Source organism: Ammospiza caudacuta, chromosome 1, assembly GCF_027887145.1.
Source record: "Ammospiza caudacuta isolate bAmmCau1 chromosome 1, bAmmCau1.pri, whole genome shotgun sequence".
NCBI classification, from domain to species: Eukaryota; Metazoa; Chordata; class Aves; order Passeriformes; family Passerellidae; genus Ammospiza; species Ammospiza caudacuta.
This window is the reverse complement of record NC_080593.1, coordinates 112996255-113284612: the sequence shown is the minus strand read 5'-3', so window position 1 is coordinate 113284612 and position 288358 is coordinate 112996255. Positions and strand designations below refer to the sequence as shown.

Below are 288358 nucleotides of genomic sequence, written 5' to 3'. Positions count from 1 at the left end.
CTGACAATTCTGTCCTTTTAAGTAAACAGAGGAACAGAAAAGATACATAAACAAAAAGACCTCTTGCAGGGCTGACAGCTTGTCTGCTCCAGCAAAAGCAGGTTCCCAGGGAAAGTGATTGCCAAATAGTAATGGGGAGTGACAGGGATTTCCTAGATTTTCCATGAACATCTCAAAGCAGTTTGTTCCTGGGCACAGATATGCCCATTTCTGCTGATGAGTTAGACAGATGTGGCCTGCAGGTGAGAAACTGCTCAGGAGTAGCTAACCCAAAAGAACACAGGTTCCTCCTCTCCACAAGGCTTTAGCAGGATTCAAAATCACCAGAGCTTTTAGGGAACACAGTCCAAGATGTCCTTACCTGCTGCTGGGTTTCAGGCAGCCTTGACTGAGCTTAAAGCAAAATGAAACAGCATTCAATTCTGAAAGAGTAGAATTCTACTGAAATCATCTTTCTTGTGAGATTTTAGCAGTGTTTTAAGTAGCACTTAAGATGGGTCTAGACCAACTCTAAAACACTAGGAAATCAAACATGTATAGGTATGAATATGTAGCCTGATTCTAGTCACGAGCACTAGGTAAGTTTTCCACTTCAGCTGCGTTTTTACCCTTACTAAGAAATATTTCAGTTGCATCTGTTTGAAGCTTTAGATAATTCAGAAATTAAACTACTTTGAATTATGGTATGCATATAGCGTGTAAAAAGGAAATAACTGGGGGAGGTTGGGGAAGAATTTTAAGTAAAAAAGTAACACCTAGAGCACATTTACACAGAAATTATATAAGTCAGTTAAATTACTCCTGTGGGGGATTTTCTGGAAAACAGCTTCTCTGGCCTCTCTGATGCTGATGCAGTCTCTCTTATCAGGAGAAATGCATACTGGTCAGCATCTTTCTTCTACAGTTCTTCAGCAGTCATAAACAGGTCATAAAAAATGAAACAACTTTTTTTTAAAAAGCTACTTTCACAGAACAAAAGCTCTCTAATATATTCTTTCCTGTTGCACTTTATTCTTTCTTAGCTTTTGTTTTCTCAAAAAAAGGATTTAGTTTTTAGTGAGTAAGCTCCTCTGTCTACACATATGACATATGTGATACGGCTGCAGAAAGAATGGGGAAAGAGTAGAATCAAATTATCCCTAAATTATATGATGAGTTGTCTGAATGACTGATGTGATCATAACAGTAAGAAAATGATGTGAGGTTGGATGAATGTCTATCTTTCTAATCCTGATACTTTTAAGCATGTGAAGACAAAGTTACCTGTAGGGGGAAAAGCATTATGGAAGACTAAGTATAATCTGTATGTAGGAGGAATTGTATTAAGACTTTTCTTAGATATATATGTGATTCTTCTGAAAATATTTGCTTAAATTCTGGAGATTAACCTAAGTAGAACCTCCCACAAAACACCACAGAACTCAGTCACTAATGCTGAAACCTAGCATTGATAGTAGGTCTGAGTTTTATTATGTGAAAATATGTCTGATCATTCATGATTCTTTGAATTTGAGAACTTAATAAAAAATTAACCCCTACACTGAAATTATATGGCACAGAGATAAAGCCTAATAAATTTGTTTATTTTCCCTTTGTTTTTGGCATGAGTTGTGTCAGAACACTTTAGCCTTGAATGAACTTTATCCTGACAACTGAAATTGTAAAGCCAGGAAGTTAAGAGACTATTAAGAAAAATGAGACTGAGGGGGCAAAAAAACATACAAATAGGTTTGATGGCAAGGAACAAATTTCATTAAGAAGAAACCCACATGAGAAAAACCAGTTTTTACTTTGCTGTTTTAATGGACAAAGTCAGCAATATAAAACAACCAGGTCATCCATCTATTCCTGCAGGAAAACCACTGGAGCCTTCAATATCATAGTGTCAGCTGCTTTTCTATAGCCTGACCTCATGAGCTAAGAAGCATGAACTCTGCTAAAAAAGATTCCTTTGGGCTCAGGCTGCCTCCTGTTTTCCAGTTTGCTCTATGTCTGTGTGTGGGTATTGTGACACCTGCAGTCTGATAGGGCTGTTATTGCTCAAACTAGGCAAACTAATTTAGGCACCCGGGGTATTTTTTTGTTAGTCATGCTTAAGCAGCTGATTTTAGCCTTTGAAAACAGGAAACAAGTGCTGTAATTGTAAAGAAGTAATCTGGCAATCAACCCATTAAGGACAAGAAATCAAGGGTGGATTTTGAGGGTTGTTTGTTTTTTTGGGGTTGTTTTTGGGTTGGATTTTTTGGGTTTTTTGTTGGTTTGATTTTTTGTTGTTGTTGTTTTTGTTGGTTGGGGTTTTTTTGAGCCAGAAGCTTACAGCTGGACACAACCCAGACACTACTTTCCTTAACTAACCCCCAATTCTGCTTAGAGCAGTAAGGAAATGGAGGGGGAGGAAGACTTAAATGGACTGAACCAGAAAATAATAAAAGAAAAACAATACTATTCTCTGGAGAAATGAGTGTCATAATGAAAAATCAGTTTATTCTCAGTTAGAATAAATTTGGAAAGAAAGAAAACACAAGAAGATAATTTTCAAAGGAACTGCTCTCATAAAAAATTGATGTGTGTATCATGGGGCTAGCTTTAAAAAGGAAGCAATAATTTAAAGACCATTCTCTTTCCCAGAACCCTTGCTTCAAATTTTTAACAAAATAGTCAAGGGCAGAGCTATTTAGAAAAGCAGTTAGATTCACCTGAAAGCTATTTGGGCAGGTTTTGTTTCTCTTCCTTTTCGTAATATATTCTGATTAACAGCTAAAATGTAGGAGAGCTAAGCTGTTAAACCAAACTTAGAAAATCAGAGTGGCCAATAGAGAGAATGCTAAATTGAAGGAAGAATCATTTTGCTTTCCCACTGCCCAAAACATAACCAAAAGCTCTGCACCTACAGCTCATGAGTCACATCTTGACCTCAGTTACACCCATAAGTGAAAGACAGGTACTGCAAGTGCATAGCTAATTAACAGCTTTGTTTCTAGGTGTTAGAAGATCAAGGAAAGTTCCAGTAAATTTCACTCCTGAAAAACTAAACCCAACATTTTTGAGAAATGACAGGACAACAGATATAGGCAACCAGCTATGTAAATCCATGACTTGGCTTGTCAACTATGACATTGGGCAGGGTTCCTGGGCAATGTAGAGACACAACCATCTTCTGGTTTTTTGCTTCTAGACCTGTAATGAAAATTTTGAATTTGGGTCTGCCTTCCACGGTTATTTGCCGAAGGTGATGGCCAGCAGCTGCCTGTAACCTCCTGCCTATGTTCCAGCACTACTCACCTGAGCTGTGGTACTTTTGCACACAGTGTCTCCTCAGTTATTCGACAGGAATTTCCTCCCACACCACTGACAGCCGTGCAAACCACATGAAAATGGAATGAGTCCTAAGACACTGAATATTTCCCCTCCCCATCCTGGATGTTTACAAGCATTCTTTGCTGTCAAAACAATATTAGTACAAACCAGTGATTGTGCTGGGGTATTTCAGTCTAAGCATGTGGCTAGATATATAGAGAAACACTCAGAAAACAACTTTCTTAAACAAATAAACAGCTGAGCTCTTGAACTTTATGCTCACAGTAATCTCTGTCATCATTAATCACACTCAGTGTTTGACATAGTAGCTTAAATGAGGGGGCATGGAGAGCAGGGGAGTAGAGTAGAAAAAAAGTCGTAACCTTCTGTTTAAACTATCTGAGAACCATTTTCTTAAACCTGGAATATAGGATGGGTCAGATCCATCTGCTCAGGAGAGCTGATCTTGTGAGGAGACAGACCCAATACCTTTGGCATGAGTGATACTAGAAGTAGATGGATGGCATTCACTGTTAATTGCTAAAAGCCCAAAAGTCCCTTGCAAGAAGCCTCCATAGACCAGCACAGCTTCTGTACCATAGCTTTTCAGAGTCTGTTTCTGTTTAAAAGTTATAAAAACACAGTCCAACTTCTTAGAATGAGAGTTGCTGCATTAAGAAGATGCTTAGGGAAAAGGATCACTTCAGAAGTCTTGAAGAGGACTCAGATAAGGACCACAAACTACTGCTTCAATCAGTACCCTTGATTTTCCTATGACAAGTCACCTATAGTGACAAATCCAGGTGGAGAAGCTGAGGTGGTTCCTGTTGTCAACATGTCTTATTCTCCTATGACGCCAGAACATTATTGATTGATATACAAGTTACTGGAGTCATTCACATTATTTTTTTTGGGAAGGGGTATGAAAAGAAGATGGCTACTGGAGAGATTGAATGGGGAAAGAGATGTGGGCAAAGAAAAACAGATTATTTTTACTGCTAGCAAAACTTGCTTTTTCCCCCCTCATTGTCAAATAGTGCTGTTCAGCTGATGAAAACCAGATGGACCCTCAGACATTTGATGAAGCAATAAGGTCCACATGCTGAATGCTAACATGAAGCAAAGGTGCTAATTACTTGCTTGTAGGTTAAAGAAATGCTCCACCTGCACACTATGACTTCTGAACCTTCATTTGCTAGGAACAGGAAAACAATAATGTAAACAACCTGTCCCACTCATTGTTCCTTTAGGAGAGAAAATTTGAATTTTAAGGCAGATTATGACCCTGAGTGACAGAAAAACACTATGCAACCAGATTTGCCCACAGAACTGGTTGAAGAATCAAACCATTTCTAGTAGAGAGAGTAGTCTGGGACCAACTGTGTTCCTTAGTATTGTCTCAAATAGATCCTGAAAGCCTTTAGCCTCCTGTAAAAATAAAAAAATTAATGGAATCCTAGAGCTTTAGCAGACAGGCCTGATTCCCAACTGCAGCAAGTGAGCCATGGACCCTGCATGAGACCAGGGACTTCTGTCCCTGCTAACGTGCTGCTGCTGATGGAGCTTGCTTTGCTGCTGGTATGCAACAACTGATTGACTTACTGGCTTCCACAAACAACACAGGCTCACCAATGAAGCTCCAGAAGCTGGGAAGGTGACAGCTCTTCCCTCTCCATTCTTAGTGTTACGTCTCATGATGCACTACAGAATAATTAAACCTTGAACTGAATGATGTGGTGTTGGCTGCCTTCCTCACCCTGGCCTTTTCCCACATTGTCAAATTTCCTCTTTTCAACTACATTGCCTTGCCTCCCTTAATTTTATTTCAGGACAGAATTCCACCTTCCTTCATCATTTATTCTTTTTCTCCTCAGAAGTCCCTGCACTACAGGGACCTACTTGTGGCTGCAGCCAGGACATAGATGAAGGTATAGGATCAGGTGGGTGTAGATACATCTCTCCTTCCAGGGCAGAGTTTGGAAGACAGGCATCCTTGCCTCTGGCCAGTTAGCAGTCAGCAGCACTGCAGTGTTGTGCTCCTGCTTCTGACACACTTTCGTTCAGCAGCTTCATGTGGTGGGGAGCATGGCAGAGAAAACAAGTTCATAGTGTGACCCTGTCTAAAATCAGCAGAGCAATCCTCTCCTTGTCAACTTGTACCCAACTTCCTGTTTTGATGCACCATTCCCTGACTACCATTTAATCCCAATTTGGCTCTAAAAATATTACAAAATACATTTTTGGCAACAGCTTTCTGAGATTCCTAGCAAAAAAATTCATTTTTGGGAAGATGCCGAAATCTAATAAATCTCTTCAGGAGAAATGTTTTCTAACTATAGCTACTGTGACCACTTGTTGCATTTAAACACTGATGTTTGGAAATAACCTGTTGTGGGAGAAATTTCTACACACTCCTCTGTAAATGATTTATAAGTACTGTTGTCACCAAAAAGGCTACGTCCCTATGGAATTGCATAACCCTGGGACAAGGGACAAGATTAGACATAAGAGACAAGCTGAAACAGATATTGAATATAATTCAGAGAATGGTGACCTTTCACAAATGAAACTACAATAACAGGAGTCTTGGAAGTAACAAGTGCTACCAAATAATATCTGAGGAATAATATGGAGTAGATCTCTCTCTGTAGTCTGCAATACACAGATCTGCATCCTCTGAAATAAGAGTAAGGTCTAAGATCTTAAGGAAGGTAAAATTAAACAATTGCAGGAGTATTTATGACACAACCCTAATAATTTGGGGAATGAGAAAATACATGGTATTAGAACAATATTTCATGGTTTCTGGTTGCACTAGAAGTTTCATCTGCTTGGTATTATTTTCAGCTTGAAAGTGATGCTGGAGAGAGTCTTCCTTTTACTTGATAAATACTTGGGTTTTAAAGAGATGTCACTCTAAGTAGAATTTCCTCTGATATTCCTGAATGTATGGAAAAGATCATTCTGCTGAAATAAAGTAAGAAGTAGAAATGGACATGCCCTGGGTGCAGCATACAGCTCCCTTGGTGTATATATACAGAAAAATCCCAAAAGGCATAAGTGGACTCAAGATTATCAGTTTCTTCATTTCATAGGTTTGCACTGCATATTCTGATGCTTGCTGAAATCCAAGGAGTATTTTATAATCAATTAGCAATGTCTCAGAGGGTTTCTCAGAAGCATAGAAGTGATCAATGGACCCCAGATTAGGAGGTGTTCTCTTAGAAACTTTGGAAAACAAATGTTTCCTGGCCTAGTTTCCTCACGTTCCAAACCATGTACAGGTCATACAGTTCAAAAAATCTAAACACAGACAATACATATGATTCTTACTTTAGTTCTATTAGAAAATGCTAGAAGACCAATTTGCATTAATTTTAACTTCACACACAGACTGTTTCCTTGTAACACACTCTCTCTGCTAGGTCATATCTAATAGAAAAATGCTTACATGGCACTAGCTATTTTCTTATATATCCACAAATATTCTACTGAGATAGCCATAGCTTATTTTTTTTTCTTTTTTCACAAAAATCATACTACTGATTCCTACAACAAAATGAGGCATGAGCTTCAAATGAAACAAGAGGTTAACAATAATTTGGATATTTTCCATGTTAAAATGGTTGGAGCTAATACACTCAGATTATAGACCACATAAGATTGTAAAATGCATGAATTTTTTTTAAATACAGCACAAATTTACTAATTAAATCTTTGAACTATGGACAGATATTATAAGAAAGATGTCTCTGAGGGAATATAAAAGAAGACTGGGAAGGACAATGGTGTCCATCTTCAAAAAAGATGCAGAAGAGGAAAGGGGAAGTTTTTACACTACAACCCCAGGATACCAGAAAAATGCTTAAACAAATAATCAACAAACCATCTGTAAATACCTAGAAAATAAACAATGTGATAAGCATAAGCCAGTTTACATTTGCCAGAACAAACTGTGCAAAACCAAAGTAATTCCTACAACCACATAACAGAACTTGTGGATAAAGAAATCATAGTTGTAATACAGCTCATCCAAAAAATGTGCCAGACTATGACATGATATGCTCTGGAGAAAATTATGGAAGCATAGACTAGGTGAAATACAATTCTCTTTTTGGAAGAGAACAACCAATGGCTAAAGGCCTTTTCTTATATCCAGTACTTCTCAGTATTTTCATTTATGATCCATAAAGGATACAAAAAGTATTTATCAAGTATGAAAACCAACTTATTAATCAGATTTGAAGAGGACACAAATAAGACAATCTCTAAATGCACTAGAGGACATAAAAGACACCATAATCCTCCTACATTCATTTTATCAGTCAGAAGGGCACACTTTCCATGGGGCAGAGGACTATTTATTGCCTCTTTACAGGAATAAACTGTTGCATGAACAGCTAGAGAAGTATTTAGATAGAAAAGAACTAGGGGTTATATAGTGGATCACAGGGTGAATGATGCAATGTTTCAAATGACATGTTGGAAAAGGAAGACAGAGAAGATAAGCAGTCTATAGGAGACTAGATTCTACTTCCTCTTTCAGAGCTTGAGAGACCTCAGCTCTGACTGGAGAACTGCATATTAAAAGCCTACAAAATATGCCTTAGAGGAAAAACTGGAAGAATTGGGGTTACTTGATTACTATAAAGAGGATGGAGGGGCCATACTAATTGTCTTAAATATATAATAGAAAATTGCAAAAACAAAGTACATGTTTTCTACGCCCTTGGTGTTTAGGACTAAGTTAATAGAAAGACTTAGATTTGGTATTAACAAAGGTATCTAAAAGTATGAATGGTGAAGATCCTTAGTAAACACAGGAGGAGACTGTGAACTCTTCAAAATGAAACACTTTTAAGAAGTGACCAAACAGGTAAGACATAATACAATTTGTTGCTGGGCTTGCAAGTGTTCCTCAGGGGTGAAGAGATAGACGAGAATCTTGATCTCATGATCAGAAGGCTGGATTTATTAATTTATGATATATAATACATTATGACTATGCTAATAGGAATAGAGAGAAAAGTCTCAGAAGCTGCTAAGCTAAGAATAGAAAAGGAATGAATCAACAAAGGAGCGCTCCCTGATTCTGTCCCAGAGAGAGCTTGTCTTTGATTGGCCCTTAATTGTAAACATGGAACATGGGCCAATCACAGGTGCACCTGTTGCGTTCCACAGCAGCAGATAACCATTGTTTACATTCTCTTTCTGAGGCCTCAGCCTTCCAGAAGAGGGAAAAATCCTAAAGAAAAGATTTTTCACAAAAGATGTCTGTGACAATAATTATGGTTGGTTCTGTCTTCCCATGTTTATCACTTTGAAGTCTTTGTTCTTGTGCTCCTGTGAAATGACAGTCCACAGAGAGCTGATGGCCTCTGAGGTCTTCAGACTCCTATCAAAGTGCATCTCTCTAGTCCAGTTCTCAACTAAAAGTTGAATGGCAAGGGCAGACAGAGGTCCACAGAAGAATTTGAGGTTTGGCAGTGGCCAGTTAGCTGAAAAAGTTTGGACATACTGGCACAGGCCCTACCTCGAAATCTGAACTCATTTTACATCCTACCTTTATTCCACCAGGATCTCTCTGAAATATAAAAAAAGAAAAGGGCAGAGGGTGGAGGGGAGGGAGCACAACTTACCCACTTCCCTCCTCACTTTTTCTTTATTTAAACTCATGGAAACCGGGAAGTTCTCCCAGATTTGCCAGTGGTACAATTTTATTTTTATTTTTTTTTCACACAACTAAGGTGGATTAAATTTAAGCACACAAGATGTATAATTATAATTATTATAATGAAATGCACTGCCTGGACTGCATTATTGCTGTCATGAAATTGAATTTATACACAACAAGGAAATAACTAGACCTCAAATTGGCTGGACAGTATCAGCAGGGCTGTGACATCAAGGGCCAACACCTCCAAGAGAGCTCAGTGCTCCCAAACCATGTTATACTTCTGAGTGCTTACTACCAATTAAACAAATGTTATGGCTGTATATTTTTAGGTAGCCCAGATGATTTTTCAGCCAGTCTTCCATGTGCTGAACAGGTAGGTCTATGTGACTCAGTGAGGCTCACTTGGGGAGCTTGAAGACAACATGTTTTACTTCACAGCTTTGGTTCTGCACTTCAGGAGCTGCTCTACGGCAGTGCTGCTGGAGCAAAAGGTCACATGGAATAAACCCACTGCAAACAATCGCCTCTGCTGATGGAGAATGAATCCTAACACCGCTTTGGCAGTTGTGGGTATCAAACAGCAGCTGTACTCAAAGGAGAGGAAAGAACACCTGAGTGTTTGTGCTGCAGCCCCAACCACAGCAAGCCCCAGCAGGCAGGCAGTGGCCGTGGCTGTCTGTCACACCTACCCTGGTCCAACAGAGACACTCTGAGCAGCAGCTCAGCTGGGCTCCAGCTCACCCACAACAAGCAGACCTCACCATGCATTAGGATCTGGCTAAGTTTTAGGCCCATGACACATTTTGGCAGGTTGGCATCTGGTGGTTCAAATGCACCTGCTTACAATTAGCTGCAATAAATTCCACATAAAATATCTCATTGCTTGGATCAGGATACCTTGTTCACATACTTATTTTTTAACCCTTTCAGTATCCTAGTTTTATTAAAGGTTAGCCACAGAGGTTTCCTTTAACTTTTATTGACCTTTTCTTCACCAGAGCTTCCCTCTTAAAAATTCAGTTTAAGGACCCTATATTAAGGACAAAAGAAAGCCCATTAACAGCAGTGCAAGAGACTGAATTGTGCTGTATGAAGACAACTAAAGTAAAAAAAGCCACTGAACATTGTCTGTGATGCTGAGCAGAAATAGATTAACTCCTAATATGGAGTTAATACTCTCCCAAAACACACAATAGCATTTCCTTGTACTCCTAATTATGACAATAAAACAACTGTGTTTGGAGAGGAAATGAAGAAACACCAGAAATCACCTGGTTACCCAATACACGTGCATTATTGAACTATAAACTTCCATTTTTGGATACCACCACCACATTCTGCTGCTACAGTGATATTTTTTTTATGTCTCACAATATGAACTTTAAGAGGGACAGCCTGCCTGGTTTATGTACTATTGTGGGACATGGAGATTTTTACTGGAAAGAAATAATGAACTATCAAACAAGCATGCTCTAATTGTGCTAATAAATACTCACAAAATCCTGTTAACTCCAAAAGCCTGGGGCAAAATGTATTTACTCCAGGAAAATAAGAAGTAAATTAATTTAGGATAGGATGCACCTGGAGGAAGTTTAGACCTAACTGTTGGCCCAAACCAAATGTGAAGGATGTCTGGATCCAGTTCCATATTCACATTCCATCTTGCTTCTACCTCTACAACACGATGGAATGGAAAAAGCCAAACTCCAGATCCAAGGATATACAATATTTCAAGGATTAATATAAACCCTTTTCCTCCTTCAATGAGACATACAACATCCTTGTAGTCAATATTGTGCAAACTGGATCCATGCATAAGCATATGAAATTTAACTCCATCCATCCATGTTCTCTTTCTTTTGGTAACACTGACTGCACATCCTTAACTGCATTATTCTCCCAAATGAATGAAGAGTGTTGTTCACTAATACTACAGGCCCACAGCCTGATTGGTAAAGACAGGTACAGATTAAAGATTGACTACTGGCCTTTTAAAAAATTCTTCCACCGTGATTAAAAGTTGAAAGGAAGGTTTTTATCACAAAAAATATTATGTTGGTCTCCCATTCTTTTTATTTTTTATTTGGGACCTCAGTTAAACTGAAAATATAGCTGACATTTAGGCTGAATGGGCATTTGGAATTCAGTATATTGACAATGAAATCAACTCCTTCTTGTAAAAGCATGGGATTAAATGCAAACTACATTGCAACAATTTTTTTCTTTTTTTTTTTTTTCTTCTTTTTCTTTTCTTTGGGTTTTGTTTGGGGTTTTTGGGTTTTTTGATCACTGAGGTCAAGGCATTGTGGCATGTTTATCCTCCCCTACTCTAGCTGGCAACCCTTCTGCTTCCTTTCTCCAACTGGAGGGGAAGGTGAGAGGCTGCTTCTCATTGTCTGGCAGGGGACGTTCGTCCCATGGGAGAGAAGATACCTTCCTACCGACTACAAAAAAAAGTCTCTGTAGACAGGATATACAGCACACTCCTTGCAAACTTCATTTTGATGTAATTAAGTGATATTCACAAGGCAACATCACTTTATGTGTTACTAAGTTTGCTCTGGCATACTCCAGGGGCTGAGCCCATCTGGGGCCAGAGAGCAAGGAAAAGGCTCAAGACTGCAGACTTCCGAGTGCAAAACCACCTGGCCGTGTTTTAGATGCTTAATCCAAATTGTCACATATAAATGCACACACTGTTTCAGGCCATGCAGAGCTCACAAGCATCAGAGTTAGAAAAGCTATTTAATACACTTAAAGATGCACTGATTGCTCTATAAAGGAATAGAGGCACCCTAGAGGAGAGCCACAAAGCTGAAAATACAACTGGAGCACCTCCTCTATAGAGACAGGCTGAGAAATTTGGAACTGTTCAGTCTGGAGAAGAGAAGGCCACATGGAGACCTCACAGCAGCCTTCCAGTATCTGAAGGGGGCATTCTGGGAAGCTGGAGAGGAACTTTTCATCAGAAACTGTAGTGATAGGACAAGGAGCAGTGGGTACAAACTGAAAGGTGGGAAATTCATGTTTGATATTAGGAGAAAAGTCTTGACTGTGAGGGTGGCAAACCACTGGTTGCTCAGAGAGATTGTCGATGCCCAACCCTGGCAGTGCTCAAGGCCAGGTTGGATAAGGCTTAGAGCAACTTGGTCTAAGGGAATATTCTTACTAGTCTTATTAATATTCTCTGGTTATATAAATGAAAATGACACAGAGGTCTCTTGCAATCCTATACAGTTAGTAATAGGATTAATCCAGAAAACATCTCTGACACTTCAGAAAAATCTCAATCAAGCAAAAAACTCGAGTCATAGCTGTAAGGTACCAGAGGAAGGGAACAGGAAAGGTTTCTGTCCACAGCTTTAATCAATTCAAATGTCTGTATCAAAGAAACACAACAGAAGTAATTTTTCATATCTAGCCCACAGAAGCCAGATGCACTTAGAGTGTACATATATACATAAAATTCCCATCAAAATGGGTGGGAGTTGTGCAGCCTCACAAAAGGGGCACAGTCTTCTCACTTGTAGCACTTTAACCATGAAAATTCCAGAGAACTTATCTTGTCACTAGTCTCTCGGGACACATCTGTCTCACATTCAGTAGTTCAGGTAAAGCTGTAAAAAAAAAAAAAAAAAAAAAAAAAAAGGCAACAGAAAACCTTTGTGAGGTTTTATTACAGACTCTTAGGTAAAGCAGGGTTCAAGATATTTGCTACTCCACCAAAGATTTATGCCACCAAAAGCCAACTTGGGCCTTTAATATAAACCAAATCCCCCTATATTTAGTTGAGCATGGAGAATGCAGTATCACATTAAAGTGAATCCAATGGCTGAAAAGATGGAATCTGTAACTTATATTTCTCTCTCTATAATTCTTGTTGACTTGACATAGTACCACTCTCTCCAAGCATATTATTATTTCCCCAAAGCTTGAAATTCTCAGGAGAGCTGTAACATCTCAGTCCAACAACTTTGTGACTGCATCCTTTTCATAAAACAATTTCCCTGGGTTCTGTGCTTCCTTGACAGCTCTTTCTCATTACAGAGCTTTCCCTACCTCATTACTCAATAACCTATCCTGAATTGTCCTTGAACACAAAGAACTCCCTCCCTCTCAGGAGGAGACCATGACTCATTTTTATACTCCCTCCCCAGGAACCAGGAGTTCCCCAGGTGCATTTCATAAGGGAGAAAGCAAATGGTTGTTTAGGCAAAAATATGTTTCAGGTGAATGCACATTGAGGCAACAGACAAGCAACATGAAGGAACCAGATTTACCTTTCCCATTGTTTGCTTATTCCCAAATCTAATTCCCTTCATAGGCTATATCACCAATTCCTACAATTGCTCTTGTTTTACACTGTTGGCCTCTGCCTTCCTATATCCTCTTCCCTCTTAATTTTAACATGCTTAGGAAAAGCAAATCACCCCAAAGAAATTCCTAGGGGAAAGTCCTTATGCAGCTATGCAGTACATAAAGAGGAGCTTGTTTGCTCAGCTTATTGATGAGCAGAAACTTTGCCAAGCCATAAAGAGCAGGACTGTTACTACTTGATTATGGACAGCTGCTTCACACTGTTACAAAAGGCAGTTTTGCTGCATGTTTGAATTTTGGCTGTTTTTTTCATAACTATTCTGTAAGTGCTTGTGAAAACCTCCAAAGCAACAGCTTAACAAATACTATTCACCATCCTTCTTTTCCTAGGGGAGTCATTGTTATGTTATCCTTACAGGTGTTTTCCTTATAGCAGCCTCAGTATGCAAAGTGGGGATTGGTGGCTCCACTGCATCGTTTTCATTCTCCTTTTACTTGTACTGTGATGTCAAGATTGTTCTGCTTTTCCTGCCCGGTGCCTCCTCTGATCTAACTTTCACTGCTAATAAGAGTCTTTCCACTCAATTCCTAGTGTATCCTAGAGGGATTTATTTTCAAAGGTGCCGAATTTCCTGTTGCCTGTTACAGTGGATCTTCCTAGAAATCACTGTGATCAGATAGCACACTGTGACTTTGTTCCCCTATCAAATTTCCTTGTCATTAGAAAAGAGTGATGGAGTGCCAATGTAAGCAAAAGTACATGGGCAATTTCTTAGCTGGTGTCACCAAACGAGTTCATTCCCCCACACTAAATACTTACAGAAGTTGAAATTTTAAGACACAGGATTTCTGCTGCAAACTGAGCAAACTTTGATATCCATCATTTCTGGAAAGTGGCAGAAATATTAATTTTTCCAGGCCTCACATGTAAGAGACACAAGACTCAGTGGAAGTGTAAAAAAGGAGATCATGAAATCAAAAGGAAAAGGACAGGAGGAGAGGAGGCCCTTTGTAAGAACAGCTGAAGGAAGAAAAACCCTTCAAGTGCTGTGCTGGCTGCCTCCATTTCTCTCCTCAGAGCCCATGCAGGTGCTGGGTCTGCTGGTGGATTGTGACCTGCTGGCTGATGGCACGAGTGATGAATTACAGGCTGCACCTGGCCCTGGCCATTGACCTCCAGGTGGGAGCCCTGCCCAAGTCAGGGGTCCTTCAGTGGCCTCAGCATGCAGTGCAGATGCACGTGGCACGAGGAGATGGATGAAATATATCTCGCCAGAAGTGTGAGGTATGATGTGTTCCCACGCACAGACAGTGCCGCTCTGTTCAGCCCTAGGCTGGATACGGTGCTTTCCTTCAGCAGGTTTATAAAGCACATCAGGAAGGAGGTCAGTATTATTCCTTATTGTTTGCAGACTAAGACAATGGGGTACAGGTGAAATAAATTATTAAGAACACCCAGGAAATGTCTGGCAAGGCCCGGAATGGAAGATAGTTCTACTCTGGTGCCTACATGTGGATTTGCTACAAGATTATCCATTCTGGCCTGTCATATGTAAGAACAGACGTTCTACAAGCAACCTTTCCTAACATGATTTTTTTTCTATTATTATTCCTCTTAAAATAATCATAATCCTGCCATTAAAACACAAGTGAATTCACAGGCATAAAACTCCATTTAAATAACATTATATTGACAGAACCTGACACAAAGCCTGGAAATTCAGAGTTATGGTTGGCATTCCCTGCTGAATTTTAGTCACTATGTCTTTTATTTTCCACATGAGCATTAGTGTCAGCCTTAAGTGTGGATTTCCTGACTTTTTCAGCCTGTGTCATAACCTTCACTTTATTTAAACACAGAATTTTTCCTGCAAGTATCTACTGAATAGGTCACCAGAATTACAGTGTCATTTTACTGCTTCTAAAGTAGGACCTGGCAAGTAAACTAAGAAACAACATAAATCTTGATCCAAAGGCCTAACCAAACCCAGTCCTAATTTTTCTGACTTTACAAAGAAAAAAAGAAGATGGCTGTGGGTTTCTTTAAAAATAAAAAAAAAAAATAGCATATTTTGTTTTTTTCTGTCCAGGACTAGTAGGAGAAATTAAAACACTAACGACAAGTCTTCTCTCATTACTTTGCTCTGCTGTTGCAAAGGCAGGGAATGTAGGCAGTTCAGCCATTTGCTCAAAGGCTCTTTCCCAGAAGAACTGCCAGGACTCCCACCAGTGCCCTGAATTTTTGGCTATGATGAACCAGTCGGGTCACTGCAGTTCCTAGTGCATGCAGAAGGGAGATGTAGAGTCAATATGAGCAGTGGAGTAATTTGCATGGGGAAGGAATACGTGCATTCTACCGTCAGCATGCCATATCTCCCCGCTACTCACAGGCACACATCCAGACACATGGCATTTGGCACGTGCCTGGGTGATGTGCTGGGTACACCTATGCAGGCAGACCTGTCCCATGAGAACAGGGCTAAAGGTGCATGGGCACACTCCCTGTCATCTGTGTCTGATGGAGAAGGGATGAACAACAGTGAAGACAACAGCAGCAAAGAGTATCTGCCTCAGGAGTCCTCCAGCTCCATCTCTGATCGACCTGGGAAAGAAGGCCAGGCTGCAGGTTGGTTATTTGGTCCTGCAAAGCCAAATCTGAATTCATGACTAGAAATGATCTGCTCGCCAGCCCTTTGACAGACCACCAGTATTATCTGTACTGCTTTCTCTTTAAATCTCCTTGATGCAAAATCCCCTAATTTGGACATTTGGTATATATTATATCAATTAAAAGTACACATGTGCTGGGGCTGCTCAGCTGCACCTGTACAGAACTGAAGGCATCAACAGAGTTTTGCTACTTAGAACTCCACTGAGCCCTGGCCCAAATCTGCCTAATTCCATCTTCTAAAAACATGGTTCTAGTAAGTAACTGAGTGGAAGAAAACTGGGAAGATTGTAACTTTGTCTCAGACACAGCCTGGTATTTTAAAATAAAATACTAGATAAAGACTATTTCTTTCACTTATGCAATTTCTAAAGCCTGTCTGAGAAACTTCAGGAGAGGATCCAGTTCATTCTCTTTAAGATAGAAAATAAGACAAGTCCTTATCACATATTTTACATAGAAGCTCACTATATACTGTGGCTCATTTAAGACTTGATAGTGAAGTTGCAAAATTGAGATCAAAGTAGTTTTCAAAAACATAATCTCCTTCTTTTAAGTAGAATCTGTAGATTATGCAGTGTTTCCTGGGTACGCATAAACAACCGGCTTCATGAAACCTCATCATTTAGTAGTCTTGAGACAATGGTGCATTCTTACAAAACTTGTCTGTGACAACTCGTTATTATAGCAGAAAACTAAACTAACACGTCCTTAGGCCTGATCACTGAAAGGTCTGTTCTCAGTTTAGGATCACATTCTGCCTAACACATAGAGAAAAAAAAATCTGTAAGGCCAAAGAGAAAAACACATCCCAGACTAAGGACAATATAGACTTGGACTTCCGCATGTCTTCAACACATCCCATTAGGCCCATTTGCAGGTCTGTTAACGTGATCCAAAACTCAAAGAGGCCAAACACTTTGTGTCTCAGTTGTTTTGGCACTAGAGCTGTCCCTGTGGTTTGCAGCCACACTTGTCTCTCCAGTGCCAGAAATGTGCAGTGCAGAGCTGGCCCAGCACCGCTGACAACTGTGAGATGTTTGAGGGAATGAGCAGCCAAAGCCAGAACCATGCATGAAGCTCACTTTTGCAAGATCTCAAGACTTTCTTCTGGGCCAAGCCAGGGATCTCAGTGCCTAACTACCATTATTTAGGGACAAGGCAGGCATCTGATTTCCCTGTGGGCATAACCTCTTCTCCAGGACAGCTAACATAGGAACTTATCAACTTCACATGTATGTCAATACTTAAACACAACTTGGAAAAGTCTTTTCTTCTGCTGTGTCCTTTTCTTTTTAATTAGAATAAACAATTAAAAAGGGATAAGATTGTAATTTCCAGGACTGCTTTTGCACTATCAGTATATACCTATATACAGAATCAAGCAGAACACAACTTCTTACGCTGAGGTCTCAAAGATGGAACAAGGAAAGGAAAAAAAAGAAAGCTCATCTCATTTTCCCAGTGGAACAATGCAGAGAGCCGAGTGAGCACCTTCCTGCATTGCACAGCTGGGGCTTCCACTTGAACACAGCAGGAACAAGCAGGGGGATTGTGGCAAGGATCAGCCTGGCCTCCTCACCTTGAAACACTGCCTTGAAACGTCATATTTGGGTCAGTCAGGTGTACAGAATGGGGAGCCACCATCTGAGAAGCAGATAACACCTGCCAGTCATCAAACCACCTGCAGGATTGGATGGGAACAAAGTCCAGCAGTGCAGCCCCAGACCCAGTGCCAAGTGTCCCAAGCACCCACGCAGCTGGAGAGCTCTCCTTCCACATCAAGAGACCTATTGGTACCCAGTCATGGAGACTCCAAGCCATAGGCTCTCATCTGGGAAAAGAAAAAGTGTCAGAAAAATTCTAAATGTGAAGAATAGTCTTTTCCTCAATACGTAGTGTTGCAAAATCCAGTTTCATGCTTTTGTGATTAGTAACTCAATTGCAGTGCTTGTTCCTAAAATTACATCGGAAAGACTTCAGGACACTATGCATAAACATGTGTATTAGAACATAGAGGCTGTTCCCAAAAAGGTAGAAAAAAATATCCATTTTTTTCTCAAATCCAGAAACTTTGACATCACATGTATGCATAAGAGATTAAGTGAAATGCCAAAAGTAACAGTTTCAATTGCATTTCATTACTCTGTGATGAGGTTGTCCTCTGTTATTTTTGGTATAGCTCTTAATGAGCTGAGCAACTATGCCAGTCTAATAAAGATTTGCTTAAGGTCTTTCTTCAATTTATAAAATGCAGTTTTAAATAAATAACAATTTATTCTGACTAAGGAGTAACATAAAAGACTCGGTTACAGAGCAGAAGTTTCTTTTGTGTTCATGTACATAAGAGGGTTATGTTGGTGATCTCCTTAGCACTCCCTTTTCTCCCCCTTTTTTTTTTCCTCTGGATTTCCATCAAGCATGCACTCTTCTTTTAATGGTCTGGAACTAGAAGTTTCATGGGGTGGAGTTGAAAAAAATGGGAGAGAGGAAAAATAATTTCACACTTAATACCTGATAGGGTGGGTCATTTTTGCAGAATGGAATATAATTTATTTTAATTTCTTCACTGAATAAAATACATTTGTCCCATGTTCCTTACACCTCATTGAGACATGAATGTCTCCTTTATTCACATACTCTGAAGAAAGATGTCTTCACTTTGGAAAAGACTCTGGTTAGTCAAATAAGGAGGAGATTCTCCGAGTATGAATTGCTTAACAAAAATGGCATATTTCATAACAGAAATGAAAAATCAAAAAGACCTCTCCATTTCTCTGCATGAATTCTTTGTCTAAATGAGTGCCACATGTCATGGCTTTTCATTGAGAGAGGGGAGTTTTTCTTTCCGAATCTCACATATGGTACACAGTCTAAATTGGACAGAGATAGAAATGCAAGCAAACCATGCAGAGTTTTGTCATGTGGGCTCTTAGGATACAAATACTGCCTCTTTATCAGAAAAAGTAATTAAAAAAAAAAGGGCAAACAACAGAATGAACCCAGTTTAAGGCAACTAGGCCCACTCTTTCCAGTGGGATTATCAGTGGTAAAAACTAATCTCATTAAAGCATCATTTATTTTCCCCTTCAAATGCTTTTTCACATGCTGCAATGGATAGGCACTGTAAGACTAGAAAATCCATAAAGAGTTTGTTTTCAAAGCTCAGAAATCTCATATTTTTCAAGGTTCTGGTAGGCCTTTTGATGCAATGACTCTGCTCTGCAACTGAAGCCTCAGGTGCAAGATCTCAAGCATAAAAGACAGCAAGATTAGATCCCAAGTATCCCTGCTTACCTGAACCGATCCTTCATAGAATCCTCTGTGCTCAATGGGCCTAAATTCCTTGTTTAAAATAAAGAATGTTAATAAAGGGGAAAAATGTTGGGTTGTTTTTTCTTAATCAATGTCAGCAAGACTATATAACTAAGAGCATATTATCTTAATATACTTGTAAGTAATAATATTAACGTGTATGTTCTTAAAATAAAATTCACTTTGATAATCCTTCAGAGCTAACCATACAAAAACCTCCCTAACAACAACAAAACCCCCAGAATAATTAGTTCTACTTCAACTTCTTGTTTAATAAATTACTTTTTCTACTTACTCTGCCTTTCAGTCTTCCAGGAATAGCCTGGCATATACTCTGGTGTCTGTTAGAAATGGAGATTAATAAAGCTTATGTTTTAAAGGGGTTTAATAAAGTACAGAACAAATTAAGCCAGAAGTAGTACAACAAAAAGCCTATTAATAGTGCTACACCAGGGCCCTCTTAAAGGCCCATAACTTTGGTGCATTCCAAGTATCCTCTTGCACAGTACCTTGAAGAGGATGTGGGTTGAGAAGGTTTCACAATGTGTCTGGTTTTCAGTAAACCAGTTGTTACTTTTGGGTTAGTTTTCACTGAAATTGTCAAATGATCATTGCTCCAAATTTGATTTCTAAAGTACTTTATTACCTCATTAGATGCATATTTTGGGGCACAAGATACACACTGGGTTTTGTTTGATCTACCTTTACGGAGCCAGTTAGTAGGTTTAATTATTCTAATAATAGCCCTCACAGTTAGGAAATGTTTCTGCCCCAGTGCTACTTATACCCCCTTGGAGCACCCAAAATAACCCCTTTTACTAGGATAATGCAATATTACCTTCAAGATAATACTTCTTTTTATTTTGGGAGCCAGAGAATAGAGTGGCATGTAGGATCATTTCCATGTTCACTTTAATTATCTATTAATATTTAGAGCACTTCACAGAATTTGAGATGAGGAAAAATTACATGTATCAAGATACTGAGCTCCTTGGTTTGCATTTTCAAGAAGATGAATACATTTATTACAATTTAATTAAAGCTCAAAACAACAAAAGATAGAAAATAACTTTTTAATATGAGTAGTTATTCACAAATAGGAAGAATCATGTGAAGGAAGCAAGGGGAAATATGTCCATACTATATGTCTAATTTACCAACTCAGCAAAGAAGTACCTCATGTGTAGCCATAGCAGTGCTAAGTTAGCTGGCTATTTACAGTTAGGTATCTGGGGGCTAAATCCACAAGGGATGTAGGTATGGCAACTCTTCCTTTGGCTTTAGAAAACTAAGGCAAGCATTAAACCCACTGTACTGACAAGTCTCAGCTGCCTTACATCCCTCCCTCCACTCCTATCAGGAAAATAGGAGTATGGAGTGAGGTTCACAGGTCAGCAACAGGGACACACATGGACACAACACGAGTGAAGGAAGAAGGGACCATGTCTGCCATCGTGTCACTCTCCTCAGCCTAAAAGCACTGAATTAGACACCTTTGGGAAACTGGCCTTAGATATCTTGCACTAGGCACATATGATTTCTGTCCTTGTGTTCATCTCCTGGTTTCAGCTGGGATAGAGTCAGTTTTATTCTTAGTAGCTGGTACAGTGCTGCACTTTTTGGATTCAGGCTGAGAATAATGTTAATAACACACTGATGTTTTACTTGTTGCTAAGCAGTGCTTACTCTAAGTCAAAGACTTTCCAGTTTCCCATGCCCTGCCAGCAAGCAGGTGCACAAGGAGCCAGGAGGGAGCACAGCCAGGACAGCTGACCTGAGCTGTCCAAAGGGATATTCCATACCACAGAGCATCATGCTCACTGTATGAACTGGGGGGTGTTGGCTGGAGCAGGGGGGTTTGGGGACAGGTTGGTCATCAGTCAGCAGGTGGTGAGCAACTGGTTTGTATCTCAACACTTGAGACTTACTGATTTATTTTTTTTCAATTCTCCACCCTATCCACAGAGAAGGGGCAGGGAGTGAACAAGTGGCTATGTGGTACTTAGCTGCTAGCTGGGTTTAAACCACAACAGTGCACAACAGGCTTATGATTTGAGTCACAGCTGGAAGAAACATCAGCAAAACACATTTTATATACAAGAAGCAGGGTCTCTTCTTGTGTGTTAAGATACATCCTAACTTAAAGCATAATGTTCTTCACACCTCTTAAAGCTGGGACATTGAAAAGTCCAGCATATGAAATATATAATAACAGTTGGTGAGAAAGAATAAGCAAGTCAATGCATTACCTGTGGCTTAAGGGGAAGGGCAGTCTTGCTGGGAGAGGAAAGGTATGGATGATGCCCAGAGAAACTGGCATAATACAAATTTCTATCCTATTAGGCTTTCACGCACAGAAAAATACATACCTACTTTTCCTTAAACTTCATCTCTCCCCTTGGGGGCTCTTCTCAACTCTCTTTTGAACTTTGGGAGTTTTTCCACTCTCTGATATCTCATGGTTTTAGTACCCTTCCCTCAGCCTCTCTGGACTTCACTCCCTCTCCCTCTCATCATTGTTGCTGTTTAAATGAAACAGACAAGTCACTTCTCCTGGTTGTCCCCTTCTTTCTTCCTCTACCACAGTCCCCTTGCCTGAAGCGGGATATCCAGCTCAGTCACACTCTAACCCAGCTCTTAACAACACTGCAGCACACAGCTATGGATCAACTGCAAGCGCTTAGACAGTGTAGACTAAATTCTTTGGCTTTTTAGGGTCAAACTTTTATTGAAATAACACATTCAGCAAAAACACTAATACTTGAAATCATTTGTGCCGGGAAAAAAAGGACCATGTTCTGCCATGATCTCTTCTTTCAACTAATAAAATTACAGCATGATAGGAAATAGGTGGGAAGAGATATCAAAAAGTTATTTGAAGTCATTTCATAAAAACTCTTCTTGACACAAGCTAGAATCAATTTCAGCTCATTTAATCCTGATGTTTAAACATCTTCAGTATAGCAATACTGCACCCTCCCTCAACAATAATTTTAATACTTCAGTTATCTTTGCAACTGGGAAGTTATTCTGAACACATTATTTAAATCACTCTTAATTAACCAGTGATTTAATCACTTTAAATCACTTACATGTACAGCTTATCCTTTTCCCTTCTTTCTACCTTTTATGTGTTTGAATACTGTCATTTTGCTCCCAAGTCTCATATTCAGTTTTTCCAGTCTTTCCCATATCTCAGTCTTCCTAGGCTAGTCTGGATCCTTCTCAAGTTTTTTATATCTTTCTTGGTATCCAGTACCCAAAATAGTCACAACTCTCCAGCTGGGGCTTTGAGAGAAGAAAAATGGAGTGGCAGAATTACTTCAAATAGGCCCAACCAAAAGAAATGTGACTCATTGCACATTAAATGTGGGTCTTGATGAGTGAGGTGGCACAATCAAAGTAATATTTCCAAAAGCTCAACTCCACATTTTCCAACAATGGTAGAAGATTCAGCACTTTTTGAAAAGCAGAGCCTTCAAATGCATGTGAGCAGCACAATGTAGAATCAAACTGTCATTTGCTATGAAAATCCCTGAGTAAGGAATGGCCAAAGGCTGATGTCAGCTCTTATATCTGATACTACTAATCACTGAATGCACTCCTATAATTTTTAGTTGGAGGATGAATTGAAGTCTTGATTCTGCAAAAGACAGTATACACCACCTAAGCCATATTTCTGTGCAGGATTATGGGGTCTTCTGCAACTGGGTTATTTGCTGTTTGCACAAAACCAGATGACTTCATAAAGGTAGGAGGGAAGAAAGTAAAAATTTCGGGGTTCCCAGAAGCTATTAAGCCTTTTTACTTTGGATATCGTTTCAGCCAAAAATAGTTCTCAAAGGAAAAAAACATTTTCTTTTTGTCTAACACTTTCCAAAATGGAATAAAACCTTTAAATGAGCTAAAAGTTTTTATACCATGGTATTCTACAAGGTTTTAAATTATAGGTTCTTGATTCTTCCATCCCTAAACAGTAGCCAAATATAATAACGTAGGGAATATAATGCCAGTTTAGCAGGTTTGGAAATAATGTTGTTGTTTTTCTTAATACAGAGCACTTTCACATGCTCCCTGTGGTGTGACTTTCAAGAATGGTGATGTGGCAATGTATAGTTGGCAAGGTATACTCCATGACAACGGTTAATTAGTAAATAAATTATCCCAGGTCCATTTCCACTATGTAATAGCACAGTATGCAGGTTTAAGCTCCAAGCTGACTAATTCTAATAGTTATAAAAGAAATGCTGCTTTGCTTTGATATATGCTTTAATTTTCTCCATTGACAAGCAACAGATTCAGGAGCCAGATATAGTTCTGGTCTCCAGCACAGTGACTCTAAACCGTAGGAACAGCTAATGAATGTGTTGGGATGGTAAAACGGTGTACAAGTTTACAACCTATTTTAGAGGACAAAATAAGATATTTAATCACAGACATTCATAAGGAGCCCAGACTCTTCCCATTCTGTATTAAATCTACACAGGAAGGATCCTGTCCTAACATCAGGCACAAGAAAAGAGACAACAGTAGCTCATACAGAGACCACATTATATGGTCATTTCTAGAAATTTCTAGGAATTAAAGGTTTTCTCTTCAACTTTTTCTAAAGGCAGAGTAGGAGCACTCAAATGGCAAGTTACAAGGGGGAGGCAATTCAGGAAGTTGCTGCTTTTCAGAAACAGACAAGGAAGATCCCTTACCACAACAGAATGGGAGAATTCCTCAGGCACAATTCACTGGACATTGACACCATATGTTCATGCCTGCAATGACGGTGAATGTATGCTCTCATCTCACCAAGTGGACATAAGCCCATGAAGAAAGGCTCACCTGCCCTTCTGGGATCAGAACTTCCTGTTAGGGTCACTGATCCAGTAAGAGCTCCCTGCTTCACCTGGGCAGGCCATCAACATCCACCTTGCCCAGCAGGAACTCTCATTCCCTCTCTCCAACTCCCTCCATTCTCCTAGGGAGAGCTACCTTTGGTACCAAAACTATCTTGGGTACAATGCTGACAAGCCTTCTCTTTTATTAACTTGAAGAGCAAAATCTCTTGCAATTTATAAGTGAAGGAAGTAGCTATTGGCCTGTTTTAAAATTGTTAAGCACACTATCTAGGTCAATTGAGTTTCATCACAGAATCTAGGTCAAGATTTTCACATGCTGAGGGAATTCATAAGTCTCTTTCTGGTCTTGTTTCTCTGGTCTCTACTCAGGGGAAAATTTATGCTTCAGCTTTAGGATAATTCTGTTGAATTCAACAGCAGCAAGGTACAAATGCCTTCAAAAAGCAGACTTTTGTGTGTTCACTGAACCACTTGTTTGGTCAGGTCCATATGCTGAACATTGCTACCACTTTCTAAATAAACAGAACTTAGTAAGAGGGAGACCAGATTTTCTACTGCTCTACATCAGCAAACACCAAGAAACTCAATGAAGATTCACACTCACTGTGAATCTGACTGCAAACAGTGAATTTTCTACTTGTAGAAGTCTGGAGGTTGCCTGAAGAATAAGATCCCCCTACATTCATAGAAAGAAGTTCTATTGGTGTCAGTGGGAAGCCTGGGATAGTATAAATATTTTACACACATGCTGGTATATCCTGTGTCTGCAGAAGAAAATGTTTGTTTAATTTAATGTAAATGCCTGTAGTGGGTCACATCCTCAAGCTGACTACACTTCTCTGCCAGAACCACGTCACCTTCTGATGCTGAAAGATTGCACAAGTCTTTGGATGCACAGAGAAGCTCAAGGATATTATAAGTTTCATAGTATAAAAATCATTGCGATGAAATATTAGAAAATATATAAGAAAGACAATAATTTAGACATTCCATAGTCTGCTTGACATGAAATAGAACCTCATGATCATATAGTCACATTCCTATACCTCTCCAAAAAGGCTCTTTTTAGGATGGGGGAAATTTAATACTCAGTAAATGTTTTCCATAAAAGAAGATGTAAATATAGAGTAAATCTTACTGTTAGAAAATCACTTAGATCATCTTCTGGCTCTCACCAGCTAATACTATTCTGAAAAATGTGAAAAATCTACCTGTTCCTATATTTTCTACTATTTATTGCTGTTGAACTTTATAATAATATGTAGTGATAGCATGTTTCCCCCTCTTATACTAAGGTCAGCTGAGCAAATGTGGGGTTTTTTTAAAGTACATTTTGTGATTTTTAGTGGGCAATTTCATTGAAAAAGTTCGTCTCATAAGCCACAGTTTGTTAAAAAACACTTGAAAAAATAAAGCCTTACTTCTCTGAAGTTCATTGTACCAAAAATCAGACCAACCACTTCACAAGATCTGTTTGAAATCTCCAGTGGTCAAAATCTCTTTCCCTTCAGATTTCAAATTTTCACTCTGATTTAAAATATACAGTGAAATACCTAATGGGAAATATATTGTGGTACTTTGCTGCATCCCTGCTTCATCTGTGAGAAAAGCAGGTACAAAAGAAGTAAAATAGTAGAACTGGACACAGTATTGCTACAGCAGCACTCCACCACCACACACAGAGGTAACACAGCCTCTCATTTCCCAGTCATACAACACCATTCACATACTGTGTTTTAGCTCTTGTTGACAAACATCAACACGAGAACTCATGAACACTAGAAAAACACTTCTTTTACAATTTTATTTCTTCTCAAGACAGACCACTCAAGCCTTCACCTTTCTCCAAGAATGAAATATCTTTCTTAATGTATGACATTAAATACAGCTGAAATAAAATAATATGACCTATATTTATAATTCATCATTCCCATAATTTTTTTTGTCACCCACAGTTAATCTAAACAGCAAACTCACAGGGTTCCTTTCAAATTATTGATGGATTTTTTTAATGTTAATGAAATTCCATAAGATCTTATCATGCACTGATGATTGCCCATTTATGCCCATTAGACAAGTTACGTCTAATGTAGGTTGTCTATGTCTAATTTGGGCAATACAGAATCACACAATCCAGTCTGGAGAACCACACCAGCGAATTTATCCACCTTTATGTGTATTACAACATCATTGATCCCAACTGTGGAACAAGTTCTGCTGAAGTCAGGGAGGAAACCCACTCCCTGGCAGCTTCTGCATTGCGTCTTTGCAGCATAGCTTTTTTCCCACCAGATGTTGCTGCACCATTTCGGGATGATCCAGAGTTGATCCCACCATGGCCTAATTCTAAAATTACCCCAAGCAGAGTAAAAGTCTAATTTCCAAGGTCCTGATGTAATGGCTGAATTATGGCTAAAACACCAAACTCCTCCCCTGCAGGCACAAATTAATGGCCTCAGAGTGCCTTTCTAAAAGTTTAGAATCCATTAATTTCACACACACAGTTAAGAGCACTGAAACATGCAGGCTTCCCTCCACCTCTTGAAAAATGGTTACTGAGCATCTGAACCTTATTTTGAGTTTTAAGGCATGAAGAGAGGAAGAGAAATGTGGGTAAAACTAGGTGAGTTTAGTTTCACAGTCAGAAATTAGTTCTCTTTTTCAGTGTTCAGGGAGTCTTGACAGTACTCTGTAAGTCTCTACCTATTTAAGAGCAAAATATCATTCAGAATGGAATAATTAGGTCCATTAACAAGACTTCATTACATCTGCCTTTGAGATTTGTCCAAGCTCTCTGAAAATTGTCTCTGTCCAGTGACCATTTCCTCATGGTTGGTCCTGGCAGTGGCCAGTAAGGAGGGAGGATTCAGGAAGAGCCATCATTCCCAGTTTGTGGGGGTTTTGGGTAGTTTTTTTTAACTCCCCATTACAGTCACAGTTCCAGCACACTGGGACAGCAGAGACAGGGCTTCTGCAGAGAGACACAGGATGGACAGGGAGCCCCTGGAGATGTGCCTGGTACCAGTTAGGCAAGCCCAGCACATGCACCAGCTGCAGGCAGCCCAGGAAGTCCCTGTGGCACGGTGGCACCATGGCAAAGTTTCCTGGGGCAGCACAGAGGGTGATGGCACTGAGAAAGTGGCTGCCAGAGCAGAAAGGAGGTTTGGCTCCTTTTATTGCCAGACCCATGGGAATTGCCCTGGGCTCCTGCCTCCTTCCTCCCCCACCACCATCTTGGCAGCCCCCCCTGCACTGTCAGGCACAAGCAAAGTTTCCATTAGTCAGAAGAAAAGCATCCAGAAGTACTTGCTATGGATTTATTCAGTATAGCTTTAACCATATTTTGAAATGCGAGATCAATGGCACTGCATATACACCATTATTTTTTATACGGAACAAATTCATTTTCACACTTGGCATGCAATTAAACACCAGAGTCATGAAGAAGCACAGTTTCTAAAGGCCAGTTTCTAAAGCACATTTTATGCTGGGAAAGCACTGCACAGCTACCCCCTAATAAAGACCACAGCAAGGCATGTGATAGTTTGATAAAAGTGAACACTGTGGCAAATAAACAAAATGCTTTAAACTGTAAATATTACCTAAGCTAAGAACATGGGGGAAAAAAATAGAAACACAGAGAACGGATCTGACAAGTCCTTGAACAATGTTTCAGCTTCTCATGGCTTGAAATAATTTTCTCATGTTGAGACTGTTGTTTGCTCTGAAGTGATTCTTATGTGAGGGCAAATTCACTGTAACCTTTCCCACACGCCTGCTCCGCAGCATGTACGTGGCTTAAAGAGAAACTTCCACGCTCTGGAAAGCTCAACAGCTCACACCATTAACTGCAAATTTCCTCCACCTTCTTCCTGCTTCTTTTCATTTGTCTCCTCAGAGGTGCTAATTAAGTGCACTAGTCATTTCTAAAAGCAAGCTGCCTTCTCTCACAAGCCAATTTTCTCTCCACAGCTGAACTTTCACAGAGAACCACAGGAACAGGGGCTGCATTTCACCCAGAGGGATGCATTGACATAGTGAGACAGATCCTTGCTTCTCTGCTCTTATTCCACCCAGCTGGGCATCAGCCAGCTGCATCCCAAAAGTCCTATGGCTCTGTAAGCCCAGGACTGAGCCAGGAGAAGTCCAGACAAGTCTGACACGTGGCCACTGCCGTTCCTGACCAGCAGGTACCTCCGCTGCTGTGTCTGGAGGATAGCAAAGCAAGTCCACATCTTTTATGCCTAACATGGCCTAAGCATAAGGGATTTCTCAAGATCCTGACCTACATGGACACTGGCACTGCATGGTCTGTTGACCTGTTAGGGTCCATTCCCCTGTCCCCCACACTGAGGTTCATGGGGGACCAGCTGTGCCATATTCATTCACCCACCCCTATACAGTCTGGGACATCTTCCTACCACAAAGGTAGACAGAAGTTATATTACCCCACAAAGCTGTTTAATTTCACTTTTGCATAAAGTGTGCAAGGTTCTGTTCCGCCTCACCCTAAGGACTCCCACTTCGGGCTGAGACAGTCTGGCAGTGTGGTCTGGATGCTCTAGGGCTTAAGGAAATCTTCTAAAACAGCTTTCTTCTATCATGAATTTATTCTCCCCAAAATAATCGGATTTTTTAATCCCCATCCTCATTCTCCCTCTCCCTGCACCTAAAGCATCTCCTTCCCTCTGGCTTCCAAGAGCTCCCCTTTCCAAGCTATATTTTATCAGGGCAGTCTCCGTTTTGGCACATTTTCTTTTGGGCTCAGCTGGCTGATGTCTTCCCATCCCATGCATTCCTCAGGTCAAAGGTATACCCCAAAATGTACTCACTCCCTCTAACCCAAGGGAAGCAATGGAAATTGTCAGGTTTGAGGACAGCAGCTGGATCAGTGAAGACAGCCAAGTCTGTAGAGTCCACATGATTAATTTCAGGGAGGTACTTATTGAAATCATGTTAGTTTAAAAAAAAATAAAAAAGGCAGGAGGGGAGTTCAAAATTTGGACTGAGATTCATCACAGTTGCTATTTTTATTGAAGTGGTTTGCCCATCCCTGGTGGATTTGTGTTATCACAATCATTTCTATGCTGGCAACAGCCTGCAATGTCAGAAGCACAGAAGTATGATTTCACTGCAGCACTAAGCCAGGGGAGAATCTGAACAATGAAAAGTTCTGGTGGGAATACAAACTGTTTAAGAATCCACAAATACAGTTTTGGTGAACTAACTTCTTTTTCCTGAAATGTTCCTTTTCCCCACTTCCACTCCACTTCTAGTATCACATCCCAAGGCCACCTCTTTTGTGCATTTATCTTGGAAGGCGGGCTGGAGGTGAATTTGACAACAAAACAGGTAGCAGAAAGGGATTAAATTTTACTCTCAGTCTTCAGACAGCTGCACTGTAATCTGTTCCTTTTAATGAGTGAAATAATGTAATAAAATCCAACACACTATATAGCAAATATTCCTGCTGCAGAATCTCACCTATGTTGAAGTCTTCTACCCCTGAGAAATATACAGCAAACCTTCCATAAATTAATTTAGCTTCAGGAGCATGGATGAAAGCAGCACCAGGCAGCAGAAAATTTATGGAAAATGTGTGTCTCCTGCAATCAGTTTTCCTAGAAGGAGGATCTCCTGAGGCAGCAGAAGCAAAATTGAAAGTCTTGGATATTTCTGGAAATAGGGGGTTTATTTTAGCACTCAAGAAATTGGTTTTCACTAAAGGAAACATAACTCCTATGTAACCTGATGATGATGATGATGTATAAATTATCTGTGCCCCATAGACCATTTAAAAAGCAAAACCTGACTTCTTTTGGTTGATTTCACTTTTTCTGGGGGTGCAAACATAAGTGTCAACTTACATGAAGCGGAAAAGGTGTTTAGTGGTCAGGAAACATGTCCTTTTTAGTGCACAGGGAATGCAACTCTCCGACAGAAACAGCCCACCAAAAAGAAAAAAGAAACTTCATGATTTATTATTCTGATTTACAAGCATGACAACTGTTACCTTTTGTAAAAAAATATCACCATTACATCTTTGCAGAAACCCATAAACACCAAAGAACAAAAAGCAAGGTTTTGCTGTCTCACAACAGCAAAGTAAATTAATGAGGCAATTGAAATAAAAAGGCCCATAAAGCCATTTTTGCTTCTGAAAATCTGTAGCTAGGTGCTGTGCTCACATTACATCTGAGTGACTCTCTTGGCAGAGCCAGCCTCAGGACAGCTCCTCTCAAAGTGACACTGTTGTGTGTAGTGACACAAACCATCGGGCCCCTCTAGAGCACAGAAGAAGTTTTAAGCAGCGTGGTGCTTAAAGCAGCAATGGCAGACAGCAGCCCACAGCAGAAGAAGCCCTTGCACCAGGGCCTTCACAAGCAGAGCACAGCTTAACCTAAGAGGTGTCAGGGATGTCTCTAAACTAATGCAAACTGCAAAATATCAGGAGGAAGTCCTACAGTACAGTACCAAACAGCTCCAGGATTTCCACAGGCAGCTGTCAGGAATACTGAGCATAAAAAGCCAGAGGGCTGAAGCAGGTGAATTCCCTCCTAGCTCTATTTTTCTACTGTTTTTCTTCAATAGGATACAGGGAAATTTTTTACCACCGCTAAATGTGTGTCACAGAGTCAATGTGTGTACCGCAGAGTGGGGTATTTTTAATGTTAATATCTTTAGAATCATGAAATAGTGCTATAAAACACAAATATACACTTAAATGATGTATGTGCCATCAATACCTTGGGGTATTGAAGAAATTTATCTTGAAATAATGAAAAAGAAATATAAATGACAACAAAAAATCCAGTGTAGATTTCTTGACAGTTGCCATTCACTATGTATTTGTAATACAATCATGAACAAAGCAGTAAAACGGATACCACAAGTTTTCATCCACAACATTCACTGATTTCTTATAAAATAACAGCAAATGTAAATTGACAGAGTCATATGCCTCTAATACTGTGCAAAAAGCAAAGCATTTTTGCAGATGAAATAGAAATAGAGTGGTCTTGCCAATAATTTGGTCTGCACAGTGTAAAACTTCATGGCCAGAATGGACTTTCACTTCACTTCATTGAGATCTATTCCACTTCAGGACATCTGTTAAGTGCTATTAAAGCCGTTGCTGAGTACAAAAGTAAGCTGATGTACCAGATAGACTTTAGTGTCCAAAAGAGATGGAAGAAACTTTTTTTTAATATAGCTCACATTTGCATTACATCAACAGTAGTCACTCATCAAATCCCAGATAATATTATTTGGGAACATGTCAGAGCTACTATAATAATACAAACATTTAGGCTGCATTGGGAATACACCAAACACACAGTAAACCATTCTGAGTACAAAAACAATGTGGGCAGTTTTCTGGCTTTATCAAAACTAACATGAAAATATGGAACTGAACAGCAACAACAATAACTAAAAAGCAGCAACAAATTCTGGTTTAACAACTGCACGGCAAATATGTTAATCATCTAAAATCATTGAGTAAATTAACCCATCCAGTCCTCTCTTAATGTTTCCTGTTACATAATGGTGAATTCTCACAAAACTACAAGAGTCATCTACAGAACATGGTTACAAAGCCATTCCCAATGAAGTGCACAAGTTCAGCCGGACTTGCAAACAACAAGGCAAGTTAATAACAGGGTAATGGAGAAAGTGCAAAAATGCACACTCTTATGATCTGCTGTGTCTTTTTATTCAAATTTTATTTCATATATATGTGGCAGGAAGAATGTAGGTGGCTTTGTTGACCCAGGTGTTTCTGACAAGAGCAGAATCCTTTTGTCCTCATAACATTTCATATCTCTTGCTTCAATATCTGGTTTCTCACTAAACATTTGCCTTGCAATCTATCCCAAGGGTGCAGAGCAGTGGGATCCCTCACGACAGCAGCTGTAAATGTGCAGAGGGTTAGCTCTACTAGCCCAGGGTGCAACTTCCCCAAACTCTGCTGTCCTCCATCCTCTTAAAGAAAAATCAAAGACTGGTGGCTTCTTGAGGGGAATCAGTCTTCCTTGATACATTCAGCCATAGGGAGATAAAAACAAGTTTCTTACTGTCATGATAACAGGAATCAGAACAGTGGGGCTCTCTTTGAGGAGACAGTTTGTTTTTTAACACAAAATTAGCTCAAGGACTTCAAAAGGCTAAGAGGGAATATTGAACTGTTTCTCCAGATGAAGTTACTAATAGTGGCACTATGAGAAGAGAAAGGGGAGAAGAAAAAGTCTGTTTGTATTTTTAATGAAGAAAATGTGATAAAAAGCACACTCACAAGAGGCACAAAAACAAAAAGCCTGCAAAATCCTTGTTTCTTTCAGTGAACATATAGTCAAAGATAAACATGGTTCTTTCACTGACTCTTCACTGCACATTGCATTTGTTATCTCTTCCTGCTCTTGCAAAGGTTTTTCTCTTCCCTTTCTCAGCAGCTTTTGCCACAGGCAAAATCAGCATCTTCTTCATCATTTGCAGGAAATTACAGTGCTAGACATCACTCCATTCACAAATTGTGGCTCCACAATGACTACAACAATGTGAAGCCTGAGCGGCCCAACAGGTTTTAATTTACATCAGGTAACTGGATTTGCACTTGTGCCAATGGGAACAGTACCTGGCCCAGAGAGCCAAGCCATAAACAGGTGGGAAGAAGTTTGGAGAGAGTTCATCACCAGGGATATGAGAAAAGTGTGCGTGAAAAGAGTTTAGTCAGCAGTCAGCTCTAATTTTTTTTTTTTTTTTTTTTTTTTTTTTTTTTTTTTTTTTTTTACCACAGTAGGTTTTTCCAAGAGCCCTGTAGACTTTAATCTGGGTACATTACACAACCCTGTCTAGTGCAGCATTAAAAGGCAGGTGTATTCAGAGACACACACACAGAGATCATTCGCAATCTCTGAATCACAAAGATATTTCTGCTGGCTCTTTGCTCTGCCACCTGTACACTCATCGTTAAGTCAGCGACCAGACCCGCCAGTCGATTGTACAAGTTCAGAAAATCAAAGCCAGGCAGACGATGGCGTGGGAGGCTGAGCATGAATTGTTGCAGGGCTCTGACTAACGCTTCGGCAGGGAAGCGCGCAGGAAGCTGTGCAGAGCCAGGAAGGACACTGCCCCGGTGCTTCCTTTCTGCCACTTCAAAAATATCCACTAACAGACATTTTCTGAAAAAAAAAGTGCTTTGGACACAACCTGACGTTAGCTCTTGGCCTTTGCCTCATATTATCTTACTGAAAAATAGAAGGAAAGTACTGCAAGTAGTTAATAGCTTCTCTTAAACAGGATGCTGAGGATAATGATTACAAGGCACTCTGTAGAAAAGACTTTGAAACATTCAAGCTCTGGACATGGATATAGTTTGTACAAGTCCTTGTTACTGCTTTGTGAACACAGAACAAAGTGTTTTCTTTCACTTACTCCCTTCCTGGACACTCTTCATGTACTCTCTCCCCACAGAGTGTTTTAAAAGAGAATGTCAAACAACAATGACAACAACAACACAGTCATACTGGTTACACCATAAACAGTTATTTATATTGCCTTTAGTTTTGGAGTTTGCAGGGGTTGTGTTATCACAAACTCAGAGTCAAGCAAAAATCTAGGCTTAAGACAGAGCTACCAAAATGATCTCTGACCCTGAGTGAGGCACTTGATCTCCCAGTGCTTCGATTAGTCGTGCCATAAAACTGGGTAGAAAACAGTACCCCAATGAAATACAGATGGTTCCTCAGAGATTAAGCTATCTTCCATAAATAACAAATGTAAAGGCATACACAAAAAGGGATCTCAGATTTTCTTCCCTCATTTTGGTAAGTGCTTTTCTAAAATCCTGCACAGCTTTACATTTATCCTAGTTCTATCAGAATACTGAGCTTACACACAAAGATGTATCTGACTCACAGCTAAAAAGTCGCCCTGATAAAATTCAGCCTTATGCAAAGTGCCTTCATAAGCTTTACTGACCACTCAGCATAAGCCACTGCAAGCAGGACTTATAGCAGCAGGAAGCTTGAACTTAAGAAATGGCCACTCTGTAATTGCTCTGTGTTTTAAAATTTATAGGTTTGTCCTTCTACATTTATCTTCTGTGGTCATTAATCAGTCCTGAGGTGAAAGCCAAAGTTGCAGTGTTATGTCGTTTCACTATTCATTTTTAGCTAAAATTTTAATCTTGTACGTTGTTTAATATTCCACATTGAGAGTGGGGTGAAATGGTCCCCAGGAGCTCAACAATCCATGCATAGCAAACAAAGTGCCAGGCATTCATTGTTAAATTATCAAAAGTGCACACCAAATTATATCATCTTTTAAGGCTGTAAAGGGATTTCACTCCTACCTACCAACTAACTCCAGTAAAAGCCTTAGGATTTTTAAACACTATTCCAGCCACTGTATTCCCTGCAAAATTTCAGACTGAAAACCTCAAAATCCTTCTTCATAAATTCTTGAATCACGGACTCTTTGATCAACACCAACTATACCATTCAAGGATTTTTGTAAATCCTGAGTGCCTTGGGAAATGCAATATACATGTAGCAAAAGGGTTACCTAATGGCCATATGGAATGCAGTTTATTCTTGCCCACTTGCAAGTAACATAGAAATGCCTGTATGAAATGTCTCTGGGGGCCTTGGTGCAAGAGAGATGAAAATTCAGGGAATGGGTAGAGCAGAGAACAGAGGAGCCGCTTTGAATGTTGAGCTGCCATTCACATCAGTGAGTGTTTGATTCAAAAATGAGGACAGAAATGGATTACCACCTTTTATAAAGACCAAAGCCTCTGACATGATTTAAAAGTTGCATCATAGGTACAATCAGACCTCAGCTGATCCACACTGCACTATCTGCAGGGCTGCACACAGAACAATCTAAGCAAAATTTTTAAACCTAAATAATACACAAAGTCTCAGTGCACGACCTTCATATGTATTTTTCAATCAAAAGCTTTATAAAAGAATGAGCGTTAAAAAAAATTTTATGTTGATTAACCGGGTCTGACTGTAATTAAGTATATGAATAGAGAGAAAAATGCAAACTTTTATTAACTGTGGAAGGAATGCTAGATCCTTAACTGCCCAGCAAGTTCATGAAGACAAAGGAGATCAGTTTACAAGGGTTAAGTAAACATAATATTTTATATTACAGTTCAAATGAATCCAATTTCAACAAGACTGTGTAAGGGTCTAAAAATCGGTTTACCAGATTGAACATTTTTATGAACATTAAAACCCATTACATTGCTCTGAAGTACAGCTACCAAACCGCCAGAGCCACGTAAAGAAACCATTTGTTTCTTATCCCTATGGCTGAATTGCTTCTAGCCTCCTTGCTATTCATGTCTGGTGGGTTCCCTGTATTTATTTCTACATGCCTGCATGTTGTGCATTTTGTACTCCTTCGAGTTTCCAAGGCCATGTCAAAACAAAATGCATTCCTTAGTGGGTCAGCATAGGAATAGCCACACCAGACATTAACGTAATAACTCAATGCTTACTGCAAATCTGAGAAAAGTAACCAGTGGTTGTGAAACATGAATTTCTGGTAAGCGAAGGAGGCAGTACATGAACACAGTGCTCTGAAAAGTGCTGCATTAGCGGGAATTTACTTTGAGGTCTTTTATTTATCTGTAGTATAGACATGCACTCACAACCTCCTCCTTCTGTTGAGTTAATCACTGACTCTGATGAGGCTGCAAACAAAGCTTCCAATTAGCACTAATTATGATAGCAACATTTCATTCAGAAAAATGAGTCCGAGCCATTGAGCTCCCTTGGAGAGGAAAAGTCCTTTTAAGCACTTTTCAAAAGACTTCCAGCACTCCATAGAATTAGACCACAGATACTATGTATGTATTCAAACGTGACAGCTCACCGTTTGAGGGAAGATCAGCGTTAGATAATGGAGAAACTGTTATACAGCATGACACAGGCAGAGTGGACCCTTTGTGCTTCCTGTAGCACTCAGAATGGCTCCCCCATCAAACCAAGCCACCACTGCAAAACATACCGCTCCTGAGGAGCTGTGAAATCCAAACAAATCTCAACTTGCAGCTGATCATTTCTGTCCGGCTGGTATTACAAACATTAAGACATTATCAGTTGTCTCAGTCTTACTTGGGCCATGCTTGTATTGTGGCCAGTACAAAATAGCTGAGGCGAGCCACTGGCTCTGGGGAGACGGTAGGGCCAAAGGCTGCCCTGAGGGGATGTGCCAGAGGCGAGTCCATTGAAGGCCGCATCATGGAAAAAATTATCCCCACCATTTTGAGTTCTAAGTTTTTTATGGCTGAATTGCAGGGCAGATGAACCTTTAATGCACCTCACAAGCCAGGCACAATAAGGGTGATGCCTGAAGAAAATCTAGGAAATTGAAAGATGTGGGCTATACTGCATGGTCAGCCACGCTGCCTCAGGTCCAGCTGGCCCAGCAGCAGCTCTGGCCATGGCTGCCAGGGCCACAACTGGTCCAGTCCATGGATCTGTTGGGACGCACTCAGAGAAAATCAATGTCACCACTAGAAATTCCTCACACCAGGAAGGAGCCATGTTTTATTGCACCTGAAACACAATGCTTGACTTCTTGGGATGTGGAAGTAGCAGATGCGTCAGGTGAGCCAAAAGGGATCCTCCCTTAGGCAGGCCAGCAGGAATGAATGTCAGGTTTGTCTCAACCAGGCAGGACTCACTCTGGCAGCTGTTACACTGAAAGAACATATTATGAGAGGTGAATTAACACACTGGCATCTGTACTAGCTACATTAAAACCACCGAGAGCATGGACAGGATTGCCCCACACCGTGTGTGCAGAAAGTGAAATGCATGGGTTTGTTTTGTGGCTCTTCCTTGATCTCCTCAAGCCTCCACTGGCAGAGGTTGTGGATGGGCAGGCTGTGTACCTGCACAGCAGGAGCAGGGCTGGGAAAGGGTCCAAATCCAGGAGGGAGCTAGGGAGTAACCCAGTGACTGAAGGTCTGGTTTGACCAGGAAAAGCTCAGCCTTCCCAGTAAAGACAATGATGCATTGCAATAGGAGTGGGTGGGTAGGGTGGGGCGAGGGAAGGCTTGAGAGAATTGAGCCCAAATGACTCCCACACTCCAGAGAGCTGGAGACTGGCAGCCATCCTTTCTGGAGAGAGGCATGCTGCTGGGGTGTGTGAGTAGCAGAGAAAGACATTACTGCTAATAAAAATGGGTAGGAGCTGCAATATTTGGACTCCAGTTTTCAATACTACCAAGTACAGAACTTTTATGGGTCTGAGCGTGTGGACCTAACGGACCCATCTAAATTTCCTAAGATTTGTAAAGGCAAACTTTTAGCAGTGTAAAACCTACAATATAATTTGGAAAACCTGTGTTGCTGGGGGAGTTAAAGAGGCATGCCTTAGCCTTCATGGAAAAAAAAGCTGTTTTGGCAAAGGCAATAATTAATGAGCTAGCGGTCACTTAAGGTGGGCATAAATATTTGCATCACAGAAACATTTGCCACCTTCTCCGTGCTCCCCTTCACTCTGTCTGTTTTTCCCCTTCTCTGCAGCCTCCTCTCTCACGCGCTCTTTCCCTCCCCTTCTCTCCCTGCCTGCCTGCCTATCATCTTGCTCTAATTGTTTCCAGATTTGTGTGGGAGGTCAGGGCCCGGGAGTGCTGCTTCATGCCAAGTTTATAAACAGAGCAGTGTTTCCAGATGGCCACTGGCTCCAGCCTGGCTAGCAGGTTGATTGGGACCAGAATAACAACAGGTGGAGAACAGACAATGAATTCCTTGACACTTATTTTACTCCCTCTGCTTTTTCCCCCCTTCCCTCCTCCCTGCAGCCACCACAGCTACCACCAGCAGACCTTCAAGCTCTTGAATTCGGGCAGGGAGTCAGGACACGGGGGAGGGAGGGAGGATGAGGAGGAGGAACGATGAAAGAAAGTGCAAGTGACTTCCTTGACCAAATAAAAGGCAGGGCAGGAAAGGGGACACATGCTGCTACTTCCCTGCCAGCCATTACTGCTGCTGCCAATTAAGGTGTCCTTCAAGACCCTCCAAGGTGAAATAACAGAGAATAAACAAGGTATCTCATACAGATAGGGAAAATTATGAGATTGATATTAACATTGCTCCTTAGACAACTGCATGCATTCAGCTTTTGTCAAGACAGCCTGGGCCACTAAGGCTGCTGGCAGTGACAACACATCTGCAGTCACTGTCAGCTCTGTATTCTATTTTTCCAGACGGAGCTAGTTTCCCCAAGGCTCCGGTTTGCTAACCCCACTTCCAAGCTCCTGCCCTTCCCAGTTTCTCTCACCTCTCTAAACTGATGTGTTCTTCCCACTCTCCACACCAAATTCCCACTTTCCTCATCAGAAGCTGTTTATAGAAATGATGGGGACAGGGAAAAGAAGTTCTGCAATGTAGTTGCAGAGGTTCAGAATTTTTTCTTTCTATTACTTTGCTTTTCCCAGCACATTTGGGAGAGTTATTTGGCACAAATGCATTGCTCCAATGATTTGGGCTTAGAGCAGATCAAAATGAGGCCACTGATGACACAAAACTGCAGCAGGTTCTGCTTCAGAAGAGGCATAAATTAAAGCAGACAATTTAGATTTTGGGCCTGAGGTAAAATGCATACACAGGGTACAGACAACCCTACCACCATATTCCTCCCGGAAATACCCAAAACAAAGGCAGAACAAATGGGTCAGGGTCACAGGAGTTATGCTTAACTTTAAATGCCCAGGCTGTTTCAAGCTGTAGTAAAACTTTTTGGAAGCATGAACAAAAACACACCAGGAGAAATTTGCAGCAGCACATTCTGGTTCTGATGCCTGTGGTTGCTATGTCCTCTGCCCCCAAACAGACCAGCACAATGCAGGAGCTGGATGCAGACTGAGCTCTACACTGGGTATGCCAGGGCTGCTTCTCCTCCTGCCAGGAATCCAGACAACTGGGAGCTGCACTGCAGAAAGAGAAGATGAGGAAAAGGAAGTGAAAGGGATACTAATGAGGGGACATAAGGAGTACCAGTCAGTCTTCCAGATTAATTCATTTTATATTGCTGAACTGCAAATGTTCTTATTTCCCTGCCTGGCCCACTTCTGCACTCCTTAGGGTAAGATAGCAAAACCATTAAGCAAAACTGTACATGATAAAAAGGTACTATCATCTCCAGTGAATTAATGAATAATTAGACTAAATTATTAAAATTGCTGTATATCACCCACTGATATGCCCAACAAACTTGGTATACACAAGAGAAACAAAAAAAAGGTAAAATTTTCTCTCCCTTTCCCAGTTGTGCTTACACTGCAGATGGTCTAATTTAAACTAGGATGAATATCACAGAAATAAACCCATAGAGAAGTATTAGGATTATAAAATTAAAAGCTGCAGTCTTTAAAAAAATTATTCTTTAAAAATTAAATGGTTGCCATAAACAAAATTTTATCCAAAGCTGGCAATTAACCCAAGGCTCCAATGCACATTTTTTATTTTCTATTTGCTGCACTCCTCACACATAATTAGAGAAATTCAAAAAGCAATGAAAAGGCATACACAATCTCCTCTGTTCAAATGCAGTGTTTAGTAAACTGACTGAACTGCTCACATGTGTAAAACAGACAGAACTTTCCCCATTCATTATTAATAGCATATTTTCTTATTTGTAACCTTTTATTCATATCCTTAATGGTTGACATGTACTCTTGGATTGTCTATAAAATATCCAAAAAACCATTTTTTACTCAAGTACCAGTGTGAAGGTGAACTGAAATTTAATAGGACTACAATTTGCTGCTACTCAGAAAGCTCTTATATAAATGGTGTGTGAAAAGCAAGCATGATTTAAAAAGCATTTGCTAATATTTGCAATGCAAAAGATCTCAGATTCTTGCATATGAATACCTGGAAGCAGATTTGGAAGCATTTAGGGGTTTTCATGAATGTCAGCAAATTGTTAACAGGTTTTTTTATTTTCCTGGAGACATTTCATGACTAGTCTTAGCTGTCAAATTTTATACTGCGTAAGTTCTACATCTACAAATAAACACAAAAACATATTAAGCCAGTTAAAAAATCTTTGCACTTCCAAAGCTTCTTATATCTCAGGATCTCAAAAAAGTTTAAACAAACACTGTGCCTAATCCTAAGGTTTGGTTTAAATGAGGTCACTCAGCACCTTTTAAATAGATGCTTAGGATATTTTGCCAGAGTGAAAGATAGATCATTTTATGTCAGAAGGGTAAGCTCCAACCATTTGGAGGTTCTCCCAGTTTCAGACTGCAAATTCTTTAGGGCAGAGAATGACTTTGACTGTATGCTTAGGTAGCAGTATCTCAATTTTACTGGGAATTCTGGGCATAACTGAGACGCAGGTAGGCTGAAAAAGTAAGAGAATAGAAAGTGCCAAAGACACAATGCTCACCAAGGCTGGATTTGGTCTGATAACAACTGGTAATTCTTATGTTCATATGACTTCCAAAATTCTACTCATGCACAAACTTTTCATTCGTAGAGCATACTAGGACTGTAGATTCAATCCATTTTCATGTACCTTCAACGCTACTCCTTTTGGCACAGGATCATGTTTTGTACAACTCAGAAACACTTGGCTAGGCCTTTCTTATTGCTGCTCCTGTGTTCTACAGAAATCTGTGTACCATGTTTTTCACAAAGGAACTCAGTTCATTCCTTGGTTCATAGTTGTTTTGCAATATCTGTGTTTCTGCTGAACCTTCCAACTCTGAAATATTAAATCCAGGATAAGTAATGATGCCTGAGAGTTGACTATGTGGCCAATTCTAAGTTCCTGTAGTGAAGGTATTGATCTGATGTGGAACTATGGATTCTTACACAAATCCTTTTCACAAATCCTCACACAAATCCCTTTCAGCAGCTTAGCATTGACTGTGATGACTACAGTCACCTGTGGCCCTCTTGTTGGAGAGAAGGTAAAATGACATTTGTATTTTAAATCAGCACAGAACAGATTTCAATAGGTCAAGGTCCTAGGTATTACTACCTTAAGTGATTCTTTTGAGTTTGTTTGCATAATGCTGATTTGCAGTGTTGTGTCCACATGAACACAGCATGGTAAATAGATGTTCCTCTTTTGGATATGCCTCCTCAAGCCTTTTCACACCCAGCCAGCACAGTGGGAAATGCCAGGGAGTCTGGCTTCAGCCACTCGCTCAGATATCAGGTTAAGCTTGAAAGGTCAAGTTCTGGAAATCCACATTGCAGAAGATTGATATGTAAATGTAAGCAAAAGGATTCATCTCACCTAACTTCCTAAGTCTTAAACATCTACTACAAGATGCTTAGATTAAAGGTGCTTCTTCTATAATCATCAGAGACAGACATCTCTACAGGCATCTTCACTGGGAGGATTTCTCACTTGAACACTGTTCACTATAGAAGGACTTTGAAAAACTAAGATAGCAAGACATCCTTTTTCAGATGCTAAAATAAATTCTGCTCCAAGCATGGCAAGAGCTTTCTGGACTTTGCCAAAGGTTAATCTCTTCAAACAGACATAGCTATTGAGATGTACTGGTGCAACAGCATTTTCAAATGTGAATATTTCTGAACATTCCTGCTGTAGAGAGACTACATAAATGCTTCCTGAATTATAGCTTATTTAAAAGTGAAGTGCATACCTTAGTTAATATTCCTGGGGAAAAAAAAAAGCAGTGACATTTCTCGTCACATAATTTTTAAGTTGGCAGGGTAGTGAAAAGGCTTGTGTGCAATAGGTGACAAGTATCATGTCTAAATGCTGAGAAAATCAAGTAAACTATCCTCAGTGACAACCCTATTCAGTGACACTGAAATATTTGTTATGTTATGCCAGTCAGAAATCTGAAGTGCTATTCTGAACCCATGATACAGGCAGAGCTGTGACTGAAGATGGGACAACATTCAAATATAATTCATACAAGTTCCACTAAATTCTTAATTAACTGCAATTCATATTTGTGCAGTTAGAGTCCACTAACAAATATTCAAATGGCTGGGTGTACTCTCCCAAGGGTTCAGAGACAAAAAGCATGATTTTGTCAAAACACCCCTGCAAAGACTCTGAACCTATACAGACTCCTCATAAAAGCTTTTTGCCCCAGGAAACGTGTTACAAGTTCAAATAAACACACTAAGAATGAGGTAGCTGTCTGAGTGAGCTTCACTTGATAGCGTCCAGTGGCTCCTACTCTGAAGAGGAGATCACAGTTTTGAGCATTAAACTATCAGATTTCTGGTCTTCTGCTAGCCAGGGTCCATGTTTCCTGGACAAGGAGGTACAGCACTACCTCAGTGGGACACCATAGTCTATCCCAGGTGATCTGAGAGCTACTCAGTAGTGCAGCTGGTCCCAGAGATAAGTCAATCACCTACCTTAATTCATATGTTCCGAAAAGTGCAGAAATGCTTTAAGCAATTGCATTGACAGTAACAAATACAGGAGTAAAAATAACATTCTTCTGATATACTTTCTATGTAGGAGCTCAAAGAAGTCATCTCAGGCTGCTTTTCTTTGTCTGTTTTTTCCCTCTGAAAGACTAGAGAGCAAACACAGCAAACATGCTTGACTGAAACATGGAACATCTTAAATGAAACACATGTAATGTCAAGAGCTGCTCCATCACAGGAAAAGGCAAATTAAAGACACCCAGGGAGAGAGATTATAGTAATATCACTGAACATCAGATGTAGCAAGTACACTGAGTAGAAAAGGTGATAGAGAACTGTGGATTTCAGGGAACCTAACCAATGAAATTTAAATAAAGCATTTGCTCCACAGGAATTCATTGATCCTCTGGGAGATTTTCCCTTCATGTTTTATGAGATATTAACAGCAAGAGTTTTTAAAGAAATACATGAAGAGAAAAAAAAAAGGTGGTGCTTTGTTCACAGAATACCTTCATAAATATGAAGATGACAAAATAATCTGCTTCAACATTTCCATCTGTATTCATGGACTTGCACTGGACTGCTCTTTTTCTGAAGAATACTATAGCATGTCTAGAACTACTCACACATCTCCTACTGCCCAAGCTTATAATGCTACAAGACTCAGTTCAAGGAGTAAGTTTGTGGCAACAGTCTGCAGTATATAGTGTCATGAAGTCATATTTGGTATGAAGGCAATTTTTTAAAAAATTAACCTCAGTTGTTACTTGCAATCCCCTACTCATTTTCTGATTTAACTGCAAGTATAGTGGTCTTGATATAGTGGTATTATACTGATAATATAATAATTAGCATTATGCTGTTCTTGTACCTTTTGTTTAGAACAAATTGTAGCAATGGAGCTCTGCTCTAGAGATACTATGATATCATGGACTGAACAGGGAAGCCCTAAGATGAGGCACTAAAGTCTGTAAACCATTATAATAGTATTACTTTGTCTAAATCATAGAGCCTAAAAGATCTAATAGATCAACACGTTCATCTGTCTGCCAGAGGACTGCCCATGTTCTGAAAAGTCACAACAATTCAAAGAAGAGCAAATAATAGAGATTAATGAGCAAAGAACAATGCAGCTATTGCAGTGGAGTTGGTTTCTGAAACAAAACAGAATTTAGCAGCTAAATAAAGTGGAAGCTATTAACTGCATCTTTATTACTATGCAAAGGCAAGTAGCAACTGTGTAATTTAACTAGGTCCATTATGCAATCTTTTTTCTAATTCTTTCCTGATCTGCTAAACTAATCTCTGTTTTTTAGGGGGTTTGAAAATGAATTAAATGGATTAAAAATGCAGCTGAAAGCCAGGATTATTTAAGGAATGGAGAACAATAGGAAAGCATGACAAGGAAAGATCAGCCGTTTGACAATGAAGCAACATCCTGAGCCTGAAGCACAATCCTATTGAGTAAGCATCTGAGAAAATGTTTTATTTCTTCACCCAGGATGCATTCTCTTTCCTCTTTCTCCTCCACTCCTAGCAGTGGACTTTGGCTTGATATTATCTTAGAGAAGTTTAACTTGGGTTTTCCTAGATGGGACCAAGAACTCTATTTGTTATGTACCTCTGTAATATGTCCTAAATTTATGGTGTATACTGGTTGTCCCAGTTTCATCCCACTTAAAAATAGGCAGCTACCCATTGGTTGTAGCACCCCTAAATGCCCTTTCCAGTGGAGAGAAAACTCCAGCAGCTGGCAATTCAAAAGAGCCAAAATACAGATTACCTTCTGGAGGTCTCTCATCCTCCACTGATTCTAATGGAAACCTAAAATGGGTATAGTTAACACTGGTGGCTAAGTTAGGTGGGAGGATTCTCATCCAAGCTACCAGAAGTGAGGGTTAAAAATTTTTTTCTTTCTACAATGTTTGTTACATGTGCTTCAAAAACTGTTCCTACCAGAGTTTTCCAGGCAGCATGAACAAGGATATTTATCTGGCTACAATGCTGGCTTCCTCCAAATAATGTCTTGTTATGTAATTATCAGAAAATAAATCTTTGTCTATCTAATAATCATGCTGTAATCATGCAAGCCCTAAGATTTTTAATTTCCAAAGAGATCATGATGCCTATCAGCATGGAAGGAATTTTCACCTTATTCTTTGGTCACATGGACTAAATCATTGCAAGTCATAGGAGCAGTGCTGCATCATCAGTTAATTTAGTGCAGCATTTTAGCAACAAAAGTCAGGCACTTTTGAAGATTTGGAAAATATATTGAAAGGCTCTATGTTTGAAACTAACACCTTTTCATTTAGGCATCTAAAACCAGTGTTACCTTTTTATCTAATTTCCTGCTCCTTTTACTAGTGATTCAGTTACAGCTCCTTTCTGTTAGGAACTGGCAGTTCAGTAGTTCAGTGGACCAAAAAAGTAATGAAATATTTTGTAAGTTTTGTTGGAAAACCAATATAGTAGTGCTAATACTAATAAGGAACATACTCATGCTGAAATTAATGAAGAATAACAGGCCGTGCTCTGCCCATTGTCACACCTGTACAATCCTTACTGATTAACCAGAGACACACATGCTCACCTAAAGATAAAACTGAGTCCTGTGGTGGGGCTGAATCTACTAAAAAGCACCAAATTTGTTCAAATTCACTTACAGGAACAATCTGACTTACACATTTCAGCCATGCTCTGCATAGAAGGTTGATTATACTTTCTCTGAACAGTGGACAACAGAACTAGAGATAGTGTGGCTTAGAGGCCCAGCCAAAACACTTTTCATTTTAGAGAGGTTCAAAACACAAACTTGATCCCAAATGAATTAGTTTCTCCCCCACAAAATCAGAGCATCCAAGTCTTATTTCTTGCCTCAGAAAAATCTGAGAAGGGGATAATTCTTTAGAACGTAGCAATTCTTATTTGTATAACTCAATTTAAACCTGATAGTGAACACAGTTATTAAATCACCTGGCCTGATACAGTTATTAAATGATCATTTGATGATCACCGAAATTCTTTGGAATCTTCCCTTAATCTTGGGTATTTAAAAGCTCTTAGGTTTTATTTGTTGTGCTTCAGGACACCTGATTTGACTGCAATGACTGTGATGACAATTTCACCCACCAGGCAATAATAAATTGTGCTTTTGCAACAATTTTGGGGACAATTTCCTTTAACTGTCTCTTAATTTCATGCTTTACGTGCTATTTTTTCATAGCCACTATATTACTTAATGCCTACAATTTTTATTGTTGTAGTTTTCATTCTACTTCTTTTTTTCCTCTTTTTTCCTCTACTTCATTCTTTCGCTGTTCTTCATTTTTGCTTAGTCTAACATTTATTGTGGCTTATTTTTAGGATACATATATACTTGGGGTGGAAGTATAATCTGAACATTTATATAGTGAGTTTATGCTTTTGTTGGAAAAATATGTAATTGATGACTGTTCTTACTCTTCTGAGAAATGCCAATTACAAATGGCAGGCTTCAGTTCAGTGAATCCTCTACTGTTCTAAAAAGTCAAAACATTGAATGCAAGCAAAAAAAGTACAACAGGATAATTTTTTACAGTTTATACTGGGGTCAAAAATATTGCAAATATTGGTGTTTGACTTTCAGATCTGTCATAATAGGCTGAAATACCATTCAGATGTCAATAACATTTTGAAAAAAACATGGAAAAGATCTACTGTAAATAATTCCATTGAAAGGAAATAACACACTTGAAACTGGAAATTCCTTTTTTTACTTCTAGGCAGATTTCTCCATTTATTTAGATGTTAAAGAGATCTATTTCCTTTTAAAGTACAGTACTAATACCTGGGTTAGTTTAAATGCCCTTTTCCCACACACATATGTTTTTGCAGACTAACACCTACTGGTATACTTTTCAAACCCTTAAATCCCCTCCGATTCTCAAAGTGCTCTTCTGCCTTCATTTCTCAATGACAGTCACAAAGCATGAAGCCTAGTGGAATAAATATACTTTCTGAATGCATGTCCACAGGCTTCACTGCTGTTTAAGCACCTGTGTAGATTGTCTTGCTTACCTAAAAAAACCCCACACAGTTAAGGTTTCTCTAAAAATTGATTATTATTTGCAAAAACCAATTGGTTTTTGAACCTAATATATATAGTTAGGATTTGAAGGAATTGTTACAGAGTGAATGACTGAGGACAGGCATGGGCACATATTTAAAGTGAGCTACCCACGTGTACTGTGACACATGGCAACATTAACACACAGGCACACGGAGGTGACATTATTGGCACAACTAGGAGAGTTTTTAATTTTGCCTTTGTTACATTAATCCACACTGTTTATTTTGTCACAATTGGTAATTTTTGTTAGATCCAGAACATCTATCATGAATTAGTCATTTCAAAAAGAGACGACTTGGGAAGGGGGAGTTGGTTGAGATTTGGAAGTGGGTTGTTTGTGCATTTGTTTTCTTACAACTGGCAAAACTCCAACAGCTATTCTCCAGAAATTTCACAAGAAACATTCATATGGGCAGGAAATCTACTGGCAAGAAACGGCAGATGAAAGAGTTATGTACTGCTGAATGAGAGTTTTGCACCTGCACATTGCTTAAGTTGGAGTGCAGCCTATTAATATAATAACAATAGCATAATCAATAGGATGCGTAGTCATCTAGCAAGATTATTTCATTTTGAGACTTCGTGGACTCTTTTGGCAGTAGTGCAAAACAGGGAGCTGAATCAACTTCAAATGTGCACTAAATGGAATGGGAAAAAAAATGCACTTAAACAATTCCTACCAAAACATCACGTTTAAAATTAAATCTAGAACTGTGTAACTGAGCCCACACCAAACTGGATGTCCAAGGACACCAGTGAGATTACAGGCACAGTTGCCCAGTAAGTAAGGGTCAGAGAAGCACTGCTTCAGACTAATTCACTGGATTCTGTTTTATTTCTCCTTTATGGAGAAACTTTTTTTTCTCCTCAGGGTGATTAAACTTAGACTAGAATAGAGTTGTTAAAAAAACTCCTATGGAACACTTTTTGGGGTCTGGATTTGGTAATTCATAAAAATATTTCCAATGAATACCAAAACACTTCTAAAATGTTTCAAAACAAGTGCTGTCCCAGTTTTGAAACCTGGCAGGCCCGAGGTCTTTAGTTCAAAGGTAGACTACTTGGTGGGCCATCCTGCAATGATAGGCCATCAATCCTCCACCCTGGCAGTCAAAAGGTTGAGCAATGGTCTGCCAGCCAGAGCCCTGCAGGCTTCTAGAAGAACTCAGCTAAAATCCAACTGTCCCTTAAAAACTTTAGATTTCAGTCAACTGCCAAGATCTTTCTTGAAGTTTGCCAAACAGCTTTGCTTTTGAGACTGGTTCCATCAGCCTTTCCGTGTAGACATGTGGAGTTTTTTCCAAATAAATCATTTCACAGCAAAGAAACCATTTTATCCATCTCAGTAGTTGCCTAGATTATGCAAAATGGCGTGCCATCCCTGCATTTCTCCCTGGACCCATGATGCTGCTCCTGACTTCAGAAAGGTCATTCTGGATCTTGGAGATGTGCAATTCAGTCTGTCCATGCTGACCAACACCTCTCTCACGCAGAATCCCCTCCTTACGGAGCTTCACCTTGAGCGGTTTCTAAGCAAACATAAGGAGGTAATGCTCACTGCTTCCCCTGGTGAGAAGGCTGAGACCTGGGCAAGATGTTTCACGGGGAATTTTGGCCCTTTCCTATTGGGATCTGAACACCTTGAAGTAAGAAAACACAGTTTTGACAGAACTACTAAAATCAACTAAAACGGTAATGAAGAAACATGAAACCTACATCGCTATTTTTTGTGTAAGTATTATGGTATATCTATCCAGAACATACAACAGCATTTGGAAGAGCACTGTGGGGAGTAGAGAATGCACTGCTGAAACTTTGCACTACCACGGTACAAAAAGTGTGTCCAGCCACACTTGCTGCCCAGCCCATGTTTTCCTACGTGACAGAGAGGTTTGCCTCCACTGAGAATCAAGGAAGCAACCTACTTATCTGGAATTTTATGCACCAGAAGGCCAAAATACTGAGCATGGCCTGTGAACTGAGAAGCAACAATGAACCAAAATCCCTGGACAACCATATGGTGGTCAAAGATTTTCTACTCCCATAGACAAAAATGGTTTAGGGGTCTGACCTGCATATTTATTTATTCATACATTTACTGAACAAGATTAGTCTCCATACCAGATAAACCACTGCTCTCATCTGAATCAGGTTTTTACTATAAAGACAGCTAAATCAACATCAGCATGTTATCAGCAGTGTTTTCTGAGCTTTTTTTCCTATTAGCTGCAAAATCCATTGAGTTGCAAGGAATACTGAGTGGGAAAAGCCATTTAAAATTGCATATTTGCATTGTCACGGGTTGGACTCAATGATCTCAAAGGTCTTTTCCAGCCTAGCTGGTTCTGTGATTCTGTTTATGATTTAATGTTGTTTGAACATCTAACCTATAAATTTTATCATTTTGCTATTAGAAAGAAGAAATAAAAATTATATGAAACTTGTAAAGAATCACAGAGTTCTCCTCCAGATTGCTGACAGTCAGTAAATGCCTCAAAAATCTCTCCCACTTCTTTACATGCAGATATTAAAATTCAGCAGTCCGGTGCACTGGTCTATAAAATCAGCATATCTGCCCCAGAACAAGTACACTTTTTGCCTTGCAGTAATGTTCTTTGCAGAATGCATTTGTGGAACAGCAGGTTGGCACTGGATGGTGAAAGGTATTCACCATTTTGTAAAACAAAGCAGCCATGGCTAATCATTTTTGTTTCAAGATAATAAAAGGAAAGTCCCATTTTGCAACTATAAAAAAAAGAAGTTGAAGTAGTACAGCTGTAAGCAGAAATACACTCGTTGTTTAAAGGACTCCATGCCTACTGTACACACAATAATGCACTGGTATCATTAGCATAGACAACAGCTTGTTTTCAATTTGGCTGTAGATAATGAAATTATCCCCCAAATTACCATAAAGTGGAACAAATAAACACAAAAGCAAACTCTTTCTTTTTCTTTCTCTCTCTCTTTTTTTTTTTCTCTTCAGCAGCGCTAGCTTTCAGCTATTTAGAATGAAAGCAAAGCTTCTGTTTTTCCAGAGCTCCAGTTTGACCTCAAGCAGATAAAGAACATGAAATGACAAACACGCAGCAAAGAGTTACTGTGTCCTTCCCCCCTGGCCTCTGTTTACATTAGGAAATGTACCCGGGGAGGAGGGAAGGGGAGGCAGGAGGGCTGCCTTTCAGCGCCGCGCTCGGCTCCGCTGGCTCCGGCTGGAGCTGGCCCCTGTTTCTGAGTAAGCTTACTCCACTCCAGATGTGCCGCGGCTCCAGCGTGGCTGCCATGTACAGTAAATCGGCATCTGAGGGCTCGTCAATCTGTGGGGTAGAGCAATTGCGGTCTCGCCAGGCCGCCCCACTGGCACAAACAGAAATTTGCGCCGCTGAACTGGAAAAGGAGGAGGAGGAGGAGGGAGAGGGAGAGCAGGGAAAGGGGCGACAGGGAGGGAAGGAGGCAAATAACGGGAGAGCAGTGTGTGAAAGTTGAGGGGCTGGAAGGTGTCTGCTCCCGCGAGGAGAAGGGGAAGAAATAAACACTAACAGTCAACTGAGGAAATGTTCTTAATGCATTTGTAAATTTACTTGTAAATGTTTTACACTTAGAGAGAAAGGGGAAGGCTGCGTATCATTTGGCAGTGTTGCCTGTCTATAGGTCCCTGTGGATATACTGCTTTAGTACGCGTTGTAACCAGGGCAAGAGAAACATAAAATAGCTGGGAAAACACAGCCAATTAGTCATTACACATAGATTGTAAAAACAAGAGAGAGAGAGAGGAAGAGACAGAGAAATAAATGCCCCTAGCAAATTGAGTCCCTCTTGTTTATGTCCCTGCTACATGAGCAAGAAAACCAGAGGCAGTGATGCCTTCTAATCAAAGTGCAACTTGCAAACCAGTCAGTGCTCCCATTCAAATTCCTCCAGGATTTCCTGACGCTCACAAGATTTACCTATTTGCTGTCATTGTAAAAAACAAATTGTTTCACTAATCAGGCAGTTTGCTTTGGACCTGACCCCAGTTGTACGAACTCCAAGTTGGACGTTCATTTCTGATCTCCTGCCGCCTACGCAGCCGTTGCTAACTCGGTTTTAATAGGATGAGAAAACGATCTTTTCTTTTATAGTGGGTTCAAATGAGCTACCCAGCTTCAGGCTGACTATAGCTGTGTTTTCCTAATCACCATTTTTTTATAGCAGTTCTGAGGATGAAAATGCCTGCTCCCCCTCCTTTCTCTTCCGACAGCGCCAAGTCTAAGAATGTAAATAAGTGTTAAATTGAAACACAGAACAAAAATGGGTCAGATTTAGTGTAATTGAGTCATAGTTAAATTTAGGCTGCTTTTATTTGCAAATGTGTATTTTAACAGCAGTTCCATACAGCATCTCTGGATAGAATGAGATGCCTCATTTATTTATTATTTTTACTGTGGTTGTGCCTGAAATTCTCAGCAAAGACTCACAGCCCCATTGTGCCAAGCACTCTAAAGGATGAGCTATGCATTTTAGAAACTCTCCTTTGCCAGAGAAGCTATCCTCAGAGTACCATCAGCATTAAATAGCAGCACCGTAAAAGGACAGAAATATTGTCAGCTGTTCCAAATTTTCAAAAATTGTGAATCAAAGCTGAAAAATCCCAAGGCTGCAAGAGAAAAAGTAAAGATTTTAAAAGAGTTCATCCTTTCTTGTCTCCTAGTTTGTGAGTTTTCAAACCTCACAATACGCTGTAAGATTACCGAAGTTTCTTTTTTAAAACGAATGTTCAGATTCTCACAGTATCCCTTGACTTACGGAATGAAGGCTTAAAAATATAAAATATCACCAGATTTGAAACAAAAAACTTTAAGACTTGGCAATACAACATACAGTTCTCTATGGGACTTGATTTTCCTTAGCATTCCATTGGCTGGGTGGGATAGTGAGCTTTCTTCCCTTTCTTCTTTCACCTCCTGTAAGATATAAAAGGGCTTTGATTCTGACCATGAACAACAAATGTAATCATGGATGAATAAACAATTAAATATGACTGTTCCTATGCATAACTTTCATACTGGGCTTTCATCACTGGAAGCACTGCAATCACTCTCTTAGATGCAGGGCAATAGAGAAGCTCAGCAAGACCTCATCAAGCAAGCAAGCAGGAACACATCTGCTGCTGAGGACAAGTCCTTGTGCAAAGCACATGTGTCACATTATGAGCTGTTCTGTGAGGACCAGAAGGAGGACACTGCCTCCAATTTTTTATTCGCATCCCAGTGTCCAGCCTGTGCTCCAGCCAGCCCCCAAAGACAGCTCATCATTGCTTAATGCCTTGCACAGTCATTTATGTCAGGACAAGATGGACACTTAAAAAGTGTGTCAAATCAGGAAGGCAAGATGAGGATCAAAATTACCTCAAAAACTGTCCCTTTTCAGGCTGGCCAAAGCACTGGTAAATGTACAACTGGGACTTCCCTCCTGCAGGCAGAAATACGAACTGGGTGATCGAACAGGTGTTTTCAACGGCCAGAATTTCCATGCAGAAAGGCAACACAGACGGGTCTCATTAGACAGTAGCTGAATTTAGCAAGGAATGTGACTTTTCCCACCCCACGTTGAATGAGTGGCCCAGGGGAAAAGTGATACTTAGTGGACACCAAGAGCAGCACAGTTCTTAGCTCATCCACCACAATAATGGCACTAATTTGTGAATAAGTGAGCGTAAAGCTGATAATAGTTGTCTGTAAAGAATCGTGTATGATGGTAAGATGATACCAGAGAACTCTAAGTGACCATGGAGGAATATATCTAGAAGCCAGGACACAAAATGAGTGCAGCATGAAGAGGGTGTTGAAATTGAATGGGTGAGAGAGATAGGAGCAGCAGAATAATGCATTCCCTCTTCAGAGAAATCCCTCTCAGTATTGTGTTCCCAACTCACTACCACACTGTTCTTCCACATTACTTTGAGCCATGTTTTTAACATGTAAAATCAAGCCCTTGTTTACATGTGTATTACAAGTGGAGACTCTTAAGCCCAGGTTTGGTAGTCAGAAAGGCAAATTTCCCTGACAAAAGTTTATAAATAACAAAATTAACTTTTTTTCTTACTAAAATATATCTTCTTTCTTTAATGGCTCAATTACTACCAAGTGCACTATTGCAAGACAGAAGGTACTAATGAGTCAAGAAAAATTGCTTGAAAAATGAACCATGGTTTTTATTTCCAAAAATAACTGCATTTTTTTCATGCATTAGAATCTTGGATCTACTATTTTCTTTGGGTTTTCTTCTATACACATTCCAATGCACCTGACAACTGAAGGAAGAACAGTACTGTCCAGCCATTGTGTGGGCAGATGTTGTGTAAATTTCCACAAGAGATTCTGCCAAGCCTTCCTCTTACACAGACCTCTGACACCTGCATTATTTGGAAGGATTAGTTTCTGTATCATTGAATTTCCCGAAGGGACTGAGGCAAGAAGAGCAACTGAGAACCTGCCTGCAGAGCAATCGTGCGGAGTAGATACAAATGCAATTATCCTTCCCTACTTAAGAAAAATGTAGCAGCCCTAGGTCCCCAGGAAGACAGAAGTGGTTCACCTGATGTATCTCCTAAAAGAGTGGTGATTAACAAAAGTCTTTCAAGTATCCTGTTTACAATTATTTCAAAGTACAATAAAATCTAAATAGACTGCAAGAATAGGCTGTAATTGCAATTGAATATAACACAAACTGAAAACTTGGCATTTCTGCTGATAAAAAAAGTATATCAATAATTCCACTGGGCTTATGTATACTAAATGTTTAACATCTCAGTAGCATACTCATTATGATGCCTTTGACACCTGCAGAGAAATTACATCAAATCTGTAGCAGCAGTATTACGTAATGCACCAGAGTTCAATGTTCAAAACATCCTGTTCTTTACATAGCCTCTTGTCTTACACAAAAGCAGTTAAAAATAATAGAGCTTGTTCAAGAGCCAGATTTACAAGCTTATGTTCATAGACTTTTAAGGCTCATCTTGCAAGGCAGTTTTGTTATACCTGTGGGCTGGGAAAGGGGAGGCAGAAGTCACAAGAGGGAGGAAAGATTTGTGAATGGATTGTTTCTAGCTTTCAGGGGAAAAAAATAACTTAAATCACTCTACATTTATGGAAATTAATTTACTATTCTGAAAAGTAATATGAAGAAGAAGTGGAACTTGTAAGAAATTAGTAACAGAATAAGTCTCTTGTAGCTGGACTGGAGATTGATTAAAGTCATGGGATATTTATATTTGTAGTTTGAAATCTGGAGGCTTGGATCAGCTAATTAGTAAGATAGATACCACTTGCAAAACTTGGATGTTGATCCTGAAGCAGATTTTGAGTTCATCAATCGTTTGGAATGTTTAAAGGAGAGGAAGCTTGGCTCTCCTCTTGAATTTCACACAAGAAGGCTCTAGCTGCCTTCAGTGAAGAAAGGAAAAATGAATAGGAGAGGAAAAAAAAAGGAAAGAATGGCTCTATGTAGGCTTCTACAGCCTTGCTATGTAAAATGTACATTGTAATAACCTCAGTGCTGCTGTTACAAAACTATGCGAGTAATCAGCCACTCCTCACTGGCATCTTGGGTTCCTGTTGTTGTTGAGGGAAATGTGAGCAGAACAATGCTATTCACCAGAGCCTTTATGTTCTTTTCACACTCATGAGTCCTAAGACCAATCTTTTTGCAATCAAGACACAAAGCTATAATTGATTGCTTTATTCTTGTTTTCACAAGCTGTTGAGAGCTGTGCTGTTCTTCAGTCTGTTTATGAAACACTCATTTACACTGGAAAGCAGTGTATTGATAGTATGTTGAACTGGGAATAAAGGGACCTGGCTCAGCAAATCAGTGAAGTCTGCTACCAACTCCTGGCCTTTGAAGCACTTCTTAGGCACAGACTGTATTTACAGTTACCAAGTCTAAAAACTGTAAAGCCCTTCATTCTTGCTTAATAAGGTGTTTTGAGATCACAGATGAAAAGCACCAGGAAAAAAATAACAGTAATTTGTACAAAAAATAACCAGTGCTGCAGAACGAAGCACCAGGTCACAGACAAGTTGAATTTCATACTTCCATTGAAGAGTCTTCCGTTAATACTAGATGAGATTTGAGCCCAGCTATTTTGTCCAAACACCTACATGCAGTCTATTTGTAATGTATCCCTCATAAAGCTCTTCCTCTTGCTTCCTGTGAATAGGAATATTGCAAAATTGCACAGAGGAAGTGGAAGTTTAAAAGCTTTGCATATCCAGATGGAAAATGTGATAGGAAACTGAAAACCAAACATTTTGTGTTTTCATATACATTAATTACACTTCAGAAAAGTTAACTTCCACTCATATCTTTCCCTCAATTTTTTTTACCCAGAACTTTTCATTCTTGTACTAACAGTTATACACTGCAAGAGCTTCTACCAATAAAAACAATAAGAGTCTGGTATATGTTTTATTTTCAAAGGCAGCAAAAAGTCTTCTTTTATGTAGAGGAAATAAGCCAGAATCAATAGAGATATAACCTGTTGCCTTTATTAAATCACTGCAACAAGACTTCTCATTTGACTTTACCAAAGTGCAGTCTCCTTTACTGAGATTCTCTGGGTGACTTTTACCAAGGTTTTCTCTGCAGGAAATAGCAGACAAACTCCAGATCTCTGAAAGAATGACAAATAGTATGAAATACAGGGTCTCCCACAAGAATGCCAGCAACTTCATCTCTTATGGACCTGGGAAAGACCAAACAAAATTTACACATGGCCCAAACTCAGACTGGGATCTGGCATTTGATTCATCCTGGAGTATTTTCAATCCATCTCACTTTATCCTAGGATCTGCTTCCTTTTTTAAAGCCCTTTAAGCTCAAAACATCTTACTGATACTGTTATATCAGGTGATTTTGCAATTATTAACATCCACCAGCACATCTCAAAACCAGAATACTTATTTTGCATTGTAAATGTGAAATGAAAATTTGTAAATTTTTAGTCTGTAATATCAAATTATTCTGTATCATTCGTCTTTTGCATTTACTGACCACTAAAGATCAGTGTTGCCCTGTAACTCCTTGCTGATGAACACATTCCTTGGAATGCCTAATTTGTGAGAGATTTACACTGTGCAAACATTATCTACAGAGAGCACTTCATTTTCTGTAAATCAATTAGATATGCCTTTTCAGGCACATGTCTGTTGGAGGCTGACAGAACAGGGCTTTCTTTTTTACCTGAAATGCGGATTCCAAAACCACATCACCTCTGAGAAGCCACAGGGTGGCTTGGAAACAAAATGGTCCTGCAAGGGCAGCCTCCTGTATAATTGAAATGCAATTTAAGGGGTCTTCAGAGGAATTTCTCCAACTCTGGAGGAGGCCGATGAGCAATCTGACCTCCAATAAAGACAACAGAAGGAAGCACCCTTTGAAAGATAGAGGAAACTTTTTTCTTTGAAAAGCATTCTCAGGGGCCGTCTGCTGATACAGTACAGACTTATCTCCTGAGGTCCAGACAAGTCTGTGTTACTGATTATACCAATATACCTCATGTGGTCCTCACTGCCTTTATCTAAGAATGAGAAAAGTCAAGGAGAACAAGTGACAAACAAAACAGAACACTACCTAACAGAGAGGTCTATCATTAGAAGTGTTCTAAGAGAAATCTCCCTGCATATATATAAAGTTTAGGAATTTTACTAGTTCATTGGTCTCTGGAAACCACAAGGCTGTCAACAAAACTGAAATGTGTCTATAAACCTATAAACCCGATGAATACATGTACAAGCAGACAATTGTATTTGCAATAATGCATTGTGTGAGCAAAATGAGCATCGATACCTAAAGGTATACATGACTTCATGACATTCAACAAAGGCAAATACTAAGTCCTGCATCTGGGATAGTCTAGAGACCAGCTGACTGGAAAGCAGCTTTGCAAAAAAAGGACCCAGGGCTCCTGGAGGAAAAACTGAACATGAATCAGCAGTGCATCTTTGCAGCATTAAAAGCCAACCTCATACTGGGCTGTTTTATTAAGAAAATAACCAGCAAGTCAAGGAAGTGATTATTCCCCTCTATTCAGCACTTGTGAGACCACATCTGGAGTACTGTAACCAATTTTGGGACACTGACAAACTGGAGTAAGTAAAGCTGAGGGCCACCAAGGTGGACCAAGGGCTGGAGTACGTGACTTGAGAGGACAGCTGAGCAAGCTGGGTTCATTTGGCCTGGAAAAGGAAGAGCTGAAGGAGAGGGTCTCAACACCATTTTCACAAGCTAAATTATTCAACAAGCTTACATGAGTACACAAAACTTCCTGTTACCATGGCTAGCCTATCTTCCATCTCACGTCAGAAACAGAGTAAATGCAATCTCTGTGAGTATACAATTTGTGGGACAAAGTGACCCACTGCTGGGGCAGAGTCAGACTAAAGAAGACTTGGAGTCAGGCCAACCAGCATGCCTCAAACAAGCTAGAGCAATGCAATAAAATAACCAAATCCATCCAAACTACAGTAAAAATTCCCATGACTCAACCACCTCCGTAGCCTGTCAGCTCTACCTCCCACCTCCACAGCCCTAACACCAGAGCCCAAGCTGACAGATACTTCAATTCAAACATTGTGGTTATACTGGCCCTCTCCAAGACCAAGGCCCAAATCCATGAATCCTGCTTTAATGTGCTCCTGCAAATGTGTGTATTTTTTGGTCAGAATTTTGGTTGTCTATATTTGGAAAGTCTCACCCACAGTCTTGAGCTGACTGAGGGAAGCCAAAGAAAATTCAAGATGTAGTGGTTACCAAAGTTGAAATCCTCCCTCAATGTGACTGTTCCATATGTATTTCTACACTGTTTATGTGCCTACCAAACCTCCAGGAACTCAGTCCTCTCCTCAGTGCATTTATAGGAAGGAGATGAGAAAGAGTCCATTTCTACAGAATTCCCCAGATAGAATCTACTGCAGAATACATCATTAATAAAGGATTTTTCTATTTATTTGTTTCACCCAGAGCAGCTGGTCAGTCATGTCTCTCTGGGGCATGTCAACTAATACTTATTATTTCATAAGTTGAGCATTTTTGAATACTGTCTTGTCCCTTCCGTTTTCCATTACATGGGAGTAAGGAATTATGTTTGCATTATACTGTAGAAATTTAAGGGAAAAATATTTATGAAACATTAGAAAAGGATTGAGCAGAACTGATAGTTATAAAATCCTGATAAACTTCTGTATGAGAAGTCATTTCATACTGGTAATGGAACAGACTAAGAATAAATCTGAATCATGCTCATGTGAAGTAAAACTAATGAAAGACATGCAAGAAAAATTTATTAAAAGCAACAATTAGGGTTTTTTTCCTCTCACAAATCTCAGAGTGCTAGAGTGCCACTGAACCCAGTAAGAATATATTATTGATTTCATTGAGAAATGCTGGCCTCATTGTCACAGTTGGAGAAACTGAGACACAAAAACCTTAAGTGAGTTGCGGGATATTAGCCAGCAAATGGCAGAGCTGGGAATACTACCGAGCTCCCCTGGAGGCAAATCCATGCGTCATCCACTGCACCACTTCCTCATATTAGAAGGCAGCAACACAGCACAAATTTCAGGGATTTTGTTTAATGAGAATGGGAGATGGAGAGATCTGGAGGCTACCTATAAAGTAGAAGAATGCTGGGCTTGTTTGACTTTATATCCATGTGCCACTACTCTAAAATGACTCTAAAATATGAACACATCTTTGCTCAGATGCAGAATGTAAAGGGAAGAGTCAGTGAATAAGAAAGGATCCCATGAAGAAAATATATTATCCAATTTAATTTAAAAATAAACATATAGCACTGCAGATTCTGTGCATTGAGTTAGGAGTCAAGTTTGCAAATCATAATCAAATGTGATTTAAACACTGCTTCTGCTGAAGTGGTTAAATCAACTAGTTGGTTGATGTAAAGGGAGTACAAAGCAGGGATCTTACTTTAACAGCAGATGTCTACCAATCCTGTTTTTTACAGATTACTTCTCCTCTGTTTGAAACAGGGGATATCAGGCTCTTTAACAGAAGACATGACTTGTAGCATGATTATTTATGTCTCACCACTGTATGGGTGGCATATCACTTTACTCCTGAGACAGATGCACCAAATTTGCAGCTCATTCCAACAAGGATATTGTAACCATTTAAAGTGATGAATATCAATCTGTTTTCATGGCAGATACTGTTTGATAATTTCCTCTCACTGGGGTCACTGCTGCATATAGTTTCTTATTCACTTCATGTTCTAGGATTTCTTATTCACTTCATGTTCTGCATCCTCAGAAGAACACATGGAATGGAACAGGAATAAAAGACACCAACTTTTCACTGTCTTGCTGAACAGTTTTGTCCCCAGTGCCCAGACTGTCAGTAAACACAAGCTGAAAAAACACTCATAGTTGAGAAACCGCCCAGGTAGAAGCCCCCTCCCTCTGGCCACTGGCCATGCTCCTGGTAGGGGTCCCCATGCGCTGGGAGAAGAGTGGTGGCTGCTGGCACTGCTGGCACTGGCTCAGAACTGAACCTGGCCCCAGTGCTCAGCATGGCTGATGGCTCGGCTCACTTACTTGTGACTACCTGTGCAGCACTTTTCCAGAAGGTTTCAAATAATTTCAAAACAATAACTGCTACATATTATTATTGTGATGGTTTTGTGAGAAGGAAGAGAGCAGTCATGGCCTATCTGAGATGTTTGCTAATTTAAAGAGATTTAAATTGAAGGACATGGTAAATCTTTAACATGTTACCTCATGTGAATGGCAGTACAGCAAAAAGATTATAGGATTCATATCTTACAGTTCAGCAACCATTCAGATGGACCAAACCATGATCCAGGGGTAGAAAATTCCTGCTCTTCAATTCACTTCAAGCCTTCTGACTTTGTTGATATAATACAAACATAATCAGCTTCATGACTGTTAATGGGAAAAAAGTTTTACTGACACTTCATGCTATGAACATTTCAAATGTTTCCTTTGATTTTAATATTTGAAATCTTGTAAATAAACTTGTAACTTTGGCATTCCAATCCTTCAGCAAACACTTTCTTCTTAATGACATTTTACTCACTACACTGTTCACACCTACCCGGAGCTTCACTTCTGGATGGGATTTGGCTTTCTTCTTTTGTTTTTTTTTTTTAAAAAAACCTTGCCATTCTGCAGCTGTGTAATATATGACAATAGAGGGTGATATACACTGCACAGCTGAAGCTGAAAACAAGTTGAGTTGATGTAATGAGGTGAAGGTGATGACACTTTTTTTTAACACAGAAAGTCATGAGATATATTAAACAATATGTTTTACACATACACAAAAAAGAAATTCTTCTGTTTTCCCTGAAGAATTTCTGGTGGAAAATTAATTCCCTCTGAAGAACACACACACAAAAAAATCCTAACCTCTATTTAATGACTTAATGAATTCACACAAAGTGGGATAACATTCATGTTTCTAAAATCCCTATGAAGTAGCAGTCTTCCATTCTGCCGCTAAAATCCTCTCCATTTCTGGTGGCTGCTGGAAAGTAAAGAGTTAAAATTAAGACCACTGGAAAAGAGCAAAGCATATGTTATATGCAGCACATTACTTTCTTACTGGGCTTCCCATGGGCCAGTGAAGTTTGGGAACCACTTCTGTAAAGGAAATGTATATGGTGTCAAATTATTGACAGTCCTGTGTGTCAGCTCCATCTCTGCAACTGATTAGCCCCAGAATGACTTTGGCCTCACATAGTTTCTTACAAACATTATTTAGTCAAGCTTCAAAACCTAAGTAGGAAACACTGTTATTCCCAGTTTACAGATGATTCCTAAGTGTAACAGGGTTAAAAGCTACTGCAACGGGACACATTAAAAGAGCATCGGGAGCTGGAATAAAATTCAGCTTTCCAACTCTTGCCCACTTAACCATAATGTCCACAGTCTAAACCACTTAGATTAAAAAATCAAAATAAAAATTAAGCTACTTCTCTGAAACCATGTCCCCTGAAGCCATTTCTGATGCCTAAATAAGCATTGTAATTTTTTAGAGCTACTGTGCACCTGCAGCTTCCAAATAGTTTCCAAAGGTCACCGACTTATCCTGATTTTTCCAAGCCTCAGCTTCTTTAATCTTTCAAAACATGGAAAGAATAGCAATCTGTCTCCCAGTCTTCCTGCCCACTTAGGTCAATAAGAGATTTTTCTTTGACTCCACTAGCTGTAAGGCTTCCCTCCCAAATTTTTTCCTTCAGTTTTGGAGAGCAATTGTCTCAGGGTGGACAAATGTCTGCTTCAAGAGAAACTGTTGTGCTGAGAATCACTATCTAATCATTACCACCCATGCACCACACAATGCAAACCATAAAAAATGACAAGCAAATGAAACAGCATAAAACTAAAGAAAAATAAAACAGTACAATCATCCTAACAGCGATGGCTGGAAATCCATCTTGGAAGCTTTAACTGCTCCTGTGGCACAGAAGCTAAGAAGAATTGTTCTGTGCCACGATGGCATTGCCCAATAACCCATTTTGTTAAAACTAACAGAGCTGGCTAAACTATCCTGCCTTGTGTTCTCTTTTAATTGATTGTTTAGTTTAAAGAGAGGATAAAAAAGGCTGGCTGAGATCCAAGCTCAATCCCCTGCTGTTATGGCAGAAAAAAGTACTGATCAGAATATTTCTCTGCAGAATGAAATGTGCATCTCCTGGGCTTTTTGCAATAGCAAAACAAGTTTACATTTCTGTTTCTAATATGATTCTGTCCTCTCAGTCATTAACAGTTCCTTGATCCCTTCTCTTATTCCTGTCCCCTTTATCTTAATTATTGAAACTTGTAATATAAACAGCATTTCTTCACCATCATTTTGAATTGTCGATTATCTGGAAAAAGGCCCTAGCACAAGGTTTCAGGGCATTTGCTCTGCACAGCAGTGGTGTTTCATTCACATGTGGTACTCACAGACACCAGCTATCATTTAGGGCTACCAGGGACAACTTTGGGATGCAGACACTGGGTCAGTGTAAATGAGCACAGCACAGAGTGACCTCAGGAGCATTGGGCAGATTCACACAAGGCTAAAGATCTGGCCATGTGACTGTTTCCAGCTAAAATTACATTCTTCCCCCACCACACACTGGAAAATTAGAGACTGCAGATCTTTCTAAACATGCTTATGGATGTAGAACACCCTTTCATAAGGTAGGGAGGGCCAAGGAGGAGAGGTTTCTTCTGGAAGGCAGCATGGGATGGGATTGGAAGTGCCACCACTTTTGCCCCCTCGTTGTCACATTCCTTTCCCAGGCCCAGAGGATGAGGCAGTCTGTGAGCCGCAGTGGCTGGGAAGGATTGCATTGCTGAACAGGGACGGGAAAGGGAATGTGGTTTCCTGAAAGGCTTCCAGCAAGTACATGGGAATGGAACACTTGAGAGAGACATGGAGCTGGAAACGCTTCCCTTCTGAGAAACACTTCCAATCTGCTCCCGGGGCCAAATGTAATAACATCTCTGACATTATTATTACAAAGGGGGAAAAAGTCACTCTTTTAGCTTGCTGCTGTGATTTCTCCATTTTGAAACCACACCTTGTCTGAGACCTGGAAGTCACGTGGTTTAACACGCAAGCCAGCTCACAAGGGATGCTTTTTGGGCTCATCTCTACCAGCACTTATCACCAAGTCTTACTGAAGGTGCCAGGAATGCTTCTGGCAACAAAGAAAATTAACTTATAGTTATGCTTTTCTGCTTAGGTCACTCTTGATTTATGTGGAATACATTGACACAAATTGTCTGCAATACTTGCTTTTTCCTACTGTCAGTCATGAGCCAATATCTTAGACATGAGGGAAAATTCTGCATGAAAAACATCTATTTTGCCATGTGATGTAGCAAATTTTTGTAGAATCCTTCTACAGAGACAAACTCTCCCCCTTTCTCCACTTAATACACTATATTGCGCAAAAAAATTAAAATAAATCATTTGAAGCATCTCCCTAAACAAGGTGGCAGGAGAATATATTTAGAAGAGAATATACAAATGGACTTTTGCTGAATATTCAGACTATCACTATAAGGGTTAGGAAATAACCTTTGAAGGAAGAAATTATATAGCAAAATCTGCAGGACCCAGTTTCTGGTTTACCATCCAGGAATATTCTGGAATATGCACAGAAGAGTTACAAAACAAGTGCTGTTGACAGTACAAAGGGGGAAGTATAGCCATTAGGAACAGTATAAATTGTACTGACATGAATAATGCTTTTCCCCAGACTTCATTCTAGAAAAAAAAAGAAAAGGGGGTGGCATTAATTCAGCAACCTCTGTGTCTAAATAGGTTCAGTTAAATTGGTACCATTTTTGTTTAGATAAGGCCTCAGACTCACTGACTCTCTGGAACCCCCTCTTAGTCTTACCTCTAACCACTTTTTCCAGCCCATAGCAGGGAAAAATGTACCACAGAAGGCAGAGCCAGACACCAGCAGTATCATAAGAGCCTCAACCAACAGTGTCTCAGCAAACACTGGGCCAGAATCCACCCCCACACACAGTGAGCAATTCATTTGTTTGGGACTACTTAAAGAGGCAACTTTTAAGCTGCCAGCTTACTGACACCTGACAGCCATCATCCTGCAGTGCCTAAATTGCTATAAAACATGAGTCAGTCAATGAATTACATGATTTTTGGAAAATAATAGTAATTTAGAACGTTCTTTTCACATTTCTGTGTATGCATCATTTAATCTCGTGGGTGTTTTGGTTTTTGGTTTTTTTATTATTATCATTTTAACTAAGCATATGAAAGGAAAAAGAACACAAAAGTTCTTATCAGGATCAGAAAAATTTTTTTTTAAATTTTACAGGGTTATATCTGTATTATAAGTAAGAACAGGAATCTCTTTTGACATTTTAGAGAAAAAGATATCGTTTTTTTGAGAAAATATAGGCCTAACAATACAGCCCAAAACTGACAGCAGACCTCCCTTAAAACTTAAAATATGAGATTACAAACAGTTGATAGTGAATTTTTCCTAGAAGTTCAGGTAACAAATGAGAAAGCTATTTATGTAGTATTTCTGGCTAACTCAAATATCCACACACTTCACAGCCTCATTTCCACAGAATTAATTTTTTTAGGAGATAAATACACTGCACTTTAGATGAGGATTTCTTCTTTCAGCTTGAGTCTTTCAGTCAAATGCAAACAGCAAAGAAATCAAACATTCATAATATTATATAAAAAGTACTCTCCTAAGCCAAAGAGCTCCTAAACTGCAGTCAACTTAGGCAAAAGACTGTACTAATATACCTTAGAATACACAGAATCTTGCAGTCAGAGCTGGGTGGATAAGAAACATCTGAATGCAAAAGTTTGGCAAAAAAAAAGCCTAAACTTAAGGATGGCTAAAGTCATTGGAACCCTTCTTCCTGATGTGAAGTACACCAGGCTGCAGGAGACTCCTTCTACAAAAATGCAAGATTGCCAGAATCTGTGTTGATAAATAATTTATTCCTGAACATAGACATGTTTTAGAAACATAGTTTCTAGTTTGCATCCTTCGAGGAAAGAAATTCAACAAGTGCTTTTTGAAACAACAAGCTCAGCACACACTGATAAACTGAGGAGTCCACAAAAAGTCACTTGTGGACACAGCGTTTAAATGAAGCAGGAGGAGGAATTTGTGTCATTGTTACCTTTGTGCTTCTCATTCAATACCAGGTTAATAATACACAGACTTGGGCCTGGAAGCAGGATTCCTCCCTCCCAACAGAGCACCCTAAGCACTAAGCAACAGACTCACACAGCTTTTTTCCTCTTTGCTTTGATGAATCTCATGGTCCTTCCAAGCAGCAAACAAGTGCACCAAACAGTGGCACAAACAGGAAACTACTCCAGGTCATCCCATCCTGCACAGGGTAGAAGGACACTTGGAGGAGAGCCCAAGAGGAGGACTTGATTCCTCTCTCCTCCTCCATAGAGACTAAGGAGAAGATGGAGCCCATGTCTACCCCATTCAGACAAGCACTCTAATCTGCAAGCCTCTGCTCTGGTTACATTGTGGAAGAGAAGTTACCCGCTTGCTTCTGCACACTTCAAAGAGGATGCTGGGCTCTGGATCATGGCTGGATGGAGGAATCTTCCCACAAACCCTGCTGAGGCTTGGCAGTGGCTATGACTTGAGGCACATCCTAGCTGAAGTTCAGTGCTTCCCCCGGCTCACTCTAGACATCTGGCTATTCACTGTGAGGGTTTTCCGACTCATCCCTGTGAATCACCGCTTTTTGGTGTACAGTCTGGTGCACTCAGACTGATGGTTTCCCATCTGGTGAAAAGATTGCTGAGCTCATCAGACACAGCATTACTTAACAATGCAACAGTTAGAAACAAACTGTTCTGGATCAGTGAGCACCTCTTCACATTTGCCTGGCTTTCTGACTGACTCCTTTTAGCAGGATGGCATGCTATTGGCATCCCCTGTTTTATTAGTATGACGGTCCTCATGTACGTCAAAAAGAGATTTTCATGTCAGGCCAGCACGACACTGAAATTCTGAATCACCAGCAGCCCCATCTGGTTCTTGCAGGGTCTCATAAAAGCAGCATGAATGCCCATAAACTCAGAAATGCCATCAGCACCATGGAGGAAGTTCCCACTCAGGCAGAGTTACCTTCATGTGATCTTCAGGGCTGCATTTTCATCAAACCAGACTCAACAATTCTGACAGTGAAGCCTGTACACAAACCAGACAAGAGAACTAGAGGACAAGCCATCAATAACCATAAAATGCAGGGGTAGGTGACCAAGCAGCAACTAACAACCAAGTTTAGGAAATGAATGTCAACCACTTTGATTCTGTATTTAAATATTTGCTAAAGTTTTCTATTATTCTACTTCAGCTCCCATCACACTTTCCAGCATATACTCCACAGAGGCCTCACTTTTTTCCATCCCTGAGCTTGACATCATGTTCCATGGTGAATTAATGTGGAGTCCCTATTGGGCATCCTGGACTTGCCAGTCCAAATAAGAAAGACAGGAGATGAGAGAATGCAACCATCAAACCTAGCAGAAATATGGCTAAAATTGTTCTGAAATGTTCCTATTGCCCCCACTGCTCCAAGGCTCCCCATCCTCTGCTGTCATTTTCTTCTCTCTTTTATAAGAGGAAATGGATGATAAATCAGCAAGCTAGGTTTGCTCTTTAACATAACAATTACTAACAATATACCTTTTCCCCTTTGTTATAAATTACTTTAGTGTGTAATTCAGCCAAATGAGAAGACAGACACCACTTATACACAGTGTCTCCATCCTTTTGTGTAAGGCTAGGATTAGCTGCATTCACCAGATGAGAGATTTGCAAAATGAGAGCTATTTCCTTCCACTCTAGTGGCATTCATAGCTCTCCTTCAACTACTACCTCTCTTCATCCCCAGGAAATGAACTGTTGCATACAGAAAAAGAATGAGACTTTAGTCATTCAAGATGCTGAAGACTAGAGCTTAACCTCCATTTATTCCACAGATATCTTTTTCTAATGTGAGGTTGGGCCAAAAAACACTCTCCTACTTATACACCAAATACTACTTGAGTTAAAAGTACTAATACCTTTGGAGACTGTCCTTTGCTTCTTCAGCTATATAAAACATGCCCTATTAGGTCACTCCAGCAGTGGTGGAGCACACCATTGCATAATCACCTACAGCACACTTAGGCATGCCACCAGTCCCACAAAATCTGGTGGCATTCCCAAAAGCCCCTTTCTAGTGCTTTCCACTATACTTTCCCCATGTGCACTGTGCCTACCTCACACCCATAACATACAGCCCTACACACCTCACACCACAATGTGCCAACCCTTTAGCACTGGGGAACCCAGCAAGCATGAAGGGAAAATGTGAGCCAGAGGAAACTATGGGTCAAACAGCTTCCAGACTCCCATTCCTGCTTAATAAGAGAGAGGAGTAAACACCTGCCTGCATAGGCTTCATGTGCCTTACTATCTTCATGGAAAAGGGTTGTCCTTTCCCAAAGACTCTGTACTGTGTTACACAAGCAGGGCCTATAGGTATTTGCCTTGTTTCCTTAATGTATTCCCAAAGGCTTGGATGTTCTCTCCCTGTCAGAAGCCGATGGAGATAGACAGGATCAGGAGGACTTACCAAGACCCGTGCACATGGCAAAGCCCAGGTAAAGAGGGAGAGCAATGGAGAATTTCCTCAGATCATTAGTGTGCATATGCAGGGGAGATAGAGACTGAAGATGTTGCCAGTGGAATTCACACAAAGCACTGGACAAGGGAATCAGCCTTCCAGTCCACCCTGATCTGCTTTGCAGCCAGACAGCTTGCAACTGCTTACACTACTAAAATCCTGGTACGTCAGCTTTGCAAAAGATAGGAAACATCAAGAGAAATCTCCTTGGTCATGTCTCTGCATAGGTGTCTTGTCAAATCTCTGTGTGAACAGCATCTGTCTCTACATCTTGCACAATTCTCTGTGGGTCCTGGGAAACCTCTAAACTAAAAGCAAGGAGTGACCATCCAGGCTCTGGGGCAGATGACCTAGAGGAAATAGCACAGAGGTCCCCCTGATGTCCACCCCTGGCAGAAGAGAAAGGAAAAAGGGATGCCCTACTCTGTCCTGCCTTGTGGGGACTCATTTGCTCCATCACCTTGCACAGAGGAGCCACCACGGTGCCTGTGGTTTTGCCTGCAGGACACAGAACCAACCTCAGGAGCGCTGTGGGGAATTTGCCGTGAGGCACAGCACTCATCTTCAGCTCCCGCCAGCCCTCCCAGCTCTATCACCCCAAGTTTGATTGTTTGAAACTTGCCAGCAGGCAGAAGAGGGGAATTTCACTCAGCCTAGGGACACCAAGCTTTGGCCCTAAGTGAATTTCACTCAGCCTAGGGACACCAAGTTTTGGCCCTAACTGACACCATGATAATGACCTATAAGTGCTAAAGAACTATCTCTACAAACTAGGAATATTTAGGGCACAATTATCCAATTTGAATAGATCACGAGAGTATGTTTTTCTGAGGACTCAGGTCTTGGATCAATCACACACACTGCAGGCACTGGTGTGTCCCTGGCTTGTTCAGATTTCAGGTCTTACATTTCCAAGTCAGAATTTATTCAAATTTAATGACCATTGTTACTCACAGTTCACTTAAAAGATCAAGTCTGAGGTTCACAGCTGACCACATTTTCTTCACAAGCATGCTGTGTAATTTTAACTCCCTTTTGACTTGCTCTGTTGCAGATCTATTATGAAAAAAATCGACGTTCATTATTAAGAGATTTCTTACAGTATTAAACAGGCTAATTGTAGAAGCTAGTTCCACAACTAATTTGATCATTGTAGCTGTACTAAAATCCTTGAATGATCACTAAGTTACACCAGTGGATAGGTAGTCTTGTATTTTCAGTATCAAGATATATGAAAAGCTTTATTTTATTTTTATTTCTCTCCAGCTGAAGTGGTGTGAGAATGGAGTAGTGCCATTGCTCTTGGCAAGACTCTCAGCTTTGTATTTGTTTTCATGAAGCTTCCAGTCAAATTTTTGCAAACTCAGACATTTAGTTACTGTGGTTTCAATACACACCTCAGCGTATAGATAATTAGCTGAAGAAACCATCAATTCCAATTCTCTGGTAGCTCACCTATCATCACTGGTGTAAACCAACCAGCCTTTCCTCCACCAGCAGCCTAAATTCCCCAAAGCGCTGTTTGCAGATGGGGAAATTGTCTTCACCAACACCTGTTACATCTCATAATATCAGATAGCACAACGTCTGTAATTCTACCTCAGACTCATCCTACAACTTTGTGAGTCACACTACATGTTTCATGTACCCAGTGAACTAAAGCAAACAAACAGGAACTATTTGTATTCTTCTTACTTATGCCAGGGCTTATAATAAACCCCTTTGAAAACACTTCCGAACAGGTAGCAGCCGGCACACAGGTTTTGCCAAGGCTTTAAACTAGTCTTTACCTGTTGCAGCTGTTGGGAAATTTCTAGCTGTTGCTAGAAGTGTACTTGTGCCTGCATGCTGGGATTGGGAGTGTGAGCAGGTGTTTTCAAACCACAGTTACATTGCTAACCATGTCTAAGACTCAAAGCCAATCATACCAGCAATGTCTGGCACGCTATCCTGCTGCAAAGATTCTCATTCAATTCATCTTACAACACTGATCAGAACTGCTTTAAGCTATAAAAGCCTCTCCAGCTAATTTCTGAGTACAGCGTGATGCTCCTTACCCTGAAGGCCCTTTAAGATCTGACCTCTTCCACTGTTTTTCCTGCTGTCAGCCAGGACAGCAAAAGAAGAGGTGGTATGCAGGCTGAAAAGACTAGCAGTTCTCAATCAGCCCTTTGTCTTCCATGCTCAGCTTTTTATCCAGGGGCAACAGTCTTTTTCCATTACCAGTAAAAATGAGCCCCTACTGGGTGATGAAGAAACAATAAAACTAATCATTAAGCAGGCCTGCTGAGAAGTGAATTCCAGTCTCAGGTCAGATCTAATTGCATTCTGACACTGAAGTAATGGCCTGGTCATTTATATCAGCAATGTCATGTTTCTTTTTATTTATTTGTCTCCATTCTGCTCCCCATCCCCATAAAGAAAGAAACATAAACATGCAGATTGATAAAAAGATGTACATAGAGATCAAAATACATATATTGTCCTGTGGTGTGCTTTCCAAATTTTTTAAACATAAAAAAATTAGCTCTCATTAGCCAAGATCAATATTGGAAAAACTAAAAAAATATAGCATTTTGGAAAATGATGAGCAACTTTAAAAGGAAGACTTAGGAAAAATTATGGTGGTGTCATGTCCTATAACCAAGGAAAACCATGTACACTGAGAAGAAAAGACAAATTTAATCATGCCTGTAAGGACACAAGATATATAGGTATAGCTGTGATTTTTGGAACTAAGGAGATTTAGATATTTACCTTTGAGTAATTACAGGGAAAAAAGGCAACTTTTGAGTTCAAGTGCACCACATGCACATACATGGTGTACACACACACCCACGCATGTATTCCTGAAAATAAAATTATTTTTAGGTCCCTTTCCTCCCTTGCCACCTTTCTTCTACTGCTTTTTTACCATTAATGATGTTTTGCCCCTGTCTGCATACTAAGCCTCCTCCCCCACTGTTTTTTTGCCCAGCCTCACAGTCAGCCTCACAGCCTATGACTTCTTCCTTCGAGAATCTAAACAAGATGGCTTTGCATCTGAGTGAACACAATGGGCCTCTCTTCAAAGCCAAGCAACATTTTTCCTATCATTGTTTGCAGGGGAAGAGTCACTCTGCACTCTGCTCAGATATTAGGGTCACACAAGCCTTATTAGCTTACGGCTAGATTTGCTGTCCTAAGAGGGTTCGTACAACTAACAAGATCACTTAATCCCTTTCTAGGTCCCTCAGCATTTGTAACAAGTTTTGTAATCACTTTTTAAATAAAATGTTCTGACCTTGCAAACTCACTTGCAAGCCAGCTCAATCCTCTGGCTTTTTTCCCTCCATATAGCTTTTATGACCTCTCCTATCTGGATAGCAAGCCCTTTCCCAAAGTATCTTAGTCCAATCCTCTTGATGCTATCCAGAGCTAAAAGCCCTCAGCATGTGCTTTGGATCCAATCCCTACCTGGCTGCTGTGCTCAGAGAGGCGTTGATCAAATCTGGTAACAACAAATCAGGGCCCAGAAAAAGTAGTTGTAGAACCTGGAGCTGTTCCATCTAATTGCAAGCAGGCTTTCACAACTCATTTACTGAAGAAAACTTCCTTATCAGGTGAGGATGTGACTAACTTCCACCCAGATTTCATGCTATGGTTTTTATCAAAAACACATGAAAATATTTTTTTTCTTTATCCATAGAATCAGCTTTCCAAACTTGCTTTATCAAAAGTCTCAGGATGGCACAGTGACAATCTTGCCTAGTAATTGCCATGCACTTCATGTTCTAGGGTTAGCCCTGCTAGTGAAGCAGGCCTGCACAGGTATGCCACAGTTATATTTTTGTATTCAGCTCCATGACATGATGAATACACTGCCACTAGTTTCCTAGGTAGCTAGTTTAACCACTCATTTATTCCCAATAATTCCAACCTGGTGAACATTCATCGTTGCTAGGACAGGCATGCATTCCCATTTATCTGCCCACACTGGCTCTTTTTAGTTACCTGTGGTGAATCACTTAAATGTCACCCATGGAAGGCAGGCTGAAAACATCTGTGAGGGTGTGGTACAATCCAGCCCTCTCTGTGCACATGTGCCAGAAGAGCCAGCCTGTAACACCTAGACTCTGCTTCCACCTCTGCCACTGAATTGCTGGACAAATTCCAACAAATCACACTACTGGTGCCTACATTTCAGCCTTTCATCGAATACAGGGCAGTTCTCTAATTCTCTAGGGTATTCTGCGGCTTAATAAACACTTACAGGGTGGGATGGATCAATGTGCAACAACATGGAAAACACTGGGATTTGCATCTAGGACTATATGTGTCATGGTGTACAGCAACATGACTGAACAGATTAGAACAGGAAAGCAAAGGAAATGCCACATCCAACCTGCAAGTTCAAAGGGGATTAGGTAAACAAGAAGGATCCCAGGTGGAACCAGGATTAGAGCAACTTGAAGTTGCTACTGCCAGAGAAATTATTAAGAACACTTAAGACCAGTAATTGTGAAGAAGGTATTTAATACCTTTTCTGAAAAATATTACCTGCATCAGCAGTGTTCCCTATGTCCTATTGAGACATGAGCACTGACTCAGGCAAGGATGTGCCACCTCCAGAGGAACTACTGCTGACTGGAGCACTTGGGAGCTGCAGGAACTTCCCCAGCCCTTCCAGGACATCGGAATGGCACCAAGCAGCCAGAGCCTCTTGCATAAAGTACTTCACAGCATCCCCTCTCTTCTCAACGTCAAACTGCCTGGAACCTTCTTCTTCCACAGTCCCACATATCTCAAAACATGAGCAGAGGAATTCAATTGCAAAGAGGCTCCATTACTCTTATACCCATAAACTGCTATTTCATCTTATATTTTGCATAAGTAAACTAAATTCATTTTCACCAATTATTTTGCCTTAATCTCCATGTCCTTCCCTAATCTTCATTAAAATATTTAAAATTTCTAATACATTTAGTTTTTCAGTCTTTGTCTTTTTTCCCAAAATAGCATATTATATCTTAAACTCCTATTCCTTTATGTTTTTTATTTTTATTTTTCTAAATTACAGGTTTGCACCAGAAATTGCTTGGGTTTATACAAAACACCCCACTTAAAACTATTATATAAATAGTTTTAACATAAATAAGTAACATAAATGAATGAAGATTGCCATTTTGTTAGATTTTTTTTTTAAGCATATAACACATCACGACACAAATGTACCCTGGTACAAAAATTTCAAACACCCCCAAACTCAAGGCTGCTTCAAATTAACTCTTTCAGGTCTTGATCCAAAGCTCTTTGAATGCAGAAAGAATCTTTTCATTGACTTTTATTGTTCTTCTTCCATACCTCTAAAGGTAGCACTGGACTATCTGGAGATAGAGCTGAGTTTTTACAGACAGCTAACCCCCAAAGTCCGAGAAAGACTAAGCCTAAGCTTAGGAACGACAACCCCAATATTATCCATAGAAGTGATCCCATCTAGCCAGAAAATATTGGCAATTCCTGATACTGTCTTTTTCATATCCCAAAGATAAGATTATTGGGAAGAGTTTCAATGTACTGTGGCAGCATCTAACTATATTAACATATCAGCATTAATAAGGAAAAAAATAAACACATGTGAGATAGTTGTCCAACACCTATCAACCCTCAATTTAGGGCAACTGCAATTAAAGGCAGCAACAATCAGGAGCTTGCTAATGGTTCTGAGAACAAACCTTCACTTAAAAAAAGTTTGGTTACAGCCTTTACAATACTAAAAAAATCTGGTTTGCAGGAAAGGTATTCCAAAGTTTTCTTGGCATTTATGGTTTTTATTAACATCCATATCAGCTTCAGCTCCTTGTCATGGACTGAATTTCCAGAAGCTCTGCTTCATAAGGCTTGTTGGAGCCTATTGTACACAAGAAATTACTTGGATAAAAATTGCTGGAGTCAAGACAGAAAAAAAAGCTCCTCTCCTCTTCCATCCTCCAAATGATTTATAGAGACTTAGTGTAAGAGCATATTTTACCAGTAGTTTTCTTACTCAGGAGGATAACTAATTTAATAATCCCATTGAACAAATGACAAGTCTGATTGTCTCTGGGAGAGAAGTGAAGGAACAAAGAAACCTTGTCACAATATGTTTTTTAGGATGATGTTATACAACCCCCATACCCTTGCCAGCAACTTCTCGTGACTCACTCTCCTCTGAAAACGCTGTTATCGATCTCATATTGAGACAATGAAATTTGACTTATTTGGTGTCTGTTTCTGTTCAGTTGGCCTTTCACAGAAGCCAGAAAACATTTTTAAAAACTGGAATGTAATAAGAAGATTTGGGGATAACTTATTATGGATAAGTATGATAAATAAACAGAGGGCAAAAGTTACTGGGAAACTGAGGTTTCTTCCAATTCTTCCTCTTCTGAGGAGGCAGCAGAGACTTTCCATCCTCAGTCAGAGGAAACTCTGGTTTCAGCCTCAGTCATGCATTAGGAACCAGCACCCCAAGGCCATCATAACAGCAGATGCTCCATCACCAGCAGCTATGTGTTACTCCACTGGGGATACCAACACAGAAAAAGCCTTCTTTACTCTCCTTGCACCACCTAAAGTATTCACAGCCACTTCAACCAACTGTTGCAGGTCTACAGTAATACCTGCACAGGCCATTTTAAAACCTGATCTTACTTGTACTGAAGGCAAGAGTGACCTGATTTCACTGTGAAGGCACTTTGGGGATCACCTTAGCTCAAAGAAAAGTCACCAGAAGCATACTCCAAAACTTACTTTGATAAGAGTGAGGAATAATGAAAAAATAGGTCTTTAAACCTTGGTGCTCTACCAAGATTTACCAGGAAGCAGGCAATCTGCCAAACACCCCTGTACTCCTTGCCCAGTTCCAGGCCTTCAGCCTTGCTCCAGAAGACCCATGTTCCCTTCAGGCCCTTTCCACTGCCAGAGAGAGCTATTCAAACCTTGCTGGAGCTTGCTCCCTCTCCTGCACTACCAGATTATTAAAGAGCCTCTATTCCTCTGCCTGCCCCCACAAACATAAATCCTTATTTTACATTGCCTCTCCTCTAACACTGAACATAAAAGAACATACTTTTTATTGAAGTTTTATCTTTGCCTGGGCTTCTAACAACCCACACTGAACACTCTGTTCTTATAGTCCCTTCTGGATTTAGAGGTATATAAGCTGTTTGTGCTTGGCTGCATGCATTGGTATTTTTATGTTCCTATGTATCTTTATCTGTACAGTATCTCTGAATATGCTTAAAACTGTTTCAAAAAAACTCCATAAGACTTCATTCAAATAGAAGTGTAGAAAAGTGATCTGCTGCACACATATTTCCCCATCACTGGAACTTTCACATTCAGCGAGGGCAGCAGTGTTTAATTTTGGCCATTTGTTTTAATTTGTCCATTACAGTTTAAAGGCCATGCCCCAGATTTGGCCCTGTGAAGAAGTATTTTGCTCCAGTTTAAATAGGTACGAGGCATAGCATTTTCACATCATAGAAATGCTTCTCTCTCCTCTTTTTTTTTCCTAATGTAAATTTTGCAATGCTAATTCCTTTCATAAGAGACGTAGGGATAAGTGGTGGTTTACAGTTCAACCTTCCCCTGGTGCCCATAAATATTTATTGTTCCTTGCCCTGTTTCAAGGCCCAGATGAAATTCATCTTCCTGGGGGGAGGGAGGGGTGCTGGTGGTGGAGAGGGAAGGGATGTGGAAGGGCGAACATCATCTTTAAAGTATAAATGTGAAGAAAACGAAAACAGATGCGTGGAGAGGAAAAGAGAAGCTGGTGGGAACACGGCAGGGCTGGAGCACATTTTCCCTGGGAGACGCGCACTTCCTCGGGACGCCCCGCGGGCGGAGGGCTCCCCTGCGGCCTCATTCCCGGGAGGAGCGGGGAGCCGCCGAGGCGAGGGGCGAGATGGGAACAGGCCAGCTCCCAGGCCAGCTCCCAGGCCAGCTCCGGGCGACGCAAGTGCACCATCCGCCCTCTCGTCAAGCCTCCGTACCTTCCAGGCAGAGAGGAAAATGCCTCCCCCCACCCCGGGAAGGCTGAGGCCCGGCCCGCGGCGCTGAGGCACAGGCGCTGGGCAGGGCCGTGCAGCGGGCAGGGCAGCCCGGCTCCAGCGGGCTCTGCCGTGCGAGGACAGCCCTTCGCAGGCTGCGGCCCCTCGGAGGAAAAGGGGGAGGAGGTGCCGGGAGGGGGGACCGGGAAACTGTAACTCATTGTGGATGGGCTGGACTGGCCGGGGTGGCGAGCGCTCGCAGGCCAGCACATCCATCAACCTGCCGAGCGGCCGACAGGCTGGAGCCGCGGCTGCTCCCGCGCTCCCCGTGTCAGGAATGATCCAGCCCAAGTGCGCCGCGCCGGCGCTGCCCGGCCAGCGCTCCGGCCAGCGCTGCCCGCCGGGCTCCCGCACGCCCGCGGGGATCCCCAGGCTAAACCCCCTCCCATCCCTGCGGCTGCACTCCAGCTTAATTTAATCCCAGCCTGTCCAGTCGCATTAAAAGCCGCGTTTGGTCTCGCATCGCCTCTAAGTCGGCCGTCGCCGGCTCCAGCAGTCCCCGTGTGTGCGAAGGAAGAACCGGGCCCTGGGGCTTTCTTCAGCACTTCAAACGAGGCACACCAAATGCTGTCTTTTTTTTTTTTTTTTTTTTTTTTCCATTTTATTGTTAAGGAAACTTCCCAGTCTGACCACTCACAAGACTCTCTGGTGGAGGGACCCTCCTCGGAGGCACCAGCTCGAGCTGTTTCTCCGCTGCTGCGCCATGAATCAATGGCTTTATGGAACTGTACATCTTAGACTTTGCCATAGAAAACCTGCGCTCAGACTGGTGAGACGCTCCCTTGCTGCCCACTGGTAAAGCCGTGGCCTTAAGAGCTGCAGGAAGCCCAAATGCCTGGGCAGGGGGCCAAATCTCCGTTTGCTGCTTGCCCCCCACCCAGCTGGGGCGCTGGCACAGGACATGAAGGCGCTGGCTGTGCTGCGGGGCCTGATAGGCATCAGCTGCAACACCTCTGCATGTCACGGGGCCTTCGCTCACAGCTCCCGCTCCAAACTTCCTGCACTTTGTCTGCTTCAAGCAGAGCCAGAGCACAGCTTTAGTGATGGGGGCAGTGAGAGTGATTTGTCTGATTTCAAAGCTTTTGCTTGAAGGATTTCGATATTTTTTACTTTTTTTTAGAGGTTGATTTAAATAGGCATTTTGAAAATACAGGTAATAGCCCTTGCTGTTTTCTCAACATGGTAGACCATTTATATATGATACAAACTTTTGTCTCTGACACGTTTTCCACATAATTTCCAAATTTTCATCAATCTTTTTGTTTACTTGGAGCTCATACATCTTAACATGCCCACGTAAATTAATAGATTTCTGTATTGTTATTATTTACTATTCAGTTGCACGGCTGTTACCCTAAAGGGGAAGACACAATCAAACATGAACAGTTCTTTCATCTCTAAGGATACCAATTCAATTTTTAACCTTATGTCCTGCATTACGAACACATCAATACTCAGGAGAGCAATTACACATTTTAGTTTTAGGTATGTTTTCATACCTAAAGCTAAAATCAAAGGTACTTAAGTACAGAATCAAAATAGGAAAGGGGAGCTTTTGTGAGAATAAACTTCAAAACATAACCATAGAATCAAGGGTGGAAAAGATCTCCAAGAGTCCAGCCACTCAGCCCGACTGTGTTTACCACAAAACAATGTCCCCAAATGCCACATCCACATGTTTTTCAACACTTCCAGGGATGGTGATCCCATAACTTCCCTGGGCAGCCCGGGAAGCAATGCTTGATTACTCTTTCATTGAAAAATACCCAAACTGCTTCCCTGCAGCTGCAACCTAAAGGATATTTCTGCTTTAGAATTTATTATTCCACCATCACCAAACTCTTCTTTCTTTTTTTATTGGACAAAATAAATATGTGTTCTATCAGGGGGTGAGGAATTAAATGAGATTCTGTTTTCAAATGAAGTGAGAGGGTGGATTTTGGATGGGCAAATACAATTATTCAAAGAGACTAAGCAAAAAAAAAAAGGATGAATATCCCTCTACTTAAAATAAATACACACTCAAGAGTTCAATACAATATTTGTCCACAGTACTGAAGCTCTCTAATGGTACCATTTTAAGCTCTATCACTCCTGCAATATCAGCTCAGGAGGGCTACTACAGACACAATGATTTTATTGTGATGTCTATATCTTGATATAGCATGACAGTAATATGTATTACTAGGATACAAGAAAAGGAGGAAGTACACAAAATCTGATAAATTCACCTCTCAAATTTCAGAAATTATTACCAAAATAATTTCTCGCAATATTTAAGTGTTTTCCAGAAAACCTCAGCCTCTGATACCAAGCCAGTCCAGTTCCTGTTCAATCATGTGCTCAATCTGACAGGATAAGATACCAGAATGATTCCCACTACCTCCAGATGAAATTCAAAATGCAGAGTGTGAAAGGTGGTTCTCATGTTTGTGAATGAGCACACCTTGGCAGAATCAGGCTCACCTCCAGCACTCTGATCTTTCTACACATGTAATTAGCACAACCAGCCTGGCATTTTCCTAAAATATACTTCTGCATTTTGAGGACTGCAATTTTTATTCTCAGCATTCATGCATGAGGAGGAGCTACAGCTATTAGGAGCTGATTTTAGAGGATCTTTGTTGCAGCCAGCAAGGGCGACTGTTTCTGCAGCAAGGCAGGTGGGAAACCAGTGGAGGAATTAGCTTTAGAGTGGTGTCATTCCAGTCTGTAGTGTAGCTGCTGCATTCTTAAGAAATAACATCAGGCTTTCAGTGGTGTCTGGAAAACATCATTTGCTGTGCAGGTACTCTGTCAGCTGTTGCAGGACAAAGGACATGAGTGAAAGATTACATATGATGTGTCATGCTGAAAGACTACTGTTCCATCAAACTTTTCCACTTTCAGCAGTACATAGTGCTAGAAAACATAGTGGGGGGAAAAGAAACCTTCCAAAAATACCTTGAAAATATGAAAACAAAATAGTATTACTCTCACCAATGAAGCATTCTCACCAATGCAGCAAGTCTGCTAAAATTCACAGAAAGACTGAAGTATTATACACCAGAGAAATTAATCCTGCATTAATTCTCAAAGGTGGCCATGCATGTGACAGCTTTGTCAAATCATTCATTGTTAACTAAAAGGAAGTTTAAGACCTATTAAAAGAGAAACATGGTTTCCTCAGAAAATCTCTTAAAAATTGTTGAGATTTCTGGTTTAAGGTGAGCCTATTAAAAGATGAGTATAGGTGAGTTTTGAAAAATGTATCAGGATTAAAAACATTTCACTGAAATGCCAGCAGTCACACAGCAGTATTTATGCTAGGTGGCTGCCCTGCATTAAATGATACAGATTAAAAAGGATTCAGCTAGTCAGATAACATTCAAATTATAATTGAATCCGAGCCAGAAATTGTAGATCCAGATACTAGATATTTATGGAAACCAAATCCAAATGTAACATGGTTTCTTAGCTAACAAAAGAATAACAAGTAGCTGTTGCTAGTTACTGGACCTGTCATACATTATTAATTGTGGATCATCCCTGCCAAGTCTCATGGTTCTTCTGTGCTCAGCTCTTAAAATAATCAGTATTTTTCTTGAAGTCATGAATATGTACAAATCTCATCTTTCTGTCTGTATTCTTTTAGCATGTCCTAACGAATTCTCACAATAAAGTACTACATCTTGTGTGTATACAGAGGGAAATTCAGGGCCTTGTCTTACTTTCTTTATAGTCTGCAGAGGAATTCCAGGCTTATTTTCATCAAACTTCTGGCATATTACCTGGGCCTGCACTGCAATAGGTGTTACATGAGGAGATCTTGATCACCTATCTGATCAAGATACTGTGTCTTAATAAGCTATTATCTATCAACTAAGTAATAGTAAGTGGCTGGGGGAGTGCTCTTACCATGTCAAATTGTGAAGTACTTCTAAATTAAAGTGCCTGTTCTGCACTGACTGTCCTGACATCAAGAATACCCCTGACTGAGGAGCTAAAGGAGATCATAATCACAGCAGAATTAACAGCAGAATCTGAATCTATACTTTTTAATCTTTAATTTAGTAGTTAAATGCTCTGTAAATTAAGTACACAATAAAGTACACCTGGCTTCTGGCCATGTAGAAAATAACCCTACAAATATTGGTCCACTGATTCCACATTCATTTAGTAAGGCAGAAATAAGCCCATTGTAACAAGAGATTTCCATAGGATCCCTATCTCCAGCTTTGCAAATGAACATGCCTTGATGTTTAATTTTCCGTGAGTTCCTCTGCATTTAGGTACCAGCAGGAGGCTATTATAGTGTGACAGGCCTCAGTTCTGATGACATTATCTTAAACTTTTCCCAGTTGTCCGTCCTCACCCCTGTTGTGCTGCCGTCATCTATTAACATTCCACTGACAACAATGAAAGATGCTGGAGCGCAGCGCCTTAACCCGCTAGCCAGGCTGGGCTGCTTTCACCTGGGTGTACGTTTGGCAGTAGCCATAGAGCTAATTAGCTGGATGACACTGTGCCAGTTCCTCACAAGACTCATCTGAGATGCTTTGCATTTATAATCCGTGGATTTGTAGATTTTTATGGCCAGAAAAAATCATTAGGTCATCAGGCTCTCCTTCTCTGTTATAAAGGCCATACAATTGCGTTCACTTACTCCTGTTGTTAACCCAATTACTTGTGTTTCACTGTCTTCCAAAAAAGACATCCAAAGACTTCAAAAGGTGGCTAACCCACTTCTCCCTTAGAAGTTCATCCCTACAGCTAATCACCCTAAGTATTACACAACTAATATAGGCTTGGGACTAATAAAGCTTAGTCCCCTGTGGATTTGTGTTTCATGGTTGATTGGCTTCGATGCCTAACAAGCTGTGAGCTCTGATAAGGTTTCTTCCCATATACAGAAGAACATTTTTAAGGTCTTTTTCCCAGGTCCTTGTGGATCCTCTGTGTGTTACTACTGTGACACCTCACATCACGGCCCTGACAGTACTTCAGATCACTATGGATCTCTCTGTCAGGACTGCTCGGAGAGAGGCTTCACCTATTCTTGAGCAAATACTTTCATGAAAGCTGCAGAAACATAATTGCTTTTCAGACTTCACCCCACCAAGAGTGACTGCAGAGAAACATGTTCAAAAGTTACTGGAGGCACCTGTACAAATGCATGCATGCACAAATACACATAGTATTGTTACTTGCTTTTTTTTTTTTTTTTTTATAATTGATTGTGACTTATTTCTTTTAAATTGTTTGTTGCTGTCTTCCTCATTATGTTTTCCTTCTCAGCATGTCTTTCATCTCCAAATCATAGTGCCTCTTAGCACCCACAATCTGCTCTGAACTGAAAACATTAATGCACTCAGTATTTATTTTAATATGATGAACATCTTGAGTTACTTCTCTTTCTTATCCTATTGAGGTTTTTTTTCACAGGTTGGAACAACTTTTATATCCCTTTTCTGTACTCTTGCAAAATTTTTCCCAATACAGACATCATGATATGAAGACAGGCCCATAAGCCCTACTGTTTTTCTGTATTTTTCCAAACATCTGAGCTGGTCCAATAAACAAAAATGCATCCCTTGCTGCAAATCTTTCTCATATCCTTAGACCACTGTAGTTACAACAACATTGCTAAGAGACAGGAACAGTATGCAGTGTTTTCAGTGTTAATCTCCCCAGTGCCAGATAGAGGTAAAAACACCTCCTTATGCTACTCACAACTCCCCTTCTTATATATCAAAGGACCACATCAGTCTTTTCCCAGAACATCTCACTGGGAACTCATGTTGAGTGACTTGTCTTCTTTGACCTCTAAATCCTTTCCAGAGCTTTCTAAGACACAGTCTTCCTATTGTTCACAGAGAAGCTGCTAATGTTCCCCCAAAATACTATACACATTGCACTAAGAAGAAAGGTTTGTTGCAAACAATTGTTTTGGACAGCAAAAAAGGGTCCATAGCCAAGTTTCCCAAAATCAGTGTAAGAAATATCCAACAGAAAAAATTTTAAAATTAGGAAGGCTGAAACATACTATACAAATCTTAATATGTCAAAATATCTGCTTTAATATTGTGGGAGAGATAGAAAAAGTAGAAATGGGAATTCACATGCTAGTTTTGATGATTTATATTTTGGAGAAAAGAACAGAAAAAATTGTTGCAAAGGCAGGATTTATTTAGTAGTACTGGTAATCAAGCCCTGTGTGTGTGAAACTAGTGAACTGAAATGGTATGAACCAAAATCAGAGGCTGTTTTGAAAATAAAAGGCTTGGCTTTCCTTTCAGGATTTATGATAGTAAAAGTGAATTCATATGTCATAGAGATGTTGAGACACTCCAATTAACTGCTTTGACAGTCTTCAAGAAAAACATATCTATAACCACTGAAACTATGTTTAAACATTTTTTGGTTTGCATATTACTCAACTAAGATATCTTTTTTCAGAATTCTTTTTATTAATCAGCTCCATCTCACCTAACCCCTGTCAGTTTTGCTAATTTAAAAAAAATAGTCTGTTTCACGCCATGTTCTTTTGCATCTACAATGAAATTAAGTAAAGACTGAGGAGAAAACAAGTCATTTTCATGTAGGAAAACTATGGCTAGTTTCCACTGGGTCATCTGACAAGAAAATAGCACTAAGTGATGTTGATTTTGGTGATTACATACCAGTTCCTGAGACAACCATTCTGCTTGTGGACCAGCTCCTTGAAGAGCTGTCTGTCTCCAGAAAAGGACTGAAAATGCTCAGCTGCTGTCAGATAAAAAGGAACTTGCTATGCCAAATCCTACCTTTGTGAAAATGTTTCAGGGAAAAACCTCTGAACACGAAATACAGTTAAATGGCTTTTAGAGACAGTTCTGTCTCTTGTACCATATTTATCAAAGATATAGCCGGATTTAAAAAATAATTATAAGGTGATGTTTAAGAAAAGTTCTTGTAGAAAAGGAGTGTTTATTAAGTTGCTTTCAATTGAAGCTTGCAGACAAGAATAATTTTACATTTAATCTTTATTACAGTAGTAGTAATAAAGCAGTAGCACAGTGCACTAAATATTTTATTTTTCTTTATACCTTGTTGAAGAATATGCAGATGTTCTTCAAGAAAAATGAGAATCAAGCCTTTTAACTGTGAGAAATTAATGGCTATTCTCTGTTCTGGTGAGTTAAATGGTTGCAGAGATCTGATTCTGCAAACACTAACACATAGAAATTACATATCTGCATCAAGTTATTTTCATTATCAGAAGCCAACATTGGCTTGTTTATACAGCTTTAAATAGTAAATGACAAGCCAAAGGAAAAAAACAAATAGAAGTCAGGAAAAGTCTAAACCTGAGGCAATACATAAATCTGCTGATACTGCAAAGTCAGCACTTAATGCATCCATGAAAGAAGAAAGCCGAGGGAGGCAAACTGGGCTTCTAACTATGGAAGTTAATTAGCCCTATTTTTAGCTAGAAGGGAATTCTGTTTAAAATTCATCCGGGTTTTAGGTTACAATATTTAAGATTGCAGACCCCCTTCACCCAAAAAAATAAAAAAATGTGTACATGGTAAATTTGTTTTAAGGCCTTCCACTGAAAAAAAACATGATAAAATACTAAGGCCACCTTAAGGGTTCATCCATATGTTCCTTCCAGCCATACAGGAAAAAATATTTCCCATGAGATTACAAACAAAGAGGGATTAATTAGTAAGAGATAATTCTCAGGCATTGCACAATGCATTCATGTCCCTCAAGTCAGCACATTTTACTGAATGATAATGTCATCAGCATAGGTTTTTACTGGTCAAAATTTCATATGCATGATAGCTGTCAATTTCAAGACTATAATAATCTTAAGGGATTTGAATTTGTATCCAGGCAAAGGAGACATCAGTGATATGATACAATTCCTGACTTAAACACTTTTTAGTTCAAACTACTGATAATGAACATGTGGGGATTTGCTTTTGATTTTCTCAGCTTTGGGAACAAGCCTACTGGAAAGCTCATCAGTGGAAGCTGCAGGTGCACATCCCCTATGAAAATGTTAACCTAGAAGAAAAGCCATTATCCCCCTGAGATAAATACAATGTGATAATTATGGGAAGGCTTCTAAATAGTAAAGGAGGAAAGTTCTGGTACAATCTTCTGACAGGAAAGCAGAAATTTTGACATAAATTTTAGATGAAGCTATACTAGTTCATGAAAATGCCTTGATTCTCTCTGACAGCAGAGGACTGTTGCCCTAGAGATCTCCTCCAGTCTCAAATTCTCGTATTCATCAGAAAACACCCACTGACATCATTGTAGATGGAGCTGAATTTGTCCTGAATTTGACTGGAAATCTGTCTCTTCAGATACTGAGGTCAGATTTGGAAATACAGCCTTAAACTCTTCTGCTTCTTTAGTCATGAAATAGGTATGCTAGTTGTGTACTACACTAGGCAAAACCTTTGTGTGTACATTTGCAAAAGAAAAAGAAAAAACAGTGATAGGGCCAGAAGATTGCCATCTCTCTTTAGTGTGCCTAGACACTATGCCATTGGAACACAAAACAAAATACACAGCAGAGTATGTTTGTGAAAGAGAGGCCAGTCATTGACTGAAGAGAAATCTCTGGCAGTCTTTAGTTCAGGTTCTGAGACAGCTCTAAGGAAATCAAGGGTAGATATCTTTATCATTAGGCAATAAAGCTCCAAGGGAAAAGAATATACTTGTGAATACCATCTCTCTAACCATCTCTGATAAATTAATAGTCTTAATCCCTTTTCCACTCCTTTTTTCCACCCATCCTTTTCTTTTAGGTGACTACGCCCTTTCACCTGCTTCACCCTCGCCCTTGCCAGCTTCAGCACTTGGAGCAATCCAGAGAGCCCTGCCAGCAAACTCCCCGCTCCACTTACTGCAGTGCTGCCCCACCTCCCACCTGCTGCTCCACAGCCCGTGTGAAGAGACTGGGATTGGCAAGGGAGCAGGTGAAGCACTCCGAGAAGGCAGACAGAGGGAATCAGCAGGTTCCCAGCTGGCAGCAGGCAGAATAGGACTTAACTTTTCTCCCACGAGACCTGAGCAACCCGTAGCTAGATGGAGTTGCCCTGCAGTCACTATTCATTTTCCAGAGACATCAAAGGTATAGCATGCTACATTTTGCACTGCTTCTTCAAAAAAGAGTAAGATGCTATTGAAAAATCTAGTAAATTGACTGCATTTTCATGATAAAAATTGTAATTGCCTCTGAAGTGGAGCTTAATAATTTTAAACAAAGCTCTGAGGCATTCAAAGAAAAGAAATATAGGACAAAGGATTCTTCTGTAATATAATGCAAACCCCTCACTCAAAAATATGTTCGTGAAATTTATGTAATTAATTAGTGGAACTTAACATTTAAATATGCTGTGCCTTTGGCTGTCATAGGGAAATATTCTGGTCGATGAATGCAATCAAATTAGTTAAGGAACAGTAAGGAATTTTTTTTTTCTTTAAAAAAGCATGAAAAGTTATCTAGTGAAAATTTGCGTCCAAAAATTGAAGAATAAGTACTTGGTATGTAGTGTTTGTGTCTGAGGCCAGTCTTATTGAGAAGCTCACTAGTTCATTGCAATTAACAAATGAAAAGCTTTTCATTAATATTCATATTTGGGGAAGTAAATAGCTGCATTGCTGGCTCTAAACCAGGCTTTAGACAAGTGGTTCCTGAGATCACAGCAGCAAAGTACAATATATAAATCATGTATATTTTGATAGCAACAACCACACACAACATTTCACAGAAAGTCACATTTGCCTAAATTTTCTAGGGTGCTCAACCCAGCAGAATTTTTTCCTGTGATCTTGAATTACAAATGTATAGATATTTTGCCAAATTTTATTTTCCAGTCAAATTACGAGAAAACAACAGCAAAAAGTTCAATATTTTAAGGAAAATCTAATGTCGAGTCCCATTGGAAAAGCCAATCAACAACATCAGTTTAGGTAGGAATTTCAGCTAGGACAAGCCTCCTAGCCTTTTGCTGGAGCAACTAACCAATTCAGCTAAAATCATAAAACTTTTTGGAATGCCAAGGTACATGAAGAAAATTTAGATATGAATCATGTTTATTTAACTTTTATTTAAAGGTAGCAATAACTCCTTTGCACTCTTTGGCAGCCTAGGGCTGCTTACAAGTTACACCTGTAACTCCCATTACAGTAATGAGATTATACCTACTCATTAACCTCTAGTGTATTAATGGCTAATTATGTGTCTTATTATTTAAAAGTGGATGCCCCATACAGGTTGTGTGGGGACAGGATGGCTGAATATGAGTTAAGTTTTAGGTGTGTGAAATGAAAAGGTAAAGCTGTATCTACAAAGGGTTCTTAGAGGTTAAATATTTCATATTAGGAGGATATTCATTACATTGTATATAGATTAAATTAATGTGCAGGTGCAATAAAGACAAAGCATTGATATTTTAACTTGCAGCAGGCATTTGCTTCAAAGATGCTCTTGGTCTCAGGGTGAATTTCTTCAGTGCCAGTTTCAGCCTCTCCTTAGAGCACTCTCATGTACCTATAGCATGTAATGATGTGTTAAAAAATGTGTTAAAGCACATGATGTGTTAAAAATAAATTCTATTCCTGGCTTGTCTTCTGAGGCAGTATTAAATTCAGGTCATTTTGACTGAATTTTACAAAATTTGTAGCTACAGTCCTTTTTCAGAATAGAGGTGTTGAAATGTGCTGACTAACATACAGACATTTTACCCAATTATTTTGTGTAGCGGAATATAGGAATAGGAATATATTTTAAAACATTTCAAGTAGCAATACTATTTACCCATTTAAATTACATTTAACAATGTTTCAATGTGAAGCATTTTGATTCCTGGATTAAAGAAATTTTTATTTTTAAATTCTCTTGAAGTTATTTCTCATGTAATAAAAAATCTTCCTCAAAATTTTATCCAACCTCTTGTTATCAATTTTTTGGTTTTTGAAACTGCTAGAAAGCCAAATAACCCATTCTACACAAAGTCCCTTTTCTTAAACAGAACTTCTCAGACAGGGTTTAGCCTGCTGAACAGCATTTAATCACTAAAGCACAGTTACGGTGTCATGCAAAAGATAGTGTCACAGTGTCTCTAGGTATGAGAAAATTATTTGTTTGACTTGATTTTTTTTCCTAATAGCACTGAGAAATCCCTTTAGGCAAGACCTTTTTTTTTTTTTTTCTCCTTAGTTTTAATTTTTCCTTAGAGCAAAAAGGAGTGGGACTCATTTGTTAGGTGTGTGAGACTTTGCAGGTCTGGTTTTACAATACACCATTTAGTCTTTGGTGAGGCTTGTTAAACCCTGAAAGAAAAGTCATGCATTGACTGAGTGACGCCACCCTGAGGTTGATTCCCAAGGGAAAGCAAAGATTTGGTCCTGCCTTACAATCATTAGGGTGACCGAGAACACCTTCTAGCAAGTGATAGCGTACTCAGCCTTGGCAAGCTGCATAATGACATTAAACCCCGTGATCTAATTATTCACTTCTAATATAAAGGGCAGGGTTCCCTGGGAAATCAGGAGCAGGGCTGAGAAATACATTTCACAATACACACGGAGGCAGTTTGTCAAGACTCTAACCTGGGAAAATTAACTTATGAAGCTGTCCTATGCATCCAGTGTGCCCAGTTCAGAATAATTTCACATGTATGCAGGGAGGATCTTTAAAGCACTAAATTATCAGACTTGAACACCTTGTTTGAAATATCAGTTTAATTTGTTGTGGCTTCTTATTAATTATGGAGATACATAATGTAAATATATACATAAGTTTAGCATAGAAATTTAAACTAAGCCCTACTGACCTGTGAACATAAGAGAAATTTATAGGTAGAAAAAGCCAATGAGAAAGTCAACAGCACTCAAGATGGCATATAAGATTTTTCTTCAATGTCAAACTTCTTTTTCATGATCATTTCTTAATTTTTTCTTTATTCTGAGTAACCTTGTGTGTTGCCAGGTAACAAATTTTTGCTGTGCAAAGGTACCCATTCCCAAATGTATCCTTAAATACAAACTGAAAATACTTGCATCTTCATTCATTTACACACCTACAACTTTGGATTTGTTTGCAAAGGAATGCCAAAAAGTCACATGCCAAAGAAGTGACTGTTCTATACCTCTGTACACAGAAAAATAGATTTTTCTACAAGCATATTTCAAACTGTGGAATATTTGAACTACAGCCTAAGTAATTACCTGAGCAGTCTACTGGGAATGTACATATTAGAACAAGTTGTAAAATAATCTCTTCCAAATAGCTATTAAAAACAAAATTACAGATCCCGGGCCAGATTCTCAGCTGTTACAAATTGGTGGCTGTTACAAGTCCCTGACTTCATGTGTGCAAAGGTTGAGCTCCAAGAGAAATTTTATAGTAAAACTAAAAACTACTGAAAAATGAGGTTCAGAGTAGAAGCACAGGTGGTATTCACACCATCTCCTTCAAGTTCCTTTAGGCATTTAACCTGGCTTCTCTGAATCATGCCTGCCTCCTCTACACTGGCAGTATGAGGAACCTGGCTTCCTCCAAACTGCACCATAACAGATGACTAAAGTAGAATCAGTCAGACAGTGTAAATGCCCTGAATACCACAGAAAGGCTGTGTCTTCTATCAATAAAACTGAATTGCTAGAGAGAGACTCTGCTTTCAAGAAAAAAAAAAAAAAGTATCAAGCCATTTCACTGTAAAGGTTGTGGTTATTTGCAAAAGCAAATCAGTTGTGGCTCCAATTTCTGCATCACTTTCTAATTTCTCTGGGATTCTCTTAATTAAAAAGTATCCTGAATATTGTCTTGCTGTCTATAATAAGAAAGATTCTTATTTTCTTCTTTAATGACGGTCTAAATCTAGTGTAGTAACCAACTGACTAACAGAGGGAAATCCCAATCTTTCAGCTCCATTGTATAATTTATACAATATGTTCAACACTTTCCCACATAATAAACGTGGGAATCCCTTATAACCAGTCCAAGGTCTGAGGTTTTTAGTATGAATCATGTTCGCTGCATCCTGGCTTAACCACACCCCCAGCTACTTCTGCTGGGAGCCAAAGAGTTACTGCAATCACCACTGCTAGGAGATACCATGTGCAAAGGCATTATTTACAGCAGGATGCAGTGAAGATGAGAGACAGAGACTGATAACTTTATCTCAGGGGTTACCTGGGAAAGACTGCTCTAGGTCTATTTAAAAGAGTAACTTTAAATAATGAATAAATTAAGAGATATTATCATTCAAATATTACTTCTTGCTATGACAAATCTTTCATGTAACCCTTAGCCAGGTTCTGTTTATTTAAGGTGATGCTCATTTGAATCGTTTGGGAAAGAAGTGCTTTCACTCTACCTGTTATTCAATTTGACAGTTCTTTGCAACATGGGAGAGTCATGTTTGAACTTGTACAGAGAAATGTCATTGTCTTGTCTTAAGAAAAGATATTCAAGATAATGTTCACATGCATTTAGCCTCCCTGAGTGGAAAATTAATGTCTGGCAGAAGTTTTTATGTAAGGGAGAAAGCAAATGACAGCAGGTTGTCTGATCATTAATGCAAAACTGGCAATTTTAATCAGCCTTCAAAAACTAATGTGTAGTTTCTGAGTTATGCTCAGTACTGCACATCCAGCTAGACATTTGCCTGTAACATAGATGTCTCCACTGTACATTTATTCCTATTGCTTAGAGCCCTCATAGATGCACAAACCTAGCACAGACATAATCACTATCTCTTGGTCTTTTCTCTGTCAGGCATATTTTACTTCTTTTATACTGTGTTGTCAGATGAATATCAGCTCCGCCTTTTGCAATCAGGAACAGGAGTTTCTCAAGGCTTCAGGCACTCACTCAAATCTGACCACCTGACTTGGGCTTTTGCTTGGAATCATGCTTTGGAAGAACCTCCTAGATACACACCTGTCTGTTGACTCCAGAGGGAACCAAATCTAAAGGCCAGTCAGCTAACTCAGCTACCGAAGTAAGAAACTGGATTGTGAATGTTAAGTAAAGCCACTCACAGTTATACGGGGGTAAAAAATTAAGGGCAGAAATGGTTCGGTGCTACATTTGTAAGAGTGAGATTTTTAGAGCGTTCTCCTCTCGCTAAAGCTAGTTTTTTAAGTGGGAGGAGGAATTCATAAAAGGAATTGCTTTTGCACTATCATGCAAAGGTGCACTAGTCACAATCCAGCCACTTGTTGAATATTGTGAGTTTGCCATGTCTGTATTCACTGTATGAAGCAAGGAGGTCAGAAGAAGGGATCCCGAGTTTGGTTCTTATCTACATCACTGATTCAGTTTGTAATATTAAGCAAGTCAAGTAAGTGGTGTCAGGTAGGCATCACAGGTTTTCCCACATCACAGAAATGCTGTTTGGCTGAATTAATTTATGCTTATGAAGCACTTAAACTTTTTTTGAGAAGTCAGTGTAGTAGTATGAAAAGGAATTTCCCACAGGTTCCAGAGGTGCTGGGATCCAGAGGAACTGAGGCAATTAATCAGTGTTCTTACAGAGTCAGAGCACAGTGCCTCTCTGAAAGACAAGCATACACAAAAGTTAAGAAATTGTTTATTCCAGCCGTAATAGGAAACTTTTGTATATAATTTCCCTGCTTACTCAGAGGCACTTTAACATCTGTCAGGCCAGGCCTAGCACTTAGCACACAGATCTGAGGACAGAAACACATACCCCATTTCCTGATAGCAGCTCACCCGCCACTGCTGCCAGAGCCAGGGACCATGCACGCAGGAGACGCCAGGCTCAGTTCCACCAGTTAGTTTGGCTTCATGGACCAAATCCAAATTTGTGCAGGTGTAAATGAGAGCCACACAATCTGTTCTATGCCTTTAATGAAATTTCAGTTCTGATTACATGGCACTCTCTTCCTTTTAACCATTCAAGAAGGGATAAGGACTGAAGCCAAAAGCTACTTGCCTTCCATTCCTTGCTTCTTTGAGGCATGCAGTATTTCAATCAGAATCCTTATCGACAGCTCCAAACATCATTCCCACCCCTTCCCATTCAGACAGTGCCAGTCAGGTTATACAGCAATCACCACAACATTTAGAGTCCTTCAGGGGAAAAGTGTTTAAGGGCATCTACTATTTTCTTTTAAATCACTGATTTCAGTCAAAAATCTCTTCAAGCTCTGCAATAGAAAAATTACATTTTTCACTCAAACACCACCAACCCACCCTCCTTTCTTGTATTTGATCATAATTCCTGTTCACTGAGTTGTTCTTTCTCCTGGGTTTATACACCTGTGCTCCTCTCCACTTTTACTCAAACTTCAAGCATCTGGTAACATCCAGTGCTGCCAAGTTTTCCTACGAGAGCAAGCACACTCAGAGGCCAATAATGACAGTAATCACTGTAACAGACAATTTCAAATATTGTGTGTTCTTCTTACACTACAGGGACTGCTGTCCTAGACCAAAGGGAAAAAAAATAAACTGAAAACCTTAAAATTTCCCAAAAAATATGTATTTTCAGCTAGTCAGGAAAGATAATGCAGTGGTTTTATTTTTTATTCTTTACACCTACAGACCCCTACATGCACTCACACATCTAAACTTCAGAGCACTTTATCACTTCAGTCATAATTTAGAATTTTTAAAAGGCATACAGTGCAAGGCATTGCAACTGATTGCAGTCTCTTTCTATCACCCAGAGTCTGGAAGCATAATCAGTGTTGTATTCCTTATCTGCTGTATTTCCTTGTCTCCTTTTGTACCCTGACAGAGGATTAATCACCTGATGGGAATACCACAGACTGCAGAGATCTGGTGGGAAATATATTTCTGAATGACTTCACACTAGTCAGAAGTTCATGATGTCTATGATTTGTTGTCTCTAGTGAATTTCTCATTGCTTTTGAGAATTTAAACTAGTTCAGCTGCTCCTAGTGATGAGGCACAGAATGCAAATACAAGGCCACAGTAACACTGTGAAGCTCATATTTAGAAAGCAGTTTTTCCAAAATACGCAGAGAAATTATTACTTTAGACCTAAGGAGGAGAAGAGCAACTTACTTTTCAGCTGTTTCCACATTCTCTTCTGGCTGTGCTGTAAAGACTTATACATAGGAAAAAAAATGTAGAAGAACTGGGGCCAAAATCTGAAATATTCCTTCAATTTTCATCACATTTTTACATGGCAAACGACCTCTCAGCATACTTCCATGTAATAAGATACACACATGGAAGAGCAGAAAGAAAAACGAGGCCAAGATGTCAGGACTGCTCTTTGGCATATTCAGAATGTACCAACTGGAAGCTGAAAATAAGAGCAGCTCAGGTAACAGACACTGTTGGACAGATGGGGTTTATTTACCCCAGGAGGGTAGAAATGCTCAGTAGGATCATTCAAAAGCAAAGGCAGATGGCAACATCATACAAATTCTGCCCTGAATAAGGATTTCAGGTTCAGAACCCTGATCTTAAGGAGCAAATATAGCTGGCTGCCATCCCTCAATGTTTCAACTAGTTTTTAAAGCATTTTTATTTCTTAATATCTTCCTCACTGTTCAGTTTTGATATTCCGTGCTATGTCTCCTCTTCAGCCTTGAATATGGTTAGTAATTTCTTTGGGATCACAAAACTATAAAAGCAATGTTTACTCATACAATATAAACACTTTTAGCATTTTACTTCTGAAAACATACAGTATCTTCTTCGGCCCAAAAAACATTAAAGGCTGTCTTCACTGAGCAATGTGATAGAAAGGACTAAAAGTATTAAGGACACTGGTAGTGTTTTAAGTGTTAAAAGTAAAACATATTTGAGCATGCATGTGAGAAAGGATCTGACCACTGACTGGTCTGCCTCTCTGGAAAAGGGCATAAAGCCCTACTGATCTGATATGAACAACTGCAAGTGACAATGCTAAGCAAAAGTACTGGAAAAATAAGGTTATCAAGAAGGCAGTAAGCTATAACCAAGCTAGTAAGTTCAAGCAGCTGTTTAACCATAGTCATATCTATATAAATACCAGAGACTTACAAATTCGAGTGCACAACAAAACCAGAGACCTGTCACTTAGGAGAAAAGAGACACTGTGAAATAAATAATTGGTTAGGCTTTCTTCCCTTTGTCACTCCCCTAACAGTCTGGAGGTGCCTGTCCTCCATTTTGAGAATTTATGTGTTCCCTGAAATGAAGAGAGGTTTCATCTCCTTTCAGCTATCACATTCACCTCTTTCAGAAGGTTAGCTTTGCCCAAATTGTTTGACAAGGAGTGAGTGAAATCTCAGCCTCACTGAAGGCAGTGGGAAATTTGCCATTCACTATAACAGAGCCAGGGTTTCAACAGAAAGTTTATATCCATAGAAGACCAGACTGAATCTAGTCCAGTGTTTGTGAAGTGCTTTGAAGTAGAGAGTGTTGCAGCACAGAAAGTATTGGTATTATTACTATTGCTATTGAGTGCATGACAGAGAAGAAAAGTAGAGACCTCAGAGTGAACTGGAAGGAAACACTGATTCTGGAGATCTTTCTCAAAGGTCAGTACATGGTATTTTTCTAAACAGTTTCTTTAAAAAGTGTCTAGTAAAATTCTCTTTCAACCTCAGTACCTTCTTGGCATGTTAATCAGAAGCAGATCTTCCTACCAAGCCCAGCCATCCTTATGGAAAGCATCCTATCTTTTTCTTCACATACTTTTCCTGAGTTGTGTAACTGGTCTCTAAAGATTAACTGAAATAAATACTCTACAGGGAGTTGCGTTGGTTTTGGTTTTTTTTTTTTCCAGAAGTGCTGCAAAAACCCACGCTGGAAGGGAAAATCTATGTTTTGCTTTCAGCCTGTCTGTTCCTCCTCTGAACTACAGTGTGGCCCATGCACTGCACTGGCCCATGGAAAAGAAAGCCTGGGATCCAGTATTGTTGGCAATTATAAGCTCTTCCATTAGTTGTGGTTGTCGTGTATTTATTACCACCAGACAAGACAACGGTTGGTCATCAAGGAAAAAAAAGCCCTCTCCCATGATCTCATTAACTAGTTTATTCTGCCACAGACTCATTCAGAATTCTTTTCAAGTTACATGGACAACACTGCAATCAGGAAATGTGTTAGCTGCTACCAAAGGAACTATTATTTGGGTCTTGGCTGTTGCTTCCCCTCAGTATTCTCAGATCACAGTCCCTGCAGTTCCCTCAAACATCTTGCTCACTGGAAAAAAACCACCCTGTAGGGTTCAGACACCCAGGGACTGATCTTCAGCTGGTGCAGACTGTCAGGGCTCCCTTAACCTCAGGCAACCCAAGGTTTTAGACTTCAGAGGATTTATCAGCAGCCCAGCAGCTGTGAGAAGAGCATTAGGTCAGAGAAGGAACAGGCCAGCAGTTGTGAATCAGCCATTGGCACACTCAGCTCAGCTGAGAATTCCCAACAACAGCCTACAGAAGGGAGTTGTTACATCTTGATTAATTTCAAATCACACTGTCTTCTTTCAGTCTCTACCTTTTTTGGTTATCTCAGTGCACAGCAATGGTCCCAGTGGTTGAGATTTGCACAGTTGTGTTCTTGACTCTGATCTTAATCATGTGGCCTGTGATGGAAACAGTGACAAATTACTTCCATCAGTCAACTAAAAAGAAGGGACAAGCCTGTATAGTCTTCTAAATTTAATCAACTACACTACAAGCCAAATAAAGGTGCTGCTACAAAATATGCTATTAAATACTTGACTATTTAGTAGGTTTAATTGCAGCTACAAAGAAATTTGAAATACTCTAACCTAGGAATCTTCCAAAAACAGTTTCTTCTGATTTCAAACCAGATGGCACTTACTAACAAGCTGGTGAGACACAGGACATTAGCACTGAATGAATGCACCTATACATCTTCTAGAATTGAATCTGGAATGGATCTGATTTCTATATGAACAACTGTGATCACATCTATCTATATGCAATCTTGTCAACACTTCACTTGATGCTCATACAATTATTTTTCAAGAAGTCTCATAGTCTCTCAGTGCTTTGGAAAATGAGACCACTTCTCTATAAACTGAAATATGTATCTAAATGCCCAAGTTTATATAGATACATTTTAAAACATTGGCAAGAGTGAATAACTGCATTAACAAGAGCAAACCCACTATAACCATTTATTTAAGTATATGCTACAAGTATATATGTATTCCAAATTTAAACTTACCAGTACAAAATGGTATGAGATGCAACATTTCAACCAATAAACACATTCCTAAGGGAAGATATGGCATGCTTTTCCACCACTTATCACAGTCAAACACACCAGCTGCATCTGTTCAGGGCACTTCATATCTCACTTAGCACTACTTTTCATGGCCTGTGACATAAAAAGGAAGGTACCTGGGCTTACTTAGGAAGATCCACAACACTGTGCAAATCAGTGTTTCCTTCATGTCACACTGTGGGATTCACATTCTCTGAACCTGAGAGAAGCAGTGAGAGAAGCAGAGAAAAGAATGCAAAACAATTCTTATCTCATTCGCTGCTCCTGTATTGTGCCAAAGCAGAATGCCATGTGGAGATTGTTTACCCAGAGTGATGGTGTTTTGTTTCCTTGGCCTATCAGGGCCAAGCGCGTGTGCGGACTGGCGGTCAGCAGACAGTCATGAGATTCTGGGCAGTTGAGCAGAGTTGAGTTGGGTGCTTGTGCAGATTCAGTTTAGATTCAGTGTAATATAGTGTAATACACTATAGAATTATATAGTATAATAAAGTCATTAATTAGCCTTCTGATAAGATGGAGTTCTCCTCATCATTCATCCCGGACGTCAGGCAAAAATATCACCGATACTGCACTGCTTTTCAGCATCCATGGGTGATTCCAACACACACTGGGTTTTGACTCCAACAGAACAGGCAGATAAGGGGAGAATTTAGAAAAGGAGAAAGATCGACAGAGTACTGATCCCTTTCTGTGCCCTTAAAAACCACACAGGCAGCTTGAGCTAGAGAGACTTAGCAAAAGGGATAGGTTAGTGCTTTACTGCTCTCTGAAATCAGCTGTAACATTCTTATGGATTTAAGGGGGTCAGGATTTCGCTCACTCTGTTTTTTTCCTGACAGAGAAAGCCTAGTGCTTTGCTAAATTAAGTTTTAGCTGGGCTACTTCTTCCTTTTCTGGAATTTGGAGCAGCAGAAGAGCTGGTTCTGCTAAAGCCCTGTGATGTGCCAGCCCTCTCGAGCCTCCATGTCCCCTCGGGGTCACACCTGTTGCCAGCCCCATGGCAGAGCAGCACCTCACAGCCCAGCTTCCCTGCTGGTGCAAGCACACAGGCACCTCTAGCCGTGCACCTCGCCTCCTCAGCAGCTCTGGAGGCCTGCGGTGGGTCAGCTCCACTGATCAGCTAGAGATTTTGTTTAGAAGGCTTCTTTATGCTGTTTATGCTGCTGTCAACACCACAAACCTAACACTGCCACCTTGTTGTTTACATACCTCCACTCCAGGACACCCTCTACTAACAGTGCCCAGTGTGTGAGGGTGCAGCTTCTTTTTATTTTTATAAGGTTTGTTAACCACATTGCTATAAGATATTCATTCAGATTTCACCCAAACAGACCTCTTGCTGTCAGCATTTAATTATGCTTGCATTCCTATGTAAATAGAGCGTTAGCCAAAATAGAGCTTTTTATAGAAGATAAGATCAGGCACATCTTTACAAGAAAAGGAAGCTTTGGAAGCTTCTGTACTTCTGACAAGAATAAATTTCTAAATGCAAGAAAATAATGCATAGAACTGAGCATGTTCTGTTCATGATAAATCACAGTATTGAAAATAGTACTCTTTATATATCTTTATTTGGAGGCTTAAAAGTACATATTTAATGTGTGTATATAAAACATGTCCTAGTAAGACTACGAAGTCTTTTCAGACTTCCATTGAAAAATACTGTGCACTTAAGATTACTCTTTTTAATGATTCACAGTTCAGAAGAGATTTCAAGCAAGTTTTTCTCCAGAGCTGGATATTAAATTATTTGACAATCTTTTTCGCAGTTTGGCTCATATATGTAAACATCTGGAGAAACATTATGTTCTAAGCTTAACCACGGATTTTATATCATAAGATAAGCATACATTTTAAATACTAATTTAAAGCTTAAAATACTGAAATCTCATAAATTCAAACAGGTCCCTAGTCTTCCAAGCATAAATGTCCATTACTCTTTCAAATAGTTTTAAAAGAATAACAGAATCCTTCAAAATATACCAGACCCCACTGTGTTTAGATTGATGGGAACTGCAGCAAGCCTCATACATTTTTTCCTCACCAACATGAGTCTTAACTCAATTGTCAAGTTTGCTGTCACCTTCAATCTAGATTCCTGTGAAAGGTCATGCAGACCTAATGCATTGGCTCAACTTTTATTGTACTGGGACATTGTGGTTAACTTCAGATCTCCAGCTAGCATTCTCAGTAACCACACTGAGAGGTAGAACTGAAATCACATTGAACAGAGCTATTTCCATGATAACAGCTTTTAAAGAACTTGTGCAAGTTTCTGGGTGATAAGAAACTGCATCAGCTATTTGGCTCTTGATTTGGTCACATTCGATGCAGCTGAACAGAAATTAAATACCAGTTAACCTGATGCTGCTCCAGAAATCTATACAGAACACAATATAGCATTCTCAAAATGAGACTTGACAAGCTATTTTCTTGTGGCAAATTTGCCTTGACAATACAATTTCGATTTGCCCAAAGGCTCCTATGTTTCTAGTATCTAGCAGTGTCAGAAGTAAGTACCACAATAATTTGGGGGCTGATAGTTCATGTGGGTAACACAAGATCTCCTTTCTGAGACACCATTTAGGAGATCAGAGCAGAATTTTGTTCACTGTATTTTCACTTGCAAACCTTTAGGTACCCTAAAAATGCTTCATGAGGAAGACAATTAATGAAGCATTTGCAATTAACTTCTTTTATTACTGAGTACCGCCCCAGTACTGTGATGTAATTCACCTGTGCTGTTTGACCTAAAGGGGAATTTGGCAGTTGGAGCTGAGATGTTCTCACGGATCTGCCCTATTACCTAACTTTGCCTACTGCTTCATTAAAGAAGTGTAAAATGATTTCCATATAAATACAAAATCAATTTTATACAAAGCACTCTGAACAAATGTCTTCCCCTATATGATTAAAAGAAAAAAAAAAGGCATTTTATTTGGCTGGAAATGCTTTGATAAACAACAGGTCTCATTCACTACACCATTGAAATGCTCTAATGAATTTTTAATATCTTTAGTTGTTTAACTGGATCTTATTACAAAGAAGCTGAAGACAGGAGCATGATGTTTCCTCCACTGGCACATTTAAGAAATCAGTAGAGGCATGCCAAGAGAATGTTCTGTTTTCAAAACAAGGCTCCACACCTGAACTCGGGATCAAAAATTAAAAGCATTTTTTCATTGTTTCTAGAATTAAACTACTGCTGCTGATTTTAAATTTATATTACCCTTTCCTCAAACTCACTACTTGGCTCTGTCCTTGACCTCCCTACAGGTATGATATTGCATCTGTGGCTGGCTGACAGGTGGCAGAAACTGATCACATTTGAAAACAAATTAAAGGTGAAAGATCTCTTGCTACAGACAATAGGAGGGAAATTCTGCTATTATAATCTATGTGCCATTAACCCATGAAGTTAAAAACTTGATTTCCAAGACGCTGACATGCTTCACTTGTAGCTACTATTGCACAGGCCTGCCAGCTGCAGAGATCTTCTCTGTCTGCTCAGCAACCCCGTACTGATTAGCAAGATTGAGCTGAGAAAGTTCACCTTACACCATTTTGTCAGGACCTTCATTTACTACCAATGTCCCCACGTCTGCTGCAGGTTTTAAATCTTGTATGCAGTCCTAAGCCATAGGAACTCAAGATGATAAATCATTACAGACTCCTCTAGAATTCTGCTGCTTTTCTGGTGACCGACCTGCTGTGCCTTGAGAAGCCCCCCAGCTTGCATGGAGGCTTGCTTAGCTGTAAAAGCCCATGTATTATCATCACCAACAGAACAATGGAGTTGGCTGCACATGCAGTGGGAGCCCAGAGCACCACTGGACAGAAGAGCCTCTTGCAGAGCTTGCAGAGCAGGGATCGTGAGGAGTGTAACACAAAGAGGCCTGCGGAGCACTAATGCACGTAGGGGTTGCTGTGCCAGGGCTCCACTCAGCAGGCTGCATCTGCTGGCAAAGGGACAGGGGAGGATTAGTGCTGATCAGAAAGACAAGCTACTTGCTCAGTTTCCTCATGTAAGAAGGAGAGGAGTAGTACAGCAGGGGTAGGAAGAGCTTCAAAGCCTGCAAGGACATGAGAACTGTTTCCACACACACACAAAAAAAAAAAAAAAAAAAAAAAAAAAAAAAAAAAAAAAAAAAAGGAGGTGCATCTTCCAGCAATTTTTCTGAGCACAGTGAAGAAGGTACCAAAGTTCACTCACCCCATAGATTACCCTGAATGAGAAAAAACATGTAGAAAGTGGGTGTCTTCTTCCCAGAACACACTCCAGAGTGTTTGAGAATGTACCTCATCCTCCCCCACATTTGTTTGTTTTATCCATCTGTTATTGCCCCATATTTGATTATGAATTGAAAGCATTCTCCTGGAGCTGCACTCTGAGCTTTTCAAACTGAAGTGTTTGAATAAGGCTTGTCACTACAGGAAGGATACAGAGGGCATCACATTCCCCAGCTGCCTCCCATCACCCTTTCCCCCTCCCTCCACCTCAGGGCCAGCAAGCAGCTTGGATGCAAAAGGGGAGAGCTCTAAGCAGCTGCTACCTCTTCCCTGTTTCTCCTGCTGAGCAGCTTCCATGCAGGAAAGTGGTTCTGTTGCTTGATTTCAAGTTGGAGGAGTCTGAGGGCAAACAGAATGCTTCATTGGGCTGTCTAAGCCTGAAGTGGCACATTAGTAGAGGATGGATTCCCCCCAGTCCTACACAGCCACAAAGGACAGGCATATGAGAGGGAGGTCATGTGGCTCCCCGATTCTCCCTGCCCCAGCCACAATGCCTAATTAAAGAAATTATCCTAATTTTTCCCAGATGAGTGTCCCAAGGAAATGCACAGTCTAACAAAGCATTTATTCTGGAAGAGTCTGCTGAAATAGGATGTTCTGGCAGTACTCTAAAGTTGGGAAGTTCCCTGTCTTCCAGAGGACTTTCCAAAAAGGGGCATTTGAGGGTGATTTTCACTTCCTCTGCACTGGCTGCATTGACACATGAAATAACCTGTTTAAGTCTTGGGCTATGGAGGAGTTTCTTTGCTCCAGCCAAGTGTCCTGCAGAACAAGTTAAAACTCTTCAGCTCAGCCTATCACACTGTCAAGAGTGTGATAAAAACCATGGCAGCTAGCAGAGCTGGGAGCATCCATATTGTTTGCACACTGTTCCTAAGTGAGAAGAATATAAATCTTTTAAATGTATAGCCTGTTTCTTAAGAAGTAGTTTTGGTTTTTTCCTGAATTACTCCAATAAGCCATTTGCATTTGATAATTTAACTGATATGAGGGCTGTTTCAGGTAGCAAATTTGCCACTTTGTTCTTCACAACACAAGGAAATTTATTTTAAAAACAAGTTCTCAACTTCAAAGCTTTATAAACTGACACAAAACACAGCACACACACACACCACCCATGCTTCGCATTTTAGCCATTTGCAGAGCCCAAAGCAGTGTGGAGACAACTGACAGTAAGGGGATTGAAAGAGCTTTTCTGTGTGGGCTCCTGCTGCAGCCAGATTGGATGAGGGAATTAGAGACAGGGCGTGGTTCCCACCTCGAATGCCTCTCCTGCAGTTCACAGACCTTCACACTGCCTTATTAACACGCACTTCCCTCTCTCCTTCCAAACATGCAAACTGCGCCCTCTCCCAGGTCCCTCCTTAGCTTAAGGGTGCTGGCATGTTCTCCGCTGACTTTCTGGAACCCAGGGATTTCCAATTGTTTCCACATCCTCCTCCTGTTTCTCTTCTGGCTGTGGTGCCTTTGGGCTGCCTGCTTGACTTCCCACTCCACAGGTCTGCAAGGCAAGGGCAGAAACGCCAAAATTAAGAGAGCAGAGTAATATTTGCACAAGCCAGAAGGGAAGAGGAACAAATATAAATTGCCCGGGGCCAAATTTTCTTATTCTATCTTGCTCCTTTCTGAAAAGGCAGCCTTTGTGTCTCCTCAGGTTCTTGTTAAGCTTCCCAGAGCATCCAGCCTTGTCTCTCTCAGTTGTTAGGAAGCAATGAGGAGTGTCTTCTTTGCTTTTGGGGACAAAAGGCTGCATCAACAAGGTGAGGTACAGGCTCACTGCTTTATTCAAGTATGTGGCACCACACTGCAGCAGATCTGAGAATCCTTGAACATACTACTGCAACGTTTTAAATTCTTGCATTAGAAGACATCTTCCCAGAGCAAAAATTGCCCCCAATCTGATAAGCAGTTGTTGCAGAGCCTGTACCTAAGGCCTGTCCAGCACTCAATCTAGCAATTCCCCGACAAAGATTCCAGCTTTGCCAATCACACAGCCCTAAAACACTCCCTTGGCTTTGCAGTGCTTATTTAACTGCTCTTCTATTTTGCTGCGTGTCAGAGACACTCCTCACTCCATTCCTTCCCAACTGGAAAGCTGGTGGCTGCAAGCAGCCTCCTCCAAGCCCTTCCCTGGCCAAGGTTACAAAGGGCCTCCACCCTCCTGCTTGCTCTGGGTACTACTACAAAAACCCCCTTCACCCTGTTCCCAGGCCAAGTATTGCAGGGAGAGAAGGGGAAGGAAGGAGAAGAAGATAGCAAATGGACTTATTGTTCACAAGAAGGGTGGGGGAAATGTAGAGAAAAGCTGACCTGAGATGCAAGGCTCTGTTAGTTTCCTCCTTCTCCTGTGAGGATGATTTCTGCTGTTCTCATTCTTCCCCACTCTAATCCAGCTCCTACCCCTAAAGGGAGGGGAGGATCTGTGCCTGTCTTTTGCAGAAGTCCTGGCTTGATGCTTTTCTCTAGGAAGCCAGTCAATCAAAGCAGCTCTCCACACTGGCAGAGCTGGGCCTGTGGTGAAGGCCGAGGGCCAAGTTACCGACAGCACTGCAGCTCTTCACGTGCCCCTCTGTAGGATGGCCAGAGTGAGTCAGACACCAAGCATTTATCTGGTTAATTACTCCATTTTCTGCACTATTCCTATTTCAAAATCTGGATGCATACACTTGCAGCCCCTAACAATAGCATGTTTGTGTGATTCCAGCTGACCAAACAGCAGAAGTTATTTATAACTACAGATGACCGGACTCCGCTGTATTTTCATTTATGTATTTTTCCTTAGATCATCCATTGGAAAGGGGTCATACTTTCATGTTTCTCACACGCAGAGGCCCTGTAGGTTAGCACACAGGAGATGAACCTTGGCAGCCTGCACTGCTGGACTGCCTGAAGAAGAATTCTCACTGCAGCTGCCTGAACCAGGAACACACAGGGGCTGAGGGGGAGGTAATTGTTCTCAGTGCCACACCAGGCAGCAGGTGGCTGAAATGGCAGAACCAGTGATTCTCAGATATAAAGCTTTTTTAAATGACTGCTCATTTGTGGGTTTTTCTTTTGTCAAGGCTCACTGGCATTTCAGAGGAACAGTCAGTGCCTGAGGAATTCCAAAATAAGTGAGTGGAATATTGAGAAGTGGCATTTAGTAAACAGGATAAGTGACCATAAGGTGAAGCCTCTTATTCTTAGATGGGAAACAGAGCCACAGCATGTCCATCCACGCTAACAGAGCATAATTTCCCACCCACATCAATGCACTGAATTAAAAAACACTTTTAATATATTTAGATGCTTCTCTCAGTACAAGCTTAAATGGGGACAGGCTTGAATTTACTTTGGTAGTTAGGACATCAAAGGTTACCTCTTTGAGGCCCTTCTACCTACAATTTTTCACATGATAGGAAGGCTTACAGTAGGTAAAACACTTTCTGTAGTCCCATCACCATGCAACAATGCTATCCAAGACAAATTATTCAAACAAACATACTATAACAAAAAAAAACCCACAAGCTGCAAAATCCCTTGTTTCTATGTAGTAAATAGGGCAATTCTCCACAAGGCTTCTAGAAGAAGCAAGAGACACAAAAGGAGCTGCTACGTCCAAGGTCTCCTTTTAGGGTTGCACACCAAGATTCAGAGCTGCCAGATGGAGACAGCAGCATATTTTACAGTATACTGATGTATGAAATAGGTCTCACAAGTAATCCCAGCAGATACATACCCAGCCAGAGCATATCTATAAAATAAAGCTACAATATCTTTTTCTTAAAAGACAGAGTATTAAGGAACTTGGTGATTAGAAATGCACAATAAAACTCACAGATCACAGTAAATGGGACAGAAATTAGTCATCAAGGTTTCATTCCTTTATGTTAAAGCATCATGTGTTTAATTGGTCCAGCCCAAATAACAGAGAAAAATGTACCCCAAGAAAAAGCAGGGGTCTTCTTTGGGGTACTTAAAAATATTAAACTGCCCTGAGGAGGCTGTGTCCATGCAACTGAATAGTGGTGCTGTTCTCTAGTACAAAAACTTTTCCTACTTACAGAGGGTTATCTTTCCCATTTGGTTTTCTTCTTTATCTGTGGGAAATTTAGGCATTTACTAAAGATTTCAGAAAAGGGAAGTCGCCTGGTATTGGGAATTCTGATATCACAGCCATGGAATGCCACACACTTACTAGCCAAGTGTTTCCATCCCTCTGTATACATGACTCCTTCCTCAAGCCAATAATTTTCATAACCTTTTGCCCTTTTCATGGCATCATAGCTATTTAGTAATATTTACTTTTTTCCCATCTTGTACAATATATGACGCCGTTGCCTTGCTGGTTCATGACTGATCCCTGCATAGATCAACTCAAACTCAAGGCGTAGTTCACAGAGTTTGTGTTCCCAAGTATGTTAGTCAATAACCCCTAATTTATCTAAGGAAAAAGACATCCAAATGATTAAGGGGGAGGTACCACAGCTTTTTTAAGCTTCTATCTGGTGCCATTAGTCTCAGGCACCAGTCTCACAACAGAATTTACTGGAAGAGCTTTTATCTTTTGGAAACCAGTGCCTTCTGGGCTAATACTGAGAATATGTACTTGGCAATATATCCAGCATAGGCCTGTAATTAGCAGCCAGTATAGCACTTCTGTTCAGCAAATGACCAGTTTATTACTAAGGACCTATTTGTATTATCACTATCTACTAAAACTAGACATTATTTTAACTGCTACGTGGTCTAGGCCAGATAAAGTTCCATTGTCATCCTGATGTCCACTTGCAAGAATCATGAACACTAGCTGAAGTGCCAATTTGTCACCAAGTTGCAGACTTTCTTTAGAGAAGTGAAGGAAAAATCCAATTGCTGTACTTACATCAGAAAGAAGACTTAAGTTGCCTTTAGCCTCATTCCCAATGTAGAATGGATTGTGAATCATTTTTCTCAACATCTGTATTAAAATGGATGAGTTTCCTGAAGGACATTCAATTAATCGACTTAGGGGACTACACCTTCAGTAAGAGAAAACTCTGCTGCCTACTGACCATTGAGGAATCATCTTGTAAAGAATAGTGAAAATTTAAGAATATAGTTACATGTCTTCTCATCCTGGAAAGTCTGTATTGAAAGAAAAACTGATTTGAAATATGCACACCTAATTTTTACTGAGTCCAGGACATGTCCACATTAATATGTGCTTTAAAATATTTATTTTGCCAGGAAACTCCAGGAATACAGACCTTCTATACTGCAAATCAAAACAGAAGTGTCACAAACCTGCCAAGTTCCTCGTGGTGCCCTGTGGGTACCCCAGAAGCTGTGTGCATTGCATCCTGTCTCCTCAGCATGAGGTCATCTGCAATCTCTGACTCTGAGAAAGGTCCTTTCCTCTTACTGCCTCTAGCAGACTCATGTAAGAATCTGAAATACAAAAGCACAGAGTGTGAATAGAGTAAACCAGAGTAGAACTATTATATCTCTAGTGTATTGGATTTTCAAAAGTGTGAAAACTTTCTTAGAAATCTTGCAGACTAAAAAACTTTATAGAATGAAGTGTAATACTGACCCTCAGTCCTTCTTTTACCCTTGAGCAGAAGAAGTAAAGAAACAGTCGTCCATGGGGAGGAAGTTGAACAGACCAGGACCTGCGTTTTCCTCCAGGATGCTCACACTGGATGACACACTGCCTATGGTATTGCTGCTAGAGACATTCCTGAGAAGCCTGAAAGAACACAGCAAGTGTCTGTAAAATATGCAGGGATCTCTGCAAGATTCAGGCCAAGCACTGAACATTTCTTCCTGCAACATTGCTGCCCTTTTTTTTCAGTATGATTGATAAAAACTGTAGTTATTCTTCTCTGTATGGTCAAAGAACAGAATCATAAAATCATAGAACCATTTAGATTTGAAATGACCTTTAAGATCATTGAGTCCAGCCATTTACCCAGCACTGCCAAGTCCACCAGTAAACCAACAGTGACTATTTAGGCTGCCCATCACATATGGGAAGCCTTGGGTAGGAAATCTGTCATACAGGTTTGTGTAGCACCTCTCCCCAGCTCCAGATGTCGGAGGGGAAGCCATACAAGACAGAGTTACAAACCTCAGAAGTATGCTTGGTCTTGTCTATCCCTCATCCGCCACCAGCACTAACACTGCAGATCTGTCCAGTGTGGAAATATGAGTTCAAAAGCCTTTCCACTCTCTCTGCTGACTTCAATACAGCTGCTAAGCTTATGCATGATATGTTTATGTTAAGGGTTTGGTGTAAACGGGGCTTGTTTTGCATAGCTGTCTGAAAATGTCCCATCCCCTCCTTTTCAAAAATGGGCAAAAGACCAAATATTTCTGAAAAGCTTTTAAAATCCTATAGTCTACAGAAGACATTAAGTCTTCTGAAGCAAAATTGAAAATTTGCAGAGAGAGCAGGCATTTTTTTCTGTGAGAATGTTACATTGTTAAAAATGCTGAGTTTAAAAACTTTCAGATAATCCCAATCACCAAACTACACTAAAAAGTAGAAAAGATAATTCTGCATGAATTCTTCACCTTCCAAACGGTTCCTTTTTAAGATTCCTTTAAAGATTTGTCTTTAACACAGGCAGCATAGTAAAAATTCTTTGTAAAAATGAGGATTAGTAACAGCATTTCACATAGTGAAGACTTTGTAATGCACCTCTTATTTATTTTGGTCTCAGACTCATTAGGAAAAGAGAAAGCGCTTGCAATTTCTTGATGAAGTAATTTAGTGAATAGGGGTCAAAGAAAGTAATTTAATTACTGGCTTAGATAATTTATGTGACAGCCATGCAGTTCTTTTATCTTCTGTTAGGCAATGTGTTCATTTTTTTATGTCTAAAGCTTTAACACAGTGTGTCACAGTGCTAAACTCAGAATGTGTGGAAAGCCCAGGGTCTCTGTGACAGAGAGTCAGACTGCAAATTAATTAATTCCTCTTTGCTGCTTGGAATGGGGACTATTAGGCACAGCTTTTTCCAAGTTGTTCCGCCCTGAACTACATAGATATACTTAAGACATTTTCCAGTGGGCAATGCAGTACCACAGCAACCTTGCACTGAACAGTACTGAGGAACTCCAGAGACAAGGTGGGTAATGGTGTGAGCTGGGCCCAGCACAATGCTCACATGCCTTTCTCTGGCCCAGGGAAAAGTCTGGTGAGGAGGGCCACATGCACAGCTCCATGAGACCTCATAAAAAGAAGCTAGATCACTGTAAGAAAACACCACAGGCTAATCCAAGGCCACAGGTGGGTGAAATCTCCGCTGGAATATCCCCCTTAATGTCGTTAGGAATATTCAATGCCAGTGAATCTGGCTCTCTTTAGCTCCAAAACTTGCAGACCCCTCTGCAGAAACAATTCATACCCAACTTATATAATTCTGGCCCAGTGTTACTCTTACTCTGAACTACAGATTACATTCAAGAGATGGTGTTGAAAAATCAAGGACAAGAAGAAATCCAGTTATTACCTCTATATTTATCTTCTAGGAGGGAAAAAGTGAAACATGAGACATATGTGAACCAAGCCCCTTTACCTCTCAGAAAAGATTACATGGGAATTCAAATGTCCTGGTATAATTCACAGATTCCTGAGTTCACATGAACAGCAGCAAAAGAAGAAAATTGCTCCATGTCCTGTAGAGAGGAAATGAAAGGTATCTGGAAGAGAAGAAGAATGTGCTGTGTGGTGCGAAAATGCTGTTTTGATTCCTGATGCTAAACATCTGCCATATTTTTGTGTGGAATCATTTGACTTAGTGAGAGAATAGCATCTTCAGGATTGTGAAAAGTCTATTCCAGACTCGAGCTGTCTGAATTGGCAGCTGTGAGAACACCCACAGGAAGCATGGGACCCTGGAAGAAAAAGTGTAGGAGTACATCCTGTGGGGATAGATAAAAGCCAGAGCTGGGCTATGGGAACCTCTTCAGAACAAACATGCAAATACAGTTTCGCAAGTCAAAGCCCCAACTGTTTGTTTAGGGATTTTTCGGTTATTTGTTGCTTTTATTTGGCTTTCACAGAACAGAAACAGAGAAAGGATCTCAGGAAAAAAAAAAAAAAAAAGATGAATGAAAGCAAACCTTAGATGTTTTCTATATTGTTTGGTGTGGGTTCATGTGCTTCGTGTGCAGTGCCACAGCTTGCTCGATTTGCCTTGTGACAGGAGATTGCCATAACATACCTATTTCTGGTCCACTGAGTTTGATAGTTTGCACACAGCCAATAAGAGCAATGCTAGGGAAGAGCTGCCTGCAATTCCTCACTGTTGCCCTTTCATGGACAAATGCCTCCTCTCACCCACGTGAAATCTTACAGTTCATGAGGAAGTGCAACAACTGGAAAGAACTGAATCAATTTCTTAATTATTAAGTGCTCCCAGTCACCAAATTCAAATAGCAATTGGTGTCATGGATAAAGACAGCTTCCCATGAATACTGACAGTTGACTGAGAGACCTTCTGCCATAAGAACACTCATTCCCTTGTGCTCCTGTCATTGTGGTAATATGCTCATCTGTCTTCTATCTTTATGTGCCCTGCTGAATAAAGCTAGATGGATTTGGTTTTATCTTGCCTAGATGACATTTTCATTTAATGCTTGTACAATATTTTTCTCAGTCTTTCAGGCAACTTTCTGCTGTTTGCACAAATGATACCCTGCAAAATCGATGCCCAGAGATTGATTGCACATTGTATCAATTAATATTTCCTTTTCTTTCTGAACATTCCTAATTCCTATATCACTGAGAAGGTTGAAAGGGATGTTTAAATTGGCTTTTTGCATACTATCTGTTATTCCTTGTGTGACACATGCTGTATATTCTCTTGTTCTATTTACTTTCCTGCATAAATAATCTTAATATTTTCAATTTCTTCCTACAAGAAATATGTTCTATGTAGTTCTCTGCTATTTTCGCTACCTGCCTGGAGTTGGTTTCTACTTCTGCATCTGCCTTTTTTTTTTTTTTTTGCATGGGGTTAATAATGAAAATGAGGACATGACATATTAGATGTAACATGTAATACTCTCAGTTTGAGTGTCTACTTACTTCTAATAAGCAGCTGAACAAGTTCTTTATTCTGTCACACACCCAGAAGAGACATTGACTGCGTTGTTCATGATAACTCCTCAGGCCTTCTTGTTTCCCAGGAAGTTACTACTACATTCAGAACCCATTCGTATGAAAAAAATAATTTAAAGTGTATAAAAAAGGAAACAACCACCAGCTCAGTACAAGTTTAAAGAAGTAAACATTTTACAAGTTATCATGCAGTGTAGAGAATTGGTGACCATCTCTCAAAGTGCCTTTTGATTCCCCAAATGCTGATGGGAAATATTCTGGAGGCACAAATAGACTGCAGATGTTGGAGAATACATCTTAGAATTCTGCTGAACATATTACCCTACTGGGAGGCTGTTTTGAGTCTCCAGGGACATTCCTCTGAGAGCCCAGCTGATTGTCTCATATTGAAAAAACATGTCCAAGATACATTCCAAGTAAAAGAAAATAGAACAGGGGTACTCTGACCAAATATAAATCATGGGGCTAAAGGGCAGTTTATCTTCCATCCTTCTTCCATTTCTTTTCTCCCCCAATGAATATTCCCCCCAGGGAAACAGACCACTGGGTAAAGGACTGCCAAACATGATGACTCAGACATTAGGCACTGTCCCCAAGTGCTTCACAGATGGTGTCTGGATGGGAAACCCAGATCTTTCGGCACCATGAGCCTTGCTACTTTTTTTTTTTTTTTTTTTAATTCACTGTAGTATTACTTCTGATCTCATGTCAAGCCCTTATAGCACTGTTGCCCCCTACAATGAATCCTGATCCTGACCTTGTAACAAGCAATGTCATTGGCACATAAAAAAGATAGGAAAGAAATCCTAGCAGACCTTGGGGAGTGGGAAAAACAATGCTAAAATAAACACATTACTTAAAAGATTATCCTGTGTCTAATTGAAAAAAAAATTAGGAAAGAGTCTGCTGCAAAATACAGGCACATTTGAAGTACAGTGCATTAGCACAATTGCATAATTGTAGGTACTATGAAAGAAAATGTTCTCTGCACAGATTTTATTGGTCTGCTTCTTTTTGTAGAATCCTGTTTGTTTCAGTAAAATCCTGTTCCCTTCAGTTTGCTTTATGTTTCCCCAAAGCTAGCACTTCTTGGGATGCACATCTGGGCCTGGGCAAGCCTGAAAGCAATGGCATATTTCTGTGCTTCTCCAGTACTGTATGTGCACACTAGACACTGGAAAAGTCCTCTATAGAAAAAAAAAAAAACAAAAAAAGAAAAAAAAACCCAGCAGTTTTTCCTTCCAAGAAGACAAGCTGAAGAAAAGCTCTGTAAAGCCTTATAGATTATGCACAACAAATGCAGCTATCACAATCCCAAACAAAACATACCATGGGAAATGTGAAATACCCCTTCCTCTCTGTCTCCCCACATCTCGCACACACACATGCACAAACCCAGTTGCAAAGGATAAAAGAAGAGGAATTGCATGATGAGAAGAACCAGGTCCAGCAAGTTTTTTGGTTTTTTTCTTCCTCTTCTTTCTCTCTTTTTGTTTTTAAGGTTTGCCATCAGTATCGTCATAAGAAGCAAAGGAAGAATTGTTCGCTCCAACTGCAAAGAATAAATATCTAGGTGTTTTTGTAGGCTTCATTCTGTTCCAAATGTTATGTAGCAATTCATTGAAGTTCTCCAATTTACACAAATTCAGCTGAGCAGTAATTGTTTAAATCAATAGAGTTATTTTAGCATGTATAAAAAAGAAATGGAATGCAGACATTTTATTTCAGTATTCTAATTAAAAGGTCCCAGACTTGGAAGCAGCAACTCTTATGTCAGTTGATTCCTCAGTTTTATAAAAAGAAGTGTCTGATTAAAGTTGATAGCGCTCTGCAGAGCCAATGTCCCTGAGCCAGGGGTTTTACAAGCAGCAGGAACAGGGTCACAGACAGTGACCACCACAGGGTTCCTTGCTTGGAGACAGTCACTTCAGAGTGACACCTGGAAAGATACACTTCTTAACAACCAGTTGTTGAACTGCTATGGAACTGACAGCGTAAATCAGCATAAAACTAGCCAGGTTTCCAAAATGTGCCTAGCAGGCAGTTTTCAAGCCCTTCCTGGTTTTGGAAGCAACTTTGTCAAAATTGGACCCTCTCCACAAAGTGCTTTGATGTTGATGAATCGGTAAATTCCAACGAAAACTTGTTTAGTCAGAATTTTTCTGACCAGCCCTACTTCCTCCTTCTGCCAAGCCTATTTACTCATTTTCAAACTTTCTGTGTGGCTTCAGGCAAAGGTTTTCTGCCACAGCCATCCCAGCTGCAGAGTTCAGGCACAGCTCAGCACAAGCTCTTGCCCACCAGGATCCTCCCCTTCCATGTCCCTGTGGGAGAGAAGCTCCGTGCAGGAGCACAGCTCACAGCCTCCCTCAGCATCCATAGCACAGCTCGAGCCAGACCCACGTTGCTCAGGAGGCTTTGTTGTGGGAACTAAAGCACCATCACCCAATTTTACTCCATTATCACCCCAGGGAAAGGGAAGCACAGAGAAATAACCAGTGTCACAGCAGCGTTAAAGGTATTGCCTGGTCAACATGGTGCCTGGCTTCATACTGAGCCCAGTGGTCCATAACCTCTATTGGCATGTTTTGAGTCACACAGAGACTACTGAGAACTAGAGTCCACCATGGATGTGGATGAACCTGTGCATAAAATGGGGAGGGAGGCTGGGAGACAATAGGCTAAGATTATATTAAAGCATTTCTGTCCTGGGCTTGCAAAAACAATGCACTGCATTGAGACGAGGTGTTATTGTCTGCTTTTAAGTGTACCCTCCCTTTCAAGTTAAAAAAACTTTCTTAATAAAGTATCTGAGGTCATGCTATTGTCATGAGAGCTTGGCAAGTGCTCAGCAGCTGTCACCGTGGTAGCAGGACTGTGCCTGGTGCCAGTCCCCTTTGTCACGACAGCCACAGCAATATAAGGAGAAGGGCCTCGCAGGATGCAGGACAATACTGGGAAGGAAAAGGAGGGAATCCTCGACCTTGGGCCAGGGCCTGGTGGCAGACTATTGAACCCCACACATCTCAGCAAAGCACAAGGAGTAAAAATTCTTGGAAGCTGCAAAGGTTGCAAGTGAAAACAAAAGATTCTATCATGTAGGAAATAGAACAAAACACAGAGAAATTTGTTTTGTTTTCAGAGATAAAATAAGCAAACAGCACTCTGCAAGGGTCAGGAGCACTGCACCCCGCATGCAGCACTCACGGAAGGGAGGAGGACAGAAAAGCTGGAGGGAATCTGGAAGCAGGTGGGTAAGTGCTCTCTGGAGCTTTCCAAATCTTTGCTGTGAGGAAGGAGACTCCCTCATGAGAAAAAGGGTGATGATGCTGTCCACTAGAATCTAGAACATAATTGTCTATCCAAACAAAACCCTGATTATGTAATACAATCAAATAATTGTCTTTTGAGCCCATAGCTGAAGCAAGTGATAGAAGTGAATAAATCACTGCTACTGAGTTTTGCCAGTTGGGTGCTTGGAAAAGACCAGAGCAGGATAACTAGCACCAACTTCCTCATGCTTCTGTTAAGGCAAGACTAAAGCCTGTGCCCATAAGTGGCTGCAGGAACAGGCAATGAGGATGGTATTATTGGTCCTTGTAGGCTTGTTAACTTAATAAATGTTTCACAACTGACATGTTGGAGCATTTTGTCCCCCTTTTTATTTGTATATCGGCGACACCCTTGACTAGGAGCTGCTTAGCTATTTCTTTCCTGCTCACTTCTGTTCTGAAGAGCCACTCCAGAAATGCCAGCTATTACTAAGCTAACCCTCACCTAGCAATCAGGGCAGCCTCCATTGCACTCTGTGTACTCTGTGCACAGCTTTCACAACTTTGTGGGTGTTCCTTTAGGACAGGAAGTGAAGAAATAAATCCTATCCCAGTGGAATCACTAGTGTAGCTCTGAACTGGCAGGATGCTACCCAAGCTGCAGTTTGGCTGGGATGCCTAGGCCAGCACCCCTGTATTTTGAAAAATACCTTGGCATTTTGAAAGACCACAAGTGGTCAGAACCTCAGCTTTATTCCTCATCCAAAAGAAAAATACCTCTTGCAGCAGAAAAGCCCCACAGTGGGTGAGCAGGACTCACAGTGCCACCTGCTGAAGCACCCAGGCTGCTCAGAGCCACAGCCAATGTCCTTCCAAGAGGTCAAGCAAGGAAGGCCCAGCTGCATAGCCACTGCAGTCAGCCTGGCATTGCAGCACCAGCTCATCCTGACCAATTTCCTACATGTAAAAATCTCCTCTTGCAAACAAAAAAAATGCACCCCAGTGATGAAGGGGACAGAGGGGGTGGCACACACCCCGTGCTGTGGCACTGTGGGAAGGCAGCAAAGGTTTGGGTTTTGTGACATGAGAAAGATGAGTGCCTTTGGGTCACAACAGTCTCTGTGCCAGCAGCCAGGCTGGTTATTACCCTGAGACAATACAAGTTGTTCTTTTCCTTTCTCAGTAATTTCACAGCTTCCAGTCCCTGCTGGAGTCCTTTGCTCACATCTTCCCTGCACTCTGGTTTGTGGATCCACCCAAAAGATGGCAAAGCTCCCTCACACTTGAAAAGGGGTGGTTAATTTGAACAGACTAAGGACATATCTTTTAAACAGCTCCTTTTGTGGTTTTCCCAAGCTCTCTCTTGTCAGTATGGGACTGCAAGAAGCCAAGACCTGAAAAAGAAAGGGCACCTGATAGAGTGCTCTCCCTCTCCTAGCAGTGTTGTGTAGTCAGTCACCAGCTCCCAGGAGCTTACATCCAGCAGCAGCAGCAGCACCAACCCATATATCCCCCAACAGCAGGTGCATTAATCTCCTGAGCTATTTACTCATAAGAGCCCTCATGTAGACTGTCCCTCTCTAGTGCAATACCACTATCTGAAATGATACAAAACATCTGAAGAAGGGGAGAATGTCCTTGGTGCAGTCAGAAACAGACAGGAATGGACACCAGGACATGAATAAACAGGGCTGGTTTTGTCTAGACTCAGGTACTGTCAGCCTCTCAAGACAGCATGATAAAACCTCAAAAATGAAGCAGAAAGGTAAACATGCAGTGTCTTTCCTTTGAGGGTAAGCAAATTGCATGGACAATCTACTGAATGAAATGGTGCAGGGAAAGGGGGCTCCAGTTGGTGGGTGACAGAGGCAATTTGTTGTCTGAAATGACTTGGGAAACATGACTGTGGCATGTATTTTTCCAGGCATGCTTACAGCAAAGAACTTCACATGATACTCACAAATCAGCCACCCTTCCCCTTGCACCCTGCTGAACTTTGTTTATGCTTACCATCTTTCCCACTTTTTTTTTAAACATTACTAATAACCACAAAAAGAAAAAAAAGAGATCAGTTTCTTGGCTTCACATAAACTGTTCTACAACCTTTTTGTAGAAGAAGAAACAGAAGGGGGAAGGGACGAGCAAATGTGGCATGGGCTCTGTGACTGTGGTTTTTGTTTCCATAAACCTTAGAGCACAAGAATCCATGAGATATTTACACAAATCTTTCCACAATTCCTGTGGCCTTTGGTAGCATTGCATTTGCATGACTTCACCACTGTGGCTGGTTTGTGCTTTCTCAGCAGCCTTGCCTACAACAGGGAGAAATCCTGGCTATTCCCAGTAGTTCTCAGTCTCCCACCCTCAGAAACAGACCCACCAGTGCATGTTAAATACAAGCTCTGTTAATGCAGGAGTTCCTGTCCTGCTTGTTGTCCAGTTTCCCAGGGATAGTACAGGAAGTTTCCCAATTCATCTCATAAATGCAAAAAGAGAAAAATGTTATATTTTAAGAAAATATTGGTCATTTAGATCTTGGGAATATCAAGGGATATGAAAAGGAGGACGATGCTTCTGAAAGGTTACTGAAGTTGGGCCAACACATAAGGAAAAGTGCAAAACAAAGATTTTGCATCAAGAACTCACCTTATACCATATTATACTTGCCTGCTCTCCTGCCATGACAGGATGATGGGAAGCTGAGTGAATGGAGAGAGTGTCTCCAAGTGAATAGGCTACTGAATAAGAACTTGGCTACTGAATAAGAGCTTGGCTACTGAATAAGAGCTTGGCTACTGAGGCTCCGTCCTCTGCTGCCCTCATTGGGGACTTCCAGCAATCGCTCTGGTCTGTTTCAATTTCTCAATCTAATAAAGGGATGTTGCTCAACCTTTGCAAAATGCTTTGAGTCAGTGGACAAAAAGTGTTGTGTTAGGACCAAGGAATTTTTTCACTGAATGGGAGTATCAGGTCACTGAACAGACAGGCTGCCAGTTGAGGAAACAAAGCCACAATGTTTTACAGGGCAAGGTGGTCTTGTCCCTTACTATTACACCAGGGGCAGCCCTGGCTTTTCCAGTGTTAGGGAGATGTCTTTAAAAGCGAGGTTGCACCCTGGATGCTTGTTGTGTATGATTTGAGGAGGGAGACTAGTGAAGGAGGAGGCACACACCGCAATGCGTAAGTCTCAGCTGTGTTGCTGTGGTCTGTGCAGGGCAGGTAGAAATTGCTTAAAATTGCTTTCAAGGCTGTGCCACACCTCTCTTCCCCACTCTGGCTGAGCCTGAGGCAGATACAGCCCAGAGGCAGAAGTAATTTGCAGGAGTTTAACACTTGATATCAGAACCAGTGTTCAATGACATAAGGCAGAAGCATAACCACAGGCAGCTTGTAAAAATTCAGCTCTGTCCCTCACAAGTGAATCCATAATTAAAACTGCAACCCTAGTCCGCTGTATTTATCCAGCAGAAGGACTCACGCCTGCTACCACTTGAGTCAGCAAGTTTCTCTATTTGCAGTAATCCTTTACTCTGACTTTCCTTCATTATTAATAGAACAATTTTAAACTCTTTAATGTCAGCCAAATGATGTTTCAAATTATATTTTCCAGGGAAAAGAAAAAAAGGATAGTTGAGTGTTCAGGGGAGAAAACTTAGTTATGTTATAGATCAGGCTGGGAGACTCTGATGGCTCTTAGAAAGTGTTGAAATTACAGGTTCATGATGTGCACAGTGTTGAAACACCATGTTTCTGCAACACTTGGTCCAAAACAAACTTGCAATTTCAACACTTCCTAGGTCTTTTGTAAAACCTTATAACTGACCAGAACAAATGTAAATTCCCAAAAAGTCTAAAGCAATGTGCTGCACAACATCCAGACTGGAAAACCCATTTAATTTCCAGTACTCCTACCCTTACACAGGATAATCATTCCCAAACTATGTTTAATTTGTAAAAAAACTGTCATCCAGGATTAGCTACTCTCACAGCAACATAGTGGTCTCAAGGCACAGCTGGTCTGATCTGAAATGGTAATATCTGTATTCCTCAAATGTGTTAACTTTTCCCTTGGTGTCACAAAAAAAAAATCCATCAGGAAAGTACCTGCCTCAGCTTAAGCAAAGGATATTCACCAGCAACCTCCAAAATGTGCTGTCCTGGAGCTTAGCAGAGACCATAATAACAAAATATTAAACATAGGGACAAAACCTTCTTGACCAAGTGGAATCTGCAATTTCAAAACACAGCAAAATTTGATATTTAAAAATACACTATGGCATTATTTCAAAATACCATTTGTTAAACAAGCAGGAGGCAAGAGAGCAGGCAAGAATCAGGGCTCACACAGTGCTTGTCTGGAAAATGAGAAGAGTATAGGATTTGTCCTCAACAGGTTACACTTAGCTCATTCAATTTCATTAAAAAAGGAAAATAATTGTCACTCAGGGAGGACACTGAGAAACAGCTTTATGCCCCAGCTCCTGTAAGCAGCTTGGATCAGGAGGCTCCTGCACCTGAAGCCATTGGAGATGCAGCCACCTGAAGCACTTGGCAGGATGGGGATGCCCCAGATTCTGCTTCTGTGAGCAGACAGGGAACCATCCATGTGTGTCCCCACTCGGGCATGGGAAAGAGGTCAAGTGAAGTAAACCCTCAGGCTGAAAGTCCACAAAAAAGCCAGGTCCTGTGTGGAGGCTAGATGGGACTGGATGTGATATGTGCCTGCTGGAGGAGTCCCAATACCAGCACATACCCTTCTGAGCACTTACACAAAGCACACTCCAATAATGAAGAGGAAATGGGAGTTTAACAGTACATTTCTTTTTTCTTACCTGGCTGTGTTTTGAATATTTAATGCTAATTTTAGTACTTGGGCACTTGGAAAAGGTTAACAGAGAATAAATATGTTGCATGTATTGGGCTGTAAATAGAGTCCCTTACATACCAGTCTGGGTCACTCTGCATCAATCAAACCTGGAATGACAACAGAAACAGCAGTTTTCATGTTATATACAACTAAAGTTCTCATTTATTTTTTCTTAAGATAGCAGAGAGCTTATTTGGAAAATCATGATAAATTATTACAAAGGACTCTCTTCTCTGCAACTTCTTACAGAAGCTGCTTTTTTTTCTGGACCATTGCAGTGTGCTGCATACTAGGAAGAAGGTACTTATGACAGGATTTATTTGTAGCAGTGAGCCAAAATACATATTGCCTTAGACAAGAGTCAGTATTATCACAAAGAACCATGCTGGCTGGGGTTTAATGAAATTGGACCTGGGTGTCAGATTTTAGCTGGGTAAAGTCAGCAGCTGGGATGAATTGGACCAGAAATGTGCTGCGTAACAGGATTTCGCTGGAATTCTTGTAAAAAAAAAAAAAAAGAAAAGAAAAGAAAAAGAAAAAAAAAGTATGTGGAATATGTCATGCAAACAGTTGACACTGGAGCTGCAACACCAAACATTAAATAAATAAATTCCATACGTAACACAGGCACCAAAAAACTTTTCAGGAAAGCGCCACAGAGCTGCATGGGCTCACGTCTATAAATCTCCATTAAATCAGTTTGAGTGGGGCGAGTGTTTGAGACAGAGCTGCCAGAAATAGCTCTTTTCCTGCAAGATGTAGAAAAGATTACAGCTGAGATTGAGACGGTGGGGTAGGGAGGGAAGGCAGGGGAGAGGTGGGGGAGAAAAGAGGCAAATGAGTTGAGCTGGAGGAGGCGGGGGAGCTGTGAAAGGCATCTCATAAAAGTCCCATTTGTTGGAAGGCTGCAGGAAGTGGAGGCAGCTTTGGCACACGTGTCCATGGTGCTAAATTAACTGTTAACACAAATAATCAAAGTGCAAGGCCCATCAAGCCGCTGGCGCCAGCGAAATGAGGGAGCGGCCAGGTCAGCGCTGCCTCTGGAGTGAGCCGGCTAGCAGGTGGAGACCAACCGGGACCCGACAGGATGGAAGTGCTTACAGAACACACTGACCCACTGGCAGAGGGAAACGGGGCTGCACTCCTGCTTTCCAGCTATTGTGTGCACAGCGCCTTCTGAGTGTATTTTTGTTTTGTATCTATTTATTAAATTTTATGTAATTTTTTCCCTATTTTATTTATTCCTTTAAAAGAAAAAAATAATCACAAAAAACACCTCTTCTTTCACAGCACTGGAGTGCTTGGACACCCCAGGCTGAGCTGTAGTACAGTTCAGCCTTTATTTGGCAGCACTGATGGAGGAACAGCTGAACAGGACAAAGGGATAGTTCAGGCACTGATTGCCCTCCAGCACTACCCTTTGGAAGGAAAAACTGCTCTTTAGAAAGAGATCTGAAAAACAACGTGGGCAGGGGTATTTCTACCTGGTTTGTTCTCCCACTGTCAGAGTCCAGAGCCCTACTCCGTGCTGTAAGCATGATGCAGATACTTCAGGAGGTGCCATGGCATTTGCAGCCACCCCAGCAGTGAAGCACACAAACCCACCACAGCTCATGCTGCTCTGTGCAGAGCAGTCAGACAATGTGGTGGGTTTTGCTCACTCTGAGTAGGATTAGACCTGTAAACAAGCAGGACTTCTCCAACAATCACTTTGAACACACTGAGGTTCACTGAAGGTCTCAAAGGATCTCACTGTTTTGTGCTGTGAAAACACAAATCGTTCCAACTATTGCCCAGCTCCGATCTCACAGAGATGCTCACTGGCAAGGGTGTCTGGGGAACAGCTTCCCCCACACTGCAACAGCAGGAGTTCTGTGCTGAATTCACTGGCTGCTTCATTCAGCTCCCTGACACAAGACAGCTGTAAACCCACTTTAACTGCCCTGTAAAGCCAGGTTTGCAATTACTTTGCATGACCAAAGCAATCACAGTGCAATGGTGAATCAAACCCTGGAATTACTGGCATCTTTTACCTCCTTGCCCAGGTAACAATACACAGAGCTACACACTATAATGAATCACACATATATCATATTCATGTGCTTGTACATACATATTTACATCACACACTTTGGTCTGTTGTGGCTTTTGTTGGCTGTCCATGCATTCTCTGCAGATACAGTTGTGGGCACTTATATTTTACAAAAAAAAAAAAAAAACCAAACCCTTGCAGTTATAAGGTGTAACAATAGAAAATGTGGATCATTCCTTAGCATAAAATTTGCTGCACAAAACAAAACCCAGAAATGAACACTCATGCTGATTCAAATTAATTTTATTTATAATTATTTATGATATATAATGAATAATCTGGTGCAGAAAGGTATCATTTCATGGAATCACAGAATTGTTTAGGTTGACAGGGACCTTAAAAATCATTTAGTTTAAATCCCCCTGCCACAGGCAGGGACACCTTCCACTAGACCAGGTTGCTCAAAGCCTCATCCAACCTGAGCTTGAACACCCCCAGGGATGAGGCATCCACAGCTTCTCTAGGCAACATGTTCCAGAGTAGGAACTTCACCCTCACAGTGAAGAAGAATTTAAGAATTAAGAATTTTTTCTTAATATCCAATCTAAACTGATCCTCTTTCAGTTTCAAGCCATTCTCCCTTGTATCGCTTGTAAAAAGTCACTCTCCAGCTCACCTGGAAGGCTCCTTTAGGTACTGAAAGGCCACAATAAAATCTCCCAGGAACCTTCTCTTCTTCAGGTTGATCGACCTCAATTCTTTCAGGCTTTCCTCACAGGAAAGGTGCTCCAGCCCTCTGGTCATCTTCATGGCCCTCCTCTGGACTCACACCAACAGATCCATGTCATTTCAGTGAGGATACACATCTTCTGAACATCTAAATCTTAATTATGTCTTTAATGCATACCTGAAAGTATAAAATTATTACATATCTTTAAAAAAATCTCATTAATTTTTTCTCAGCCAACTGAGAGCAAAATGCCCAAGAAAAATATGAAGAAGGTGGCTGTATAATAATCTTATCATGGGGCATAGTCATTGCTTTTACTGTAGAATTTGCTAGTAACTAAAATTAAAAAGAAAAATCATCATTAAGTATGGCAGAAATATTCACACATGACATAGAAACAATGTTTTAATGAGGTTTAAATTTAAAGAAATCAATTGTAATCTTCCCTGTATTCCATAGGGTCACTTTGACATTTATCAGATATGAATTCTGGTAAATCCAAAGATGTATCACAGTACTAACAGTAATTTAGAGCAGCACCTTTAATATTAGAGATCATCCTTAGTTAATGTTGTAAACTTTACCTGATCCATGGCCAGCGGCATGATCTGTATGAAGAACATTCAGGAACATTAGCAGCAGATGTTTGATATGATCCAAGGAGCACGTATAAAGATAATTTTCTCATAAGTCAGATTTGTGTAGACTTTTACAGGGCAGAAAATGCAAGATCTCTCAGGAAAAGAATTTGTTAGAGACATAGCGACAGAAAAATAGAGAAGGAAACAAAGCGAGAGGAAATAATACTGTCATAGGCAAAAATTACTTATTATTACCCTCTGCTCCCTTCTTGATAAGGATTAAACCAACCTCAGGGAAACCTTCCATGTGTAAAAGTCAGCTTGACACAGACCGAAGTTTTCTATAAGGGGAATGGAATAAGTTACAAAAAGACTGAGAGCTGTGATGTACACCAGAGGTTGGATGGCCTCTGTTGTAAAAGTTTATCAGATTTACCTCTATGGACATGCTATGGACCCCTTTAAAGATTCCATTGTATGTGACTGGTTGATGGGTGGGTGAGTGCATGCATGTGTCATGGCAGAGTGCTATCAGAGCCATCAAATTAATGGAAAAGGTACAATTGCTCTGAAAAATTGAGGCCAAGAACTTCCTGAGTAGGCAGCAAAAGGATAATTGAAAATCTTAAAGACTACAGAATCTCTGTTAATTGAATAAGAAATTAAAAGAAAAATCCAATAAACAAAATGTGTATATTTTAAGAGCCCCTTTTCTGACCCTAAGCCAAATTAAAGGAAGAATGTCATTCTTAACAGTGATAAAAACTGTTGGAGATATGAAGAAACCAAGTCAGGAAAGCAAAGTTCCAGACATATAAAGATGAGATTGCTCCAAACACATCAAGATTGAGTAAGAATTAACTTGGCTCCTGTCCTACAACTCATAAATCCAGGCAAAATTTGGTTTTGGAGTTTTCAGGGTATATTATAGATATAATTTTGGGTATACTATAGATAGTGCTAGCTGTATAACGTTAGGCATTGCTGCTTGAATGGTTATCCTTTTTCCAATGCACCCTTTTGTGAAGACAGCCCAGACTTGTTCCCTGTGGTCAAACCTTGGGGCAGGGCTCTCCACAGCATTTGTCTCTCTTCTATGTCTTCTACTGCTTATGCCATCTGCTGAAGCATGACACTGCTTCACTGTGGCCTGGGTTTTCTTCCAGTGAATACTCTGGCATGAGCAGACCAGTCCAACAAGAATTTGGGACATAACTGGGCCAAAATCCTGTGAGAAAAGATGGGCGTGGAGGCAGGAAGATTTCCCGATAAGTGATGCAATGTACATTCCTTTGACCCTGCTGCTGATTTACACCAGTGTGGTATAAGAATGACACTCCCTGCCTCCTTTAATGTTTATATTTCTAAATTGTTTGTCCTTTCAACTGTCAGGAAGGAATTCTTCCTCCCTACTGCTCAAAGCAAAGACAACAAGAACTCACTTCTGTATGAGAGAAGGGGAACAAAAATTCCTGCTTTTCTTTACAAGGACCTTAGAAAAAATAACTCAGGAGATTGCTGTAGATCCAGACTGGGAAGAAAACAAATCACTCCTTAACAAATAGGAAAGAATTTCTTCTAGTCTGAAAGAATAAAGGTTAGATACAAGGGTAAAGTGAGCCTGGGCCCAATTGAAAACCTTAGCCTGGGATTCAGAGGGTTTCTTAATAATTATTATCTAAATATTAATAAACCTCCACCAACATCTGTACAGGAAAATAATAGAAATTATCATTTGAACATTTTTTCTGTTCTTAACAAGACTCAAAATAACCAGAATAGGAAATATCAATGGAGCAAGACATCCAAACTATAACAAAAAAGGAAGAAAGAAGCAGTAAGAAGAAACAAAGAAGACACAAAGAAGTAGGTGGGAAGGCACAAAGTATTCTGTGCAGAAATACATTCTTTCCACTCTTCATTGTTGATTGAAATAATTTCTGTGTACCTTTTACAAAATCAGTTCTAAATTCTCAAGAATGCAGAGCTGTAACTGGAGAGCACACAGTGTAATTCAGCCAGTTCATTTGGGAACAATCTGTGATTTGGCCCTTATCTTCTTCACCAGTAATGAATACCTAATCTGTGCAAGAAGAGTCTCAAGTTCCATATGACACCAGCATTGTGTAATGTCCATCCCCAGTGAAATCTCTTAGGTCATGGCAACCAATCTCCTGAAGCATAGGGGTGCATGGACTGCAGAATTAGCATAATTTGGGATGAAGGCCATTCACCAACACACTTTCCAGAGAGCAAACAAAAAGTAGTAGCTTTCTGCTGATGATTTGTGTTTCATTTCCTTTAGTCATTCTCCAGACAGTATCACTGAAGCTTCTTCCTCTACGGGGTTCTACAAGACCAGTGGCCTCCTGTTATGAATGAGTGGATGCACCACCACACCCCCCAAAATTCATGTATGTTGAAATTGGAAGTTCTCACACTTACATTAAATCCTTTCACTCAGCTCCTCAAAACAAATGTCAGTTCATACAACACACCATCCAAGGCAAGGAGATTTCCAGATCTAGTTCCACGGAAATTTTTGCCAGTACACCTCTACCGTTCCAGAACTGAAGCAGAGCAGTCAGAACCTTTAGCTGATACAGAGAGAAGGAAAAGCCAAAGGGAGATGGCTGCTCAAAAGGCAGCTTCTGTCCCAGCACAGAGAGCGATAGGTACAGCCCATGGTACACTCACTGAAGTGCTTATTTTCCCAGGTCCTGCCAGACTGTGAACTGCATTTCCCAGTAACGGCTTGAAAACTGCATTTGACTCTCGGGAAAACACAGCAGAATGGATTTGATGAAGAAAGCTTTCCCCTTGTTCTGAAATGGGTTGACAAGAACAGGCTACAACTTTCAAAACATTACCATTTCCATCTCAGCCCCATATCAGTACACACATGAATAGTGAACTTGATTTAACTTTGACTTCTTGTATCTTCAGCAGAAGTCCAAATAAAAAATTATCTCTGAGAATGGTCACTAAGACTGTTTTCTAGAGTTGAGTAACATGGCTATTCTTCTGGGAATTTCAGAAAGGCTGACTGCAAACCACCATTTTTAAATTTCTTTCTTCAAAACTGGCAATTCTTTAACTACTGACAAGCAAATCCAACAACTGCCTGTTTCATAACCTAGGTGTCCACCTACACTAACCTAATGTGGTTTGCTGTCTTTGGTTTCCAGGCTACATGTGATCCTAGACTAACACAATAGGCAGTACTTAATATTGCCCAAGTGGCCTTAAATAATCCTTTCATTTTCAGTTGCCATTAATCCATGAAAGAAAAGAAGAGGCTGCCTGAACTAGCACTTTCTCAGTTTGTTCTATCATGAACTGGTTTTTCTCAATGGAATTGTACACAAGCAGTAAAGACAAGTATGCCAGGAGATGAGGAGGGGAAAAGAAACAGGCTTTTTTCTCCTGAGGGGTTTTTCCCTTTCCTCATCATTTTCTGCATGATATAGCTCCTCTTTTCATTGCTCAGCAGGGAATCCCAGAGGCCAGAGGCAAATTTTCCCTTTAGTCTTGGAGCATTCATGATGGATTCTTGTTTTAAGAAGAGGTTATTAGTTGTTTGCTCTTGAGTATTATATCATCACCATTACAGCAAAGCTGGTCTCGTTCTAAATTTCGTTTATTCTTTGGAACTCACAAGATATCTTGGGTTACACAGCTAACATCCCTTTATATGCCAAAGTCAATGAAACCCTTTCCATTGGTTCCAATGGTGGCAGATGAAAAGTTGCAAAGGTGCTGAAAAAATGATCTCTTTAGGGCTTAATTCTGTTTCCATTGGTAAAATTCCCTCTGACTTTGAAAAGAGTTACTTCAAGTCCACTGACTTAAATAGCTTTTTAGAAATCATGAAGCTATTCAGCTATCATGTAAACTTCTGCTTGATAAGGAATGCTCACATACCTTGAGGTCTGTTTATACTGTACCTTGTTAATAGAAGATATCACTTTAAAATGTCTTGGCTACTGTTTACATTTTCACTACTTACACCATAGTTCATATAAGTTCCTGTAGAAATAGCAAAAGAGGCAATATTTAGAAGAGATCTCCAATTAGGAACAATATGTAGTTTTTTTAACTTTTTTAAAAGTTTTAATTTTTAAAATACCATTAGGTTTCCATGTTCCTAATAAATAATGGAACATTGTTAATCCTGATTAGCAAATTAACCAGTGAGGGCTTGTAGCTATATATCATCTTCAACAGCCATCTTTAGCCCCATTTTTATCTGCTTCACAGTTTGGGAAAATATAACCTAGTCTCCTCTCAGCACTTAACTTCTCAAGGCTCATACAGCAAGCAGAATATTCCTTTGATGCTTCTCCAGCTTTGTAATAACATTGATGTGCAGGAAAAGATCCATAATTCAAAAAGACACTGTAGTAGCCATATGCATGGATTAAACATAATTTTCCTTTTTTCAGTGTCTTTGCTTAATAAATTAAGACATTTAATCACACATACAGAAAATCAATCTTCCATATACTTAAGGTCTGGATAGGAGGACCTTTCCTCCTTGTTTTCTTTTTTGTTGTTGCTGTTGTGCCTAAAGGATTGTTCTCCCCATCCCAAAATAGTTTGTGTTATCTTGTATTAACTTCAGCAAGTTCAAGAAACTATAACCAGAAAACTCTCCATGTTCAAAGAAGAAAAAAGGCACCTTTTATCTTATCTATTCCACACATACTTTTAATTCTGAGTCTGACATCATTGCTGGCTAAACCTTCATAGCTGCCAGAGCACTAGCAAGTTCACTATGGTAATGAGCTTCAAAAGGTAAGTTACCAAATCTCTGCTTACAGATGTCAGTATCAAAGAGTTTGAAACTTCAGGCTGTTACCTGATATTTCTCAGAATACCAGTTTTAACATTTCCACTCTCCATTGCTTTGTCATCTCTATTAGCTCTTGAAACGGAGTGTAAGGATTCCAACTCAAATCATCAGGTTTAATTTGTGAAGAGTTTCAGATCCAAACACAATTAAAACCAACCTATCTGATTTCAAATTGTTTCAAAATTGCTCTGATAAAATTAACCCTCCCTTCAGTTCTGGTCCCACCACCACCCTCTGGGACTGGAGATTCTTACATTCCAATATTTTAAGTCATAGTTCTCTTCAAAAGAAGAGAAATGGAAAATATAACTTTACGCAAGTATTTCAACAGCTATTTTAAGGTGTTCTACACATCTCTAGGCTGGCCACTTGCAGCATGGATGATCTTGCTATGCCATTTACTTAGATTGTTGAAATTTATTAACCACCTAATTTTTGCAGGGAATGCCAAGTATTGATGCCTGATACTCGGGAATAAGCGTTTCCACAGAGAAAGGGTTTGCAGTACCTTTGAATTTTCTCTCCAAGGTTAGCAGGAGGAGGTCATTAAGGGAAATCACTTCCCTCTGCTTTCTCTGCTTTTGCACAGTATTCCTGTTCTTACACAGGTAATGCATACTGCAGGAGCCACCAGCCAAATACGCCTTGTGTGTTTACATCCCAGAGGATGTTTGGACAAAATTTTAAAATGTGAGCACCTGCCACTACATACAATTTAAAAAAAAAAAGTTATCAGCTTTTAATTTTTAACCAGTAATCCCTCCTGAAGTGTTGGGATCATCAGAGATGCCAGCAAGCAATCACAAGGTTACTTGCATCTTACACTCCTCCTTGGGCTGTGAGACAATCCCATGCTCTTGTGCTGTCTTCTACAAATGCTAAGGCAAAGCAGAAACACTGGCACAAAGGCCTGCAAAGGCAGAACTAACAGCAGCCTCCAGGGCAATTGGGATGGCACCACAGCAGAACAGCAGGTGTTCAGTTTTTCTTCTCCCTCCCCACCACAAAAGCTCAATTTCTGCCTTTATTAATTTTTATTTTTTCTGAGTTAGTCATGCTTCATCTTGACTTTGTGTTTGTTTGTTTTGAGGAAGAACAAGGCACCAGCCTAGTCAGGGCTTCAAATACTGCTGTTAAATGCCACAAGTGGAAAGGATCTGGTTAGCTTGTTGGAGAGGGAGCTGCCTGGGAGGAGGGGAGGCAAGAGGGAATACAGACAGGAGAGAGAAGCAGGATGGTTGCCTCTGGGTCCCTCGAGGCTATTACACAAGCTCTTGTCTCTCTAAGCACCATGACCTTCTCTGGGTATTAAAGAGGGTTGTTTTGTTTTCTTCGAGCTAGAACGATTCCTGCCACGTATTTGATATTAGAATTTCTCTCTAGTGGTTTGCAAGTATTTGATCCCCTAGGGCTTGTGATGCTGGATCCACTAATGATTCACACAATGGCATTAATGTCATTCATGGATGAAACCACATTTCCTTACCCTACAGGGTGAGAGCAAGATGGGAAGACTGTGGCTAGCATTAGGAAGGCACTGGGTGGGAAAGAAAAATTGAAGTATTCAGGTCAAAAGACAGTGGGTGGCTAAGTAAAAATCCATGATTTCTGATCATTCTGGAGGTGGGGTGAACAATAGAGATTTCACCCTCGAACGCCTGAGGACCCAGCACTAAAAAAGAAAAAAATAGACAATAAATGACCCCCCAAGTGAGCAATTTAAAACCATTCCCTTTGAAAACAGTTCTTGAAAACAAGTTGGCAGAACAGTTAGATCTCCCCACAGCAATGCATCATGAGATCACGTACAAGGAAACAGCAGAAGTATCAAAGCATGCTTTACTCAAGCATGCCCTTAGTTGCTCTGCTCTCTTAAGCTGGGCAGCCCAGACTAGTGCCTAACAGCAGAGGCTGCATGAGGGGCTGGGTAAACACTGCCAATTAAATGGTGGCCAAATCCTTCTTGCCTTTGATTGGGAAATGGGGCTCTTAATTTTTAATTATTTAAAATAATCACAGCAGACTGAAAGTAGGAACTTACATTTAGTCGCTAATGTGCATGCATAATTTGGAAGGAACATTTCACACACTCCTTTCCAGCAGAACTTCCACCAATAAATGGTATGAGGAAGGTGAGAAATAACACAGGAATGTAGGAAACAACTTCCAGCAGGACAGAGACTGAGCCAGCCAATTGACACTGGCATGCCAAATCACCTTTACCCAAAACACAAGAAAGTTTAAACAAAAGTAGAAGGCAAAATATAAAAAATAAAAAAGGGTCCCTGAGTAAGAAGTACATCAGAATTATGTGCCTGTGGAATGATGCTGAGAGCACCAGCAGAATCAGCTCAGAAAAACATGGGAGAGAAGTTTCCAGCAGAAAGGCCATTCCAAGGCTGGGACATAACTAGGTGACTCAGAAAGCCTTCCCAGCTCCAGGGTGGAAGAAAGAGGAAAGATTTCCAGTTCCTCACAAAAGGAGAAACATTGGATCGGATACCAGCCTAATAACCAAGGTGCACTTTTCAAAATCTCAAAATGTCCAGGCTAAGAAAATATACATTGTTCACTGGTTAACAAAACACAATAACTGTCAGAAAAGAGGTTTGCGTCTTGATTTGTGGATATAATTTATACACAGGAGAGTCTCAGCTCTAACTTCAGTTTTGTTGGTGCCAATCCTACCATTTAAGTATTTGATCTCGGAGACAGCTACTCCTCCAAGCCACGCCACTGACGTCATTTCCCAGTGAAGTCCCCTTACACCCACAAATCAGGTGCTGAAATCCCTTTGTGGGATAGTAAAAATGCTGGCACAACTAGCTGCCAATGTAAAATTATTTCTGAAAACGAGAGGGACAGGTCAAAGCCCCTTTAAAAAAAACAAGTCTTGGTGGCTATGCAGAAAAGGATTATATTATGCTTAGCTAGTGCGTGGGTGTGGAGAACAAGGGGCAGAGACAGTGTTCCTCAGCACGCCCTCCCCGCAGCCCCTTGCAAGGCAAAATACATAGGCAACATTTCAACCTCAAATCCACAAACAGATCAGGATACACTGGAGGAGAGAGAGACAGATTCCTTGTTTTTTAATAAAAGGTAGGATTAGTAAAAGACGTAGGTGGGGAAGGTGTAAAACAAGCAGGCAGGCAGTCCTTACTCAGCTTCCTTCTTACATTCATTGCTCTGAAAAGTGGACAAGCTTTAGGAAGAAATAAGACACATGGCTGTGGGTAAAGGGGGAGAGGAATTAGAAACTGTAATTCAATCTAGTATTTGAGGCTTGGCAAATGCACCTATGGGATTTCATGAAAACCCCCGAATCTTTTTCATTTCGGAGCAATTAACCAGATCCCAGCATCGCTGGCTCCAGTGAGCCGCTTAGCTCTCTGTTTTATTACCCATTTCCTTTCCCCCTCGCCAGCACTAGCTCCCATCCTCGCACTTGGGAAAAAAAAGGGGGGGGGGAGGTAAAAACCCCACACACTGTTACAATGCCACAAAGGGGCCACCACAAACAAGTGCCAGCCAGTGCATTTCAGAGCAAACACAGAACACACATAAATGAGGCTCACATTTGGATTAAAACGCTGTTGTGTTCAGGCATTTATGTGTGGCATAATTAAAAACATCCAGCTGTAATTTAATAGTTCCCACCAAGCACAGACATAAAGTCTAGCAATTTTTTCCCTCTGCATATTTAACCCTTAGAGACAGAAGGAAGAGGAGGCAGGGGGCAGGGGGAGGGAGCAGGAAGCTGGGGAGAGACAGAGGTCTTTTGAACACATTTTTTTCCCCTTCCTTTGTGTTATTCTAGTTTGCTTTTTACCTCCTCTGATCTTTTGCTTCTACAAAGAGAAAGCAACTGTCTTCTGGATGTCGTAGAAACAGGAATCACATTCTGAGAGCATTTCTGTAGTTCAACAGCAGTACGGCTGGGTACAGGATCCTCAGTTTCCAGAGGATAACATCTGTAGCTGGATGCACTGATTCACGGTTTGTGAATATGCCAGATTTTTCAGGCTTAAAAATCAACTACTAAAAAGATGAATTTCACCACCATTACTCACCCTGAGTACAGTCTTTCTATTCAGAGTGGGCCTTCTAAATCAAAGGCAGCAGTGACAGGACTAAGTACAGTGTTAGGACAGGAAGGGAAAGCCAGCATTTGCAGCACTAGCTAAGCATCTGGGACACCAGGGCGGGTTCAGTCCCTGCTCTGCCACGTCGCTCATTTTCAGAAAGACATCTCTAGGGCCAATTTTTAAAAATGTTCAGCTACCTGAGTCAGGGCCCACCTGTACCACTGGAAACCTGAATGTTTTGAAGTTTTCACTTCTCCCCATGTCAATTCCCTGTAGGCAGACTTGGGAAGATAATATTTTCCTCCATCCAAAAGTATGTTGCAAAGAGAAATGTATTCAGGATTGGGATGTGCTGAAATCCCACAGCAAGGAAGAAAGCTAATAAAGAGGAGATAATCTTCTTGGCCCTCTATTTCTAAATGCATTCAGGCAACTGTCCATTAGACTGACTCAGCTGAACAGCAGGACTTTACTACAGCAAGCAACACAGAATTTCACCCTTATTCTGGAAGAATGAAAATTTATTTAAATGCTCTGCATAAGTTCATAGTCATGGCCAACCGTATCCCAATTTTCCAACAGTGTGTATAACAATTGGCCTAGGACCTTAAATCTATCAGTCTCCAGAGACAGAAGGCTGCCTTTGCACATAAAAACCTATTGCAAAGGTAGGCTCACAGGATGAGGATTTCTATTGCTAGCTGTTCAGCTCTACCCTTTAAACACGTACCTGCCCTAAAGAAGACATGTGCAAAAATAGAGAGAGGAAATGGAAAGAACTTCCAGAGAAGTGCTGTAAAGTAGAGAAAACTGGGAAAGAAGCCTCTTCTGTCCATATTATTTTGAATTTTAAGTTCATTCATGCCTCTCTTCAGCTTTTTTCTGTCACATCCAGGTCAGTATCTACTGTCATGAAAACCTGCAAGAAAGCATATGTCATTCTTGCCACCCTGAGGAATAAGAGAAAGCATCCAACATATCCACACAGGATTATGGAAGCCAGCCATGCTGTGAACTTGTCCCAGCTCAATCAGAAACATAACTTCAACGGGCCTCATACATAGCTGCAAATAAGTAATCAAGAAGCCTGGTGATGCTTACAGAATGGTTCCTAATCAACATCCAGAGAAAAGATCTGTGAAAAGCAGCTTTTTAAAATATGTAAAGTAATGAATGTGAAAAAAATATGATCAGCTCATGTCTCATTTGTATTATATGCCTGTCAGTAAAAGATACTGCATCAGCTTTGCTCTGAACTCTTTCTCACATGTGCAAGCAGGTGAGCAGCACCACTGTCAGTATCAGCACTGTCCTACTGTGGGTGCAGCTGTGGGGGGAAGGAAGGGATTACCTAGGGCTGCAGCAACAGCTCTGCAGCTGGAAATGTAGGATCCCAGGATCATAGAGTAATTAAGGCTGGAAGGGGCCTCAGAAGGTACACTGTGCTGCTGTGAGGTAAGTCACTTGGCATACCTGCTTTGTACATCAGAGCACCCAAAACACTCACAGCTCTGACCACTCTGGATACCACTTGGCTGTAGTTCAGCACGGTGTGATGCCAAGACAAGAAAAATTCTCACTCAAATCTGGTAGCAAGAAAGCCTGCAGTCCCAGCACATCCCTGAGAAATTCAGGATTCTTCTTAGGAGGATCAGTTAGTCTCGTTCACTGTGGCAGTGATGGAAATGCATTGCTCCTGAATACTGAGTCATTATTGCTGTCTCTGTACCTGCAGTGCCCATATACCCTTACCTCTGAGCACTTCCCCTTCCCAACAATAAAGTATTCCAGACTGCTCTGAGATCTAAATTTAACCTTTTGACAGCCTCAAGCCCTCCAAAGAGATGACTCCTGTAGGTGCCTAAGATAGATAGATGTGTGGGAGTAGGTTAGGTAAATAAGTTCCAAATGAAATCCCACAAACTGTGGCTCAGGACTACTGAAGCATTGTTTTTGATTGCCACTTTCTTACCTCCTTTATTGCCTCTCAAATAGATTGCAGAGACCATGGCATGCCAAGAGAGAAGAATGAGCCTCCCTGTCCCAGTAAAATAGTGGGTTTCTTCCAACTAGAAATCCTAACCCAGATCTCTTTTTACATAAATAAAAGTCAGAGCAGGTCTTGCACTGTAGCAATTTCTTACAATGTCATTTTAAAAGTGCTCTGCTGCAAACTTCCCTGCAAATGAAAACAATCCGTCTTCCCAAGGCATCCTGCAGAGTGCGTGATTTTCAGGCAAGGTGGGAGTGGGTGATGTTGAAATGAAGACGGAACAGGGTGACACAGTACACCAGGACTTCATGAGATCTGTTTTCTGCATACTGACCTTGCTAATGAGAAAAAAGCTCCGCTGTGTCTTAAACATCATGAAATCACAGACAAAAACAACTAGCTGGTGATGGCTGCCAGCAGCACTTCTGTTCTGTCTCTGTACCTCCACGCTTAGCAGTGAGTGCTGGGCTTCAGTAACACTTGTAACAGGGACAAACGATGTGGAGCACCCAGGCAGCCCAGCAGCCAATCTGCCAACCTGCTGCTTTTGGTGTTCTGCTGTAAAGGTAAGTCCCAAGCACACAATGTAGGACAATAATGTTTTATGTTGCAAGATATTGCTGTCATAAAGTTTCCTAGGTAAAAAGTACTTGAAGGGCACTAAAAGTGAGGGGAGTCACGGGATGAACAGTTTTAATTCTTGCCTGAGTCAGAGCTGATACCAAGGTTCTAGTAAGTCCTAGTGAATAGAAAAAAACCTATTTGTCCCGGTTCTAATAACACAGACAAGCTGGAAAGGTGCTACTTTTGCACCATAGCTATTCTGCTTCACCCACCCTCCGCCATGATTTCAATGCAATATATTGAATATATATATAATACTGTAAAGGTGCTAAGAATGTTACCAATAAAATAAAATAAAATTTTAAAAAACACACCAAGTCCAGCAATCATATCTGTTCTATGTCACCTCCACATCACTATGATGAGAAGCATTTCTATCATACAAGCTGAACCAGTGAGTCCTAATGACATCACTGTCAGGGTTTCACCATGTAACTCAGCCAGTGCCCCAGAAATCCCCATCACCACCAAAACACAACCGCTGGAAGTCAAGGACTGATTCAAATCTTGCTAGACCATGGTTACTGTGGGACTTAATTATAGCCAAGGACCCTGCAGCTACTCCTAGGAAAGAGCATAGTGGTGTCTTTAATGTCAGCACAGAGCAGATGGGGACGGGGTGTTGGGCCCTGTAAGGCTGACTGAGCACATGGGTAAGGCTGTGAGCCACGACATGAAGCTTCCTGGCACAGTGGGGGCAGAAAGGATGACAGTGAGTTGTGAGGAGGTGAATTCAGAGTATGGCCCTCTGGCACTGCGAGCCTGTAGGTACAACCATAACTCACAGTCCTCTGGAAGGCCCTTTCCCTTTGCCAAACTGGTAACAGTATAAGTAGGACTCAGGATACAGGGCTTCAAAGAATGAACCATTGTTTTTCTTTTTGGCCATGTTAAAAAATATATATATAATAATCCCCTAAGTTTTCTTCTACACTTTGCATGCTAGTCAGAGTGCACTTTCCTGGGAAATGCATTATAATAACAGGCAATGTTTAGCATCACATTTGAAGTGAGCACATCCCAGTGATTAAAATCCAGGCAACAGAAATAAACACATCAGCAGGACATGGTGCACAGTACTGAATTGGGACTTCTTTGTTTTATGACTTTCTTGAGCGTTAAACACTGTGTGAGCAAAACATTGTTCAAACTTAACCATCTGTATTTGGTTTCTTTTGAGTGCATTACAATCATCAGTAAACATTTTAAGCCTAAAATCAGAAAACCTGCCTGTACTTGTGGGAGAATAATTGTGACAGTAAAAGGTGTCTTTGTAGCAAGAGAATTGTTTTATTTCTTTTTAAAGTGAATTTATTAGAAATTTGTTGTTTTTAAATGGGGCTAGTTCATGTTAAAGTGACACAGTCCATTATGTTAAGCTGAGAGAGAAACAATTTCCCTGTAAACAGTTTTCTGCATATCAATATCCCACTTTAAAGTGGGAGGAAAGTTTTAAATTATTGCAATTTTCAAAGCTAAAGAGCTGGAGTGAAGGAGAAAACCCTGGAGTTCAAGGTCAGCATTTTGCTTTGACAATTTCAAAATATATCTATTAATGCAACTTCTTAAATATGTTATTAGGTTTAATTTTCAAAACAAAAAGTATTTTTAAATGAGAAAGCCATTCAGTTAGAAACTACCAAAACATTCTGATGGTTCCAAACCTTTATTTCCACAAGAGTTTTCAAGTTAAGATATTTGTGAAAGCCAACTCTTTCCCACAAACAGTCTCAGTTTCTGTGAATCAGCATGTTCTGTCTCTGAAGACTTTATTACCAGCATGACACAAAGGCTCCCACCTCACAAGACCTCTTCTCCAAGAGCCTGTTACTCTCCACCCTCCTGGGAGCTGCCACTGCAGCAAGAGCGCTGGGTTGGGCTTCTGCCCCTCGCTGAGAGACAACATCCTGCTGCCAGCTGTGGTTCTCACATCTCTGCTGAAGTCTGCTCTCCCTCCAGCCAAATGCCAGAAGGACAGGAAGAGCACAGGGGAAGAGAAACACTGCACCTGCAAGCATCTCCTCATACCTACCTCTTGGGTAAAGCTTCAGATCCTTGGAAGCTCACTTGGAAAAGATGAGCATGAAGAGGAAGAAGCTGGCCACCTCACCCACAGCTCCTTGAATTCACACAGCCCCCTGCACAGAAGTACAACACGAGCCATCACACAGAGTGCTATCAGATTCATATTTTAATCATCCATGTTGAAAAGCACTGAAATGGTTTCACTCACTATTTGTTCTGCCTCACTGGAAAATGCAACTCTGGCTTCCAACTCATCCTCTGGGCTGCTCTGGCCAAGTCCACAGTCATAGAATGTCTGTCACCCCAGACACATCACCTCAAGGCTACCCAGCCTCAGCCTCAGCACTGACCCCCTCAGCACTCCAGCTTACAGCACCCCAGGGATCCTCTCAGTCTCCCAGTTCCCCATTCTCCACCCCAAAGTTAGCAGCTGCTGTCACTGCTGTTGAGCTCTACTCATGGAAATCCTGGCCCAGGTACAGGGGCTGGAAAAAATTGCCTTGATCCAGGGTTAGACTTTCTGTTCCACTCGTTAGAGGTACTCAGGTGCTGAACTAGCTGGTTGCATGTGCCAGCATCACTGTGCAGTCTTAGCAGGTTAACCAGCTGAGGACAGAAGAGGCATGCAAGAGATACAGGCAGTTATCTACTCCCCAATCAGCATAAAATCAAAGCTTGGTTTCTAAACTGTATGCAGAAACACTGCCCACACCATCCCACTCTTCCTTTCTCTAGCACTGTCAGCATCAGGGGCTTTCTGTGCCTCTTGGATGATTAAAGCCATGCAACCTTTGGCCTCATGCCTTGTAACTCCACCCAAGGCATGCTGTAATTCCCTAGAAATGCACTGTTTGTCATGTTTTATTATTTAATTACACTCAGGCTTTATTTGATTTGAGACATGTCTGTTTCTTCAATAGCTGTTTGAATTTTAAGCCCTTGAAGGCAAGACTGCAAGCACAGATGCAAACTTTGCTGATACCAGAACTGCTGTGCTCAGCACCTGTCCTCTTCCATTTGCCTTGCTCATGCTCCCACTAGGAGAAGCACAGCCCTCCCAGCTAGCACAGTGCCAGCAGCAAAATTGTTTACATACATACATTGCTTGTATCTCAGAGTGGACAAGGTCCTCATGTCACATTGTACATCTCCAGACTCCCAATTATGAGATAACCTTTACAACACCTTGGTAATTCCTTAAATAAACAGAAATTAACAAAGAGAGAAAATGAGCACTTACTGGAAAAATTATCAACTAGGGAGGTATTTTTCTTCATAGATTTTCATCCCAAGAAGTGACAAAAGCAGATGCCAAGAATTAATTAACAACATGCCTAAGATGTTAATCAGAAAAAGAAGAGGGCAAAAAAAGAAGAAGAAAGGTGAGTGATTTGGTCATTCCCAGGTCTAGGCATGAATTTTGTGCTTTCTGGAAGTATACAGTCCTTAGGATGAAGGAAAAGCAAAGCACCTTGATGTAGCTTCATTTCTCAAGGTTTGGCCTAGCTTAGCACATGCAAAAATCTGTGCTAGTACTAGACAGGCTGACAAGCTATCCAGTACAACAATAATTATTTCCATATCATGAATGTCAAGGTCATTATTCACATGAATTCCCATGGAAATTAGTTGAGCAAAAGTTTGGAGAATTCCCCCAGTATCTGAAAATACCATAATGGTATTTACAGTAAATTACAAAATATTATTAAAGTTGGCTGGTATGTTCTAGAATCCCTCTAATCCTCACTAGCCTCACTGATCTTATTTCTCTCTTTTTTTTCCTCTATTTTAAACACTTGCTAGAAATATAAGTCCTACCTAGTTAAGAAATCCTTCCAAATAGGAAACTGCATATTTAGAAATGCGTAAGGAAGAAGGAACAACAAGCACTCTCTGTGAATATCCCTCACCTCCTTTCATTTTGCCCTCTCAGAGAAAGGGAATTTGCCATTTGGAGCCAGTGAAGTCTTTTTGTTGCCTGTTTCTGGGTCCCAGTTGTTCAGTATTTCCCAAAACACAGCACTGCTGTTTGAGAGTTGCATGTTAGGCATCTAGAGTTCAACAATAACAGATTACTTTTTGTTTTGGCAGAGCTTGCCTCAGTTTGGAAAATTTCTGCCTGAGTTTCATGTCAGTCAAACTGAGCAGTCAATATGGCCATCCAAAAAAGTAATGCTAAGTAAACAGAGTTACTGCAACTTCTGCTAAGGCAACAGACATCATAATGTGTTCCCAAATTTTTTGTAGTCCAGGGTTAACAAACAAGGGATACAGATCTCATTATTTCTATATGCATATAGTTAGTTAGTTAGTTAGTTAGTTAGTTACTTAGACTGATGGATAATCCTAAATTTGTGTAACAGTCAGATCTGAAGCACAGGAAGGACAATTGTCCTCATCATTTCTGCCAGAGCCGATTGAATCTATGCTGACATTAAGGAATTGGTTATAATAATCTAATCCTTCTGGCTAACTCAAATCCTTCAAATCTGAAACCACCAAATATTGTCCAGGATACATTTGTGAATGTAGAAGAAGATGCTGAAACAATAATTGACACAATGTCTCTCCTATGTTATCTCAAAGGACTGCCCCAGGACAGGAAAATATTCATGTTCTTCACTATTTATTGCACAGGAAGGAGAGGGAGACATGGACCTTCTTCAAATCCCCAAAAGCATGGGAATGAGAAAAGAAAGCTAAGGTAACTATTGATAAAATTCTGGGTAATATGCATGACATTTACAGGACTATATGTCTCTGTTCCCTCACAAGAAAACCTTACTGACATTTTTCACCTTGCATCTTTCTTTATCTTTCATCTGTAACAAAAATTAACATTAAACTAATGATTTGCACATCAAGTGTCATTTGCCACAAATCAGTTTTTAGAGTTAGCTTGTAACCTGTAATATAAGTAATTTTTAAACATCACTCCATACCATTATGTGTCAAAAAATACAGGAATGTTTGCCTGTTTGGTGGATCACAGACAATTTTAGGTGCTGAGAGATACTGAAATGGTTCTGTAAGGATTATGGGCTGCTCACTAGACTATTTTCCCAAAAGCTTGATGTTTCTTGGTAGTTATGGTATGACACATCAATAACAATTCTTTTAAGTAGGAGGCTGTGAATCCCACAGCTGCAGGGGTTGGAGAAGCAACTTGCAATGTGACCTCAAAAAACTTCATTTTTGAGGGAGAAAAGTTTCATTTAGACATTTTGACACTTGTGTCATTCTTTGGGTCTGCTGTTTTTAAATTGTATTGGCTTACTGTGAACACACTCAGTACATAACTGTAAAGTAACCCTTACTACACATCTATTTACTTGCCTTGTTACAAAGAACAAGAAATCTACCCTTCATTTAAGCAAAGTCAGGGATGTTTTCTGTTTACTTGTCTGTCCCCTTTCTATACATTCCTAAAATTTACTTAGTTTTATGACTGGCTGTGAGCTAAGGTTTGCATAGACTTGCCTGCAACTATTTCAAGGTGACTTCCCTGAACAGCAGCAGCTCATGTGGAGTCGAGCACTGCATAACGTACCGTCACAGCTGGCTTTCCACCCTGAGCGGATTATTTTGCATTTATTAACATAGAATTTCATCTACCACTTTATAGCTCAGTCTTTAAGTGTTATGAGCTTTTTTCTGCTGACCTGTAAAGGACCTTCTTCTTGAACAAGCCTACCTTGTCCTTCATCCTCTCATAAATACAGCAATAGGCCCATGTATGCAGACTAAACTAGTAAGACTTTAGCGGAAAAATCCTTTACTCTGCAAAGTTACATTTTTACTTCTCACATCATTCCGAGAAGGGAACTTTCCCACTTACTGAACAACATCATAATTTTATAAGAGGAATGGTGATGACTTTGGATCATGTTTCTTGGAGCAGCTCACAGCATCCAACCAGTCTACATTAACTCCTTCCAAAAAAATGGTAGAACAGCGAGGCAGTGCTACAAAACCACAATGTAAATTTTTCATAATGCATGTGCCTGTGCCTTCTCACCTAATCTTTATTACTTAGCTTCTAAAAGTCTGCCTACCACAAAGCCAAAGACTCCAGACTGGCAGCACAACAGCCACTTTCCACCCTCAAACAGCTAGGATGCATAGTCCAGTTAAAAATCTGGCAATTTCATATTTGTGTCATTTAAGCTACTCTGTAAGCAGTGCTTTTCTTTAGAATAATATTAAAATTATGCTATACTTAGCCTAAAACTATTTTGACTCAATTTGAATATATTTTCTTTCCTCCCCTCCTGAAAAATGTTACAAATGTTATAGCTCCTCCATAGTGAATATCAGTAACTGCTATCACACTGTTATCATATTCTATAGATTTAGAAGTAGACTTTCAACTTCTAATGTGTTTGAGATAGAAAAGTGAACTTGTTTCTTTTTCTATCTTTCATAATTTTCTTAAAAATCTTTTTGGTGTACCTTGCTATGTTTTGGTATGTATCTTGTGAAAGTGAATTCTCCTTTGTATGTTCCTTATTCATAATGACTTCCACATATTCAATTTTGTCTTTTTGTTTCTTTTATTCTTTTTATATCTGTTTAAAAGCTAATTTTTCTAGGGAAAAACAAAAGCACATTACCTCTCAAAAAGACCCTAGGATGATGCTATGTCTTTCCCAGCTGAAAGGGAAGCAAAATCCCATATTATCATTGGCATAATCTGGAAGGGCCCTTATTCCTTTCTGAACTGACAGCAGGAGCAAAGAAAGGTTGAACTCTTCAGTTTCTTAACAGTAAGGCCTGAGGTCAGGACGTGGACAACTTAAAAAAAAGAGAGGAAAGAGCTCTCCTCTCCTACACTACAACCTAAGCAAAGTCCTTCAACAGTCCTAACTAGCACATTTTAACAATTAGACATCATTATCATTTTTTTCCTGAAGAGAGCCTACTCTTTAGTTAAGAATTAAATATGCCAAAAAACCCATAAAGTTTAAGCGTTTATTATTCTTGTCAAGTTGCAACCCATATTTGGCCTATTTGACTGAAAAGTCAGAAGGTATTAGTCACTTAAAAAGAAAAAACTTCCCTTTTTCCTTACTGCTTTCCTGTGGTACAACCTAGAAATTCGACAGGAATACCCATCTCCATTTGGACCAGCCTCCTGATCACACAGACTGTAATTCTGGTTGAATTACAGCTCATATCTTTTAGATATCTTGTTTTAAAGGCATCCTTATACACAGTCTATACACCTTAGCAATTTTCCACTAACTACTTACCCTTGCATAATTTACTTTTCAATTCATTCCCAGGTTAAACCTGATTAGCTTTAAATGTCCAGTACTTAGATTTTGTAAAACCACTTTACCGAAGAGCCCAAAAGTATCACCTATTTTTCCTCAGATACATACTTTAAAAATGGAGATCAAGTCATTTTTAGTATTTCATTTTTTTCTGCACAGACTGAATTATGATGGTCTCCTCCTGCTGCATTGAGGAGCTAAAAGAAACCAGAACAGAATCGAAGTGGGAGTGAAGATGAACACTGATGATTCCAGTGTTGATTTTCTCTTGCTTCCCTGAAGCAACTACTGTCCTAGTGTCCCACAACACTGTGAGATGTGGAACACAACCAAACCCTCCAGCTGCTTCACTAAGTCCTTTAGGTATCAAAGCCAAAAACAACATCATGGGTGTGTCAACTTCATTAGCAATGATTAGAACAATCACACAATTGAAGCATTTTGTATGGCTCAGCAAAGGACTCTTCAACTACTTAAATCCAAATCAAAAACATCTTGTTTTACTGTTAACTGTTTGGCTATTATTAATTGCTTATGTGATTACACCAGTGAATGTAGGATTTAAAAAATACAAACAGGATAAGACCTGTTCTTCACAATGAAACATAATTTTAGCAAAACACCTGCAAAACAGAAATGCTTCTGCATTCAAGGAAACTAGTAATGAACCTGACAACTTAACAGAGCAGATTCTGGAAATAAAAGCAAACAGAGGATCTCATTTCCCCCAGCCCTACAGCGCATGCATTATGGGTACATGTGCAAAGGACATCTCCACATTATATCATTTGAATAAAGAAGTCACCTTTCACCTGCTGATGCAACACAAAAGAAAAAAAACCAATAGTGGACTTGTTACTCTGTCCCAAATTACCTTGCTGTGCCTCCTTCTTTGGTCTCTCAAAGGAGGCCATGGACTTTGCGGTCTCCCTTTACTGCTCTTCTCATCATGCACACAGTTCAATGAGACTTCAGTAACAGAGCAAACTCAAAGAATGGTTATGGACTTCCTGATTGGTGATAAAGATTTTGATGTACAATTTTCACTTTGTACCTGGACAAACAAGCCCAGTGATTTCAGCTTCAGTTCTCTAAAAGACATCATACTCAGTATGACAAAACCCAAGAGGTGGTTCCAGGAGACCACCTGTTGAAATTATGAAAGCTTTTTTCCAAAGTAAGGACTGAATAGGAACTGCAAGATTGAACCAAAGGGGCCAGAGGGTGGGGGGAACTAAGAAGACCTGATGACCATAAAATCTGCAGATTTGGGAGGAAAAAAGTAAAATAAGGTGGGAGAAAGTGTTGAGTATACAAGCAAAATGACAGAAATGTACCACAATAAACAAAATAATGTTACACATGTTCTCAGTAGCAAGTGTGTCTCCTTTTCCATCAGTCATGCTACAGCAACCAACAAAACAAAGCAGATAAAATGTCCAATAAGATCTGCACTGATTTATGTCTTTGATTTGTTGTTTTTTATAAAATAGGCATCCACAAATAAACCCAAATCAAGTCTGTTATTGCTCTTCAGCAGCAGGAGGGCAGACTGTAGGATTGGGAATTTTCAGATGTTATTTCCCTGCAATGCTGGTGGTCTTAGGTTCCTGGCCTTTTTAAACTCTTTGCGCAAGCCAGACCAGCAAAACAGAGACTGGGAAGAATTAACACCACTACAATAGTAAGAGTCCAGAGCATTATTAGCTACACTTCAAGAAATGGATCATATTTCCAAGCTACATTGACATATAAGAATATTTCAAGGCAATGTGTAGAATCAGTTTAAATAAAAATCACCAGTCACCATAAAGCATACTGATGTTTTCAAAAACTATAAACTCAGCTAAAAAAGAAAAACCCATAAGAACATGAAATTTTGCTAAAAAGAAAAAAAGGAAACATAACCAGGGCTTCTGAAACCACTCTTTAAGAACAACATCTAATTTACAAAACATAGAGATATTACATTTATCTGTTAATTATCTGCTCCTGAAAGCTTAATTCTTGACCTCTGCAAATACAGTTCCCAACAACAACAGTGGAGAGATGTGACGATATATGGAGAGGACATTAGTGTAAATAAAATGTTGATACAAATGTTTGTTTTTCTAATAATTTCTGCTGTCAAGAAACCAAGTTTTACAAAATTCTTTAATTGACTATACTCCTTCTTGGATATATGGCAGATTTTAACGAGTGCAAAAATATAAAACTAAGGAAATTAAATTCTTGAACATAAACGATGTGTGCCAAGGTTGTAAGAATGATATAAAAGATAACCAGTGTACACCAATGCTTTACAATTCCACCATAACTTCAGGGCTGTCATTTGCTTTCTAAGTACACACCTCTTTCTAACAATTCATGCAAGTTGTGCTGAAGCAGCACTGCTTTTCTTGTTACGTGCACTCTGCAACTCTAAAACTGTCATTTTATCCTGATTAAAATGCAACATAAGAAAAACTTATTTTCACACTCTGCACTCCTAGACCTAAAATGATGTGCACTAAAACAAGGACATGCCTTATTACTTCTATATGCATAGATGTCTTTGAGAAAAGATGAACAAATATTTAAATTACATCGCAAATTCCTGGAATCTTAAAACTGTTGTTTCGTTCTCTGCATTGAACAGGTTTATGTTTTAGGCAGATGGTATTCTGGCCTTTCTATTTCACTTCATGAAAACTGCATGTTCCACCAGATCTTCAGGTCTTAGGCAAAGATTTGATAAAATGTCAGTGATTTTATTTTTTAAATTATTCAAGTATTTTAATGAAATTTCATACAGATGACTACTGTTAGAAAATAATCATCTGACATTCCTCTCATTTAAGATGTAGTTCAAAATAAAACACCAGTTCACTAACAATAACCATAATCTACCTCATGTTTATATTTTCAAAGGCTATTTAGAGCATATGGCCCAAACAGATTTGATTTGGCTTTCCCACCTTGTTCAGAGCGTATCAGTAACTGATTCACTTTTGGGGTTAGTTCACTCAGAAATGTAAGGCTCAGCTAGCCGCCTCAGAATTTTTCTGCTATCCTTATCCTACATAAACATCTTAATCATGATATATTTCGACTAAAAGCTAGACAATACTAAATTATTTTCTGCCCAACATGCAAAAAATAGATGATAGCTAATAGTTAAGGCACTCTAAAGTCCTCTCTAAATCACTGCCTGTTTTAAACACAGATTTCCACAGTCAAACTGGGGATCATTTTTTATGTCTGTGGAAAGCTTCTGTCTGTCCACTGCAGGGAGAGTCCAGACAAGTGAGATAAAATCAAAAACAGTGAACTCCCCTGTGGAAGCTGGGAGAATAAAACTGTGTTTTGCCACATCAGCCAGAAAACATTGCTGAATCTGGATCTGTGTATGCTACTTTCTCCAAATAAGGTAGTTTCCTCAAAAGGGAGGTTAAGCAGCAAATGCAGAAAGCTGATACAGGAATCAGAATCCTGTGGTCTTCTCTTACATCATCAGTCCCAGAAAAAGGGCTTCACAACTGTCCTGTCGGGAATACGAATGAACTGTATCTGTACAGTCACTAGAGGTGAGACTAGCCACAAAAGTGTCAGCATAATAAGATGGATTCAGTGATAGGCTTTATGTCCATAATTTTTCTCAAAACATTTGTGCTTTTTGGAAGTTTCTTGGGTTTTGCTTCTTTTAAAGACAAAGAGAAACACACATCTCTCAGAACTGCCTATGTCTCTGATAATAAGAAACCACTAAATTCAGACAACTTCTAATATGCAATTTTAGTGACCACCTGCATCTAAGCAGGTGTGATAGAATATCCTGAGTCAGAAGAGAAGCACTATGATCATGGAAGTCTAACTCCTGCCCTTGAACATGACGAGCCCTAGAATCAGATTGTGTGCCTGAGAGCATCATCCAAACACTTCTTGAACTCTGTCAGGCTTGGTGGTGAGACCACTTCCCCTGGGGAAGTTGCCGAAATACTCCCTGGGTGAAGAACCTTTTCCTGATACTCAACCTACCTGCCCCTGAAGTCACCTTAGCTGCTCTTGTATGGCTTCCCCTCCAGAGTCTTCACTATCTTCACAGACTCCTTTTGAGCTATCCAATAGCTTTAAATCTTTTTTTACATTGTGACACCTAAAACTACCCCAGAACTCAAGGTGAGGCCACTCCAGGGCAGAGCAGAGCAGGACAATCCCCTCCCTTGCCTGGCTGGCCATGCTGTGCCTGATGCCTGCAGGACAGGGTTGGCCCTCCTGGCTGCCAGGGCACTGCTGGCTCATGTTCAACTTTCCACCAACCAAGACCCCCAGGTCCCTCTCTGCAGTGCTGCTCTCCAGCATCTCATTCTCCATCCAGGGTTGCCTTCTCCCAGGTGCACAATCTGTCACTTGTCTTTGTTAAACTTCATACAGTTGCTGATAATCTACTAATTTAGATACATATAAATGTTATTCTTGTCTTTCTCTCATTTCTTGGTCAGATGACTAATAACAGACTTCAGTCCCACAGGGGATGGGACTGCCTTTGAGTTTTTCCCTCAGTGTTTATAGCACAGAAGATTCACTAGAAATGACAATAAAAATTGCATTTAAATCACCTTCCATACTTCTGAGACACCTCAACAGGGAGAATAATCAAAATATGGAAATTCAGCATCAGACAAATGACATGTTTTCTTGTTCACATGGAAAGGTTCACTAGTTCTCAAAAAAAAAGTGCATCTGTCATAGGTCCTAAGCAGCAGCAGAACCACACAAAACGCACCAAAGTCCTGCCAAAGTCCTTGAAGAAGACATGAAAGCAAGAAGCTCCCTGTTCTGCCTTTCATAGTCAAACTTTCTTCTCCTTGCTCTTCTGGACACCCAGAATTGTTCTTTTCTGCACTACAGCTGGTGAGACAGAGCAGATCCCGCTGAGCTGCCCCGCTCACTGCAGCTGGGGAGCAGCCCTGTCTCTGCCGTGGGCTGGCGCAGGGCTCACCCAGGCACCAAGGTCTCCTGGGCTGCTGGCCCCTGCCAGTTCAGACGGGCTGCTCAGGCCAGCAGGGCAGACCACACAGGCTGCTGCAAGCTCTGCCACAGAAAGCGTCGCCACTCTTGCAACACACAAGATTCCCATGCCTGGGGAGCTGCTGGTGTAAATAGGCAGTTGCTTTTCATCCCTGGACCCTACCTCAGCACAACATTTATTATACATAAAGATGTGCACACTTAAATACACTGCCATGCTGCAAAGCAACATATTAAAGATTTGCTCAATCAAAGTAAAAGTAGTTAAAGTTTCAAGCTGTTTGATTTTTTTTTTTTTTTTCTGGAAAGATTAAAATCCAGCTAACAGTGAAAACATCACAGGGAGAAAAAAAAAATCCATAAAACTACAACCAGAATCTTGCAATAATTATTTCAATACTGATCAAAATACTTCACTGGATACTGGGAAATGGGGCGAATATGCAGTTGTATGCAGCTGGTCCCATAAGCTTGTCCTTCTAAATCAAGCTTTAATTTGTGAAAAATTTGGCCTTTAGGATGAGTATCCTAAAAAGATCTGGATATTTTGCAGTCTCAGAATTAATTAGCTCTTCATCTGCCCCAAGTACTCCTTGAACAGCTTGGGTGAGCTGAAGGCATGCTCTTATTTGTTTTTTATTCTGAGCAATTATAAAAGGAGACAAAAATCAAAGTCCTGATGTTACTTAGCACTTTATCATTTTAGTTATCAGAGACTTGAAAGTACCTTATATTTGCTATGTGAACTCTTTCATTCTTATATATTTGTCTTATCATACACCACACATCATTTCATGTCTACAACTGTGCATGGAATCCACAAATATCATAAACCATCGCTCTTTGTCTGCAAACTGCTGTGTGCCAACTACAGTGTATAAGATAATGAAACACTTCACATATTATTGGCAAAGTATACGAGCTGTTAAATATGGGACCTCACAGTCTTACAGCCAAACACCTGGCAAAGCTGAAATGAATTCCACGGGTTTGGTAAAAGCTTGGGGTTTTTGTCACTTATTCCGTGTCTACTCACAGGAATTTTGGTTGCATAAAAGTCAAATATTTATGGTTCAGTGCCTGGGGAGGAGCATCATTCCCATCAGCTTCCCCAAATAAAAAGCAGTCCAAAAAGCATCGCTTAACATTCTGCCAAAATAAGCCTTCCTTGCAGGCTGAAAAGGTTTGGCAAGAATGGCATCCCACAACCAGCATTTTCTTTCCTGTTTTTGCCCAGTCACCGAACTCAACTTGGATCAGCAGAATATTAAAAAGGTCTTTCTAAACTCCTTCTGTTCAAGGCAAGACAGGTAGCTCTGCCATATTTTAACCTGCTCATTGCTTCCTTTTTTCAATTGAAAAGTTCAGACAGCCTGGATGAGTCACAGAAGTTAACAACGCCTTCTGGGGTATTCAGCCAAATAAATCCCAAATTTTGTGTCCTGAAGCCTAACCACCTGTATGAGGATCTCTTCAACTAGGCTGTTCCTCTAACTTCAGTATGAACATTCCTAGGCTCCTTCATATACATGGATAATTTGCAGGATCAAGTGTTTTGAAATTCTCATTTAACTTCAGAAGGCCTGGTGAGTGCTAAATGCATACTAACATTTGCAAAAAGCACTTTTTTTTCCAAACCAAACACTTCCAAGTCTATTGCACATTTCATTGCACAGATATCCTGTCACACCCTACTGTCACCTTGAAAGCAACACACATGTCCATGATGATAGAATAAAATTCTCAGAGATCTCAGCTCATTTGCCACAACAGCTGCTTGTACCACCATCTTGAAAATCCTCTTCTCATAGTTTTATGGTTTTCAGACAAAATCTTGAACAGCATAATGCATCCTATCATAACTAGTATCACAAAGTCTCTAAAAGATGGGACTCTACCGGTCAGGAGAACTGAGTGGATCCACAGTGATCCAATGAACTCAATGTTCCTGTCTAATCTACTTGAGCTCTGTAGGAGAATGACATCCAGCACATTCTTGGGGATTATTTAGAGGTCTATTAAGGGACTGAAAACATATAGCTCAGAAGGATCTAGTCAAAAACCAGGTAAGTCAGTCACGGATAAAGGCATTCAGAACATCTTGAATCTAGAACATTGGTTAAGACATGGGATAACCCAAGTCATTCCCATCTGACAGCTGTTCAGTAGCCCACACAAAATGAACACAGTGGCTTTAGTCAGTTGGCAGACAGATGTTTACAGTGTAGCTGGAAATACGTGGCAAGCTCAGCAGAGTAGCCAAGCAGTTTTGCAGGGTTTAACACACCAGCAGTAACGGAAGAAAGCATCCAAGCCCAACACTGCTCACCCTGACTTGCTGTTCATGGGGTCAGTCCAGGTCACAGCCAAGAAGCTGTGCAGGAAGTGCTTGTGCTTCTGCTATCTGCTCTGATTGCAAATACAGCAGTCCAGACAATGTAGCATTCCACGCAGATGCTAAATTAGCAATTGTAAGCAATTTTTAAGTAATACAAACCTCTCTCATAAAAAATCCCCAACAACTACATGTGACAATTGTTTACATTCCTTCAGCCTCAAAACAATTTTGTATTTCAAACTGGCTTTGAAATATGAATAATCCCAAAATCTCAATGGCCTTGGCCTCCTTGAGTCCCAGTCTGGAAGTGTGGTCTAACTGCTCTCAACTTTTTCCCCAATGAATGCACAGAGTAAGTGGCTGTTAAAGCACAGGGCTGTGTTCTTCAGATAGTTTTGCTCCCAAAAAACATGCAATCAATGTACTAGTTCTTCTAAAGAGAATGCTTAATGAGGGAAAACCAAAACACACAAGGTTCAAAAGGGCAACACAGTCAACTGCTACTGAAATTCAACATCCAAGTTACTTGCTGTTTGGTTTTGGTTCGTCTTGAAGAAAAATCATTTGAGATCATCACCTTTAATGAACAGAGCACTTGGGTTTCAGTTACAGGCACCTATCCCTCTGTCACCATAAAAGAGCCCCAGTGCCAGTGGCTCTGCTCTCCCTGAAGAAGCCTGCTGAATCCTGGCCAGTGCCAGGGTCCTGAGTGTTTGAATTTAGTGGCCTCACCCAGCCTCACTACCAGGCACCCCCAACCTGCCTGCAGCCCAGTAGAACCATTTCACCAAGATGATGAGGGGTCTGGTGCATCTCTGTTATGAGGAGAGCTGCAGGAGCTGGTCTGTTCAGTCCAGAGAAGACCGAGAGGGAATCTCATTAATACATATAAGTATCTCAAAGGCAGATGCAAAGAGGGTGGTGCCGGACTCTTTTCGGTGGTGTGCAGTGACAGGATGAGGAACAATGGCCATAAACTGCAGCAGAGTGTTTGGGCATTGGAATAGCCTCCGCGAGGAAGTGGTCACAGTACCAGCCTGACAGAGTTCAAGAAGCTATTGGGCAACCCTTTTAGGCACATGGTGTAACTCCTGGGGACGGTGCTGTGCAGGGACAGGGATTAGACTCGATGGTCCTTGTGGGTCCCTTCCAACTCAGCATATTCTGTGATTCTGTGAACTTCTTTACATTTAGGGCAGCAGAGCACTGGAACAGGCTGCCCAGGGAGGTCATGGAGTCTGCCTCTCTGGACACATCCAAAACCCACCTGGACGCCTTCCTGCGTCACCTGCTCTAGGGGACGCTGCCTTGGCAGGGGGGTTTCGCCTGGATGCTCTCCAGAGGCCCCTTCCAACCCTAACAATCCCAGGTTCTGTGAGTGGAGCTGGACACGGTGCCTCCCGCGGAACACGGCGGGGGCGGCGCGGCGCGGTGCACTGCGCCCCGGGAAGGCGGCACGGCGGCGGCCGGGCCCGGCCCCGGCGGCGGGGAGGGCGCTCCGCGGGCGGCCGCGCAGGGCCCAGGGCGGCAGCCGCGGCCGCCAAGGCGTTGGGCAGGGCGGCATCTTGCGGCCGCTGCCGGCGCTGCCGCTGCCGCCTCCGCCGGAGGGGCCCGCCCGGCGCCGCCGCGGGCGGCCGGCGGCAGCTCCGGGCCCGGCGGGGGCCGCGGCCGAGGCGCCGGGAGGCGGCGGGCGGGCGTCTGCCGGGAGCGGGGGGCGGGAGCAGGTGGCGCCTTTCCGCCCCGTCGGCGCACTTCGCTCGGGGGTCTCCCGCCAGCGCCGGCTGCCATCGGGCTCCTCTGGGCCGTAATTCGGTACAAAGCGTAACCCTGTGCTGTCAATTAACAGCGGGAGATGAGAGGTGCGAGCGCGGCGCGCGTTCCAGCTGAGGTGCCTGTTCCCAGCTGCGGTGTGACCGGCGGCCTCAGCCTGGCTCCTGCCTGCCCGCCCAGACACAGAATCACACAGTCACAGAATGGATCAACTTGGAAGGGACCTGATCTGGTCCAAACTCCCTGCTCATGCAGGGTCTTCCTATAACACACGGCACAGAATTACATCCAGATGGTTCTGGAATATATCCAGTGAGGCAGACTCCACAGCCTCTCTGAGAAATCTGTTCCAGTGCTCGGGCACTGCACAGTAAAGAAGTTCTTCCTCACATTCAGCTGGAACTTCCTGTGCCTCAGTTTCTGCCCATTGCCTCTTGCCCTATTGCCTGGCACCACCAAGAAGAGCGTGGCTCCATCTGCTTGGCCTCCCTCTTTAAATACTTAAAGATATTGACAAAGGAATTCCCCCCACATACCCTTCTAGTGAGCACCCCTGCAAGCACCAAATACTGCCATTGGCCTCCTAACAGATTGTCCTGATGCTTCTAGTAAGCCGATTAAGTCTTACAGAGTAATGTGCATTTAGCAGGAAAATACAGCTATTTAGCAACTGTGCCAGACACCTCTGGGTCACCAGCCATGCAGTGACTTTGACAAGAAGCAAGGTGGGTGCATAACAGGTTTGCAGCACCAGGACAGGAGGCATGGGATATGCAGTGCCAGGCAGGAGGCAAGGGATATCTGCCACTGCAGAGAGGGACAGCTACAGAACCCATGCTAAGGATCAGAGCAGATGGGGGAGCTGAAATCCATGCTCTTAAGGAGAAACTGCACACAACACTTGACAACACAAAATGGTCATGACCCAAGTTTGAAATCTCTTCTGAAGGAACAGCATCTCTACTAATCCAGTTCCCACTCTGAGCACACTAGGGCAGTGGTTCAAGGATGACTCGGAGGGAAGGCTGCCATTTCCTGACTCACCATCCCCATTTCCTGTAGCCTGGCCTTTTAAGTCCCCATCCCGTTACCAGCTCCTGAAGTGAACCCTCTTATCGTGTGAAGTGCGATGAAGTCACATCCCCCCCCCCAGACTGTGTCTATACATACTCTCCCTCCTCCATGTTTTTGTCTGGAAATTTGTTGCTCATACTGTTAATAAGAACATTTTTCTCACTAAGATCCAAGTAAAATTATTCATAAAATGAATCAGATTTGCCAGTAACTGCATGGACTATGAGACTTGATTAAAATATTTTGTACTTACTGATGCTGTAAAAAGCCTACTGGGCTTTATTCATAAAAAGTTGAAAAGTCACCTGTTAGGGCTCCTCCTGTCAAAAACAGAAATAAAATGAAGACAGGTGTAAGTCACCTGGTAGTGCTCCTGTCAAAAATAGAAGTAAAATGAAGACAGGTATGCAGTAAAGAAACTTCCCATTAACAGCAGCACATTTGAGATAGGGATAATACTCCCCAAAATATTCCTCACTATCTCTGTGATACGGTGTAGTTTTATCTGCCTCCTACAAAAAAACTACAGAAGAACAGACCTAAACAAGAACATACATTGAGAGATTTCACTGTGAGAGGTCACAATCTCATAGCCATAATCTCAACCAATTAGTTGTGTCTGTTTTGGTCTGTTCAGGCAAACCTAATTAAAAACTTCAAACAGCATTTTGTAAAATGCCAGGCCTAATCTTAGAATATATAAATCACGTGGGAAAACTGCACTTAGCCCCTGATCTGCTCCGTTTATTTCTGTAGAGACCTTTTATGCAGGTCTACTCAGCTTAATTCGTCCATAAAACTCTAATAAAAAAGGTGAGACATTCACTGGGGTACATCTCACCCCCAGCAAACTGTGAGCTTGCCTTGAGTAGCCTTAACAAGATGTATTCTGAGCCCAGTGAATGAGCAAGAAATGCAACTCCTCTGACCAGGCCTGCAGTACCAGGCAATGGCAATTCAGAGCCCTCTGTTTTGAATAGAAGAACAGGAGCACTCAAAGCTTTGCACTAGTCTGGAAAAATTACCTTGGGACAAGGGAAAACAAGGGGAGATTAAAAGTGACTCATTTTCTATTCAAATATCTTGGCTGTGAAGTAAAGCAAGAAAAAATTCCAGAATTTCTGTAAATAAATGTATTTTTATGTAAAGCAGTCAGTAGCAAAAGTGAACAAATAATGTCCAACAGGAAACAAAAGAGGAAGGGGAAGTGGAAGAGGGAAGGGAGCAGAAATATGGAGAGAAAATAACGTGGAAAAATGCTGTTAATACAAACTGCATTGCAACTAATACACAACTATTAGGAAATAAAAAAGTGCTGTATGAGAGAGGAAGAGCAAATGCTCAGAATACTGAAGAGAGAGCCACAAATGAACTATGAACTGATGGGATATCAAAGGCATCTGGCCTGCAGTATGCAAGAATAGTTTTAGCAGCCTGGTCCATGCACCTATCTTAGCAATATCCTAAATCCATGGCATAGGAAACTTTAGTGACCACCGATCCTACACAATAATTTGCACTCATAGGAAAGAAATGTAGACATAGGGACCAAAAGGGCACTGCAGATTGCCTTGATCTGGCCTCCCTCTATGCCAGTAGCTTGCTTTTCAGAGAAAGAGCCTTACCAAATGCAGATGGAGCCATAGATCTGCTTCCTCTTGAGGTGCTCTGTGAACTCTTCTGACTTGCAATGCTGCGGTCACCCAACTGGAGATCTCCCTAGTGGTGCTTGCAGCCTTATTTTCCATGCCACACACTGGATGGATCCCATTTTCAACATTTACTGTGGATCTTTTCTTTATTTTCTTTGGTCTTCCATCTCTGTTGCCACCAACATGCAAACAATTTAGGAAGAATTCTTTCTGGCTGAGGGAAGCAACATAAAAAAGCAGGGAATAATAGATACAAAATGAGCTTCTGTGCTGAGAAGGGTTCCATGTTGGGCAGACATAATAAAAGCAGCAAGCAAATGCAAAATCAATTAACCCATACCAAAAAAATTACCAGGAACTACATGGGAAACAAGTTGCAGAGGTACAAAGCTCAGTCTGTCCTAAGAAAGCCAGAAAGGCTGTTGACAAGTAAGTTTATCATTCTGTGCCCTGCCAACCTCCTATTACAGCATCCAGCAGCCATCTGCCCACCCAAGTCCTACTGTCAAAAGAGCTGTATGTTCTTGCTGACAAATGTAAAGAGTCGTGGAAAAATATGTCCAAAAAGCCTCACACACAGCACCTTACGGGTTTTAACTGTTATAAAACCACCCTGAGTAATTTCCAAAATCGCAGCCAGACCCTAATGAATAACTTTTCATAACAATGTTGTGGATGTTTCTGTTAACATGTTGAGTGTATAATTCTTAGTTTCTTCATTTGAAGCTACTCTGTGCTAATAGACATTATGTTCCTTTCAGGAGACAGCAGACAACAATGTGGCTGTACTCAGGGGGCATCTTTGGGAAGGAGGAGGAAATTGTGCTTTTCCAAGAGCAGTTGAGCAACTTCTTGGGGAAAAAAATTCTGGAGTGAAGAACAAATCTTGACAGAGTGGTAAAACACACAAGGAGTAGGAGCCTTCAGCAGAAACAGAAAGAAGAGCTGTGGGAAACAGAGAATACATCACAACCAAGGGCCCAAGTTGCTGTAAATTTCTCTCAGGATGCTGAGAGGGAATTGTGAAGACTTCCTGTCAGTGCAAGAATCCACTGAAAACTGTGAGAAAAAGACCAGAGCATAAGAACACATTGCTTACTAGAGGGGAAGGTAGCAATGGGTTAAAAACCTTACATTTCCACTGTCTCCATGTTTCTTCCTTTCAAAATAATCAATTTTCTGGCTTATCTTCTAATGAAATCATTCTTTTGTTGGCAGGATATATGCTAAAACTTGAATGATGGAGAAGATTAGCATGATACCTGCACAAGTCAGTTTGTGGATGAAGAGAAGGCTCCAGTACAGCAAAAACATTGACATACTGGAGGAAATCCAGCAGCAGGCCACCAGACTGGTCAGGGAGCTGGAGCACAGGCATGAGGAGATGCTTAGAGAGACAATTCAATTCAGCTTGGACAAGAGGAGGCTCAGAGAAGACCTGATTGCAGAAACTACCTGTCCTTAGGCTACAGATAAGACAGTCAGATTCTCCTGCATGTGTCCAATGATAGGCAATGGACTTGAGATGTAGCATGAGAAATGCAAATTAAGTATAAGAAAAATATTTTTACCATGAAGATGGTCAAATACTGGAATAGGGGATGTGGGTTTTCTGTCTTTGAGGGTGTAAAGGGCTTGAATAGCCTGAGTTATCTGATCTAGCTGGACCTCTTTGGAGCAGGGGAATGGAGTAGATGACCCCCAGAGGACCTTTCTAATATAAATTCTTCTGTGATTCTGGCAAACTCAGCTTTCTAGGTTCAAAGAGCTGATGTTTTCAGATATTCATCACCTTAAAGGCAAGATGCAAGAAAGATCCTTGTCAGAGACACGACCTGCCCAGGCTGATTAAAAAATATCATGTCATTTTTGTGAACAATGTTTATATTCTATGCTGTGGTTCTCATATGAGAAAAGTAATACTTTTTATTTGTATATCCTGCAAAACACTTCTCTCTTGGGCCCTTGATTCTGTCTGTTATACCTCTGTGCCATGCTCTCATCCCTTAACTTGCAACAACACTAATTTCTATCCTACTGCTTACCTTTGAAGGATTAAAAAGGTTTCTATAGGTAGTAGCCTGTATAATTGTAGGATAATCAAGCTCCAGATACACATCATTTGTTTACTCCTCTTTTTTTTTTCTTCAAAGGAAATGTGTATCCTCATCCTTTGAGACAGTGCTTTGCCTGTCTCCTAAATTACGAATGATAGTTTAAAAAAGGTTGAGTTTTTTACCTGCATATATGCACATGTTTACATTTATATATACACACACATGCGAGAGATATCAACTCTTGTTTATTTATTTTTTAAATCTCATGCTTTCACAGAAATCCATCCTTTGCTGTGTTGGACAAGCGTGTCTTAGGGAGACTTCCAGGATGCATTCTCAATGAGAGAGAGAGAACTTAGACAGGGCTACAGTGCCTGCTCTGCTGGGGCAATCCTTACAGTCCTCCCTGCTGCATGGGTGGCTTTGCTCTGTATGCCAGGGACAGCCCTATCCCACTAGAAACACTTCTGTGTGGCAAAACTGCCAAAATGTGAGAGGATATGGGAGTCGCACAGCTTGCCATGCCTTCTCTTGGTGCTAGCTCACTTTGCAAGAAAGAGACTAATACTGAGAAGAAAACAAGTCACAAGTCTGAAGTTCTTTTAGCTCTGCCACAGACTCACTTTCCAGTCTTCAGTAGGCTGCTTTATATCCCACATCTCAGCTCCAGCATAGACAAGAGGGGCAATTATAGCAACATCACAGCAGAAGCTGTGGTACTACACATCTACAGGGGTCTTTGCAAATATAAACTGCACAAAAATGTAAATTCTTTCTTTAACCCTTCAAAATAAAATATGGAGAAGCTGGTAATTCTTCCCCATTTCTCTGCTGTCAGAGAGTAAGGAGTAGCCTCAGTGGCAGAATGTTGAGTCTATGATCTATGATCTCAGCTGAGCAAAATTCACCAGTTTAATGAGATACTGCAAGTTACTGAACCATTTCATTGCTTTGGCTCCTCAGAAGTGTCTAGGCATTGATTACAATCACGTAGTGTAAATAATTCTGGTTTGTAACTCCTCATGTGTTTGAACTCTGTTGCTGGCATTCCCATGCCATACCATGTTAGACATTCAGACAACTGTGCTGATCACATATTTCCTCTTGCTTTAATAGGCCTTTCAGGAATGAACAAGCATTCCCTTGTATACTGCTATGGTTCCCATCACTTGATGGTCACACTTAATTAAGCACTATTTTAGTAGAGAGCTGGTTACACTTCATTTCATTAAGTGATTTCATGATCACCAGTGGCACACTGACAGCTCTGTTAGCTGAAGCTGTGTGAAAAGGGGCAGCAGAGACAACAGTAACATTTTGCAGCACTTCCTCATCAGTGATTTTCCAGGCTCTACCCTTGCATAGTGCAGCTACATTTCCATTAACATTTAGATTTTTGGCTCAAGGCTATCTGAGCCTTGAGGTATGATAGACCATATCAAATTACCAGTACCTTTAGCAATGCTATTCCCTGAATCCTTTAAGTCATCATTTTTATATAAAGTAGATACAAAGAATTTCTTCATCTGTTTTCCCTCCCTTAGGTTTTTCTGTTCATAGTCAGCAAATAAATGTGATTAAAGGACGAAATCCAATTTAAAAAATGTGAGAAGGAATCAGTTGTGAAACAATGTCAAAGGGTTCTCCAGTGTGATAAACCAGGCTGTTTAAAAACACTGGGCAATTAACTCTAAAGTATGCAAGTATCACATGACAGGAAAAACACAATGTTACAAATGGACATTGCAGGATACCTGTAAAGCCGTACATTAAAGCTCCATGCTAGAAAAACCTTCTCACAACAGTTTATGTTCACTCATAGGGATATGTAATGCATAGATAATGTAGTGTTTCTAATGTGCAGGCAATTTTCCTAATTGAATTGGGAATTTTGCACAACTGTACTTCAATCCTAGATCTAAAGTTCAGTCTGCCTGTGCTTTAAGATACATTTCCGTTTAAGAGAGAAAGAATTGTTAGGAAAACATCATCGACAGTGAGATGAAACATATAGATAAGTAGTAAAAGCCAAAAATAACGCCAAAGACTTGAATTTTGTTGTGAAGCCCTTTGTCACTGAAGTTTGGGTTAAAAAATTGTGAAAATTGATAAACTGTATCTTATATAAAATAGCATCTTTGCTGTATCTAGCTTTTAGTTCAAAATGCTTGAAGAAATAGCAGAAATTTACAATACACTAAAGCAGACAAAAAGAAAAAAGTATCTTGTGCCCAAGAGTCAAATGATATGATTACGTGTTACAGTGATTCCTCAAATACCTGTTCTATAGAAAGATCATGAAAAGGACATATTAATGAAAAAAAACCCTACCATTTTAATCTCTTTTCACTTTCCTGTATGCATTTCACTCTCCTATATGTAATATTATGTGATGAGTTTGTCACTGGAGTCCAGAATATAAAGGAGTGACTTCTTTCAGTCCTGGGAGGAATTCTCTTTTGTGTATCTTCATAGACATGTATACATTACATAAAAACAAAACTAAACCCAAAACAAACCAACCTATCCAAGAAACCCTCATCTAGCAATGAAACTAGATAGATAATGTATGGAAAAATGCAGCATGCCATGCCCCACCCAACACAGTTATGAGAAGTTATGTAAATTGTGTGAACTTTTGCTTAGAAATTACACTTGTACTAAAAGGGGGGAAAAATGCAACCCTACTATGATTTTTACAACTGCTCAGTCCAAAATATTCTTAAAAATAGTTTATATTCCTAAAACTTCTTTTGCACATATACTCTTCACAGTACCTGTGGTGGATTCACATTCACAAATTTAAAGGCAGAGTAAACAATATGCCAGGCATTTCAATGTCCAGTTCAAAGTTGTGTAACAAGTTACTGTTATCCTGGCTATCTCAAGCTCTCATACTCAGCAAATTACAACCCAACTACAATTTGTACTGAGTCATTTAGCCACAGACATGGTAAGCAAAAAAATTACATTACTCAGGTCTTAGAAAGGTGATACTCTGTGTACTCAATAAATCAAGGAAAAGGAAATCAGCAATGGGCTTTGAACCAAAAATGCAAATTCATGGCAAGGTTACTCAGATTTCAGAATTCCAGAGTCACACAGAATAGCTTCAGTTGGAAGGTACCCACAATGTTCATCGAGTCCAACTCCCAGCCTTGCACAGGTCACACCATGTTCCCAAGAGCAGATCTGGTTATCAAGAGAAGAGATTCTCACTGCCTTAAGAGGAAATCACCAGGGATTTCTAGATAATTCTGCTATCACACAAACCCCAATTCCTTCAGGAAGAATTTGGCATTTTCCAGGCAGGTGAGGCATGGCTCAGTAGTGACAATGACCCAGCTAGTGTACTAATGAGCAAAAGATTATGAACTATAACAGGATTTAAATAAACATCCATGTCCATATTTCTTAGACGGATGATTTGCAGAGTATTTCTTTTCCTGCATATGACATGTTTTAAATGACCATTTAAAGAGCCTATCTCGTGTGACTTTGAGCATTTCTGGGCTGCCAGTAATATGCATTGACTGGACTCCAGTTTAAAAGTGCTGTGCTTTCTCTATGGTGCTACAGAAACAACATTATTAATATTAAAGACAAATTCCTAAAGGGAAAAGTAGAGAACATCCAACAAATCTTTGACCTATAGGAAAGTCAGAGCTGCATGATTCAAATACCAGAAATTCCCTTTCAGGAATTTTGGCAAGTTTTTATAACCAATAAATTATTACTAGTTTTCCTTGGTATTCATTATAATATTAATAGTGGTGGATTCCTTTATACATGTTTGGTTTTATTGTCCAAAAATGTGGGAATCCCTCTGATATTTAACAGAACAAATTAAAACATCAAAATCATTGGAGGAAATCTAAAACATTTTCATTTTTAATAGGCAAATACTTAGAGATTGAAGATTTAGTCTTCACTGAAGGGCTTTGCCAACATAGCTGCTGCTGATAGTTATGATATTTTCCGAGACATAGACACAGCATGACAAAAGCATTCTTGACGTCCATCTTTCACATCTTATTTTACATGTCTTCCACAAGCATGTGAATTGTCATGTTGTCTCACAAGCATTTAAATTAGTGAATTTTGCAGTCACCAAGCAGCTGAAGGGACACAGCTCTGGGGCTACAATCTCTCATGTCAAGATACTACACCTTTTAAGCATGTCTTCTCTGGAAGAAATCAAGTGGAAAAGCTGTGATTATGTTTTCCTGAAGAAGAACATGGGCTTCAAAACAAGTGACAAAGCCTAGGAAGGCATGCGTGGCCTTGAATCCACAGGCTGCTCACTGGAATCAGGGCTCTGTGGTGCCAGCATGAGCCTCTCCTCCAGCAGGAAAGGCATCAAGTCTTCCTGCTGATCACTCCAAACACTTGGTTCCGCAGGTTCTACAGGATTCAATAAGAACATGTATTCCCTGCTCCACATCCTCAATTATATCTAAAACATCAGGAAATACCATAGTAAAAGAATCACTTTATTTTTTGGTAAACCATAAAGTTCAGTCTAAATAAATTATTATGACTGGAATGCACTCAAATTTCACAGACTGGAAAAGCAAAGTTGAGGTCCACTTTCTAAGTCTAAGGCTTTTCTGGTCTAAGATTTTCTTGAAAATAATCAGTGACCCCAATTTTTATTAAGTTTTAAATTTTTTTATTGCTGCTATCTCATTACACAACCATTTATGACATTCTATAATATTTTGTAGTACACTCTTATAAAAATCAATTCACGTAGAAACATAGGCTGCAAGGAAGAGAAACAATCTCATGGGTGTGAGAAGTGCGCCTACCAGTACTAAACTCTGGTGACTGAAAACTTTCAGGAATTTAATGGTTTCTTGATAGGAACAGAGGTAAAGATCATTTTATTGTCAGCCAAGCTGGTCTATATAGAGTATATAGTTGTTCATTAAGACTATTTTCCCCATTATTCCTGTGACTTGGTCAGTTCTGTCAAAGAAGATATGTTGTGCTTACCAATGCTACACCCCAGACAGAGGAAGATTGGAACAAAGACATGATAAAACAACATAAATAAATGCACAGCATAGAAGGGCACATCTCTTCTCCCTCTCTCATTTACAGAACGGACCAGGCATTCAAAGACATAAGGAAGAAAACAAATTAAAAGTAAAGAATTTTCCTCTTTCTATACCGCATGTAATTTTGCTGTGGAAATCATTGCACCCAGGAAATTCACAATGGATATTTATGTGGATATCAGAAAAAGAGCTTTCATGAGTGATAATAACAAGTTGTTGAAAGGGATACTAAACTTTGTTGCTTCAGGGATCACATCAGTATGAAATGTAATTGAGTTCTATGGGTTTCCCATAATAAAGAAGTTGTGTGGCCCAAAGGCATGAGCACTGGACTGAGCCTCAGTTTGAGCTGGCTTCTACTTCCATGTAAGACCTCCTCTTGAACTTTGGGAAACCATATGTCCTCCCTCCACCTCAGTTTTCCCATCTAGTAAACAAAAACTCTCAAACTAAACTAGGTAATGCATATTAGGAGCATTGCAGGTTTTGTAAATTTTCTATCATTCTCGCTATTCTCAAAGCAAGGGATTTAGACCAGATGGATCTCAAATGAAGTCTCATCATCTTTACAGATGAATTAACAGGAGCAGATTTTATATCTTTTTAAAGAAAACCCAACAGAATTAGGCCTCTGACCTGGATTTCTTAGTGTCGCCCATCTCAGTTTCAATGACTGGAAATTCACTGAGGCAGAAACTGCATTTATTTTGTTTATAATATATTTATTTTAGGCCCTACTCTGTATACCAAACTTATTATTGCTTTTGGACCCAGTATTTTAATACAGTATTTAGGAAATAAATGTGGCGATGTCATAGCAGGGATTAAAAAAAAAGGAAAGGGAAAAGAAATATAGTTTTATTTATAAGTTGATGTATAGGCACTGTACTATAATGGAGTTTAAATCTCAAAAGCGTTGCTTTATATTTGCTTTATAGAACTATAAGAGCCAAATAATGACATTTAAATGATCTATTCCATTAACATTGTATCATTTTGTCAATCTGGAATGTATTTTAATCAAAAGCCCCCTTGAAATGGTCTCCTTTGTTGTATTTTCTTTTTGGCTCATTTTATCAACATCTGTTATGTTTATACAATATGAATTAAAACTTCGGAATGCTGTTTGTACTCAGCTACTTTTGTTGAGAATGTAACGTCCCAGGATTGGCAGTGTTTATGTAAATCAGTGCGGCTGACACAGCCATCATAAACAAATGAGAAAATATAACAAACATATTGTTCATGGAGGAAATGTTTGTTTTTAGAGTTGGCTTCAGTCTTACCAGATTGATGAAGAGTTGCTGATACCAGGGATCTGTAGCGTAGCGATTCAGCAGCATGGCTGGGCGCAACAGACTGGGCAGCTTCTCCGCTGTTATCTGGAAAAGGCAAGAACGCATTTCTCTTTCCTTCTGTGCAGCACATTAGAGGTTCAAAAGACTCCCAGTTTGACTCCTAACAAAGACTTCTAGCAGAGCTACACCAGCAGAACTTGTCCAAACTTTATAAATTCTTTTGCCAGTAAGACTTAAATTAGCAATTGAAATTAGAGCACTCTTCGGTTACAAATTTTTGTTTCCCTTTACTGTAACTGCATGTCTATTAAGACAATGTCAATTTTATTGGCTTAGGAGTGAGGTTTTTCATGCAGTTAAAATTCACGCACTAAGTGGTAATTACATGATAGCATAGTGCAGAAATATGCAGCAAAACTGGTATCAGCCTTCAGCTGAGCTTCAGCCATTTTCCATAGGAATAACTATTTGAGTACTGGCGCCTCATCATACATAACTGCCCTGATCCTTCTTAACATTATTTTGCCAGCCACATTCCCATGTGCAGACCAAGTGTATAAATTCCTTAAATTACATTACTAGCCTTGCCTTAGAAACTCACAATTTTTTTCCACTAGGCTTAACATTTGCTATTCCTAAAAAAACCTTTGGTCATCTGTCAAGGGAAAGAATGCTACATGCTTTTCAAGTTTGAAAGCTTTTATAAACACTCATCATTCATAGAGGTGCTATCCCATAGTGAATTAAATATTATAACAATTCTGCTATCCATAGAAAAGTCGAGAAAGAGGGGAATGGCCTATCTGAGCAAAGAAATTCTTTACCAGCAGTCCTGCACTTCCTGAAATTCCAGACTCTGAGTGGCATTATAGTTTATGAGATATGTCCCTGTAAGTTCTCTGATCATCCTTAAATTTAACTTGAACCCATCACTTCTTTATGTCAACCACATATGTTACACAATCTCTTCATTCATGAAGCACTCATCCTAAATCACCCAAATATGCTTATTAAACAAGGAAATAACTGAAAGAAGAGAGGTTACCTTCTCATAGGAGAGCAGATGAGATGGGGAGAAAGATTCATCATTTGTCTTCAGTTCAGAGATGTGCTTTTTCTCCAGCAGTATGCACAGCCTTAACCCGAAGTTAGAGCAGACAACTACATTCATTATAATGGGCAAATTTTAAACAGCAAGTACACAATGCTTTAGCATGATGATGACACCACAAGTACTGTGTGTAGGTTTGGGTTCTTGATATAAGAAGGACATCAACAAGTGTGTTCTGGGGAGGTCAACCAGTATGGTAAAAGGCCTCAAGGACAAAACATAGGGCAGTGGCTGAAGCTGCTTCTTTTGTTCTTGGAGAAAAGAAGGCTAAGGGATGGATGTCGCAGTCTGCAACTTCCCCAAGGACAGCAGTGGAGTGGGAGTTGCTGATCTGCTCTCTGGTGACCAGCGGTAGGACACAAGGAAATGGAATGGAGCTGCATCAGGAGCATTACTTATGGGTCCCTTCCAACTTGAGATTTTCTCTGATTCTAAAGTATTAGTGGGCTGACCACACATTTGGCTTTCCTAAACATCCATTAGTAATAGCAGCATCACACACATTTAGGTTTGGCATATTAAGAGACATCACCTATCCTACATGTTCTTCTTGACCTTGTCCTTGGCAGGACCAGCTCATGAACTGTGTAGTTTGCACCCAACAAGACAATACCTGTAATAAGCAAATACAATTATCTAGATGCAAGTAGGTAGACTGTTGTTGTTTCCCTCATCCTTCTTAAGTAACAACTACATTAAAACAAGGTCTGCCAAAATATTATGTTCTGTTTTAAATCATCAGGGAAACCTTCGCTCAGAGTACTGCGCTCTAGAGTTCATCAAGACATCTAATATTATTGCTGGCTTAGTAATGTTAAAATTGATATTTTTATAAATTAATTTATAATTTCAGACCTTTCTTCATAGTTCTACCTTTCTGCATTACACAGATAAGGCCTTGACAAGCAAGATGCATAAAATTGTTCTGTTTATCTTAGTATTTGTTTGCTACACTCACACACACACACACACACACTCCATTCATACTATCCACTTCTCAACTTTTAACTTACATTTTGATAACAGATACCTTGGGGACTACCACAGATCTTTTTGGTTTGTAGCATACTTAACATCGTGCTAGCCTTATTTTGTTGTTACAGCTAGGAGTTAATACAGTAGTACAAAGTTGTGCAATATACTGCTAAATTATGTGCTTGATGAACTCAGAGGAGAGCAGACACCTAATCTTCATAAGGGCATCAAAAAAAATATAAACAACATACCACGTGGCTTTTATGATTGGAACACCAAGTATAAACTGGGAATTTTTTAACTGAGTATTTCTGTGTCCAAAAACACTGTTTTATTCAAACCAAAACATGTTATAGGGATTTACTAGTTTTAACATAAATGTCTCCTAGGGAAGATTAGTCTGCTTCAAGGTGTTATTAGCACTCCATAGCAGAGGGCTTACACTGAGGTCTTCAGCCATTTTAATGATTCCATGATTCTGTGATTCTAAGAAAACATGCCTTCCTGATCCAAAAGATCCTAGGAACTGGATATGGAAGAGCTAGGTTCAAGTCCTTTATTATGAAATGCCATTTAAAGGAAGATATTCTGTGAGATATCTCTGCATTTAGATATGGAGATATCTCTGCATATCTACCTCTGCATTTTTGTACAGATCTGGAACACACATTTGAAGAAAACTATCACTTCTATGCAAGTTAACATTGGAGAGAAGAGCAATTGACCCTTTCTCCTGAAATGGTTAGTTGTTTCACCATGTAATCTTGAAATTTTTGCATTTTTTTCAATGGCTTTGGTCTGTCACCTAAGGTTCTCAAAGGGATTTTTATGAATAAGTTTGCCTGTGTGCGTATAACTTGTGGAAAAACATTAGTTCTGAAGGAAATTAGTGGCACAGCCAGAAAATACTAGGAGTCTATCACCTGCTCCCACTTTTAAAGCACATCCCATTCACAGGACAAAGAAAGAATTGGGTATTCTTCGGAACTATTGAAACTTTATTCGTCTCAATTTAAGATCTGATTGGCTTTGTTTTTAATAAAATGTCTTTCAGATTACTAAAATAATCTGCAGCAGAGCTAATAGCTGAGCAAACACTTTGCCCTGGGCTCACATCTTCCCTCCTGGCAAAATCACCGATCTTCCCTAAGCCTCCTATCACATGCATGCCATCATATGGACATGTAGCATAGACAATTAATGGACTTGGTTTTGAGGACAACAATGAGAACACACTAATAAGGCATGCTACAACAGGCAGGACCTCTTCCACTCAGACTTTCCTCCTCATTTGGAGGAGGAAATGGAGAAAAACACAATTCACTGCAGCAGAGAGTATGGAGAAGAAACAAATCCAGTCATTCCCTATGAATTACCTTTTGTGCATTACACACTTTGTTCTGAAAGACTCTCTAAAGGTTCACATTCTACAGTCTTTCACAAAAAAAGGTCTGTAATCATTCTAAGAGACATAAATACAGAGATCTAAATTATGCTCCGAGGTCATCATGCACAGCTCCAAGAAGTCTACTTTAAGAAAGATCACTGGGCCAGGAATACTCCCAAGACTTTAATCCTAACATATATAGACAGCAAGTGTGAAAGTTATGATCCACCCTGATCCTCAGCCAGACTCTTTTGCTCAGGTCCAAAACACTGTTCAGGTCTGTAGTCCAGACTGCGCTATCTTCCACTTGAACATGATGCTGGAATTAAGGAAGCAGTAACATTCACCATGAGCTGAAAGAGCAGAAACATTTGTTCATCACCAGTGGTTTGTTGGCTGGTTTTGGCAGCTTGCAATTTGCTCAGCACCGCTCTTAACTAAACCCAGCAGGGAGTCACTTAACAAAACTTAGAAAAGTGTGAGAGAAATTTGGATAGTCAAGAAAAAAGCACACACAAACACAATGAAGGAAATCGTTGGAACATTTCTGATAAGAATCCAAGCCTATTAAAAACTGCCATGCTATGGAGAAAAACGAGCATACATTATTTCACTTGGACTTCCAGAAGTCAGGCTCCAGAGGTATAACAACATCATTCTTTGATGTTACATACAACATCCTTCCTATCACATCATCAAGCTTTAGAAAGCAGACCAAACATGTTTCTTGCACTATTTTGTGGGGTTTAACAGGAAGTGCTAAGATTCAGACTTGGACTCTGCAGTTGTTCCTATACTCTTTATTTATTTAAGAAGGAAGAAAACTCTTAAGGAGGGAATCTCATTTCAAAGATACCCTGGCAAGGCATTGCAGTAGTTTCATGTGCTCTATCTGTTATAAAGCATGTATCATGAAGATACACCTAATTAAGATAACACATTATTATTCCAATATCCACATGTCAGTTTTGGCATGGAAGTCAGGAATGAAAAGTATCTGACAGCTGATTGTGTCACTCTTCTTGTCAAGATGGCCAATTATCTGAGGAAACTACAAATTCTAAATATTGTGTGAGTGACATAAAAGCAACTACAGCTCCAAAGTAGCTGCAAATGAACAGAAGGAACATTAAAAGGTGATGCAACTGGCAAAAGCATTTAGGGCAGGACTCTCCTAAACAGAACGGATAAAAAAGCTACAAAAGGGACAAGGGGAGGAGGGAGAATTAAAGAACATGAAGCATCATTTTTTCATTTACTTTAGAAAGCTTTAGGCTTGTTTCTCCTGCCTTAATCCACCAAAAGTACCTGGCTTTTTTTGGATGTTTTATAGCTGATTTTATCTGTTGTTTTGGCCAATATTCAATGCAATCATTTGCCTGACTTGAAATAGTGTTGTACTTTTTTAAACTTGTAAAAAAGAGTATTCTGCATATGGTGAGCTGGACAGTAGATAAGGACTAGGTCATCACATATCAGGAAGTGTTTTAAATCAACCAAGTCTTCATCTTACACAGTAAAATCTCAGGGTTACAGGGTTGTTTCAGGTTAGGCAGACTTAATCATTACTGTTTACTTAATATTTCCTTCTTCAAATGAAGAGGGAGCGTTGCATGAATTTTTGGCATCTTACCTAAAAGATGATAAAAAGGTCACTATCAAGTACTAGGCTGAGGTTTTCCAGAGCAAAGATCAAATTCTGTCTATGCTACAGCTTTTCAAAGGATACTGAGCAAATATTTTATCTCTGTACCTCAGTTTTCAAATCTTTCAATACAGAGATTTCATCTATGTCAGGGCTATGTTTTGTTATATACTCATTACTGTTAATACTCATTACTGAAGTTGCCACTTGTCAGGTTTTACAGGCAACATCATCAGGGTGAATGAGCAGACAGCAAGTCCACAGCCTCAGCATGAAAATGTGAAGGCAGCTGTTAATAAATTGTAAATGCAAACTTTATTTTTCAGACACGCAGAAAGGCTAGATTTTAGAAACGTATGAAGACTTAAAATCAGATTTGTATTTCCCTACAAGCTGGCTTGCTGCTAGGCAGTCTTTGAATTTCAGAGGAACCTACCACACATTTAAATGGCAGGACAAGCATGTGATCAGTCTTTCCATTCACACACCAGTTTTCCCCATGCCTATATTTGATTTCGACATTTAACAACCCTCTGCACTTGCCTAAAAGCCACCCACATGCTGCAGTGTGGCTGCATACGTTTTTAATTTGGCCTTTTGGGTTAGCACACAGCCTCTGCACACTCCAGTTTTCCCTGCAAAGGGCTCCATCACAAAGCCCACAGCACCTGCACAATTATTTGTAAGGCCAAGCAGGCCTACTTATTTTAAAAGTATCATATAATGTTGTTCTTTGGAAGAAACTTTTCGCACTTTGGACATGAAATAAAACCACTGCCACAGACTCTATAAACCTTCCTCCATCTGTGTTATTCATGAGCTACAGTGCCCCAGGACCCTGACAATGCATGGGAGGATCGTAACGTCCAGGGCTTTTGTTGAGAGTACTGAATTCCATTTATTTAAATAGGCAAGATTACTGTATGGTGTATCATTGAAATTAACTAGAGCAGCTCTTCAAAAGCAGGAGGCTGGACAGTAAAAACAATCAATGTGCTGACAGACTCTACTCTCTAACATGAAAACCAAGTAATCACACAGGCACTTTGGTATTGCCGTCAGATATTGCTGTCAGCTCCCTAGCCTGCACACCTAAAAATAGTTTTCAAGTCCTTAATGTTCTTCCCCTCCCCTTTTTTCTTCTTTGCTGGCTGAGTTCAGATGAAGCCTTCTAACCACTGCCAAGGGTGTTTCTAGCTTTGATCATACCTGGTAGAATCACTGTTGCCCAGAACATACAGCAAAGGCACAATGAAAAGGAAGGGGGGAAGTTGACCGCGATTCTCTGGTAAGAAACAAAACCCCATTTTTATCTCCATTTATTGCATGAACTTAGCAGACTTCTGCATTTGATTGAGTAAGTTTGCATTCTTGAGATCTAAACTTAGCAATCTCTCCACAACTGTGCCAGAGGGAAAAGGCTCTCCAATGATCTTTCAAACCCATATCAGTTATTTTGGAAGTGCCAGCAGCAAGGCTGTCACAATATTAAGGTAGATATCTAGCTCAGTAGTTAATTTATGAATTAAATGTTTCAGGTCTCCATTAATCTTTAACTTTCCTTTCTCTAAGCTGTTGTTCTGCATCACTACTGGAGGCAAGTACCTCTTCTCTTGCTAATGAAAATAAAAGTATTACCTTATTAATACAGTGTGTGAGGACTCTCTGAACCATGTGCATGCACAAGCCTTGAGAGCAGTGTTTCATTAGTCCCAGCTGGGAGTGCAGATTAAAGAAAAATGCCAGAAACCATACCTAGAGTCTGACATATCTATGATATGTTGCAATGCCTGATATGTTCTGTGGGAAAGGAGATCTATATGCTATACTCAGTTTCACTGAAGTGCTTGGCAGAAAGCATTCCTGACTCACAACAGTGTCTGTTCACTGGACTGGCCAGAGGGGAGTCATACCTAATAAACTGCCATAAAATACACATGCACACACCACTTTGGATCATTGATTTCACTGCTAAAGGATGTTACTGTGTATTACAGCTTTAAGTTTTCAACTTTGTCATATTTTCTAAACTCTGATCTCTTCAATTTACTTTCAGTTATGTGACATTCCCCTTTAGCAGAGCGAAAGCATGCATTAGCTAAACAATGTGGTTTGGATTTAGCGTTCCCATGCATCATTGTGAAAATGTTTGTCTCAGCAATAGTGTCATTATTGTTACTGGGAACAGCTGCTCTACTATATCTTCTGACTGAGGAGAGCAGAGTATCTCCCTTCCCATACCACCTCACAAGCAGGGAATCTAAAGCAGGACCATTGAGTAGAAGTAGTTCTTGAGCACACACTTCTCTGTACCTGGCTTCCTCCTACCACAAAAGAAGCTGAAAGTACAGGAGCACAGCAAAGAAAAGCAGCAAAAGAAATATTGCCAATATTTAGAAATATAAATAAATACAGATAAGATGTTTGGCTCCCTCCTCTGGCAGTTCTTCTGGATCTGGACTGGGGATTAACCTGAGTGAGGGAGAAATCCTCCTCACTCAGGTGCAGCTTTCTGGCAGCTCAGCTCCATTAGACATGACATCCTTTGAGCGAGAATTGGAGCAGGGAGTTTGCTGCTGATCAAGCGGATGTTTAATATCTCCCTTGAGTTTCTGAAGTGGAAAGATGTAGCTCTCAGCATTCTTGCCAGGGCTCCCAGCCCCACTGAAGTCAGTTTCCACGTCCAGATCTACAAGAGTGCTGGAGTCCCGCTGGGTTTGCTGGGAGCATCCCAGCGGCAATGCGGTGCTCTGCAGGCCTGTGCAGCTCGGCTCAGGCCAGCTGGACATTTTTAGGGAAAGCTTACAAAACATATTTGTGTGATTACACAGAGCAGCAGGCTTTAACTCACCTTTCAGAACAAGACCTTCAGAGGTAATTAAGTTTTATTTTAAGATGGATCGAATCTGGTTTCCAGGGTATTAAAACTTTTGAAATGTCTTTGGATGGGAAGCCATGTTTTCAGTCAGTAAATGTTTCTGCAAGTCCAGCCTCTAGTAACATTTTAGCTACATGAAGACCACAGCTTTTGGATGTATTTTAACTTTTGAAAGGATCTTAGATTCCCAGCTTTGTCATGAAAATTTAGTACTGTAAACGCTTCTTTTGTATCAAACAAAACTTAAGTAAGGTAATCACACAGTCAATACACTCTTGCTTTGCATATCCATAACATACAATCATAAAACCATAGAATGGTTTGGATTGTAAGGGATCTTAGAGATAACCTAGTTACACCCCTGCATAGGGATGGACATCTCCCATAGACCAAGGTGGTCAAGGACCCATCCAGCCTGACCTTAAATGCTTCCAGGGGTGGGGCATCCAAAGGTGATAAAACAGTTTGAACAAGCATGGTAAAGTACAAGCATTTTCGACAACTTAATCTTCTGTGTTTTATTTAAATTTCTCTTTGGATTCAAAGTACCTATTTCAATCAACCACAAATGCTGAATTTCCAGTAAACTTGATGGGTGAGAAGAGATGGGGTTTCCTAGGGGAAAAAATACACACAAAAATGCAGACACAATGCCAAAAAATGTCACATCCCCCTACAGAAGTAGCATAAAACCAAGTTTTACCCACTTCTGCTTAGACAGTTATATTCTGTACAGTCTGCTTACCATCAGAGATATCGTGGTTTCTGCATAATTACTTTATCCCAGTCAAATTAAATCAAGCAAAAAAAAAATTTTTCCTTCATCTAAAAGATAGACAAACAGAATACAGAGTAATGGTTAACAGCTGTGTAGGTAAGAATACAGAGGCAAGCACAGGGAATCCAGCCCTCAGCCTGACAGGAGGAGAGTTACGTATGGTACAGATCTGACAGCCTCAGGTGTGAACAGAATGGCTTATTTGTTATGGTAAAATTCCCAAACAGGCTACTCAGTGGTATTTGTCAACCTCGTATTTTCTCCAGGAAAATTGTCTCGCAGCTGTGTTCAAGGCAGAAATTAAGATTGCTGGGCAGCATTCCAGCTCTTACTCTCTTCACCATTTTTCCTCAAAGGACACAGAGGGGACAGCTCCTGGTCTAACAAGACTCCAGCATGCACCTGCTTTACTTCAATGGACACCAGGAGGATTTACCACAGTACGGAAAAGCTGCTCCCTAATTTTCCTTGGCAAAAGTGAAGACACAGGCAAAAAAGGCCACCAACATCAGAACAGTCCCTGGGAAGAACATGGTATTCATCAGTCACAAATACACAGGAAACCTGCATAAAACAAGGAATAAACAACATACCAGGAAAAAAGCACCTAGGTAGAGAACACATTGTCATCCATTACTCATGCCTGTGGAGGGAAGCAATCAGAGGATGCAAAGCATGGCAGCAAAGGTGTTGCTGCTGATCATGGAGTATCATCACCCTCCATGTTATATCCCAGACATGTTCACAGACAGGGAAAAGAAATGAATTACCTACAGCTTTTCTCCTCAAATCCTCCATGTCTTCTGGTTTTACTGTGCTTTACATTATGAAGTAACCTCTGGCAAAGAAGATGGAGCAGCAAAACACAAGTGATGATATGTCTAATCTCTTCATCATGTCAAAGAACCACTTCATTGCCCCACAAGGGCCCTGCACCAGCACATTGTAACATATGTGGAAATTAAAAAATAGCTCTTTTTTCAGATTTGGTCTCACAGAAATTAGGCAGAAGCATAACTCTATCTTTTCCCACTGGAGCAGGATCTGGAGCCACAATCTAGAGCAGCCAAGACAAAAGAGAGCCAAGGGACCTCCCAACAACTCCTCAATATGCATTTACAGCCTCATGCTGTTTCTCTGGCAGAAACAGCCTGGGAAGGAAGGCAGTGGTCCTATCCTCAGGTCACTCTGAAGAATGAATTCCACCTAGCCAGGAGGGCATGTCATTGAGGGCATGACATTTATAGCTCTCAGCAGACTCAGGGCTAACACATTCATAAACAGCTCAGCTCAGCTGCAGTCACTGGGGGGCAACAGGGGAGGCATTTCAGCTGCAGTGAGAAAGAATAGCCTGTTTTGTTCTGATGTGCAAGTATCATCACTACTGTGGGAGAAATGAAGGGGGACAGCCAGTTCCTCAATCCTCTGCGCTGCACACAGTAAATCGATCAACCATCAATGCATCAAGTTCACCACCAAGTTCTGTGCATGCCCGGAAAACCCTTGCAGGGTTCGGTTTGAAGAAGATGTAGCCCCACGTTCCTCAGACTGAACTCTGCAAGGGTTTCCCAGGCATGCACAGAGCTCTTACTGTGGCAAAGTGTCAAATGTATTACTCTAAGGAGATCTTTGTTTTGGAAACTTGCTTCTCAGCTACAGCTTGCTTCCTCTTTAACAGTTTTAAGGCCAAGAAGTTTTCTTTAGTAGTTGCTTTTGTTTTTATTTTCCACTGCTTGCTCAGCTGGGGAAGATAACAGTTTCAGATTTAGGTCACCCATGGAAAAACGTGTTTGGTGATCTCATGTTGATCCCCAGTGGGTAACCATCCAGATCACAAAGAATAGGGGAAAAATCTAGCCCAGCTAGGCAGATCTAGCCCAGCTAGGCAGATCTGGAGGATCTGGGGGAGAGGGGAAGGCACATGTTTTTCTTGAAGAAAATTGGAATATCTACATGTTTGCTACAGGCCAACACTAAGGTGCATTTGTATGTAAATTCCAGCCAACATTGCTTGGCCACCATCCTTGCTTTTGTAGGAACTGGCATTGGCCTTTTTTCTTCAAAGGGTCAGAATCATTCATATGTGTTATGAAACATAACAACACTTCATCCCTATACAGCAACTCTCATTGCTACAGTTTCCAAGTGTGGCCAGGTACTGAATAACTTTTACATTTGGACCAAATTTACAGTGTTTTGTCCATGCTTATTTAATGAGAAAAAAATGGTACAAAAACATATAAATGAGAAACATTATTAAAAAATTATGAGCTGCCACTGCCTTGATGCAAGCTTGGCAGATTGTTTGTTTCTTTCCCTTCATTAGCTTGTTACTCCATTCTTTTTAACGTAATAACAACATTTTTGTCCCAGAGAAGAAAAAACCCAACAACCATATTTGAGAATCAATAATTACATCCAAGGCAACTCTCAACAAGAACATCATGGCAATTATTTTTTACATCTTCCCCAAGCCACTTTTTTAAGATATGTCAGGCAAGTCACACATCCTCCACTGTCACATAATTGATGTACGGGATGGGTAAATAACTTATCACTTTTCTGCTGTGGTCACATCTGGTCCATATGGGATTTCCTTGGGTCCCATGGGGTAAGAGGTTGAACAGCACCCTTCTCCTTTAAGGAGTTCACAGCATTTGTCATCTTGGTCTTGAGAGCTACGTGCTGCAAGAGCTGTAATTTTATGAGTAAGATGGAAAACCTAAACCCTAACTGCTTCTGGTCATGAACACACAAATTCCATGACACATCACATTACTGGAGATTTCTTTAAGAGGATGTCTGCAGAACATTCCTTTCCCAGTGTTGGTGAGAACAGCAGAACAGCAAAGTCACCTGTGGTCCCTGCTGGGAACAAGGCATTCAGAATTCATCATGAAAGTCCTCAAGCCACTGGGCAAACACTGGGGCAAGAAGGGGTGTTGTCACAACACCCCAGGATACAATTCTTGCTCCCAAACAACCTCTCTGTATGTGTTTTCCTGGAGTGAGGTACCGACTAGCCAAAAAAGCTATTTGATTCTTCTTTGTCAACCATTTTTAATATTATCTTGGTTTTATTCAAAACAGTCTAACAGCAGTTCATTTATGCTGAAAGTGACAGGGAAACAAACTTCTTCCTTTATCCCTTTGAAAAAGTTCCAACAGAATGTATCAGCAAAGAGCTCTGAGGACAGAAAACCACAAGCCCACCAGAATTTTCAGGGAGCATCAGCTTTTCTCTACAGGCACCTCTCTTTGGAGTGTCCTAGTATCAGCCTTCCTTTACACCTTTTTGCTTCCTGCTACACCAATTTGCTCTGCATTACAAAGCACAACAGTATTTACATGAACTCTGCATATGCCTCAGCAGCTTGGGCCTGTAAAATGAATTTTGAAGGAACTTCAGCTGTAGCTGTTGCTAGTGTGCTTTCTAGTTTTATTGCTGTGAACAGCTGAGAACTAAAAAAGCACACTAGTTTGTGTTCTATAATATCTTCAGACTGGTACACACGGGAGACTACCACTCAGAAATTTAGATTTTGGGGCCATAGCACATTTTGTATTAATTATGTTTATGATAATATCACTGTGAGAAAGCAAGCATATGTATCATACACAAGTATACAATACTGTACTTATTGATGTCATTACTCCTCCAGGCCACTGAAACTCAAAGAATTCCCACTGTACAATTCTCATTGCAAGAAGATATTTGTCTTCCTAAAAGGAAGACAAACTGTTTCACTTGTCACTGAAGCAAGTTCAAAATTTTTATTAAGTATTCACTCAGCTGCTGGTAGTTCATCCTTGAAAATTTGCTATAAAGTCCTAATCAAATCTCCACCAACGATGCACAGATAGTTTTTTCCAGGATCCACGTTAACAGAAAAAAATACTTTTATCCTTTCTTGCTCACGGGTAGCTCCAAGTGCCATGCAGTTAAGGAGATAAAACCAAAGTGGATAAAAAAGGAACTCTGTACAAGAAAAGATATAGAATACTACAGCCATTCAGGACAAAAGAAACCATGAAAATTATGAAAACTTATAATATTACAAAACAAAACTGGCTATCTGTTTTTATTACATGTGTCCAGTTTTATTGATGTTGGAAACAGAATTCATCGGGCTTTGCTGTGTGAACTCCAATGCAGTAGGAGGTGCATATGCATCTTCTCCTTTTCTCTAGGATACTCAAACTGGAAATTAAGTCACTGCCTCTCCCACTCATTACCCACCACTCAAAGGAGAGTCTTAATATCCCTTCCTAAAAGGATGAATTCACTCTTGCTGTCATATGAAATACAGTACCACAAAAACTTCATTTATCAGGAGATTTTATGTGCCTTTTGAGAGTGCCCCATATGGCAAGGATTCCTTTAGTCTGATTCTTGTTTACCCTAGCATGTTACTTCCAGTGACTTTGTTGCTTATCTTGTCTGTAATATGATTTACGTTAACTCATTTCCTGTAAAAGCATACACTAATAAAATGAAAAAAAATGTGAAGAAAGAGCGGGCCAGCTTTGAATTGGCATGGGAAATGTCATGAGTAACTGGAATCAAATCCTTTTAAATTACTGTTTCAGTGAACCTTTAAGGCTCCAAAGGGCATTTTTCCTTTTTTGTGCTGTTCCCATAAGATCATTTCATTCTTGCTCTTTCCATAAATTCCTGATGCAATAGATGGCCTTGTGCTAGAAAGGACCTGGGTCCTTTCTTTAAAGAACACCTGCTTTTCATGCTAAAGAAAGTAAGAACGAGTTTCATATACATCCCAAATAACCTTCACAAACAGATGCTTAAATAAAAAAAGAAATCATCTGATAAGCAGCCAGAAACATCGCATGACATCAATTTGATACCATTTTTACCTTTTAATAGTTCCCTGGAACACCTCTGCTCGTTCTGGCTTGGGCCTGCAAACCTCTGGGAATCGGCCATGGCTTGTATTTGCAAGGAGCCAAGCCAAGGAGGCAATGTTTTCCTTCAGGTGGGGGGCTCTGACGCCAGGCTCCATGACGTCCCTGCAGAGAAGAGCTCCAGGTTCAACCTGAAAGACACAAAGCAGACGGCCAAAGGATTACTTAGTAAACAGGAAATGGCATGCTGCACCACGTTAGCGTTTGACGAGTTTATAATGTGTTAGTAAATTACTTCAAGATGGAAATCAATCTGCTTTATTTGCAAATGTAAAAAAAAAAATGTAATTACCCAATAAAAGTGCTTATCAAGCATTGCCTTGCTTTGTGTCAGCTACGTGATAAACTCTACCATATGCATGACTTGGTCATCCTAGGCAGGATGTCGTAAGACCCACTTATCAATTTGCATGACTTTTCATGGTAAAAAAAGATTTTTAATCTGAGCTGAAATCCTCTGGAATTCTGGATGATATCAAATAGATTAAAGTTAAGCGCTTTGGAGAAATTCATGCTTACGCTTATCATTGCAATAGGGTTGGTTTTTAGCAGCCGTAGCAGCAGCTAGAAAAAGTGCCCTTTCAAAGATAGTTCACAAATCATGTACAGACATCATGTACAGACTCTTCCAGTATTTTCTAATAATTTTCATGTTCTAGGCAAAGTTTCAGGAAATACGAATATACAAAATTGAAAAGCATGTGTACCCCCTATTTCTGAAAGTTGGGTGAAATGGAAAATAAAGATACTTTCTGCAAAATTTAAGAGTAATTTCTATCAAATTATAGTAGGCCAGAATCTTAAAACTGAAATCAAGTAACTGCTCTAGTTATAAGCTTGTTTCATCATTTCTGTTTTCAAAAAAAATACCATTAATTATTCTGACTATCATCTGGACACACCATAAGCCAGAACCTCCTGGTCAGAAACAGGCTGACACAAACCACAGACAGAGACAACTGGAGCATACATTTGCCCACATCCTGTTTTACCATGGTACCTTTCATCCCTGTGGTAAAAGTAACTCTTTCCATATGCTATTAATTATTGTCCTCCCTCCTGACAGACACGAGGCTGATTTTCAAGCCAGTTATTCTGATGGTTTGTTATACGACCACCTGTCTAAGAGTAAATGAGCTGAGAAGACAATGCACTTCATACGTGGCACCTACAAAGCTGAGGTAAGTTTCTTCTTCTAAACTGGGATGGACTTAAATGAATCCCAAAAAAAATAGTCCTATAGTCATGTGCATCAAAACACGTTATACCCATCCCCAGTTATATGAAACAGACTGCAGGCAATATAAATTTGGAACATCGTCTTATTATAGAGCCACATTTCAAGGGACCAAGAACAAAATTTATGGAAAAAATGAACCTCTTTGAACTGCATTTTGTTTCTGAGTTAAAATGAGAAGCAATTTACCTTGTAAATCAAAGTGGCTGGGTGGAGAATAAACAAAATTTTTAAATCCTCAAGAGATGTGTTTTTTCATTCTTAACCTCATTGAGTTCTACCAATTAATAAAGTACAAGTGGTGAAACTCAAAGGGAACCATAGATGCTCACAAGCTGCTGTCAGAATTGTGCCACTGTGGCTGCTTGTTGTCCACTCCACCAAAGGAATTTCATTGTTCCTAAATGAGTAGATTCCTGCTCATCCTTCACCTCTTTTCCATTTCCATAGGCCAGATAAAAATCTATATTTGCCTGCCTTTAAGCTTTGTCTAGGAATATGATAGACCTAGCACAGTGAACACAATGTGAAAACATGATTAATGATAATAGCTAGTTCCTGAATCACATGAACTATGTACAAACCCTAAAAGGTTTTTTAAATAAGAGCAGTGTGAATACTGTTTCATTCCAGCAATTTCTAGAGTGTATTTCTTAGCAGAAATAAGAGTGTAGATTTTCAGTCTTCTCAACTTCACAATTTTTCTCTGTTGCATGGAAAGCAAATATTCCACGTTATGTAGAAACCTATGAAATATCCTTCTGTTTTGTCAAATCAACCACTTCTAAAAATGTGAGGGATATCTCATTATAAGCTTCTGTGATCTTGGTTTTGTCTGGTATTATGAAGTGTGTGTATTGCCTACATCCACCATACCCTTGCATTATCATCAGTGAGCTTTTGCAGAGGTAAGAGCACACAAAGGACTGTGCTGATTCACTACTCATCATCAGTGACTTTTCTTTCATGAAGTCTTCTGTCTGTCAGTGTAAGGAATAACTTTGCTTTGAGGATGTAGGAAACAAGCAGGCAAAAGAGTTGTTTTATGAAAGACTGTTACAAGGCCAAGGCATCTTCTAAAAGAATTGGCTAAAGAAAGCCTTTACCAATATACTGGTTCTCAGGTAAGCACAAAGCCAGACTGTAGTGGCACTTGTAGGATCATAAGAATCAGGGATTGTTCGAGTCAGAAGGGATTTCAGCAGTTCTCTGGACCAGCCTCCTGCTGAAGGTGGGCTCCACCATGAGCTCAAACAATGTGCATTTCTTCTGTCAGGTCTTAAGGACTTCTAAAGCATGAAGCCTGTGCAACCACCTCGAGCAGCCTGCGCCACTGCCCCAGTGTCCTCATGGTGGGAAGATATTTCCTCATATCCAGTATGAACATCTCTTTTCAACTGGTGCCATTTTTCCTTGTCCAACATGCCCCATTGTGGAGACCATGGCTCCACGTCCCCAATGGTTCCCCATAACTATGGGGGTGGAGAGGAGGGGACACACTGTTAGGGGCCTCCAACCCCGTAACTATGGGGGTGAGGAGGAGGAGGGCACACACTGTTAGGGGCCTCCAACCCCGTAACTATGGGGGTGAGGAGGAGGAGGGCACACACTGTTAGGGGCCTCCAAAGCCACCTCGTCTCCAGGATGAACAACCCCCAGTTGTGCAGCCTCACAGCATGAGCGGTCCAGCCCCGACCATTCCAGTTTCTCAGCATCTGCAGTTCTGTTGAAAGCATACTCCACTGTCTCCTCCAAGTCATTTATGGAAAGGTTAAACATTTCTAGTGATAGACCCTGCAGTACTCCCCTTGTTAGGCCTCCAGGCAGTGCATGTCCCACTAATCAGCACCCTCTAAGGCAAACCACCCCACCAGATATTTTACCATCTGGCTGTTCAGCCTCTAGACTGAAGACATTGGATACAAGAATATGGTGCAAAACAGTGTCAGAAACTTTGCTACCCTTCACAACCACAAGCTTGCCCAAAAGCTTCCCAAAGGACGCTTTGCTCAGCTGGTGAGTGCCACTGCTGCTGCACGCTTGTGTTGATGCAACAAAGGCCTTGGTTTTGAAATGCAGTTTCAAGCAAGAACATTTCATTTACCATGCTGGAAATGCCTTTTTATGGAATAATGCAGGGTACTTACATTTGGATTTTATCAAGTAGGCCTGTCTTACTTTAATAAATTTACCTCAAAGAGAGACACAGAGCTGTAGCCACACTACAAAAATAGATCGAGTGTAAATTTTTCTTTTATAGGACATGTAAGAACATTTTCTCCCAAAACATAACTCACTATACTAGCATAATGTGTTAAAGTACTAAGGCTATTTCACCAAAGTTATGATATCCAAGTTTCAGGTTGCTTTCAAGACCACATCCATGGGACTGGATATAACATGGAATGAAGACAATCTGCCTTATGATGTAACTGAAAAAATCATTTGGTAAGAAGCCAGTATTCCTGAATGGCAAACTGTCTTGAAATGATTCATGAAAATGTAGTTCAGACCCTGTTGCTGTTAAATCAAATGGAAGTTTTTCCACTGAAATAAATTGTTAAGGATCTAACCATAACAGATCTAATCATAACATGGAGGTTTCCTTAGACAACCTGCAGTACAAGGGAGCTTTTCTTCAAATAGATTTATTCCATATTTTATGTAAGTTTCAGATTATTAAAAGGACTTAAAGGTGGGTGGGAGAGAAGCATAATCCTAATTCAAACACATGACAAGGATTAAGGTGCATGAGAACACAGGCAACACTGTTTGCTTGGATTTATTCACAGACTTTCCTTCATCTGTTTTAGGTTGATTCTCCCCTTTTTTTCTTTCTGCACTGAGAATGTTTACTCATTGACTCGCCACAGGCCATCCTGCTCAGGACTGCTCTAGGCTTTATTTGGGCTTCTTGTAAACCACTGTTTTACTGCCCTGACTGACCACTGCATCTTGTATAAATAGTTCTCAGGAGAATGTTTTGGGGGTTGCTTAATACTTGCGGTGGTTTTTTGCCTGAGTATGGTTAGAAGTTTAAGCAATTAAGAGGACAGGCTCATTAGCTAAGGGGAACTTCTCAGGTTGGACAATGTTAAAATTGCTTACCTGTGTTATGAACATTGACAAGTACTATTCTGTTCTAGTTTCCACTATTCGTGCATTTTCTGAGATTAGAAAGTTCTTTTTTTAAAATACATTTCATTTTGCTGGAAAAACAGAATATTCATTCTAATATTGAACAAGCCACACTGCTATGATGACCTGTAGCTGCTACTACATTATAAATACAGTTTATTTATTTATATTAGCTTACTATCTATCACCTTTCAAGTTACCCCATTATGAACAAACTCACCACATCACAGGAAATTGCTTACATTTAAATACAAATTCTTTTTTTCCTTGCCTTAAAAGTCATAAAAAAGATTTCTACATACTTGTCACAGGCACACCAATTTTCTTTTCAACATTTAGTGAAAGACATTTAGTGAAAACAAACTATGAAAAAGCTTATCCAAAAATTACATGCCAATATGGATCTCACTATGTAAGAGAATAGTACATAAGTAGTGCAAAAATGTTAATCATGTGCAGATGACTAAATTCAGTAATTTTTCAAGTAAGGTGTGTGAAAAATAAAGGTTTTTTTAGCATGTTCATAGAATACCATTGAGATCAATAAAGGGAAACAGAAAAGCCTATAAGACCTCCTTACACTGGAAAAGAACACCACTTTAATTAAATTTAAAATTGATTTGCTCCACACAGTGCTAGCCCATGAAATAGACACATTTAAGCTGATTTAAAGTTAAATTAAACCTATAAAATCTCTGTGTGCTTTGATGTAAGTGCATGCATGCTATGATGTGCTTTTGTTTAATTAGCTCTATTGAAAATCACTCTTCAGTGGAACTTTGCACGGCAGACCAGGCCTACGACTCCTTGCTGTCTCTATTTTAGTTGACCACTAAGCTAAGTGAGAAATCCTTATGGCTAATTCAGGAGCCAGAAGTTTTTCAGGGTTCAGACTCCCTTCAGAATATCTACAAATATTTACATTGACTGTAAGACAACAAGCTTCCCAGCATTCCCTGATCCTGGCTCCCTCCATATCCTTAAATGAGGGGACAGTTAGCTATTCAGTCTAAAGCCCCTTTGGTAGAACAGCACTTAGTGTGAAATGTGTTGTTTGGGTTAGCTGAATGTCTCCCTGTCACTTATTTCCCAGAGAGGATTTGAGAGTTATATGTGTTTAACTACTGTACACTAAAGAAAAATGGATTTCCACAAGGTCTCATAATCTGCTGGTAAATTGTCTCTCTCTAATGCTTGAAAAATTGCATAACAAAACGAAACAAAGGTCAGAGATTAAAAAGTCTCTGTGTTTTGGAAAAAAGATGGATTGGGACAAGGAGGATGAGATGTGGGAAAGATTGGGAAAATGTTGAGTGTTTGGAGATTTTCTTCCAAGAGTTTGCTTTTCTACTTCTTTACCTTTTTTTCCTTCATTCTTATGAAGTTTTTCCCAGCAGCACCATCAGTATAAAATACTGCTAAGTGAGAAGAACAGCAGCTCCTACCCACTTTGTATAGATGCAGTTGTTTATGCAAGGGCATTTAGCTACAAATAAATGAATTAGCATGTGCATGTGACCTTGGGATAAACAGGTAAAGGATCATGGAAGTGGATCCACATGCTTGAACTATCAAAACATCAACTTAACCACTACAGCCTCAATTCCCCACCTGCAAAGCCATAGGTGAAATATAAGAGTCATAGTTCTTGACTAAGTTTTCACACTACATGTCCAAAAACAAAATACAAATTGTAATTAGCAGCCTTCATTCGCCATGTCAGTATTTAGGGGAGTACAGGCATCTAAATATTCAGAGCTATTGACAGTGCCTGCTCACTGCTTCCACCCAAACCTGAATGCATCTAAACTCAGTTGGTGTTTCTGTCCAGAACTGAGCATTTCTCCACGTGATTAGTAGCAGGTGTGGAAATGTCTCATTTCCAACAAGCAGCTGTCTGGCGCACATCTGGTCTCACCAGCTCTGCAGGTCCAACAGAAGGTGCTGCACCATGACCACTGAAGAGTGGCATCCAGCAGACATGGCCTGTAAAAGCCCACTTTTGGTAGAAACATCAGAGAATCCAAAATAGATTCTCACCTCAGCTGTGGGGATTGATTATGAGCCCTCACCTGGGATCTCCAAGACACGGGGGATGAAGCAGCACCCAGGTTCTCAGGGGCCAGGAGCAAACACCCTCCTGCCAAGGCTGCTCAGCTGAATGGTCAGGAGACAAGGAGCCCTGCAAGTAATGCAGAGCCAGCTCAAGAGAGAAAATCTATGAATATGTGTAAGTGTCCACAGACAGAAGGATCCAGTGTCAGATTAGCTATCTTGATGTCCAATGGGCTAATCCTAGAACACATTGCTGATTATTACTTTATTAAGAATGGCACTGATTCAACTATCTTTGTGTTTTCCAAGTTATTATCTAAGCCTCTACTAATCTTTTCCAAAAACAAAAGGGTTAAGCTTGTGTTAAATCCATCTGCCCTGGCATTATAACCAATGAGAGGTGAAGAAAGTAATTTCTCAAAAAGACACCAGTACAAGCTATCTAAATTCAAAGAAATATTTCAAATAAACTTCCATAGGAATGGAGAAGAGAGAAGTGAGAGAAGCAAGTAAATTGGGCACTAAAATAAATGCCTTGTGAATTTGCTTATAACCAAAGAAACAGGGAAATGCATCTTCTCTGGATGAAGCATCGCAGAGCAATTTCCAAGGGAAATTCACAAAGTACTAAGCTGGCTTTTGCAGTTTGAATGCAAAGACATGATGAGTTTCTTAAAAACGTATGCCAAAAAGCCTAATCCAAACTGGAAAGAAGAGAGGAAATCTCCTATGAGACAGTTTTTATAAAAGCTTCATTCAGGGCCTCCACCCTCATGTACTGCACCAGCCACCTTAGTTTTTCCACTCTCCTTGGTCCAAGAAAGCACCGACTAGTATATTAAAAATTCTGGCTTTAAAATGTTTGGGAATGGACAGTGACAGCTGTATCTGTTTTAATAATCACAGGCACAGATTATCAGCTGATGTTTTAGTCAAAATGGGCATCGAGATTTAGGTCTAATGGATTACAAAATGAGTAAACTAAAGTAACACAGATGGAAAGAAAAAATATAACAAATATTTCAAATTTCTCAATCCCTCTGAAAATCAGACACTTTGTAGTGGAAAAGTGTAGTCAGGTTATTAAAACACAACATTAGTTACCTAGAGATACAGATTACACCCTGTTCCCAGTCCAGTAAATATAGGGTTTTGACATTTTTAATCAGAATTTCAAGCAAAAGCACTTCTCCTTCCAGCTGTACAATCAACTTCCATGGGAAAGGCATTTAACCCCTCCAACTTCAGCATTCCCTTTTCTAAAAAATCTATATCCCTCTTATAACTCTTTCACATTAGGAACCATAAATAATTTTCCATAAAAACACTTCGAGCTACAAATTTCTACAAACTTTCATAATTTAAAAAAAATTCTTTTAACTAATCCCCCTGCTTTTTACATACCATTCACATGCAGCACATTTTTACCTCAGTTATGACTTACAGCAAGTCATTCCACTACAAGTAATTCTCCACTACAAGTGCAGAATGTGTTAAAAATAGTGCCCTGGATGCTGGTATTACTTTCTGCTCTTCCGGGAAATAAGTGGCTGTCTCTGCACCTGGCAGTTTATTTATAGTGAAATGTGGTCGATATATGGGATTCTGGGAACCGAATTTCCCATATCCCAATTTCCCATATCCCAGAATTCCTACAATTCTGGGAACAGAATTTTTGTGTGTATGATTTGCTTTCTCTTTCTCCTTCCTTGCTTCTCCCCAGCCCCAAGATTCAGCTTCCTGAGGCTTTTTCTGTCTAACATGGTTTTTGTGTCCCATTCACCTACTGTCAGAACTCCATGTATTGAAATGGCAGCAGCTAATAAAACTATGCTCATCTCTCCATGACTTTTCATAAAACTACTCCATTCTATGTCCTTTTATTTTTGCCTTACTTCTGCTGTCACTCTGTATACGCTCAGTGCACTCACAATTGTGTGAGATAGCATTTACCACCTTGACAAAACTGATATTTCTAAAACAGGTATGTCGTTTCACAAACATGCTGAAATTCATTGAAGTATTTTGTGCCATCTGTTTTTTCTTTTTTCATAAGTAAGTCTTTTCATCATGGCAACCATTATGACAACCTACCAATATTTCTGAGGACATAGCAACCCTCACAGGAACAGAAAAAGTGACATATGAATACCAGAGAATTCTGTTTCAGCTTAAGGTGAACTTGGAAGGAGTCCCTGGTGCCGGAATGAAGATGATATCCTTACCTGCAACTCAGGAACACTGAGGTGTAACTATTACGTCAATGGATGTCTGTATTCCCACATCCAGCAAAGACCCCCAGGGGGATTCCAGCCTGCCTCGAGTCAGACCCACCATTTCTTGAAGGAGTTCAAAGGGTTGTTCAATGACATCTTCATGAGATCAGCCGCACAGCTGGCTTTCTGGCGAGGCTGGCTGCCTTTAAGTGGAAACTGTCAGTATCTGCCAAATAGTGGCCAGACACCAGAACAGACTTTCCAATCAGTGGAATACCCCATTTGATGGCTGGATGTGATTTTCCTCTGAGTGTGTGTGTATGTGCATGCTCCACCTGCGTGCTACCACATCTGAAGGCTGTGGTGATGCCCTTGCAGGGAGCCTGTTGTCCCAGGGGAGCCAACAGGGAGTCAGGCAGTCTCCTCCTCCCTGGGCCAGCAGAAACTGTTTCAGATTTCCCACAGCTGAAAATCACTGTGTGCAGGTTTTACGTAAGGGCCTGCTGGAGCCGGAGCGGCTCCCTTGCTGCCCACCAGTGAGCTGTGAAACACAGGTTATTAGTTCCAGATGCTGCTTCAGCGTCTTTCCTTCTGCAGAAAGTGTGCAGAAGTCACTTCTTTTGGTTTCTCAGGACTCCCCAGAAATAGAAAACACCACCAAAAGTCACTGTGGATTTGTTATCCCTCTCTCAACATCAGGCAGAAAGGCTTGTCCATGAGCCAAAAGGGATCTGTGTTACACTCGCTATGGACCTTACAGCCAATTCACAATGGACCTCACAGCAAGAGCCAGAGCCTCATATTAAGTACCAATCCATTGTCACTGCTTGTCTAATACATGCAGCAGGTGTGCCAGCTCCATGACAGTCCCATTCACACTCTAACAGGAGCCTTGTTTTGGACAGAATAGAGAAGCGCCTTGTGACAGAAACCAGAGGAACATTCAGCTGCTGCAAAATTCCCTACACTTGATCTATGTCTTCATGCCTCCAAACTTTCACCCAGAGGTTTTAAAGAACTGCCTCAAACCTTTCAAACTCCTTATAGGTTTGTTTCTCTCAAAAATCTCTCTACAGAAAAGTCATTTTTCTTATCACTTCTTAATTATAATAGAGGCAAATACTGTATATGCATCTTTTTGCCAATTTATGGTACAACATTCTCTTGTAAATTCAAACCTTTTCTTCTCACTACACTGTGATCATAATCAATATATAACTTTAGTAAAACTCACCATTTACATTCTGCATATTTGGGGGTAAAAAGGAATCCAGCTTTAATTGTTCATGAGAAAAAAATGGGCCAATAGAGAAGCTGAGCCTGCAGTTTTCAGACGTATCAGAAAATATAACTTCTTAAAGCCTGAAAACATTCCAGTGTTAAAACATTTTGGGCCCATGGAAAGGTAATTGTGAAAATATACAGGCCCTGTGTAAACATTAAAGTATTTACGAGGTCCTTCAAGGATTTCAATTCGACGGATTGTTGGCTCGTCTTCACTATCCATGTATTCGTAACTTGTATATCCTTGGTTATGAGCACTGCAGTAACTACCAGTGCACTTCCAAGGCCAGTAGGTCAGCACTGTGCTCAAACTCAGCCTCCAGCCCTTCCAATCAAATCCCTCCAGCCCTTCCAATCCCTGACTTCAGCCAGCTTCACACTTGCTCCTCACCACCACTCTGTGAAAGCCTGCAGCTCCAAACCTGGAGGGCACAGTGCCAGCTCTCATCCTGGACATTTTAGGAAAGGGAATGGCTAAGACTGGGAAAGGTTTATTTTAGATTAGAGGAAGAGTTAGATCTGTTGGTATTTACTCTAGCATGGGAAAGGCAATTTGTTTCATTTGTTCAGAGTCTGCTCTAAAAATAAACAGTAATGCAACTGGAATCTTGTGCTTCTTTTTATGGTTTCACCAATCTAAATAGATAAAATAACTTTGATTCATGTACTCCCTTTAGGTAGTAGCTTCATTAAATAGTCAAAATGAGGTCAGGTGGAAAATCATCTAGAGTTCACAAGAAATCTTGCCTTTACATAAGGCCAATTTCTTAAACAAAAGAATTTTGTTCAAGAAATTGACAATACTTGGCAAAGACAAGGGACACTGAAAGCCACATGAGACATGGAGGCATTGTTTCCCCCTCTGTAACTGAGAATTTTGAAAAATTAATTGGTTTGGCCAAAGCAACGTGAGAAAATGGGGCAGGCCTGAAAACAGAACTCCCTCCATATAGCCTTCCTCTCCCTGTCTCCTTTGAATATTCACATAATACGATTAAACTGTTTGCATGTGACTTTTTTTCCTAATGGGTTTGGACACTGAAATGACTTCATGAAAAATTTGAAGTTTGGGGTGAAATTTAACAGTAGAAAACAGTGTCTCTGTTCTCTGAGGATTAAAGCTGAAAAAGCCCATTAGTTCATCTTTGTAGCTCATTCGGTGTCAGTAAATTTTGGGGTTTTTCCAAAATTCCTATAAAGAGAGAAAATCAGGTCTCCTGAAAACTACAGAGCTAAGTAGCCTTGTTTACCACCACCTGTCAGAAAAGCATGCCTCCACAACATAAATATTTGGGTTAATATACACCAGGAACTCTGCCCAGCTGGAAGTTTGCCTTCCATTCATGTTCAGATTAACCTTCTTCACACAGATTCATGTGCATCAACTCTTCACTTTGTTTTGTTGCTTTTAGGAGCAGTTCTGGGTAACCTGGTGTCTTGGTTTGGAAAGACAGGTGTCTGCTAAGGAAGGCAAGACCCTCTCCTGAAATGGAAAAATGTAAGCCCCCTCCCTCCGAATTGTTATAAATTTGAAATTAAGGGGTGCTCTCAGGCAAAAATATGTAAGCAGGAATAACAGTTCTTTATTAGGGAAGAAAATAAAAAGATAAACAATGCAGTACACTAAAACAACACTGACAGAGTCAGAACACAACCTGACACCCTGTTGGTCAGGGTGTTGGTAGCAGTCCAATTGGAATTGTGGCTGCAGTCCTCTTGGAGTGTCAGGTGGAGCAGGGATCCTGTAGAAAGGTGTAGTCTTCCTCTGAAGATCCAGTGGAAGAGGCAGCTGTTCCTCTAGGAAATCCAGTGGAGAAGCTGCGCTGGTGTTCCAGAACCTCAAGATTATATCCGGATAGGAACACTTGGCCCCTCCCTCTGGGTGGAGCCTCTCACAATGGGATGCTCTAGTTCTGATCAGTCAGGCAGTGACATTCAATAGCCTGTTATCAGCAGATGTCTCCCCAGAGGGAGGAGTGATTGTGGAAGATATAAGGAAAGTTGCCCACTTAACAGAAGACAATTGCCGCACAGACGGCAAATAGAATGCAATTTACTTGGCAATCCAGGACACCTGGAAAGCTGGTGTACAGTGAAGCCAGCTGGCATCAGCCCCTGGCCAGGTTAAGAGGATCATGAGGGGAGACACGCTGGACTGTCCCACAGAGAGCTGCTGTAGGTACAGGAGGGAGCAATGGATCCTTTCACCCATCCCACATGGGCACCACCAACTGCACCACGCTGGAACCAAGGCAAGGCTGCGCTGCTGCTCTGCCGTGCACATAAAGCAGCACCTGGTTCTGCCATAGTATTTTTGTCAGGGGTTCAATTCCACTGTTTATGGCTCATACAGCTGCTTTTTGGGTCATGGGATCACACCAAACTCAAAACCCAGCACAGGAGAATAGGCAAAAGAAAAGGAATAAAAATGGTTCTTTGCCATGTTTTCTTAAACCTGACATAGGCTTAAAGCCCAAACATAATTTTAACGAATCTCACCCACATCTCAACACATTCTCTCCATCTTTTCTGTGGTAGCCAGGATTTTCCCAAGACAAAGCATGGCCTTGTTAGAATAGCTCCCTTTTTCCTTTGTGCAGCCAGAAGAGAATCCAGCTTTCCACACAAACACTCTAGAAAAGATGGGCTCGATGCCCTCTGATGAGAAAACTTTGCCAAGTTCACCACCTAATGATGTCTGTCAGTAAGAAAGCACCAAGCAGTCATAAAACACACATCTTCTCAGAGAGGCAAGACAGGATGCACCACATGTTGCTCCATGTTGGCAAGCTGTCTTTGAGTGAATACTTATGTCAGCAGGATGAGAAAGGAATCTTTTTGTGTAGTAGTTGCTAGTGCAGGCCCAAACCAAAAGCACCCTCCCAAAAGTCTGGTGATTTTCAAAATCTAGGGTATTGTCTAAAAAAAAAATCACTAATTACCCAAATTTTATTACAGGCCAAACCAAGACCTTGGATCCCAAATAACCCTCAGACTTGGGTTGGCTCAAATTCTGGATCCAATGTCTGCAGTGTGGGCTAAGGCAAAACCAGAAGAGAGAAAAAAAATCAGCCTTGCTCCATAGATCTTTAATATAGGGCCACCTCTGATACACTTTAGAAAAATATAATGAGACCACTATAATATATATTCCAGCCAAAATTCTTGGCTCCCAAAACCAGCTTTATATGGTATGCAATACAGAAACACCCAGGAGACACTATAAGAACTTTGACAAGGCTAATATTAAGCTAGAACAAAACAGAACTACTGGCACCAACTCCACTCAGCTCTTAAGTAAACTTGTCCCATTAAAAAGTAGCCTCTAAGATATTTTCTCTCTGAAGTGTATAGTAGCTTATAAAAAGCAGGAAGGGTTGCCAAGTCATAGATGTGTTCAAGTACTCCTTACCCTCATTAAGGAACATTCCCTGGCAGCCAGCAGCTTTGAGTGCTCCAGCGAACCAGATTTTATAACGGGGGTGTTTACAGTGGTGTGCAATGTAGCTGGAAATCATAGTGCACTGTAGCAGCCCTGCACTAGATACAGCTGTGTTTGGAGCCTTATCACCCAGAGCACAGCATAAAACAGGCAGGGTGATCAATGAGATTCCAAAAATATAATGAGTATTAAGAAAACAAATCTTAAGCTTCCCTGCTCCATAGGAAGAAGAGCATCCAGAGATGACAGTGCCTAAATACAAATTAGGCAGTGAAATACCACTGAAGATCCAGGTCTCACTTCCACCAGTTTTGTACAAAACAGTATTTACAGGGATGTCTTGACAGTGTAGATAATGGAGCTTCTCAGTGTACCCACTGACTTGTGCAGCAGTTAGGAGTCACATCCCTTTGTGGAGCTGGACCTTAGTGCTGCCCCCCACCTTGCTCATCTAAGGGCTGTTTTTGCTTCTCCACTCAGTGTGTAACATATTTTCTGCCTAGGGATTTCATCCAGACCTGTAAGAGGAATCAACAAGATGATCAAACACTGAAGGTCTCATCATCCTTAACACCTATGAAGAACTAAGAGAAGATCCACACTTTGACGGTACCAGTGCTGAGTACCTAAAATCACTTGTTCTTTTGAGTCTGTCCCTTTTCCTCTCTGCTACCAACCAGGTGCTGTTTACCAAAGGTTTTTCAGTTTCCATTGAAGAAGGATCCAAATTTATGTGGCATTTAAGCAAGCTGTTAGTTATTTGAATCTTTCACTCTGCATCCACAAATATAATTTATCACCTGTTTATAAATACATGCTAGCTACCAGTTCCTACATAGCTGACCCCTGTTTTGATTTGGGTAATCCAGCAATGCACAGTTTATACATCTTGTGATCTTTCAGAATAATACTGAACAAAGAAGATGCAGAACCTGGCACAAATGTAACCGTGTCACCCACGCTTTCCCAGAGCAGCAACCTTCAACCAAGCCGACACAACCAGAGGAAGAGGACAGTCTCTGCAAAATTACATCTGGGTGGAGGCATTTGAAGATTAAAATACTATTTAAAATGCTACTAAAGTGTAGCAAATAAGTGGAACTTAAAAACAGCAGAGCCTTACATAAACTGTGTGGTCACTGAGAAAAAAGACTAAAGAAGCAAATAGGCAGGCTCCCACAGCATCTTGTTAGCTGCAGGATCAGTCAGGGAGAAAAAAGAAAGAGAAACCTTGATCCACAGGAAAAACACATGGAAAGAAAAGATCATTGCCAGACACCTTTCTGTGGAATTTCTGCTCCAGAACTTCTGTTAAAGTTTCAGGATGCTCAGAAGCAATGAGCAAAGAGAGATAAGGTAACATGTAAAGACACTAATTTTTTTTTACTGTCTTATCCTTATATGTGGATTCCCTATGCTAGATGAAATAATAAGATCTAAGGCTTGGAATTGTTACAAAGACTTAATGGTAGACCTCATAATTTGTTATATTTTTTACTTTAAGAGGCAGACCAGAAATCCCTTAAATCACTATTCAGGGGTTTGGGATGCCCAAGCTACAAGTGAGCTGGAGATCAGACCAAATCCCAGAGGTCTAAGGTGTCTGAATGGTGAAGCATCATTTGTTTGAGAGGATAACAAGGTAACAGAGCATCCAAGTATGCTGGGGAGACCAGGGACATAGAATGATATAGAATGGGTTGGGCTAGAAGAGCCCTTAAAGATCATCTAGTTCCAACCCCATGGCGTGGGCAGGGACACCTTCCACTAGACCAGGTTGCTCCATCCAACCTGGGCTTGGACACTGCCAGAGATGAGGCATTCTCATCATAACAAATATCTTCCTTATCTCCAATCGAAACCTATTATCTTTTAAGTTTAAAACTGTTGACCATTCTCATATCACTACAGGCTCTGATAAAAAGTCTTTCTCCATTTTTCCTATAAGCCCCCTTTAAGCATTAAAAAGCTGCAACAAGGTGTCCCCAGAGCTTTTTTTTCCAGGCTGAACAACCACAAGTCTTTCAGCCTTTCTTCACAGGAGATGTGTACCAGCCATCTGATCATTTTTGTGGACCTTCTCTGGACCTGCTCCAAGAGATCCATGTCCTGAGGGTTCCAGAGCTGGATGCAATGTGCCAGGTGGGGTCTCACAAGGGCAGAGAAACCTGCTGGTCACTTTCCTTTTTACACAGTCCAGGTTACAGTTGGCTTTCTGGGCTGCAATCACACATTGCCAGCTCATATCTGATTTTTTGTCAACCAGTATCCTCGAGTCTGCAGGGCTGCTCTCAGTCCATTCATTACTTTGTCTGTACTGTTGCCAGAGATTGCCCCAGCACAGGTGCAGGACGTCATTGAACTTCATGAGCTCCACAGTGGCCCACTGCTCAGGCCTGCCAAGGCCCCTGTGGATGACATCTTTTCCCTCAAGGAGATGAACAGCATTACTCACCTTTTCATCATCCACAAACTTGCTGAGGTTACAGTCCCACTGTCTATGGCAGTTCCTGGGGTCTGCCTTTTTAACCTTCTTAAAAACGGGTATGAAGTTTCCCTTTTTCTAGTCACTGAAGACTTCACCTGGCTGTCATGACTTTTTTAATATGATGGAGAGCAGCTTAGCAACTACATCTGCTATTTGAGATATATATCAGCCTACTCAGACTATGTCTAAGAGGATTTAGGCTAAAACTTGGCAGTCTATAAAGTGTCTAGCTATAAAATCCTTACCAAGTTGTGATGCTATGTATTTTGCTTTAGAGTATTGGTATAGTCTGTGATCAGGTTGTCCAGAAACCTTCTTTAATGTGCTTGGAGAGGAAAAAAAAGAAGGAGTGGGAGTAAAATGAAATTTTATATATATATAAATGTATATATATATGTCCTTCAAGTGAATAGGACCTCATTCTGAACCAGGAAAGCAGTTATAATTCTTTCCATGGGCTTGTCATCTAATTGGAATACCATGGGAAACTTTATGGCTTCTTCCCCTCTGTTTTATCTGCCGTGGTACATATAGAAGTCATCCATAATGTCACAGATTGTTTTTATTTCCTCCTACTGCATTGCTGGCAATTTTTCCTCTCATGATAAACACAGTTAGATTATACCCAGCATTCAATGTGCTTGTTAAAACCTTTCAGACATGGCTACATTTGGAAGAAAATGTGAACAGAGTGAGTCGCCAACATTTTATTTTTCTAGAGGGTCATTTGAAGCTAAAAGATTGCCCAGTAGACCTCAGTACTGGGAGAAAACTGAAGCGTCCTGCAAATAGCTTTGGCTGTGGATATATACCTAATTAATTCCTAGAGAACCTCTCAAAGAATCAGTATTTCTGCTAATTATTTTATAGAAGAGAGTAGTACAGAGTTGTCATTAGCTAGGATAAATACAGACCCAGCACCTACACTTAGGAGAGGAAACAGTACTTATTACCTGGCATCAATGCCATGAAAAAATGAAGATTAGGATACTGGTTCATACACTGAAAGATACACAGGACTTAATGGATTTATGTAGATTAAAAAGAAATATAGGATGCAACTTTTTTTCCAAGCTATTAATTTAGTCTTTAGTTAATGTAAGCACTTCCAAAAAACAATTCTTCTTACCTCCCTTTAATTGCTGTCCTTGGATGGCAGGAATCACCACCTGAAAGTGTACATTTTATGGTACCCAACATACAAGAAGCCCAGACCAGTTACCCAGAAGTCAAACCACACTCCACCATACTCTGCCGTTGTTCCTCTGGTCTACAGCTTTTGCTCACAAGAAACTGTGACAATGGTCTGTGAAAACCTCCTCTGGATTCTCAGTTGGACCCTTAATAAACAGCATCCAGCTGGGCACTATGGAGCACTTACTGCTCTCAGGACTCCAGGGGCTGTGGTAATTCAAAACCTACCACAAGCCTGAGGAGAAAAGGAGTCTTTCATTTCTTTGTACAGCACATCACACCATGGGGGCCTTGTTCAGGACCAGGGTCTCCATTTTCCCCTTTTTCTCTCTAAGCTCCAGGTCTCAGAGAAGCCACACAGCCTCCGTGTAAAACATGACACAGAAAAATTGCAGATCAGCAACATGAGAGACCTCACCATTTTCTCCTGTCGTGAACAAAAGGTTCCACATCCAAGTAGGGAATGCATTTCAGCTTCCTGAGGGAACCTACAGGGACATGTTGAGCACCAACCATCTTGGCCAGCATGACAGCCAGCACTACCAGTGAGGAGGACTGGATCATTTGTGAGCTCTACCTAAGGAAAAAATAGAACAAAGGACTTTGCAATTTTTTTCATATACCTAGAGATGAAGGCAATGGTTACCTACTTCTTTCACAAGGGAATGGAAAGCAACTCAGTCCACTGAAAGGGGAAGGTTGCTCCCCTCCTTTCCCAGGTATAGGTTATCAATCAACACTTCCACCAGAGAATCTTGGCTGATGCAGTGACAGCTCCCCCTCCCACCCCTGTCAGCTTGAAGCATGACTCTTACATTAAAATTCACATCTGATTCCCATATTTCAGGTGGCTTGTGATAATTCAGATGTAGGAGAGGATAGTAAGTAGAGATGAAGTAGCCAGATTGCTTAAAATAGCTTGACATTGTGACAAATATTTTAAAAAGCAAACAAATTCAAATATTTTTTCTTTCTTGCTGAGCTCAGGAGATATAAACTTGTTTTCCCTTACTCCTGCTTCCTGACAGAACAAGCTCCTTGTACAAATGTTGTCTTGAAGGATGCCAGGAAAGGGATGGAGCAGCTTCCAACTCAGGAGATCAAGCAGCAGGAACATCAGTTACCACACAGAGCAATGTTGGGCAGTGCAAGGCACGGTGCAGGCATCCATGTCCCCACAATCACAAACCTGTGAGTTGGCATGAAGTTCTGCTTGTGGAAAATCATGTGCACAAATTATGGTATCTCACCCCAAACACCTCTTCTAAGTGTACTTGTCCTTTTTCCCTATGTAGTGTCTGTATGTTCAGATGAGTGGTGAGGTCTGAAATATATTTTTATACTTTATTTCCCTTGAGCTGTTTTGCCTCCATGGTTTCATACAACCACTATAACCAAGCACAAAGGTAGACCAGGTTCACCTGACCTGCTACTGCAAATGTCCAACAGCTGTGGGGGAAGCACACCAGTACAACTGCCTTTGAATAAAGGATTCAGAGTGAATCCTCCTACACAAAATAGAGAGTAATGTGACTGTAATTAATGTTGTTTAGACCCATAATGAAGTGGGTCTCACACTCAAACTAAAGTCAAATATTTTTCATGGTGAAAACCACTGCACAGAAATATTGTCCTTATGATACCTTACTAAGGCTTTTCAGTAACAATTGCCATCTCCTTTCACATCCCACTATTTCCTCTATCATTGCATCCCATTAAATAGGTATATTTATTAGCAATTACCCTGGGACTAAATATGCAACCTTTCCTCATAAGACTAAGAGGCTTTTGCCCAGGAACTTTTCTCCAATTCAGACAAAGTGAATTACAGCACATGGCCATTTAATAGACCTCATCAGTCAGAGATTGTTAAGCACTTCAAATATCTACATTCAAAGAATGCCAATAAACACATTTCTGCATGATAAGCTGTAGGAAATTTATCCAGACTTAAATTTTTACCCTCCTTCTGTCTCTGTTCTGGGTTTGAAAAGATAACATTCGGGATGATTTACAGCATGTCCCAACAAAGGACTCCTATAGCATGGTCAGCCATGTACAACGCAGTCATGCAACTGTCCTTTCTGCTTGGACATAGCCAGAGATTTCCAATAACACCACAGCATTCTTTGAATTTCTCTTTAAACCTAGCTTTCAACTGTTTTATTTAAAAACAGGAACATGTCAGTTGAAAGGAAAACAGCAACTGTGGGATTTTGAGAATTGCTTCATCATATCTGCTGCAACTCATTCACACAAATGGGATATCCTTATTGTGGATTCCTTTCAAGGTTTTTTTTAAGTATCATGCTACAGGAAACTCTTCTGGAATAAAACCAACAGTAAAAATTACTATAAAAAGCTATAAAAGCACTCTGAAACTCTAAATATAAAAATTCTTGAAACTTAAACTCTGAAAAATACTTTCAAGTAATTGTTTTAACCTATACAGAATATCTTCAGAACATCAAGAACCAGAGCCTGGCTCACCAGCCACGTCTTCCTGGTTTTCATCCCACTTTGTGCCTTCCTCCTACCCTTCTATCCTCTAGCAGGAACAGTCAAGCTGACCTGGCCCAGACCTCCTCCTTTACTGTCGGAAACATTCAGCAGCATTTTCCATCTGCGATTGAGAAACCCTGAGGCTTGTGCTGGTTTTCCCCAGCCCTGCAGCCTTCCTGAGTGCTGGGATCTGGAGGGAGGATGGCTCCTCTCTACAACAGCACCCTGAGTGCTCGGAGCAAGTGCCTCTGCATTCAGCGTTGGACTTCACTTCCTCCAAGGGTTAACGCCTGTCGAGCAGAAATGCTGTTTATCTTTGGCAAGCTAGGATGGCTGAGGTCATTTCTGAAAAGACATGTTAAAAGCATTTTGAGCAATATCTTTTGTACGTAAGTAAATTTAAACTTTGGCTGCAATAGTGCTGGTGGAGTTGTTCAGAACTCTCACTATAGATGGAAGTTGGAGAGGCAATTTCTGTGATGCAAAATTTTCTTGGATATAGGCAATACTGGAGCAAAAACATAAAGAAAACCTGCAGATTACTTAGAAATCAATGATATATTTGAAGCATAAGCATAAAAAACAGATAAAATAATTTATAAAATTTCAAGAAAACTTTGCATGAAAATTTAACCCATTATGTGATCTTAAGATAAAGTTATACAGTAATTATAGATCAACTTATTTATTAATCCCAGCCTAAAGCAAAGTTTTATCTAAAAATTGACTTGATTTCACATCCTAATACTTAGAGACCTAAAGAAAGCCATTAATTGGAGTTCAAATAAATTCTGGGAAAAGGAATTGCCACAAGGAAAGATTCACACACGAAAGATGCAGTCATTCATATAACAAAAAGTATGGTGTCTTGGTGCTGATGAAGGAGGAAGAAATCAAAACCTGCAGCTAAAAGTGTCTACTAATGACAAGGATGATGGCAATTCAGCACCAAAGTTCTCCTTAGAGTATCTTAACAAAAATCACAAGCACAGAAGTTAGCCCAAGAACTGTGATAAATTCAAGTCATCTCATATAAGCACATGGACAGGCACGAATCTTCATGCACACAATATCTGTGCTCTCCATAAGGCTTTATTGGTATTCCCTGTTTAGAGAAGGGCCATCTGCTCCCTGCTGAGAGAGACAAAGTGCAGAGCCTCGGGATTCGGCTGCATGAGGAAGTTCATGCTCAGTGAGCTTGGGTGTGAATTTACTGCATATTAGCTACTCAGCACTGACTGCCCATTTGGGTACCCTTGGTGCTTGGGAAGTGAAAAATAGCATATTTCACCTTCAAAAGGGAGCCTGCCTCGCTCAAACAAAAGCACTCTTGAAACTAACCTGCACAAAAGCACTCTTAGTAGGTACTAGAACCATCCACCCAAGGGAATTAGTGCCAAGTAACTAGCAGGCTGTAAATCCACTCTGGAGCTCCCTGCATGCTAATTCTCCCAGCAGACAGACCCTTGTGAGCCCAGAGCAGCAGCCAAGCAAGCCCAGCCCCAGCCCAGCACCATCGGGAGCCCATGAGGTCCAGGGCTGGAAGCTTATACACACCCTGTCCTTTAAAAATACCTATATGTACAAACCAGCTCCTAAAGATTCTCTGAAAGGAACAAGTTATACAGATTATTACAGAGGGAGAGAGAAAATGTAGGTGACAAAAGCAGAGAAAGGAGGGAGGGGAGTTGGGGGCAGTCACAAAACGCTACACCTACAACTCTTCAGCCATAATGCGGAATGTTTCATTTATCAATATTCATTCCAAGACTGCATTCTAGGGGCTGCTCTTTAGGATGCAATTCACTCTCTGTGCATATCGCCAGATTAGGTTTTTTTTTTGGTTCCTTTTGATCCTATGGGTGAGACAGGCTGTGCCAAAAATGTCTTTGCCTAGGGCACCCGTCTGTGCAGAGCCAGCAGCTCTAATAGGCACTGGAAGCACTCGGCGCTCACACTTCATACATCAGCAGCCTAGTAAATTGTACTTTTTTTTTTTCAATAATCTCTCTATATACAAAATCCTGAAAAATGTCATTTGCACACAAAGACACCACAATTAATTTATCAGCACAGTTATTCAAACCTCTTTAGACATCATCTTTGTCACCAGAGGAGCTTTTCAACAAACCCAATGGTCTTTAGTTTCTCAGGCCTCCACATCATTATAATCTATTAGGCACCTTCGTGTTAGCTCTGTTTTATTATGTAACACATAATTATGCATTTCATTAACAGCATCACCAGGCACAGTACATCAAAGAGAGAAAAGCAGCTGCCCAGGAAATTCAAAAAGATGCAGTTTACTTAAAGCTCACTGTTAAAAACCTCCCCCAGTTTCAGTTAAATCGTGACTAACATGTTTCAAAGATTTTACTCTGGCTCAGAGAGCAGAGTCCAAACAACCTCATTAGACGCAAGGCTGCTGACACAGTGAATATTCCCTGAACCCTTGATATTTCCAATAATATAAAAAGAAAAAATTATCAGCAAGCTACATAGTGCGAATCAATTTTCTTCTACTGAAAACCACTTAGCCAGAGATCTCTTTTGCTACTTGCAGCTTACAAGGACAAATGCAGAAATGAGGGCCCATCAAAAAGAGAAAAAAATATATATTTCTTTTGTATTTTAATTAATTTTTCAATATTTGTTCAAATAGAAGAGCTATCTGGCCATCTGAACCAAGAAAAGGCAAAATCTTCTTCAGATTTATAAAAATCATCATCCTTGGAAGAAGCAAACAAAACAGAAGAAATAATTTTGTCATTTTTCATAAGGTTACACTAAACCAAAAGGCTTGGAATTAAGAAAACATTTAGGAAAAAAACCTAAGCAGCTGCAGGACAAAGGTACAAGACAGTACATATGGGAGCAAATTTCAAAAGGGGGTGGATGGGAAGGGACTTGAAGTCTCGGTACTATCAGCCAAACCAAATAGTTTTGGAGTTGAGGCTGCAGCTGGCACAATACACTACCTCTGGGCATGGTTTGCCAGTCTTCTCTCAGATTTTGTGGAAGAGTACACACTCCCCCTGGAAAGCACCTTTCAGTTCTCACGTGTACAACCAGAACTTCCCTCCTTGGAAATTTTTGCTCCTATTTTTAAAAGACACCAAGAAAAATTGTTCACGGTCAAGAGAACATTTCCAGAGGGTGGAGGGCTTGTAGCCAGCAGAAAACTTTTGATCATTCTTCTCTTGGAGCAAATACAAGCAAGGCTGCAAGCTAATAATTTGATGTAAAAAATGGAAGGAGACTACAATTCCCTAGTCACAGAAGTAAAAGAGTTGCTCATGAAGCTTTCTTGAGAATAGGAGTTTATGGAAGTAACATCAAATAGGACTAAGTTACTTGTATTTTCACAACCATTTCATAGACAATGTAGATCTGCATTTCAATTTCTTTAATCTTGGTCTTATCATCTGCTGGCCCTCAGCAACCTGTGTGTTGGAACACTTGAGTCACTTTAATTGCCACTTAATAATGTCCTGACAAACCATGAATTAAAATGCTGTTATCATGATCCACTATTTCCATCTGGGATTATGCCAAAAGAGGCACCTTCTTCACATATCGATACAACTGAATACTCCCTTCCTGAACTTGAATTAATCTCTCTCTTTAAAACAAAGTGAAAAATATTCCTTTCCTGTGCACTTCACCTTTTAAGAAATCCTTTATAGTCTTAGGGACTACATTCATTAACTCAATTTGCTTTACTGTCTCCTTATCACTCACCACCATCACCGCTAAAAATTTTTGGAAAAGTGGGATGCTGCATTACAGTAAACATAAATCTCCTGAAAAGTCACGATTGTCATGCTAGCCCTGAAAAGTTATGCACTGAAGTTCCCTCACCCTGCTGAAAACGATTATTTCTTGCAGCCTGAGGCACACCAAGCTGTGCATCACACTCTACAAAGGGCGGCACACCCAGCGTAGGTTCACTGCGAGGACGTCCTGCCAAACCCCAGTGCCAGGAGGATTGCACAATTAGTGGGATTCTTCCTCTTCCAGAACTCAACACCATTAACTATTCCAAGCCATTACAAGGAGTAGGCAGCCTCTCGTACCCTAGAGCTTAACTGCTGCCAAGACAGAGCACGAAAAAATATCTCAGTGCAAGGCACATACTTTTTAAGTAAAGTAGTTCTAATTAATCACACTGGCGCACTACTTAATTTAATTTGTAGTGTTAAGTAAGGTCTCATGCCAGTTTTCTCTGATGTGAATTTAAGTATTTTTGTAGTTTTTCTGAAGCCAACCAGCATTTTGTTGACGATTTCGTTGGTAGAAGAGAGATTTTTTTTTTCTAAGACCTAGAAGCAGGACATTGCAAAAGAGAACATAGAAATAGTCAGTACAGCTAAGTAATCCCTGGAAACATATCAAAATCCTTTGAGTCTCAGTCATTGGGAACTTGATGGAAAATGCTATGCAAATGTTTGATTTCTTGTTTCAGTCCCTCAAGGCCTATAAATACACCTGTTTTGACAGGTTGCAGCAATGGATGCAAGTGATACCAGAAACAGTATTGGTGATAGCAGTGACTTGCCAAGATCCCCTGGAAAGACATCTATCAGTGCTTTTTTCTGTAAGCTGGCTCTTCAACCTATGTACACAGCAGACAAGAAACCCAGAAAGGAGGTTTCAAAGCAGTCTAAATCTGTGTCAGAAAGGTAACACTGGTGTGTGTTGTGTCAAGTGAACTTTCTATTAATAAAAAGAGCAGCATTGTGTATGTGTGTTGCTGAATATGGCCAAACATTCAGCAGGCTCACATATTAAATCATTTCAAAAAAACAAGCTCTGTACTGTATAATAACCCAACTAAGCAACCTGGTACTTTTTTAACTCACAGTATTGCAGAATGCTTTTAATTATGATTCATGAGCATTTTTTAAAATAAAGTAGACAACTGCAGTGAATCTCTGTCGAATTTAAGTGAAAGCTAAAACCAACATCTTCAGAATGCCAGAATTCTGAATGTTCCCAGCTCCTGAGGTGTAGAGAAGGCCAGCGAAGAAAGACACACTTGACTACAGACAACTGCAGACTACACAAGGTTTTTACCAAGGCTTTTTTGATAAACTCTGCACACCCCAGACTGAGAAACTCATTTCAACTTTAACTTCAGTGGGAGATTAGACCTTAAATAACAGAAAACTTACAAAATCCTTCTGTTGTCTAAAATGAGCCTAGATATTCATTCACTGCCAGTTTCTTAAAGAACTGCATTACAAAATCTGAGGTCCTGAAACCATTCCCCATCCCCTTCTCTGTGAGAATAGTTTCACTTATTTCATTTTCCAGAGAAGCTACTGCCAAAAAACACACAGTGCTCTTCCCCTAGTTGGAGTAAATTCAACAGAAAATAGTAGGACCTAGTGTATTGAACACTAGGTGTTTGCTGATTACACCTGGTTACTCCAATTATTTTGGGATTATTTTGAACAAGACTAAAGCCTGTACCACACTATTCTGCATCTCTTCTTCTTTGTAAAAAGGTTGCAATCTGAAAAAATGTAAAACATACCATTTGAACACACTGGGCTCCTCACAACAGGCAGTGGAAGGAGAGCAAATGCTTACCCTGTTAGGAATATCTGCAGGCTTGAAGATTTTGAAAAATTGTTTTACTAGGGTTTAATCTCTTCATTAGAAAAACTATCAGGCAGCTCAGTAACAGAAAGTTAGGCCCTGTCAAAACAACAACTGTGAACCATCTCAGGTGTAATCAAAAAATGGTAAGTGATCCCTAAACTGTTTAAGTGTGATGGACTGATGCATTAAACAGCCTAGCACTGGGAAGAACCTGCCAAATTATTTTCCAAATAATTATGCGCTTCCTCTGCCTTCTTTAAGGAAACACGATGTGAAAAATCTTGAATACTACTCATTTGTCCCAGCTTCTGCAAAAGATTTTCCTTTCCCCACCAAAATCAGACGGAAAAGCAGCCTTGTGGCATTCTTTCCTGAGGAGTTAAAATGAAGACTGTGGCCATGGAGAGAATCCAAAACTAAATTCACTATTGAGTAATCCTGCTGGAGTAACAGCATTTAAGGCATCTATTTTTGAACTATTTTTAAGCAACTAAGGAGGAGACAGTTTGAACTTGCCTGTGGGGTGGGCACATATGCCTTCCTGCCCCTTCGGTGAGGACTCTGTAGCACATGCCATGTTAGCCAGCACTGCAGAAAAATGCTCCCTGATCCAGAGCATGCACATGTGTACTCATTCTAAAATGAGGGTCAAAATCTTCTCTCATCTGCCCCTGTGTAGCACAACATGACCTGTCATGAGCCTCTACTGCATTCTCACACAGCAATGCCTCCCCTGACAGAGAATGTGCTCCCTCTCATTTTCTCTCCATGTCTGCTCCAGGAACACAATGTCCCTTTCACGCCCTTCCATCCTGAGCAAGTCACAGGAAGGCACAATCAGAAATCTCCCAAGGTCTGTGCTGCCAAAGTGTGCTGTGAGGATGCAGTCGTTTGTTACAGCCAGTTCTCCCTTGTCTTCATCTCTTGCCTCCTGAGTATTGCATATATACTCTGCTAAACAAGTGGGAGAAAGGGAAAAATATGACTCAAGCCTTCCAAATAAATTATCTTTTCTTTAAACAAGGGTCAGACTGAGGAACAGGGTGAAATGGGAGCAGTATAACTAGAGTGACCTGATGTCAACCATTTGCTACATGATTTGAAGCACCAGACAACACAACTCAAATTATCTCCACAGTCTGTGCAACTTTGTCCTTTCTGAAATCAGGCACTGCTGTGCACATGTTGCACCAGGGACTGCAGATACCACCTGCTGCTGCACAATTCACCAGTGGATAACAATCTGGTTGGCCACTGCCAGTTTGGGTGTTAGTGGGGTTTTGTTTTAGAGATATAAGAAAACAGCTCAGGTTTGGCTCTGCAAGCTCTGCTCTGCCACATCCATCAGGCACTCAAGAGTTTTTCCACCATCACTCTTTGGTATTTCACAATGAGAGAAGAGCTGTCATTAGGACAGGTCCCACTGGACACCATTTATGCTCCTCTTTTCCTCAGTGCTTCTACTTTTCCACGTGCCTCCACAGCTTCCCCTCGATGCCCGTCTCCATTCACTCTTGTTCCTGACAGCAGTGCACCTTTCCCCCACGTTCACTGCCACCACCATGTGTGTCCCGAACCCAGCCTTATTCCTCTTCCAAAAACACAGAGGACATGTGGAAACAAAACATGTTGCTGTGCCCAAGTGAGGACCAGGGTCCTTCCTTAGGGATTTGCCTCTCTCAGGACCTACAGCAGGAGCCTCCATCCCACCGACACACCGTGTCCAGCCCAGCAGCTGCTGTGTTCTGTAACCACCTGCTCCTGTTTCAGCAGGGCCCAATAATCTAATGGGGATCTCTGGCCCCAAGCCCCCATTCATCAGAGCACCCACTTACATGGGGAGTTTCATTCAAAATTATTATGAACCCCACAGGCCAAGGAAAAAAAAATCCCTAAAAATGTTTATTATGGTAGCTTTTGTCCCAGAGAAAAACATTTTTCTCAAAATTTGCAAAAAAAAAAACACTCTTGGCAGCATTATGAAGGTTTAAAAGTTAAAAATATAGCAAAATTTAATGGTTTCAGAGGCTTTTCATGTCAGTGTAACTGGGAAATATCTTTAATATGGAAACAAATTAAATTTGGCAAAGAATTAGCACTTAAGACATCCCAATTGCATTTTGTAATTCAAAAGAACTGAAAACAGATAAGATACTGTGAATTAAAAATAAATTCTGCATGTTAAATTCTTGTGAGCTTTCATTAAGGTTTTTGTTACATGTCCCAAATGTACCATTGCATGTTATAATACACTTCAACCCTTTATTTATAAAATACTTTTAAAGCTACTGATAGCTAGAGCCAGAAAAATGACTATATAAAAATGTTATCTTCTCAAATTACAACTTCATTTCCAATGTGTGTATTTAAAAGAGAGATGCAATCTCAATTTCAATATTTCAGATGCACAACAGAACTTTCAGTGCCAATCGAGTCCATGTACAATTCAGTCATGTCTGTTTATTTTACTGATAAAACCTGGTACCAAAGCTGACACAGCTATATTAGAGATAAAGCTGGACTCTCTTCTAGTCTGGGAATTACCTGCAGGCTAACCAACTGTCCCATAGGTGCAGTTCTTCTATACAGATGATGAATGAAGGATTCAGAGGGGACTTGTTCTGACCTTCTTGGGCTGGGTTCACAAGGCTACCATCCAGAAAGAAAAAAAGAGCTCATTTCATTTTCCCTACAAGCATACATCTTTTATCAAATGTTCCAGTGACCTGACAAATTGTTTATCATCCCTACAGAGCAGTATTTTTCAGGTTGGAACCCAAGAAGCTTTCATTTGGAATGCTATATTGTCATCTCTTGAGAATTTTAAAATTGGATTTGGCTTGTCCTCTCAGATTAAACTACATCTCCCACAATGCACCATGTATTGGGCCTCCTTGAATATACCGAGAAAGTTTCTTTGGTGTTTCAAGGCAAATATTTCGTTCCTTAAAGGCAAATGTTAATGTGGAACAACAAAGTTTGTAGCAAGACAAGTAATTTTTTTTTAAATTTTTCTTTTAGTTTGGGTTTTTCAGATGTCCAGCTTTCTGATGAAATGTCCAGGGTTTTTGTAAAAAAAAAAAAAAAAAATCTGAAGTTCTCATTTTAGGTCAAAAATAGAGGAGAATCAAACTTTTTGAAAGCATTCTAAACCAGATGGTGGGGAAAAAACAAGCTCTTGCAGACTTCAGTGTTTACCATCCCTCCAACCACAGAGTTATTTTACTATATTTTACCATAAAATCATATTAATCTTACTTCAAATCAGCCTGTTCTTCTGCTTCCTGGTATGCCAAAAGCATATTCAGCTCTCAGAGAATTTTTCTGCTCACACTTCAGCAGGCTACAATCCTTATCAAGGAAAGGATCACACTTTGGATGGCACCATGAGTTTGGAAGAGAAGTCCCTCCTCTTCAACTAGCCAGATGTAACAACATGTTTTGTGTGCTGAAAACAAGACTGATTTCTTTTAATACAAAAAGGACCAATTAAAACAAAATTTAAATTGACATCTTGCAAAATATCCTGCTTCCTGCAATTCCTCATGCCATAAGACCTGTCCTGGAAACCTGTCCTGGATCACGATTGACTGGTCTCCATTTTCTGAATCTCGCAGCACGGCTGTGCCAAGCTCCTGAGCCCCATCACTGCAGGGTCAGCTGCTGCTCCATTTGCAACAACATGAGGGCACTGGTACAGAAGCCCAGCTTTGTGCCAGCGCTCACTTTGACCATTGAATAATTTACAAAAAAAAACCAATCAAGCTTAAGACAAAGTTGGTGGAAACTATATATTACAGAAAGGCACCTGCACTCTAGTTGACTCCAAAGTCAGCTGTTTGAAGAGTATTTTTCTTGTTTCCTTCACGGAATCATAGAATGATTTGGGTTGGAAGGGATCTTACATATCATCCAGTTCCAAACCCCTTGCCATGGACAGGGACATCTTCAACTAGACCAGGTTGCTTAAAACTCCATCCAACCTGACCCTGGCCTTCCTCTTACCATAGCAAGTTCTAAGGCAGACAGTGCATGAGCAAGTCTCACATAAGACATAGTTTGCACTGACAACCTTTTGCACCTCCAGGTCTGGCCAGCTCTGCCAGATCACCTGCTGCAGTAAGCCCAGCTCCCTTTGCAGGCTCTCCTCATTGCCTACACAGCACAGCAAGCACCAGCAGGCACTTATAAACCAGAGAGGGACAAATCATTTCACACTGTGAGCTGCTTTCATCCTTTCCAGCTCAAGGAGCAGACGGGAAGAGGGAAAAACTGGAGGTCAAGGTGGCAGAAAGAGCCCTCACCCAAATGGAGGTAGGGGCTGCTCAAGGCCAACAGGCACTACTGTTTCACTGTAATGAGGAATCACAGAATATCCCGAGTTGGAAGGGACCCACAACAAAGCTCAAATGCACAGCTATACAGACTTTTTCTAGCATCCCATTTGTCAAGAAGAAACCAGAGAATTTACACCCAATTAATATTCACATTTAATCCAAGCCTGATACCTATCACTATTTTGTTGCCCAGTTAATGTACAATTTATCCATCTTTGCCTGTAGAATAGAGTTCTCATCCATTAGATCTGGACTCCCTCAAGAGAAATTTAAGTCAATGAGGATTCTTGGCCTCCTGATGGTCCGTTTAGCAGCCAGAGATTATTTTCCCTGTTTGGTCTTCAAACATCAGCTAACATTACCTTACTCAGCTCAAGAAGGAAGGACTTGGAATTTATATTTGTGCTAGCATTTTCAAAAACATCCCTCCTGCTTGCATCATCATCACTGCAAAGGGTTTCAAATGCAGCATCTTGCATCCTACAACCATTAAGCAGCTGTCTGATTAAAAACCTGCACTGGTACCAGGCAGATTTGACATGCACTTTAGAAGTTTTGATCTTATTTTTTCAACATCTTATATCACCATTCTGATTTTGTTATAACTTCCCTCTAGTTACCTGGACTGGGTGGTTGTCTGTGTTGTATCCTCATGTCACACCCATAAAATAATGTTCCACTTAAATTTATAGTGAAAGGAGGACTAAAGCTTCTTGAGAGTCTCTCTCAGAGGAACTGAGAAGGGTAACCCCAGAATTTCCAACAATCCATCCTGCCTATAATTTCAGGTAAGTACATTCTGCCTAAATTAGAAGTACTGAAGGAGTACACAGAGAGGGGAGAGGTACTGTGTGTTGTCAGAGCTATTTCATCACACTTAGTCCAGATGACTTGTGGCAATACTGTGGAACATGTCTGAAGTACACATTGCAAGTGAGGTATTCAAATTACGAAAAAGAAAAGTTCATTTCCATTACTAATGGAATGTGTATAACAAAGACATATCTAATTTCCTAACTCTAGGACAGTGGTCACTTACAGCAACGTAGTTTATTATATACAGCATGTTTTAATATAGGTGTGAAACAACAGAAAACATGAACAAACCTCATTTCTGAGCCTTCATTACTGTCTTAAGAACCAGATTATTTTACATAAAGCTTTTTATTTCTGCCATATTGCAGACTCAGACAGACATTAACTTGTCATAAAGGTCTGAAGCCCCATCAGATGGTCAGTATATTTCATATTTCAGTACAACTTCATGCCTGTTTGCTCAGCCCATTCATTCACAGCAGCCACACCCACCATTCCCAGAGGAGACTCTGGGACAGAACCTCTCTTGGGAGAGTTAATCCCCTGAGATTTTCCTTTGATTTATATAATGACATTGCACTTCCACTTCCAAATCCTAAGAAATAATCTTTTTTCTCCTTTAGTCTGCATCTGTCAAATGCCTGACATTCCAGTGTTTCACACTCAGAGAAGGGTTTAGAGTCTTAACCTTTTCAGAATTAATTGCATTTCCCATCCATCAGAAGAGATTTATTAGAGAAATAAATTTGGCCAATAAAGTGATATGCTGCTTTAATTCTGATGGAACAGAATAGGCAAGAAAGGGGAGAGAGTCAGGGTTGCTTCCTATCATGTGTAATAGAGGAAAAACAACTCACAGGACAAAGGATCCAAACTGGTGCAAATGAAACTTCTCTCAGCTTGCACATAGGCACAACAAAAGCACTGGACACAGACACTGATACTAGGCTAGCCCAGAGCCACCTTTCCTCTTTAACACCTGTAAGACATTTTTATTGAGAAGTAAAAATAAAAGGAATGGTAAAAACACAGGATTAGCCAGAGAGCAAGCACACTGTAGAGAGATGCTATTCCTTTTCCACGTCTAGAGCACCCTGAGGCCTGCAAGCCCAGGACACATGACACTTAAAAAGACATGGGAAACAGAAGGCTGTGGGAAGGCAAGTCATAAGGCTGTTCCTTGTACTTGCCAAAAAAAATGTCACCACATCTACCCTTTACCACAAAAAGCTGAGGATGAGGGTCAAGTGTCAGCATGGGGGGTAGAAACAGGCAGCCAAGAAAGAAGAGGTGGGCAGATGCCTGTGGGGTCTGCCATGAGGGAAAAAAGGGAAAAAGGCATCTTACAAACCTGTTCACTACAAGTCCCACATTCATAACTGTTTCCAAATGGAAGGCTGTGAAAAGCCAAAACAAACATTTCCAATTCTTTTTGAACCCATCAAACAATATAGGAAAAATATGTGCATTTTATGGTTTGAGGGCACAACCTTTTAATTATGTGTTTGCATTGTCATGTCCAAGACCTTTTTTCTCCTCAAAAATTAATATTTCCTCAAGCAATGGAGCTATTTATCTTGGATGAACATAAATTGAAACAGAATCTGCCTGTGCAAAGAGAGACTCAGAAGGGTTAGAACATGACACCTAGGGGAATTCAGAACGCACTGCAATGCAATCCTCTTCATTTTTCTAGGGCCTTTTCAAGTTGGTTCCCTACAGTTCTTAAGAGTTTCCAGATATTGCTTTGCATACGTTGTATGTGCATGTGCAGAGGCACTTAGAGAACAAGCACAGGTAGTCAGGAAGGTAGGGAGAAAGTGAAGGAAAGAAAATGTTGGAATTTCCTCTGTACCAGAGCTGAATGGACAGCAGTTCCTGGCATCTAAGAGCAGCAAGTGCTCTGGCATATGATCACCTCTCGTTTGTCTGTGACAGAGCACAGCCTCATCAGCTAAGGAAAATGCCAATCAACTGCTTTTGCCCCTAAAAAATATACCTTATACCTGCAGAAAGAATGTAAAGTAATGGTTTACAAATTATACCTAAATTGTACTGAGGCATTACAAGAAAATTCAGGCCTACTTTGGAAAAGACATTACATTTAGTCATAATTTGGGCTCTCAGAAAATGTACATCTAGCATGCGGGCATCAATTTTCCCCTCTTCAAGTCTTACAGACTTAGTTGGCCAACAATTCACCCAGTAACTGATGGATCAGTTAGTGCTAAAGCACCAAGAGGACACTGAAGGAGGACATTTTCCATAATCAATCTAATTATTATTTCACAACAGAGAGGGTTTCTTGCACACACAACACCTTTCAAGCTAGAATATAAGAAAATGCTTCCTACAGAATTTACACAACCTATCACTAACATGGACCCTTGGTGTGAGTGCCAATGAACAGCCACTTTATCAAATACTGTGCAACAGCACACTAGGAGGGAAAATCCAGGCTTAGTCACTCTGTGTGAATTCTGACATCTGCAAAGATTTCAATGAGATAATTTTGGGCAAAACCAGCTGGGCAGCCAAGTCTGGTTTTAGTCATGGGTGAAATTTCCACACACACTAACACTCACAGGCCTTGAATGTCCTGACCTGGAAGGGTGAAAAGTTCCCCCTTGTGACCTCAACTTCACTTTTTTGTTGATTAAGCTGAATTTCAGATGCGCCTTACAACTCACTGTCTCCAGGTGTTGCAATCAGTGAGAGAAAAAACACCCTCTCTAAGTAAAAGAAAATTATTTGCAAATACTTCAGCTTTCAGAAGTTTGACTGGAAAGTATTGTAGTTCGGACTCAAGATGTTCTGTTACGAAAGGAGGGGGAAACAGAAATGTGAAATATGTTCCAAATGAATCCCAAAATTTTGAAATCTATGAGGCATAACTTGACCAGAGAGACCTGTGAAGTTTCCCATTAGATCACTTGCCTATACTGTAAATCCTTACTCCATCCACGAGGCCATACTCAACCCCAGCATTCAAAGGTGAATTGTACAGGGGCCTCATCCCCCACAGAAGTGAATTCACAAGGAAAACAGTGTGACCTACAACTGTTTTGTAACCCAGCAGAAACCCCTTTCCTTCTTTGTTAACCACCGATGGCATTATCATTTCTGTAAACTCAAAAAAATTATAAAAATAGGAAAAGAGACTGTGGAGAGATAGAATGTAAGAAAATAAAGATAGTGCAGAAGGTAGTCTCACACCTGAGGAGTTGCAGCTGTACTAATCACCAAAGATTAGGAACAGGCCTGCCTTTAACAGGCCACAGCTGAGTCCAATAATGATGAGTGCTACAAAAGAGTGGGTTAGCTGGGTGAGGAAAGAGATGGAGTTTATTGGCTGTGCTGTGAAGAGGGAGGAGTTAGTGCTGTGAAGAGGTGACTATGAGAAATCACTGAGAAGGTATGGGAGCTTCACAATAAGATGACAACAAGAGATGGTCAGATTTCTCAGTCAAAGTGTTACTTCCAAACTTACAATCCACAAGTAAAAGTTCCCAGGTAAAACAAAACAAAACACCATCTTTGGGCAAAGCAGAAACAGACAGGCCAATACCTTATTTCTCTCTGGTTCAATGTGCACAGGCTACCCACAGTGCTCTATTTAGTTGCAGCAGCAAAAGCTAAACTCAACCTTGGCCACAAAAATGCTTAAAAACTCTACATACTTACCATTATCCCAGTGAGGGGGATGGTCAGTCTTAAAACACCTCTCAGAAATGAGGCAGCTCCAATGGCAGCAGAGACCTGTATCAATCCATACTCCCTATTCACCAGTTTGGACACCAGTTAAGAAACAAGGATCGAGCCCATCATCCTGCCATACAAAGCTCCTCTGCACCTGTATGCAAGAAGAAAAAGAGCAATCTTTTTGCCAGTAGTGGTGTTTTCTGGAAATGCTTTAACATTCTTTTCATCCCAGATTAATTTTGTCAGGTTCTGTAGCAACTACTTTCCCACAAAAAAAGCTCTAGCAGCCTTCCTTAGTATGACCATTTACTTTATGCCAATCTCAAGCATGAAGCTGCCAGATTTACCACATTCTGAAGAAACAGGACTAACACCATGTCTGTCTGCATGTCCTTCCAAGCACAATAAGAATTAATCTTATAGCAAAAGTCAAAAGTATAGGTCAGAAAGACAGAAAGACACACTGAGAAATTTCAGATTAAAAGACCACACTACTAGAGCTCCAGCCTTATATAGTTTCTCAAAATTAAGGCTGCATTTGCTCCATAAACCTGGCAAGTAGAATATTACAGTCATATAATAAATGGGCAAAAAGGAGTAATAGATATTAATCACTTGGCCAAAATGAAGAATGAAATTGTGAAGAGAGCCCAGGAGTCCTCAAACCAACCTACCCTGAAGAGCTAAGCCAAAATGTAGCACAGTTGTGCAGATAATTGCTGATGTCATACACAACATTCCATCCCAAATGCAAGGAATTAGATATACAGACTCAAGTGTCGGACAAGGAACGGGACTTGTACATTCACTTCCCAGAAATCATGAATTATTATTATTCATACAATAGTCATTTTTATTATATATTGTTTATTATTTATAGCTATTTCTTTTCTGCCTGTGCACAGGGGGAATTAGCTCAAATGGTAGAGCGCTCGCTTAGCATGCGAGAGGTAGCGGGATCGATGCCCGCATTCTCCAGCATCCCATTTTGCTGAGCAAGGGGCTGGAGAGCAGCATTGCAGGAAGGGCCCCAGGGCTCGGTGGCACATTGAACATGAGCCAGCAGTGCCCTGGCAGCCAGGAGGGCCAACCCTGTCCTAGGGGCACAGCATGGCCAGCCAGGCAAGGGAGGGGACTGTCCCGCTCTGCTCTGCGGCCTCACCTCGAGTGCTGTGAGAAGTTTTGGGCTCCACAATATAAAAAGGGCATTGAGCTCTTACAGAGCATCCAAAGGAGGTCACAAGGGTGGAGAAGGGTCTGAAGAGGAAGCCTGATGAGGAGTGGCTGAGGTCACTTGGTCTGCTGAGACTTGAGGAGACTGAGAGGAGACCTCATTGCAGTGTGCAATGTCCTTGTGAGGGGAAGAGGAGGGATGGACACTGTCTTATCTCTGTGTGACCAGTGACTCAAGGAAATGGCTTGAAGCTGTCAGGGGAGGTTTAGGTTGGATATTAGGAAAACGTTTTTCATCCAGTGGGTGTTTGGGCACTAGAACAGGCTCCCCAGGGAAGTGGTCAGAGCACCAAACCTGACAGAGTCCAAGAAGCATTTGGAAAATGCTCTCAGGCCCAGGATTCTTGGAATGTCCTATCAAGGGCCAGGAGGTAGACTTTGATTATCTTAGTGGGTCCCTTCCAGGTGAGGATATTCTATGATTCTGTGATTTGAGGAACATCATCTTGCACCATTACACAACTTTTTCCCATTTATTCATACAACTGATCTATTTGATTGATGGATAAAGTTCTGGAATGGTTTTTAAAACTCTATGTAGTTCTAGACTGGTTATAAAAATTAGGTTATCAGGTCAAAAACACAAGTACTGACTGATGGACTTAACTGTCTATCTATTCAGCCAAGTACACCATGTTTCAGCAAGCACTGCATATTAAGAATTGATTTAGACAACATTTTTGGGGAGGGCTGGAGGTGAATACACAGGGGTAGAGCAAAGGCAGGAGGTTGTGCACACAACTAATTCTTTCTATATTTTTTCAATATTTTTGAATGGCATTATGCACTTGCCAGCCATGACCCCTTGCTTGCTGAACATTAAGCTTCTCAGCATCACTGCAAGAACCTTGCTTTAGTCAGCAACAGCTTTCTAAAAACTATGACAAAGACCCAGCTGCAGTTTTCTCCAAAGTTCAGGATGTTATGTCCAACATTAAGGTTCAGGCTATTACATACATAAGAAACAGATGAAAAGTCTGGATCTGAACCACAGTCCTACAGTTACAGAGATGGAGCCAGAAGCTGAGACTCTTTCTGGATACCCAGAGGATTCAAATGATCTAAACTTGGAAAGTCCACAGTTTTGGCTATGGTCCTTCCACAGCTATTCTCAGATTATATTTCTTCATTCTTTTCCCCAATCTTAGCATCGCATTCCAAGCAACCCATCCTGTTCTACCTGTACAGCTTCCTCTGAGCACTTGGTGCTTTGCTATTGCCAAGTTTCAAGCTACAATTCAGATTGTTGCTACTTGACACAGGCCTTTCATACAGAAAGCACAAACCAGGACTGAAGTGAAGTATAGGAATAATCAGGCCACTGGCAAGCCCAGAACCTCCTGTTCAACAGCCAAGGATGAAAGAAAATGCCAAAGCAATGCAGAGGTTTGTGCATCCAGATTCTTCATGAGTCCCACATTTAAAAAGCTATGTGATCCCTTGCTTCCCACCCTCAACTGGAAGCACAGCGTCAGCAACACAGAGGAAGAGACATGCAGAGATACAAAACATTAAAAGGTCCTTTTACAAAAAGGCAGTTTGTAGTTGTTCTCATTTGGCTTAACCTAATTTTTAAAAAGCAATGAGTTTACATGACAGCTTCAGCATCTGGGGCACTTCCAGGAAAACAAGGAATATATGTTCTCTCCAGTCTGGTCTGTGTGATGTTAATCCTGATCTAAATAAGGAGAAACTGCAGTGATTTAAACCAAAGAAAGGCAACTGGACTACTCGAGCAGGACTCCTTTCCTGCTTCCTTTCAGAGGTAGCAACTCAGGATCTTCCCAGCATATTTGTCTCAATTAGTTCTGATATGTCAGAATGGAGCATTACATTACTTTAAAGAAAACCTGCCTTATGAGTGAATATGCTTCAATATACCCTCAAGTTATTTGAGTTTCTTCTCAAGTATCAATCACATAACTCCCCTTGATTGAAGGCTTGATTAGAATATTTGACTTCATCTGGACCAATTCATACACTTGATGAACTGCGTGTTTCTGAAATTTCCCTCTTGAACTGATTTATGCTTAAATATGAAAAGAAAACCAAAAAAAATTAAATGGATGAATATAACTTGCCTTGCTGCCTGTAGAGGATGTGTCGATTTACACAAAAAGCCAACTTTCCATTAAATATTCCAATTAAGTTGTTTTGTTAACAAATAAATCTAGTTTACTAGATCAGTTTGTTATTTATTGTGCTAATCTATCTGGTTTATTAATGCTTATATTCCTCTACATAAACTTCTGGCTGCTGAAACCCCAAATTCTCAAAACCGGGAATTACTTTATGCTGTCTGAACGCAGAAAATGGGGGGGGGGGGGGAAAATTGAAATTCATAGAGCCTGGCCTTGATTACTTTGCCCACACAACACTGTAACTCTATCAAAGGGGATTAGCTGACCAAGAAGCATCATTCCTGAGTAGCACTAAAGTGGATAAGAACAGCACTTAGAGCTGATGGATGCATTTGCAATTAGAAAGCTTTGCACTGGAGAGCTCCATGGAGAGCTGGAAGGATGTAGAGGTTTCCTTTTCCACAGCAGCACGGACTATACTCAAACCACACCTCAAAGACCTCTGTCCCACGAGTTCCTGAAACTCTCCTTTGGTAAACAGTGGCACCAGTTATTTCAACATTTTGCAGCTTAGACTGCCAGTTATCATGCTGGCCACAACCAGCCTCCCTCCACGGCTCTGCTATTCCTGGACGCTTTCTCAATCTCTGTCATCCGGAACAAGTGAACTCTCCAAGCAGGTACAGCTTCCTTCTTCCAGCCTGGAAAGCAGCCGGCACGTTCTGGACATCACCACGAGCTACACGGTAACAGTATGAACTCTGTTCCTGGAACAAAGAGCAGCAGATCTGTGGTATCTGACCCACCTGATCCCTGCTCAGAGCTACAAGGAAAAATTAAAATGCAGCCAATATCTAGTGCAAGAAAATTTCTTCCAGACCCCAGATTGGCAACCAAAGGGACACAAGATGCTTCCCAGTCTTGTATTTGCTTTTCACGTTATTCCAACCTCTCAAACAAGAATATATTCCAAATTCATAATGGTCAATAAAAGAAGAAAAACCTGGTTACTCTGCCTTGGTTTCGAAGCCATATGATTGTGTAACTCACTTGTATCAAAGCCTCAAGTTCTATACATAGGTCTTTGCTACCAGTAAAGGAATGCACACTCAAAAAGCAGCACATCTGAGAAGCAATTCGAAGCTTGCAGCAATGCCAAGATAACTGAGAGAGAAACAACAGAAGAAAGTGGGTTTTTACAATTAAAGCACAAATGGTTGAGCAAGAAGAGCAAAGCACAGAGAGTGGAGGTGTAGGGCTTGCTTACACACAGGGTTTTGTACCACTAACTCCTCCTGTTTGAAGTCAGTGCATTTAGTAAAGACAGATTTCTCCCTGGTGGCAACTGGAGGCCTGCACTGTCACACTGCAGGGATACATGTGCAGTACTGAGACTTGCTAGTGGAAAAAACACATTGCTTAACACCCTTCTGTTTCCTTCCTGTGACTTCCTATTCCTCCTTCTCCAGGGAATATCAATGCCTGCTGGAAGAGCTACAAAACACTACCAAAAACACTGTTTAGTGTAAATGTGTGAGGAGAAGCTATGGTAGAAGGAAGTGCTGTCATGCTGGCATAGCCACATGTGGCCCCACCTGGAGCTGCAGTCTTTCACTATCACAGTTTAAAGCAAAACCATACACTTGACTGAGTTTGATCAGTACACAAGAAAAAATTCAGCATCTTATAATTTCTTTGCTATTTGGTTCTTATTGCATCTCTTAAAGTGGCAAGAGTGCTTATTACTAATCAATTGGATCTCAAAAGGGTAATTGTATTTATCTGTTCCTGGAGCACTGACTGTTAATCTCACATTACGCTGAGATGAGCCAAATTTAAATGGTCCAAACTAAAGTCTTACAGCTGCAATCATAATTCCCTTTTTCAATTCCTAAGAAAAAGAGAGGAGTGAACAAGCTTCTTTTCCACATTTAGTCTTATTACAAGCTCATTAGAGACATCATCACTACCTTCAGCATGTGCATGACTTTTCAAAGTCCAGATCAATTTGATGCTAATTCCAATTTGATGCTCATTCCTTTCAGATCTATCCAGTTTCCACATGATGTACTCTTTATAACTTGTAGCCCCACCAAATGAAAAATTGACACTAAGCCCATGCAGCCTCTAGGTTGGATCAGCCTGACTATTTTTGATTCAGAGACAGACAAATAATTATCGTGGTTTCAGATATTTTTTCCTTAACAGCAAAAAATAGTTTTGTTTTGTAAAATAACATTTTGCAAGCATTTAGTCCTTAAAATAAAGAAGGGGGGTGGGGGGAAGTATGTCAGAGTGAGGGAAAAGACTTTTCCTGTAGCAACCCAAATAGCCAGAGATACCAAATCCTGGTACTAAGTGACAAAGGCTGCTTTTGTAAAGAAAATGTAAATACATGTTATAGCAAACAGTACTGAATCAAGCATTACAAGTCAAATAACAGAATTGGTGACCAGCGTGGGAAAGCATGTGTCCTGTATAAGTATATATAAGTTTATATAAGAGTTTATATATATAAGTATGCATAAGCTGTTTGGAATTGTCCTGGTTCTGGCCCAGTTCAGTGGGATGGGGTGTGGCATAGACCTTGTGGAATTCAATACCATTTTACATCAGGGACATCTGAAAAGCCAGGGACAGGGGAAAGGGGCTCCTTTTCTTCCAAGAAGGAGTAAGCATGGAAGGCATAGGGTCTGTCCAGTTTTGTTTTCCTTGACTTGGGTTTCATGAGCATTTGGCATGTAAATTTTCCTCTGTTCGTAAAGTTTTGTTATTACTTTAGTTGCTGTTACTTTTCCCTTATCTCAGTGCTATTTCCAGTAAATTGCTCTTATCTCAATGTGTGATTTCTACTTTTTTCTCCCACCAGAGAGGGAAGGGGAGCAGCTCATAGTTTTTAATGGGAGTACTGAATTGGGGAATACCATTCCTAAACCATGAAATTAATCCAGTCACTAATGGCAAGCTAGTCAGTATTTACAGTTTGTTTTCCACAATGTGTATAGGATGCTGCCCACGTGGAAGGACAAACAAATACATTTTACAAATTTGTGAATTTGCAAAACTGGAAGATGGCAGTGGCCATTTGCAATGGCTGTGAAATCAAGCTGACGTTTAACCTCAGTCTAAGTCTTTTTCTACTTCCTCTGCATTCCTCACCTGTATTTCTTAAGAAATATACTTGTACTGCAAAGCCTGCATCAGATTCAAGAATCTCTTCAGGTGTTTAACCCCAAAGTCCCAAGCCATTCAGCCACATATTCCCTGCCTGTTTATTAATACAATACTTGCCATTTTAAATTCCTGGATTACAGTTTGTACTGAGTTACCAATTCATGTCCTCACAGAGAGAACTGATCAAATCATGTCCCTCAGCCAACTGGAGCTGAGAATAGCAAAGATTTTTCATCGGTTTCCAGTTCCAGATTTCCAGCTCAAACACAGCCTGTCTGCTATAGATGGATATACCTCTCTACAAGGCCTTTACGTTTTGTAAAGCAGAATTAGGATTCCAAATTGAAGAAGAACTTGTGTGATACATACAGCCACATTTCATGCTATTTTACATGTTCAGCTCCCTTTTGTTTCTTTCTTTCTCCTTCCCCCCACCCCTCCTTATTTTGACATGTCAGCAAATGCCTCTTACTGGAAAAGTTTAAGTGTGATTAAATTTCAGTGATTAAAAGATTAAGTGTTACTTTCGTCTCTACATGAATTCATTTTAAATACTCACGTCTGACACACCTTTGAATTTTTTCCATCTGAAATCTTTGCTAACTGGAAGAAATGGTTAATAACTGTATTCACATAGATATGCTCATGGTGATCCTCCCCACTTATGTTTCTGAGTTGTTTCTCATGTGGCAATTTCTCACACTCCAGACAAGAGTGCAAGGAAGGAAATACAGTAAGTATCCTGTAACAGCTGTCGTGCAGACCTGCAGGCATTGAGCAAACAGTTCGTTCTGAGATGTAAGCATGGACAAAACAAAGAAAGGAGAGTGTCTAAACCCACTAATGCCACCACTTACCACAAGAAACTTGCCCTTTTGTCCCGCCCATGTATCCCACATTTGCTCATTAGCAATGAGTAAGGCTGAGATTCCTCCAATCTCACTTCAGGGATGCTGCAGCCAGGGAACTGGCCTCTGGCTCTGTGGCCAGCAGAGAGCACTGGTCCCTCCAGGAGCATTTGGAGCACACGGGATGCTCTACCCACGGCCAGCCTGCCCACCCTGTACCCTGGCAGATGGTGGAGATGCAGCCAGACCCGGTTCTTTGCAGGCTGCCACTTGTGCACAGCAGGGACTTGGGATCTGTGCGTCTTTCCTTAAGTTTTTTTTTCCATTGGTACTTAAAAGTACGCTGTGAGTCAGGGTCCATTATTTCAATTTAAATTCCTCCCCATTTATGCAAATTTGAAGTCCCTGGTCAGTATGAACAGTTAAAGACTTGTTTCTAACTTGCAAACTTATTGCTTCCCTTCTCTCATGAGGATGTTATGACAGGATTAATACTCAGTTAATCAACAGAAAATGTTCCTAGACATCCTAGCAAGACTAGACAGCTATAAAGCCTAAAGCTAATTACATGCTACATGGTGGAGACACAGACTTGCAATCCAAATGGCTGAAGATACTTTTTCAGGTCCTTCTCGTTTTCCACATGCCCATTTTGAAGTAAACATGAATGAAACCAAAAATGCTTGAAACAGAACACAGCACAGCAGACGTGGTTTTCACTGGCTGCTTTGCATTCACCAAAAGCAAAGGGAGTTTTTACATGAGATGACTGCACTGCATTTCAGTGCTGCATTTTTCATCATAATATAGCTCAGTATAACAGCTATATTTCATTCAAAACTAATGTTCAGGGTTTTATCTTAATTGAGATTAATTTACCAATTCCTATACCAATTGGAGATACACCCAAAATAAAAAGATATTTGGAAAATATTTCAGTAGACATCTGGAGAAAAATTACAGGAACACACAACCAGAGTAATAATATATTTTCCAAGCACAAGGTTTCATCTCCTCTGTGGATAGGTATTAAACAGCTGAGATAACACATTTATGGAAACCTTCAAGCTGAGATTCAGCTGTGTGCAGCTGTGACAAGTTGTCAGACAATTGTATCTCAAGCCTTTGTTCCCCTGTATCTCAAAGATTACAGGCTCAGGGGCAGAACACATCTACAACAGATAGATGAAACTGGGAGTAGCTCAGTCTTCACAAAGCTTAGGTCGGGTTTTGTTTTTGAAAACTTGACTCTGGGACAGTTCAAACCCAGGTCAACTTTTTGCCAAAACCCTGAAGTCCAAAGGGAGCTAGAAGGACAGCTAGCCTGGAGCCTGTGGCTACACATTTAAAGCAGTAGCCTGTCTTCACGGCTAGGTAGAAAGGAAAATAATCCTCTCAAGTATCCTTTTAAAGTTTTGACAGCTTATATATTGAGTATATGTGCCTATACCCCTAAATTGTCCACCCTGCCCATGGAAACCCTGAGCTTTTGGAACAGAAGCATTAGTCAACGTGATTTTAAAAAAAATAGAAAAAGAAAGATAACTCTGCCAGATTCTTGGCAAAACATTATCTACATTGCGATTTCCTCACAGAGAGAAAGGTGATGAATTGAGGAGAAGCAAAAGCAGGCCAAGGGGCAGTAGGGCTCTTAGAAGACAGCTTCGTCTAATCTATGGGCTGAAGATTAGATATTCAATTCCAGTCAAAGGAATGGTACTCCGGGTTATGTTGTGGGTGTGGAAGATACTGTGATGGGTTCTTTCCAAGTTTAAATGCAAGCTGGTTTATACAAGATTATTTTTGGTTAAAGTCACTGTGACATAGTTTCTTTCAGCTGCCTCATTATGTGAGTTTATTAAAAAAAAAAAAAAAGTTGCATGGTTGTCTCTCAGATCAAACAGTTTCTTTCCTGCCTTTTTCTGCCAAGTTATAATAAAATAAGGACTGTGACCTGAGCAGGATCTTCTACAGCTAACAGAAAAGGAAAAACAGTCTGAATAAGAGTTCATGCTACAAAGTTAACATTAAAAAAAAAAAAAAAGCAGAATTTTAAAAAAATTTCAGGATTAAGGCAAAAATATATATACAGAAAAGCTTTATAAGCAACACAGCCCTACAAAACACATCCTGTTCTCCCATTTTCAGGTATGAGCAGGCAAAGTGCTAACTACTCTATGAACTTTTGGAGTCAGCAAGGCACTGCTTCTTGAACAACATAAAATAACTCTGAGGAGTTTTCTTAGTGTTTTCTTTATGTCTGGCACTAAATCTTTGCTAGATGGTCCTACATTCAATTCTGTAGTGTCTTCTGTCACACTGGCTCTTACTGGCTTGTGTTGGTGCATGTCTTGGTTTTTATCCCAGAGAGCAAAGAGCAGCGTTTTTAATGTGCTCAAGCAGTTTGTGCAAAGTTTCACATGGTAACACACCATGAGAAAGCCAAAGGCCTCCCAGTGGTAGGAGGAATGGCTATCAAGCACAGCACCCCAGCTCCAGATTGTTACAACAGTCATGGTTACAAACCCAGCCCCTTGCAAACAGAGGTCCCTCGGAAACCGTGGCGTTTCCACAGGACTAATGGGAGTCACACGGGGGACTCTGCTCCTCGCCCTGCTGGGCTGAAAATTGGATTTGGGTTAGGACATCTCATTGCAGTGCTCAACAGCACAGACTATGAACCTGTAGAGAGATAGGGGAGCAAAGCTGTAGCACAAGGTGAGAAGGCTGGGCAGAGGAAAGGCTCTCCCTAAAGCTAAAAGTTCCTCTTTTCCTTACTGACCTTACTCACTCCTTCAAATGTGGAAGCAAAAAGTGGAAGTGAGCTTCATTGGGCTGTGTTCCCTCGGTAGATGGTGAGCAAACACACTGCCAACAGAAATGCCAGCATCCTGCCACTAAGAGGAGCTGAAATTCAGCTGTGATCAGCAGCACGGGCATGCTCCAGAACAGCCCTTTCACAGAGATCCCTCCTCCTCCTCCTCTTCCTCCTAGCCAGGTCAGATTTCACCTCTGATGAGCCAGCAGAGAACCCAACAGCAGATTGCTGCTCTGACCAAGACAGGACTGGGCAGAGGAGGTGGTGAGCTGCCAGAGCACACACAGAACTTCCAAGAACTGAATGAAATGCACTATTCCTGACCCTATGGAGAGGTAAACCATTGGGAAACATGCATCTGTACCAGCCTGTGGAGAGCTTGCAGAGACTTGACTATGTGCCTCAACCTACAGTTACTTACACTTTTAGCTCTAAAAGTTTCCTCTCTCATATTCAAAATTTTGTTTTCCTCCCAGGAACATGCAGGCTGTCAATGCAAGTCAAGGTGATTGCCTTTCCCTGAAACATATGTATTTTTGCTGGCTCAGAGTGGAAGCTGCTGAAGGGATGTCTGGGCTGATGGGAGGAGAGCATCTCTATAACCAACTCACTGGCTTTCAGCTGAACAATCCTCTCTCCATCAGGGAGAGAAGAGAAAGCAAGATATACAAAAAAACAGATATGGCATACATTAAACATAATGGAAAGTCTGCCTGTAAGAGGGCAGAAGAAAGGGGTTTCAGTGTGCACCAGTTTCTCTAAAGATAGGTTATCTCAACACTTAAAAAGACTGGAAAACTCCTCAGAAAAAATTCCCCAAAAATAATGGAAATAAAGAAAGCTTTTGACGAGTAGGTATTTACTAAAGAAACTTCCAGAGAATCTCAAATATGCTCAATTTACTAAAAGTGCAGTAAAAAAGTTCTGAAGATTTTCTTTCTTCACATTTAATCATAGAATGTTTGCAATGAAAGGAACCTGAAATATCATTCAGTTCCAATATCCCTGCCATGTGCACGGACACCTTCCACTGGACCAACCTGGCCTTGAGCACTTCCAGGGATGGGAAGAACACAACTTCCCTAAATAACCTTGTTCAGTGTCTCCCCTCCTTCACAGCCAAAAATTTCTTCCAATATTGAATTTAAACCTGCCCTTTTTAAGTTTGAAACCATTCTCCCCATTCCATCACTACGTGTTCATACAAAAAGTCCCTCTCCAGCCTTTCTGCAGCCCCCTTAAGGTATTGGAAGCTGCTGTAAGGCCTCACCAAATCCTTCTCTGCTCCGGGCTGAACAAACCTAACTCTCTCAACCTGTTTTATAGGATTGTTAAGGTCATAATGTTCTTCATAACAACATGCTTAAGCTATAACCAAAGCATAAAACTGAAAAGCATTAAAATATTCAAAATACGGGAGCCCTTTGCCTATACCCTTTCTTTACCAATGGCATAACTCTCCCCAAAGGCATTCGAAGCCAAATGGAAATTCCAAAGCCCAGATGTCTTATCAGGACATTCAAGCTCTTCATAGATTGCAAATAAATGCAAAAGCACACCAACACAACTGCTATGTGCCACTAAGCTGTAAAGGGTCAGCAGGGTAGAAGAGTAGAGGGAAAGTGACTCTAGAGGTAAAATACTTCAAGCATACAAACCAAATTAAACAAAGAAAAAAATATATTTTCTATTCTTATATACCTACCAACATTAAATACATATATGCATTTTGAAAATCTATGTTTTCTTTACTCTGCTGCACATTGTTATGTACCAGCAGGTCAGATTCATTTTCCCATCCAGCAGTTTGTGACCCACCCTCATTAGTCTCTGTAAATGTTATATAATTAAGAGACCTTTTTTTTTTTTACAAAGATAAGCACAGTCTCCAAAAGGTTGCTTGTTTTTCTGAGATAATTTTGAAAATGAATTAAAGAACTGCATATGTCCTTGATTCATCTTTAAATTTAGGAGGGGAAAAGGAAGCTCCTAGAAGACCTCTAAACACTTCAAGGAGAATGGTTGGAATGAAGGCCAAGATGTTCATGTCCAGCAAGTTCTTAATCTGAGTCAAAGAAAGGAGAAAACTGTTCTGAGCATCCTGCCAGTGACATGAATCATTGCATCCTCTCTCACAAAACCTGATGCCTTAGAGTAATTTCCATGGAGGAAATAAATCTTTCCTTTTGATTTAAAGAACTCAGCTAATTCATTTAAAGCTGATCTCTTCTTGCACACCTCACAGAGGTGGAACCAAGCAGGTAGACACTGGTGTTGGCACACATAAGAGAAAACTGTGATGTACTGCACTTGCCACTGGCACTTACCACTTCAGGTTACATCTAAATAACACAATATAATGGCTTTAATGAGCACTTCAAAAGACTTTGCTGAATCAGAGCTTTGCTGAATGTTCATTTCTTAAGTGTCAATCTGCATCCATGTGCACTGAGATAATTTATAAGTAAATTTATTTAAGTGAAACTGTGAAAATTCATGCTGAGCTAGAACAACTCACAAAACAACAAATCACAGGCACAGAACATAATCTGGCAGCTGTAATAGTAATTGAATTTTCTGCTTGACTCCTCAAGAAGCAGCAAGGATGAAATCACGTTTTCATTTTATCTTCCAGGCAACAAAATGGGGTCAAGAGGTCAGTGGTAATCTATTAAAAACTGTGAGGATATTATTTCCCCAGCCTCGGTTTAGAGTTACACAGTTTTTTGTCATGATTTGGATATGAACTGTATAAAAAGCTACCTGCCAGGATGTGGGAAGGTCACATGTCAGAAGTTGCCTGCAAAAAACCTTAATTTGGTCTAATCTTGGGGTTAGTGGATTGGACAAACTGTTAGCTGACTTAAATTGCTTGAACGTGACGTCCTCTTATTGTTCAAATTATTTTTTCTCCTTCCTTTTCTTCTTGTCCCTGATCTTGATCTTGCTAGAAATAGCCTAGAGTTTAACAAATGCACCAGGTTTAGAGTTTAACAAATGCACTAAACATGGGTAGTATTCCCTGAAAAGGGAAATGCTAGGGTCGAAATCCATTCAGGCTTCAAGAGCTGATCCACAGGGTGCTGCAGACAGAAAAGCTGGGTCTGGAACTGGGAGAATCCCAGCAGCCATTCCCAGGCACCAGAAGCTCAACACCTGCATGTAGTCACAGGGAGCAGGGACAGACTCAAGGTACATCATGGCTTAGAACCAGGATTACAACAATCACATACATAGGTACCCTGTGTACTAAGCAAAACTTTAATAATGCTATTTTTACCAACAGCTGTAACTATATCCATCTTTTTCCAAAGGATTTAAAGAGATCTAATATTTAAGGTATTGGAATACAGAGGGAACAAGCTTTATTTGAAGTAGAAAAAAGATCTGGTTTATTTACTTCAGAATCCAAATATATATTTGTATTATATTCTACTTAATTCCAATACTGCACTAAAACTAAAAATAAGCATATAGGATTTTATTGGTTTTTCTCCCTACCTCCATTTTTACTAAGGAAAAGATATACTGAGATATTTGCTTTCAAGTAGAATATGCACATTACACTGTATGTGTGTGGCAGCAAAGGTGGAGTCAAGAGAGCATTCCACACGCTGTAAATGAAAGGTGGCACAGTTTATTTTTTGTTTTTGTTGTAATACAAACCACAAGCTTTGGCCAGTCATCAAGAAAAAAATGGTACCTACAGAGTAAGTTTCACCTTTAGAATTAATCCTATGGTCTTTGTAAAAATAAAGTGAAGTTTCCTGAAAATCTCATGATCTGGAGTACAATAAATTCCCCTGGTAACATTATGCTAGGTAGAATGAAACTAAAACAAAACCAAATAGTTTCTTGAGAAACATAACCCACAAGCTTTCAACTCAGTTTATTCACTGTAAACTGTGTTTTGTAAATGGCACAAAATATACAAGAAACAAAATTTCCCCTGAGCCTCATGTTCAGTGAAATGAAAATTTTTCTGCTTATCTGTATCACATTAAGAGCCAAAAACTTATTGAACCCTGCCAGAAGTTATGTCGTTAATAATTTTAGCTAACTTTTCCCTCTAGTAACACTAAGAGAAGATAGAAGGAGACAGAATCCACTGCTCTTTTCAGAAAACATCCTCAACTGAGTGTTAAAAGAGCAAAGCTTATTGTAAAATAGCAACAGAAGCGAATCCACTTTGCCCTCTGCATGCAGCTGTTCATTACACAATACTTTGGTTTCAACAATGAATCTGGCTTCAGAAGGCTTCATCTCTTCCCTGCCCAGGTAGCCTCACCTTTCTGCCACAAACTCTCATCTTCTTGGTGTGGAGCTGCAGCTGTTGGGGCACCTGAACTATGTACTAATCCACAAAAAGGATTTGGGTGGAAGCCCAGTGTTTTCTCCACTTTCCCCTGCTAAAGCTGTGGTAAAGCTCATATATCAGGGAGCATGCATACAAGAAACATTGCCCATTTCCCATCTGAGGTACAGCTACATGTGGAAAATGCCAGGGTCTTTAGTTTCTGCATTGCTAGAGGGATACAAGCCAGAAGAAATTCAGAGATCAATGAAAGACATTCAGAAGTTACTTTAGGAAAAATTCACCTATAGTAAAAAGTAGCAAAAAGTGGATTGAGATTCAGAATACAAGGCATTTATTTATAGCTCACTAAGTGATCTACAAGTCAAATACAAAGAAGGGTATTGAGGCTGGAAGAAGTGAAGATCCTGACACTTGCACATCACTATTGGATAATCATCATCAGGAGCAATACAAATGAATTAAAGACATGAAAATAAAAGCAACTACTTTTAGGTGGATGGAAGGTAAAAGGTTGTGTCATGCTGGAAGAAATAAAGCAAAGGTGGCTGAGGCTGAAGGTCACCTCCATTTTGCAACTGGGAACAAACAGTGATTGCATCTTTTCAAATGTTTAATCTGTAAGCACCAAGGAACAGGGGCACAGTACAGCAATGCCTGCAACAACAACAGAGTGCTTGAGCCAGCTACAGAAGGGAAGGACAGTTTTATTTAAGAGCTTCTCTGCTTTTTCCTTTACTTCAAAGTATCTTCTTCTATCCAGCACCAACACAGAAAATTATCTCATTAATAGCTAATAAGTAAACAGTAGATGTTCTGTTTGTCCACTATGATTTAGAACAAAACACTCTGTGTTGTATTTAAGTGATTTCCAGACGTAAAGTGTGAAGGCTTCCAAAATCCACTGATCTGATAACTGTCCGTATTCCAGCTTTCCCCCTTCTCTGATACTCCCCCAGCAAAAACACTGAAAGAAACAAGCCTAAACCCCTGCATCTATTTCCTCCCACACAGTACATACCCATAACAGAACTCTTTTCTCAGCTTCAAAAATCCAAAATGACCCCTGTAAACAGAGAAGAGAAGAGAAGAGAAGAGAAGAGAAGAGAAGAGAAGAGAAGAGAAGAGAAGAGAAGAGAAGAGAAGAGAAGAGAAGAGAAGAGAATGCATAGTGAAAATGGCCACCAAGCAGCAGCAGCAAGTTTGCCAGGCCAGCCTGATGTCCCACTTCTTCTACAAAGAGTTTGCTGATGACAGCACAAAATACCGAAGCTGTGCCTGCTCGTGCACCAGCTGCAATGAAACTGTGCCTGCAACAGGTTAGAAGAGACAAAGTGTGGTAACAGGAGTAAAAAAAGAGAAACAAAACCCACCATAATTTCCTCTCAAAGCCTGCTGGCATATTATGGGTTTATAGCAGTGCCTTGCATCTCTAGGATGTGAGTTTAGACATGTTTACCTTGACAAAATCCTCAGCCTGGGGATAGCACCATTTGGGTACCGCGGGTATCATGGGACAGTGAGCTGCTGAGCTAGCACCAAACAGCCCAAGGCAGATGTGCCACTTCCCATCCTGGAATAGTGCCCTCACAGGAGTGAGACACTGCAGTGACAAAGTGGTGAGACAGCTTGGGATTCACTAGAGAATGAGAGTACAGCCCTGCAGCCTGAAGGCTCAACATGCTGCCTCGGTCTGTAAATGTCTGAGAAAGCCACATGGAATATTCATGCCTTGTCCCCTCCCTGTACAGGTGTGCAGCCCACATGTGCCCCAGGGAGCAACTCCATTGCTGTAAGCAGCACCAGGAGCTCAAGCAGCAGAGATCTGCACTGTGAACCAATTCCAATAAAGGGGGAGAAAAAAAGGAGAAAAATGAGGAAGGAAAATAATTATAATATTATAAAAAAGGCATTAATGGGAAGTCTTCCTTAAAAATTTGTATTATATATTTTCACACACACAACATAATTTTCTTTCCAAAACACCCATTTTGTTCTATTAAAACAACATCCTGCATGAGACAAATGTTACATTCTTAAGAGAGGCCACAGTGTGCAAAACAGAGGAAAGGCTTTAGAAGGGGGAAATAAAATTATACTTGAATTCTGTCTTGGAAAAACAGAGTCAAGTCCAGCCTTTGAGAGGGTTACTGAAGTGATGCTGATACATCTAATGAAGTAATCAATAGTGCTCAAAAGCTTATAAAACTTGCATCCTCTGGATGTGCTACCTGACACCTCAGGGGTAATTTGTAGATGTGCTGAGCATTCGGTACCAGCTGAAGTCAATGAGTGTAAAAAACACTTGAGTATTTTAAATAGTAACAAACAGCAAATTCTCAGAATAAAAAAACACTATCAGAGTTGTCTCTAATCATCTGGAGGCCCTTTTAACTTTTCTATAATGTTCATAAGTTTTAACAGTACAAGGACAGGTAGCAACGAGGACAATGGAGAGAAAGTGAAAAAATTAATGAGGTTGTGTCAAAGTCCTTAACAAAGCTCACCAGTAAAGTCACACAGGGAACCTCATGACTGACTTCCCAGCTCACAAGTGTTAAGACACTTTTGTGCAGCCATGATATTTTCTGAAAAATCCCTTTGCCAGGATTTTTCTCCTGAGAAGCTGAGAGGCCTCAGGAACAAAATGTAAACAATGATTATCTGCTGCTGTGGAATGCAACAGGTGCATCTTTGAGTGGTCTCATGTGGTTTTTTCTAATTAATTGCCAATCACAGTCCAGCTGTCTCAGACTCTCTGGTCAGTCACAAGATTTTATTATCATTCCTTTCTTTCCTTTCAAGCCTTCTGATGAAATCCTTTCTTCTATTCTTTTAGTATAGTTTTAATATATAATTTACTTGTAATATAATATATATAATAAAATAATAAATCAGCCTTCTGAAACGTGGAGTCAAGATTCTCTTCTCTCATCCTGGGACCCCTGTGGACACCACCACAATTTTGTGCATGGATTTTTACTTACATGTGGTGCTTTCCCAGTAACATTGTTTCCAGCAGAAGGGAACTCAAGAGGTGCTACATGCCTCAGAACCAGCTGGGAAAGCTTTCCTTGGACATCTCCAGCCAGCTGTACATGCTGCGTGTCCCACCAGTGGTATCCACAAGGAAATTGGAGCCTTCCAACACATCCAGCTCAGCTCTCCAATGGAGAAAGGCCTCAAGTGCCTGGGACAGCCTAATGCTTGCTGAGTGACTGCTCTGCCTGTGGCTGCACCTGGAGTGGGTCCCTCTCTGAGCCTGCTCAGCACCTGAAGGTACCAGGAGAGTGGAATTTGTCACTGTGGCCCTTGTAAAGAAGTGAATCTCACTTAGACTGACATTTTGTCTTTGCTGCCCACCAAAAGCCCTCTCTGTGAAGGGAACTTCCATACAACCTGCTTCCCCCAGGATGGCTCCTGACTGCAAGCTAGTGCTTCTTTCTCATTAACTGGATCCTGCACAGAAAAACAAACATTTTCTCCACTTATCACAATAGCTGATTTCTCCTATGAGTAGCATTCTGTTTAACCAGCACATCTCAGATTTATTTAAATTACTGTTCTTAAAACACTAAAGGTAAAGGACATCCCAAATCTTTCCTTTGATGCCTTTTGGTATGCTTTCAAGCTACAGATAGCTCACAAGTGACTGTTCATTAGAATTCTATTTTTTGAGGAAATTAACACAGGATTCTTTTTTTTTATCCTTATTTAAAAAAAAAAAAACAAACAAACAAGGTTTTGTAAGTTAACATGACAAAAAATATCCAGAAGTCATAAAGTGCTTGCAATTTCTTTTCCTAGAAGCTAATGTAATTAATTTCACTAGAACTGTTCAAAAGAGTTTACCAGCATTATCTCACAGAGACACATGAGCAGATAAGAGCCAGACTAAAAAAGTGTCACAAACAATTTAGTTTTTAAAAACTCAAAAAAAAAAAAAAAAGGCCCCCTGTGAACATTAGGCAATCCCCATAATCTCTTTTTTCCTGAGACAGACTCATTAATTTAAGGATGAAATCCATATGTAAAAATCCTGCTGTTTCTTCTTTCTTATATAGCCCAGAAAACCACGGAAAAATGTCTTCTGCATTAAACAACTTGTGAACTTTCTTTTAATTAAAGAACTTTAAATTTGTTTAATTAACCAACTTTTTCCTAATTAGAGCAGGTGGCTTTTTCCCCATTCCAAAGTGACAAACAGAGGGAATGCTGAAAGGTTGCTGGTGCAGCATCTCTGTTTCCCTTCCAGATGCAATGGGCTCACCAGGGACTCACCAGACACCCCTGGGGCATCGAGGGCAGTGGCAGGGTGGCCCTCACAGAGCCCCACATCTCTGCCCATCTCTTACTTATCAGCTGCTGAAGATCAGGAGGTGGATGCCAATGGTGTCCAACTGCAGCTGGCTCAGGCCACAACCCAGGGGAGCACTAAAAGTGATGTTGCATAATTGAGAGCACTCTTTGGTAAATTATTCATAAATCAGTTAAAGGCAGAGGAGGACAGAGCCTTAGCTGGCATTCAGCAGCAAAGCCAGGTTGGTTTCAAGAGATTTAAACATGGAAAATGCTGAACATCTTTTAAATATGCAAAGTCCCACTGACATAAAGGAGGAAGCTACCAGAGACTATCAGAAACTTCAGTGTCTCTTTTGCAGAGATTGTGGTAGTCCATGCAATGCCTTTGAAGAACTGCATGTTAATATCTGCCCTAGTGTGGTGACACATCAGACTGGAGCCCATCATTCCAATCATCTGTTCCCAGGTTAACAACCACAGCAGCCAGAGCAGCCCTACTTCTAACAGAAGACGTGTGATGATTTAAATTATTACAGTGTGTTCCCAGGCAGCACTTCAAATTACATTTAAATGGGAAAAAAAATTCCAAACCCTTAGTGGAATGAAAAATCTATTCATTGTATAATCTTGGAAGACTTTTCTACAAGACTTAAATTAGGAGCCTTAATAAATCTCTGAGGCTTTTAGCAACTTACGCTGTGTTTATGTTTAATGAAAATGGTGGAGGCTTCCAACTAAATTAAATTAAACTAGCTCTTAATTCCTGTGTTTTGAAAAGGCATCACGTTGATACTGTGATGACTTTATTCATGGAAATATGATTCAACTCTTTGGCTCACAAATCACGGTTACCAACCCCACACAAAGGAAAAAAAGAAATCCCAGCTGCAGTCTCTGAACTCCTGGAGACAAATGTCTGAAAGCAAAGAAAACAAAAGAAGCCAAAAGGGAGAGCTAACCCTTGGGAAGCATTGTCTAGGTTTGTGGCCACCTCTGACTAACCATGCACTCCTATTTTTGAACATCTGAGTCACTGAGTCATCCCCCAGGGTGCTGCACCTCTGTGCAAATAAATAAATACGGATAAACCAACAGAGCAACAGAAAATGTGAATGGTTAGTGGGGAGAAACATGTTTGGTCAGGGTGGTGAAGAGGGGAGAACAAACCTCAAGGATAAATACTTTCCAACCCCAAAGTGGATAAGAAATAAAACAGCAAAGCAGCCAACAAACAATCTATATCCTTTTAGCAGAGACCAACTTTACCATCTCTATTCAAGATAGGCTTCCAGACAGATAATAAAATGCAGCAGGATTCTCCTCTGAATGATGAAGAAAGGAAATTATGTCACTTTCCAAAGCAAACAAAAACCCCAAAATCTGGCCCGCAGTTATCAAATTTGATTGTGTTGCAACACAGCAAATTTTAAGATCCTCTCTGACCTACACAGGAGGACCAGGCAAGCCTCCTGTCTCCCCTTCACAAGGCCAAAGACAACAGCAGTGTCATGGGGATTCTCTTCCTTTGCACATAAGAAAGCAGCATAAAAACATTATCCTTCAGACAGATTATAAACTCTACTTTTCCCCACCTAGGAACGTGGTGCAACACCACTGCAGGAAACACAAGCAGCTCCAACCCAACTTGCAATCTGCGACCTGCAGGGCAGCACCTGGTCCCTGTGGCTGCCCTCAGCTGGCCCTGGTGGCTGTTGCCAAGCTGAACACACAGACCACATCAGCCTGCACCCTGCACAGCCACTTAGGGCACTTCTGCAGGTGGCTTTAAAGTCACTGTCCCTGTTGTGTGAAGCCACTTGACACCAGCTTTATTTTTATACAGACTCTGCACAGGTGAAAACATGAGATGTAAAGCAGCCAGCAGGCCATGGCTGTGTGGCAGGTGGCTTTGCAGGAACAAAACTGACTGCAGTTATCCAGATAACTGCTTGCTGAGCATCACTCAGGGAATTGTACCAGGGAACCAAGCCAGCATTTAAAACACACAGCAAACAAATCCTTTCCCTCACTGCAAGGCACGAATAGTTGTGCTAATGAAAAAGGGATGGGGAGCAGCACAGGTGAAAAGAGCTCCTGGTGCAGGGCATTTTTTAAGTCAGTGCTGCTACTAAGACAGATGTTGCAAAGGCATACCCTCAGCCTGGTAGCTTTAACGTTGAGAATTGCTATTTCTCACCCCAAATGGATCATGGGACCTTCTGGCTCACAGAGAACCCTGCAGGCTACAGCCATCATGCATGAGAGAAATGTCCCTAAAATGTCTTGATGTTAAAATGATGTTGAATAGAAGTGCCATTCAAAATACCCAATGATTTCTGGCAAGCCAGACAGCAAAGCTGCTGGCAAAAGAACTGCAAAGGGGAAAAAGAAAAAAAGGAAACAGAGTCAACAATCATTAGATGTTGATGTGTTAGATGTGTCTATGGACAATTTTTCAGTGTGACCCTCACATTGCTCTGTTCACAAACAAACTTTCCCAGAATTAGCAGGCAACACAGATGCCCATATAGCTTCTGACAATGCACAAAAGTTCAAGCTCTTGACAGTGTTGCCATACACATACTGGGGCTAAGAGAGAGGGAAACAACTGACAAGGGCCCCTGCCCCAAGCCCCAGCATCCATCCTGATACCTGAAGCCCACCAGCCTCTCATCTTTGCACAGGCTGTCTGTGGGGCAGGGTGTACCTGTGAACCTTTGTGATTTGTCCAATCAGTTCAGTCTTTAGAAAGTTTAAACCTGCTCTGATATGGTATGTGCAGTAACAGTGAATTCCCTGTTCCTACTGTTGGTGCATTTCGGGGTAAATCTAGTAAAATACTCACTTTTTCTCTCACCTATGCTGTTAATTGCCTGTCTATAATTAAATTGAACACAGCAGGACAGTAAATGACAGAAAGGCTCAATGTTTTAGCTTTGGTGCCTCATAAAGTACTAACCTGGGCCACATGCAATACCCACATAGCACAGCTAAATGATCAATGTAAAACCAACAGGAACTTTTATATGGACTGATGGTCTTTGGCTTAGACCCCTTCCAAACACTGAGTTTTCATGAGTTATACCAGCTGCCACTTGTATTTATTTTATAAACACCACATGCTAAGTGTAAATTGCATTGCCACCACCACTGATTTCACCCCAGACACTTGTATACAAGTTATGGGTGGTGGAATCCAGGTTTAGGCTGAAGGCCAAGAAAGACCTCTCCAGTGGGGTTGTATAATTGAGGCTCTTTTTTAAATTATTTAAAGAAAACAGTGAAACAACAAGCACATGGAAGAGTAAGAGATTTGGTTTATCACAGTATCACAGTGTTAGGGTTGTATAATCGAGGCTTTTTTTTTTTTTAATAAAATAGTGAAACAATAAGCATATGGAAGAGTAAGAGATTTGGTTTGTCACAGTGTTATTGACTTGTTGCATAGGAGACCTAACACTTGCCAGCACAGAACCCAGAGAACCACTAGCCCAGACAGATGCACTCACAGCCAGATCATCAGCACCCACAGACCAGGTCTGGCTTTTCAATTATCTTTTGTACTACAAATTTCTGCAGGCAGAAGATACATGGCAGGGGAAAACCAAAACAAGCAATGCAGGCTCTTCAGAAGGAAGGGAGTGAATAAAGGTAAGGTGAATCATGACTTTCAGAGCCAAGTAATAGGGTTTTTTTCCAGGACTTCCTGCCCATCTCTAAAAACACTATAAAGGAAACATGGTTACTTCTCAAGGCCCTTTTCAGGTCAGAAGCAGGGTTCAAGTACCTTAAGAATAAGCACAAAACCACACTCTTCTAGAGTCTTCAGGCATTTCACCTGAATGGAGCCTTCAAAGTCTGAGATCACTAATTACCTTAATGAAGCTGCAGCTATTATTAGTAGGCAGAGTATAAGTGAGAGAGCTGTTTCCTGCTTTATTTTAACCAGCGGGCCATCTCTCAGACTGGGCATTCTCACACTCAAAACACATGTTTTGGTCACCCCAGGTTTTTGGTTGGTTTGTTTATTTGTGCTTGGGCTGACCACGGCCGTGCTGTCCCCAGACCTCCTCAGCTCCCACGCATTGTGCTGCCTTCCGCAGGGCTCAGCTGTGACACGCTGTGGGTGCAGGTCAAGCACATCCCTGGTGTTTCTGAGGGCACACAGTCACAGCCTTCCCAGCAGCACATCGCATCAAGTGTTTTGTAAATGCATCGCGCAGCACGGCCAGACAGCAAAGCAAACAAAAAAGGAGTTTTGCTCATCTGCAGCTGAAGGAGTATTCAGATGGGGAGATCTTTCAGGGCAGGAATTACATGTTTGTACTGATGTCAGAGCTCACCTCCTGCCCTTCTATATTAATAATACAATAGGACAGATTTTATAACAGGGCAGGACCAAGAGTGTGTGTTAGAGCTGTTGTGATGACCTGGAGTCAAAGTGTGGTTTCTTTCTATGTATTATTTACTTATAGTTTAGTGTGTATATATACACACATGCTTGTATATACATACAAATGCACATATACACGTTTGCATGTGTATTTATCCACTGTTTATATATTTTATAAACTTACATGTAGTTTGTATATTAAAGAAAAGGGAAATAATTTTCCAAGAGGATTATATATGCTTTCCTCATGGAAAACCTAAACTTGTTCATTTTTTTTAATATTTCCTCTGATAAATTCAACTTCCATATGTTCTGCAGAATAACTCTTCCCTTGCATTTCTGTGAAGTGATTGAGGTCTGTCCTTCAGCAGTTGACGGTATTATTGCATTATCTTGAGTCCACAGAATACTGGAGGACACATCCATGTCTTCATTGCACTGGAGAGCCCAGAACTGCAGATGTGGCCTCACCAGTACTGAAGAGGCAGGAAGGATCACTTCCCTCAGCCTCCTGATAACATTCTGAATGCAACTCAGGAGCTTGTCAGCCTCAGTCATGGTCTATCAAGCACTGCCTAATTTTATTTTTACTTTTGTCTGCAAGTTTTCTGAGGGTGGACCAAAACAATATCCCATCATCCAGGTCATTAGTGAAAATATCCAACAGCATTTGACCCCAGGACTGACCCCTGGGATATATCCTTGAGGCCCAGACTATGGCTGGACTAGTGGTTATAATGTGTTGAAAGCGAAGGGAGACGACCCATCTTGTTGTTGATCAGCATCGACTCCGATTTATTGATCAAATCAGTCATCTTTTATAATAGTGTTAATTAACTTCATGCATATTGCAAAATCCGAGCTCACGATAGGTTACAGAGAAAACTCTAACCCCTCCTTTTGTTTACAATACCTGTGGTTGTTTATTGAAACCAAAATTAGTGTTCTCACTGTGATATGAAAAGTTCTCAAAACCTTCATATCTGTTCCCAGAGCAGCCAAGGACTCTTATGAGAAGACTGTCTGAGAATCCTGCTGTTTATAGAAAAGGTGCCTGAGAACCTAGTTATTTACAAAATCAAGCCTGGAAACTGCTGCCTTTTACTTTCCCATCAGCTGTATACCTTCATGGCCTCTTTCTTTAAGCCATGCTTGAACTAGGCTCTCCACAATAATGCTTTGAGCCCAGTGGTTCTGCCAGGTAAATCCATCTCACTGTCGAAATATCTAATCCACATACCATTAGTTTGCCTATGAAACTGTTATGGGAGACAGTGATGAAAGCCTTGCTAATGCTGAAATAAAGAACAGACACTGTTCGAGTCATTTCATTGTGGAAAGTTGTTGTCCACTGTAAATCCATGCTTGATTTTGCTCGATTTGCTCATTGGAATGGACAGCTCCTCACCACAGATGAAAACCAATCAGGCCTCTTGGACCCCAGTGCTCTCCAGGATGATCTCCTCACAAGGAGAGGAGGATCCAGGAGAATCCAGGGATTCTTCCATGCAAATGCCTGAACAGACCAAGGTGCTCTCCTGAAGTCCAGTCCTTCACCTTTTCCCCTCATCTCAGGATCCCACACACCCCAATCTCATAGTTACTGCTGCCCTCAACCCTCACATCCTGATCAGTCTTTCCTTCTCTGCAAGTACAAAGTAAAGCAGAGTGTTCCCTTATTTGCTTCTTGATCCCCTTATCAGGAAGTTGTTATCAATGCACTCCAGAAACCTCGTGGATTGCTCGTGTCCTGATGTGTTGTCCTTCCAGCACATATTGGGATATCTGGCTAGACTCCCACAAGGACGTGGGCCAGTGACCACAAGACTTCTTCCAAATATATGATGACAGCTTTGTCTAATTCCTCACAGTCCACAGCAGGCATCCACAACACCACCCCACGTGTTGGTGTGTCCTCCAACATCTGCAAGCTCTCAGCTGACTCGTCTCTTCCCAAAGCAGAGCTCCAACCATTCCCACTCTTAACTATGGTGTGGCCTTCCTACGGAGCCTCTATCCAGCCACTGCAGTGCTACAGCACTGTCAGCTATCCCTCCTTTATCTGTGCAGACAAGGAGCTCATCTGCCTTGCTCCAGCCTCAGTGAGAGACCCCCAGCCCCAAATCTGCAGAGCTGCACCCTCCTCAGCAGCCTGCTCTGGGCTGTGGCCTCTGCTGAGTCAGGGGGAATTTCTCTGCCGAGTGCTGGGGACCGCCTCTGGCAGCTCCCTGCCACTGCTGCTGAGCACAAGAGCACTGCCAGCCCAGACCCTGGCCTCCCCCTGCACAATGCCATGACTGATGATTTTACAGGCTGCCCCCAGCACCAGCTGCCAGGATTCCTGCCCCTGCCTGGTCAGGATTCAGCTGGAACAAAAGCCCCTCCTCACAATTAACTTTTCAATATTTATACCATCTACCATAGATATTACAAACCAAGTGAAAATTTTACCATCTTTCTACAGGTGAGGAAAAGCAAGCAATCAGGGTCAGAGATGCCTAAAGACTTACATTGGTTTTATCAATTCAGTGATTTTTATAACCATCATTCCAATTATCACAGAGATAATGACCGCCATCAAGGACAAATTAATAATTCCACAGTAATCTATTACTGAAAATAAAACTGACCCAGACATAGAGTGAAATAACATGTCTCATACCAGGTCCACACTCACTCAGTACCTTAAAGAAAGTTAATCCCTTCCCTTGGATAGCACCCAGACCTAAAGCAGCACATGCTCTGGTGTCCACAGAGGAAGAGGAAGGTAACAGTGCGTTAAAGACTGCTTTCATCAATCCCATAACAAGAACAAAATCAGATATTATACTGTACTGTGGGCCAAGTTGCAGCTAGGGACACCAACACAAAGGACCACAAGGGGATCTGATCTCCACACTCCTCTCCACAGGCAGCACCTTCAGGCTGTTAAGACTTGACACGGTGCATATTCTAATAAACTAACACAGAAAATGTCACTTTGACTTTCTCTTCCTCACCTGCAGGTAATTTTCCACCAGGTTCCATTTCCATTTGATGAGAGACTTAATTATCTGATGAATCAAAAACCCCAGCACCCCCACTGCTGTTCTGATTAGCCCTATCAGCAGCCACCATCCCGCTCTTTTCTAGAAACAGGAAAACACAGTTACCTCTCAGACCATAAAACAGGATTATTTGCCATGCTGCCTCTCACAAAGACACAAATTCCATTTTTAGAGCATTTTGAATATTACCTGTGACTGCCTGAACAACAGGCTTCTCTTGCCACTACCTCTTTTAAAAGTGTACACTCAATATTTACCTTCAGGGTGAAAGCCATTTTCATTTGGGTAAGGAACACAGTTTAATTTTTTTGTTTGGGATTTGTTTGGGTTTTTTAAATAGAGAATTACCAATGCAGTCTGATCTCTGATGTTGAATGCTCTATGTCATATCAAAACAAATTATATGACCCAATAATTAAACATTTGGTAGAGCACTTGGAAATATTTCAAAGTAATCCCTGTTTCCTTCAACTGCAATAACGCATTGAGCACCCATCATGTAAATGTACAAACTTTTATGTCCAGTTTCTGTCCTTCCTAAACTTACACTTCTAATAATAATGTGCACCAATAAAAATGACAGATTTATTTTAAGAATCACCTAGGACTAGAGCAGGCCTACTGAGATTCAAACACCATGTTTCCTGCAGATTATGCTGTGAGAAAAAAAATTAAAATTAATTACTTTGAAAAGTAATTTAAAAAGTTAATTGTAATTTAAAAATTAATTATAATTCATTTTAACAAATCCCAGTAAGAGAACATTTACCCAAACTTCTGTGAAGTCTCCTTCTTTTAAGTTGTATACATTGAGAAGTTAATAATTTAATTCTTTTTTCATATTCAGTAAGTTATGAAGAGCAAAGACATAAGCACTTACAAAATATGCTTTTAATCCTTTGGCCCCTTTCTACATTCAAAATATTTTTCTGTACACAGAAACAATAAATAACTTTTTCTTAATTCCTTCTGCTGTCAGGCATATCCCTGGAGTGTCCAAATTACACATAGTTTAAGAGGCAACTTTACACTATTTGAGGTAAGTTGACCTGTATGTTTTCTCTTGCAGCCACTTCTTTTAAAGCTTTTTGTGTGAGGACAAATAATCCAGACTTTCACGGGCTAGCAGGTGTTCTCTCTACCCAAGGTACTACAGCTTGGATGCTTTACCTGAGGCAGTTTGCAGGTAGGCAGCTTGGAGAGGAGCAAGACTCGATGCATGTGAAGTGTTCGCTGTAAATCAAAATCAGCAGCATGCTGTGTGTTTCCCACCTCCAAGGCACGACCTCGGCCTACCAAAGAAAGAGTAAAAAAGGATTTCTGCTGTTTTCCACCAACTGGAATTTGGACTCATTTGACAAGGCCTCATCTCAAATAATTGTAGAATCACGATATCACAGAACAATACAATGGCTTGGGTTGGAAGGGACCTTAAAGATCACCTAGTGCCAACCCCTCTGCCTTGGACAGGGACACCTTCCACTAGACCAGGCTGCTCAGAGCCCCATCCAACCTGGCCTTGAGTGCTATCATCTCATTGCAGGGGTTCCATGCTGTTGTCTCCTGATCACAAGAGTTCCATACCTTCTTGGTGTTTCTCATGGGCACCTCCTCAGAGCACTGACTCTTTCTTCTTCACAAAGGAGACAACAGACTCCAGCTCCCTTCTCAACCAGCCACCCCACTCTTTTATAGCTTCTCATTGGTTACAGCTGTGGTTACTTCTTCTCATTGGTTACAGCTGTGGCCTGTTAAGGTCAGTCCTGCTCCTAATCTTTGATAATTGGCCCAGCTGCAACTCCTTAGGGGTAAGATTACTTTCTACACTATCTTTATTTTTCTTATATTCTATCCCTCTACACTTGAGCACTACCCTGAGTGGGGCATCTACAGCTTCTCTGGGCAACATATTCCAGTGCTTTACCACCCTCATAGTGAAAAATTTCATCCTAATATCCATTCTAAACCTACCCTCTGACAATTTGAAGTCTTTCCTCCTTGTCATGCCCTTGTAAATGGTCTCTCTCCATCTTTCCTGTAGGCTGCCTTCAGGTACTGGAAGGCTGCAACTGGGTCACCCCAAAGCCTTCTCTTTTCCAGGCAATGAAGAAACATAAATAGCTCCTGGTTGTGAATCAGTGAGTACTAAGGGGCAAGAAAGAAGAAAAAAGCCACATGCAAATTACCCAAAATAGTCTTCTGGACCTCTGGTTTTGCAACACCGAAAGTTTGCTTGTAGCCCACTACTCACACTTCTCAAATATAACAACACATGGTCATGAAGGGAATACTGCCCAGGGCAGGGAGTACATCCATGTCAGGATACAGCAATGGCCTACGCCAAATTTCCTACACCATGACTGGGGTTTTTTGCCAGCTCAATCAGGCATTTCATTCTAGAGACTTCAAAAGTACTATGCAAATTGCAGACTTGGCAACAATCAATCTGACAAAAAAGAGAACGGGTTGAAGAGAATTTATCTCAGTGGAAATCAAAGACTGCAGAAAATAATTGTTGCTGGAAACTGTGTGAATAGCTACAAGCAACAGTAAATGCATTAGAAAAGTTACCTTCCTTCAGATACAGGGAAATAAATGTATCTGCCACCAGTACCTCCACAGTGAAGTTATCTGACAACAAATACACATTGTGTGATCAATTAAATCCTCCAGTCAAAGGTGAATTAAGTAACAGCAGGTGTCCGACTGATTACGTACACTAATAATGTAAAAAGAGGTACTTCACAAACAGAAGCTCAAACCTTAGTTTTGTGTTTAAGCACAAAAATGAGATTAGATTGCTAACTTCTGCTTGCATAAAAGCTGGGTTTAACTACTCCTATTCCAAATTTAAAATGGAGCAAAAGAAAGCAGAAGCCAGGCAAGAAAAGCAGGCACCTGAGCAGAGCTCCTGGCTGGGATCCCATGACCGTTTCATTCAGGTGTGCCAGACTGGTCACCCCAAGGCCTCCATTTAGCCCATTTATTTCTGGAACATGGGAATTCGTATGATGTCATTTTCTAGTTGTGTTAGACCAAATGCAAATAGATCTGGGTATTATAAAGATTGCAGCACAAACAAAAATACAAAATCCACTGAACAATACAGACAGGGGATGAGAGAGGAGCACTGAAACTAAAGGTACAGTTCATGGGGAAATAGATGAGGCCAAGTCACACTGCTCATCGAAAACACATATTCCTCATTCCATGTCCCAGTGACTTGTTACATAAACAGGATAGCTGCTTTTACCCAAACAGGAATATCATTCCCATCCTTAAGAGCACACCTGAGGCATTTGTCTTTGCTGTCCCCAGTTGCCAGAAAACCAAAGCTGAAAAGTCCTCTTCCACCAGATTGTACTGCAAATTCTCACATACACCCTCTTGTGCATTCAAATTTTAAAAATCAAAATAGAGTAAGAATGCGTTTTTGAACTTTGACCCATAGTTATTTGTTCCCCATGGGCTCCTCTGCAGCCAGCTTAAACCCACCAGTACACCCACTTATCTGAAATACATTTCATGAACCTCTGAGAAGCAGTACACAAATAGCCATGGTTAAAAAGCTAGATGGTGAAAAACAAAGCAAGATTTGAGGTTGCAGGGGGCATTGCTGTATCCCTAAGATGCAGGAGTTGAGACAAATCTCCACAAGACAAACAAAGCCTTACAAAACACATACACACATGGAGCTTTGTTCATTTATGATGAAACCTGAAGACTGAGACATGTAGGCAAACGCAGACTGGGTTTGTAAAAGCTTCTGCACCAGACATTCCTCTCCTAAGAATACATACTGCTTAATTAGCCTGTAAGAATTTGACCCAAAACCTATGCATTTTGGCTGTCACTGTTACATACACTAACACCTCGCAGTGCAGAACATGAGTCTTCATCTTTCTTTTGAAAAGTATTTCAGATCATATATTCTCAGTTCTGTAAATTTTGCATAAGGATTGTCCTACTTTCTGCAGCGTTTTTATCTCCAAACATCACACAAGGATCTTTCTGCTTATTGAAGAGCTTCCAAAACTCAAGTTTTGCCATGGATAAAGAAAACCACAGGTAATCACGAAAAATACCTTCTCAATACTGGAAGATAAAATGTCCCCTCCTATGTAAGGAGACCAGAGAATCCAGGCTGCAACCAGTTCCCAGATTTTTTACTAATTTCTGACTTCTGCAAGGTGTGCTACTTGACTTTAAAGTGTTCTTACCTCATCACAGCCTAATTGGGAATAGCTACTTTGGAGACAAGGAGGGGAAGAAGGAATCTGTGTTCATCACCACTAAAAGTTACCTACACACTTCTATGAGTAAATGCTTTGAGGAGTCAAGTTATAAATTGAATTTTTCTCAGTTAGGAAAGAATTTTGAAAGACCAGTGTGGGAAGAGCCCATGCTTTTAAGCTGCCAAGACCCCATTTGGGAACCACAGAGCTCCTTGTTCCACTCCCAAGCTGCTTCTATTGCAGGCCATGGGATTCTTTGCAAAAGGGTGATGGCCAAATAAGGAGGGTGGGCAGACACTGGCACAGCTCTGTCTTCCTTGGTAAACATAAGCAGGCTGAGCCAAGCTGCCCCCAGTGAGGACCTGGAAAGCAGCTCCCTTGAAACAGGAAAGACCAGCAAAGGATTGTACCTCTGCTACTTGGTGATCTGGGGGACAGGCAAGGTGTGCTGCACAGCAGAAATGCAGCTATAACTATCAGCAGCTGGCCATTCCAAAAAGGTTTTGGGCTAGCTCAACTAACTCCTCTCCCAAACAACTGAGAAGACAGAACAACACAATTTTATTTGCCTAAATGCTTTGTAAGTGAAAGAGGATGTGCATGCATGCATCACATGTGTTCTTCATCCCTTAAAAGACCAGGAAGGAATAACCCCGACTAACACTATGAAAAAACAGAGTTGCTAAACTAGAAGCCAGAGCAAATAAGAACTACCCACCAAATGGCAGTAGAGATAGCATGAATTTAATACTAAGACATTTTGCCACTTGTCTTTGAATAATACAGACATAAATCAGATTCCAGCTATTACACACAAAAGCATCTGCCACAGAACTCTAATTCTTGCTATGGTTGCGTTAAACCTCTCCTGCCTGAGCACAAGCTACTGGTCACCCCTCTATCTGAATAGCTCTATAATGTAATTTTAACTCTGTAGTGGCAAACATGTAAAAAACCAGGCAAATCCTTAGCTGGCATCTCAGTTTTAAGTAGACAGAGAACCACATACTTTTTGAATGGTGTCAGGAGTTGTATATACTTAAAGGGTAAGAATTTCTTCCCTCTCCAATGCCCTTCTGTCTTCAATCACAGGCTTGTTTAGTGCAGCACATGTGACTTGTTCATCTGCCAAGGAAAGCAGTGCACCATTCTTGCTAGCTTCAGTTTTAATAGTAGAATCATACAGGTATTATAGGATCATACAATCACAAAAGTACAATAAAGGATTAGAGAGTGTGAGTTAATGTTAACACTGCATGAGTAACACATCAATTCCAAACAAATCTGAAGGTAAAAGTCAAGAGGTTTTCAAATGCCAGAAGAAATAGTTTCTACTCTAAGCATGAGCAGTTCAGAATATATTTTTCAACAGATTGAAAGCAAGGTGATAGAAGGAAGAGCTTCCAAAGCAGTACTCTGTTCACAGCATCCCACTCCAAAGATCAAAAACCATTACACTACTAATTGAGGTGACACTCAAAGACTTCAAATAATGAGTGTTTAATGCTCAGTCTGAATGACAACTCAAGGAAGCAAATAATTATCACAGTCATTGGACATATATAAAGACATTGTTAACTAGAAACGTCATGGCTTTTAACTTTAATTTCATATTATTTCAGAGTTATTTCCGAGTTACAGCATTAAAGGAAGTAAATTGGTATGAGAATTTTCCTATACATGCAACAACTCCTACACATGGTGCTGAATTAAAGGACAGAGATGTTGAAACATTTTCTGATAACACTGTAATAAATCTCACATAGTGCAACGAGTTAGTCGTATCATATGATTAAAGTAAATTTAATCTGCAAATCTTTAGACAGAAAAAGAATGTACATATGACAGGAAATCATTTCATAAAACACAACCCAAGATGACTATGAGCATTTCCACAAATCCTCAAATTGTGATGTTGCGGCAAGGAGTTATTTTAGATTTCTCAGAAGCAGACAGTCCCAGAGTTCAAAGTGCAATGCACCTCCCAGAGATGGGAAATAATGCCCTCTCCCAAAACTGCAGTCATGCAAACAAAAAACCCTGGAGGAATCTGTCAGTCAGAAAAGGGCAGGGCTGTTGGCAATTTCCCAATACCATTACAAAAGCAGAGCTTTTAGTACAGGGTTTTCTCAGAATAGTATTGACTCCCTTAAACTACACACACATTTAAACCCTAAACTGCTGATCACCAACCACTCAGCTGAATGTGGAAACTAAGAGCCAGCCGCCACCACCACACACGTCCACGCTTTTGGTTTATACAGCTCCTCACTGTGGCAGGTTTTGCCAAAACTGAAGAGAAACAAAGTCATCTCAACCTGCTGTACTTCACCAACTGTATGCAACAAGTCCCAACAACTGTATGCAGGAATACTCTATCTTAAAAAAGTAAAAGAGATTAAGAGAATTGGGTTAAGTCATGTGAGGTTGACTTCAAGGAGTACCAAATGCTACATAATTTCCCAAAGTAATTCTGTGAAGCTGAACTGTCACTCCCATACTAACTCAATTTGTATGATGCTGGAAGATCTGCTAGAAACACCTTCTTCCATATCTTCATGACAACTTCACAGCTCTACTGTTTGAGGTGCTCTCATCCTAACTGAAACAGATCTTTATTTCTGTGACAATTGGAAAAACAGAGAAAAATTTTCATGTGCTATTTTCAAGTCAAGTCAGTAAGAGATGTGTTTACCTTTACTGTGTTTCTTCTTTTCTTGGTAATTTTTAGTAGAAATTGCAGAGGGAAATCAAACTCTTCCCCCTCCCCTTGTCATTCCCACATGCTTAAAAAAATAACAATAGGATATAATAATAGCAATAGTAAAACTGAAATAGCCAACGTGTTAAATCACCATACCTACACATTTGTAACAATCAGCAGGGAGCAGAGTGGGAACAAGCACAAATCAGCTTAGGAAAACTTTCATAGTATGACTGCACAGCCATTCCTTCAGTACTTCTGATTTAACAAAGATACAGTTTGGGGTTTTCTAACCCAAACTTCATAAAGTTTCTAAATTATAAACTACAAAACCATGTTTACATTTAATCCATACTGCTTATATTAAAAGCAGAAGGTTGAGATGCTGCTGTTAAGAAGTGGTGAAAAGTCATAAATTAGTATACAAAACACAAATTTTATAAAGAGATCCAAAACACTTCATGTTATATGTGTATTATCTCAACATCTTCCATTAAGTTACCCATTTTATACAGTTTGTCGCTTATATAAATAATTTTAAAAATATTTCTTACTATTTTTAAATGGTAAAGACTAAAAAACTTTATAGAACTGCTTGAACATGGAAATGCTACTTGACAGTTGGCTTATGTGTATTTTAAATAACAGAACTGACTGTACATAAACTTACAGCTCTTTAGAAATTGAGCTGAAAGTATACATCCATTTAAGTTTTAAAAAAAGAAAAAAACCAACAAAATTATAAACCACTACGACAGTAACACTATGGTAATGTAAGAAGTTATTTTGCAGGGAGTTTTTTAAAGCATAAAGTATGTTATTTTTATGCTTCCAGCATTACATCCTTCATACTTTAGCCCATGATCAGTCTGGTCTTCAACAGAAAATGTACAGCATATTGATTCAGGAAGAAGGCAATCAGCAGAACAAGAAACAGAAAAAAAAATTCTCCCACAATTGTTTCAACAGAGAGAGTTAAAACAGATAGATTAACAAGTTTTAAAGCTTTTTTTTTTTAATTTATTATCATTATTATTAAATAAAGACAACAGACAGTCATGTTCCTCCAACACCTCCCCACCTCATAAATCTTTCAAGCTTCACAAATGAGTTCTGAACACATTATTTAGAAACATTGAGGAGAAACATATTTTGTCCCACTGCTTCACATCTATCTGGAATTTTATTCACATAAAAGACCAACAGGAGTTTTAAGTCATCTTTCTTTGGTACAGTAATGCTTATTCAGACTTGCTTAGTACCAGTTTGCTCCTCCTCTAGCAGTTGAAATCAGCCACACCAGGGCAATCTGGCTGAGTTTTCATAAACTAGAGGCCAGAATTCAAGCAAGTAGTAGTCAGACATCCTGCTTCTACCACAGGACAATTATCAGGTGGTCTACTAAGTGTGCCTTCTGCGTCAAAAGAGAGCATAATGTAAGTGTAACATATTTTTAGGCCTTGAGCTATATTGTCCCAAAAGCTACTAAATAGCTACAAACTCACCATATGAGTACCCATGTCAAACACAAACACTTGTCTAAATTATACAGTTGTTACCATTATAGATGATCAATTGTCATAATACGTACTAGAATTTTTCTTTAGGTATCCCCTATACAGTAACAAACATTTAGGAGGAATGTGCACTATGCATTTATTTGATAATAGTTGAGGGATGCACTGCTGACTCTGTCTTGCTTGGTGAAAAGTATTCTCGGCTTGCATTCAGGAAGAGGAAAGCAGTCAAGGCCATTGGTAGCTTCACACCTTGCAATGTTTTTTTCCTTTATTATCTATGAGTAAGGCACATCATTTATAATGTGGCTATTTCCATAGGCTTGCTCATTGTATCTTAAGGTTTAACAAAGTATGAATCATACCATCTTTGGCTTTTTTCTCTGCTTCATAGAAAATGGATCCGTGTGTCAAACAACCAAAACACAAGAACTTTGGCAATGCTTCAGAGCACAAAGCTAGTTTAAATCCCAGCCAATGACCATCAACACAAAAAGAATTATGTATTTAGAGCTTTTCCACTTTGTCTCTCACTCAATTGGCTTCAAATCTGCTTTGCAAGATTTATTTGATAATAGTTCAAATACGGGTTTGAAAAGAAAAAAAAAATACACATTTGGTAACAATGGCAAATTCAAATCTTGCCAAAAGAATGTAACACAAGTTAAATAATCATGAGTGGAAAATTAAAATTCTGTCACCTAAGTAAGTTACCTAATGAGTACTTCAGAATATAAGAAAGAAAATTTGAAGTAAACATTGATCAGACATCAACACTTGCAAAACATTATTTTTCTGGAGGAGAGTAAGCACAGTGCTTCAAAATCTTCTTCAGGTAGTAGAAGTGCTTTGAGGAGGCTCTGAACTTTATGCAGTAGTTGAAGACATTTTAAAATTTCATAATTACACTTCAGACTTGTCCCAGTGTAAGCAAAATAGAAAACCAACACACCTAAGATCACTGCAAGAATATTTTTGTAGTCATCCATATATCACGTACTCCAGTGTCAGAGATCAGCTCAACTCCCTCCAGAACTGATTTTTCCTTTGCAAAATGTATCTGTTTAGAGCTGGATATGCAGATTCTCACCAATACAAATGGACAGATCACCTTGTACCACACACAACCATGCAAACAACAGGCTCTTCTTGATGCTCTGTGAATAAGCCAGTCTCTTAAATTATGTTACCAACCAAATAATAGTCTACAAGCATTCTCTCAACAGCTTCTGTTGTAATTTTCCCCAAAAATTCACATCTCAGAACTGTACAGTTCCATTATTTTAATTGATTGAATATAGATTAGCAGTGTTAGTGTAAGAAAGAAGATTTAATGGCATCAAAGTCATTCCAATTAAAACAAGGAAAAAAAATGTTGCAATGCACTTCAGCCAAACCATCACAAATGATATGTTATATAAATACAGACACGAGGTAGCTGGCAGCTATAAATCCACCAATTCTGGAAGTGCCCAATTTGTCTAAAAAGCATAAATTGACAAATATCAATCAAATCTTTCCATTAAAAAAAATAATACCTAGTTTATTGCTTTTCATTGTTTACATCAGAAACAGGCAAAGGCTTATCAAAGAAAGTTACCTAGCTGTTGATGGCTTTTGATCATATCCACTATTCAAAAGAACCACTAAATAAAACTTTGAATGCAAACAGCTGACTCACTCCCAATGTCACATATTCTCACCAAAATGAACAAAGGTTTGCATTCTCCAAGATGAGGGGCAGGGAAAGAAGACGTAATATCCAAAAGAACAGCATTACCTACTTGCTTATGAGAAATCAGTAACAGAAATAAAACCAGTGTTCCCACCACACAGAACACATTGGAAAAACAGACTGAGGACTGCAGAAAAGGCAGAAAGCTTCTAGCTACAAACACAGTGGCATCACAGCAAATGATTCATCTTAAGCAGATGGAAATATGATGATCTGTAGCACAGGTGTGATTTTTAGTAAAGCTTCCTGAAGTTTCTTTTTTGTGTGTTTCAGAAAAGGCAAAAGCGGAACAGACAAGGAAAAAAGGCAAGTAACATAAAAGAGGAAAAAATGTAAGAAAACAAGACAAAGGACTGAGAAGTAGGACAGACTTCAGCAATATGATCTGAAAACTGCTTAGAGGTCAAGTAAGCAAAGTGAAAGTTAAGCTCATTTCTGGAAAGAATCTGGAGGTGAACTAAAGGGCAGATGGGTAGGCAAGGGGGTTTGTTTTTATTTTGGGCTTAGTTTGGTGTTCGGGGTTGTTTTTTTTAAAATATATTTATATACACACACAGAGAGTGGAAGTTTCTCTAAAGAAGTGATACTACAGATGACAGAACTTACTCCCCTGCAACATATGGAATATCTTGACCTCTCAAGTAAACTAACCATACAAAAGTGATAAGAGCAAAAGGTGCACGTAACACCAGCAGCAATATTATGTTTGGCTTTCCACTACTTCTGCCAGTTACTGTACATATATTACATGACTATTATAGAAATGGCACAGCCTCAGACACTTTCCACAGTTTATTTACATTTTAAGACTAACTTTAATCTCAATCACATATCCATACATTTCCTTTGTTTCACTAAAACTTAAATGCATGGTTTATTAGAACAAAGACTGTAAACAAATATTTGCCATGTCCAATACATGTAACACAGGAGCTGCTTAACAGAAATTAATCCCCCCATTTTATAAATACAGGTATCAAAACAATCCTGAACATACTTTGTGACACTACTAGTAGTCGGCACCCACACCCTTGCAAAATTAAACAAGATGAGCAACGGTATTCACTGTACCTGCTACCTTAAAACAAATTTAACTGCAGCTCTTTTACTAAGCAAGATGGATAAAGCATGCCATTTATATTTTGCCTTCTCCAGAAATCATATTCAGTAACATATATTATTCCACAGCAATCTGACACTTTCTGTCATGCTTTCATCTTGTAAAACCTGAATTCCAATTATAGGCTATTTCAGGCTTATGCTTAAATGACAGTGCCTCAGTAAGAGAAAAAAAATAATTGTGCTGCCTTTTTCTCCCATAGTGCCTGAAAACATATTGGGCATACATATATTATATATATTCTTACAAATGTCCAGGTCATGTATACCAGCTGAAATTCTTTAATGTGTGGGTGTTTGCATTGTGAGATTTAATCAAGACATTACATGAGTAGAAGGTTGTTGTTTTAAGACAGAAGTTTGAGAATCAGCTAAAATTAATTATTGTAAGTTTGTCCCTCTGGAGGTTGTGGAAGCTTCATATTTTCTTTGGACATCATTAGACGTCTTAGCTCTTGAAGTACAACTTTAATGCTATATGAATTTTGCCATTTTGCTAACACTGGTATGCTCCGTGCATCCACCTGGAAAAAGAAGAGAGAAATCTAATTTATAACTGAACACCAAATATCTACATAAATAACTGTTATCGACAGTTGCTCTAAGAAATGGTCTGAGCATTCCCTGACACCTTCTCTGTGGCATAAAGTCCCTGTGTTCCTAAAATATTTTAAGGAAAACAATCATATACTTACAATCATATACACAGATACAGATTCTGCAATAAAATCCATGCAGGTGGACCCTTCCATCTGTGCTGCTACTTATATTAGTGTGAAGGAAAAAAGGATGGTAAGAGGACATCATCAAACTGTTCACTGCAAAACTGAAACTGCTATCTCACAAAATTTATAGGTTTTTTTCAAATTACCCCCAAAAAGAAACAAATTATCACCTTCACTATGCTAATATATGCACCTTTCTAAAGGAACATTTCCCTTATGATTTCTTTGCTACAAGTACTGTTGGTGATTTCTTTCACACAGATATTACACGCTGCTTCTGATACATCTAGAGGCACTACATGTATTAAGAAATGTCTTGAAACACTGAAATAATTGATTTGTAATGCTTGGACATTTCTCAGTTCTTTGCATCCTTCTCACAGTAAGTCATCTTACGGAGTCGGGAAGATTACTGTACATCACTTACCAAGTGGAATATGAACTGAAAGGAAAGGACATGGGACTTCTCCTATGCGTTTATAAAACCTGTGGGACAATTTACACAATTATATTATAACAGGGAGGTTTCCACAGGAAAGTCAGCAATTGAAAGTCATCCTGGGAATTGTTCTGGCAGCAGGTTAATTCCCAACCCCTGCATGGAGGAACTTAAGAGCACAGAGGGGCCTACAGCTGTGCAACTGCAAAGCAGGCCCTGGGGCAGGAATAGGGCTATTGCATGCAACTGGATTCCTTTGGTAGAGTTGCAGCCCATATGGCTACAAGAGTGCTGGAAACCACTGGTTTATGATTTAGGTAGCATAAAACATCAAGAAGTTTCTTATCCCATTTTAATTAGGGCAAGCTGAAAGAAAAAAAAAAACTTGGAATCAGAAATGTTAACACAGATGTTTTATTTCTAGATTATTTGAACTGAGGCTATTTTCAGAACACCAGATGAGACTAAACCTTTTTGTAGGAGGAAACTGAGGCCAAGGTTTAACAATGTGCTGGCTTGGGCAGCAATACTATCCCAAGAAACTTATGTTCCCTCTCTTGTTCCTTTAACAGTGCTACTGCCTATCAGCTCAGTTAAACCATGTACAGGGAAATATTTTGTGATCTGAACTGACAGAACCCACCTAGTTTAAAGCACCACCTTGGAAAGAAGTCCCTAGGTAGGATCCTTGACTTTATTTACAGCTCAGCACTTAAAAGCATTTCTTTTCACACAATGTTCTGCTCAGAGCTGGGAACCCCTTAAAGTCAGCAGAGTTGCCAACAACAACTTGTATCATCAAGCTACAGTAAGAATAGCAGTCAGATGATTTAATAATTATTGCAAACATTTGATAAAAAAGAAAAATACCATAAAAACAAAAAGCTAAACTATGGAGCAACATCATGCCGGTTTAAAATACATGAGTGTATGAGCCAATACAGAAAAAAGTTTGAAAGTTAGCACTGGTGAAATCATCACTGTAATTCCTGTACTATTGCTACTTTTTTAAAGGGGTATTTGGGTTAACGTGGTAGATAGGATGCAAAATGGCTGGAAAGGAAGTTGCCCTGGGACTACAGAAATTAACATCTAACTTCAGTCTGGAAATTCTGCTTTCACACCATCCTCCTTGCCCTTGCTTCTCCTCAATTCTGCCTTTGTCGGTTCCCTCAGGTCTGGACGTCTGCCTCATTACAGCACACAGCAGCCAGTCACCACTGCTGTTCAAATAATGCAGTTCTACAAAGACTGGAACATGAGAGCTGATCACTTACGAGTAAGCTCCTCCTGGTTTTCTTTTTTCCTGGGAATTTGCAACAAAAAAACTCACAGACTGCAAACTCTGCTTTAACATTGCTGTGAATGTTTTCTGACTAAAGACTACTGCAACATGACATTTTAATTGCTTGTTTATCTCCAGTCTCTTTTCTGCAAGTCACCAACTTCTTTCATAACATCTTGCAGCAGTAAAGATTTTGGCTCAGGTTCTGTTTTCTGTCTTGCAGAACTGATTTCCAAGTTAGTGCATAATAAACTCACTTTATGAAGAACAATGATAAGACATTTAAAGACATTTAAGAGAGTGACACAAACTATGTTCAAATCACACAAAAGCATAAGGTAATATTCAAATGCACATCCTGGAACACAGGGAGACATTTCAAGGTCACATAAAAGCTAATAAAGCTGCAAACTGCAATCTGAAGACTATTTAGACTATTTTATTGGGGGGGTACGCCACTGTGGAACCCTGAATAATAAGAGAAGCAATCTATGAAATGCATTATTTTTTTAAACAGTTGAAAATAAAAATAATTTTACACAATTATACAAAGTAGTGTTTACAATGTTCCAAGTAACTTCAACAAGAAGCAGCAAATGTCTACAGCAAACATAGTCAAAGCAGTAACTGGGCAGCTTACAGATTTACAGCTGAGAGTCCTAAGTGATTTAAAAGTAAACAAGTACTACCAGCTGTAAATGGTATCCTAATGAACAGAAGTGATTGCAAATCCTGCAAGATACACTGCTGAGGAGCACTATCACAGATGCAAAAATCAGACAACCTCAAAAGAAAATGGGAAAACAAACAGCACATTAGAATGCAACCTGTGTTATCAATATGAAATAAGTAATTAAGTCTCCAAGAGAAAAGACCCTGTAGCATTAGCAATAATAATCTACAGTTTTACAACAATGATGCCATTAGCACATAAAAACATTTTGTGCAGCTCTACACAAGTACTTAGACTTGTTTTTCTGACCTTAGTAACCTAATTCTGTACACAAATACAGCAGATCCATAGGTAAGTTAAAAAGAAAAAATCTACAAACTTTTTTCTTAACTTGCAGATAAGAAAAGAAAAACAATTTAACGGGGTGCCTCAGAGCACCTTAGTCTTTTGAGATAAAATATTCCTGAACTAGTTCTCTCCTCTCCTGCAGTAAATTTATCAAACAGTGATTCCTGAAGATATGCTGCTGGCAGAAAAGTTACTTACAAACTCCTCTCTCACAGACTAATCAAACAAAAAGTCAATAAAGTTGTACCTGTCAGTATTGATAAACTCATTACACACATGCCCTTTTCATGCAAAGAGTAGAGGAATTTCTGAGTAAAGGGATTTTTAATCAAGAAAGCAGAGAACCATTGCCCACAGAGCAGTATGAGAATAGCTTGCTCAGATCCCTAGTAACTACACTTATCCATCTTTCCCCTGTACCACTCACACTCTAACTCAAGAGAAATTATCACCCTCTAAAACCCCCAGTGTGGGCCCTACTTTCCCACAGATGTTAACTGGCACACAAGCCTACCAAGCTAAGACAAAAAAATTTCAGCTGCTGTTTGTCTCAGGCTTCTTTTCAGCAAGTCACAACTTCTTCCTGACATCTACAAACAATGTGACCAAATGCTGGCCACATGTCAAAACCCAGGGTGCCTGCAGAAGCATGGATAGTAGAGGAATCTGCAGATGAAACCCTGCCATTAATTCAAAGAATTCAAACCACTTATAATCTATTAAATGAAAGATGACCAGAAAGTGGGAGAACACCTTGGAAGAAACATGAAGGAGCTATGAGGAAGCAGCTATACCAACTGCTCCACGATGCTGAACATGCCCCACTCTTTGTTTCACGGTTCCTCTAATGACCACAAAGACAAAATAAGATAAAATGCGAGACGCTGGGACAATGGGGTCATTAAAAATTATATAATAAATGTGTTTTAAATTCACTACTTATGAAAATTGCTTTCATTAAAAATACTACTTATTCCCATTTAAACCCATCAGGAAAAAAAAGAAGTTATGCATTTGCATAGGAAATCCTTCATAATATGTACAAGTTTATCTTCTGGGGCAAAAAATTAATGATGGTTTGATGTAAGATTATTAACTTACTAAAATCAATTTTTCCTGTAGCAGTGAGTCAATTTGAACAGTGCTTTTAAAACAACGACACAGATTTCCTGTCACAGTAGTCACCCTGTTCCTCAGCAAGCTGAGTGAATGTAGACTTTTCCAAACAGAAGCTCAAACTTAGTGGCTTCAGTAAACAAGAGCCTTCAGGCTCTGCTAGTCTAAGGTCCTGCTTCTGAAAACCAACACCTATAGCTTGAGGTATGCAGAGATTAAGCCATGACAGCATATTTCTTCACTGAATCAGAATAATACACGTTCCTATGGTACTAGGAAGAGGTATGAAAATCATCTTCCAAACATACCATAAGCAGCTTTTGCTTCTCACAACTTCTCAATAAACACACACCCTTAGTCAACAAGCCACACTTGTGATTAAGGGCATGAGCTAATTTGCAGATAGCAATTTTAACAGGATATTCAGGTAGAGTAAGATTGTTAGCTACATAAAAGTATTTTCAGAGTAATTTTAGACTATTTCTGAAGCATTAGTGAAATAGCTTTGGATGACCAACCAGAACGCCACTCTACAACCTACAACAGCTCAAAATATCCCCTGAGAACCTCTTCCCCTGCTACAGTCATTGAGACACTTGACCTTCACAGTTCAGTACTGTTAATTACAGAAATGCAAGTCCATCTTTCTTGTAAATATCACGAATTATTTAAAATCCAAATATGCTAATGCACCTTTAGGTATTGCCTTAACCCAACTACTCTGCATTCTCTAAAGACAAATGTACCCACAAATGGTGATTGTGTTTGTGATTGTGCTTCCTGCTGACAGATGCACACACCACTGCAAATGCAAGGCAGCTCACAGCTCCTCTCTGAGCAAAGGGGCACCCCAGTTGCTCACAGTATTTAAGAACCTGGTGAGTAACAAGCTTGCCTGAGCTGCTGCCACAGCTCCTCTGTGAACTCATCCCACCCTAACTGCAGGATCAGTGAAAGCAACTTACTGCAAATTGACCTTTAAAATGCAAGTGATTATCAGCTATATCAAAAGGTCTTAAGACCGAAGCTCAGAATCTCACCTTGGATTTGAATAAACCCAGTATAAAGGAAACAAGAGTATAAATACAACAGTTCATTACATCCAGAGTGAGTCTCATCAGGAACAACCTCAATTTTTAATTAGTGGAAACATCAGACAGAATCTGTAATATTCCTGCTACAATACGAAACTAATCCCCTTTTATAAGAGTATTATGAGGGAAATACCTACACAGAGCTTAAACACTTGTTGTTTTCCTGTTCAAAACTAAAACCTCCATATTCATTTAAAATAAACAACTGTCTTAATATTATAAATAATGCTCATCTCATTGGTAAGCCATAAAAAAACCACAAAGATTTGAAGAAATAGGCCACCAAATTTCAATTTAAATCTGTATTTACACTATAAAAAATAAAATAAATTAAATAGAAAGCTCTGTGCAACATGCATATTCCTCACCTGATTGTCACAGAAATATTTTTAGTGTAAATTAACAACATGATTGATCTTACCATTTCAACTTACCATTCCATTGGAATTATTTATTCCATTCATATTAATTTTAGTAACAAATCTAACTGTAGGAGGTGCTTCTGGGTATTTAGGTCCACACTCTACTTTCAGACTGTATATTCTGTTTTCATAGTTTGTCTAGAAAGCAAAAAAACAGACTAATGCATTTTACTGAAAGCTAAATATTAAGAATTTTTTAAAAACAGAACAAAGGCAAGAGGAATAACAATTATGAAATATGAAATAAATATAAATTTGTTCAAATTGTATACCAACTGAAGGTCTTGGATTACTGACTGATTTCCACTGTTTTGGCAATATTGATTACTTCATGGTTATGCATAAATTACACTGCTTTTTGACTACACCATACACAAGTTTTAATACAATTCTGTTTTTTATTCACATTTGCTCTCATCCTTTCTATCCACCTGCATCCTCAAAACAACACAGTACAGGACTAAGAGAAATCAATTAGCTTTAGGAAAATTACCACCTTCCCCCATAATGAAATATGTAATACTATAAAAAAAAATTGAAATGGAGGAAGACAGAAATGTCAATAATTTAACAGTTAAGATATAAGCAAAACCAAAATAAAAATATAACCTACAAAAGAAACATATCCTGGAAGTAGTTAGCACTACAGAAAATATCTGAAATTTCTGCAGCTGAGAATCACTTGGTTTACTGGAGGATTTATGAGCTTGGACAGTAAAGCGACTGCTAGTTTGCAGATGTCATTCCAAAGTGACCATGGAACAGCTAATTCTAAGTGCAAGTATACTTATATTTGGTTCTATTTTTTTTTATCTTGTCAAGTAGGCCATACCAAAGACTAATGCTTTGCTGGTCACTGATGCACGTGCCTCTGTGTTCCAAAATGAAGATTAACTCCATTTCTACACCTGCTTTTGCACTGGCACAACAGAAAGAGCCAACATGAACAAAAAAGCAGCAACACGCCTCTCAGCTTTCCAGAAGTAGCATCTTTAACCTGTTCTGCATCAGTCAGCTATCACTCACTCTCCAAACAGAAGCATCAACCACACAGCCAAGCATCAAACAACAGGCTAGTCTGTGGTTAATTAAAATGCAGAGTGAAAACAGGACTACTGAAGCACCCTAACCACGTACCATAATTTTTGAGCATGCACAGAGACTGAACAGCAAGCAGGTCACAAAGAAACAGCAAAAAACTAAAGGTTTTCCATTACTCTTTCCCATTACCGTGAGTGTAATTAGGCACTGGACAAGGTTGCCCAGGGAGGCTGTGGATGCTTCAACCCTGGCAGTGTTCAAGGCCAGATGAGATGAGCTCTTGAGCAACCTGGTCTAGCGGGAGGTGTCCCTGCCCATGGCACAGGATGTTGAACATCTTAAGGATGAGCTTAAGGATCTTTAGGGTCCCTTCTAACCCTTACTATTCTGATTCTATGATTAAAAGCTGAAGGCCAGATAGAAGTCATCTTATCCTGCTACAGGTAACATTGCTGCTGCCACAGCCAGAAAACACAGTAACTAAAATTCTCATTATTCATTCAGCCAGAACAATTTTCTTCCCCAGAGAGGGATGCTGTCAGTTACAGTGAAAATAGGCCAAAACGTATATAATTCTGCTCACAACTCTGGAAAAACCCAAGAACAGCACTCATTCTCATTCCCTTATCCAGGTGGCTTCTCAATTTTGCTCAATTTATCAAGTCATTGTTTTACTGCAAGCCAGGGATCCCTGGCCAGCTTCCCAAAAAAACTAAAATTCCATTTTCTGTAAGTCAGAAAAATGTTTCCATTAATTCAAAACAAATCTTAACCTCCTCTCTTGCTGTTGGGTCACCTTTCAAATGAAGCAATAAAAAAACTGATAAGCAATTTATTTTTTTTTTACAACTGTAGTGAAGCCTCATGTGAGAAGAACTTCATGGACAGTATTAGCAACTTTCTCCATGTTTTGCCTAACTGTACCATCTACTTAACTCAGCCAATTCCCAAAAACACTCATCTTCTACAGGCCCTGAATGTAGATATGCAGTTCTTCTCAAGGTGCTGTAACTGGTTTGCGAGCTGGTGGCTTTCACTTTCTGCAGTCACTACATATTGCAAGTCATTCTATCTGCAAGGCTGTGTGTCCCTGAAATGGCACAAGATATATTTTTTGCATACACTCTTATCATAAAGAAAATAAACTCACAAAACTACAAATTGACCAAGACTAAAAATGTATCCCAAGCTGGGCTAAGTACTTTCATTATTTTTTAAAAATACACGGGATCTTCTATAGTAGTATTATAAATATAGTATTATAGACATCATAATCTCTTTTCAAAGATGTGTAGTAGTCTACCTTAGGTTGAACAAGAAAGCAGTCACAGGCAGTGCTGGAGGGTTTTTGGAGAGCCAGGGAGACCCCATGACAGCTAGATCAAAATTTTCAAGTTTTTATCCCAACACATTAGACTACAAACTTTCTTCAAAATGGACTCCAACACAGATTCCACAGAAGCTAATATCCAAAGCACACAGTCATTGCGATTATATATTAAATCTGCCCTCTCCCAGCTGCATCCAATTCTTAGGAGCTCAGCAAGGTCATTCAGGTGTTCAAAGCAGCCTACTGCAAGTGGCAAAGGACTTCCAAAAGAAATCTGAATTACACTGAATCTATCTCTGGAACTCTGCTACTTTGGAAGACATTATTTTCACTGAGGCAGAGCTCTGACCTCTGTCTTGGACAGCTCGTTCCATAAACCCTGCAGCCCCAAGGACACATAAGACAGGTCTCACTCTAGCAGTGAAAGGCACGTGCTAACTGAGGGCTACTTAGATATACTCATTGAAAGGTCTCAGTTACACACTGATCTTTTGCATCATATTATAACCTAGGAGAAAGCGTGCAGTAAGTCAAGTAAAGTCCACTCATATCTAATATGGTTGATACGCACAAGAGGTGATTACTTCTCCTGCATTGTGTCAGTCTAAATGACATTCTACAGACCTTCAAAGGTCAGAAGGATTAGAGGTAATTAGAAGCTGCTAGTCTTTAGGTATGATTCAAGTGAAATTCCAACACTGTTATACTGAAAGACGCAATAAAACTTGTAGAAGTTGAAAATGCATTGCCAGTTTACTACAAAATTGGAATTATCAGGCACATGTGACAAAATAGGGAAAGACAGTTACCTGTTTATTGTACTATCAGTGTACACTTATGTTCAGTAACAGTGGAAATACAGAATTAATATATTCATAACTAAGTAAAATATGTCTCAGATCACAACTGGCATTTACAGACAGCTGCAGAAACAGGGAGGCTAGCCTGAAACACTTACATGCCAGAAAATGAAAAATTATACACTATTTCTACAAATTTATACACTGAATTTTAACTATTCCTTTACACTGTAGAATAGCAACATTTTTTTATTTTGTATTGCCTAAAACCTAACAAAAACTATTTATTTCATCACACTTACCCTTGGTGGCCCAATAATCATTCCTGTCCATCTGGTGAGTGTCATATCTTCATCATCTTCAAGGCCCCAGCTTACTGTACCATCACCCACTCCCTTCTGCCCTTCTTCAAGTTCTTCCAACAAGCGAAAATTACGAGGTACTTTAACTAGAGAGAATGGAACAACGTAATTAATACTGCTCACATTAAGGAAAAGGTAACAACTTCCTTGCGTTTATATGTTACACACTGGCAACTGCTCAATGTATTTTCCAAGTCAAGCAAATATTGCCTGCACAAATTTATTTAGCACTCTAATTGCTTTGAAGTAACTAACTGCTTCACTGGAGGTTAATTGCTACCAAGTAATATCAATACAAGTCATGAAACAGAAAATAGGAGAGCTCTCTTTAGCCTAAAATGGCTTAGTTCAGATTATCTTTCCCAAGCACAGCCTATTTCAAAATCAATTGATTGTCAGTCAAGTTCTAATCAACCAGAATCCACATTAAATCAATACAGCAAATTTACTCCAAAACAAAATTAAAGAATGTAACATTTAACACAGATTATCCTAATAAATGTCAACTGAAGACTGAAATATTTTCACTTGATTACACTCATTTTTAAAAAAAACTCAACAAAAGACTAATATCTGAAAGCAAATTGAAAATCAAGTCTTTTTTAATCTAGTGATTAATACTGCCACTTGCCAGAGGAGAAAAAAAATAAGCACAGAAGCACTGATTAAATTGTTAAAGAGAGATAAAGACATATTCACAACAGAATACAGAGATTAACTGCCTTTACAGAGCACCAACTAATAGTCACTAACCAAACTATAATTACAGGATTTTTATTATTATTAATGAAAAAATGCAGATATTGATAGATATTAAACAACACGATGCTCAATTGCTTTACAGCATCAGCTAAAATGGTACTTCAGCACTGAGGGAAGAAAGGTAATTAACACTTGTGCATGCAATCATGGAATGCTTTTATTTTCAAATAAAATATGCACAATGATGTAGTAACAATAGTATAATACCATAAAACTTCCACTTAGCTACAGCTGCTTATAATTACTTATTTTTTCTTATATCTTCTTACAACTATAGTATTATCCATTATTTTCACTAGAGATCCTTTCCAGTACTGTAAGAATCCAGGTGCTCCATAAAACTAAAAATTAAGACTGGGTACACACAATGTTATTATCAAGTTTGAAAAAGATGAAGGTTAAAGAAAACTGTTTTGCACATCAGTTATTCAGGTTTGCATATCACTGTGATTTCAGGTTTTACATTACCCTAGTCTGTTCTCCAAGCAGTCTCTATGTAAGAAATCAAGAGTTTTAATGTATTATATTATTATTTAGTGGGATAATTGATGCAGATATATAGAACAGTATAGATACACATAGCTTTTAGCAACTCTTCAAATAGCTTATCTGGTAGAACCATAACTTCTCTTAAACAGTGTTTGAAACTTTTTTTTAGTAACACAGACTAGGGAGGCACTTCCAAAAACTGCACAAACTATTGTGTCCAAGTTCTCCAAATTCCCAGGGAAAAGCATTATGAGTACAGTATCAGGACAGTGGAAGGAAATTAAGTCATTCATGTACGGCCTCACCTTCCGTCCTGCCTTGGTGCTGCCACTCATCTGAGCCCTTACTGAGCTCCTTCAGCTTGCTAACTGAGCAGAAAATGACACATTTTGGTCTTCTCACAGCTTAACAAGCCAGCCCAGCCAGCACATGTGCTGAGAGCACCAGCAGAGTACATCAAGAAGCAGATCACATCTCAATTTTTTGACACAGAGCCTTTTAAAAACCTTCACTGAATGCCTTTTCCCATCCTCTGGTCCCACTCTGATTTGTGACAAACATTAAGTGTGTACATTTATGTATCTAATTCTGACTAGAGATGAGAACTGACAATCACACCTCAACCACAAAGTTTTTACTCCACATTCATACATGTTCTGAGGTGAGTCTGCCAAACCAAATGATAAAGTTCTACTTTGCATCACATGACTGAATAGATTCTGATTGGTAGGTGCAGTCTCAAATTAAAAAAACCCACAACAACCTCCACCTACAAACCCATGTACCTTAGCATTCACACATTACTTTAGGCTTCCCCAGCAGCTTAAATCCACCTTTTCTCAGAACCTCTGCTCTGACTGCAGAACTTCTGAGTCACAGTTTAGCTCTTTAAAAAGAACATAAAAGATGGTACCAAAGAGGATTTAAGCTGATTTCTGATTATGTGCCATCACCTTTCAGCACAGCCTGGATGACCCAGCTGCTCACTGTCCCGATGTTGCACGCCTTCTCCCAGAATTCTGTTGCTCTTGCACTAACCAGGCTCCTCTATTAGCCAAATTGTCACACTAATTTAGCAAAAAAAGCTGTTTTTCCTTCAAGCAAAAATCAAATCCAACCAGTTAATCAAGTGAATTGACTCAGGAAAAAAGAACAACAAATGCCAGAGCTGACTGCTGTGGCTCTCAGTGCCTTCCTTTGCAACACCAAGGCTGTGAGGATAAAGGAGCTTTTTCTGACAAAAAGCCACTGCACTGACTCAGCTATATCATAAAACTGTACCCAACACATTAAACTGGAGGAGATGACACTCAAAAACAACAACCCCTTATGATGAACTGACCTGTGTTCATCACATTTTTTTCCATCATATTATCTGTGCTCACTGATTCCCATAACTGCCCAAGGGGAGCAGTGAAGGACTTGGGAAACCTCCAGAACATCTCCAGAAAATAATTTAGATCTGCTCTGAAAAGAGACAAAAGCATCTGAGAGCAAGAGCCAGACTCCCCACACTAACATTCTTATCACTGCTAGAACTAAGTAGCAAAACACTGTTCTGAAGTTAAAAATAAGAATAAAAACACCTTGTGTTAAAAAAAAAATACACAGTAATCCCAACTAAAAACCCAACACACGTGCACACAAAATCCTGTCAATAACAACAAAATTCTCCCCCCCAAAACCCACTAAACTGCTTCTATGTCCCTGGCATATATGACTAATGTTTTATCATCAATACTTCAAACTTCATTAAAGCAATTACTGAATGTTTTCATAGAAAACGTTTATTGCTAGATTTCTGACAAGTGACACAATAATGTAAAAATGAACGCAGTGGATTTAAAACAAATAAACAAACAAACAACCTAACAAAAAACAACCCCTTACTATTATTTATAACTACAGACTTAGAAACTTCCTGCAAAATTAACTGGAATTAAATACTGTCTTGAGCATCCACCCCTGTCCTTGTGCATGCTATTGCACTCTACATGCTTGCTTTGATCATGCTATAACCTTTACACAAAACAAATTTACCTAGCTTGAAGAGTGGAACACACACATAAGATTGTGGTCTCTTCCCAGTAAAAAACAAGAACTTCTGTCTAGAAATCCAGTCAAGGATGATCTGGATTTTCCAGACATTAAGTTTCCTCCTAGTATAAACAGAAAGTAAAAAAATTTCTCTTCTCACTATTTCAGGTATTTCAGAAAGCAGTTTTATCTTTAATCCAGACAATGCAATTCATCAAATATTTACTAAAAACTTTGAAATATTCCTGACTGAATTTGAGTAAGAATCGTTATTTCATTTACAGAATTTGGACAATGAAACATTCTTCTCTTTTCACGTGCAGCTCATTAGCAGTATGAAATTACAGAAAGCAGCACCATTCTTCAGCTGACTACCAGACCTCAGGTGTTCTCCCCAGTGCCACCTGCTCATGGGACCACTAAGCAGCTTCAGGCAGGCACAGACAGGTTGGTTTTACTCTCTGTAACAGGCATTCCTCAGCTAAAGCCTCACACTTCCAAGTGAAGGGGATTAAAGCTGTCAATTTGAACACTGGCAGAACTACAGGCATGGTAAATTCCCCTCAGCAGGCTGTGATTTACAGCTCAATACAACACTGCACCCAGCACAGCTCTTTGCAATGATGGACTAAGGCTCTGCATGGGCAAACATAGATGGTTTCATCCAGATTAAGAAAACAAAAAGCAAAACTTCTCTTTACTTTATCTGCAAAGATCACTTCATTGTGGATTTTTCTGACAAACAGCCTCCTGACACCCCTGCCCAAAATCTGTCACAGGAACTGCCAAACAACTTCTACCAAACTCTCACAAACAGTTGAACTAAATACATTTCACATAAACAAAACATCACTCATGCTTACATATACTAACATCACTCATGCTTACATATACTAATAGTTTTTAATTTAAAAATTGAATCATGAAACTGGACTACACAAATCCATGAAATTATCAGTAAATTTAATACCCTGGAATTAGAAGAGAATGAAAGAAGACTCAGTAAACAAAGCCCCAAATTTAAGCATGAGGGTCTACTTTCATATATCGGAAGCTACTTCAGGCATTACATTCTAAATCACCAAGTTAATAGAAATAAAAAACACACTACCACAAAGGATGAGTGAAGAAAAAAGTTATAGCTATGCTTCGATCCAGAATCTGCATAACCTGAAAAAAAATCAGGAAAGAAAATAAAAAGGAATCTTCAGTGTCCATTAGTAGTACCAACAACTTTCACTAGAGTAACAAATGAGAATTGCCTAGATGAACCTGTTCTTGCTAAACAGAGTTCCCCAGTGGGTAACGTCAGATCACTCAGTGATACAGTGATTTAATCAGCAGCATCAAGACAGAACACACAATTGCACTTATGTGCACTTAAGTCAGATTTGACAGACCTCACTGGATACATTAAATCACATTTTTAAACAGTTCACATGGACACACTCCTGCAAAGAGTTGGCAGTCCAAGCTCCTCACACATCAAATGATTCTTTGCTGTGTAACAGGCAAGAGTGGGATAACCTACACTCTGCTCTTGTCCCTGCAGGTTACAAAGCAAACCATAACCCAAACTTTTAATAGATTAGCTCAGAGTCTAAAGTGTGAAGTTTTCTGTTAGACCTAAAACTATGGTTTTTAGAGTAATTGTCCATAACCAACATTCCACACCAACATTCAGCTTCTCTTAAAATCTTCCTCAGCTCTTGACTTGAATCACTCCTGAAAGTTACCTCAGTACCAGGACCATTTCACCATAGTTAAACCAGCACACCCCATACTACCAAGACTCCAAAAGACAGCTCTACAAACAAATCCTAACGTGCACACAAGAACAAGTTATATCAAAAAATCCTACATTAACACAATCAGATACTGTCAGGGATGCTATTCTTCCTGATTGAGATAGCTGTGTCAAGGAGTCTGTAGTATGAAAAATTTTGAATTTTTGAGTTGGCTCTTGCCCACTGACTTCCAGCAAAACAGAAACTGAAAAGTATGTTCAGCTTGGTAACAAAGAGAAAAACCTCTCAAACCCCATTTATCAGCTTCAGGCTCACAGCAAAGTAAGCATTTCCTAAGGACATGGAAAGGGGGGAAGGACGTCAGTCTTGCAAATTTCAAGCCATAAAACAACTTCTCCTGGGGCAGGGAGAGGAAGAAAAAAAATACAAAGAGAAACACAGAGAAAACAACTTGTTCCTTTCAGTCTCTGAGCAATTCATCTTGCTCTGGACAAAATGAAGTAAAAACCTGAAATGCTGTACTAACAATAACAGTCCACACACCCACAAAAAGGACATGAAACAACCAAAGCCTTAAACAGGCCCTGAAATGCCAATACATTAAAAACAACAAAAGAAACAAAGAAAAATTAAGGAGAGAGAGGAAAGAGGGTCAGGGCATATGAAATACTAACATACTCTATTCTGGCTGCAGAAGATATTCCTCTGAAATAAGCTTTTTTTTTTTTGTAAAACTTGATGTGTATTCTTGTTTGCCAGTTGCCCTGCTCACACCACTTCTGAAAACACACACAAGAAAAGCCTTACTATCACAAACCTACTATCAGGAACTATTGCCTGGTGTACCCTAATGACATTGCAGTAATCTGAGGTTGATCACAATAACCAAGCTCCAAAACCCTGAAATATTTCAGTTAGTACAACAATAAAGCTGCACACGACAGTTTTATCTACAATAGAACTCCATTGCTGGCATTAGTAGTGGAATGCAGCAATTCAATAATGGACTTTGTTATTCTTGCTGCTCTTGTTTTAAAATCAAGTATGTTACTACACACATAGTAAAAATCACTGTTTCCAATAACCAAGACATGATTCTTATTCAAGGTAAACTGATGTTTCCAAATGCTTTCCAGGAAAGTTTCAATGTATTTCAGTAAAATTCAAATTCATAATTCTTTACGTCAGTCATATTCATAAAGTTGCATTTACTCTACACTATTTTTCTCTGTTTTCCTCCATCAAGTATGTCCCAAAGCAACAAAACTCGAGCAACAGAATATTCTGCATTAACAGCTTGAGTTTAAATCGAAAAAGTCCTATACTATGTTAACTGAAATGGTGAAACCAAGGTATTTAGCAGCAATAGGTGGCCCCTGCACATTGATCAGGATGAGGAATAAGGTACTAATCAAGTCTGAACCTCACAGAGCTGTAAGCAACATGAATTTAGGTTAGTCTTAATGAATTTGCAGATCTAACTATGCTTACCTGTGGAAATTTTCTACGAATAGAAGTCAAGAAGAAAATCAGATGAAAATTCATTTCCACATAGAAATTATTAATCCCAAAAGAAATAAACAAGACAACTAACTTGAAGAATTAATAAGAGATAAGTAGAAGGTAAGACTCCACAGCTCAAGTAAGCAGATGTACATCAATGACCGCTACAGAGCAAATAGAGCACAAGGCCATTGGTTCACTGTGCTCAATGCTCACTGTAACTCAGAGCCAGTTTTGCTACAATTCTGAACAGGTATGAAGTGGTAAGAACTAAATGGGTTATTGTACTTCTTTGCAGGACTAAACCCATATATATATATATGGATATATTTATATCAAACACTATGCAGAAGCCCTGTAACTGATAAACCTCTTTCCCTTTTACAATATTTGACATTAAGTATGTTTAAGTATGTTGAAAGCACACAGGTTGGAAGACTACAAAGAAGAGGTGCAATTCCAGGAACCACACTGAAGCTAAGCTATGCATTTCATCAGGTTTTGGTTTTTTTTTTTTTCATGTAAAGAAATGTCAGTTGCTGAAAAACATTTCCCAGCATGAGGCAACAAAGAGCCACAGCAGTGTGAAAGCTATAACCCTTTATCTTAAAACCTAATTTTTGGTTAAAGCTAAGTAAAGTCATATTTGTTTTCAGAATTATATTGGTGAAAATTTCTATTTATTTCACCTAAGTGAAATCCTACATTTGATAGTATCTTAATAGGCAAAATCCTAACTTAAGCTAGGCTTCATGAAAATAACTTTCATAGGAATTTACTTTTTATTTCAGTCCAGCCACAGCCATAAACATGCTAAATATGGCTTATATTAAGAAGGCAGCTAATGAGAAGCAGTTAATAGAGCAGAAGTCTCAGTCATTTACTGCAACTCAGCATTCAGATTTTGCTGGAGGGGAAAAGGGCTGGACAGGTATAGAGGTTATTTCTTTAAGGCAGGGCACTAATGCTAGTTTAAAAAACAAACAAACAACAAAACAATAAAGATAACATAGGTTTATAGAAGCAGGTTTTTTTCACCTGGCTTTCCATTTCATATGCATACTCATAACGTTAAGACACTACCCACTAGTGATAATAATTGAAAATGATAAATTCTACACAGAATGACATTTTCAGGGCTAGCTTTAGTTTCACTGGGGTGGTACCCATTAGTAGCTGGATTGGCAGACACATACCCGATTTACAAGCATGTTAAAATGGTTTAAACCACAAATCTTGATGCTGGAGTAAGAGATCTCAGCAGATCAAAACACAAAATTGATGTTGCAAAAGCAATCGATTTATTCAATGTTTCAGTTGCTGATGGTTTCACATTAAGAATGACGAGACCTTAAACTTGAGTTCTCCAGCAGAGTGCACATTCCAAATACAGAACTTCTTCGGGAAACATTTGTACAGTTTAAGGTTTTATTAATTATGTTTTAAAGTGTGAGAAATTACTAGCAAAACAAACAGGTACCTTACCAAGGCATCACATAAGCCTCCCCTTCCTTTATCTTGCCTCCTGAGTAACCAGAAGGAAGTGAGTTAACTCCTTCCAATAACTTTGATTTTTACCAATTCTGTTCCATAACGCACTGAATTATTTACTGAAGGCAGCCCTATGGACACAACTCTTTCTATAATGGTCAGTATCCTCCCAGGAAAACACATCATATCTGTTAAATTTTTATTCACTTCTAATTATGCTCATGGCCTCTCCCCTCTTTCTCTGCTCCCCACTGCCACCCCTTTCCCCTTATGCACCTTTTCCAGAGGAGCAGCAGATGGAGGTGCAGCTGCCATTAACTACCTGATTCATCAGAGCTGCTCCCACCTCTGACCAGCAGCCCTGGAGGAACCAATCTCTTAAAAATTCCATCAAGTTTTTTCCACTCTCCACATCTCTCCTTACCAAGGCTCATGCACCACTGAAAACCTCCATTCCACAGCTCCTGCAGCCCAATTTCCAAATGCCCTCTCCACTGCCCTGATTTGTTATGGAACAATATCCTACACATCCTAAAGCTGCACAAGGCACAACAGTAAATAAGAGCAAGAGTCATCACATGCACATCAGCGAGAAGAAGCACAGAGCAGTCAAGGTTGGATATGAGCACACACAGAATACAGCCCAGACCCGAGAGCAACTCCGGCTGAACTCAGCTTTGTCAGCAAGGATGCAACAACACCACTCTGTCTTGACACTTTGATGCAAACACCATCATCCTGAGTACTGCTGCTGGCAGGGAATGACTAATGGTGCTCATAAAAATTACACTAATGAAGAAGCTTGCTTCACTACAGATACAAATGCTGTTAAGACTACATAACAGAGAAGGCATAAGCGAGATCTTGGCAAAAACAAAGAGGGGGAAAAAAAGGAAAAAACCTCTGACCTTCAAAAAGTCCCATAATTTTTTAAAGTAATTAAAATACCTCATCCAAACAAACTTTTTTGAAAAGCTACCACAACAACAGAAAACTATAGCATAAATCCCACTAAACTGGACTGCAGTCCCAAAAGAAAATTGGTGTAAATTGCTTAGAAGTAGTTTTACAAATCTGCTCCAATATTAGCGGCATTTCTTTATCAGTCTACATTATATCTAAGTGCATTTTTTTTTTAATAAACAATACACTGCATGACCAGTGATGCCTCACACTTTTAGAAAAACCATACAGGTACTAAACAGTTAAGTCACTAAATAACTCATCAATTGACATCCATGAAGGGTGGAAATGCACAAAGCTGACTACAGGTTTAAAACTTAACTCTTTATAGGCAACCACTGAATGAAACACATGAGATACTAAAATTCAACCATCTTCCCATATGTTTTAGTGTATGAAATTAGAAAAGTGACACATTGTGATGCTTAGCAAATTGAGAATTACTGTTTCAATTTCGTACAAAACATGTAAGGCAGGAAGCCAGCAAACAGGAGTTAGAAAAGATAGCTGTCACTTCAAAAACCACCAGCAATATTAACTGTGATTTAATAGTCTAAGGAATCAAGATTTTACCAGGCAAAGAAATCTTTCCAATTTCTACCTTGAGAAGTTATAAACTAACCCCCAAACTTGTTTAGTAATTACCCCATTATTAAAAGCACAAAGCTAAATAACAGCAGAAAAAAAATTAATGGAAGTTAAAATGGCTCATTTTTGAAACTTGCATTTTAAACCTGACTTTGTATTAGCAGAGAGAAAAAAAATATTTTAAACAGATACTTATTAAGTTACCTTTTAAATTACAATGACATAGAAACTTATTTTTCCCAGATAAAGGGACAGGAGGAGCAGGAGACTACAGGAACTCAGCAGAGGCCAATATTTCATCATGAAACAGCTTTCCCAGCATCTGCTTTAAAAGTTAAGAATACAATGTGTGACCCAGATAACATGAGGAGCATCAAGGATTTAGTCTAGCAAAGCTGTAAAGCTGTCTTAAACGGGTTACAAGTCATTGATTAGCAAACAGTTGTTCTAACATGTGCATGAAGGTCCTTTCCACCATGACTCAGCACCTGTCCACAGTACAAAACATAAAGATTCTTATCAATGTAAAGAAAAAAATGTTATTCTTTCAGTTCTACACATAAGCATATGCTTATGGATATAATCAGCACATGCGCCAACCACCACACATTTAGTAAAAAGAACTGCCATTAAATTATTTTCCTACATTATTTTTGAGAGTCATACTTCAGCCTGCTATTTTCTATATGCTGTGGTATTCAAAAGTTCAAATTATTTAATATTTACATGATCACACATTCCATTTCAGTGAGAAGAAAGAAAACATGGAATGCCTTCTCTGGAAAAGTTCTAAGTTATATGAATAAAACTTGACATTTTACTGCAAATATACTGAATAAAGGACACTCCTTTTATATGTATTGGGCAAAATGTTTTGATTTACTCAAGCAAATTGCAAACACACTTAACTATCCAGTTTATGAATAGTCACAAACACAATGGAGGGAGGTGATTTTTTTCTTTATGCTATTAAACACATTTAATGCAAGAATTTTAAAAAGAGCATACTGAATCTATAATTTGTCTGTTTTTAAAATCTAGTTGAAGTATTTCATCCTTCTGAAATAAAGATTGTAGAGCTCTGAAGTTCTAAGTGTTGAAGATTCCATTCCTTCCAAAATGCTAACTAGGAAATGCTTTAGAGTCACACACTTAAATCATCACATATTTTTGAAAAGGCTGTAAACCAGAAGCTCATGTTATTCAGAATCAGTCTGACAGCTTCACAAGTCATAAGTTTCTGCACTGATTCAATTCAAAATATTGTTTGAATTATATGTCATTAGTGTATTCCAAATGACAAATACAAAGAAAAACATTCTTTGGGCAGGACAGCATATAGTAAAACCCTTCTAAATACTTAAATCAAGGATACTTTGAACACTTCCCCCACAGCACTTTCTTGTCTTCCCATGGTCTGTACTGAGGTTCCCACAGGATAACTGAGACAACAAGGCAACAAAACCTAACAGGAGTAGCTGAAGCTGATTAGTACTTTACATTAAGTTTCAGTCAAGATGAAATAAGAGCTACAGTGCAGATAAAACAGTGGATATACTAAAATAGCAGATAATACTGAAATATAACAGATAGAAGAGATAATAGTAGATAAAAAGAGTAGGGACAGAGAGAGGAAAGGTCTGTTAACAAAAAGAGGCTGAACAGTTTCACAGCATGCATTTAACACTGCCTCTGGAAAATCTTCCATAAGGCAAAACACAAACACTAACAAATACATATGTAATTCAATTCCACCAACTCCTCATAAGACTTGGAAATCTAATTCTTACATGAGAAGCCTTCTCGTGCATGCTTAGGTTTATAGTACGGACCATTCGCCTCCAACTGCTGAAAGGCACATCCTCCTGCAACTCTGTGTTGTACCTTTATCCAGGCTAAAATTTTCCAGGATTGTACAGAATAGTTTAGATAATGGGCTTCAATACTATGTCTGACAACATCCCTGAATTTCCAACAAGCTCCTAAACAAATAGAAGATTACAAAGTAGGCCACTTTTTTATTGCAGAGGTAAGTTGCTTTGCTGGGAGAACACTTACACAGCTATTGTGGCAGAAAGACATAAGTAGGTTTGTATTTAAAGACAGAGTTATAAAATACCAGGAACAAAGGCAGGAAAATGATATAGGCAAAAATCTGAGAAGAAACAGAGTATCTTGCCTATATATGCCCCAAAGTTGGAAAGAACTGATGGTCTATATATAGTTTTAAAGTAATTTGCAATCTAAACTTTTCTCAACCCAGCTGAAATTATGTGTGGTTTGTCAAGATGTTTTTAAGCAGGCAGAACAATCACAATTGCAATTCCTTGTGCATAGGACAGGATGGAAAAAATGCTCCACACAGAGTACTTGCTGCCTCATGGAACACAGTATTTTACTTCTTTTGTTTTGTTTGATTACTTGCAGCTTTAAGGAGTCTGTGCTTACAGAGCTAACACTGTAAACTCACAGAACAAACTTTTAGGACTCTAAAATTCTAAAAAGCTCTTAAACTTCTTGGACCAGTTCTGAATAAATGAACAATATGGTGGAGACATAAAAGAGAAAATGGGAGGGAGTAATACATCCTTTAAGGTAAAACACAGTGGATAAAAAACACATCTGTTTCCTTGAGAAGGAAAAAAAAGAGGAAGGAAGTGAACATTGAACGGGTCAGAGGGAAAGAGAGGCCTACCTGCAGAGTTTTCTACACATGAAGTTTAAACTATATCACATCTCCTACATGGAAAAAGTGGTCTTTAAATCGTTGCTTCTACATCCCACTTATGAATACATCCCCTTATTACTCCTCTGAATGGCTTTTAATATCTAGATGTCCCACACTCAGGGTATAAATCTTTACCCTACTAAGCACAGAAGAGACAAGACATCAGCTTAATTTGGAATGAAGAAGAAAAGAGTTTCAAGGCATTTAAGAGAAAGCATTGCAAAATATCTCACATTATAGAATATCTTGCAATTGTGGGTTTTAAGAGCGGAAGAAAAAAATCCGAACTTCCAAAGCAAAATAAACCAAAACCACCACCACCACCACCAAAAGCCCCAGCCATTAGGCATGGCACACTCAGTCCTTGCTCCACAGCTCAGGGAGTCCAGAATGCACTCAAGACCACTTCCAGCCCTTCATTTTTATCCCAGCTTCCTTACTGTAGTCATAGACACTTAGAACTGCTTCCACAACCACCAAGTGTTTGCAAATAGAAGTAGAAAATAAAGTTATGAAAATAAGTCACGAATGTTTATCGTGCCATTTCTACTCACAGAATCAATCATCTATAAAATCAAAGGGAAGGACATTTTTGCATGGGCAAATTAGGTTACACAATGAAGCTGTTTCATCCTTATAGAGTAGAATGACTGGAAATTAAAAGTATGGATTTTACAGAAAAATATTTCACAGGGATCTAGCCACGTATCTTGAAAACACACTTTCAAAAAAGGTTGCTCAAGACTACATGCTAGAAATAAATCAGGAATCTCATATAATGTATTTTGACTGTAGATCAGTCAATTTTTCTTCCCTGAGCACCCAGTTTCAGCAAACCAAGGGGAATTTTCATTAACTCAGCCCTATCCACCCTCCCCCAAGCTACTGAAGCTCTCAGCTGAAGAGGAAGGAGACAAAAGCATTAGCAGCCCATAGTTACAGCACCATATTTGACACTGCTGCCTTAATTCTCCTATTTTCCCACATAAACTCTAACCACTTAGTGACACCATCAGTGCCTTTAGGGAACATTCACATTACATATATATATATATATATATATATATGTACGTATGTATGTATGTATGTATAACCCTATATATAAGGTATATAATATGACATATCATAGGCAATATAATATTAAGTGAGACCCAAATTATCAAAATGCAGAAATTAACTCCTCAATTAACTCCTTGCAACGATGTTTTTATATGCTTCTTTTTCTCGAGATAGACATGAGATGTTTAAATGGTATGCCTTGGTGAAATATTTCTTTTAACTTGAAACTGTGTTTATTTACATCTTCTACTATGTATTTTCAAACACATTAACAGAATGAATCTCCAGCTAAGCAATATGAAACTGGATGATTATATATTACATATAGCTGCTCTCTTCTCTAGAAAACTGACTTGTTTAACCCCAGACCTCCAGCTGTACCCACACAAATAACCTAGATCAAGCTTCATACAGAAGGAGTTGCAATATCAGATCAAACTGCAGCTTACAGACATCCATTTCTAGCACATGCAGTATCTACAAGCAAAATTTACTCATTACAGGTGATTTTAGAAAGCAAGTAAGATACTTATTAAACAGCAATGTAGCACTGATATATACAATTACTTGGCACACATTACAGAACAGCTATTTTCAAACTAAATTCTCTGCTGTTAAATGCACATAATTTGTTACATTATTGCTCACAGAATTAGCAAGCCCAGGAAAGGAATTGCTGGGATAAAAGACAGTTGACCTTAGTAGAAGTTTTGGTGTTGACTTCCTTGTTATAATTTCATTCCTTGACTTCATGCAGTCAATTTTTTTTTCTGAAATAAATAATGATGAAGTTGAACTTTATAGCAAGAGCAGACTAAAGTAACAAAGCTAGGTAGATTTAAATCTTAAGTCTATAACAAAGTTAAGTCTATAGCAAATCATTCCCTGTCCTCCTCCACAAATGATTATAACACAGCTTCCTGGCAAGAGCAGTTCTGGGTGAAGTCTGAATTTTTACATACTATGTGGAAAGTATAAAACAAACCCCCCACCACCCCATGTGTGTGTGCCAATAAAAAGTCTCAGTATTTTCTCCACAAGAATATGTTGTTTTAGAAGCTCTGACTAATTTTCCCAGCAGTTTTGTTGATGATTCAGCCTGCTTGCTGCATTTTACTACAACAAATTAGTTTAATTTAATTTCTTCAACAAGATGTACATGCAGTACTGGCCCTTTACATTGTTTGGAGCAGTCACACGTATTAGGAGTTTCCTACACCTCCTCCTTTTTATGGACTTTAAGTGTGGCTGTATTTCTGAGGCAAAACCAACCCCCACTAATTAACTGCATATAAGAGATTTTAAAACAACTCTTGTAAGACTGCAAAGAACACTTACAGCAGTGAAACCATCCAAGTTCAGTCAAAAACCATTTATTCTTATAGGGTTGAAGTAGAAAGAAAATAGCCTTTCTCACTACAAAGATTTTTTTGTAGCTGATACTCTGCACTATCCAGGTAGAATGCCAAATGCCAGTGCTCAATACACGACCTAAACCTGTGTATTACAGGCAATCTCCAGTGTCAGCCTAGACACAAACTGAAGTCTTGCAGTGTTGCTCTGTAATAAAACCCTTTTAAATTTAGACAACAGGAAAAAAAGTAAAAAAGAATCCTAACACAACAAAATGCAGTAATTCCCAGATGAGCAAATACTTGAGTTTCTCTATATCCATTCTAGCTCAGTTTATCATAGGCAATAGCTATCTTTTTGGACTGCTCTTCCACATAAGGTGCAAAAGCTACTTCAAAAGCTACTTTATCAAATTCCACTCTGAAAATCCCACATCCCCAAATGTATTACTAACTGGAGATGACTCCCCTTCCTCAAAAAAAAAAAAAAAAAAAAAAACCCAAAAAAAACCAAATAAAACCAAATAAAACAAATAAAACCTGCCCAAGCACTTCTCACAAGATCAACAGCAAGGTACCAAGACCAGTTTAAATATACAGATATTTCTTATCTTTTGTCATAGTCCCAATTCCCCAAAGATCCACTGGATTGGCAGCATAAATAAATTAGTGGCCAACATTTACCCTAGACTAGCTGCTGAAGTCAACTCATTCCCCTGTCCTGAGGTCTATATTAATCCCACTTATAAAGTCTCAGGGATGAGAGAAGAGGAAATAAGCCTCTGAAGACTTCAGGTTTTAGCATTGGGGGAAAGGTCTTATTGTATTTGAAGCTTCTCATGAAATGAAACTGAGACATTCAAATCGTGCTTCTACATTTAGCACTTGAAGCAGTATTCTTGTCCCTTTCTTTGTCACCACTTTCCAACACGTTCAGGCACACCATTGCTCCACACACGGTGTGCTGGTTACTGAGAGGGCTTTTGGGATGACGGGCAGCTCTTTGCCCTTAAATTTCACTATGAGAGACCCTTTGGCTTCAATGGATGCCACAGGGAAGAGAGCTCCACTCCTTCCCACTATGCTACAGTCACCACCAAAGTGAAGTGCCTTTGTCCCAAAACACAACACGGGCCTAAGCCCTTCTCTCCCGAATAAAGACGGGACACAGACAACCCTTTTATTTTAGATGCCGCTATACCACGTCTTCTGTGTTCACCCAGCAGTACACTGGGACAAATCTTCAGCACAAATCCTTCTTTCCTGCACCATTTTCAGCAGGCTAACAGCATCTCCTCCCCTCCCCACGGACACCAGCATCTCTCCATCCATCGCTGGCCCTTGGCAGGTCAGTTCTCCCCTCCCCCGGCACTCGGAGCCCGGTCTCCCATCAGGCACCCCAGGCCGGGCTCTCACAAGGATGTCGCTGCCCCACGGACGGAAGGGATGGGGCCCAGGGCAGAAGTGAATTACGAGGAATTTCTTCTCACTGGACATTGGAAGGGGCTGCCCAGGGAGGCGGTGGAGTCACCGTCCCTGGAGGTGCTTCAGGAAGGACTGGACGTGGCACTCGGCGCTGTGCTCTAATTGACAAGGCGGTGCTCGGCCATAGGTTGGACTCGCTGACCTCAGGGGTCTCTTCCAACCGAACTGAACCTGGCATTCTGTGATAACCTGTCCCGGCGCCCCTGCAGCTTCCCTTTCCCCCCTGTCAGCAGACAATTCCTCCCCACTCGGCTCTCTCCCATCGGGGAGAGCTCGCCCCCCTCCATCCCGGCGAAAGGAGACCCGCCGCAGGCCCTTGTGGGGGCGCCTCCCCGGCCGGAGCCCAGCGCGCCGCTCTCCCGGGCCCAGCGAGCCCCCCCTCACAGACCTGTGGATCCGGCCATCTTGTCCGAGCCCCCCCCACACCGCTCCGGGCCCGCACACCACGCGCGTCACTTCCCCTCGGAGCGGCTCCGTCACTTCCCGCCGGGAAGGACTGGGCGCATCCCGGGAGCGCGCGGGGCGGGCGGGGCCAGCGCACGGTGCCGGCATCAAGGCGCGCCCCCGTCCCGGGAGCCGGCCAGGCTCTGCCCCGCGGCAGCGAGCTTCCCGGGCGTGCTCCCTCTCTCTGCATCCTTCCCCTTCCCGCCAGCCCCCGTCCGTGCGCGTCTCTCGCCAGGCACCCGCTACGTCTGATCCCATGGGGGCTATTACACCTGGGAAGCAAATTCCCGTGGCTGCGTCCCTGCCCTGCCAACCCCACTCAGCCCGCACCCCAACCTCCAGTAATAGGGAAGGCAGCACACAGCGGTGAAGCTTCACTTCATTTTTCTGGTTTTTCAGCTCGACTTCAAACAAGACATTTAGATTCAGAGGTCTCTTTGGAGGAAATTTATTTTTTTTTAAGTGCCAAAGGCAGGAAAGGAAAGAATACAGATAAAAATTTAAAAGCCACAGAAATGCCAGAAGAACCATATCAAATAGGTGCTAATTAGAAATAGCTCTCAGAATGGTCTGGCAGGTTCAAAGGCTGAAATACTTGACATTCAGTAGCATGAAAAGTGTGGAAAATTAATCCCACAAATGTCTAGCCACGATGGCAAATGTTTCTTCACCTGCAGAAATCAGTTACAAAACTCAGGTTCCGGGCCCTTTCCCCGAGAGCCAAAGCTGAAGGCAGCTGCTGCGGTAGCACCTTGCACATCCTCCCTGGGAACCGCCACCTGCACCGTGCTGGGGACCCACTGGAGGTGGGAGAAGGCAGCTCCCCTTTGCAGAGTGCAGCAGGCTCAGGAACAGTCCAAAAGGGCCATGCTGGCATTCATGTGGGCACGAGGTATGCACACCAAAGCAACCTGCAGGTGAACACACCTGAAAGGAGACACATCCAGGGTGAAAGGGGACACGTGTGTGCCAGGGTCACTGCAGTGGGGGATTCCCAGGAGGACCTGCAGCCCTAGCAAAGGCTGCTGCTAGCAGCAGTCTCTAACAAAAAAGCCTGTCACACACACCTCGCTAACCAGTGACAGCACCCACATGCTGTCCTTGACATCCTGTTTTAAAACTAATGCTCAGTTTTTTGCTTTACAGCTTATAAAGAGAGAGCAAAACACATTCACAGGCTTCTTGTAGAGATCAGAAAGAGCAATGATGCAAGATGTTTTTCTTCCAGCTAACCTGAGACTTCTTCCTCAGCGAGGACTGAAATCACAGAGTATGCTGAGTTGGAAAGCACCCACAAGGACCACGGAGTCCAACTCCTGGCCCTGCACAGCACCATCCCCACCCTCACACATAAAGTGTTCTGCCTCCCCACATTTATCCTTTGTCCATTTTAGCCCAATACTGGGTTTGCTCTCTCTGCATACATAAAAATGATACATCTACTATAGTTTTTAGTCCTTCCATTGATTTCTATTTTCTTTTATCAAGTTACTAGTTTTGGCCAGATTTTTGTAACAACAGAAATAAGCAGGAGTTTCAATATTTACACCAAAAGAATTAGAAGTAAGCTTTTCCAGTACAGTGAAACTGTTCCTTAAGCTGTATTTCAATGATCTGTGGAGCTTTCTGTTGTCAAAAACAAGCTGGTTGTAGGGATTCTCTTGTGTAGCCTATTTCAGTATTTTCATAGAAGTAGTAACAATACTGGAAAAAATGAATAATTTGAAAAGTTCTCCCGTATTATAACATCACTGTAGAAGATACTGTAGCCTTTAACAGTGTCGGTTTCTGGGCTGTTTAGGTGGCCTGGAAAGGCCCAGGGATGGCCTTGAAGAGCCCACGCTTCAAAGGACGAGAAGAGACTTCTGATCTTCTCTCGGTCTGGGTGTTTATTAATTGTTTATCTAAAAGATTTTCTTTCAGCCCAACAGAGGTCTGCACAGCAGCCAGCCATGAGCACACTGCGAGCCCCCGGGGCGGTCACTTATCTTTATACCTGAAGTTACGTATACAATATTTGTAATTTTTCCCCAATACCTTCTACCCTTATTAACCGGTGCACTTTTAGTAATAACCAATCCCAAAGTGCCACCATCACCACAGAAGATGGAGGCCAAGAAGAAGAAGGAGGACAGGACACGCCCCAATTCCTCCATCTTACTTCTTTAGACCCCCCTGTACAGAAATCCTAAACCCTGTGTTTTACACTCTAATTAACTTATCCCTTCACTATTCACCCCAGTGAAATCCTCCCATCCTCATAGAGGTGTCGTCTCCTGTGTCGGATCAAAGTCCAGGCACCAGACACTTCTGGCAACATTCCAGGACTCCCGAGCCCCCCAAGGGTGGTCTCGGTCACTCTGCACCTCCATCCTGAGGTGCTGAGATGCCACATAACAGGAAAAAAAAAAGTTGTCCTTCTCCTATTTTTGGGAATCAAGAGCAGGTGTAGGAGGGCTGTTAGAGACCTTTACACAAGCCTTGTCCACTGCTGTCCATCCATGATGTAACCAGTCTGTGCTCCTACCTGCATTAAGATAAAACCTGCTCAGCTTCAAGGTCAGAAAGAAGCAAAATGGCCACCCACTGCCTGTGCATTTATTTTTTTTTAAGATGAATCCTTCTTTTTTGGGTGATTCTGTGCTAACAATGAACAGCACACGTGCAAGTCTTGAGACATGACAGAAATAGAGCCACAGGCTCACCAAACCAAAGCCCACCTGTATTCCATGAGTCTCTGAAAGCAGACAGCAGACTCCACAGTCCATCTGTGTCCAGACCCATCCACTAGACATCAAGGCCTGCATTTAGCAGCAACAAATGTTCTACAATCATGTGGTGAAATAATTTTATTTAAAAGAAGAGTTTCACAGAGTTGACATTTTTGAGTGCAGATTCTACAGATGGCCTTCATGTTGCACAACATTGTCTCCAGAGTTGCCATATTATGGTCCCCAAGCTCCATCTCAGCCTGAAAGATTTTCTAAGTAATATTTAGAACACTCTATTGATAAAAGACAACTAAGGAATAATTATTTCCTATTTACAGACTACAACAAAGACATAGCAATATCTTCCAGCAAGTTTAGACAAGTTATTTTACAGAATTAATAACTACCTTGTGTAACTGATTTAAGCATGACATTACAGAGGACTGTAGTGTAAAGTGCGAGTGGTAAGAGTAATAAAAATAATATAAATCAAATAAAACTGAATTCCCTCATGGTTCTTTACATAGAATATCTCTATGCAATTTCTGACACAGAAAGCACAGACAGACCCAGAGTGGCCCGTCCTTTGACATGGGGCTCTGGAAACTACTTACCCATTAACAAGTAGTATACTTACACAGGTAGTAGTTCTTTTGAGAGCCAGGACCCTTGAGTCTCTCAAACCTGTACATTTTTCACAGTATAGTTTACCTAAAAAATAAGGACATAAAACACCACCTGGGGTGAGCAAAAACCTTTTACTTCTATTCATATTTACACCAAAAGAATTAGAAGTAAGCTTTTCCAGTGTTTACAAGCTCTAATAGACAGAAGTGCCCCAATGTAGGAAGCTGGGCACAAATGCAATAAAAGTCATTAGTCCTGAGAGCTTTCAGCTTTGTGAGTGGCTGCAGACTGCACCTGAACAGAGCCACACCAAATTCCCTCATTCCATCAGTCCACAACTTGCATTTGATCAGCCAAGAAGAGCAATATAACTAATTTCCTTTAAAAGCACACAAAGTGTCAGGTATTATGCAGTAAGAGAAATACAGAAAACACAGAAACAATAATAATCACAGAGAAGCCTACTGAAGAGTCTCATTCCAAACAAAGAGACATTTATATTATTACCTGAGTCTAAAAGGGACTCATGACAAGACCACAATACTTTTCTCTCCATCAGACTTCATTTTAAGAGGCATCAAGCAGCCTTACAGCCACAATTCCTTTTTTCTCTACAGTATTTGGAAAATACAAGAGAAATAAGCAAATGCAATTTCTGTCCCATTCCATCTAGAAGTTAATTCCTTTTTTTGTCATGGTCACAGGAAAAACTCCCTTATTTTCTTCACAGGTGCTAATTGTAAATCTATACAGCAGAGTTTCTCCTCCTCCCTTGACATGGAGCCTAATTAATGGAAAATAATGGGAAACTTTTGTTTCCCATTTCTGTTTGTTTTAATATGTGCACTCCCAAGTTTCTAACTGCACAAATTCAATGTACGTGTAAGAAGCACATTCTGCTTGTTTCCTCATGTATCTCAAACTGGAAGTACAAGCAGTTAAACACCTGAATGAGCCACTAAGAAAACAAAATCAGAATTAAAACAAACTGATCACTAAAAAAAAAAAAAACAAAAAAAAAAACCCCAAAAAACCTCATGAAGCCTTAAAATGTGCAAGCATAGATTAAAAGATAAAATTTCCATCGTACTTCAGAGATGTGAAAGTTCACAAGCAAAAGGCACAAGTTCTAGCAGCTGCAAAAGAACTACAGAATGTTCTAGCCCACTCTTTCTAATAAACAGCCTATACAACCAAAACAGAGCAGAAACACTGAGTCTTACTCAAAGCATGAATACAAAATTTTGTTCACTACACACTAAACTATAACATCAAATGTAAAGTTAACTAATGAATGAAATCATTAAAAAATACTTAGGGACCAATCAAAAAATTCCTAATTTCCTTTTCTCAATAAATTTTACATGTCATTTTTTTATTGCATTAAGATGTCAGTAAATTTGATTATTTCACACAAAGATTATAATTTTTTTACTTCCTGTATGCGGAAGAGCACACATCTGATTTTGAAATGCAAAATGAAATATTTAAATCAATATGATTTTTTTAAATTTATTTACAGTACTTTCAGGTTTCTCTACGCCATTATCCAAGAAAAATTAAGCGTAAATAGGAAAATATTTCCGAACCCTGCCGTGTGGTTTTTGACATCTTCAATACTGAAAACACTGGAGAATGCGGGCATCGATCCCGCTACCTCTCGCATGCTAAGCGAGCGCTCTACCATTTGAGCTAATTCCCCACCTGGTAAAAAAAGGTTTTGAAACTAGCACATACACATTTTGAACTTACAAAAAAGACAACTACGTTTGATTATAAATTCGTTGTTTCTTCCTGAGTCATTCTTTCCCCTCAACAACTGACTGCAGCCCACAGCTGCGATCGTGGGACATGTCTTTCAGCATGCACACTACCAGAATAATCTTATTCATCCTTTTATAGCACGAGTCTTTGTTATTTAGCTAGTTTCATACATAAAGCTCTCCAAAAGATCAAGTTACTTAAAAGAAACCAAATGAGTGTTTCTAGGGAAAAATAAAAAAAAAAAAAAAAAAAGGCCCTACTTTTATTGAACAACTGTTCCAAATTCAACAAGGAAAACCCATGTTCTTTCCAATTTTCAGGGCATGCACATGTAAAGACTAGTTCAGGAAGTGTTTAATAAAGGAAAAAAATGTTATATGCTTGAATGAAACAGAGTTTTACAGTCAAAACTTGCACGTGTGTGTGAATGCACATATATATATATATGTGTGTGCATATATATGCACTCACACACACATCCTGTCATAGAAATATGTATTTATGCACACATACATCTTTTTGACACGTGCCTGGCTTCTCCGAGGTGAAAGCGTCAAGTGAAAATAAAGCAGATCCATATTTTTGTTATTTATTACCTCACCAAACGCACTTACTTATAATTAATACATTACTTTTAACAGCCTTAAAAGACGGACTTTTTGAAAAATGAACGAACCGGTGCTCACGTAGCTTGACACGTAGTATAAAGCTTGTATCGTAGGCAGTGTACCCCTCCCCCAAACTGCACCCACAGCCGCTGGTGCCTGGTCCTCTGGTCCTTTATCCCCCTAAAACTGCACCCACAGTCCCTGGTCCTTTACCCCCCCAAAACTGCACCCAGAGCCCCCCGGAGCTCAGCTCCCCCCAAAGTGCACCCAAACCCCCGGAGCCCGGCCCCGCTCCGCGCCCGTCCCCGGAGGTGCCGTCATGGCCCCTGCGGCGGCGCTCCCTCACGGCCCCTGGGCCGCGGCTCCTCGCGTTTGCTTCGCTGCTTCCTCGGGACAGCAGTCTCTGCTTCCACAAAGCCTTTCCCTTAGCGTTCCAAAATCCCCTGCCACCTGCTCCGTGCTCTGCCGTCCCCTCCTTCCCCAGCCTCCTCACTTCTGCTTCACAGAATTACAGGATCGATTAGGTTGGAAAAGACCTCAGAGATCATCGAGTTTAACTTCTGCCTGAACACCACCACCATGTAAACCGGACCGTGCCATTAAGTGCCACATCCAGTCTTTCCTTAAATATCCCCCGGGACAGTGACTCCACCACCTCCCTGGGCAACCCATTCCAATGTCTAATCACCCCTTCTGTGAAGGAATTCTTTATGATGACCAAACTAAACTTCCCCTGGCATATCTTACAACTATGTCCTCTTAGTCCTCTCCCTAGATGTATGTGAGAAGAGACTGACCCTCATCTGGCTACCACCTCCTTTCAGGTCGTTGTGAAGAATAATAAGGTCTCCCCTTTAGGAGCCTCATTTTCTCCATGACAAACACCTGCAGCTCCCTCAGCCACTCCTCAATAGCACATGTGCTCCAGACCCTCCACCAGCTCCATTGTGTTCCTCTGGACACACCTCAATATTCCTCTTGGTGCAGGGGGCCCAGAACTGAACATGGCACTCAAGGTGAGGCCTCACCGGTGCTGAGTACAGGGTGACAACTGCTGGTCCTGCTGGCCACGCTATTTCTGATACAAAAATAATGTGAACACACCTGTAACAACTTCCACATACACATAACTTGATCGACCCAGGTTTTTTGAACTGAACCAAACCAAAGTGGCTGAGCTCCACTTTACATCTTTCCTCTACTTATTTTAACCGCAGAGGTCTCTCAGGTGTCTCTGAAACATAAAGGGATATATCAAGCAAGAGAGCTGTGTTTGGCTCTGGTTCTCTGTAGGGTGAGAAGAGTTTACAAACTCCACCTGACTTGTCATGGCAGTGTTCACTTCTGCTCTGTCTCCATAAGCTCTCTCTGCTCTTGCACATACAGACATATTATGTAGCCCATAATCTGCCATCCAGTGACTTTCTGACAGTTGCTTGAACATCTTTATTTACAGAGGAGTTCCTGCACTCTGTCAGCACTAAACCAGACAATGGCTCCTTGCTAAGCCAGGCCGCATTGCTCACTCCACACATGGGGGAAGTGAGTCATCCATCAAGTTTAAGCCAGGCCAAGAAGAAATTAAATCAGAGCATGAGTGGAGGTAGGATCACCACCTGACTGGTTTCTAACCAGCCTGGCTTGTTTTTACATCATTTACTGGCTTCTGGTGATGCTGAATCATTTTATGTACTTTAGCCCTGACATGTGATGAATGGCTTGGAGATACTGTATGTGCACATCCAGTTGTTCCTGGAGCTGGATTCTTTGGCAGGAGGCAAGACAGACAAGGAATAACTGAAAGTAAGCCACTGTCTTTATGTGGCAGTATCCACTCTGTGCTTGACAAGCCTCAGCATTGATTTGCTACAATTTTTTGACAGTTCCAACCACAAGAAAATAGAAAGGGGAAGAAAGAATAATGTATTCAGAAAACATATAGCTGTCAGTCTAAGAGCACTAATGGTACAAGTGAGAGTAATAATCAGGTACAAAGTAGCTCCGGATTTATGGCCAGCTGTAGGTTTAAGCTATACCTGATTTTTTTGCTTGGTTTTTTAAAATACTAAAGCTAGTCCTGTCAGAGGTAAACTCAAGATTTTTGAAGGGCAGGAGAGGGTGATGGATTGTGTATAGTTTTTCAGTATTTGGAGAATGTTAAAAACATTAAAAGCAGTGTGAAAATGATATAACATTTGTGAAGTAAGGAGAGATCTTTGCCATGTAAATAATTCACTTTTCTATGGCAGCTGCTAGAACATGCACAGGCTCTTCAGTGGGTTTTCCACTGAAAACACTAGGTGGGAAACTGTGATACAAAATTCAGCTGAAATAAGCCACGTTTTTTTCACATGATCTTATTTATGAAGCATGAAGCACCTTGGACACTCATCTGGGCCTAAAATCACCTGCTTATTTGATCATCTCTAGGAATTTAGAGTGAGTTAGCTAACCAACACTCATTATTCCATTACTTAGCAGTGATGACAAGGAACATATTTAGACCAGGCATTCCTGAGTAACTTCCTGGTAAAGTCTTTGGATTAAAAAAAAAAAAAAAAAGTCACCTTATTTTTGTCTTTATCTTCAGAAAAAACAAAGCTTTCTTCACAGGAAGTTGTTTAGAGATGGCTGGTAACAATTCAAATGCTGCTTTGATCTTAAAGGGCTGGTAAACAACTCAAGATTCTGCATTGATCTTGTTTCAAGTTGTTGAACAGCATTAATATTTTTTTTTCACAGCCTTTTATTTATTTGAGAAGTGTTGAAGTAGCTGTAATTTTACTACAACATTTAGCTAAAGAAGAGCTTAAGAGCTACATAAAAATAGCTCAGGCCTTGCTGAAAGAAATCAATGAATTTCTGGTTTTTCCTTATTTTACTTTTTTCAGGAAAAATATCTAGCAATACACAAAAATAGCAAGGTTATAAATGCACAGGAGATGTGTTATTGCCAAAACTTCAGAGACTCCAAGGAACTGAGGAAGAAGTGTGTGAGCTAGAGCACCTTAGCCTACACAGTTTCACTAAGCCTGCTGGTAAACTAAAGTTGGGTTTTACCATTTATTGCTAAAACTGCCTTTTCTTGCTAACAGTTAACCTGATGTTCGGTGTCATAAGTGCAGAAGCTGAGATTGTTTGCAAGACAGGAATAGCTTTTACAGTTACAAATAACAATTATGTTCTATAATCCCCTTTAAAAGAAAAAAAAAAACCTGAAAGTGACAGAGAAAGATATATTGCATATCCTAATTATTCAGAAGTTGTATTCTTAGCTGTTAGAAACCATCAGGAATGTAGCTGGAAAATGGAAATTCTGTCCTCCTTAAACACCTATTGATGTACATTTTTCTAAATTGTTTTTTAACCTCCACCCTCAAAGCAATGCCTAGGAAAATGCATGAGCATAAACCTTGTAATGAATTTACATTATGAAAAAAAAAAGAGGTCAATTTAAAGGCATACACACTCAGCTGATATTCCTGCTACTTACAGTCATTGCATTGGGAAAACTAGGATAAAAATCTGCTTTTTCCAGCATTACCTTTCCCCCCTGGTGATACAGAAGGCAGCTTCAGGGGGACAGAAGAGCTGGCCAACGGGCAAGTTGGTGGCTTTTCTTTAGGACACTTACCTGCCATCCCACAGCTGGTTCACACAGCAGGAGGAGGCATAGCTATGGCATTTCCCTGTTCCCACGATGACAAAGCTCCCAGCACCGCCTGCTCACTGCTCCATCTATAAAGGAATAAAAGCAGGGCAGCAGCTGCCCTGGAGGAGAGAGTTGCCATTGGAGTGGGTGGAAGGTTCTAGCACAGGGCAGGGCACGCTGAGTGCTTGGGAAGGGTGGAGCAGAGCCCTGAGAGGCCGGGAAGGTGGGAACATGTGGGCAGGGGAGCTGTGTCTGCTTTGCTGGCCTCTGGAGTGAGTCTGGGCTGAGACCATCGAAAGACAAAGCAGGTGGAGGAGGTTTGTGCACAGCCTTTTACCCAGGGGCTTTCTGGTCGTGATGGTTGTTTTAGGGGACCTCACAAAATCTAGTTTTGGAGTCGTGGGGGTGCTTGTTTGAAGGAGGAGGTGCAATGGGCCGTGCAGCTCCTCAGCAGAGCCGGTGGTTTTGTGGGTTCTCCTGGGGTTCCTACTCCTGTGCTCCCTATTCCTGTGCTGCCCTGCCGTGGCTCAGGCCACAGCTCTCCTTCAGTTGTTCTCAACACCTACAACCATACTAATCCTACGCAGCATTAGTAAATTTTAATAGTTGTTGTTTTCTTTACTGCTGATACTGCTCCTCCAGAGTTCACTTAATTTGTAACATTGAGCCCAGGAGAAAAGTGGAAGACTCAAATCAGAGGGTAACTTGGGTTGAAGAATTTGTTGAAGTGGGTGCTATCCTAAACTTTTTTGTTGTCTTAATTCAGCATGGCTGTGGTGTAAGAATACACTGTACAGTGTAAGAATACACTGTAAGCAGGTAGCTTCATCAGTGAATGCAGCTCCTCTAATGATAAGTCTGGTTTCTCGTTTCTAGTTTAAAATTATTGTATGTCGCGGTGGGGTATAAATTTAAGAAAGGAAAGCTGTCAGCTTTCATATGGACCTAAGTAATCAGATGTTAAACACACGCTGAACTTCAGTGAGTTCTCTGTATCTTAACCCTGTAGTCTCTGAACATTGCAGCCAAAAGACGCTTTTCAGTTCATTCCTTATAACCTATAGTTCCCTGGGGCTTTTTATAAATAGTTGATTGATTTATTTATTTGGATGAGGTTATTGTTCTTAAAACTACTCTGTTACTCTGGAAAAAAAAGTCTCATTTAATGAGCATGTAGTTCTGTTCCTCAGTAAAAGCCACAGGATACAGAGATCTGAATCTTCTTAAGTCTTCTAAGCTATGAAAAATCTTCATTCTCACCCTTGTTAAATTTGGCACAAAAAGTGAAAGGTGGATAAAAATTGAAAGCATAAATTGTTTACTATTCTGTGGAAATCCATGGCTTGGAAGAGATACTAAATGAACATGGGGAAAATTTTGTATGTGCTGTTTAGTGATAGCCGATTAGCCAGGTGGCTTAGGCATAGCTAGCCCACATTCTCTGCTACGTGGAATTGTAGGGAATGTACAGAAAATGTAGATTTTTACAGTGGTGATTTAGAAGACAAAGGTTGCAGATCCAGTGGGATTCAGGCATAGTGAATCTCATTACTTTTGTAATAACCTTGTTTATTGATATTAGCTGTTAAGAGGGCATTGTACATGTAGCATGATGCTGAAATTTTTTTAAACACTCATTACATTAGTAGGGATACAAGGTCTTCCAGAAAAATTGGGAGTAAGTTGTAATGTAAGTCTAGCTATTTTTCTAGGGAAAATATGCATAATCTTGTTAATGTATGACTTCCTGTTTCCCCATCTGGAAATAGAATTAAATCTTTGCTAATCTGGACTTCATATGATAACCTTGGTGGAAACCTAAAATCCATAGATCCTTTTAGAGAGAGAGGATGGTAACTTGTATGTTTTCTTGATATTTCAAGTCCCTGATAAAGTTAGAGATTTTACAGGTTGAAATAATGAGGGTGATTTTTGTATTGGTCCCCAGGGAGATGACTGTGAGCAGCATAAAATGATCTTGCTCAGAGCTGTGCTCTGAGATCACCATCTTCTTATTAGTGCACAGAGAGCAAGTGTTAACCTAAATGCTAATATGGTAAATAGATACAAAAACCATTTTGGTGTCATACTTCTTACAAAAGCAGTATACTTAATATTATTTTGGCTTTCACAAGTTTCTGCTGTGGCTGCTAATCGTAACTGAAGGTAGTTAGGATGCCTGGCTAGGCTGATTCTTTGACCAATATTACAGAATTTTGTACTGGTGCCTGACCTCCCAGATGGACTATACTGATTTTCCTCAAACATGGAAATACTATTAAAAGTAGCAAATCTTTCTAGTGTTTATTATATTTTGAGTTTGTTTGTTTGTATTTTCTTTTTGGTTGGTTCTTATGTTTTGGAATTTCTTTAGCATGTTTATGTCCTGTGCTTTGGGTATGAATCAATGAATAATGGTAAAATGGAGGCAAAATTTTATGAACAAGCAATAACATTTTCATCAACAAATCAAGTTTTATTCTCATTGTGGCCATTAAAAACAGCAGAAGGGATTCTGGGAGGTTTCTTCTGACTCATGGCATGTCTGCTGTTTTGCTTTTTATGTGACTTACAGTGCATTTGGTGGGGTGCTATCTGTTGGAGTTTGAGGTTTTTGTTCATGGGTGTTTTCTCTCAGAGAATGGTGTGAATTTTGCTGTTCAATTCCGTATTTTGATACTGCTTTTCAGTAAAATTATCTCTAAGGTCTGAAGCACGTTTCCTTCAATGCTTTAAATACAGCTTTTCTTCCCATGCTTTACATACAGGATAAATACTGGATACAGAACTGGAGACATATACTTGTTTCATTTTAATGCTATCTCTATTAACATGAAGTTTAGGCTGTTTAACAGAATGAACTGAATATACTATAGCTGTCCTTACTTTGTCACTGCTTGATTTATAGGTCATTCTGAGTTTTGCTTGATTTTAGGTAAATTTTACCCTACCTGCTGTGCTAAAGCCTTAAGACTGTCAGTGCCTAGTCACAAATTGTAAGTTTCACTTTGTGTGCAGTTGTAAGCCTGCTTGGGGATTCCCTTAATAAAACCAAGTGGATGTGCTGTGCCTCTCAAAATCTGGTTTGATTAAACCCTGGTCTTACCTGGGCCTGATACAGACACAACTAGAAAGGTTCTGTTTGCTGGCTTGTTTGTTTTATAGCATAGGTCGTTTTGAGGCTTAAATGGTTTTTGTTCAGAGGGAATACTAAGAAAAATGTGAAACATCCCAGAATAGAAGGAGCAGCAAGCTTCCTTACTTTGCCAGGCACACCGATCTGTGAGGGTTTCAGTCAGTCAGTTGCTTAAATGTCAGTGGTATCTGCAGTGTAATTCCAGCAGTAAAAACTTAATGACTTCCTGCAAAATAATTTCAGATGCTTCTTTCCACATTGATTAAATAGGAGAGGCAAAACTTTTTTTTTTTTTTTTTGGCAAAGCCAGCTGTTTCAATTAGAGTGGAGGAGGTGGCAAGACACTGAAATTTTGTTAATGGAAGAATGGCTGTGGGACTTCTGGTATATAGCTTTAGGGCTAGACCAAAGATTGAAATTTTTTTTTATTTTGTTTTCTGAAATCACTTAGTCATTGATAAGGAGAGATTTGAAAGATCTTTATATGTCAGTGTGATTCATGTGTCTTCAAGCATCCTGGGGAAATCAGGAGCTGTTTATGTAGTTACTGAATAAATTTCATTTTAGATACTCCTTTTTTTCCAGAAAAGCAGATTATTTAATATTGGAAGTGTAATAAAAATTCACAACTCTCTCTTGCTGTTTGTGAAACCACTAAACAGAATTTTCACTGCTGTTTCATTATAGTAAAAAATTGTAATTTTTAACACTTCAGTTGTGTATTTTTGATTTTTTTACGTATCTGTGTGAGTGTGCTTGTCTATCTGGTGATGGCATCACAACTTAAAAATGCCTGAGAGATGTAGGTAAATAATGTGAACTACTACTTTGTTTCCTGGTGTTCCATTTGATGCTTTCTTTGTTGTTCCATAAGTGCCTTTTTTTTTCTACCTCCTTTTTATAACATTAACCCAGCCTCTATTGCCACAAGAGAAAGAACTGGAAGAACTCTACCTATTCCGTCATATATATTTTATATTGTAAAATATAGAGAAGGATAAAGTAATTTAGCTGATTGTCTTCCACCTGGGGATTACAGATAGGAAAAATCTGTTTTAGAAAAAATACAGTATTTAAATAAATCCAGATTTCTCTTAAGCAGTAATAATTGTTTGGTGTGAACATAAGTCTGCAATTGCCTGGAAACACAAGCCCGGATGTTCTCCAGATGCAGCTCCGCTGAACAAAGCGCCTGCTGTTGCTTCAGGGAGTCCAGATATCATATTAGGCAAAATTCCCACTGCGGCTGTCGGAAGCAGTGCGCTTGCAGCAAGACCTAATTGTTTCTGCGTTTCGCTGTGGGGCTGAGCGCTGTTACTGCCTGCCCGTGACTTCCAGCGGGAATGAGGAGGGCTCGGACTGCCCAGCTCCCGGGGTGTGGGGGAGGAAGTTCTGTTTGCCTTGGAGGCGGCGGGTCGCGGTTCAGCGCGGTGTGCCGTGGCAGCGAGCGGAGCGCAGGGAGGAATGGCCGGCAAAGGGAGCGACACGAGGTCCGTGGGGGGAATTAGCTCAAATGGTAGAGCGCTCGCTTAGCATGCGAGAGGTAGCGGGATCGATGCCCGCATTCTCCAGGCTTTTGCTGCGCCGCTGCTTTGAATTCAGATGCGTTTTCCTGGCGCAGTTTCGTAAGAATTAAAATTAAACCATTTGGAGACGCGTTTGCATAATATCAACTATTTAAGTTTTTAACATTGATCTAAGCTGAGCTTTATTTTTTTTTTTTAAGTACAAATTATCTTCTCATGGCTAGAGAAGGGCACTAAATGACACCGTGCGAGACCGAATATCGCTTGAAATTGACGTTAGGAACAAGAGTGCCCTGCCCATCCCACAGCAGGTGCAAGGTAGCTGGAGAGACATTCTGTGGTGAGCTGATGATTTAGATATATATATAGACACATATAGACAGCTACAAAATTTTATATCTTCGCAGAGACAATTCCAGTGACTTTTCGTATCATTAAAAAGTAATCATAAATGTTCACATTCGGTGCAGTGGTAAGGGACGGAAGCAGCTATTTGTTTTTCCTGTATCACAGACTTAACAGCGTCAGTTTAGATGGGTTCGTGAAGAAATTGTCCCTCAGAGAGTGCATAGGTGCAATCTATACAATTACCATTTCTTCTCCCCTTTTATTTGCCGCATGAGGGGGTCAGTATTTCCCGCTGAGGATTTTCTACCACAAACCCGGGACAGTTGATGGAAGAAAATCTTTTCCCACCGTGGTGCCGCAGCCCATCAAAAGCCTGGAGAATGCGGGCATCGATCCCGCTACCTCTCGCATGCTAAGCGAGCGCTCTACCATTTGAGCTAATTCCCCCTGGCATGGCGGCTCTGACCGGCGGCACTCGGGCTCGGTCACCGCGCCCTGCTGTGCCGAGCCGCCCTGCCGAGCAACGCTGTCACCTCTGGATTTACGTGCAAAACCCCATGGCCGAAAAGCCGGGCTGAAACTTGGCGTGTGAGGAACGTTCTCTGCTGTGTTCCTTGGATGAAACAACTCGTTTTCCTGAGCAGTGCATTCTCTAGCGTTTATTCGAGGAGAGAGATCTCATGTTTTTAAGTCTCTTACAAATCTAAAAAGCCTTGTAAATTTAGAAAGATTGATTTTAGAAGTCACTCAAGCACAGTGAGATTTTTCTTCTCCTTTTTTTCAAGACTTTTGTTCTTTTTCCAACTTTGTTTTCTCATTAAACATACATAAATGATAATTACAGTGGTTTAAAAGTTCATGTTTAGTTTTTGGAGAGGAAAAATTCATATATTCTTGTGTTATGTTCTAGAAATTATTTCTATGTCCACCTTTATTTACAGACTTTGATAAATGTGCCCAAATAGTATTGCATCTTAAATATATGGGGTTACTAGGCACACTTCTTAAATACTAAAATTCATAGTAGTCATACTAACTGACTTTGCAGTAGGAAGCACATGGCTAAATCTTTATTCACAGGCTATTAAATAGAAGAATGCTTTCTGGATTTCAAGAATGAAAATGCAGTTTACAGAGAGAGTGGATACACTGGTATGCACTGTTTAAATGCAGAGGACTAAGTCCTGCTAGTAAACTAAAGTGTGTGCAGTAATTCAACAATACATGTACTGCTGGTTTCTTCTGAAGGATTTAATCCACTGGATGGCAGCAACCAGTCAAAACAAAATAAATTTCAAAATTGAGCATCAGCAAGTTATAACTTGTCCTAGGTAAGGTAGTACTCCAAATCTGTTACAGTCCAGTTACAGGTTGAGATGTGGAACTACAACTACAGTCTTGCTATAAACATTCTCTTAAAAGTCAAATATTCTCCTGCTTAACTTCAGTCTCTGCACAATAAAAAAATTTAAATTTATCCTTAACACTTCTTGCATTGTATTGGAGATTATTTTTTCTACCTCACTTGAGCAGACTTGATGGGGGAAATATGCAAATATACAAAAGCAGCTTCAGTCCTTCTCACAGGTATATATATATCTTAGGCTTACTGATGGCCCCCTGCAGCCTGTGGCCAGGATTTCTCCCATATCGTGTTTCACGAGGTTCAGCTCTGTGAACAGTTTTCTTTATCGAGCCTGTGCAGAGTCATTATGAAGAAGACAGATGACCTCTCCCTGTTTTTCACCACCATGTCTCACACTGCTGCCACTGAAAAGGGCTAAAGCTTCACCCATCCAGCTCACAAGAAAATGTTTTAGAACATTTTTAGAAACAGAACGTTTTAGAATGTTTTTTAGAAACAGAAAAAAGTTCATTTAATGCCCAAGTGAGGAAAGATCTCTGCACTATTTTCAATTAATAAAACATATATTTTATGTAACTCACAACATTGTTTTGTGATCATGAATTTGTTGTGAGTGCTGGTTTTCATATAAGATGGTGTGAAAAACGTCAATCACTTGTTTTTAAAATTTTAAAAGTTTACTAGTAATAAAATGGTTATAAAAATAGTAATATAATTATAGTAATAATAATTTGGGCAATTTGGATTAGGACAATATGAGACAATAGAAATAAAGAGTTACGGACGTCCAGGTACCTTTTTCTGGGCAACATAAGCCCGAAAAAGGACACACATTAACAGAGGATTAATCCTTAAAAAAACCCAATAGCCTCTTGCCTATTCATACATCTCATACATGATGCATAAATTCCATTCAAATACTGGATTCTGTCTGGTCATCGTCAACTTCTTCCTCTTAATCCTGACGGCGTCTTCATGACTGAGCGATGCAGGAAGAAGTTCATTTCTTCTGATAAGAGAGCAATAAATTCTTTTTCTCTGAAAGATTTAAGTGTCCTGTGACTGCTATCTCAGTGCGAGTCTTTTCTTTTAAAAAACTATCCTACATAGCATAGTTTCTATTTTAACATTTTGTTATAACCTAATACTATATTTAACACACTACTTAATAAAATTAATACAGCATAACTTTCTAACACAAGCCATATAATATTCATTTTAATATTTGCGAAAAGCCAATCGTAAAATATGCATTTTTCATAATGGCAAGTAAAATGTCCTAATTTCTTAACGTGGTTGGGAGAACTTCGTCACCTATGTCTGAAAAATAGCCCAACCTCCTTAGGTTCCATTAAAAAAAAAAAATCAGGGTGTTTCAGTTTTGAAGGCTTTGTGCCCACTTACTTTCATTTAACACAGATCGCTTCAACACATCTCCTTGTCAATACTAATGGCAACTGATGTAAGTGAACTTAACCATGCTTGAGTTTTGCTTTCTAGATGGTCTCCTGAGGGGTAATCAAGGCGAATGCAGGTTTTGTATTATCCTCAAGGTGCTCCACTGTGTTTTCTGTGATGTGGTTTCTCTGAGTGTAGGAGGACAAATCCAGCGTGTGGCAGGTGGCGCTGAAAGGCTGCAGGGCAAGGATTTGTCGTGCACGTTAGGGTGAAATGCTTTATCACATTACTCCGCCTTACCACGACAGTATTTTTGTCATCTCGGGCAAAACCAGGGGCGGCTCCAGATCGAGCGGTATTTAAATGTTCAGAACGGTTGCCCTGGGGTTACTCCCCGCGGTGAAAAAGCGGAATAAAGGTAGGAAGCGCAGGTTGCATTTATAGCTATTGAAGTCTAAAGCGACAGGATGTCGAAAGTTTCTGTGGGGGGAATTAGCTCAAATGGTAGAGCGCTCGCTTAGCATGCGAGAGGTAGCGGGATCGATGCCCGCATTCTCCACTCTCAATTTTTTGCTCCTTGTGGGAGCACTGCTTTAATAAGGCCTGACGCGTACAACAAGAAAGCGAAATGCCACCATGCACTTTCTTTCGTGTACGGGAAGAAACAAACGAGAGATTTTTTATTATTACATGCACACAGCTGGAAAACATGTCTGTTCCAGTTTGCCTTGTTTCTTGCTGCTTGATTTGGAAATGCTAAATGAAGTACTACAAATGTATGATTTTGAAATGGAAGTTGAACGTGTTCTTTTTTGTGAGCAGAGGGGCCAGAGCAAGAGAGAAAACGTTATGCTCTATATAGAAGTATGGTTTTAGCCGCTTGCAGGAGATCAGAGTCCTGTGATCCCAGCAGCTGCCTCAAGGGGGGGAATTAGCTCAAATGGTAGAGCGCTCGCTTAGCATGCGAGAGGTAGCGGGATCGATGCCCGCATTCTCCAGTGTTTTGTCAGACAGGAGTTCATCCACACTACCAAACAAAATCTGTAACTATTTCTGTAAAATGTTCGTTTTGTTTTCATTGGAGTAAAACTGATTTTTTTTCCTTCCTCCTTTTCTTCCTCTGTCCTTACTACCTAAATCAGGCTTATATAACTGTATAGGTCAATCATCTGTTGTTACAGTTGACTTCCTGGACAGTGGAAGTTAAATTAAGCAGGAAGAGGATTCTGCAGTACAACATTTTCCATGCCCAATGAAAAACAACATGTCGTGGTTTAACCCCAGCCAGTCAACAAGCTCTACACAGTTGCTCACTCACTCCCCCACCAGCAGGGAGACAATTACAAGTATAAAAGCTGGAGAGCTCAGTGGTTGAAATAAAGGCAGTTTAACAGGGAAGGCAAAAGCCATGCACACAAAGCAGAACAAGGAATTAACTCACTGCTTCCCATGGGCAGGCAGGTGTCCAGCTATCCCCAGGAGAGCAGGGCCCCATCACATAATGGTTACTTGGGAAGGCAAATGATATCACTTCAAATGTCACCCCCTTTTCTCCTCC

At 40.3% G+C, this 288358-nt stretch overlaps 1 protein-coding gene, 6 non-coding genes and 1 pseudogene across 7 annotated transcripts; 4 read left to right on the top strand and 4 right to left on the bottom strand.

The window, feature by feature from the left end:
* Positions 1–156047: 156047 nt before the first annotated feature.
* On the bottom strand, positions 156048–234075 carry LOC131558413 (chloride channel protein D-like; annotated as a pseudogene).
* Positions 206765–206837, top strand: TRNAA-AGC (transfer RNA alanine (anticodon AGC)). The gene has a single exon. It is a non-coding gene; the product is annotated as a tRNA-Ala (tRNA).
* Positions 234076–239935: 5860 nt separating the features above from the next.
* Positions 239936–269672, bottom strand: UBE2V2 (ubiquitin conjugating enzyme E2 V2). The gene is made up of 4 exons (XM_058800802.1): positions 269609–269672; positions 252956–253101; positions 249495–249620; positions 239936–243904 (listed from the first exon to the last, which is right to left on the bottom strand). The coding sequence occupies exons 1-4, from the start codon at positions 269622–269624 to the stop codon at positions 243758–243760; spliced, it is 435 nt and encodes a 144-aa protein (XP_058656785.1). The 5' UTR covers positions 269625–269672; the 3' UTR covers positions 239936–243757.
* Positions 269673–274631: 4959 nt separating this feature from the next.
* Positions 274632–274704, bottom strand: TRNAA-AGC (transfer RNA alanine (anticodon AGC)). The gene has a single exon. It is a non-coding gene; the product is annotated as a tRNA-Ala (tRNA).
* An 8956-nt stretch (positions 274705–283660) lies between these two features.
* On the top strand, positions 283661–283733 carry TRNAA-AGC (transfer RNA alanine (anticodon AGC)). Its single transcript has one exon. It is a non-coding gene; the product is annotated as a tRNA-Ala (tRNA).
* A 677-nt stretch (positions 283734–284410) lies between these two features.
* On the bottom strand, positions 284411–284483 carry TRNAA-AGC (transfer RNA alanine (anticodon AGC)). Its single transcript has one exon. It is a non-coding gene; the product is annotated as a tRNA-Ala (tRNA).
* Positions 284484–287286: 2803 nt separating this feature from the next.
* On the top strand, positions 287287–287359 carry TRNAA-AGC (transfer RNA alanine (anticodon AGC)). The gene has a single exon. It is a non-coding gene; the product is annotated as a tRNA-Ala (tRNA).
* A 366-nt stretch (positions 287360–287725) lies between these two features.
* Positions 287726–287798, top strand: TRNAA-AGC (transfer RNA alanine (anticodon AGC)). Its single transcript has one exon. It is a non-coding gene; the product is annotated as a tRNA-Ala (tRNA).
* The last annotated feature ends 560 nt before the right edge of the window (positions 287799–288358 follow it).

What these genes read in the sequence shown, in the direction of transcription:
- UBE2V2 (XM_058800802.1), bottom strand. An exon ending in TGATTATTGGGCCACCAAGG is followed by an intron (nt 249,621 to 252,955) that starts GTAAGTGTGATG and finishes TTTGCTTTCTAG; the next exon opens with ACAAACTATGAAAACAGAAT. An exon ending in TAAATAATTCCAATGGAATG is followed by an intron (nt 243,905 to 249,494) that starts GTAAGTTGAAAT and finishes TTCTTTTTCCAG; the next exon opens with GTGGATGCACGGAGCATACC.